This window comes from Mustela lutreola, chromosome 9, assembly GCF_030435805.1.
Source record: "Mustela lutreola isolate mMusLut2 chromosome 9, mMusLut2.pri, whole genome shotgun sequence".
Taxonomy (NCBI): Eukaryota; Metazoa; Chordata; class Mammalia; order Carnivora; family Mustelidae; genus Mustela; species Mustela lutreola.
The window spans coordinates 85,231,251-85,485,891 of NC_081298.1; the positions used below are offsets into that span (position 1 = coordinate 85,231,251).

The following is a 254,641-nucleotide window of genomic DNA, read 5'->3' on the forward strand; positions in this document are numbered from 1 at the left end:
TAATTCCCCATTAGAATAGGATTACGTTAAGTATTAAAATGTGCAAACTTGTGTATGCTATGCAAAAGCACTGTTGCTAGTGAAGAATGAAAATATTGAAAAAAAAAATCTTGTCAGATCCAAGCAGACACAAAGCATATGTGAGAATGTTGCCAATAGCAATAGCCTTACAGAGATTCTTTAATGATTTGTAAAGTAGGTTTTATAAAACAGTAATACTTGGCCATCCATCCAGGTGAGGGTTGTCTTGCCTGGATGGATGGTAAATGACTTGCTTAGCCTCTAATAACAAAACTGAGCTAAGCTCTGTTTGGGTTTGGAAAAGGGGAGAGGGATGTGTATATGTTTTCTCAATTTTCCACAGCAGAGACAATGGTTTTTATTGTTATTATGTATAATCTGTTTTTCTTCTCTGCGTTAGTTTATGTCATTGAGACAACCATCAAGCCCTATTTTTCCTAAGCCATATTGCTTGCATCATTCATTTTTTTGTTTGCCTTGCAATATTACATGAAACAGAGGCCCATTTTCCTTAAATTTAATTTGATTTTCCTAATTTTCCCTGAAATATTTCTAGTTGACATTTTTATCAGTTTGTAAGCTTTCCAGTGAAATGTGTCTGAAGATGGGAAACGGAAAAACCAAAAGAGGATTCCGGCAAACTTAGAAGCTTCATGGTCTTTTTTAAAAATTTATTTAAGATTTTATTTATTCACTTGACAGAGAGAGAGAGAGAGAGAGATCACAGGCAGGCAGGCAGAGAGAGAGAGGGGAAAGCAGGCTCCCCACCAAGCAGAGAGCCCGATGCGGAGCCCGATCCCAGGATCCTGAGATCATGACCTGAGCCAAAGGCAGAGCCTAAATCCACTGACCCACCCAGGCGCCCCACTTTGTGATCTGTTTTAAGTAAACCAGATTTTCTATCTAAAAATAGGAATTAACTAATATTAATTACTGCAAATTTGTAGGCAAAATAAGTTATTGTTGTTTTGGAGGTCAAGTCATGGGGCACAACATAAGAGAGGCAAGCAGACATTAGATACTTCCCAATGGAAGAAAAAAAGAATTGAACCTAAGTCTAATGAAGTTCCTAGATCTAATTTTTAATTTACAGGTTTACAGGACATACAAGATAGAATATGGTTTTTAAAAATGATACCCATGAGGATACAATCAATAAAACATAGAACGTGGGAAACTCTTTAGGATACATGACCTGCAAACACATTGTAAGAAAAGAAAATAGCAAGATGGAAGGGGAACGTACAGATGAAAAGAAACTTCAGATTAAAAAAAAGGAATGAGTGTGCTTGGCTGGCTTAATCAGGGGAGGGTCTGACTTCTGGTCTTGGGGTCATGAGTTCAAGCCCCATGTTGGGTATAGAGATTACTTAAATAAGTAAATAAACTTAAAAGAATCAAAAGAATGATGCAAGCAATATGTCTTAGTAAAATAGGCTTGGGGCGCCTGGGTGGCTCAGTGAGTTAAGCCTCTGCCTTCTGCTCAGGTCATGATCTCAGGGTCCTGGGATGGAGGCCCACAACGGGCTCTTTGCTCAGCGGGGAGCCTGCTTCCTCCTCTCTCTGCCCGCCTCTTTGCCTGCTTGTGATCTCTATCTCTGTCAAATAAATAAATAAAATCTTTAAAAAAAAATAGGCTTAATGTTGCTCTCAATAACAAAATACACAAGGGAGAAGAAAGCTAATTGTTCCTTGCTGGTTAATTAAATACTTAAATATTCAGACAGACAGTTAAAAAATATGAAGTTTGTGAGAGAAATTTGAGTATGGATTTATAGTTATTGAGTATGGATTTATAGTTGATTATGGATTTACATTTTATGTAAATAATTATGGTTTTTCAAAAAAGTCTTTATCTTTTAGAGAAATATAATGAAATATTTACCAATAAAGAGGTTTTTTTTTTTTTTTTTTTTTTTAAGATTTTATTTATTTGTCACAGAGAGAGAGAAAGCAGAAGCAGGGGAGGTGGCAGGCAAAGAGAGAAGCAGGCTTGCCATTGAGTAGGGAGCCCGATGCAAGATTTGTTAGTCAAACCCACATCATCACCTGTTTGCTTTCAGTGATAGTCTAGCCTTGGCCTTCCTTGTACCTTCACAACTGGTCAGGCAGGTATGTGCCACCCACCACACAGAGGAATCTTAAAAATGCAAATCTGATGGGTCACCTGGGTGGCTCAGTTGGTTAAGCCTTCTGCTCAGGTCATGATCTCATGGGTCATGATCTCTTGGGTCCTGGGATGGACCCCCATGTTGCTCTCCATGCTCGGTGGGGAATCTGCTCGAAGATTCTTTCCCTCTACCTCTCCCCCAGCTTCTGTGAGCTTGCATGCCCATGCACTCTCAAATAAATACATCTTTTATTTTATTTTTTTAAAAGATTTTATTTGACAAGGAGAGCACAAGCAGGGGGAGCAAGAGGGGAGAAGCAGGCCCTCTGCTGATCAGGGAGCCCACGACTCTGGGATCATGACCTGAGACAAAGGCAGATGCTTAACTGACTGAGCCACCCAGGCAACCCTCAAATAAATAAGTCTTTTTTTAAGAAACTCTGAAAATCTGATCTTTTACTCCCCTGCTTACAACTGTTAAGTTACTCCTCAATGACTAATATAAAAGCCAGCATTACATGTAAATTCTCCACTTTATGACACAGACTCTGTTTATCTTTCCAGATTTATTACTCTAGGCTCCTCCTTCTATTCATGCTACAGTAGGGGAGGAAAAATCTTTTCCCTTCTGCACTTCAAGCTTCTTGGCTGGGGCTCTGTAATAAAATACAGATCAACAAGAGAAAAGCATGCAAATTTATTTAATATAAGTTTTATGTGACATGGGAGGCTTGATAAAGAGAAGAAGACCTGAAGAAGTGGTTAAACTATGTTAGATTTGATGAACAGTGGAAAGTTGTGAGAAAAAAAATGTGATAGGACAAAAAGATAAAGAGCTGAGGGTTGTAAACTAGGAAAACTCAGCAAGGCCTATTTTTTCAGTTTCCTCTTGGCCTCCTCCATCTTTGGAGATAATAATGCTCAGGTACAGGGAGAGCAACTCTCACATGAGGGTCTTCTGATCTACTTCAGAAGAAAAAGAGGAAGATCATGGAGTTCTTCCCGTACCTGTTATTTCTTAGGTTTTGCTTCTCATGTTTCGTCACATATTCACTACGCCAAGGTTCCGTATTTTGGTGTGGTATGTCCTGTGCCATCATTAAACAATGGAGTTCACAGTGTACCTCGACATACCACTCTTTCATGTCTCCAGACATAGGAACATGCTATTTCCCCTGCAACATGTCAGGTTACTTGTTGGTTTGCAACCTCAGAGATTCCTGGATGAAATCTGAAACCAGGTCTTGTACATGGAGGGCAGGAAAGACTAAAGAAAGAGGCATACCACTCAAAAATGGCAGCAGGTAGTTTTATTTTTTTTAATTTTTAATTTTTTTAAGATTTTATTTGACACAGAGAGATCACAAGTTGGCAGAGAGGCGGGCAGAGAGGGAGGAGGAAGCAGGATCCCGCCAATGCAGGGCTTGATCCCAGGACCCTGAGATCATAACCTGAGCCGAAGGCAGAGTCTTAACCCATTGAGCTACCTAGGCGCCCCAGTAGGTAGTTTTGGTAAGGAAGGAAATTTACTTATGAGGCTTTTCTTGGGTGGCTTGCAAGATGAGTAGATCTCTGGACCCATCATCTTAAAGTTCATATAGAAGCTTTAAGTGAGCTCAGTCACATATACCATCCAGATGGTCTCAACAACACCTCTGTATGTACTATGTCCTTGGAATAGCTCCCACTGTGAGAACTGGACAGAATGTACATTTCAGGGATGGGAAGGCATGAGGAGCCTCTGATTGCACAGCTCCAGTTCATGGGTCAACTAGTGTCACATCCTTTTGATTACCTCCTTCAACACTCTTCCCCATTAAGCTACTCTGACCTATACAAGCTGAGTTTGAGTTAGTTTTTCTTTCTTTACCAAATCTGATAGTTACTTCTAGATACTTAGTAGTAGTAACCCCTAGTTCCTTGTATTTTAGTCATTTAAGTAAAGGAAGAAAAAATAATTTTGTATCTAATAAGTTCTTGGCAGGGACCCCATAACAAAAGATAGATTAATGAGAAAAACAAGTTTATTAACATGTATATCTTATGTATACATGTGAGGTACCCAGGGAAAAATGAGTAACTCAAAGCAATGGCTTAGAGCTCCAGTTTATATGCCATTTTCAGCAGAAAAGAAAGAAAGTTCAGGAAGACCAGTCAAGTTATGGGGTGATGACCAGGAAAATCCCAGTAAGCAAGAGATTTGTGGCACAGCAGTTTTATTTCCATGCCTTCTTCATTGGTAATGGTCTAAAGTTGTCTCCTGGGATAAACTCTTTTCTTTCCTGTGGATGGAGGAAGGAGACCTTTGAAAATTTTTGTCCTGCTTTTAGGTAAATAGGAGGGCCAGAAGCTTTTCTTGTATCTGCTTCTCATTGCCTTTAGTTAAAAAAAAAAAAAAATCCTTATGCCAAAGTGGCACATTTTAAGGCAGCATATTCTGCTGCCCTTCATTTACATATCATTTTCCTTTACCAGAATGTAAGATTTTAGTACAGAGACTGTTTTGTTCATTTCTGTATCCCCTGGAGCCTAGCAGAATGGCATAAAGCTCTCCACTAATAGCTGCTGAGTGGCTGGCTGAATGGAGTACATGGTAATTAAAATAGAATTTGTAAAGGTAGAGTAGAGACAGGGAGCAGGAAGAGTTTATTGCAAAACTTTGGGCCATTGTGTTTGCACATTATTTTGGCCCATATTTCTTATTTTAACATTTTCAGAAATGGAAAGTCTTACAAAAACTCCTATTTCTGGCCCTGGATCAAACAGCCTGTGAACCATAAAAGGAGGAGTTTAAAAGAAGTGACCAGTTGGTTAATGGAACTTAGAATGGAAACCTATTTTCTTAGAAGGTGTATTAGGTGCCTGTATTTTCCATTTGAGCCAAGGCTTCCGGGTCTTTTCTTTGCGGCTGCCCTGCCTTAGGTAATCCTTTTAATGGGACTGTGCCCAGGTTATCTGTGAAACAGGTTGTGTTTTGAAATTTAATAAAATAAAATGTGGTGCTTTAATACTTTTGTTTGAAAGGCATTCCAGCAATGCAGCTGTTAACCAACCTTAATAGCTGTATTGGCAATGGCAGCTCCTGGTGGTACAGGATGGTTTTCTTTTATTGATCACATTGGTGTTTTGGAACTTGCTGTAGGCTCAGGCAGGCAGTGATATGTCCAGGTATTACATACAATAGGATAAGAGTTAAATGGTGGTAGTGATGTACAGTAGTTTCCATTGTTTTTTTTTTTTTTTTAAGATTTTATTTATTTATTAGAGAGATCACAAGTAGGTAGAGAGGCAGACAGAGCGGGAGGGGAGGAAGCAGGTTCCCTGCTGAGCAGAGAGCCTGATGCAGAGCTTGATCCCAGGATCCTGAGATCATGACCCGAGCCAAAGTCAGAGGCTTAACCCACTGAGCCACCTAGGTGCCTCAGTTTCCATTGTTTTTAAGTCATCTGTTTCTTGTTTTAATTAGACCTGAGAGCGCTGAGAGGGAGTTCTTAGGGCCAGTAGAAAAGTAGGTTTATAGAAAGACTTCAGAGGGGTAAATTAACCCCTAGATATTGTAGGCTACATTTGGTGTATATTTTGGGGAGAAAGTATCTGAGGTATCTATTGGATTCTGAGAGCATGTTCTGTTATCAAAACATTCAAGAAACACTATGTAAGGTATATGGCTTTTCTCAGTCATGTAGAACACATATGTTCTTTTTTTAAAAAAATATTTATTTGAGAGAGAAAGAGTGAGAGAGGGAAAGCACAGAGGAAGAATGAGAGGGAGAAGCAGACTCCCGGCTGAGCAGGAGCCTGATGTAGGGCTTGATCCTAGGACCCTGAGATCATGACCTGAGCCAAAGGCAGAGGCTTTAATCCACTGAGCCATCCAGGTACCCGAACACATACGTTCTTTAAAGCTTTTTATTAAAAGGATTTTGATTTTAGGACATACTACTTATCTTTTCATTATATAACCTTTTATTACAGTAGTATTGCATGTGCACTCTAAACATTTAGAAAAATTAGGTAAGCAAAAGAAGCAAATAAAAACCACTCTCGGGGTGCCTGGGTGGCTCAGTAGTTTAAGTGTCTGACTCTTGGTTTCTGCTCAGGTCATGATCTCAGGGTTGTGAGATCTGTGCAGGGCGTGGAATCTCTTGGGATTCTTTCTCCCTCTCCCTCTGACCTCTCTCCCTCTCTAAAAACAGAAACAAACAAACAAAAACCATTCTCAATTATTCAGAGATATACTTTATAGCAAGTTGGTGAATAGCCTTCCAGACTTCTATGTAGGTTGACAGATCCAACTATCTAAACCTAGGAAAATATCTCAATATAGGTGAGAATCATTAATATTCCTAGTGTGTAAGAGCTCTACTGAAGTGACAGAAACTCTATAGAGAATTGTCAAGAAAATGGGAGGAAATACAAGTAGTCAATAAATATATATTAAAAAGTATTCTTTCTCAATAAGAAATACAAGTGAAAATAAACTAATATTTCTCATCTATCAGGTGGTAAAGATTATATAGAATAATATCAGACTGTTAGGAAGGTTTCATAGAAATAGAAATATATGGTACTTCCATAGAAATAGAAATAAATGGTACTTTCTGGTAGGTAATTTGGAAGTTATGTGCTTGGAGCTTGCTGTAGGCTCAGGCGGGCCATGCTGTTTCCACTCATAACCCTTTCCCCCCTTATGCTGACCATTTTCTGCAATTCCTGTAGGCATACTTAACACAATGTATAATTTATCTCTAGGTTTGCTTTTCTTGGAGCTGTGAAAGCATCTCTGAATTTGCCTTTTAGAAAATTAATTCCTCTAGGGAAAGAGATACATCTTTTCTATTATAAAGAATGCCTCTTGACTTCAGTCAAACACTGGATAAACATTAGATCGTCTAGATCAGTGATTCTCAACACTGCAACAAGGTGGCACTATGCCTTGAAAGGGGATGTCAGTTGTCCTGACAACGGAAAGGGAGGGATGGCCTAAGCTGGACAGGGCCGAGTGAATAAGACATCCTGCTATGCACGGGGATATTCACTTAGGTGAAAAACCTACATGTTTATTATTGTCTGAGTCTGAAATGGAACTCAGTTACACCATTGTTTTTATGTTCTTAACATGGTTTTAATATACACAGAACATTTCTGGTTTACAGTTACTGGGTAAAGTGAGGAAAGAATGTTTTTGTTCTGAACAACTACCAACGTTTGTTCACATTACAGAAGATCAAGTTACCAGTAGCAGCTGCTCTCTCTTTCTCTCTGGAATCACCAATACAGCAGCATACCTATATCAATTTGTATTTGTCACAGAAGGTTCAACATAAAGCTGCAGGGATTTGGCTATCCTATATGTCTCCTAGTCACCTACTATAGTTATGCCCCAACACTTACACATTGAAACATGTATTTTTAAATTAATTTCCTTTTGTTTTTATTCTAAATTATAATTAGGTCATGCTGATTTTTAAATTGAAATATGATTAGCATACTGTGAAATTCAGCTTTTAAAGTGTATAATTCGGTGGGTTTAGCATATTTACAAAGTTGTGTAACCATATCAATATCTAATTCTAGAACATGTTTGTCACCCCTGGAAGAAATCCATTCCCCCTTCCTCTAGGTCCCTGGCAACCATGAAATCTTTCTGTCCCTATGGATTTGTCTTTTCTGAACATTTCATGTAAATAGGATCTTACCTTATCTCAACTTTTATGTCTGTCTTCTTTCACTTAGCATGTTTTTAAGATTCATCCATGTTGTAGTATGTATCAGTACCTCATTGCTTTTTATGAGCGAATAACATTGATTTTTTGAAATCATATGGGTAGAAAGTTACATAACCTGTGCATTTCATTTCAGGATTGTAAAGATAGTGTAAGCAAACTCTTTATTATAGAAAGGAGCATTGGATCAGAGCCACACCGATTTAGCCAGAAAGACAGGACCCATAATTGTAAAAAGGCAAGTAACAATCCTAGCAAACACATTATGTTATCTGGGGATAGTTAAATTTTCTGGGACAAAAGGTGGTCAGGTAATGATTAGGCAGAGATTAGATACGAGTGATAGATCGATATGAATGATCCTATTCAGTTAGCGGATTTGTAAGGCCTGGAATGAGGCGCAGCGGTTCCAAAGTTAAACTGCCACCTTCATTGGATAGTTTCCCATCTCTCTTTTTTTTTTAAGATTTTATGGATAGTTCCCCATCTCAACTGATCTCCAACAGGTAGACCCTTCCTTTCAGCAGACCCTGCAATGAGGAAGGGGATCAGTAAGTAAAGTGATTCTTCTGAACTGAATGGATGGCTCCCTGGTGGCAACCTAAGGGGATGAGTTTTGCGGAGCAAAGCTGAGAGCTGCCGATACTGACCTCTGGTGGAACTTGGCCGCCATTTGTCCCGGGCGCCTTTGCCCAAGCCATTTAGGCCCATCCTGGGTGCCGTAGTGGGGCCCTCGCTCAGCTGTTGCGGGGCGGGGCTGCTGCTGACCATGGCGGGCGAGCTTGAGAGCTCCAAAGCCCTGAGTGGGTTGCTGAACGGCCTGGCCCAGGAAGCTTTCTATGGGCACCAAGGCATCACAGAGGAGCTGCTGCGGAGCCAGCTCTATCCCGAGGTGTCACTCGAGGAGTTCCGCCCCTTTCTGGCGAAGATGAGGGGGATTCTTAAGGTATCCGTCCTCCCCGCAGCTGCGGCCGCTGAGCCCAACCCCTTCCCGTCCGCTCTCAGATTGGGCACCCCAGAAGCTGAGAAGGCTTTCCTTCTTACACCTCCACTTCGTGGGCTCTACATTATATTCTTCAGATGCGGGGCGCTCGCTCCGTCGCCGCCTGTCACATTCTTAAGGGTGATCCCTTTCTGCTCAAGCTCCGTGCCCTGGAGCAGACAGGAACAGGCAGGACTGCGGGCTTTTTCTCCATTTTTTTTCTCTGTTGTTGTGTGGGCAGCAATTTCGAGTTGCTTTGGCGAATCTGTGCGCTCTAGATTAAAATGAAAGTTAAAGAGCTGTTAAGTCTAGCTTTCCGAGGTTGTGGAAGTTAAAGTGAGCCACTGCATGCTGGGATAGCGGGTGGAGGGTTCGCCGGAGTGAACCCGTGTCAAGTAGTCCATGGTATGGTTAAAAGAGCGCATTTACTAGCTTGAAGTCAAGTATAAGTCAGCCTGTCCAGTAAACGTAATGAGAGCTAAACATCTAATTTAAAATTTTCTAAAAGCCACATTAAAAAAGTTAAAAAGAAGCAGATGAAATTAATTTTATTACATTTAACCCAGTGGATCCAAAGTATTATCTCTTTTCATGTAATCGACATACAAAATGTTAATAAGGTATTTTTTTCGCCGAGTCTTTGAAAGTATACATTTTACACTTAAAGCACATGTCATTTTGTATTAGCCAGATTTCAAGTGACCAGTAGTTACCTGTGGCCATTAAACAACACAGTTTCAGACTGAGAGCTAGTCACCTGAATGAATCCAGTGCTGAAGTATACTCTAGAGATAGACAATAAAAATGATTTTCGATTTTTGTGGGCCTTCAGTGAGGAACTGTACTAGGTGGATACCCATTTTAAAGAATAGGAAACAGGCTCAGGGCATCTAAGTCTAGTTAGTCTAAAATCACACTTTGGTTAAAGATGGTGTTGAAATTTCATCTGTTTTTTTGCATCTGCTATTTGTTTTGAAACTGCTTAGACTTTAAGAGGCATTCTTTTTTTTAAAACTGCTTTTGCTTACAGGATTTGAATCTGGGGGCGGGGGGAAAGGCAAAACAGTTATTTCACAAAGAGTAAATGGACTGTTTCATGGAAATATTAGAGGTATTATCTCAGGTGTGATCCTAGACATTCTGAGTAATTTTATTTTATTTTAAAGATTTTAAGTATTTTTTTAAGATTTTATTTATTTTTTGACAGAGATTACAAGTAGGCAGAGAGGCAGGCAGAGAAGAGAAATGGGGAAGCAGGCTCCAGGCTGAGCAGAGAGCCTGTTGGGGGCTCTATCCCAGGACTGAGATTATGACCTGAGCCGAAGGCAGAGGCTTAACCCACTGAGCCACCCAGGCACCCCTGTTTTAAAGATTTTAAAGAAATCTCTATATACCCAGTGTGGGGCTTGATCTCACAAACCCAAGATCAAGAGTTGTGTGCTCTACCAATTAAGCCAGTCAGGCACCCCTATTCTAATTTTAATTGATATCATAAAGACTAATGAATGCCTTTTGTTTCTATCAAATCTTATTCTCCAAGTGGTCAGAAAAGGTTTCCTAGAGAATTTGACTTCTTACCTGGGTTTTTGAGGTGTTTGCTAAGCCTGTAAGGGGGATGAGGATGAGGGACTGTAGGCCAAGAAGTAAGAACAGCACATGTGTAGGCAGTATCTTAGGAACTCCAAACACTGGGGGCTACTGCTCTTTAGGTGGACAGTATGATTATTTTGCTTGGTAGTGAGGTAAGAATTGCAGGCTACCCAGAGAAGACATTGCCTGGAAACGCTCTCTTACTTACTTTTGAATATATTGATGAATAGTATCCAAGTATTGCTCTTTCTGCTTTCAGTCTTCTGAGGATGGAATACTTCAGTTTTCTGAGTAATTTTGAAGAGCTGAAGTAATTTTGAAGTAGTTGAAGAGCTGGCATGGCTCAGTTGGTGCTGGGAGTAGAACAGAAGATTTATTTGCCTATGCTTTGCAGAACAGCCTCTGTATAGCCAATTGAGATACCAAGGGGAAAAAACCTTTGGTTTTTTGACCTAGGGCTGAAACTATGGGTTCTAGATGACATCTAGTTCCAATCTTCACTTACCTTTTAAGCAGCACTGAGTTACAAACATCTCTCTAATTTTTGAAAAATCATAAAAAGCAAACAGGATTTTTTTTTTTTAAGATTTCATTTATTTATTTGACAGAGAGAGATCACAAGTAGGCAGAGAGGCAGGCAGAGAGAGAGAGAAGGAAGCAGGCTCCCTGCTGAGCAGAGAGCCCGATGCAGGACTTGATTCCAGGACCCCGAGATCATGACCTGAGCTGAAGGCAGCAGCCTAACCCACTGAGCCACCCAGGTGCCCCAAACAGGATTTTTATATATAAGTCTTTGAGCATGTTCTTCTGCAGTAAGAGAACACACACAAGCAATCATGATACAAAGTTGCTGTAGTATTTGGAAATAGAGATCTGAAAAAGCTACCGTGGACAGAAAGAGGCAATAGCTCTTTTGGGCAGGTTCTTGGAAATGCCATTTTTGCTGCTCTTGAAGAAAGTGTAGAATATTTTAGACTGAAATGAGGGGCAACCATGTAGGACATTCTAGGTTAAGAAAATAGGAGTAAGGCAGGAAAATGGTAACTAGTCCAATGGAGCAGGTTCAGGAAATAGTAAATATGTTCAATTTGACAATAGCATAGTGGTTTCCAATATGCATTGGTGGAGGAGCCAAGAAAAAAATAAAGCAACCTTTATTTCTTTATTTCTGCTAACCATACTTTTTTTTTTTTTTTTTTTTTTTTTTTTTTTGGCGGCAAAATACTTAATAACAAAATTTATCATTGGGGGCACCTGAGTAGCATAATCTGTTAAGTGGCCATCTCTGGGTTTCAGCTTGGGTTGTGATCTCAGGGTTGTGGGATGGAGCCCCATGTTAGGCTCCCCGGTCAGTGGGGAGTCTGCTTGGGACTCTCTGTCCTTGTCTCCTTCAACCCCTCTCCCCCTTCTCATGCCCTCTCTAAAATAGATGAATAAATCTTTAAAAAGAGAGAATTTTTTTTATCATAACCATTTTGAAGTGTACAGTTCAATGGTATTAAATACTTTTATGATATTGTGCATCCATTACCACCATCCATATCTATAACTCTTTTCATCCTGTGAAACTGGAATTCTGTACCCATTAAACACTAACTCCCCATAACCGCCATTCTATTGATTCTCTGATTTTGACTACTTTTAAGTATCTCATGTAAGTGGAATCATGAAGTATTTGTTTTTGTTTGTGTGTGTGGCTGACATGCTTTGCTTAGCATAATGTCATCAATGTTTATGTTGCATATATCAGAATTTCCTGTCTTTTAAAGGTTGAATAATATTCCATTGTATGTATATCCTATACTTGCTTTATGCATTCATGTCATTGGATACTTGTGTTGCTACCATGTTTTAGTTGTGAATGATGCTGCTGTGAACACAGGGTTGCAGTTACCTCTTTGCGATGCTGCTTTCAGTTCTTTGGGGTAAATATCCAGAGGTGGAATTGCTGGGTCATATGGTAATTCTATTTGTAATTTTTTTGAGAAGTGCCAGCTGTTTTCCACAGTGGCTGTACCATTTTACATTTCCACCAACAGTGCATAAGAGTTCTGATTTCTTGGGGCACCTGGGTGGCTCAGTGGGTTAAAGCCTCTGCCTTCGGCTCAGGTAATGATCCCAAGTTCCTGGGATCGAGCCATGCATCAGGTCTCTCTGCCCAGCAGGGAGCCTGCTTCCTCCTCTCACTCCAGCTGCCTCTCTGCCTACTTGTGATCTATGTCTGCAAATAAATAAATAAAGTCTTAAAAAAAAAAGAGTTTTGATTTCTTTACACCCTTGCCAACACTTGATATTTTCTGGTTTTGTTTTGATACGAGCCGTCCTTATGAGTATAAGGTGAGCAGGGTATACATTTTTACATGTAGATAACAGCAGAATTAAAAACATTTTTTTCTTTTGTCTTTGTGGAGTCAAAGCTATCTTGAATTCAACATGCAGGCTAGAAGAGCAGAGAAGAAAATAAAAAAATGAAGGAGTCCGAGCAAAGGGAAACAAACTGAGGATAAAAGTGGAGTAGTACCTTATGTCGTTTGGTGGCCACACCTTTCAGTCATCTGTAGAGAATCAAGTTCTGTGAAGAAAGTGAAAGTGAGAACAACAACAGGAGTAGGAGGAAAGGATGTTTAACTCCCGGCAGGGAATAGGATGTACGTGTTAGGTTCCTTATTGCATTCATTTATAGGCTGTGTTTCAGATATCCCGAGCTGCAGTCTTTCCCTCTGACCTTCACATTGTGTGCCCAGATGTATTGTACTGATTGTGGCATTTGTACTAGTCTCTGTTTCCGCTTGGAAGTTTTCCTATCCTACTTGGCTGGGACATGGATCCTCTCTAGGCTTACCTATTGCTCACAAGAGGGCACACCTTTCATCAGTTTGTAGATACATGAAGCTGGCCATTTGTTTGCTCCAGTTCTGTTTTTCATAGCTCCTGAGGGGCAGTGAAACCAGTAAATTGGGAATGATGTGTTTAGTTAGGGAGATGACCTCATATATAAATACTCTGCCATTTTAACCCATCTTTTGGTTTATTTATAATTTCAATTTATTCTAGATATTCATTTGTAAATTCTTTATTTCTTGCCTCTGCTGTTAACCTTACAAGGGATGATGCTTATCCTAGTTTACTGGAATTCTAGAGAAAGATATTACTTAACTCAAACTACATCACCTTTTGTACTTAACCTTCTGTATTCACCACTGGCCTATGTCTGTATTCACTACTACCCCTCTTTTGGTGATAATTTTGTGTTCCCTCACTGAGGTTTTATATTAAATTTTTTAAATTAAGTTTTTATTTTATTTATTAGGGAGAGCGTGCGCACAAGCAGGGGCAGAGGCAGAGAGAGGGAGAGAAGCAGACTCCCCTGATGAGCAGGGAGCCTGATGTGGGGTTCAATTCCAGGGCCCTGGGATCATGACCTGAGCCGAAGGCAGATGCTTAATTGACTGAGCCACCCAGGCACCTCAAAATCTAACACATTTTCTGTCTGAACCTTTATAGAAAAAAAATGTGCTGATTCCTGTCTCAAACGTCTGTTTTTAATCTCAGGTTTAATATTTGGAAACAATATAATATATAAATTATTTTTATAATTTAGTTTAGAAGTTACTTGATAAAAATCTGAAAGCTAGAAATAGGGATTATTTGGTGTTTTATCCTCTTAGGAATTTTGCTGCTTATTCTTTATGTTCATGAGTTTTGTGGTAAATTAGAAATAAGCTTTAATGTTTCTGTGGTACTCAGTGTATGTTCTTCATAAGACAATTTGAAATTTTTTTCATATTGAATATGTGAAGTTTATGTGTTTATTAACATAATATAAGGTAATACACAATGAAATGTTGTAAGCCTGAGAACCAAGTAAAAACTATCAACATGAAAACTGGTTTAAATTTACATAAGAAAATAACTTACCAATAACATAATAATGTTTAGGGGCACCTGGGTGGCTCAGTCAGATGAACATACACCTCTTGGTTTCAGCTCAGGTCATGATCTCAGGATTGTGGGATTGTGCCCCTGTTGGGCTCCACACTCAGTGGGTAGTCTGCTTGAGATTCTCTATCTCCCTCTCCCTCTGCTCCTTACTCCCCCCAAATAAATAAATAAGTCTTTTTTTTTTTAAAGATTTTATTTATTTATTTGACAGAGAGAGATCACAAGTGGATGGAGAGGCAGGCAGAGAGAGAGAGAGGGAAGCAAGCTCCCTGCTGAGCAGAGAGCCCGACGCAGGACTCGATCCCAGGACCCTGAGATCATGACCCGAGCCGAAGGGAGCGGCTTAACCCACTGAGCCACCCAGGCGCCCCTAAATAAATAAGTCTTAAAAAAAGAAATATAAGGGGAGCCTGGTGGCTCAGTCAGTAGAGCATGTGTCTTTTGATCCCAGGTTTGTAAGTTAGAGCCCCATGTTGGCTTGTAGAGGTTACTTAAAATCTCTAAGGGGGTACCTGGCTGGCTTAGTTGGAATAGCATGACTCTTGGTTCTGAGGTTATGAGTTTGAGCCCCACGTTGGGCGTAGAGATTACTAAAACAAACTTAAAGAAAAGATTTATTTATTTTTAAGATTTTATTTATTTATTTAATTGACAGACAGTGAGAGAGGGAACACAAGCAGGGGGAGTGGAAGAGGGAGAAGCAGGCTTCTTGGTGAGCAGGGAGCCAGATGTGTGGCTGGATCCTCGGACCCTGGGATCATGACCTGAGCCGAAGGTAGATGCTTCACAGACTGAGCCACCCAGGCACACTCTTAAGATTTATAATAGTAAAAGGCTATAAAAATATTTCTATTTTAAAGATTTTATTTATTTTAGAGAGAATGAGCAGGTGTGAGTGAGCAGGGGAGAGGGGTAGAGAGAAAGGGAGAGTAAGAATTCTAAGCAGTCTCTGCCCTGAGCATGGAGCCCCACAGAAGACTTGATCTCATGACCCTGGGATCATGACCTGAGCCGAAATCAAGAGTCAGATGTGGAGTGATGGGTAGTTCACTTGGTTAAACATCTTCCTTTGGCTCAGGTCATGTTCCCAGGGTCCTGGGATTGAGTCCCACACTGATCTCCCTTTGCCTCTCTCTCTCTCTCTCATCAATCAATAAAATTTTAAAAAAGAGTCAGATGCTTAACCAACTGAGCCACCCAGGCGATCCCCAAATATTTCTATTTGAAATACCTGGTTCTGTTTCTCTTCTTGAAGCCATAAAAATTTGTAATTTGTTTGAGAATTAGGTTGACTGGAAAGAAAAGACCTGTGTTGATATGAGTTCCGTATATTTTGTAATTCAGGAATCAAATATTTTTTTGTTTTACCAATATTGAGTTACCTATATGCTTTCCCTTGTTAATTATTAATTATTTTTATTAACATATAATGTATTATTTGCCCCAAGGGTACAGGTTTGTGAATCATCAGGCTTACACACTTCACAGCACTCACCATATCACATTTCCTCCCCAATGTCCATAACTCAAGCACCCTCTCCACACTTCCCCTCCCCCCAGCAACCCTCAGTCCCTTATTAATTTTTATAATAAGCATTATTTAGAAATGTGAAATGTATTAAAAACTCATAATACCACAAGCTGACATAACCTATATTAATGTTTTCGTGCACTTATTTATACCACAGACATTTCAAAGCATCTTAATACATGCCATGCCCTGTGCTTGGGATGCAGCAGTAAACGTCATAGCTACAGTCCCTGCCCTTGTGGAATTTATAGTTCCTGAGGAATACAGACAATAAGTCTGTGGTTAGCTTTTGAAAAGACAGTTATAAGGTGCCAATTCATGCAGATTATAGGCAGTTTAGAGTGGTTCCTAGCCCACTCTACAACATGAACAAAGAATGAAAAGCAGGGAATGGCCTACTTATTAGGTACAATGAACTGAAAAGAAAGGACAGACACACAAGTAATTTTCCTTCTTTGAGTTGTCTTCCGCTGGTCCCAAGGTAGGGGTTTCTCATGAATATGTTTGATTACAGTCATGGTAATGTCTTTCCTTCATGAGGATTTGACTGCTTTGGGACCTTATTTTAGGTTTCTTGACATGGTCTTCAGGGCCAGATTGGCTGTCAGAGCATCACTGTACAGTCCAAGATGTATACTTAGAGTGGCTCTGCCTTCTTGCTTGTTTCTCCTTACTTTCAGTGTCTCTTCACAGAGCCTGAAGCATGTTTTCAAGTAGCTCCTTAAGAAAGGGTCACTTTTCCCTTTTTTTTGGTTTCTTTTCTTTTTGTTTAAAAAATTAATGAATGAATGAATGTTTAAATTAACATATAATGTATAATTTGTTTCTGGGGTACAGGTCTGTGATTCATCAGTCTTACACAATTTACAGCACTCACCATAGCACATACCCAGTGTCCATCACCCAGCCACCCCATCCCTCCCACCCCTCTCCACTGCAGCAACGCTCAGTTTGTTTCCTGAGACCACGAGTCTCTTAAGGTTTGTCTCCCTCTCTAGTTTTGTCTTGTTTTTTTTTTTTTTTCCCTCCCTTCCTCTATGATGCTCTGTCTTATTTCTCAAATTCCTCAAATCAGTGAGATCATATGATAATTGGCCTTCTCACTTTTTTCTTTTTAAGTTTTAAAAAAGTGTCTTTATTCTAGTTCACACTTAGTTGCTAGTTTGGTTGAGAATATATCTCTAGGTTGTGATATTGACTTAGTTTTGAAGGCATTGTTTCATTCCATGTGACCTTTTCCTCTGTGAGCTTTTAGGATTTTTTCCTATCCTTTATTTCCATGAGTATCCCTGGTGTGTGGTTTTCTTTTATTTTTTTTTATTTCATTATTTTGGCCACTGTGGACCTTTTGAATCTGGAGACTCATGACCTTTAGTTCTGGGAAAAGTTGTATTCTTTTTTTTTTTTTTTTTAAAATAAACTTTTTTTTTTTTTTTATTATTCCTTTGACAGAGACAGATCAGAAGTAGGCAGAGAGGAAGGCAGAGAGAGGAGGAAGCAGGCTCCCTGCCAAGCAGAGAGCCCGATGCGGGACTCGATCCCAGGACCCTGAGATCATGACCTGAGCTGAAGGCAGAGGCTTTAACCCACTGAGCCACCCAGGCGCCCCGAAAAGTTGTATTCTTACTTTGATTTTTCTTCGAGTCTCTTTTTAGCACTCTGATTTCATATGTTAGACCTTCTAGACTGATCCTTGGTTTTCTTTTATTTTCTCTATTTTCCATTTTTTTCCTTTTTGATAGATTTCCTCAACTTTACTAGCATTTCCTCAATTTTACTAGCATTTACTTCCTCTAGCATTTTAATTGCATTTTTCACTTGGTCATGTTTTAAATTTCCAGGAATTTTCTTTTGACATAGACAGTACACTATGTTTAGTCACTGTAAGGGAGGAAAAGGTTTCTTCTTGATCCTCATAGGGTCCCTGGCCATGTCTGAAAATAAACTGACAAAGACAGATTAACAGGAGAAAAGCATACAAATTTATTTCTTATAAGTTTTGCATGATATTGGAGCTTTCGTAAGGAAATGAAGATCCAAAGGAACAGACTGAATATTTTATTTTGGGTTTGATGAAGAGTTAAACATAGTAAACTGGGGAAAACTTATCAAGACCTATTTGTAGGGTTCTTCTTTGTATCTGTCTTTGGAGATGAGGATGCTCCTTTCTTCTGGAGGCATCTCTCACAAGTGGGTTTTATGACCTATTTCAGGGGAAGGGGATGGGGGGAAAGGTCAAAAAGACCTTGCTCTGCCTTTTTTCCAACTACTTCAGTTTCCAAGAATCTGTATGCCAAGATACTGTATTTTGGGGTAGCATGCCTTGAACCCCATCACCAACAATCTCTCCTTTCTTTCTTAAAACACGAGGTGGGGGCATAGACTACATAATTTTCTGCATTTAGCTTTAAAAAAAATTCATCTTGAGTGGTTTTTGTGCTATTTTCAGTATTAAGAATTTGGTATACTTGTACTCAGTGCTTGTGAAAGCTTTTTTTGGAGACTTTTAATAAACATATTGCTTAAATGTTTTGGGATATGATGAAAGTAGAAGATGTTAAATTCTCCCGGAGAACTTAACCTTTTTAATATTCAAATAGTTTTATGTTTTGCAAATTGTGGTGTATGTTTTTGGTTTTCCTTACTTGTTTATATTATATTATTTTATTTTTTTAAAGATTTAGTTATTTACTTGGGAGAGTGACAGGCAGAGGGAGGGGGAGAAGCAGGCTTCCTACCAAGCAGGGAGCCTGGTGCAGGGCTCAATTGCAGGACTCTGAGATCATGACCTGAGCTGAAGGCAGATGGTTAACCGACTTAGCCACCCAGGCACCCCTTTTATATTATTTTAAAACCACAATTTGATCCTAGTTTCCAAAAAACCAGGAAAATTTTGTGAGAAGTGTTTATAGTAAAAGCAGAAGCTTTAAAGTACATTTGGTATTAAGTTTATAAAGGGATTTAAGTTGACTGCGTATTAGTAATAATTTTTTGTATTGTCAGAAAATGGTATTTTCAGGGGCACCTGGGTGGCTCAGTGGGTTAAAGCCTCTGCTTTCGGCTTGGGTTGTGATCCCAGGGTCCTGGGATCAAGCCCCACATCGGGCTGTCTGCTCAGCAGGGAGCCTGCTTCCCCCTTCCTCTCTGCCTACTTGTGATCTCTGTCTGTCAAATAAATATATAAAATCTTAAAAAAAAAAGAAAAAAGAAAATGGTATTTTCAGCTTCTGTGTGAGATTTATCTTGTGGAATGTATCTAGTACTTCATTCTTGTTAAAAAGCTAGAGTACTTTTTAGTTTTATTTATGTTTATTTTTTTTTTCAGAATGCTTCTAATATTGAACTTTCTTGTGTTACAATAGGGTTTCTGCATTTATTATATATTGTAGAAAGATTTTACGGTGGAAGATTTTTTAATATGTTATTGGTCTGTCTTTACAATGAAAATGTAAAGTGGTATCTTTTTGAGCAGTGTAAGAATGAACTCCACCCTTACACATTTCAGACAGTAAATATTAAATAATAAGAAGTTAACTTGATTATAAGAAAAAAATGCAAAATATCTGGTCTTGAAATGTATAGATTAGAAGAGACTGAAAACATTGATTTATTCTGCCATACTTTCAGGATTCATTGGTCTTCTGTCTTCATTATTGTCTTAACTATAAGCAGTAGTAGTTGTGCTTTTCTACACTAGGTGGCAGTAGAATATTGGCTTGCTAACACTGCTGGAAGCAACGCGATACTTGAAACATTCTTTCTCTTCAATGTTCGAGTTCAGAAAACAAAGTTGGCTACTCAACAATAAAAATTTCTTATCCAAAAAGAAGTCTAAATACTTGCTTTGATATTTTGAATTTAGAAACTCCATTTTCTGGAAAATTTACAGCTCTATAAACAGATTCCTTTTGTTGTAGTTCTCTGGTTTTTGTATAACCAAATTTTACTAATTTCATTGAACAGTTTTGAGAATTTAGATGATAATTTGTGAGATACATTTCTCCCATCCAAGTACTAACCAGGCCCGACCCTGCTTAGCTTCCGAGATCAGACGAGATCGGGCGCGTTCAGGGTGGTATGGCCGTAGACTGTGAGATACATTTCTACTTCTCTGAAGGATTGGCAAGCAACTGTTTGGTAAGATGTTACACAGACATCATGTGATAGAGTAGCAATTATAGATTACCAGCTGGAGTTTATTTTAATGGGTTCTGATGACCTGTATAAAGGGTACTTGGCTGGTTCAGTCAGTTGAGCATGTGACTCTTGATCTCGGGGTTGTGAGTTCAAGCCCCTCCTTGGGCATGGAGCCTACTTCAAAAAAAAAAAAAAAAAAAAAAGAAAGAAAGAAAGAAAGAAAGAAAGAAAGAAACCAAATGACCAGTATGAGGTGTTCTAAAAGTCTGGCAGGCTCAGTTGCAGGAGCATGTAACTCTTGATCTTGGGGTTGTGAGTTCGAGTTCCACACTGAGTGTAAAGATTTTTCAAATACATTTTAAAAAACCCCACACCTTAACCCCTCTCCCCCATATTAATTGAAGAACCATTTTTGGTTGTCTTCTCAAACTGTTTTGGATCTGCAGACTTAACTTGGGTTGAAAGAGTTTCTGGGAGATTTTAAGGAGAAAAAAATTTTTTTAGAAGATTTTATTTACTTATTTGAGAGAGAGTAAGTAAGACAGAGAGCATAAGAGGGGACGGGGGAGGGCTCAGCAGGAGAGGGATAAGCAGACTCCCCATTGAGTAGGGAGCCCAGTGTAGGTCTTGATCCGAAGACCCTGGGATCATAATCTGAGGCAAAGAAAGATGCTTAACCAACTGAGCCACTCAGGTACCCCTAAAGAAAATATCTGTCTTTGGGGCGCCTGGGTGGCTCAGTTGGTTGGACGACTGCCTTCGGCTCAGGTCATGATCCTGGAGTCCCAGGATCGAGTCCCACATCAGGCTCCCAGCTCCATGGGAAGTCTGCTTCTCCCTCTGACCTTCTCCTCACTCATGTTCTCTCTCACTGTCTCTCTTTCAAATAAATAAATAAAATCTTTAAAAAAAAAGAAAATATCTGTCTTTGATTTATCTATCCAGTATTTACTGAGCCCATAATTGTACTATACCTGGCTCTGTACACAAAGTTGAATATCACGGTCAAAGAATCCTTTATTATATGGTGAATGCCATAAGAAAGGTATCGATGATGTCTTCTAGTGAAATGGATCCTTATTTTAAATTACAAAACATTTTTTTTGTCCTAATAAAATACCTTCATTTTTGGCTTTGTATTAACTAAGTGAACAATTAACTTAGAACGTATTTTTTTTTTTAAGAATGTAATTTTTTAAAAATTTGACTTCATTATTTGTTTTAACTAATCCTCTTAAAAAAAGTCATATTATACTAAATTGAAGATATTTTGGTATAGCTTATGTTATGTGTACTTTATTTGTGATAAACTTTTAATATTGCCAGTATGGAATTATCTCTGAAAGGTATTCTGTATATTATTCTCTGAATTGACATCTAATTATGGTATAGCTTTCTTGCACAGTTCTCTACAGAACTATTTCTAAACAAAGGTACCATTTATGAAATCCTTAATTTTCCATTATGTTTATCCTGAGTGTATGTTACTTGAGAAGTAATGAAATCATTTATCATATGTTTAAAATGTGTTCATTTTTTCGAATAAACATTTATTGAACATTTACCTGCCAGATCTTGTGCCTGGCAGTGGAAACATCAGTGGACCAAACAGAAAATTTTCCTATCTCCTCGATGTTATTTAAGGAGGGCAGGGATATCCTTTTTTTTTTAAGATTTTATTCATTTATTTTACATTGAGAAAGAGAGAGAGCACAAGCAGGGAGAAGGGGCATAAGGAGAAGCAGACTCCTTGCTGAGCAGGGAGCCCAGTGCAGGACTCGATCCCAGGACCCTGAGATCACGACCGGAACCAAAACCAAGAGTTGAAGGCTCAAGCAGCTGTACTGTCCAGGAGCCTCATTCCACTTTACTTACTTCTAATACTACAGTTCAGTTCCACCTGTTTGTGAACTTTATATAAATGTAGTCTTATAGTATATACTCTTTTGTGTCTTTCACTCAAGACATACATACTTGTGGGATTCAGCATAGCATAAGGTTGTAGATCATTCATATTGCTGTGGAACACGGATAAGCAAACTGTGACCCATAGGCTAAATCTGACCCCTGTTTGTCTGTTTGTTTGAGAGGAGGGAGAGAGAAAGATGGGAAGGGGTAGAGGGCACAGGAGAGAAAGAAGCTTAAGCAGGCTTTACACCCAGCATGAAACCTGGGACTCAATCTTAAAATCCTGAGACCATGACCTGAGTGGAAATCAAGTTATATGCTTAATCAAGTGAGCCGCCTAGGTGCCCCATGGCCCCTGCATATTTGTGTACAGCCCGTTAGCTACTTTCTTACATTTTTAAATTGTTAAAAGAATTTTTTGTGACCTATGAAACTTACATGAAATTCAAATTTCAATGTCTATAATAAAGTATATATGGTTAGTTTTGTTCTACAAGGGCAGAGTTAAATAGTTGTATCAGAGAAGAGATGGCTGGCAAAACCTAAAATAATTACTGTCTGGCCTTTTATAGAAAAAATTTGCCAACCCCTATTGAGTATATCAGTGTTTGAATATATTACAGTATGCTTATCCATTCTACTATTGAGGAACTGAAAAGTTTACAGTTTTTGCTTTATTATGAGTAGAGGATACTGTTTTTTCTTCTCAAAATTTAGCCACCATTATTTTTCATTAGGTATCTTGTATTGAATAGAGAACTGTGTTTTTTAAAAAATTTCATTTATGTTTTTTGAGAGAGAGACAGAGAGAGGTCTGAGCTGGGGGAGGGGCAGAGGGAGCAGATCTCAAGAGCCACCCAAGCACTCCAAAGTAGAGAAGTATTTTAATTCATTTTTTAGTTTTACTTTATTGTGGTAAGACAATACAATTTTAAGTACAGTATTGCTGACTCTAGGTGCAATGTTGTACAGCAGATCTCAAGAGCTTAGTCATTGTGTGTGATTGAAACTTTATGTGTACTGATTAGTGATTCCCAATTTTCCCCTCTCTTCAACCTCTGATACCATCAGTCCATACTGGGATTCTATAAATTGGACTATTTCAGATGCCTTATATAAGGGGACTCATGCAGTGTTAGTCTTTTTGAGACCAGCTTATTTCACTTAGCATATTGTCCTCAAGGTTCATTCATGATGTTGCATATTTGCAAAATTTTCTTCTTTTTTAAAAAAGATTTTATTTGTAAGTGATCTCTACACCAATTGTGGGGCTTGAACTTAAAACCCCAAGAGTAAGAGTCACATGGTCTACCTATTGAGCCAGCCAGGTTCCCCAATACTTCCTTATATATTTTAAAAAGATATTGCTCTTATTTATTTATTCATTTATTTATTTTAGGTTTTATTTTTGAGTAATCTCTATACCCACTGTGGAGCTCAGATTTAGAACGATGAGATCAAGAGTTGCCTGTTTCTCTGATTGAGCCAGCTAGCTACTCTAAAATTTACTTCTTTTAAAAGTCTGAATAAGGGGTGCTTGGGTGATCCAGTTGGTTAAGTGTCTGAATTGTGATTTTGGCTCAGGTCATGATCTCATGTGTCATAGGATTGAGCCCTGTGTTGGTGTCCCTGCTCAGTGGGGAATGTGCTTGAGATTCTCTCTCCCTCTCTTTGTCTCTCCCCCAATTTGTGTTTTCTCTCTGTCTCTAAAATGAATAAATAAATCTTAAAAAAAAAAAAAAGCCAAGGCTGAATAATATTCCTTCGTATGAGAACCACTCTGATCCACTCACAGGTTGATTTGACAAATTTTTCTGTATTTTTTTCAGGGTCTGTTTGTCCTTACAAATAGATTAGAGGTAAGAACCGTGCCCTGAGTTTTATTTCTTTTGAACTCCAGTATACATGGGACACATTCTGCTTTGAGGCTAAAAGTAATTATTCTTCTCTTTAAGTTTTATACATCTGCTCTCTTTTGTCAACATTTTATAGCCAGCCCAATAGTTCTCTAATGGTCTTTTTAAACTGGTACAGCTAGTGTGGCATTTTTCTTTGTGTTTTCACTCATTCTTACTTTTTCTTATTTTAAAGTTATTTAAATTTCAACAGGCTCAGGACTTCCTCTCCTATTGCATACTTTTAAATTTAAGCTGGCAGTGGGGCTCTGGTTATAATGAGATGACCTCTGAGCAGTTCTGTTTTTCAAACAGTAATTTTTTTTTTTTTACATAAATGTTAATTTATGCATTTGGGTTGGATGCTACACTAATCTTGTTCTCTTTCCCAAGAGAAAGGTTTATGGTCTGTCAATAGTACTGCAGAGGAAGGGAAGAAGGGGTATTTTTTTACTTTGTAATTGTTTCTGGAGACTTTCCCACACTATGTCTTTGAGCTGGCCACAAAATGTTCTTTGAGAAAAAGCTAAATTCTTTCTCCATTAAGTTAATGGCTGATGTGTTGCCTAGAGTGTTCAATAGAAGGAAACATTCATTGTGCTTCATCATGGATTTTTTTTTCCCCCTTGCTGACTGAGATAGGAATCCTTCCTACCCAAAACTTGAAGAACACGGATGATGAATAAGATACTGCATAGAAGTAATTTGACAGAATGAAAACTGGTAGCAGTGAGCTTCTACTACTCTTGTAATTTGGAAATATCTTGAAATTCAGTACTCTTCTTGTGGCATAAATAGCCATTTAACAACAGATTCAAGTAATTTTGATTTTCCAGTGATAGAGGGAATCCTAAGCCTAACTAGAGAAAATCTGGTTTTACTCAAAAATATACTTTCTTCAGTTACATTTCTGTGAGGTAAAGATTTGTAATGAAGAAAAAGGAGTATTGAATTCTTGAGTTTAGTCATTTACAGAAGTATTGAAGTGTCATGTAAATACATCCTGTTGGTCATTGTTTCTGAGAATTAGTCTAACCAACAGTATTATTTTGGGACAGAAAGGGTGATTGATTAATTTGCTTTACTTTTCCTTTTTTTTTTTTTTTAAGATTTTATTTATTTATTTGACAGAGAGAAATCACAAGTAGGCAGAGAGGCAGGGGGAAGCAGGCTCCCTGCTGAGCAGAGAGCCCGACGTGGGACTCGATCCCAGGACCCTGGGATCATGACCTGAGCTGAAGGCAGAGACTTAACCCACTGAGCCACCCAGGTGCCCTTGCTTTACTTTCCTTAACCTACTTGTTTGTCAGGAATTTTTTTCATCTTGTTCTTTAAGAAGCAGTCCAAAGTTGGCAGTTCTACTGTTTCTTTTATTTCCTTTATGTACTATGTTTTCTTAATTACATAGGTACAGATTGGAAATTTAGCTTCTGAGCCCTTATTTATTTATTATTTTAAAGATTTTATTTATTTTAGGTAGAGATAGAGAATGGGAAGGGGGAAAGAGAATCCCAAGCCGACTCCGTATTGAAGGTGGAGCCAGATAGGGGCTTGATTCCAGGACCCTGAGATTATTTCCTGAGCCGAAATCAGGAGTCAGGCACTTAACCAACTGAGCTACCCAGGCACCCCTTGAGCCCTTATTTATATAATTTTTTTCTTGTGATGGGTTCTACAGAGCATTTTGGACTTGAAGATTATATTTGTTATCTTTTTACTATAATAACTGACTATACAAGAAGAAATATAGGCGATAATAATTAGGTTTATAGCTCTTTTAATACAGAAAATGACCAGGTCTTAGTTTATAATGTTCTGTATTATGACATTAGAAAACTTGGTGAGTTTTGGCATTTAAAATTGACATGGGATTATTTTTTGGAGGAATCTGGCCCACTGCAAGAAGCATCTAAAGATTTTTCCTGAAGACAGTATCTTAAATTCTCAGTCTGTGTTTTTTTGTTTTTTGTTTTTTTAAAGATTTTATTTTTGAGGTGTCTGGGTGGCTCAGTTGGTTGAGTATCTGAATCTTGGTTTCAGCAAGGTTCATGATCTCATGGGTGGTGGGATCAAGCCCTACTTCAGGCTCTGCGCTCAGCAGAGATTCTGCTTCAAGATTCTCTCCCTCTGCCCCTCCCTCTACTTGTGTGCTTGTACACAAAACCCTCTCTATCAGATAAATGAATTTTGGAAAAAAAGATTTTACTTTTAAGTATTCTCTACACCCATTGTGGGATTTGAACTTAAACTCCAAGATTAAGAGTTACGTGCTATATGGAATGAGCTAGCCAGGCTCCCCATTAAATTCTTGGTCTGGTTTTCAAGGTTCTCCTTCCACCTTATTTATTATAGCTTTGTAATTATCTTATAAAAGTCTATGAGGTGTAGTTTTTTTTCTTTCTTTCTCTCTCTTTCTTTCCTTCCTTCCTTTCTTTCTTTTATTCATTTTTTGACAGAGAGAGAGCACAAATTGGGAGTGGCAGAGGGAGAGGGAGAAGAGGCTCCCTGCTCAGCAGGGATGTGGGGCTTGATCCCAGGACCCCAGGATCATGACCTGAGCCAAAGGAAGACATTCAACAGACTGAGCCACTCAGGTGCCCCTAGTTTTTTTTTGGTTTTGTTTTTGTTTTTTCCCTTTTAGAATTTTAGGGAACTAGAATTTAATTAAAATAAACAAATGTTTGAGGGTTCCAGAGGTATTATTAATTGTAACTACTTTAAAAGACCCTTTATAGGCCTCTAGCCAAAGACTGTGTATTACCTGTGTAGGAGAAGGTTAAGATGGGGATAGACATCCAGTTGGAAGAAAATGATTAAGAATCAAATTCATAGAATTACCATTGACTTTGCTTTTATGATTTATGGGATAGCATGTAAATTTGTTCCAGAGTGACTAAGACTGTAGGTCTTTTTGTTGAATAACAATGTAATTTAATATAATCCTAATGTTGATGTTATATAATTAGACTTTGGTAATATGGAAGGCAGCAAATTGGTTTCAGGATACATAGCCTCAAGAGATTTCACTGCAGCAGATACTAGGTTGCTCTTTTGCCTAAAAGAATATTAAGATTTGAAAGTTGGTTTAATTCGTGGACTTTAAAACAGAAAACATCACTTTTTATAGAATATATGCCGAAATTTTGTCATTATTAAATTGTAAACCCTTTTAGTACTCTGTGAGGTTAGGCCTAATCATTATTTTTCTTCTGTCTAGGTGGGTAAACCAAATGACTGATGATACAGAGTTATTCATTTTATTTTTTATTTTTAAAAAATTTTATTTATTTATGTGAGAGACAGAGAGAGTACAAGCCAGGGGAAAGGGCAGAGGGAGAAGAAGTGGACTCACACTTCCTTTTGAGCAGGGACCCCAGCAGGGGGCTTGATCCCAGGACCTTGATCATGACCTGAGCCAAAGGCAGATGCTTACCCACTGAGTCACCCAGGTGCCCCCAGAGTTACTCATTTTAATCAGGTGATGAAATAAGTGCATTCTTTCATTCATTCCTGTATTCATTAAACTGTGTGCAAAGTATTGTGCTCAGTATTTAGGGGAATATAAAATGAGTAAGGTGGTTTGTATTTCATAAGGAGCCTGTAGTTTACTGGGTAGGTGAATATGTATGTAAATGAGAATTAAAAGCAAAATATAAAAGAAAAAACAACAACAACAACAAAAACACACAAAAAAGCTAGCAAAATATAAAACCTAATCAATGAGTTGTAATTAATTTGAGTTATTAGGAGGTAACAACATTTAAGTTTGGTCTAGAAGGTGATATTTCCATAGGCAGGGTAAGGGTGTCTTATGGTGTCTCTTCTTACAAAGGCATTAATACCATAATGAGGGTCCCACTCTTGTGGCCTCAGGTAACCCTGATTACCTCAAAGAAGCCCCATCTCCAGATGCCATCACAGTGCAGCTTAGGGCTTCACTGTATGAATTTTGGGAGAATACACACATTTAGTTCATAGCACACTGAAGACATTTTCCCTCTATAATAAGTTGTTTTGGTACCATAGGTTTGAGGAAGAAATTAATCTTTATGCTTACATTTTCATTTGTATATAAATTTCTCCCTGGGAAGTTAATAGCCATCAGAATCTTTTAGCTAATGAGTTTGACATTTTTCAGATTCACATAGTCAAAACCTGTGCGATGCTCTCATTCTGAACTCTACTAAGTTTAAATTGTTTGACCTGCACAGAGAGAACAAGCAGTAAACAAAATAAGAGCTAGATATGTATTTATGATGTAGTGCCAGCTTGTTCTTATCTTTTGACTTTGCTAAAGGTAGGTAATAATGTCAGTTCCTGGGAAACAACTCTGTCTCCTTGCTCCCTTTAAAAAATGAAACCATAGAAATTTTTCTTTTGACCATGTGAGTCTCCTGATATAAAAACATGCATTTAATTTTTTTTTGTGGTAACAGATTATTGAAACAAATTACTGTTACTTAAAATGTAACTAGACTTAATTTTTAGAGTAGTTTTAAGTTCACAGCAAACTCAAGGAGAAAGTATAGTGTTTTCATATATTCCCTGTACCCACACATGCATAGTCTTGCCCATTCTCAGTATCCCATTTCTGAGTGGTACATTTTTTCCAATAGATGGACCTACACTGACACATCATAATCACCCAGATACTATAGTTTACATTAGAGTTCATTCTTGGTGTTGCACATTCCATTATGGTTTTGTTTTGTTTTGAAAGATTTTTATTTATTGATTTGACAGACAGAAATCACAAGTAGGCAGAGAGGCAGGCTCCCTGCTGAGCAGAGAGCCTGAGGCAGTGCTGGATCCCAGGACCCTTGGGATTGTGACCTGAGCCTAAGGCAGAGGCTTTAACTCACTGAGCCACCCAGGCACCCCTGTTTTTTTTTTTTTTTTTTTAAAGATTTTATTTAGTTATTTGACAGGGACAGACACAGCGAGACAGGGAACACCAGCAGGGGGCATGGGGAAGGGAGAAGCAGGCTTCCTGCCGAGCAGGGAGACTGCGTCGGTGCTGGATCCTGCGACCCTGGGATTGTGACCTGAGCCTAAGGCAGATGCTTAATGACTGAGTCACCCAGGGGCCCGTTGTTTGTTTGTATTTATTTAAGCATTTAAGCTCTACCCCCAGTGTGGGGCTTGAACTCACAACCCAAGATCAAGGGTCTCATGCTCTACCAACTGAGCCAGCCAGGTATCTCCCCCCCATCTCCCTGCCCCGCTCTTGGTAGGGGTTTTAACAAATGTATAATGATGTGTATCTAGCATTATAGTATCATACAGAACGGATTCACTGCACTAAAAATCTTCTGTTTCATCTGTTCATTGCTTCCTCACCTTTTTCCTTTGGCAACCACTCAATCTTTTTATTGTCTTCACAGTTTTGCCTTTTCTAGAAAGTATAGAATTGAAATCTTACAGTATGTAACCTCTTCTGATTATCTTCTTTCACTTAGTAATATGCATTTAAGGTTTCTCCATGTCTTTTTGTGACTTGTTAGCTCCTTTTTTGGGATGGATGGATGGATGGATTGATTGATCGATTTATAATGTGTGTGTTAGGGGGAGGGGGAGCAGCAGAGGGAGAGAGAAAGAGAGAGGGAGAGAGAGAGAAAAAAATTCAAGCGCTGATGCAGGGCTTGATCTCAGGACCCTGAGATTATGACTTGAGACCAGATGAAATCAAGATTGGGTGCTTAACTAACTAAGCTACCTAGGCGCCCATTTTTTGTTTTGTTTTGTTTTAAGAGGAAAATGATTCATTTGTTTTTAATATTAAATAATATTCCATTATCTGGATGTGCTAGTTTGTTTATTCATTTACCTAATGAAGGATTTATTGGCTGCTTCCAGGTTTTGGTAGTTATGAAAAAGCTGCTATAAATGTTGTGTGCAGGTTTTTGTATGATTATAAGTTTTCATCCTATTTGGGTATATACCAAAGAGTGTAATTGCTGGATCATATGGTAAGAGTATGTTTAGTTTTGTAAGAAACCACCAAATTGTCTTCCAAAGAGGCTGTACCATTTTATATTCTACCAGCAATGAATGAGAGTTTGTGTTGTTTCACCAGTATTTGGATTTTGTCCACATAGTAGGTACATTGCTGTTAACTTTTTGATTGGCAGTTTGTTTCTGAAAGTCCTGGGCGCTGCTTGATTGTGTGAAAGTGTTATTAATATCTTACATGACATAGATAAGTATATTTACCCAGAGTAGAATCTAACTGCAAGTGCCAAATAGTCTGGAGTTGTGTCTGAATGTTTATATTGCTTTAAAGTATGTCTGTGCTATGATTGTATTTAATATATGCATACAGATAAGCTGGAAGGGAACTTTTTAAAAAAGTGATTTGTTGGCCTACCTTCTGTTTTCATTAGAGTTCTAATGTTTGTAAAGGAACATAAGGGAAAGCTTGAATAGTTTACCTTTTAAGATGTGTTTTAAATATTTGATATTTGAGTTGATTTTAGTTACAATCCAGGCCATTTATGAAGTCTTTGTGACATTGGTTTTGTTAGATACACATTTGCAAACTTTTTAAAAAACATGGTCATTTTTTGCTGTTTGATTATATTCCAGAAACATGACAACTTGAGAGAAAATGGGATATGGGCTACCATGGATTTTAATGACTTTTTACATTTAAAATATTAATGATGCCTAAAATATCTAAAATACTGTACCCTTGGGTCTGTAATTCAGGTTGTTAATGACTTCTCATCTTAAAATTCTTAATCTGCCCTTACATGTATTTTTAGGTTCCTTTGAGATTTGACAAATGTTCTACTGGATTGTGTTTTTCTTCAAACAAAGCAAGAATAAGACTTGAAAATGAGTTATGCCCTCAATGTATTAGGTCTTGTTGAAAGAGAAGATCACAGACTCACAATTTAAAAATAAAGATTTTGCTATTATAAGAATTGCGTTGCAGGAAAGAAGGAGGGGAGTGCTCACCAGTTACAGGTTTACAGGTTGAAGATTTCCACCCCATTTCTTAGTACATCAAGTTTTTTATATATATATATATACACACACACACACACACATATATATATATATACATCTTTTTAGGTATTTTAATTTATTTATTTGTCAGAGAGAGAGAGCACAAGCCAGGGGAGCGACAGGTAGAGGGAGAAGTAGGCTCCCCACTGAGCAGGGAGCCTGATGTGGGACTTGATCCTAGGACCCTGGGATCGTGACCTGAGTCCAAGGCAGATACTTAACTGATGGAGCTACCCAGGCATCCCAAATTTTATTTATATATATATATATTCATATATATGCACACACATATACATATTACACATGTATATACGTTTATGCATATATATACATATATGTGTGTACATACACTCACACATATTTTAAAAATTAACATATAATGTATTATTTGTATCAAGGGTACAGGTCTGTGATTCATCAGTCTTAACACAATTCACAGCACCTACCCTCATATTCATAGCACATAACCTCCCCAGGGTCCATCACTCAGCCACCTCATCCCTCCCACCCCCTTCCCCTCCAGCAACCCTCAGTTTGTTTGTTTCTTTTTTTTTTTTTTTTAAGATTTTATTTATTTATTTGACAGAGAGATCACATGTAGGCAGAGGGGCAGGCAGAGAGAAAGGAGGGAAGCAGGTTCCCTGCTGAGCAGAGAGCCCAGTGCAGGGCTTGATCCCAGGACCCTGGGATCATGACCTGAGCTGAAGGCAGAGGCTTTAACCCACTGAACACCCAGGCGCCCCCTCAGTTTGTTTCTTGAGATTAAAAATATTTTATGGTTTGTCTCCCTCTCTGGTTTTGTCTTATTTCATTTTTCTCTCCCTTCCCCTATGATCCTCTGTCTTGTTTCTCAAATTCGTCTTATCAGTGAGATCATATGATAATTGTCTTTCTCTGATTGACTTATTTTGCTTAGCATAATATCCTCTAGTTTCATCCACGTCATTGCAAATGGCAAGATTTTGGTTTTTGATGGCTGCATAATATTCCATTGTATACGTGTATGTGTGTGTGTGTGTTTGTGTGTGTGTGTGTGACATTTTCTTTATCCATTCATCTGTTGGTGGACATTTAGGTGCTTTCTGTAGTTTGGCTATTGTGGACATTGCTGCTGTAAACATTGGGGTACAGGTGCACCTTTCAATCACTAAATTTGTATCTTTGGAGTAAATACCCAGTAGTGCAATTGCTGGATTGTAGGGTAGCTCTATTTTCAACTTTTTGAGGAACCTCCATACTGTTTTCCAGAGTGGGTGCACCATCTTGCATTCCCACCAACAGTGTAGGAGGGTTCCCTTTCTCTTCATCCTTGCCAATACCTGTTGTTTCCTGATTTGTTATCAAAGTATGTCTTTTTAATAGTTATGAAACTATAAAAGACATAATTATGTTTTTTTTAATATGTTTAAGGGGTCATGGAGAGTGAATTGATTTCCTTCCTGACCCTCAGGTAGGAAAGAGGAGACCTGAATCTCTGGTAGGGGACATGAGATCTCATGATACTCAGCCTTGGAAAAGGGATAGAGGTGGAGCCAAGAGTCTTATCTTAGCAAATTTGAAAAAGACTATTTGTTAAGCAGACTGATAACAAACATTTGGAAGAAAAACTTTTGTGTTTGTCTGGTAAAACATTACAGGTTTCTCTGCTGTTTAATTCCTTTTCTTTTTTTAACCATTAAAATTTTGCTGTTTTATTATGGAAGGCCTGAGTTTTTCATGTAATTCAGGCAATACTAAAGCTTTCACAGACCACAGACCCTTCAAGTTCCTTCTCACCCCCTACCCCCACTGGTTATTTTTTGGAAAAACAAAAAGCAGTCGGTGATCAATTATCGTTGAAATATGCTACATACTATATTCCTTTCTCAGAGATGGGTATTAACATATTAAAGACACCAAGACATTCTCATTGAAGAAGCATGTTTAACTTTCTTAGGGTTTAAACTTGTTTTGATCCATGGAACCTCTCTTCTTCTCCCCCTCCTCACCCTGCACAGAGCAGTCAGTTTTCTGTGGAACAAGTTGTCTATAATAGTTAATACTTGTATAGTTCCTACTATATGCTGGGTGTTGTTTTAAGTGCTTTATATATAATTACCTTCTTAATCTTTGCTATACCTAGTTTTTTTTTCTTTTTCTCCCTACCCCAGGTACTAGTGCCTTCCAAACTGTGATCCATGAAACTAGAGGCAGTGTAGTATAAAAGCCAAGAACCCAGATTTGGAGGTAGGCCCAGATTTGGATTAGAATCCTAGCTATGCCATTTACAGTTTTTGATCTTGAGCAAGTCACTTAATCTGCACTTCAGTTTTTTAAGGATAGAAACAAAAAAATTTGAGTCACAAAAATCTGTTAAAATTCAACTGAGTAAATTTGAAGATCTAATTAGCTTTATTCAACAATTCATAAATTGAGCAGCATTTCATCAGGCAAATAGAAAGTTGCTCTGAGGAGCTGTGCAGAAATGGAAGGTTTTTATAGGCAGAAGGGGGGGAGGTAAAAACGAAGTTTCTAGCAAAAAGTAGATTGTTTCATATGAGGTTACCTTCCTGTGGAGTATGGAAGGGGTCTGTTGAGTGGATTAGCTTACTGGTGTTATCGAGGTAATACCAGATTGACTTGTTAAAAGTTACAGTTCTGGGAGAGGCAGAAGCTGCAGTTAGGATATATATTAAATCTTGATGCGGGGCTTCGTCCAAGTGACTCCATTTTGCGCCTGTTCTTTTTTTTAAACAGTTAAGACATAAGACAAATAGAGAATAGTATACCTTTCATGTAAATTAACAATTGTTAACATTTTCCTACGTTTTCTTTCCCTTTTTTTACTGGAATATTTTAAAGATATGTCATATTTCACTTTAACTTTAGTGTGTATTCTAAACTACATAACCACAGTATGATTATATAACTTAACACAATTAACAATAATTCCATAATATTCAGAGTTCCCCTAATTGCCCCTAGAGATGCTAATTTATTCAAACGAGTATCCAAAAAAACCAAAAACAAACAAACAATAACAACAAAAATAACCCCAGTATCTGAGCACAGATTTGGTTGTTATTGTCTGGAAGGAAATTTAGAAGTAGAAATCAGGTTGAGGGAGCCATTTTTAGATTTGATATGATTTGATTTTTAAAATTTTATTTAGTGAGCACATTGTGCACACAAGTTGGGGAGTGCAGAGTGGGAGGGAGAAGAAGAGAATATCTCTAGCAGACTCCAGGCTGAGGGTGGAGCCCAATGTAGGGCTCCGAATTACGACCCTGATATCATGACCTGAATCAAAACCAAGAGTCAGATGCGCAACCAAGTGAGCCACACAGGCACCCTAGCCATGTTTGGATTTTAGTGATGAAGTAGCACCTGGATTCCCTGCAGAGATTGAGGAGAAGGAAGGGGGATTTGGAGTTTGGAGAAACTGGAAAAGATTTAGAATAAATATAATTAGAGATGGAGAATTAGATACTAGGTAGTTTTGGTGTACAAGAAAGCCAAGCAACAGAAGCTCTGAGAGTCAATAATCAGATGATCAAAGTCAGCATCCTCAAGAGACAGAGTGACATCTCTGCTTCTTACACAGTATTTCTGCTCCCCCCCCCCAAAAAAAAGTATACACTGATTCTAATGAGGAATAATTTTTGCAAAGCAGCAAACCTAGACTCTTCAAAAAGTCAGGAGAAGACAGGATCATTGGGAGTAATCTTGGAGGCTGGCTACTGTAAGGAGGAACAAATTTTCTAAGTAAAGAAAACCATTTATTTTGGGATAGTCAAGTGAAGATTCTAGTGGGTTTAACTATAAGGAATATGAAGTTTAGGAAAGATCAAGATTGGAAGTCATCATGATAACAATGATGATAGTGATGTGGGAAACAAAGAAAAATTTCTTTACTGCACATAGCCCATTGACAAGTCTTTGAACAGGCAGTGATATTCCTCTAGGAATTCCGTTGCCTTGATGTTAATACTTTGCTAAGAGCAACAGGCAATCTTAGCCCACCCCCTAAGGATGCTGAGTCTACTTTAACATACAAAAATTCCTTTGGAAACTTCCTTTATCTCTACCCCCCCCAAGACAGATGTTAGCAGTCATCTTCCAAGCATATGGCCCCGTGATACACATCTGAAGGGTGTCATGATTAAGGTTTTACTAGACAGTAATAAATCACTTTTCCTAACAATAGCTAGCCCCCTCAAAGTCCTGGAAACCTTGCTTCCAAAATTACCCTTAGAGACTTGCACTATCCCTATCCACTCTCAGCTCTTTCTGTCCATGGGTCCTGTCCCTGTGCTTTAATAAAGCCATGTTTCTCCACCAAAGGCGTCTTAAGAATTCTTTTTTGGCCATCATCAGCTTGAACTCCAACATTTCCTACATCATTAATAGTGTTAAAATGTAATTTTCCAAAGAAGTTCAAAATCGTGACTCCAAGATACAAATGTAAACACATGTTAAAGAATTTATCTTATTCATATTAAATAAAGCAACCAGACAGATATTCAAAGGAATAAAATCAAAACATCCCACGTTTTTTAAAAAATGGTTTTTTATAAGAAAGATTTTATTTATTTGTTTGACAGAGAGAGAGAGAGAGATCGATCACAAGTAGGCAGAGTGACTGGCAGAAGGAGAGGGAGAAACAGGCTTCCTGCTAAGCAGAGAGCCTGAGGCAGGGCTTGATCCCAGGACCCTGGGACCATGACCCTAGCTGAAGGCAATGTCCAACCAACTGAGCCACCCAGGAACCCCATAACAGCCCACATTTATATAGAGTAAAGGAATGGAGAGGAATTGCTAATTGAGACCAGACAAGGCTGATGTTTTCCTATTCCCTTAGGGAGGAGGGAGATGTCAATTAAATTAGTATTTGACAGGACATAATTTATGTATCAGTAATCTGCCACATGGAAAGAGTTGTTAGATAGCTCAAAGGCATTGAACTGGACTAGAATCTGATAGCTTGGCAGAGTGTGTGGTAGAGGATACATAGGGTACATAGGATTTATTCTGTGTTCCTCAGTTAATTCTCACTACAATCCAATAAGGGAGATGTTCTTATTTCTATATAAGAAATGGCAAAATTGAGGTTTAGAGTACATAAATAACTTGCCCAAGATGTTATTTAGGGAAGTGGCGTTAGTACTGAACACAGATTATTTTGAATCTTTTTTTTTTTTTTTTAAGATTTTATTTATTTGTTAGAGAGAGAGGGAGAGCAAGCAATCACAGGCAGACAGAATGGCAGGCAGAGGCAGAGGGAGAAGCAGGCTCCCTGCCGAGCAAGGAGCCCTATGTGGGACTTGATCCCAGGACGCTGGGATCATGACATGAGCTGAAGGCAGCTGCTTAACCAGCTGAGCCACCCAGGCATCCCGATTATTTTGACTCTTAATCTCTAGTTTGAATCACTCAAAACAGATACAGAAATAATGTGTAGATAAAGAGGAGGAAACCACTTGTTTCCTGAGCTGTGTTCTAAGTGAGTTGGAGACAAGATGAGGGTTGTAGAGGGTATCACAGCCAGAAGCAGCAGCATGAGCTACAGCATCGAGATGTAAAAAGTCATGGGATATTTGGGAAACTATAAGTAAAAAGAAATGTCAGAAACTTCCGTTTTCCTACTTATAAAAAGATATATTCCATTGGTGACTGGAGAAGAGGTTTGGAGACCACCTAACTCCTTTTAATGAATTTGTGAATTTTACGAGGCAGTTATTATGGTAATAATGGGATCTAGGAACCAGAAACACCTTAGTTAAGAATCTCAATACTAGAGTTTATTAATTGGGTAAGGTTGGGTCAGTTGCTTTCATCCTTTTTTTTTTTTTTTTTTTTTAAGATTTTGTTTATTTATTTGATAGAGATAGAGACCACACAAGCAGGGAGAACAGCAGGCAGAGGGAGAGGGAGCAACAGGCTCTCTGCTGAGCAGGGAGCCGATGTGGGACTCAGTCCCAGGACCCCAGGACCATGACCTGATCTGAAGGCAGACGCTTAACTGACTGAGCCACCCAGGTGCCCCTTGCTTAGTCTTTCTGAGCCCCAGTTTCTTCGTATGAAGAATAAGAAAAATAATATATGATTCAGCTGCAATTAGTAATATATCTAATATATGTATAATATATATGTACTTCCTAAATAGCATTTGGCATATAGTTTATATTTAATAATTGCATCTCTTCCTGTATTAAAATTCTGTGTGGTAAAGTGTTAATTTTCTTTACTCCTTCAGGAAAGTCATTTACTTCAGAGATCTGTATTTAGATCCATCGGATCCGTAATATATTACAAGGGTCTTTGATAATTAAAAGAAGAGGTCAGTTGCAAAGTTAGTGTTTTTAAAATTAAACATAAGCTTTGCATAAATAGTAAGACTTTCCTCATTATATAGTTAGATTTTAGTTATTTGTCTTTGAGAGCCATGTCTGTCTTCGGTAGCATACGGTTTTAGGCATAATGGTAACAGTCCTATTAGCAGTTAATACTCAAAGGCTTTTAAATATCTTTTTTCAATATCCTAAAGAGCTAACTAAAATTTTCAGTTTTGGAGAAGGAATTCGTCATGTATTACTTTTTTGGGGGGGGTACTGCCTTAACTATATAATCATGACCACATGTTATTAAAATTACAAGAGACTGCTCTTGAAGTTTAAGAAAAGTAGGACCCCCAACAGACAGAAGCTAGCTGACTTCTATGACAGTCATCTTTGCAGGGCAGAGCTTGAAGAATTACCAGGATTCAGCCTTGATGCTCTGCAGACTTTTCTCTTTTGTCCTGGCATCCAGAACCAGTCAATTTCTCAGAGAATGATTTTTTTTTTTAAGATTAGAGAGCAAGAGAGAGTGTGAGCAGGGGGAGGGGTAGAGAGAGAAGCTGACTCTCTGCTGAGCAGGGAACCCCATGCCAGGCTTGATCCCAGGATCTGAGCTGAAGGCAGATGCTTAACCAACTGAGCCACCCAGATGACCCGATTATGATTTAAGTAGACTTCTAAGAGACTGTTAGATAAGCTAGAAGACATTTTTGGCACCTTACAGTTGAACTCACCTTTTCATTAATTAAAGTATTTGTGTCCATCATTTGAGACCCCTCTTTCTTGCATCGTGTTACATGGATGGTTGCTTGCATTGCAATAGAGGGAATTGAGGCAGTGTGGGCCTTTGGGGTTCTTTAGTATGCTGAGGATCTAGGAGACTCGGTTGAAAATTAGATAAAGTTCCAGAAGGCTTGGTGAAAAATGTTAGCGTTAGTTAGTAAAGGCAACTTGGGGAATTAAAATCTTGAGAAGATATGTGCCAAAGGAACTTGGTATTTGAGAATGTATGGATATTGCAAGATTTCTCTCCTGATTGTGCGTCTCTAAGACCCTTGAAGCAATCCATGGTCTTTATCAAGCTCAGTGACTTGAATAGCAGGCGTACTCAAGCATTTGATAAATAAATAAACATTTTATTTTATTTTTTAAAGATTTATTGGGATGCCTAGGTGGCTCAGTTTGCCTTCTGGTCAGGTTGTGATCTCAGGTTCCTGGGTTGGGCTCCCTGCTCAGTGGGGAGCCTGCTTCACCCTCTCTCTCTGCTTCTCCCTGCCACTTGTGCTCTCTCATTCAAATAAATAATCTTTTAAAAAACATATATTTGTGAGAGAGAATGAGAGAGAGAGAGTGTAAACAGGGGGAGGAGCAGAGGGAGAGAGAATCCTGCAGCGAATCCCTGCCAAGCAGGGAGCCCTTCTCGGGGCTCGACTGATCCCAGGACCCTGAGATCATGACCTGAGCCTGTATCAAGAGTTGGCCGCTTGGGGCATATGGGTGGATCAGGTGGTTAAGTGCCTGCAGCTTGGGTCATGATCCCAGGGTCCTGGGATCAAGTCCCATGTCCAGCTCCCTGCTCAGCAGAGTATCTGCTTCTCTCTCCCTCTGCCCCTCTCCCTTGCTTGTGCTCTCGGTCTCTCTCTCTCTCATTCCCTCTCTCTCTCTCTCTCTCTCAAATAAATAAATAAAATCTTAAAAAACAACAAAAAAAGAGTTGGCCGCTTAACCACCTGAGCCAGCCAGGTGCTCCTAAACATTTTAATTTGTAGTAGATAGTGAAATACTCATAGCTTCAGGGTCTTTGTTGGTTCAGATAACCCTCTCCTTGTCTTCCATTGTTTCTGTTCCATGTCAATATCTTGGGGTCTACTGGTATAGTTCTAGAGGTAGACTATAGGCCTCCAGGTCCCCAAAACCAGGTTCTCCATTTTCCTGAAGTAAGGCCCTAAATTTCAGTCTGAACAGTCCCATTTGACTGTGTAGTTATACTCAAGTTAAAGTTTAGTAGATTATAAATAAGACAGAAAGCACTCTCTTTCCCCATTTGTTTATTATGGTTTAGAATTTCCTTCTTTTATCCATTATATACATAGAAACTCCCGTAGCATTGCAGAGACTGTGCTTGAGTCTTTCTTTTACTATTTACCTTTTGAAATTTGACATTGATGAGAATGAAAACCACCTTCTTTGCAAACCCTGACAGTTTGAGAGAGCTTGTTTCCTTTGTCAGAAAAATGACTGTAAATCTTTTTTTTTCCTTTTCTGCTGACATTCTTTTTTTTTTTTTTAAAGATTTTATTTATTTATTTGACAGAGAGAGATCACAAGTAGGCAGAGAGGCAGGCAGAGAGAGGGGTAGGGAAGCAGGCCCCTCCTGCTGAGCAGAGAGCCCAATGCGGGACTCCATCCCAGGACCCTGAGATCATGACCTGAGCCGAAGGCAGCGGCTTAATCCACTGAGCCACCCAGGCGCCCTCTGCTGACATTCTTAATTCTTATCTGACAATAATGTCTAAGTCTGCAAAGTTCTTTGGATAAAATGTACATGAAAGCTACAAGTGGATTTCTGTAAGATATAGTACACTCATTCTTGGCATAGTCTTGTTATTTCAGTTTATCTGAATTGCTAAGAGATTAAAATACCACCCATGTTTTATAGACCCTTCAATAGTAAAACAGGCAGCTATATTCCATGTGCAGAACTCAAATGAGACAGGTGAAGTAAAAACCTATTGGGTTTATGGTCTCTGCTCCCTCTTTTTAGTTCTTAGTTCACCACAGACATTGCTGAAGCTGGCACTAAGTCTGAGTAATGTGGAAATGTTGGGGTTTGGAGCAAATGGTTAAGAAAGAGGCATCTTGAGATGCCTTTGGTACAGAAAGGTGGTTTTATTAAAGCACAGGGACAGGACCCATGGCAGAAAGAGCTGCACTGTCATTATGAGAAGTGATTGATTATATACTTTATAATATAAGTTGGGAGGGGGTTAGGGATAGTGTAAGTTCTCTAAGGAATTTTGAAAGCAAGGTTTCCAGGACCTTGAGGGGACTAGCTCTTATTCGGAAAAGGTCATTTATTACTGTCTAGGAAAACCTTAATCATAGATTCTTCAGATGTGTATCAGGGGGCCATATGCTTGGAGGATGATTGCTATCATCTGTTTTGGGGGTTGGAGATGAAGTTTCCAAAGGAATTTTTATATGCTAAAGTAGACTCACAGGATCTTGTGGGGTAGGGCTAAGCAAAGTATTAACATCAAGGCAACTGAGTTCCTAGAGGAATGTCACTCTGCCTGTTTCAAGGACTTGTCAATGGGCTTTAAGTGGCAAGAAATGAAAAGCTGTCTTTTGCCTTTGTTTCCCACCGCATAAGGAGCAAAGAAAAGCAGGGAAACATTGCAACTTTTGTTTTTCTTTTTTGGTATAATGCTAAAATACCCAAGTCCAGTTTAAGCTTCAGCAACTATACATTTAAGAGCAAAATGAATTGGTGGGGTGTGTGTGTGTACGTGTGTACGTGTATATATGTGAGTGTGATGGATGTGATGTGAGTAGAAATAAGTGAAAAATAAGTTTTCGTTATTAGTAGGCCTATCCCTTAGATGGAACAGTTGGGGAACCTGCCCTGGAGGGGCTGTGGGTGTGCTGCTTTGTAAAGAGAACTGGGATATATTCATCCCACACACATTAAATGAGTTTTCTCTCAGGCTTGTGCTATTCTAGGCTAGCAAATGAAGTAATAAGCTCATAAATAAGACTTATTTTTGTTTTTTGAAAGGCTTAACAAGTTATGGATTGAAAATTTCAATTAAGGGAGAAGTTCAGGGACTTGAAATTGAGAAGTAAACAAGATAGACAAATGATTAGTATAGCAGTTACTGGTTTGTCAGTTAGGTTTTATGAATTTGTGAAGGATCCGCCAGAGCCACATATTATTCTCCAGAGTGTTCATAGCCTTCAGAGTATTGAGGTTATTTGTATCTACTAGACAGTATTGAGAAGAATTATGTTTCCTGTTTCATTGCTTAATGTTGAGAGTAGAACTTAAACTTGGGTCCAGTCATGGGGCCCTGCAGATTAACTGACAGTAGACATATCAACAGGACGGAAGACTAGGTTTATGGACCATCTGTCTCCATGGCAGCTGTATTTGTAGTAAACTTGGGGAGAGGGTGGTGGTGAGAGCAGGATTAATGGCAGCTATGTTTGTGGGAGGCTCTGCTATGAGTCAGATAAGGACAGTTCAGATAAGAATTCTTCATCTTCTTTAGCTCAAATGTTTTCACTTTAATATAAGCTTTCTATCAGTTCTAAGGGTCTGAGAGAGTTCCTGCATTTCCTCCATCTGAAACTTCCCTAGAAGTTTCACCAAAAAAGGTACATTGATTGATGTGGAGAGAATATTTGAGTTAGAAATTGAGAGGTAAGAGATGGGCAAAGAGAAAGAAAACCATAGATTAGAATGAGGAGACGAAAAGAAAAATAAAGATTAATGGTTGGAATAGGCTATAGTCCGCTTTTTGAGTCCAGAGTGCAGCCAGTGGAGAAGACATCTAGATGTTGGGCTCAAAGCATATTTATTTATTTATTTCATTAAAAATTTATTTATTTATTTATTTGACAGAGATCACAAGTAGGCAGAGAGGCAGGCGGGGGGGGGGGGGGGGAAGCAGGCTCCCCGCTAAGCAGAGAGCCCAATGCGAGGCTTGATCCCAAGACCCTGAAATCATGACCTGAGCTGAAGGAAGAGGCTTTTACCCACTGAGCCACCCAGGTTCCCCTCAAAGCATTTTCTGACAGTAGAGAAGATATCAGCATTTAGTCTTTTCCCAGAGCAGAGCATGGAAAGTATGGGTGTTTGAAATTCCCGAGATGCCCAAACTGTTGTAGTACCAAAAAAGCTATATGAAGTTAATACCAAGTCGTCCAACATTGGTGTGCAGGGACTTGGGACAAGACAATTTAGAGTCTGAGTAAGAGTCTGGGAAGTCAGGTGTCGCTCTCGGCCCGCAAGAACGACACGGAGACACGCGTGGAGGCAAACTTCTTTAATGGCTTCTTTTTATCTTCTTCCCCCTCTGGCGCAGCACAGCACGCAGCTCCCGCCGCCCCGCTCGGGTGCCGCTGCCGCCTCCAGGGCCGCGCGCCGCCCCTCGGCGCCCGCCGCCGCCGCCGCGGCCACCATGGTCCGGGCTGCAGCCCCCTCTGGCTGGCGCGGCGGGGCCTGGCTCCCAGCGGGCCCGCGCCTCTACAAGTACATTCAAGCATATATACACCGGCAGCTTAGCCCGCCTAGCCAATCACCACAGTGCTCATGCACCTCCCGTGTGAGTGGACCTAAATGAACAGCCAATCATATTCAGTCCCTTACAGCTCTTATAGTAGGCCTCCTGTACTGGCTCCCGACAGTCAGGTTTTAGTTCTTAGTGATGTCAAATCAGAGAGTGAGAGGAAAATTGTAAACATTAAGCACTGACAAAATGTCGAAAATGGCATGATCCATTTTACAAGGGGATGAAAAATAGCTCAAAGACAATGAACAGAACCAGTATCTGATAATAACCCAGGGGGTATAGTTTCCTATTGAAAATTTTTGTCTCTGTAATCATAAAATTTCCCTCTATTGTCACTTCCATTTTGATCAGTGATATCAAACTGAGATAATCCTTGTTTATAAAATAAATCTAGTCTCATTAAATTTGGACTAATTATACATAGAAATACAGCAAGAATGGTAACTGATGACAAAGACCTTTTAAAATTTGCTTTGCTGGGACTTTTATAAGGAATCTCAGGTTATATTTAAAACTCTCTCAAGACTAGGACGTCAAGCCAAGAACTCGCCCATCAGAACTCACCTCATCTATAGATTTGGATGATTTCCTCTTTTCATTAGGTCCGCGTAATATCCTAAAGTTCCTGAGCTTGCCAGCCTGACCTTCCCTTAGTTACTTACAAGGTTGGAACCCCGTTAAGTAAGGTACAGGTTACCCTATTAAGTAAGGTACAGGCTGTTTTTGTTTTTTTTTTAAAGTTTATTTATTTGGGAGGGAAGGAGAGAGAGATGAGAGAGGGAGAGAGAAAATATGTGTGAGTAGGAGGGGCAGAGGGAGAAGGAGAGAGACTGTTAAGCTGACTCCATTCTGCCCCTAGAGTCTTGGATGCGGCTTGATCTCATAAACCTGAGATCAGGAATGAACTGAGCCAAAACCAAGAGTTGAACTTTGAACCAACTATGCCACCCAGAAAACCTAGGCTGGTTTTTTCAAGAGGGCTTTATGAGCATTAGTTCTCTAAAGTCAACTGTAGTTCCTTAAAACTATCTGGTCATATCTCATTCTATGTATATCATTCTTAAGCATGGCATTCCAGTCCAAGCCTTGGTAATATAACCAGTATTTCCAGTTGTGTCCCGATACAAGGATAACAAACTTACTGAGCTTATGAAAATAGCTATATTGCCATGAAAATAAGAACATTCAATAAGACTTTCCAAAATTTGGAGGGATCATTCTTGTTTACAAAGGTATAATCTACTAAATTATTTTGAGTTATTGGTAGTTTAAGAGAAAAGAGAAAAGTGTTGCTCAGATTTAGAGAATAGAACATTAAATAACCAGCAATGCTCCAAACAAAAAAAGTCACAAGGATTATAATTGTTTGCAATTGATTTAGTTCCATGTAATTAATTCTCATTTTAAAAGTGTAATCTTGGATTATTAGTTTTATGAACTCATCAGCTCCTCCACTAAAATTCTGAAAATCCTTGCTCAGTCCAGTGGTATGATCTCAAAATTACTGAAGCAATGCCATCAAAAGCCTGTGTCTTAGATTACTTGTCCTAGTCTTTTCCATAGATCTCTGAAATAATCCTGTTGTTGAAGGTGAAGCATTTTTGGTTTGTAGGTGATTGAAGAACTTTCTTTTTTTTTTTTTTTTTAAGAATTTATTTATTTATTTGAGAGAGAGGGAGAAAGAGAGAGTGCTCGTGTGAGTTGGGTTCGGGGGATGCGAAGGAGAGGGAGAGAGAAAATTCAAAGCAGACTCTATGCTGAGCATGGAGCCAAACCCGGGGCTCAGTCCCACGTCCATCAGATCATGACCTGAGCCAAAATCAAGAGTCGGGCGCTTAACTGACTGAGCCACCCAGGTGCCCCTGAAGAACTTTCAAGAAAGCATCAGAATAAGAGAAATTTTTGTGAATGACAAAGGACTGTTTTAAGCCATGGTTAAAGATTTGATGAGATTATTATAAAAGTAATGCAGTTGACAAGAAATTTGGTTATTTCTGTGATATAATTATGCAGTTTAACGTATCAAGTAAGCTGAATTATTTTATTTTATATTTATTTATTTATTTATTTATTTATTTATTCGAGACAGTGAGAGAGAGCTCGCACGCATGCACACACGTACAAGAGAGGGGAAGGAACAGAGGAAGAGGGAGAAGCAGACTGCCCACTGAGCAGGGAGTCTGATGTGTGGCTTGATCCCAGCATCCTGAGATCATGACCTGAGTTAAAGGCAGATGCTTAACTGACTGAGCCACGCAGACTCCCCAAGTAGAATTACTTTAAACATCTCTCTTTTTGAAAGGTGAAAGAACAAACCCATTGAGGTTTTCCAGATGTTCTCCTGGAAATCTCAAAATCACTTCAAGATGAAGATTTTATTTAGGGTTTGATTTTGGGAAGGCAAAATATTAAAGTTGTCGAAAGGTTTGAACTGTTGATTTAATAGGATCATAGATCACTTTTTATTTTTTATTTATTATTTTTAAATATTTTATTTATTTATTTGACAGAGAGAGAAATCGCAAGTAGGGAGAGAGACAGGCAGAGAGAGAGAGGGAGAAGCAGGCTCCCTGCTGAACAGAGAGGCCGATGCACGGCTCTAACCCAGGACCCTGAAATCGTGACCTGAGCCGAAGGCAGGGTTTAACCCACTGAGCCACCCAGGCACCCCAGGATCATAGATCACTTTTTAAAAAAGAAGACTCCATTTTCCTAAATGACTGGGGACATAATAAAGCACTGGAAATTATTCTGGTAAGGTAGAGAATCTTTGTTTCATTGGGAGAATTACAGAAAAGCTCAAGAAAAACTTTTCACATTCTCTTTTTTTTTTTTTTTTTAAGATTTTATTTATTTGACAGAGATCACAAGTAGGCAGAGAGGCAGGCAGAGAGAGAGAGGAAGGGAAGCAGACTCCCCGCTGAGCAGAGAGCCCGATGCGGGGCTCCATCCCAGGACCCTGAGACCATGACCCGAGCCGAAGGCAGAGGCTTAACCCACTGAGCCACTCAGGTGCCCCCACATTCTCTTAAAAGGAGACCAATAATCCAAGAAGCTGTCCTTTTAAGAGAGAAAAAACCAAATTCTGACTTGCATCTGAACACTAGTGTTATCAAAGCTCATTTTAAAACCTTATAATAAATCCACAATCTTAGCCAGCTTGACCATGTGTGATAAATTTCTCTTGCTCTTGCTTTATTTTTCTACAGAATCTTTACAACTTTTTATATCAATTTAAGTTCTTTTTTCCACTTTTTTCTTTCTCATTCTGGAAGAACATTTGTTTGCTTATTTATTCATTTAGTGTAAAAAGGTGATTTTATTAAAGCCCCATTGGCAGAAAGGGCTGCTGCCCATCCTGGAACAACAACTTTTAAACAATTTCTAAACATCTATTTTAGGACAAAATTATTCTTTTTTCCTTCTTTATGGAATCATATCGTAAATTCCTTGAATACTTTTTATCCAGATAGGTTTTTATAACCTTTACTGTTTCTAGTAATTTCATTTACATATAAAATGGATTATATTTTTTAACTACTAGTCATGTTTATTTTACAGTTGCAGTAGACAACTGAATTGCCTGTCATATTACCAGCATTTTGTAACAGATTAGCACATTTTATGAATATACTATCTTACAACTTCTGTGCATATATTCTTCATAGTACAACTTAACCTCTCAGTGTGGAAAAAAGAACATGTCTATTAACAGTCCTAAGTATCTTTAGTCTCGCTGTAAAAAATTTGAACCCCAAAACATAGAAATTTAAACATAGGGGCATCTGGCTGGCTTAATTGGAAGTGCATGTGACTCCTTTTTTGTTTGTTTGTTTGAAGATTTTATTCATTTATTTGACAAACAGATCACAAGTAGGCAGAGAGGCAGGCAGAGAGGGGGAAGCATGCTTCCTGCTGAGCAGAGAGCCCTATGCAGGGCTCAATTCCATGGCCCTGAGGTCATGACCTGAGATGAAGGCAGAGGCTTAACCCACTGAGCCAGCCAGGCGCATGGGAAGTGCATGTGACTCTTGATCTTGGGTTGTGAGTTTGAGGCCTGACAATGAGTATATGCAGAGTTTACTTAAAACAACAATCCCTCCCAAACCTTAAACTTATATTTAGTAATTAATGTTTCAGTGTTTTATTTTATTTAGAAATGATCTAGATTTTTAGTAAATATCTATTATTAAACATAACTTAGGATAACTAAGTTTCAAGTCACCAAAAATATTTTGGAAACTACTTCTATGCAGCTATATTATATAAGAATTATTGTTGGAGCTCCTACGTGGCTCAGTTGGTTAGGTGTTTGCCTTCCACTTGGGCTGTGATCTCAGGGTCCTGGGATCAAGCCCTGAATTGGGCTCCCTGTTCAGCTGAAAGCCTGCTTCTCCCTCTGCCTACTGCTTCCCCTGCTTGTGCTCTCTCGCTCTCTCTCTCTCTTTCCCCCGTGTCAAATAAATAAAATCTTAAAAAAAATTATTGTTGAAATAAAGTTTGTCAGAACTATGACTCAGTTTGATTAAAATAAAAACTATTATATTTATTTATTTATTTTAAAAAAGATTTTTATTTATTTGACAGACAGAGATCACAAGTAGGCAGAGAGGCAGGCAGAGAGAGAGGAGGAAGCAGGCTGCCTGCTGAGCAGAGAGCCCAATGCGGGGCTTGATCCCAGGACCCTGGGACCATGACCTGAGCCAAAAGCAGAGGCTATCCTAGGACCCTGGGATCATGCCTGAGCCGAAGGCAGAGGCTTTAACCTACTGAGGCACCCAGGTACCCCTTTGTTTATTTTTATAAAAGATTTGTTGGGGTGCCTGGGTGGCTTAGTTGGTTAAACGTCTGCCTTTGGCTGAGATCATGATCCTGGGGTCCTGGGATTGAGCTCTGTAACAGGCTCACTGCTTAGTGGGGAGCCTGCTTCTCCCTCTCCCACCTGCTTGTGGTCTCTCTTGCTATCTCTCTCTCTCTCTCAAATACATAAGTAAAATCTTAAAAAAATTCATTTAAAAGAGAGAGAAAACCCAAGCTAGGGGAAGGGCAGAGGGAGAGGGTGGGAGAATCCTCAGACTACCCCTGAGCATGGAGTCCAACACGGGCTCAATCCCAGGACTCTGAGACCCTGACCTAAATAGAAATCAAAATTCAGACACTTAATCAACTAAGTGATGCAGGTGCCCCCAAACTTTCAGTTTTATAATCTTAAACATCTAGCTTATTTGACTACTAAAACCAAGTGAAATAAAATATATGTATGTGCATATTAAATGGACTCAATGCTAATAACTCTGAGGACATTCCTGTTTTACTAAACCAACAATATTAAACAACTACTGTTTACCAAAGCTTTATCCAAATCACATGAACTTGAGAAATATTTACGTTAGTGCCCCTATTTCTGAGAATTTTAGAATACTTTATATGAGCATTTTTTCCCCTAAGCCAACTAGAATAGTCTTTTATTAATTTAGTGTAATACTGGAGGTGGGGAAAATATATATTTTACATACATATATAAACATTGTGTATGTATATTTTTTATACACACACACCCAGACGCAAGTAGAGATTTTAAAATTTTAGCCATGAGTCAGGCATGAATATGGTAATATGGAATTCATTAGTTTATATATAAGAGTTGGTTCTCATCTTTGTCCTGCTTTATATTTTAGCCTGAATTGTGTTTGTAGTGGATGGAATAAGTTGTTACTTGCTCAGTGGAAAGGCTAAGCTTTTTATCAATTTTTGTGAAAGAGATTTTTAAGATTTTCTTTTTTCCTAGTGTATAATCTTATGGAGACTGTGGACTAAGGTTTGTTCCAGTTAACCTTTTTACCTAGGTTACTGTTTTGGGGGGCATCCCTGCGTCCCTCGAGGGAGAGGCCAGGGCCTAAAGTTCCATTGATTCTACAGGTTTAAGGGGCTGGAGCAGGGAGGGAGAGGTCTTGGAGGAGCCAGCTTAAATTTTCTCAAAGAAGCTATTTAAATTCTAAATTATTCTTAGTAAAGTCATGCCGACAAGATAGGAAGCAGGCAGTTAGTTCTGTGGTAACAGAGAATGGATCAAGAAGGGAGAACAGAGAGGCCTTAAAACAAAAATCCCAGAACTTGCAGCCTGAGAGAAGAGAACAGAGAGGCCTTGACCAAAGCCAAGAAAGAATCTTTGAGCCCAAGAGTTAATACCAAATGAAGCAGCCTCGGACTGTAACCCAGCTTCAGAGAGTATACTCATTTAAAATGTGACTGAAACCATAAGCCTTTTTTATTTTTGTGGCTTAACTGTGGATACAAGAAGCATACTCAAAAAAGGTACGGCCATCATGATCTAGTCATTCTCAAAGACAGCCAAAGAGAGAAAACAGAGACCCTGGTGCCAAAGGCAGTAAGAATGGTATTTGAGAAAATTTGTCTCCATTTTCCTACAAAAGTGAGACACATCTGACCACTGATTTTCTAATCTGTGACACTGGACAAATGATACTGAGATGGGACTTCTCAACAAAGAGTGAGAGGATATAGGTCCTCATGGACTGAGACCCTTTATCTAGAAAAAGTCCCCTCAGAGGTAGCGCAGTTGGTGGGAAAGTGTTTTGGGCCCTCAGCTGGTGGCTGGCTACTCATAGACACATGCCCAGCAATCTGCACCTGCAGAAGGTGGAACATCAGTGAGCTTTCTCAGTGGATGCCAGCCGTGCTCTCAGGATAGAAAATAAAACATATGGGACACAGTGGTTATCTCTAGGAGGTAATGGATCTATAATAAGATTACTCAGACCAGGAATCACAATACCAAAGAACTAGTTTCTACCAGTGTTTCTAAAGGCTTTTGCCACCCTTGCTCACTGGACCCTGACCTGTTTGGTCAGAGGGCTTGAGATCTCAGCTATAGTCCCCAGAGTAAGCAAGGAGTTCCAGGAATCCCATCCTCATTGTCAAAACTGTTGGGAGGAAAACTTTCCCTCTTCCAACATTCCAGGTTGGTCCATTTCTTGGAGGTCTGTAAATTAACTGACAGTTGGTGGATTAACAGAAAAGACAAGTTTCATTTGCCATTGGTAAGGTAGTGCTCAGTTGTAACTTACTCAGTAGCCACAGATAAAAAGTTTATATACTAAACAAAGTTGGGGGGCTGTTTAGGCTTCAGTGGGAAAATACAGAAAGTTCTGCTGGGCTTTAAAAAAAAAAAAAAAGATTTTATTTAAATTCCAGGTAGTTAACATACATAATACTGTTTTCAGGCATATAATATTGTGATCCAATGCTTCTGTATAACTCATGGTGCTTACTGTAATAAGTTAATTCCTTAACTTATAAGTTAATTCCTTAACTTAATTCCTTAATCCCCATCACCTCCCCCTCTGATAATTATCATTGTGTTCTCTAGAGTTAAGAGTCTATTTCTTGGTTTGCCTCTTTTTTTCCCTTTGCTCATTTGTTTTGTTTCTTAAATTCCACATATGGGTGCCTGGGTGGCCCAGTGGTTGGGCCTCTGCCTTTGGCTTGGGTCATGATTGCAGAGTCCTGGGATCGGGCCCCACACGGGGCTCTCTGCTGGGCAGAGGGGCCTGCTTCTTCCTCCCCCTCTGCCTGCCTCTCTGCCTACTTGTGATCTCTCTCTCTGTCAAATAAATAAATAAAATCTTAAAAAAAATTCCACATATGAGTGAAATAATATGGTATTTGTCTTTCTCTAACTTACTTAGCAATAATACTTTAAAAAAAAAAGATTTTATTCATTTATTTGACAGAGATCACAAGTAGGCAGAGAGGCAGTCAGAGAGAGAGAAGGAAGCAAGCTCCCTGCTGAGCAGAGAGCCCAATGTGGGGCTCGATCCCAGAACCCTGGAATCATGACCCAAGCTGAAGGCAGAGGCCTAACCCACTGAGCCACGCAGGCGCCCAGCAATAATACTCTTAAACTCTATCCACATTGTTGCAAATGGCATGATTTCATTCTTGTTTATGGCTGAATAATATTCGTGTGTGTGTATCTGTACCTATATCTCCATTATCAAGGATGTTTTTGGTTTTTTTCCAAGTAAAAACTTGCATGAGAAATTTCTATGTCATTGCAAAATGGATGGGAGAAAGATGGCTTTTAAAAATTTTAGTTCAAATCTGTTTTACAAGGTCAGAAAATAATTTAATTTTTACTTCAAGAATGAAATTATTTAGATTTCTTCCAAATATTTTTTCATCTAATATTAATTCAGATCCATAAAAGAACATTAGGGGAGGACATTAGGCACATTAAGCATCTAACTCTTGATTTTGGCTCAGGTCATGATCTCAGGGTCATAAGATCAAGCCTGGTGTTGGGCTCTACACTGGGTATAGAGCTTCCTTAAGATTCTCTCTCCTTCTTCCTCTCCCTCTGCCCAGCACCACCCCCTCCTCCCAGCTTGGGCATGTGCCTTCATGCATTAGCGGCATACTCTCTCAAAATAAATAAATAAATAAAGATAGATAGATGGATTATTAGGGGAAGGGACCCTAGGGAAAAGATTTAAATAGTCCCCTTAAACTTTGTTGATTTAAAAAGTAAAACAAACCCCCCTCAAAAATCCATCCCTAATATTCACTTTAATATTATTAGTGAAGAAAATTAAAAATGAAGGTAGAAGCATATGTTGAAGCCCCCTTCACTCATTAAAACAAAACACGTAACTTTCTGGATTCATTCCTATGATAATAACTTTTCTTGTTTTTATTATAGCATGGTTTTTGTTTTACTTCTTTGTACCTCTTTGAACTACCATACTGAAATATTTTAAATTGCCATCTAGGCTTGAGTAAAACAGTCTTTTTTCTGTGTAAGGACAGGAATTGCAGTCTTTTTTGGAGACTCATTTTCTATTTTTGCCAAAAACTTTTACCTCAGCTTTTTTGGTTTGCCTGCTTAGCTGGCTGAGTTGAAATCCCATAAACTAATGTCATCTTTAAAATCTTGATCTTAAAATAAAGGCAGACCAATAAAAGATTTGAAACTTAAAGGGCATTCCAGTTGTCAACATTTTACTGTTTCTATGACATTAAAAAACCCAAATTGACTTATCATTTCTGTTTTAGAATTTTGATTTTATTATTGAACCCTTTCTCTAACAAGCCCAAATGACTGTAATCTTTTCTTCAGTTACCATTAAGAGTTGTGAGTAAAGTTTTCTTCTTCTTCTTTTTTTTTTTTAAATTTTATTTATTCATTTGAGAGAGAGCAAGAGAGAGCACGAACAAGGGAAGGGGCAGAGGGAAAGGGAGAAGCTGACTTTCTGCCCAGCAGGGAGCTTGACATGGGACTCAATTGTAGGACCCCGGGACCATGACCCAAGCTGAAGGCAGATGCTTAACTGACCAAGCCACCCAGGCACCCCATAAGTAAAGATTTCTAAAGAATTATCTGCCCTTAAGAAACAGGAAACTGCTCATGGAATAACTGTAAATGAGGGAGGGAAGCAAAAAAGAAAAATGTTTCTTGAGTGCTTGCCTTGTGCTGGATACTATCTCATGCTTTTATAGATTATCTCTTTTAAATCTTGCCACTGTCGTTTGAGATTAGCATTACAAGTTCCATTTGAAAACGGAAGAAATGGAGGTTCAAAGAAATTTGTTAATTTTTTTAGGATTTTACATTTGGTAAAGAAGAGATCTTTTTAATCCTAACTCATTCTGGAGTATTCTCAGGCTGAGTCTTTTAAACAGAGATAAAATATTTCACAAAAATTGAAGTTGGGGAAAAGAACAAACTACATATTCAATCCTGTTTTCAGTGTTGTGTTTCATGTGCTTTATTTGAAAAATTGGAACAAACAAATCAAATGCAGGCCAGTAGTTTGCTGTTGAGAGTACTTTCAGGTAGTTTCATTAGTAGTTGCAGTGTTTCTGCCCACTTGGCAAGTTACTGCTGATACTATAATAAAACTAAGAGGAAATCTAAAGCCTGAACCTTTTGTCCCCACATGGCTCATGCCTGTACAGAATACTTATTTCTATTCTGACCATTTTAGAAATAATAAAGCAATGGAATAATGAAGGTATCTTGCTTTCTTTTTCATAGAAAGCACACACAAATATGTGAATGTGTGTGTGAGTGGGTGCACAGAGAGAAATGTACACATACACAAAGACAGAGTAACTGCTGTTAAAAGATGAACTGAGGCATGTTAAAAATTTTAAGAGTTTAATTGAATGAAAACAGATTCCAGTTTGGCAGTGCCTAAGCTTGAAGTAGTTAGGAGTACTCTACTGACAGAAACTAGGGGAAAGATTTATAGAGAAGAGGTGGAATCAAAGCAGGGAAATTATTTGATTGACAATGGCTTAAGCAGTTGTGTTATTTTGGCTGTTTGTGATTTTTTTGTTCTTAGGTTTTGATGTCTTAGACTTGAGGCATTTCAAACTTAGATTTTGGTTTGCCTATGTAGGCTACTAAAGGCATTAAAGCCTCCTCAATCTAATGGTCTCCTTATTTATTAAACAGTTCCTCATTTTTGGTCATCTTCTCATACATGAGAGATTGACAGTAATTTGGTATTAGAGTTCTTTCTTGGTCATGGTCATGGTTAAGCTCTTCTTGTCATGAAAGTTATAGGTTATGATGTCAAGTCTGTGGAAGAATTTTTTAGACTGTATTTTAATTCCATTGTAGTTAACATACAGTGTTTAGTTTCATGTGTACAATATAGTGATTCACCATTTCTATACATTATTGAGTGCTTATCACCATAAGTGTACTATTTTTTTTCTTTTTTCTTTTTAAGGTTTTATTTATTTATTTGACACAGAGAGAAATCATAAGTAGGCAGAGAGGCAGGCAGAGAAAGAGGGAGAAGCAGGCTCCCTGATGAGCAGAGAGCCCCATGTGGGCCTCCATCCCAGGACCCTGAGATCATGACCTGAGCCAAAGACAGAAGCTTAAACCCACTGAGCCACCCAAGTGCCCCATAAGTGTACTATTAATTCATTCACCTGTTTCCCCTATCTCCCCACATTCCTCCCTTGTGGTAACTATCAGTTTTCCGTAGTTAAGAATCTGTTTTTTGGTTTGTCTCTTTAATTCTTCGTTCATTTATTTCTTAAATTCCACAGATGAGTAAAATCATAGGGTATTTATCTTTCTTTTACTAACTTGTTACACTAAGCATATGCCCTTTGTCTCCATCCATGGCATTGCAAATGGCAAGATTTTATTCTTTTTGTTTTAAAGATTTATTTATTTGGGAGAGAGAGTGAGTATGAGTGGGGGTGGGGGCAGAGGGAGAGGAAGAAACAAACTCCCTACTGAGCAGGGAGCATGACACGGGGCTCGATCCCAGGATGCTGAGATCATGACCTGAGCCAAAGGCAAACACTCAACTGACTGAGCCACCCAGGTGCCCCTTCATTCTTTTTTTTTTATGGCAGAGTAATAGTCCTCTCTGTGTGTCTATGTGTGTGTGTGTTTGTGTATCACATCTTCTTTATCCATTCATCTATTAATGGACATGTGCGTTATTTCCATAATTTGCCTGTTGTAAATAATGCTGTAGTAAACACTGGCTGGCATAGATCTTTTTGAGTTAGTGTTTTCAGATTTTGGGGGTAAACACCCAGTGATGGAATTACTGGATCATGTGGTAAATCTATTCTTAATTTTTTTGAGGAAACTTTATGCGGTTTTCCAGTAATGGAAGTACCAGCTGATATTCTCACCAACAAAGCATGAGAGTTCCCTTTTCTCCATATCCTTGCCAACACTTGTTGTTTCTTGTGTTTTTGATTTTAGCCATTCTGACACATGGGAGGTGATGTCTCATTGTGGTTTTGATTTGCATTTTCCTGATAATGAGTGATGCGAAGCATTTTTTCATGTGTCTGATGACCATCTGTATGTCTTCTTGGAGAAATGTCTGTTTATCTCTTCTGCCCAATTTATAATTGGATTGTTTTTTGATATTAAGTTGTATAAGTTCTTTATATACTTTAGACACTAGCTTTTTTTTTTTTTAAAGATTTTATTTATTTATTTGACAGAGAGATCACAAGTAGGCAGAGAGGCAGGCAGAGAGAGAGAGAGGAGGAAGCAGGCTCCCCGCTGAGCGGAGATCCCGACATGGGGCTCGATCCCAGGACCCTGAGATCATGACCCGAGCCGAAGGCAGCGGCTTAACCCACTGCACCATTTTTATCAGACATGTTATTTGCAAATATCTTCTCCCATGCAGTAGGTTCTTTTAGTTTTGTTGATTGTTTTGCTGTGCAAAAGCTTTTTATTTTGATGTATGTAGTCACAGTAGTTTATTTTTGGTTTTGTTTTCTTTGCCTTAGGAGACATCTAGAAAAATGTTGCTATGGTTGATGTTAGAGAAATTATTGCCTGTGCTCTCTTCAAGGATTTTTATGGCTTCAGGTCTCACATTTCAGTTCTTAATCTATTTTGAGTTTATTTTTGTGTATGGTATAAGAAAGTGGTCTGCTTTTATTTCTTGTCATGTAGCTGTCCAGTTTCCCAACACCATTTGATGAAGACAATCTTTTTGCCATTGCATATTCTTTCCTTTGCTGTAGATTAATTGATTACATAATGGTGGAATAATTTTAGTGCTCTCTATTCTGTTCCATTGATCTGTGCATCTGTTTTTGTGTCAGTACTGTTAGTGCGTTGATAACTATAATTTTATCATATATGTTGAAATCTAGGATTGTGTTACTTCTAGTATCTTTCTCAAGAGTTTTTGGCTACTTGGAGCCTTTTGTGGTTCTATATAAATTTTAGGATTATTTGTTCTAGTTCTGGGAAAAATGAAGTTGGTATTTGGTAGGGATTGCATTGTAGATTGTTTTGGGTACTATGGACATTTTAACAATGTTTGTTCTTCTAATCCATGAGCATGCAATATCTTTACATTTTTATTTGTTATCTTTAATTTCTTTCATCAGGGTTTTTCAACAGGACTTTTTACCTCTGATTAAGTTTATTGCCTAGGTATTTTGTTATTTTTGGTGAAATTGTAAATGGGATTGTTTTTTAAATATCTCTTTCTGCTGTGATATTAGTGAATAGACATGCAGCAGGTTTCTGTATATTAATTTTGTATCCTGTGATCTTATTGAATTCATTTTTCTATTCGAGTAGTTTTTTTGGTGGAGTCTTTAGGATTTTTAATATAAAGTATGACGTTATCTGCGAAAATGAAGGTTTACTTTCTCCTTATCAATACAGATACCTTTTGTTTCTTTTTCTTTTTTTTTTTTTGACACATAATGTTACATTAGTTTTAGGTGTAAGACCATAGTGATTCAACAACTCTATACCTTGTGCTATGTTCACGACACATGTAGCTACCATCTGTCACCATATAACACTCTTACAATGCCATGACTATATTGCCTATGCTGTGCCTTTTATTCCTGTGACTTAGTGACCTGTAGTGCTTTTAAATTACAATGGGTTATTGACATTTTTTTTCTTTTAAATGTTTTATTTCTTTATTATTATATGAATTTTTAAATTTTTTATAAACATATAATATATTTTTATCCAAGGGGTACAGGTCTGTGGATTGCCAGGTTTACACACTTCACAGTACTCACCATAGCACATACCCTCCCCAGTGTCCATAACCCCACCGCCCTCTCCCAATCCCCTAACCCCAGCAACCCTCAGTTTGTTTTGTGAGATTAAGAGTCACTTATGGTTTGTCTCCCTCCCAATCCCATCTTGTTTCATTCATTCTTCTCCTACCCCCTTAACCCCCCATGTTGCATCTCCACTTCCTCATATCAGGGAGATCATATGATAGTTGTCTTTCTCCGAATGGCTTATTTCGCTAAGCATGATACCCTCTAGTTCCATCCACTTTGTCGTAAATGGCAAGATTTCATTTCTTTTGATGGCTACATAGTATTCCATTGTGTATATATACCACATCTTCTTTATCCATTCATCTGTTGATAGACATCTAGGCTCTTTCTATAGTTTGGCTATTGTGGACATTGCTGCTATAAACATTCGGGTGCACGTGCCCCTTCAGATCACTACATTTGTATCTTTAGGGTAAATACCCAGTAGTGCAATTGCTGAGTCATAGGGTAGTTCTATTTTCAACATTTTGAGGTACCTCCAAGCTGTTTTCCAGAGTGGCTGCACCAGCTTGCATTCCCACCAACAGTGTAGGAGTGTTCCCCTTTCTCCACATCCTCGCCAGCATCTGTCATTTCCTGACTTGTTAATTTTAGCCATTCTGACTGGTGTGAGGTGATATCTCATTGTGGTTTTGATTTGTATTTCCCTGATGCCGAGTGATGTGGAGCACTTTTTCATGTGTCTATTGGCCATTTGGATGTCTTGTTTGAAGAAATGTCTGTTCATGTCTTCTTCCCATTTCTTGATTGGATTATTTGTTCTTTGGGTGTTGAGTTTGCTAAGTTCTTTATAGATTTTGGACACTAATCCTTTATCTGATATGTCGTTTGCAAATATCTTCTCCTATTCTGTCCGTTGTCTTTTGGTTTTGTTCATTGTTTCCTTTGCTGTGCAAAAGCTTTTGATCTTGATGAAATCCCAATAGTTCATTTTTGCCCTTGCTTCCCTTGCCTTTGGCGATGTTCCTAGGAAGATGTTGCTGCGGTTGAGGTCGAAGAGGTTGCTGCCTGTGTTCTCCTCAAGGATTTTGATGGATTCCTTTCTCACATTGAGGTCCTTCATCCATTTGAGTCTATTTTCGTGTGTGGTGTAAGGGAATAATCCAATTTCATTTTTCTGCATGTGGCTGTCCAATTTTCCCAACACCATTTATTGAAGAGGCTGTCTTTTTTCTATTGGACATTCCTTCCTGCTTTGTCGAAGATTAGTTGACCATAGAGTTGAGGGTCTATTTCTGGGTTCTCTAATCTGTTCCATTGATTTCTTTGTCTGTTTTTGTGCCAGTACCATGCTATCTTGATGATGACAGCTTTGTAATAGAGCTTGAAGTCCGGAATTGTGATTCCACCAACTTTGGCTTTCTTTTTCAATATTCCTTTGGCTATTCGAGGTCTTTTCTGGTTCCATATAAATTTTAGGATTATTTGTTCCATTTCCTTGAAAAAAATGGATGGTATTTTGATAGGATTTGCATTAAATATGTAGATTGCTTTAGGTAGCATAGACATTTTCACAATATTTGTTCTTCCAATCCAGGAGCATGGAACATTTTTCCATTTCTTTGTGTCTTCCTAAATTTCTTTCATGAGTACTTCATAGTTTTCTGAGTATAGATTCTTAGCCTCTTTGGTTAGGTTTATTCCTAGGTATCTTATAGTTTTGGGTGCAATTGTAAATGGGATTGACTCCTTAATTTCTCTTTTTTTTTTTTAAAAGATTTTATTTTTTTTATTTGACAGACAGAGATCACAAGTAGGCAGAGAAGCAGGCAGAGAGAGAGGAGGAAGCAGGCTCCCTGCTGAGCAGAGAGCCCGATGAGGGGCTCGATCCCAGAACCCCGGGACCATAACCTGAGCCAATGGCAGAGACCTTAACCCACTGAGCCACCCAGGCGCCCCCCTTAATTTCTCTTTCTTTTGTCTTGTTGTTGGTATAGAGAAATGCAGCTATTTTTCTGTACATTGATTTTCTATCCTCACACTTTACTGAATTCCTGTATAAGTTTTAGCAGTTTTGGAGTGGAGTCTTTTGGGTTTTCCACATATAGTATCATATCATCTGTGAAGAGTGATAGTTTGACTTCTTCTTTGCCGATTTGGATGCTTTTAATTTCCTTTTGTTGTCTGATTGCTGAGGCTAGGACTTCTAGTACTATGTTGAATAGCAGTTGTGATAGTGGACATCCCTGCCGTGTTCCTGACCTTAGCGGAAAAGCTTTCAGTTTTTCTCCAGTGAGAATGATATTTGTGGTGGGTTTTTCATAGATGGCTTTGATAATATTGAGGTATGTGCTCTCTATCCCTGTACTTTGAAGAGTTTTGATCAGGAAGGGATACTGTAGTTTGTCAAATGCTTTTTCAGCATCTATTGAGAGTATCATATGGTTCTTGTTCTTTCTTTTATTGATGTGTTGTATCACATTGATTGATTTGCGGATGTTGAACCAACCTTGCAGCCCTGGAATAAATCCCACTTGGTCATGGTGAATAATCCTTTTAATGTACTGTTGAATCCTGTTGGCTAGTATTTTGGTGAGAATTTTCACATCTGTGTTCATCAAGGATATCGGTCTGTAGTTCTCTTTTCTGTTGGGATCCTTGTTTGGTTTTGGGATCAAGGTGATGCTGGCCTCATAAAATGAGTTTGGAAGGTTTCCTTCCATTTCTATTTTTTGGAACAGTTTCAGGAGAATAGGAATTAATTCTTCTTTAAACGTTTGGTAGAATTCCCCTGGGAAGCCATCTGGACCTGGGCTTTTGTTTGTTTAGAGATTTTTTTTTTTTTCAAAAATTGAAGCAAACTTTATTTTCTGCTATTCAATTTACAAACATTTGTGGCGATCAGTAACTTGGTCAAATGCTTCAAATAAATTTTTTTTTAAGGCTTTTAATAAAATTTTTTATTTTTTATAAACATATATTTTTATCCCCAGGGGTACAGGTCTGTGAATCACCAGGTTTACACACTTCACAGCACTCACCAAAGCACATACCCTCCCTAATGTCCATAATCCCACCCCCTTCTCCCAAACCCCCTCCCCCCAGCAACCCTCAGTTTGTTTTGTGAGATTAAGAGTCACTTATGGTTTGTCTCCCTCCCAATCCCATCTTGTTTCATTTATTCTTCTCGTACCCACTTAAGCCCCCATGTTGCATCACCACTTCCTCATTTCAGGGAGATCATATGATAGTTGTCTTTCTCCGCTTGACTTATTTCGCTAAGCATGATACGCTCTAGTTCCATCCATGTTGTCGCAAATGGCAAGATTTCATTTCTTTTGATGGCTGCATAGTATTCCATTGTGTATATATACCACATCTTCTTGATCCATTCATCTGTTGATGGACATCTAGGTTCTTTCCATAGTTTGGCTATTGTGGACATTGCTGCTATAAACATTCGGGTGCACGTGCCCCTTTGGATCACTACATTTGTATCTTTAGGGTAAATACCCAATAGTGCAATTGCTGGGTCATAGGGCAGTTCTATTTTCAACATTTTGAGGAACCTCCATGCTGTTTTCCAGAGTGGCTGCACCAGCTTGCATTCCCACCAACAGTGTAAGAGTGTTCCCCTTTCTCCGCATCCTCGCCAGCATCTGTCATTTCCTGACTTGTTTATTTTAGCCATTCTGACTGGTGTGTTTAGAGATTTTTGATGACTGTTTCAATCTCCTTACTGGTTATGGGTCTGTTCAGGTTTTCTATTTCTTCCTGGTTCAGTTGTGGTAGTTTATATGTCTCTAGAAATGCATCCATTTCTTCCAGATTGTCAAATTTGTTGCCATAGAGTTGCTCATAGTATGTTCTTATATTTGTTTGTATTTCTTTGGTATTAGTTGTGATCTCTCCTCTTTCATTCATGATTTTATTTATTTGGGTCCTTTCTCTTTTCTTTTTGATAAGTCTGGCCAGGCATTTATCAATCTTACTAACTCTTTCAAAGAACCAGCTCCTAGTTTCATTGATTTGTTCTATTGTTTTTTTTTTTTTTGGTTCCTATTTCATTGATTTCTGCTCTGATCTTTATGATTTCTCTTCTCCTGCTGGGTTTAGGGTTTCTTTCTTGTTCTTTCTCCAGCTGCTTTAGGTGTAGGGTTAGGTTGTGTACTTGAGACCTTTCTTGATTTTGAGAAAGGCTTTACCACTATATATTTTCCTTTCAGGACTGCCTTTGCTGTGTCCCACAGATTTTGAACCATTGTGTTTTCATTATCATTTGTTTCCATGAATTTTTTCAATTCCTCTTTAATTTGCAGGTTGGCCCATTCATTCTTTAGAAGGATGCTGTTTAGTCTCCATGTATTTGGGTTCTTTCCAAATTTCCTCTTGTGATTGAGTTCTAGCTTTGGAGCATTGTGGTCTGAAAATATGCAGGGAATGATCCCAATCTTTTGATACCAGTTGAGACCTGATTTATGTCCCAGGATGTGATCTATTCTGGAGAATGTTCCATGTGCACTAGAGAAGATTGTGTATTCTGTTGCTTTGGGATGAAATGTTCTGAATTTATCTGTGATGTCCATCTGGTCCAGTGTGTCACTTAAGGCCTTTTTATACTTGTTGATCTTTGCTTGGATGATCTGTCCATTTTAGTGAGGGGAGTGTTAAAGTCCCCTACTATTATTGTATTATTGTTGATGTGTTTCTTTGATTTTGTTATTAATTGGTTTATATAGTTGGCTGCTCCCACGTTAAAGGAATAGATATTTAAAATTGTTAGATCTTCTGGTTGGACAGATCCTTTGAGTATGATATTTTGTCCTTCCTCATCTCTTATTATAGTCTTTGGCTTAAAATCTAATTGATCTGATATAAGGATTGCCACCCCAGCTTTCTTCTGATGTCCATTAGCATGATAAATTGTTTTCCACCCCCTCACTTTAAATCTGGAGGTGTCTTTGGGTCTGAAATGAGTTTCTTGTAGGCAACATATAGATGGGTTTTGTTTTTTTATCCATTATGATACCCTGTGTCTTTTGATTGGGGCATTTAGCCCATTCACATTCAGGGTAACTATTGAGAGATATGAATTTAGTGCCATTGTATTGCCTGTAAGGTGACTGTTACTGTATATTGTCTCTGTTTCTTTCTGATCTACTACTTTTAGGGTCTCTCTTTGCTTAGAGGACCCCTTTCAATATTTCCTGTAGAGCTGGTTTGGTGTTTGCAAATTCTTTCAGTTTTTGTTTGTCCTGGAAGCTTTTAATCTCTCCTTCTATTTTCAATGATAGCCTAGCTGGATATAGTATTCTTGGCTGCATGTTTTTCTTGTTTAGTGCTCTGAATATATCATGCCAGTTCTTTCTGGCCTGCCAGGTCTCTGTGGATTAGTCTGCTGCCAATCTAATATTTTTACCATTGTATGTAACAGACTTCTTTTCCTGGGCTGCTTTCAGGATTTTCTCTTTGTCACTAAGACTTATAAATTTTACTATCAGGTGACAGGGTGTGGACATTTTCTTGTTGATTTTGAAAGGGGGTTCTCTGCGCCTCCTGGATTTTGATGCTTGTTCCCTTTGCCATATTAGGGAAATTCTTTCCAATAAACCTTCTGCTCCCCTCTCTCTTTCATCTTCTTCTGGAATCCCAATTATTCTAATGTTGTTTCTTCTTATGGTGTCACTTATCTCTCAAATTCTCTTCTCGTGGCCAGTAGCTGTTTGTCCCTCTTTTGCTCAGCTTCCTTATTCTCTGTCATTTGGTCTTCTATATCACATAATTCTTTCTTCTGCCTCATTTATCTAGGCCGTGAGAGCCTCCATTTTTGATTGCACCTCATTAATAGCTTTTTTGATTTCAACTTGGTTAGATCTTAGTTCTTTTATTTCTCCAGAAAGGGCTTTTATATCTCTTGAGAGGGTTTCTCTAATATCTTTCATGCCTTTTTTGAGCCAGGCCAGAACCTTGATAATCGTCATTCTGAACTGTAGCTCTGACGTATTATCAATGTCTGTATTGATTAGGTCCTTAGCCTTAGGTACTGCCTCTTGTTTTTTTTTTTTTTTTTTTTTTTTGTGGTGAATTTTTACGCCTTTCATTTTGTCCAGATAAGAGTATATGAAGGAGCACGTAAAATACTAAAAGGGTGGCAAAGACCCCAGGAAAATACGCTTTAACCAAATCAGAAGAGACCCCAAATCATGGGGGAGGCGGAGAAGGGATAAAAAGAGGTTCAGAAAAAAAAAGAAACAATTAAAAAAAGAAAACGATAAAGAAAAATATAAAAAAGAAAAAATATATATAGTAGTTAAACTAGTTTAAAGACGTTAAAAAAGAAAAGGGTAAATGTTAAAGAAAATTTAGAAAAAGAAAAAAAAGATTAAAAAAAATTAAATTAACTGCAAGACTAATGAATCATGGGGAGAAAGCCATGAGTTCAGTGCTTTGCTTTCTCCTCCTCTGGAATTCCACTGCTCTCCTTGGTATTGAACCTGCACTCCTTGGTAGGTGAACTTAGTCCTGGCTGGATTTCTTTTTTTTTTTTTTTTTTTTAAAGATTTTATTTATTTATTTGACAGACAGAGATCACAAGTAGGCAGAGAGGCAGGCAGAGAGAGAGAGAGAGAGAGGGAAGCAGGCTTACTGCGGAGCAGGGACCCCGATGCGGGGCTCGATCCCAGGACCCTGAGATCATGACCCAAGCCAAAGGCAGCAGCCCAAACCACTGAGCTACCCAGGCGCCCCCCTGGCTGGATTTCTTGTTGAATTTCTGGGGGAGGGGCCTGTTGTAGTGATTCTCATGTGTCTTTGCCCCAGGCTGAATTGCACCACCCTTACCAGGGGCCGGGCTGAGTAATCTGCTGAGGTTCGCTGGGGAGCTTTTGTTCCCTGATTGCTTTCCGTAGAGTTCTGGAGGACGGGAATGAAAATGGTGGCCTCCCAGTCTCTGGCCCCCGAGGAGCTGAGAGCTTGGGGCCCCACTCCTCAGTGCGCCCTCAGAGAATAGTGCCTAATAACTCCCATCTCCTTGGCCTCTGGCCGCGCTCCGAGCTCATCCAGGCTGCGACCGGTTAAAGGTAACCCCGAGCTGAGAGCGCACTCCTCGGCTCTGTCTCTGTAGCCGGCTTCCCTGTTCTAATACCTGCAAGCTCTGCGACACTCAGACACTCTCGATCCTTCTGTGACCCTGCGGGACCTGGAGCCATGCTGACCCCGCGTGGGCTTCACCCCGGTTTAGCCTCTGGAGCGATGTTCCTCAGGGGAACAGACTTTTAAAAGTCCCGTTTTTGTGCTCCGTTGTTCTGCTGCTTGCTGGGAGCCAGCCCCTCCCCCTGCCGTTTATCTTCCCGTCACTTTGGATTCACTTCTCCGCCAGTCCTACCTTTCAGAAAGTGGTTGATTTTCTCTTTCTAGAATTGCTGTTCTTCTTCTCTTCAATCTCCTGTTGGATTTGTAGGTGTTTGCAATGTTTAGATAAGCTATCTAGCTGATCTCCTGCTACCTGATGTAGCCTCAGCCTGCTACTTCTCCGCCATCTTGACGACTCCTGTTTCTTTTTCTTATCTGTTCGCTGTGGCTAGGATTTCCATTGCTATGTTGAATAAAACTGGTGAGAGTGGATGTCCTTGTTTTGTTCCTGATCTTAGGGGAAATGCTCTTAGTTTTTTCCCATTGAGTATTATATTTGCTGTGGGATTTTCATACATGGCCTATATTATGTTGAAGTATGTTCCCTCTAAACCTACTTTATTATCATGAATGTATGTTGTACTTTGTCAAATGCTTTTCTGCATCTTTTGAGATGAACCCATGGGATTTTGTCCTTTATCTTGTTGATCTGATGTATAACATTGATTGATTTGTGAATATTGAACCACCCTTACATCTCAGGAATAAATCCTGTATGATTGTGGTGAGTAATTTTTAAAAAATATAATGTTGGATTCAGTTTGCTACTATTTTGTTGAGGATTTTTACATCTTTTCATCAGAGATATTGTCCTGTAGTCTTCCTTTTTTTGTAGTGTCTTTATGTGGTTTTGCTATCAGGTTAATGCTGGCCTCATAGAATGCATGTAGAAGCTTTCTTTCCTCTTCTGTTTTTTGGATTAGTTTGGGAAGAATAGGTATTAACTCTTCTTCAAATGTTTGGTAGAATTCACTTGTGAAGCTTTCTGGTCCTGGACTTTTGTATGTATAGAGGTTTTTTTTGGATTACTGATTTGATTTCCTTGCTGGTAAATGGTCTGTTCAAATTTTCTATTTCTAAAAAAAAAAAGAAAGAAAGAAAGAAAAAAAGTTTTGGAAGGTTGGAAAGTTATATGTTTCTAGTAATTTATCCATTCCTATCCAGGTCATCCAATTTGTTAGGATGTAAGTTTTCATGATATTTTCCTATAATCCTTTATATTTCTATATTTGTTGTTGTCTCCTCTTTCATTTTTGATTTTGTTTGAGTTCTCTCTTTTGATGAGACTAGCTAAAGATTTACTAATTTTATTGATCTTTTCAAAGCACCTACTCCTGGTATTGTTTTGGTTTTTTTTTGTGTGTGTCTATTTTGTTTATTTCTACTCTAGTCCTTTTTATTTCCTTCTTTCTACTGGTTTGGTGTTTCATTTGTTCTTTTTCTAGCTCTGTTAGTTGTAAGGTTAGGTTCTTTATTTAACATTTTTCTTGCTTGTTGAGGTAGGCCTGTATTGTTACAAACTTCCCTCTTAGAACTGGTTTTGCTGCATCCCAAAGATTGTGGACCATTGTATTTTCTTATTTTATTTTATTTTATTTCTTTTTGAGAGAGAGAGAGACAGAGATAGTGACAGAGATAGCAAGAGAGAGCACAAATGGGGTGGAGAGGGGGAAGTGGGTTTCCATTTGAGCAGGGAGCCCTTCATGGTACTTGATCCCAGGACCCTGGGATCATGACCTGAGCCAAAGGCAGATACTTAACCCACTGAGCCACCGAGGTGTCCTGACCATTGTGTTTTCATTTTCATTTGCCTTGTGTATTTTTTGATTGCCTCTTTGTTTTTTTTTGCTTTACTCATTCATTGTTTAGTAGCATATTATTTAATCTCCATATATTTGTACTTTTTCCAGATTTTTTTCATGCAGTTGATTTCTAGTTTTACAGTGTTGTGATCAGAAAAGATGCATGGTATGACTTTGATCTTTGAATTTGTTGATATTTGTTTTGTGGCATAATGTGTGATCTCTTCTGGAGAATGTTCCACATGTACTTGAATGTGTATTTTGTTGCTTGAGGGTGGAATGTTCGGAATATATCTGTTAAATCCATTTGATGCAGTGTGTCATTTAAAGACACTGCTTCCTTGATTTTCTGTTTGGATGATCTGTCCATTGATGTAAATGGGGTATTAGAGTCCCCTATTATTCTTGTATTATTATGGATTACTTTTTTCTTTTCTTTAAAGGTTTAATTTTATTATTTTATTTTATTTATTTATTTAAAAAAAGATTTTATTTATTTCAGAGAGAGCAAGCAAGCAAGCATGAGTGGGTGAAGGGGCAGAGGGAGAGAAGAATATCCAAGCAGACTCTTCCTGAGCGATGAGCCCCACATGGAGCTTGATCTTAGGACCCATGAGATCAGTATCTGAGCTGAAACCAAGAGTCAGATGCTTAACTGACTGAGCCACCTAGGCACCCCAAAATATTTTATTTTTAAGTACTCCCTATATTGAGTTTAGGGCTCAAAATCAAACCCTGGGATCAAGAGTTGCTCACTGTATTGAGTCAGCCAGATGCCCCTTGATTACTTTCTTTCTTTTTAAAAAAATGTGTCCTCCTAGAGTCTTTTTTTTTTTTTTAAATTAAGATTTTATTTATCTGATTGTCAGAGAGAGCACAGCAGAGGGAGTGGCAGACAGAGGGAGAAGCCGGCTCCCTGCTGAGCAAGGAACGCACTGTGGGACTCGATCCCAGGATCCTGGGATCATGACCTGGGCTGAAGGCACTTAACTAACATCACCCCTTGATTACTTTCTTTGTGTTTGTTATTAGCTGTTCTTATGTATTTTGGTGCTCCCATGTTGGGTATATAAATATTTACAATTGTTATAACTTCTTGTTGGAATGTTTTCTTTATGATTTAGTGTCCTCCTTTTCTTTTGTTCCAGTCTTTGTTTCAAAGTCTGCTTTGTACTCTACAAGTATTGCTACCCTGCCCTTCTTTTCACTTCTCTTTGCATGAAAAATGCTTTTCCATTCCTTCACTTTCAATCTGCCTGTGTCTTTAGGTCTGAAAAGAGTCTCTTGTTGGCAGCATGTTGATGGGTCTTACTTTCCTATCCATCCCATTACCCTGTGTCTTTTGACTGGAGCATTTAGTTTGTTTACATTCAAAATAATTATAGACAGGTGTGTACTTACTGCCATTTTAAAACTTGTTTTATGGTTGTTTTTGTAGTTCTCTGTTCCTTTCTGTTTTTTGCTCTCTTCTCATAGTTTTCTGGATTTCTTTAGTGATATACTGGGATTCCTTTCTCTTCATTTTTGGCATATGTATTACTGGTTTTTAATTTGTGGTTACCATACCATTCAATATATAACATCTTATGCATATAAAAGTCTATTAAGTTGATGGTTGCTTAAGTTTGAACCCATTCTTTACTCTTTTCCCCCCACACTTTAGGTTTATGGTGTCACACTTTACATCTTTTTATTTTGTGAATCCTTGGACTGATTTTTCTAAATATAATTTTACTGCTTTTGTGCTTCCTGCATTTCTTACTCCTGCTTATGGTCTTTCCTTTCTACTCAGAGTCCTTTAATCTTTTTTTTTTTTTTTTTAAAGTAATCTCTACACCCAGTTTGGGGTTCAAACTCACAACACTAAGATCAAAAGTTGCATACTCCACCAACTGAGCCAGCAGGGTGTGCCACCTGCCCCCCCACCCCCCGACATTTCTTGTAGGGCTTGTTCAGTGGTGATGAATTCCTTTAACTTTGTCTTGGAAACTCTATCTCTCCTACTCTGATAGCCTTGCTGGATAGAGTATTGTTCATTTCAGGTTTTTTTCTTTCAGTACTTTGAATATGTCTTGCCACTCTCTACTGGCCTGCAAAGTTTCTCTTGAAAAATCAGGGGATAAGTTTAAGGGTGTGTCTATTTTTTTTTCCCCTAACGATTTTATTTATTTGACAGTGAAAGAGAGAGAGAGAGAGAACACAGGTAGGAAGAGTAGGCAGAGAGAGAAGGCTCCCCACTGAGCAGGGATCCTGATGTGAGGCTCAATCCCAAACCCTGAGATTGTGAGCTGAGCCAAACGAAGGCAGCCACTTAACAACTGAGCCACCCAAGCACCACAAGGGTGTCTCTTTTATGTAATTGTTTTCTTTTCTCTTGCTGCATTTAAAATTCCCCCTTGATCACTTTTTGCCATTTTAGTAACTGTGTGTCTTGGTGTGGACCTTTTTGATTTTTATTGGGGACTCTTTATGCCTACTAGATCTAGATTTCTAGATTTGTGTTTCCTTCTCCAGATTAGGGATGTTTTCAGACTTCAATAAATATTCTGCCTCCTTTTTTCTCTTTTCTCCTTCCGGGATCCCTGTCATGCAAATGTTACCATGCTATGTTGTTGCTGAGTTCCCTTAGGCTGTTTTCATTTTTTATTACTCCTGCTCAGCTTGAGTGCATTCTGGTACTCTGTCCTTGAGATCACTTATCTGTTCTGCTTCCTCTAATCTACTATTCATTCCATCTAATATATTTCTAATTTCATTTATTGAGTTCTTTATCTCTCTTTACTTCTTTTTTATGTTTTCTGTCCTTTTGTTGAGGTCTCACTGAAGTCCTACACTCTTCTCCAGTCCAGTGAGTATCTTTATGACCATTGCTTCACATTCTCTGTCAGGCACATTATTCATCTGTGTTTTGTTTAGCTCTTTTGCTGCAGTTTTGTTCTGTACCTTCATTTGGGACATATTCCTCTGTCTCCTCAATTTGTCTATCTCTTTGTGTCTGTTTCTCTGTGTTAGGAAATTCATCTATGTCTCCTGCTCTTGAAAATTTGGCCTTATGAAAGATAGGTCCTGTAGTTATCTGTAGTACACTGTCCCCTGTTCATCACAACATGGCACTTCAGCGGTGTCTCCTATGTGTATTGCATGCCCCCTGCTATTGTTACTGACCCACATTTGCATTTAGTCCAGTCTCTGCAATGGCTCTTTTTGCCTGTGCTGGGCAGGGTTTGGTCCCTGTGTATTGTTAGTGGCATAGTCCAGGGCTGCCTTGGGTTTGAGTTGAGTCATGCTAGACATTTGCCAGAGACATCATAGTACTGAACTGTGTTGTTTCCCTGTGTTGTTCCCTGAGAAGCTTCCATTGGTGGGCCAGGCCTGCAGGTGTCTGCAGCCAGCCTGCTGCCAGTACTGCAGTCAGACTAATATATGTGATTCTAACCCTCTCCCCAGGGCAGAAATTACTTTGGAGTGCTGCTGGACCCTGTCTGGGCTGCTTGCACATGGCCCAGCTTGTCGCACCACTTTGGATGGGCTCTGACCAAGGGTGTATTGGAGGGAGCAGTCTGCAGGAGAATGCGGGGGATGGGCTTGTTTCCAGGAAGGTTTCTGCAGGTCTGCTATGGGAGAGGGCCCTCAGTTGTCAGGGAAATACCTGCAGACAGCTAGGTTAGAGGGGGCAGATGCACAGAAGTATGTAGGGGTGGTATGCGCTGTTTGTTAGTAAGCTAGGTGGAGATAGTTGGTGCTGTGCTGTTTCCTGCAGGTGTTTGTGTATCTAGCCTTGAGGGTGAGGCAGGGCAATGACTCCTGCCAGCCCTTTTGTTCTTGGAGAATTCTCTCAAGGATCCTGCCCCTCCAGCACATACTATGAGATTAGTAAACAAATCTCCCTCTTGTGTAACCCTGGTGTTTTTCACACTGCTGCTCTAAGCTGTGTCTCAGCAGGGCTCTTTGTTGTGCTGTGTCTTTAATGGTAGAGACTCAGTTTCCTATTACCCTCCTGGCTCTCCGAGAGCACTCATTTTTAAAGTTCTAGGTGCTAAGTCCCACTGATTGTAAGAACTTGCAAAGTAGGTGTCTGTGGTTTTTGAAGCCACATGTTATGGGTATTCATTTTCCCAGTGCCGATTCCCTGTGCTTGGGGTGCTTGGGGTTTGTTTCTGCTCCTTTTCCCTATGTGCCTGTCATGTCCCTCCCTCCTGCAGACAGTCCTGTAGGTCCATTTTGCTCCTGACTATATCTCTGCCCTTCCTATTCTCTTCAGTGTGGCCTCTTCTCTACATTTAGCTGTGGAGAGTGTTCTTCCAGTCTTTTGGTCATTTTCTGGGTTATTCATACTGATGTGGGAATAATCTAGTATCTGTAGGACGAGGTAAACTTGGGATTTTTCTACTTGGCTATCTTTTACAGAATTGTTTTTGTTTTGTTGTCCATCCTGTTTTTGTTTCTCCAAGTGCAGTGAGACCATCTCGTGGCTGTGAACATGTGTTTAAGACATTATTTAAAAAAATTTTTTTTAAGATTTTATTTATTTAAGAGAAAGAGAAAGAACAAGCAGGGGGGAGGGGCAGAGAGAGAGAGACGCAAACTCCCTGTTGAGCAGGGACCCCAGTGTGGGTTTAGATCATAAGACCCTAGGATCATGACCTGATTCAAAGGCAGATGCTTAACCAACTGAACCATCCAGGCTCCCCAGTATTTAAGACCTTTGAGAGAACACTGCACACCAGGGAGAATATACAATGATGACTATCAGGAGGATAGTATCAGGAGTCTGAAGTATACTCTTTAGTCATAACATCCATGAACCAGACTAGTTGATATGAAATAAATCAGTGTGTCAAGTGAATTTTTTGTTGCTTTCTTATGTTTGTATGACACCAAAGGTACTAGTCTTGTATAGTAAGAGGTATTTGTTATGGTACAGGCTCCTCCTTGTTCAGCCAAAAGGCAATCTGAAACAATTCTGTTATCTAATACCACCTCATCCAGGGAGTCTAGGGGTTTTTATTATATATCTGTGGACTTAGGCGTATATTCAGTGATGGTTGTCAGAGTTAAGTAGCATTGTCTTCTTGTGCATTAACAGAGTAGAGAAGTATATTGGAACAGCAGATGAGATGCAGTTTCATATTGGTAATGAAGATCTTGATCTGTTTTGTTGGGAGAACTTTGTACCTTAAGGTGTTGTTTGCTTCTGTCGTGGAACCCATCCAGTCAGTTTTAATTTTAGATCTCCAGTTAGTGTACAGTTTTTATAGTTTGAAGAAACACTTTGTAATTGGGAGATGTGGACCCAGTGTTCAAGGTCCTGTAGTTAGGACTGCTGTCTGGGTAGTTACTGGGTATGATCCCTTCCAATGAGGTTTGAGGGCTGTCTTTGTTTTTAGTGATTTCAAGTTAGAGGGTGGGAGAAAATTGGAAGCATTCGCTTAGAGAGCTGTAGCCAGAAATTCTAGGAAACTGTAAGAATTCAGGGTCCAGGGACGCCTGGACGCCTGGACGCCTGGGTGGCTCAGTTGTTTAGGCGGCTGCCTTCGGCTCAGGTCATGATCCCGGCGTCCTGGGATCGAGTCCCACTTCGGGCTCCTTGATCAGCGGGAAGCCTGCTTCTCCCTCTGCCTCTGCCTGCCACTCTGTCTGCCTGTGCTCACTCTTTCTGACAAAAAAAAAAAAAAAAAAAGAATTCAGGGTCCAATCCAGTGTACAGGTAGATAGCAGAGCCTCAAAGACAGTGAACAGGACCAGAACCTAATACCACAAGAGTGTGCTATATTTTTCCATTGAAACATTTTTTCTCTCTGTATTGAAACCCCCATTTCTATCAGAGTTAATCAAAAAGTAAGACCCGTTTGTTTGCACAATAAGTCTAGGCTCCTTATGTGTCCTAATTATTTTCTAAGAATAAGAATTGACCACAAAGGTTATGTTTAATCAGCTTTGCTCTAACTTTTCATAAGAAATCCTGGATTGGGGATGTGAGGGTGATCTGGCTGCGACATCTGTTGCCCTATTGATTGCTAGGGTTGATTTGGCTGATTTGGCCTCCCTCACTGCTCCATGTGCATCCCTCCCGAAGCTGTGCGCTGGGTTGAAGAGGACAACCTTCTCCGATAGAGGAGAGGACCATTCTTCGGTCAAGGGTATAGGAGTAGTTACACTCCCCTGCTAGACCCTCCAAACAAGCTCTCAAGAAATCCTGGACTTGATTTTTAAGGAGACTCATGAAGCTAGGAAGGCAAGGCAAAGACTTAACCATCTGGTATTGTCTATGATACCTATAGATTGGAGTGAATTCCTCTATTCTGCAAAATATCCTGCTGTTACTAGGGATGCCAGGAAGTGACCTTTACCTAGTAAGACTTGGAAACCAAGTAGTCCAAGCAAGGTACCACACAGTTTTTTCCAAAGGGCTTTATTGGTTCTCTAAAGTCACATTAGTTTTTTTTTTTAAAGATTTCATCTATCTATTTGACAGAAGGAGACACAGCAAGAGAGGGAACAAAACTGGGGGAATGAGAATGAGAAGCAGGCTTCCTGTTGAGCAGGGAGCTTGACATGAGGCCTGATCCCAGGATGGATCCCAGGAACAATCCCAGGACCCTGGGATCATGACCTGAGCCAAAGGCAGATGCTTACTGATAGAGCTACGCAGGCGCCCCCAACATTAGTTTCTTAAAAATGTTTGGACATATCTGATTTTGTGAACATCATTATCAAAGATAATGTACCAGTCAAAACCTTGGTAACATATTGAATGTTTCTAATTGTGTCCTGTTATAAAGAAAATAGATTTTCCTTGCATTTATGCAAATAACTATATTGCCATTAAAATAAGAATAAGTTTCCAAATTCTGGAGGGATCAGGTATGGAGGAAAAGTAAATGTTTGAATTCTGTTTGCAGAAATACACTTGACCAAATAGCTTTATGTTGTAAATAGCTTAAGAGGAAAGAGAGAAAGGTTTCCTTAAACTTGGCAGAAAGTTATTAAAAATTACAATCAACTTTATCACTTCATTCACTCTCATGTTATTCTTATTTTAATTGAACCTAATTTTTCCATTAGAATTTTAGAAATTTTGCCCAGTTTAGTGGTATAACCTTGACGTTATCAGAAACCTGTATTCTAGGGTACTTGTCAGTCCTATCCATAAATTTTTCTGAAGGTGAAGTACTTTGGCAAATGCATCAAAGTAAAAACAGTATCTGTAAATGATAAAGACTTAGAAAATGGCCATCATTAAAGATCTGATGAGAGTTTATTTGATAAAGAAATTTATTTCTGTGACATACTGAGAGTATTGACAATGTCTATTACCTTAAAACAGTTTCTGAAATACCTATACGTATATCCATATATATATATGTATATACATATATATATATAACAGTATATTTCCCAAGTAATTTAACATGGCAAATAAACCTATTTAACCTTCTCTTTTTTTGAAGGTGAGAGAGAAATTCTTTGCTATTTTCTTGGGAACTTCTGGGAAATCTAAAAGTTAGTTTGAAGTCAGAAGGACTCTATTTAGAATTTGATTTGGGAAGTTGTCAACAGTGTTAAAGGTTTGAACATTTGATTAAATATGATCATAGATCATTATGAAATAATAATTATCTGTTTAGGGATGCCTGGATGGCTCAGCTGGTTAAACATCTGCCCTTAGCTCAAGTCATGTTCCTGGGGTCCAGAGATCAAGCCCCACATCAGGGTCCTTGCCCATCAGGGGGCCTGCTTCTTTCTCTGTGTGCTCCCCCTGCTTGTGCTCACTCTCACCCTCTCTCTCTCTCTGACAAATAAATAAATAAATAGAAAAAAGAAAATTGTTTAAAAAATAATTATCTGTTTAAAGGGATAATAGATTTTAAAGGCAAAGATAGACAGTTACAAAACTTTGCTTTTTTAATATTGAGAAGACTTCATTTTTCCAAGTGATCAAAGATTTGATAGACAACTTAAACAGAAAATGAACTTGGTAAGGCACAAAAATCTTTGCTTTCCAGGCCGATTACCCAAAAGGTAATGAAATACCTCTCATAATCTCTTATCAAGAGCATACCAATAGTTCAAGAACACTTTGTCCTTTTACAGAGAGAAAACCACATTCTAATTTTGCACTAATGTACATTAAAACTCATTCTGGGGAAAAAAAAAAACCAAAAAAACCTCATTCTGTAGGGCATCTGGGTGGCTCAGTCGTTAAGTGTCTGCCTTCGGCTCAGGTCATGATCCCAGGGTCCTGGGATTGAGCCCCACATCAGACTCCCTGCTCTGCGGGAAGACTTCTTCTCCCTCTCCCACTTTTCCTGCTTGTGTTCTCTCTCTCACTGTGTCTCTCTGTCAAATAAATAAGCAAAATCTTAAAAAAAAAAAAAAAAAGAAAGAAAGAAAGAAAAGGAAAAAAAAAAAAACCCTCATTCTTTAAAAACTCAAAAGAAATTCTTGTCAGTCTTGGCCTTCTTGACCACACATAAATTTCTTTCCCAAGATTCCTTCTCCACCAACTTTCTACAGCTTTCTTTTATATCCATTTGGGTTTTGGCCTGTATTTTTCCTCTTTCTCATGCAGTCATTCTACTTTAGGACAAAATTACTCTCTTCTCCCTTCACAAAAACATATTCTTTATAACTTTCTTTATCCCAAATACTTTATTCTACTTTCTTTACCAACTTTTTGTACATAATTGTTTCCTTTCACCCTTATTATTTCCAGTAGTTTTAATTACATAATTAGAATCTTAAAGCTAAGAAACTTTAATTTCTAGTGAAAACTAAGAAGCAAATAATTGTCGAGTAAGTTATACAAAGCAGTCTGCAGATTCACAAATTTTTTAAATACATTTCATACTTTCTAGAAGTATATCTTTCTCATAGTAAGTTTTTCAATGTAACATTAAGATGTATTTACTAATAGACCCAAATGTTTTTAGTTCCTCAATAATGAACCCAAAGTAGATAGGCTTATGTTTAGTAATTAATGTATTAATATTTTATCTTATTTTAAAATGATTTAGATAGTCAAATATTTATCACTTCAGTTGGTTTGGTGTAACTGTAAGGTTTCAAGTTATCAAAAAGATTTTGGAAACTCTTTTTAAGTGGACATACTACAAAACATAATTGTTGAAAATTTCATTTATGAATTTTTGTCTTCTATCTTTTTAATATATTCTTAAGTTATGTTTAACTTAATCATGAAAGTTTTATCAGACATTAAACAGCTAGCCATCTTCTTAAGTTGTGTTTCTTGCTTACAAATTCTGTAACAGTTTGCATGGACTTATTCAATTTTTAGTAAACCCAGGTAGAATAAAAATTGTATGCCTACATTATATTTAATGTTGATAAGCCTAAAGATATGCCTGTTTTAATTAAGCCAACAAACATAAACTAGCCTTTATTTCAAAGATTATTCTAGATCACATGAACTTGAAAAACATTTGGGTTAGTTTCTATATTTCTGAGACAAAAATTTATAAGCACTTATTTTTCTTTAACCCAATTAAATAGAGCTCTTTTATAAATTAATTTTGGCAGTACCATTTGGAAGTAGAAAAATTCACATATCTATTACATACATATACAGACATACATAAATATATAGACATAGGCATACATAAATATACAGACACAAGATATTTTATAGCTTTTGTTTTAAAATTTTAGCTAAGGGTAGGTACAAGAATATAAAACTCAATAGTTTATAAAAGGACAGTTGGATCCAAATTGTATTTCTGTCAGATGATGTAAGATTACCTGTTCAGATTGCTTAAGTTTTTTACTATTATTTGTAGAGAAGACCTTAAACAGTTTTAGTTTGCCTGGTTTCCAGATAGCTTTCTTTTTGTCTAGGTAAGAATGGTCTCCCTAAAGTTTGCATTTCAGGGAGATGGCTTTTGGTTTGTACAGAAGACCAGGTAGAACACTTGCATCTCAAAGGCACAGAGAAATATTGTAGGTTTTCTCCAAAAAAGGAATTTTGCTTATAATGGCCAGATATTTTACAATATCTGCAAGCATTTTAAGATGAATAGGGGAGGTTTGGGATTGAGAAAAAGGATAGGTGACTTTGAATTGCTTCTAGAGTTGGATTTCTGTTCTTGTAAGGGTACCATTTGTAAGACAAGGGCAGTTGTTTTTAATTCTTCAAAGAATTGGGTTGCAACCTGAGTGATATCATGGGGCTCACCCACTCACTCAACTACATTATCTTCAATTTACTTCTTTAAATTTGGGAGATTTCCAAAATAGGGAATTCATAAGATTTCACTGTGTATTTTATCTTAGGGGAGAAGACCTAAAAGAAAAGTTTCTATCAGTATCTGAATATCCATTTCCAATTTGGCCACTTCTGTTCATAGAACTCATTAAAAATCTTTTCAAATATCTTATTATCAAATTTTGGCCAAACAAAATATTCGTTGAAGTACTACACTCTTAAAAAAATTATTATTTTTCCCCTTTTCTTTTAGACCACAGGCATGTCTGTGACACAAAACCAAAACCAATACGCCTTTTATGTCCTAACTCTGGACAAAGGGGTGTCCCCAAAGAGAGTCAAAAGATGCAGCTCTCTGAAGATCCAGAACCATTCCAAGATAACCAAAATAAAGAAAGACTTAGATAGTTCTTATGAGAGCTAGAAGCAGTTGATGAGTTACTTGCTGCAATTGTGTTGCTTCCATCTGGTTAAATTCTTGAGGGCCCATACTTTGTAGTTAAGCTGCCTATACAAACAAGAATTGCTGGCCTACAAGCCCAGACACGTGGAAAGTTAAACCAAGTTCACAGGACATAAAACAAGACAAACAAGAAAGCAACTGCTGTTTTTAGTAGGAAAGGATCAATAAATAATGAATATATCCCCAAGCCAAACTCACAAAGTATGGATTTGGAAAGAAGGGACATTGTGAAATTTACCTTCCTCTCTTGACTGGTTACTAAGACAGATCAAGAGAGTTTCTTTGGTAAGAGTTCTTACCCTTTTCTGGGTTTTGCTGGTTTTCCCAGGATCTCATTTGCAGGCTCCAGAGTGACTCGGGTATCTTAATAGTTCCCATCCTGGTCATCAGAAAATATAAAGGAAGAAAAATAATCTCTTTACCCTGGCTGAGACCCTTTTATCTCTAAGGTACTTTATAAATGAGTAAATTTATCTAGCCACTCTGGCCACTGTAATTCAAGGTTATCTGTGGTAAATGTAACCTCGTTGTTCAGAAAAACACAGGTCTAGGCCTATAATTTTTATTTATTTTTATATTTTTTTATTTTTTTGACAGAGTGAGAGAGCACAAGCAGGGGCAACAGCAGAGGGAGAGGGAGAAGCAGACTCCCTGACAAGCAGCGAGCCTGATGCAGGGCTCTATCCCAGGATCCTGGGACCACAACCTGAGCCGAAGGCAGACACTTAACCATCTGAGCCACCCAGGCATCCCTAGGCCTGTAATTTTTAATATTCACAGTTAGCTGTAGTCCCATATATAAGAGACCTTAGACTCTTTGGACTCAGAAGAACTTGTTTTCTCTCTTTTTTTCTCTTTTTCCCTAAAATTTGATTTTCCTGAGGCCTCATATTGGACCCCAGTCTCGTTTATTAGGCACAGCGTCATTCTGGACCTAGTCTGGACAAAGAAATGCTCTAATAGAGCCTGAAAGGTCATAGCACAAGAGCTGTGGAACCCAAATATCCCAGAGGGACTTATTTATGACTTCCAGATTCAAGGAGAAAGCAGTGAGCATATGGGCTCAGTGGGTACTTAATATGATTTCATTGTTCATCGTTCACTGGGACTGTCTGTGAGCTCTCTTAGGTTCCTCTTTTGACACCCAAACTGTTAAAAGATAAACTGAGGCATATTAAAATTTTTAAGAGTCTGAGCAAAAATTGCTTAGAAGCAGTCAACAATTCATTAAATTTGTTCTATTAAAATCATGAAAACTGGTTCATATTATACGCAGTTGGAAAAATATAGCCCCTTAAAACCATTTATGACAATTTTGGTAAAAGATTAACTATTCACAATTTCTTTTTTATTGTTGTTATTTTTTATTTTTTTAAGATTTGTTATTTATTTAAGAGAGAAAGAAAGCACACAAATGGGGAAGTGGTGAGGGATAGAGGAAAGCAGACTCTTCACTGACCAGGGAGCCTGACTTGGGGCTCAGTCCTTGGATTCTGGGATCATGACCTAAGCCAAAGGCAGACATTTAACTGACTGAGCCACCCAGGCGCCCCTAACTATCACAATTTCATTTTTCTACCAAAGCAATTTTTTAAAGGTTTTATTTATTTTTAAAATTAGTTTATTTCCTTATTATAGAGAGATAGAGTTGGGGAGGAGCAGAGAGAAAGGGACAAGCAGACTCGTTGCTGAGGACAGAGCCCAACGCAGGACTTGATCCCACGACTCTGAGATCATGGTATGACTTAATCAACTGAGTCACCCAGGCATCCCTCTACCAAAGAAGTTTTCATTTTAATAATTCTTTCTAGTCTTTGTTTACATGTTAACATTAAGTTTTATGTAGTAGCAGTCATAATATATAAATTGTAAACTGATTTTTTCCAAGATTTATTCATTTTAGAAAGAGAGTGCACATGCAAGAGAGTACCTGTGGGGCTTAGGGGCAGAGGGAGAGGGAGAGAGAAACTTAAGTAGATTCCATGCTGAGCACAGAGCCCAACTCAGGCCTCCATCTCGTAACCAGAGCCAAAACCAAGAATTGGATGCTTGACCAACTGTGTTACCTAGGCACCTCCAATCTGATTTTTATACTAAAATACAGGGTTCCATCTTAGATTTTTCCAAGGACAGGCCTTATTTTTGTTATCCTGCTGTCAGAATATTAAATTAGAAATTAAATAATCTTTTGGTTTAGAAATACTTTTTATCAGTTTCTATTAGTGTTAGTAATTATTTTTATTGACCATTTAACATTTTACTATACTTATATTTTACTTTTTTAGTACATGTTTGAATTAATATCTAGAATTTCTTATGGATAACCTTTCAATTTGTGTTTTTATACATAGTTTTTACTTCTGTTGAATTTTGTATTTGGTTTATTTCTTAGGAGTGGATTATTAGATGAAAGCTCATGAACATACTGTGTTTCTACATGTTACTTTCCATGAGGTTTTTCCACTTTATAAATAACTCACTGTACTGGCTTTACTGTTTTGGGTCAGTGGTGTTTAAAATTATTTTTTGTGTGTGTAGTTTTTGTTCATTTAGTATTATGGGGTATCTTAAGATTTTGTAAATCTGTGTTGGGGTTCAGGACATGCTGCCCCCAAATATAGCATGTTGGCATATTGATTATTTTAAGGAGTTTGAGACAAGGAAGAGCAGGAAGCTTACTCTGACCTCTCTCTTGCCCTTCTTCCTTGGAACAGGCCATTAATCCTCTTATGACAGGTGCCCTTTTTAAACCCAGAAGAAAGGAGCATTCTTGGATCCAAAGACAAAAGGCTGCCAAAAAGAATCCTGACAAATAGGCCTTGCTAAGTTACCAACAGTTCACTGCAGTTGCTTCTTACTACTTAACATATCATATTCCTCCATGAATGTCCACTCTTCATCAAACTAAATATAAAAGTACACAGGTCTAACTGTTCTTTCTTTGGGCCTTCATTTTCTTGTCTTCTCTTCTCTTCCTTTTTTTATTTTTGCAGGGGGAGGGGGCCTTCATTTTCTTATGAAGTCTCCAGTGTTACTTAAAACTTAGTTAAATAAATTTGTGCTTTTTTCTTCTGAGTCTGTTTTTTTTGGTTTAATTTTCAAATCCAGCCAGGGAACCTAAGTGGGTTAATAAGGAAAAGATTTTTCTCTCCTATTAATGCTTTTGTCTTAATGCTGTTGAGTATTGTTTCCCAAGTGTTTATTATTTGTATATTCTCTCATATAAATTGTCTTTTCATATCCTCCCCCTCTTTATGTATTGAAATCTTAAAGTCTTACATAAAAATGGGATATTAACTTTTTTTTTAACTTCTTAAGATTCTCAGGAAAACAAATGACACTAGGACAAGGAAGATGTATGTATGTATGATATGTATGATATGTATGATACACTAGAAATCTTATGTAAGCTATAGAACATAACTATGAGTATTGGAAAAAGAAAATTTTTATTTGTAGGAAATAATGCATGATTAATAGGAATAAGACGGGGCAATTAATATTTTTTTGAAACCCAAGTTATGTTGAACCTTAGGGCAGACCCTATAAATATTATTTTGTTTAATTCTTATAGCACTGCAAGCTTGATATTTCTCAGTTTTACAGGTGAGGAAACTGAGATTTAAGCAGCTTTCTTTAGGTTACATAAAAGCACTGTTAGTGAATTGGTTAATTTCTTCATGGCTGAGAAATATTACCCATAATCTCTACACTTTGTATTTAGAAATGCATGTCCTTTGGTTGTAAGAAATCTAATTTCCTTCACACTATTTCTTTTCTAATTTTGGAACTCAGGGTTAGGCCTTCTTGCCAGATTCCTTTCATGGTCTTAATCTTTTTTTTAATCTTCTGTCTTTTTAGATCTTTGCCTTTTTCAGGAATTTTCTGAAAATTTTCTCAACTGTCCTCTTTTGAATTTTTTATTTCTGCTATTTAATTAATTTCCAAGAATTCTTACTTCTTTTGTAATGTTCCAAAAAACAAACAAACAACCCACGAAAAAGGAGTTAGTATTTGTTATATGGGGAGTTCTTTGTGTATTTCTGGTAATGTTAATAATAGGCTATTTTTTGAATTTAAAAAAGTTTACTGAATTTTCTTTTTTTTTATGTCTTTTTTTTTTCTGTTTATTTTGGTCTCTGTCTTTCATGTGAGATGCTTTCCTCAATTTTTAGATGTGTCTGTACTATTGTTCGTATTCAAGAGTGATGCATTAAAAGATTCATTGGAAGGCTTGAGAGTATGAGTAGGGCTATGTCCTACTGAATCTGGTTATAAGGTGCTTTTGTATGTACCCTGCAATCAGTGTCTATAGGTCCATTTAAAAAAATATATTTTATTTATTTGTTTGAGGGAAGAAGAAGAAAGAGAAGGAGGGAGGGAGAGAGAAAACAAGCAGAGGGAGAAGTAGTCTCCCCCCTGAGCAGGGAGCCCAATGTGGAACTTGATCCCTGGACCCTGGATTATGACCTGAGCTAAAGGCAGAGGCTTAACTAACTGAGGCACCCAGGCGCCCCTCTTTTTTTTTTTTTTTTTAAGATTTTATTTATTTTTTGACGTTATCTTTCTACCCAGTGTGGAGCTTAAACTGACAACCATGAGATCAAGAGTTACATGCTCCACCAACTGAGCCAGCCAGATGCCTCTCTATAGGTCCATTCTTTTGGTCAGGTTGTTTTGTAGAGAGAAATTTTCCAATATTCCAAAAGTCTTACTGCCAATTTTCTTGGAGCCTGTTGTATAATGAACTATTTGGTTGGTCACTGCTCTTAAATTTTTGGGAGAGAGGTTTTAAATCCTGACATTTCTGGAGTGAACAGAGTAGTGTTTTTGTTATTAATAGTAGGGGTGTCAGACCAGACTTGATAGTTTTTGCTATCAAGGTGACTTATAGTGAGCCCCTAGAGGTTAATGCTGAGGTGACTCCAGACATGGGCTTTTAACTCCAGAAAGACCAGTTACTTGGTTAGAGAAGGGCTTTGACCCATCCGATATCAGCCCCACCTTCAGGGAGAAGAGGGAGGTTGGAGATTGAGTTAAATCAAATGGCCAGTGATTTACTCAACCATGTCTTAGTACTGAAACCCTAATAAAAACTCTGGAGTTTTTATCGTAGGGTGAGTTTTTCTGACAAACAATACTCTGTGGGGGTGCCTAGGTGGCTCACTTGGTTAGGTATCTGACTTTAGCTCAGGTAGTGATCTTGGGGTCCTAGAATCAGGGCCCATGCCAGGCTCCTCACTCAGTGGGAGCCTGTTTTTCCCTCCTTCTCCCTCTGTCCCTCCCCATTTGTGCTTGCTCTCTCTCAATTAAATAAATGAAATCTTAAAAAAATAAACAAACAAACAAGAACCCCCCCGACCCACAATACTGTGTGTATCTTGTTATACATTGATGTGCCAGGAGGGTGGTGCATCTTGATTCTCTTGGGAGAAGACATGCAAACTTTGCATTTGGGACTCTCTTAGATCCTGCCCTACGCATCTCTTATTTTGTCCGGTCTTGATTTTCTGTCCTTTCTTTATATAGTAAAACTGTAAAGTAGAGTGCTTTTCTGAGTTCTGTGACTTGTTCTGCTAAATTATTGAACTTAAGGAGGTAGTAGGAATCCCCAAATGCATAGCCAGTTGGTGTGAAGTATAGGTGGCTTGAAGTACAGCTGCATGGCTGGTGTCTGAAGTTGTGTCCTCCTCATGAATCATTGTGCCATTGTGAAGTTTGGCCTACCCTGGGTAGTTTGTGTCACAGTTGCATTGCAGTCAATAAGGGAAGGAAGCTGGATACCCCATTATTCAGTATGTAGAATTATACTTCAGTTCTCAGTTTTCAGAGTGAGTCCCTTACCCCTGAGTTGTGCCTAGAGTCCTTGAGTCCAGAGCCCTTTGGCTCCATTCTGTAGAATGGAAACTCAGAGTCTTCCACCAGGGTTTGTTGATGGGGTGCTGGCTAGGTGAAGTACCCATTATTACTTGAGTTTTCTGCTTTCAGCTAGTTGCCTTAGAGTGTTCAAGATGTAAATAAATGCCCTGTTAATATTTACAATAGCAGGTGGCTAGGTGTATTTACTTTGCTGTAGATGACTGTTATTAAAAATTCTGAAATTACGGGGCGCCTGGGTGGCTCAGTGGGTTAAAGCCTCTGCCTTCGGCTCAGGTCATGATCCCAGGGTCCTGGGATTGAGCCCCGCATCGGGCTCTCTGCTCTGCAGGGAGCCTGCTTCCTCCTCTCTCTCTGCCTGCCTCTCTGCCTAGTTGTGATTTCACTCTGTCAAATAAATACAATATTTAAAAAAATTCTGAAATTACTATGATTAGGTTTTTATTAATATGGGGACATACATTGAAATAAATTTCACATAAAAATGTTCTGAAATATTTTTTCTTTAATTTCTGTAATTTCAAGGTGATGGTCTTACTTAATAGAGAAGACTTTTTTTTTTTTTTTTTTAGAATTTTATTTATTTATTTGACACAGAGAGAGAGAGAGAGGCAACACAAGCAGGGGTAGTGGGAGAGGGAGAAGCAGGATTCCCACCAAGCAGGGAGGCCAATTTGGGATTCAATCCTAGGACCCTGGGATCACGAATTGAGCTGAAGGCAGATGCTTAACCTACTGAGCCACCCAGGCACCCCTATAAGACTGTATGTATTAACAGTTTGATTTGTTTGCTATGTCTAGCTAGCAAGTGAAACTGTTTCAAAAACCAGAGCTAAAACTATTTCAACACAGAAAATGATAGATAGGATCTGTAAGCCTTCTACTAGACTATAAACATAGTGTGAGCAGGTATTTTTAACATGGTGTCAAGCATTAGTAAATAGTTGGTGATCAGTTGATCAATTCTGAATAAAGTTTAGAAGTCTTGAATATGACCAAGAAAAAAGCCAGATGCAGTATTTTCAGTATTTTAAAGAATTTTCAGGCATACAAAAAGGTAAATAAATTGCTGATAATGAAGAATTAAGACTTGATTTTGTTAAAGAAGAAAGTAAATTCCATAAAACTACCCTGAAAAATGTCAGGAAGTTGACTAGTTTTGCTTACTAGCTGGTAATACCTCCTAAGATTCATGTTTAAAATTCCTATCTGAGCAGAGACCAACTGCTGTGTATCAAAACCTTCCCAGTTGCTTAAGGTTGTTTTGAAATTGTGGATGTTCAATCTTCAGTTGTCATGAGTGTTCTATTACATGCTATGTGAATGTGTTTAACCAGATCCACACTCTTAATACACTGGGTACTTTTATTTTTTCTCATTCTTGCCTAGCTCTCTATCACCAGATTTGGGCTTGGGTAAATGTTCAGTGGTCTCCCGTTATGGAATATTAGAATAGCCAGCAAACTGTAACAGTTCCTTGTACAGTGTTTGTTAATAGTTGCACAAGTTATTCAGTTTTAAAATGTGTCCTGAGTTTCTGTAGGTGAGTCTCGCATTGGCCAGATTTTTGTTTTATGAAATCAGATTAGTTTCTTGTTTCTTAATATATAAATTTGTTAAATTACCTTGTAGAATTTGGCAATAATTCCCAACAGAAGCACTAGTCAGTTGTATATTAAAACTCTTAAGGGGTGAAATAAGTCAAGCGGAGAGTCAATTATCATATGGTTTCACTTATTTGTGGAGCATAACAAATAGCATGGAGGACAAGGGGTGTTAGAGAGGAGGACAAGGGGTGTTAGAGAGGAGAAGGGAGTTGGGGTAAATTGGAAGGGGAGGTGAATCATGAGAGACTATGGACTCTGAAAACCAATCTGAGGGGTTTGAAGTGGCGGGTGGGTGGGAGGTTGTGGTACCGGGTGGTGGGTACTATAGAGGGCACGGATTGCATGGAGCACTGGGTGTGGTGAAAAAATAATGAATACTGTTATGCTAAAAATAAATAAATTTTAAAAAAACCCTCTTAATGGGAAATATGAATTTGTCTTTGAAATATGATTTAACTTCTGTTTTTAGTTCTGTCAAATTAAACAAGGTTGGACTTTGTATACCAGGGCTCCAGTAATTTCCCAGGGCTCCGAGACATCAGGTAAACAGAAACTTTCTTGCACAGATGGCAATGAATAGGACTAATTACACAGATTAGTGAGGAATGAATTTGTCTATCCACTCTATAGCTTATTTTTTGCTGCAGTTTGCTTTTATTGGCAATTTTCTTTTCTTTCTTTCTTTTTTTAAAGATTTTATTTACTTATTTGAGAGTGAGTGAGAGTGAGAGAGCACAAGTAGGGGCGTGGCAGAGGGAAAAGGAGAAGCAGATTCCCTGCTGAGCAGGGAGCCCAACAGAGGGCTCCATCCTAAGACCCTGGGATCATGACCCATGCTGAAAGCAGATACTTAAATGACTGATATTGGCCATTTTTAGTTGATGAATTGTGCAAGTTGAGAGATTAGAGTTGGTTTTTTTTTTTTTGTACCTATAAGAAGAGCCAGGGATAGACAAAAGCAGTTTATAAATTTACCGTCAACTTGAAATATCTTCCTTTTTCCTTAGTGAAGAATAATAGCATTTTCTCTTTTCTTATTTTTAGTTTTTACTTTAATCTTTCCAACTTGTCCATAGCCAGCACCTTATTTACTTTGTGGTATGGTGCTACCTTTTTTCCTTTATTCAAATTTAACCAGAAATGGTTTTTGTTTGTTTGTTTGTGAGAATCTTAAGCAGGCTCCATGCTCAGTGTGGAGCCTGACGTAGTGCTTCATTTCACGACCCTGAGATCATGACCTGAACCGAAATCAAGAATTGGATGCTTTAATGGCTCTGCACCCAGAGCTACCCTATAGAACTCTGAGGAATGAAATTTCCGCAGTCAGAAGCCTGCTTTGATTTTGTCTTTGTAACACCATAACTGATTATTTTAAATAAATGATCTACAGTCTTACCATTCAGAATTGATGACTTCCCTATTTGGAATTGTTCAGCTTTAAATATGTTTAATAAATCTGAAACTAATTAGAATATTAAAAAAAGAATTAGATGCCTGAGTCACCCACTTACCCCCAGGATTTTTATTATAAGTGGAAATGGGTTCAATCAGCTATTAGTTGATGAAGTCTTATATAAGTAGTTTTATTTTAAAATGCAGCTGAGCTACAGTGGGGAGCCTGCTTCTCCCTCTGCCTGCTGCTGCACCGTTTATGCTCTCTCTTTCTTTCTCTGACAAATAAATAAAATCTTAAAAATTAAAATAAAATGAAATGCAGCTAAGCTAAATTGCAAAGACAGTAGAACCTTCCAGTATTCTCAGTTTATTCTTAGTGTAGTGCTTCTTTAAATTTTTCTTATTGAGTTATAATTGAAATATAACATTTTATTGGCTTTAAGTGTACAGCATAATGGTTCAGTATTTGTATTAATTACATAGTGATCACCACCATAAATCTAGTTACTGTCACCATATAAAGTTTCACTTTTAGGATTTACTATCTTGACAACTTCCAAGAATGCTCTACAATATTATTGACTATAGTCACCATGGTATACATGGCATCCCATGACTTATTTTGTAACTGAAATTTTGTACCTCTTGACCTCCTTCATCTGTTTTCACCTACTCCCCAAATAATATTCTGTTCTCTATTTCTGTGATTTTTGTTTTATTTTGTTCATTTTTTTCTTTAAGATGTGTTTGTTTTTCATTGTTTGACATATTTCGCTTAGCGTAATTTCCTCAAGATCCATCCATGTTGCAAATGGCAAGATTTCATTTTTTTCTTTTATGGGTGAGTATTATTCCTGTGTTCGTTCTCTCTCTCTCTCACACACTGCCCCTACATCTTCTTTATCCATTCATCCATCAGTGGACACCATATTTTGACTATTGCAAATAATGTTGTAATGGACATAGAGGTACATATACCTTTTTGAATTAGTGTTTAAATTTTTATCAGATAAATACCCAGAAATGGACATGCTGGATTGTGTGATATCTCTATTTTTAATTTTTTGAGGAACCTTCATACTGCTTTCCATGGTGGCTGTGCCAATTTACATTTCCACTAATAGTGTACAAGGGTCCCCTGTTCTCCACATCCTTGACAACACTAATTATTTCTTGTCTTTTTAATAGTAATTCTGACAGGAGTAAGGTGAGAACTTCATTATGGCTTTGAATTGCATTTCTCTCCTGATTAGTACTGTTGACTGTATTATTCATTGTATGGCTTCTTTGGAAAAAATGTGTTAGATTCTTGGCCCAGTTTTTTATTCAATTGTGGTGTTCTTTTTGTTACTGAGTTATAGGAGTTTCTTATATATTTTGGCTGTTAAACCCTTACCAAGATATATCATTTGCAAATATTTTCTCCCATTCAGTAAATTGTCTTTTTATTTTGTTGATGGTTTCCTCTGTTTTGCAGAAGTTTTCTAGTTTGATGTAGTCCCACTTGTTTGTTTGTTTACTTAAAGATCTTATTTACTTATTTTAGAGAAAGAGAGAGAGGAAAATGTATGCGTGCAAGATCAGAAGGAGGGGCAAGAGGGAAGGGAGGAGGGCAAGCAAACTCTGTACTGAGCCCAGAGCCAGATGATGGGTTCAATCTCATGACCCTAAGGTCATGACCTAAGCCGAAATCAAGTCAGATGCTTAACTGAGTTACCCAGGCACCCCACCCCACTTGTTTATTTCTGTTTTTGTTGTCTTTTGTTGTTTCTGTTTTTATTGTTTATTTCTAAGTTTTGTAGTCAGATCCAAAAATTCATTGCCAAGACTGATGTCAGATAGTTTACCACCTATGTTTTCTTCTGGGAGTATTATGATTTCAGGTCTTATATTCAAGTCCTCAATCCATTTTGAGTTAATTTCTCTGTATGATGTATGATAGTAGTGTAGTTTCAGTTTTGTATGTGGCTATCCAGTTTTCCTAGCACCATTTATTGAGACTGTCATTTTCCCACTGTGTATTCTTACCTCCTTTGTCATAAATTAATTGACCGTAATACATGGGTTTATTTCTGGCTTCTCTATTCTGTTCTGTTGATTTGTGTATCTGTTTTTATGCCACTACCATACTGTTTTGGTTACTATGGTTTCATAATATAGTTTAAAATCGGGGAGCATGATTTGTACTTTCTCAAATTGCTTTGGCTAGTCTTTTTTGTGGTTATATAAATTTTTAACATTTTTTATAGTTCTGTGAAAGATGCTTTTAGTATTTTAATGGGGATTGCATTGAATCTGTATAATGTTTTGGGTAATATGGACGTTTTAACCATATTAATTCTTCCAATCCATGAACACAGAATATTTTTCCATTTCTTTGGGTCTTCTTCAATTTCTTTCATCATTGACTTACAGTTTTCATTGTACAGGTCTTTTACCTCAGTTAAATTTATTCTTAGGTATCTTATTCTTTTTGATGTAATTGTAAATGGGATTGTTTTCTTCATATCTCTTTCTGGTATTTTGTTGTTAGTATATAGAAGCACAACTGATTTTGTAGTTCGATTTTATATCCTCCAGCTTCACTGAATTTGTTTATTAGTTCTAACAGTCTCTTGTTAGTGTCTTTAAGGTTTTCTATATATAAAATTATGTCTTTCACAAATAGTAACCATTTTACTTCTCCTTTCCACTTTGGACGTTGTTTGTTTCTTTTTCTTACCTAATTGCTCTGACAAGGACTTCCAGTATTATGTTGAGTAAAAGTGGGGAGAGGGCGTCTTTTTCTTGTTTTTGATCTTAGAGAAAAAACTTTTAGCTTTTCACTGTGGAGTATGATGTTAGCTATGGGTTTGTCATAATATGTTGAGGTACATTCTCATTATCCACTTTGTTGAGAATTTTTATAAATACATACTAAATTTTGTCAAATGCTTTTTCTGTACCTGTTGAGATGTTAATATGATTTTTATTCTTTATTCTGTTAATGTGTTGTATCATGTTCATTGATTTGTGAATATTGAACCATTCTTTCATTGCAGTAATAAATCCCACTTAACCATATGTATGATTTTTTTTTAATATAATGTTGAATTTGATTTACAAATATTTTTGAGGATTTTTGTGTTTGTGTTCATTAGGGATATGGGCCTGTAATTTTCTTTTTTGTGATGTCTTTGTCTGGTTTTGCTATCGGGTTAATGCTGGCCTTGTAAAATAAGTATTGAAGTGTTCCTTCTTCAGGTTTTTGGAGGAGTTTGAGAAGGAAATATATTTAATCTTCTTTGAATGTTTAGTGGAAATCACTAGTGAAGCTGTCTGGTCCTAAACTTTTGTTCCTTTGGGAGTTTTTTGATTATTAATTTAATCTCCTGACTAGTAATCAATCTTTTTAGATTTTTCTATTTGTTCCTTATTCAGGATGATTTCATCTATTTATTTAATTTTAAAAAGATTTTTTTATTTGTATTTTTTTTAAAGATTTTTATTTATTTATTTGATAGAGAGAGATCACAAGTAGGCAGAGAGGCAGGCAGAGAGAGAGGGGGAAGCAGGCTCCCCACTGAGTAGAGAGCCCGATGTGGGGCTCGATCCCAGGACCCTGAGATCATGACCTGAGCTGAAGGCAGAGGCTTAAACCACTGAGCCACCCAGGCGCCCCAAGATTTGTTTATTTTTATGTTTATTTATTTTTATCAGTAGCCATTCATTTTATTTATTTATTTATTTATTTATTTTTAGTTTTTAGCATGTAATGTATTTCTGAGGTAGAGGTCAGTGATTCATCAGTCTTACATAATACCCAGTGCTCATTACACTTAATTCCCCCCTTAATGTCAGACATAAAATGATTTATTTGAGAAATATAGAGAAGGAGTGAGTGAGGAGGGCTGTGGGGAGAAGCAGAGGGACAGGGAGAGAGAAACTTAAGCAGACTCCATGATGAGTGTGGAGCCCGACTCAGGGCACAGTCTCATGACCTGATCAGGACCTGAGCTAAAACCAAGGGTTGGTTGCTCAACCAACTTTGCCATGCAGGCAGCCTGATTCAGGATGATTTTAGGAATTTACCTGTTTTTTTGTTTGTTTGTTTGTTTGTTTTCAGGTTTTCTTTATTTTTTCAGGTTGTCCAGTTTATTGCCATGTAATTGATCATAGTAGTCTCATGATCCTATATATTTCTGTGGTATGTGTTTTAACTTCTTTCATTTCTGATTCTATTTATTTGAGCCTTCTCCCTTTTTTTTTTTTTTTCTTGATAAGTCTAGCTAGGGGTTTTTCAGTTTTCTTTTCAAAGAACAAGTTCTTAGGATCATTGAACTTTTCTATTGCTTTTTGAGCCTCTGTTTCATCTCTGATTTTTTTTTCCCCTTCTACTAACTTTGGAGTTTGTTTATTCTTTTTCTAGTTCCTTTACGTGTAAAATATAGATTGAGATTTTTCTTGTTTCTTGAGGTTGGCCTGTATTGCTATGAACTTCCTTCTTAGAACTTTTGTTGCATCATCCCATAGCTTTTGGTATGCTGTATTTCCATTTGTCTTAAGACATTTATCCTCTTTGGTTTCTTTTTGATCTAATAGTTGTTTAGTAGCATATTGTTTAACCTCCACATGTTTATGATTATTCCCATTTTTTCTGTAGTTAATTTCATGTTTCATACCTTTCTGGTTGGAAAAGATGCTTGATATGATTTCAGTCTTCTTAAATTTCTTGTCACTGGTATTGTGGTCTAACATGTTATCCTTCCTGGAAAATGTCTCATGTGCACTTGAGAAGAATGTTGTATTCAGCTGCTTTTATTTTATATTATTTTTTTAAAGTTATTTATTTATTTAAAGTAGGCTCAGCTCCCAATGTGGAGCTTGAACTCATGACCCTGGGATCAAGAGTCACATGCTGTACTGACTGAGCCAGCCAGGGACACCCTATTCTGCTGCTTTTATTTTATTTTATTTTAAGATTTATTTATTTAGTTTAGAGAGACAGAGAGAGGGGCAGAGGCAGGGGCAAGAGGAGAAGAGGGAGAGACTGTCCAGCAGAGTTCACGGCAGGGCTTGATTTCATGACCCTGAGATCATGGCCTGAGCCAAACCAAGAATCGGTTCCTCAACCAACTGAGCCACCCAGGCACTCCTGTTCTGCTTTTAGTTGGAATGTTCTGTATATATCTATTTAAAGTCCATTTGGTCTAATGTGTTGTTTAAGGCTCATGTTTTCTTACTGATTTTTTTCTGGCTGATGTATCTGTTGATATAAGTGGAGTGTTAAAAGTCCTCTATGGTTACTGTATTGCTGTTAGTCTCTTTAGATCTGTTAAATTTTTTTTTAAGCTTTTATTTATTTATTTGACAGAGACAGAGAGAGATCACAAGTAAGCAGAGAAGGGGGTAGGGAGAGGCAGGCTCTCTGCCGAGCAGAAAGCCCGATGCGGGGCTCCATCCCAGGACTCTGAGATCATGACCTGAGTTGAAGGCAGAGGCTTAACCCGCTGGCCACCCAGATGCCCCTAGATCTGTTAATTTTTGCATTATACATTTTAGTGCTCCTATGTTAGGTTCATATATATTTACAAATATTATATCTTCTTATTGAATTGACAAAGTATTTTGTCTCACGAGTGTGTCTATACCAGCTTACTTTTTATTTCTGTTTGCAGAGTATTTTTTTGCATACCTTCTCTTTCAGTCTGTATGTGTCCTTAACATCTGAAGTGACTCTCTAGTACACAGCATACAAAAGAGTTTAATCCATTCAGCTACTCTATGTCTTTTGATTGGCAGATTTTAGTCCATTTACATTTAAAATAATTATTCATAGTATATACTTACTGCCAGTTTGTTCATTGTTTCCTGGACAGTTTTGTAGTTCCTCTTGTTGCTTTCTTCTTATTTTGGTATCTTTCCCTTGTGGTTTGATGACTTTCTTCCCTTTTTTTTTAGATTTATTCTTCAGCTCTGTGACTGGTATTTGGTACTTTCTTCTATTTTCTGTCACCTTGTAGAAGTTCTCACTGTGTTAATTCATTTTTCTCCCAAGTTTGGTGAGCATCTTTATACCATTACTTTGGATTCTTTATCAGGTAAATTACTTCTCTCCATTTTCTTAAGGTCTTTTTCTGAGGTTTTATCCTTTCTTTTATTTGGAACACATTCTTTGTTTCCTCTTTTTGATTCTGTGTTTCTATGTATTAGACAAAACAGCTACCTCTCCCTTTCTTGGAGGAGTGACCTTTTATAGATGATGAACCTTATTGTTCAACCTTGTTCTAGCTCTTGAACCTTTGTGGTTTTCTAAGCAGCATGATTTATTCTGGGTAGGTCCCCACTGTTGAGCATATTCTGGGGACCTGTCAGTATTCCAACAAGAGGAGTATTGTTTAGCACCTAATTTCAGGCTGATTAGAAACTATACCCTCAGGCAGCAGCCTGAAAATAAATACTGTCCTGTAGGGCTATAGTTGTAAACCTTGCTGGCCCTCAGACCAGAAGATCTGGAGATGTCCCTGGTAGATAGTTGCAAAAACCAGGCTTCCAGATATGTTTATAATCTCCTTTTTGAGAGGTATTGTTGAGTTGTAATGAGGCCAAGGGAGTATGTGAGGATTGTATCTCCTGTCTTTCATTCTCTGAGAGGACCTCAGTAGCTTCTAGAATGTGTGGCAAACCTGAACCTGTTTAAGCTAAAGCTCTGAACTAGTGTTTCAGGAAGACTGGGGGCCTTTATCTTGGGAAGAATGGGGGTGTATTTTTGTCTGTTGTTTGTGCAGTGTCCTGGATACTACCAAGAGCTGTCTTTCCGATTACCACAGTTCTGTGGAGCCCATGAACACAAATCCCCTTGGCCACCAAGGCCAGTTGATCAAGGGGTGTCCTCTGTGTGGATTACATAGGCCTTTTGGTTTTAGTGGAGTAGGTGGAGAACATAGGGAGTAGGGCAAGCTCACTGGCTTTAGCGAGGTAGAAGGAAAATATCTTGACTAAATGCCCACCAGCTTCAGTGATACATTGGGAAGTGTGCCTTATCTGTGCCCCTGCTAGCTGTAGGGCTTTAGCAAGGCTGTGGGAGAATGCCATGATTGCTTACTTGCACTTGCTGACAGCAGTCAAGGAATAGGACAGCGCTGCAACCACCTGTAGTCACTGGCTTTAGCAAGGGCCGGGGAGGATGCCATGACCATTTGTGCTTGCTGGTCCCAGCCAAGGAGCAGGGGAGTGCTGCAGCTGCCCAAGCTCACTGGCTTTAAACAGGGAAGTGGGAGAATGCCATGACAAATTTGGGCCCACTGACCCCCACCAGGAATCTAGGAAGTGCTGCACCCTTTTGCTTCCACTGGCCTTAGCAAGGCAGTGGGATGGTACCCCATCAGCGCATACCTACTTGTCCCAGTAGGACAGAGGGAGAATGCAAAAATGACATCCTCCAGCACTTTTTTTCTCTAAAGAGAGTATCAGTTTTACCCTCTTTCCAGCAGATGCCTTAATATTAGCAAATGAATCTTCCTCATATATGGTCTAGGCATTTTTCAAACTGAGAGTTTTGCAGCGGGTTCTGGGACAAGTGCGACTGCCTATGTGCAGTTTTAAAAGGAAAGTTTCAGTTCCCTTTAGCCCTTTGGTCCCTAGGGTATAAGCTCTGTTGGTTTTCTAAGCTAGATGTTTTAGAGTGTCTTCTCTCTAGTGTAGGTCCTGAGGGCTAGGATTCCTGACTTGGACAGAAACCCCTTGCTCCTCAGGGAGAAACTTCAGTATGTGGGATCCCTCCCTATTGTTGGTTGCCATGCCAGGGGTGGGGTTTTTGGCAAGACTGTGTCTTTGTGTCTCTACCATTCTCAGTGTGGTCCTTTTATCTGTTGATGTGGAGGAGAGGTTCAGCTAGTTTTCAGTTATTTTTCACAGGGAATTGTTCCATATGTAGATACAGATTTGATGTATCTGTGGGAGGAGCTAAGCTTAAGACCTTCTTTCACCACCATCTTGGGACTGATCCTTCCCTTCTCTTCCCACCTGCTCCCACCTGTCCCGCTCAACAGAAGGATAGAAAACATAAAAAAGAACCAATCAGAGATAACTCAATAAATGAAATTAGAAGTATACTAAATGGAATGAATAGTATATTAGAGGAAGCAGAAGAACAGTGATCTCAAGGACAGAGTAATGGAAAGCCCTCAAGCTGAACAGGAGTAATAAAAAATGAAAACAGCCTAAGGGAACTCAGCAACAACATCAAGCATGTGGTAACATTCTCATGATAGGAATCCCAGAAGGAGAAAAGAGAAAAAAGGAGGCAGAAGATATATTTGAAGTCTGGAGAAGGATATACAAATCTAGAAATCTAGATCTAGTAGGCACAAAGAGTCCCCAAAAGAAGCAGTCTTAGTGCTTCTTAAACAGTGTACATTGAGGACTAGTTTTGTGTGCGTGTGCTTATGTATGTTGTTTTTAAACATTTTTTTCAGTTTCTCACCAAAAATACATAAAATTATAAGCTCTAGTTATTTTGTTAGAATAATTGACATAAAATTCATAAAATTACCATCTTATTACCACAAAAGTTTTAAATGTTTGTGATTTTAAATGTTTAAATGTTTACGGTCTGAGGCAAGTCGCACTTGTCCCAGAACCCACAAAAGTTTAAATGTTACGATCTGCTTCTATAATCATACCATAGAGGACTGATCATGAAGTTTGTGGGCTGGCATTGGTTTGCCAGTTGCACTTTGGGCAGCATTGCTTTAGATTTTATGGCAAATTGGGAAAGCCAAGGATGCTTTTGGTTAAACCAGTAGAGTGAATGCTCTTCAAGGGCAAGTTCATATGTTATTTATCTTATTTGAGAGCTTAGAACTGGGCCTGATAGGTGGTAGAAACTCAGTGACAGCGATTATAGGTTGATAACTAAGCGACATCATAAAACTGAATGGGCTAATACAAAGTCTGCCAATATTCAAAACTGAATTGTGAAATAGTAATTTAGGAGGGTTTCCATATCAGATTATCATCTTTTTTTTTTTTTTCTTTTCAGGAATAAAATAGGCTTTAAATAAATTTCTTGGGTACCTGGGTGGGTCAATCAGTTAAGTGGCTGACTCTTGATTTCAGCTCAGGTCATGATCTCAGGCTTGTGAGTTCAAGGCCCACGTGGGGCTCTGTGCTGGGCATGGAGCCTGCTTAAGATTCCCTCTCTCTATCTCCTTTAACGCCCTATAAAAAATTCCAGTGAAGTATATTCAGTTCTGAATGTCATCTGGGAGCCAGCTGTCATTACTGGCTTTTTTTTTTTTTTTTTAAGAAGGAAACCCAAAACTTTTATTGTATTATAAACATTAAACAGCATCTGTTATTTGTAGTACAATATAAGAAAACTGAAGTAAAAAGGATTTTCTAATCAACTTATATTTTTTCTTTTTTTTTTTTATTAATTTCTTTTCAACGTAATAGAATTCATTGTTTATGCATCTCACCCAGTGCTCCATGCCGTATGTGCCCTCCATAATACCCACCACCTGGCTCCCCCAACCACTCACCCCCCGCCCCTTCAAAACCCTCAGATTGTTTTTCAGAGTTCATAGTCTCTCATGGTTCATCTCCCCTTCCAATTTCCCTCAACTCCCTTCTCCTCTCCATCTCCCTATGTCCTCCATGTTATTTGTTATGCTCCACAAATAAGTGAAACCATGTGATAATTGACTCTCTCTGCTTGACTTATGAACATTTTGCTCTACTTAAAAAAGTTGATGTCAGAGATAGTGCCTAGGAGGGAAAAAAAAACCTAGGAGATTCAGTAAGTTGAGCTCTTTCAAATTGCCATTTCTGTAAGTCAAAACCCATTGAATACTAGTAATTTTATATAGTTCAGTCTATAGATATAGCAGCATGGAACATTAATATTTGGGGGTATGCAGAGATTGTTTAACACCATTCCTCAGGATTAATTTTGTTTAATTTTATGGGAACTGAAGTCCAGAGAAATATGCCTAGAGCCACAAAACCGTTTTCTAACTAACTGTTAAGAGCAATAAATCAGGGGCGCCTGGGTGGCTCAGTGGGTTAAAGCCTCTGCCTTCGGCTCGGGTCATGATCCCGGGGTCCTGGGATCGAGTCCCGCATCGGGCTCTCTGCTCAGCGGGGAGCCTGCTTACTGCTCTCTCTGTCTGCCTCTCTGCCTCCTTGTGATTTCTGTCTGTCAAATAAATAAATAAATCTTTAAAAAAAAAAAGAGCAATAAATCAGATTTCACTTACTTACTGAAGGTAAAGGACAAAACTGAGTTGCTTTTCTTTTGGACTATTTTTACTTACATTTTGGACGAGGTTCTTCTTAAAATAACAGCATAAACAATTTCAAGGGAAATACTTAGTTTTTTCTTTCTTTCTTTCTTTCTTTCTTTCTTTCTTTCTTTCTTTCTTTTTTTTTTTTTAGAGAGAGAAATCACAAGTGGACGGAGAGGCAGGCAGAGAGAGGGGGAAGCAGGCTCCCTGCTGAGCAGAGAGCCCGATGCGATGCGGGACTTGATCCCAGGACCCTGAGATCATGACCTGAGCCGAAGGCAGAGGCTTAACCCACTGAGCCACCCAGGCGCCCCAATACTTAGGTTTTTTTTTTTTTTTTTAAGATTTTATTTATTTATTTGACAGAGAGAGATCACAAGTAGGCAGAGAGGCAGGCAGAGAGAGAGAGAGAGAGAGGAGGAAGCAGGCTCCCTGCTGAGCAGAGAGCCCGATGCGGGACTCCATCCCAGGACCCTGAGATCATGACCTGAGCCGAAGGCAGCGGCTCAACCCACTGAGCCACCCAGGTGCCCCAATACTTAGTTTTTTAAAAACAAGGAAAATTTGGGTCTCCTGGGTTAAATGTCTGCCCTCGACTAGGGTCATGATTCTGGGTATCCAGCCCATTGTGGGCTCCCTGCTTAGCAGGGAATTGGCTTCTCCCTCTCTATCCCTACCCCTGCCCATGCTTTCTCTCTCTTTTTCTCTTTCTCAAATAAATAAATAAAATTTTTTAAAAAATAGAATTTTCAAGAGCTTTAGAAAATGCTAATTTTCAAACTGTTTTTTAGATAATTTCCCTTCATTATATAATTTTCATTTCAGGAGACTATAGAAATGCCACTATGTTCTTTTAACCCGATATTTGGTCTTTTATTGTGTAAATATGTATTTCTGACAAAAAATTCTGATGGAATACATCAGGAGAAAAAAATTCTCTATAAGACCCTTTACTAACAAGCTAGTTAATTGTCTCTAGAGGGAAATTGCTTTAATTTTTCAAGGTCTGTTAATTTCTTTGTGCTAACAACTGCAGCATACTGTAGTTTATAGCCTTAACTACACATTTTATCAGCAAATTCTTGGAGCCTTGACAGAACTGTTGACAAAGATTTGTTTTTGGTTACCATGAGTAGTTTCTATGGGCGTAAACTATTGTTAGTTCTTGGTAGACTTCTATGCTTCTCAGTCTGTTTTTTTCAGAAGTAATGACGAATTTAAATCTGCATGATGTGTTCCAGTATACTTACTTAATGGAGATTAGGGGAATGCATAGCTTTTTGAAATCCTTAGTTGCTATTACCATTAAGTGGTTGAAGAAGCAAGTATTTATATTTCATATATTATCATTCTTTTTTCCTTAGACATATGTAGCCACTAAAGAAGTAACTGTAACTGTCCTTTACTCAAACAACTCCCTTGCCATATTCTAGCAATATTTTTTCCCTTACAATATTAAAAACCCCACATATAATATGACTGGTAGAAGACTTAATTATTTACAGAGTGAGAATAATGTTAAATATATTATTTTGGGTGAGAATTTTCTGCCTTTTTTTTTTTAAGTATATATATATATATATATATATATATATATATATATATATATGAGAGTTACTGGTTGTACTGACCATGACAAAGAAAATTTCCTATCATTAATTTTTTTTCATTCTTGAGAAAATATAATTACCTAAATTCAAGGTCATCTTGTCTTTTGGTCAATAAGATACTTATCCTAGGAGTTTATTATTTATCTTTGACAATATTTTACCTAGTTCATTAAAAATAGCTGTAAGTTGTGAGGTTGCATAATTTGCTTCTGGCTAGTGAACTTTTAAAAAATAGTGCTTTGTGTCATTGAATTCATGTCCCTAATATTTAGTCTTCCTGGTTATTAGGACTAAGATTTTTCTTCTCTTTCTTTCTTTCTTTCTTTCTTTCTTTTTTTTTTTTTTAAAGATTTTATTTATTTGAGAAAGAGAGAGTGGGAGAGAGAGAGAGAGCAGGAGTACATGGGGCGGCGGGGTGCAGTGGACAGGCTCCCAGCTGAGCAGGGAGCCCATGTGGGGCAGGACCCCAGGACCCTGGGATCATGACCTGAGTCAAAGGCAAACACTTAACTGACCGAACAACCCAGGTGCTCCACGAACCATTCATGTTAATTGAGATTTATTATATTTTTGATGTGGAATAAAGCTGGAGAAATTAGTAATTCTTAGATTGTAATGACTATAGTGACTATAGGCATGGTTAGAGTAAAAGAAATCTGGGCACCTGGGCGACTCAGTCAGTTGAGTATCTGCCTTTAGCTCAGGTCATGATCCTGGAGTCCTGGGATTAGAGTCCTGTATCTGGCTCCCTGCTCTTTGGGGAGACTGCTTTTCCCTCGTCCTTCACCCCACTTGTGCTCTCTCTTTCTCTTTTTCTCTCTCGTGTGCACGCTCTCTCTCAAATAAAGTCTTAAAAAAAAATAAATCTCATTACCTAGGTAGAAAATGCTCATTAAAGAAAATCTGGGAAGTGCTAAAAGATTGAAAAAGGTTAAAAACTCTAATTTTAACAGTGATAACTACTTTGATGTTTTTCTTTCCCTTTGTGTGTGTGCTGTGGGGAAGAAAGGGAGGCAAGAGTCCTCTTACCTTTTTTATATACTTTAAAATATTATAGGTTCATATCGAATTCCACAGGATTTATGTAGGTGCTTTGCCTTTAAGGAAGTAAAGCATAACTTCCTGTTCCTTAAGTGTGGGCCTCTTAGAGTGACTTCTTCCAAAGAGGAGAGTGTAGGAAGTTGGGAAAATTATTTCACAGTGGAGAAACCTGACAAACATTACCTCAGCCAGGTGTCAATAATAGTAATAAGCCTTGTTGATACCATGTACCCTTGATATGGTGTGATGAGAATGGCAGTTTACCTCTGTGGTCTTCTTCCCCAAAACCCATAACCCCAGTCTAACTTTGAGAAAATCATCGGGCAGATTCCAGCTGAAGGGCACTCTGCAAAATAACTGACCAGAACTCCTCAAAACTGTCAAGTTATCAAAAACAAGGAGAGTTTGAAAACTATCACAGCCACTTGAACTTAAGGAGAAATGAGGACTAAATGTAATGTAACTTGGATGGGATCCTGGAACATTAAGAGGGCTTTAGATCAAAAGTAAAGTATGAGGGGCACCTGGCTGTCTTGTTGTTAGAGTAAGCAGCTCTTGAACTCAAAGTTGTAACTTTGAGCCCCATGTTGGGTGTAGAGATTACTTAAAAAGAAAATCTTAAGGGGCGCCTGGGTGGCTCAGTGGGTTGGGCCTCTGCCTTTAGCTCCGGTCATGATCTGGGGGTCCTGAGATCGAGCCCCACATCGGGCTCAGTGCTCGGCAGGGAGCCTGCTTCCTTGTCTCTCTCTGCCTGCCTCTCTATTTGTGATCTCTCTCTGTCAAATAAATAAAATAAAATCTTTTAAAAAAACAACAAAAAAAAAATCTTAAGACAAAAACAACTACAAAAACAACAAACTGTGGAGGTGCCTGGTTCACTTATTAGAAGAGCATACAACTCTTAATGTCTGGGTTGTGAATTCCAGTCCCATGTTGCGTGTACAGAGTACTAAAAATATATATAAACTTAAAAAAAAAAAACACCTGAGAAACTATGAACGTAGACTGTAGTTAATAATAATGTATTGGGGTGCCTGGATGGCTTAGTTGGTTAAGCATCTGACTCATTATTTTAGCTCAGGTCTTGATCTCAGGGTTGTGAATTCAAGCCCAACTTTGGGCTCCATGCTTAAAAAATTTAAAAAAACATGTATTAGTATTGGTTCATTAATTGTCATAAGTGTACCATAGTAATGTAAAATGTTAATAAACTTAAAAATTGGTGTACTGAAACATTGTCCTGTCTTCACAACTTTTTCTTTTCTTAAAAAAAGATTTTTTTAACTTATTTATTTGAGAGAGAGAGAGAGTGATCACAAGTAGGCAGAGAGGCAGGGAGGAAGAGAGAGAGAGAAGCAGGCTCCCTACTGAGCAGAGAGCCTGATGCGGGGCTCAATCCCAGGACCCTGAGATCATGACCCGAGCCAAAGGCAGAGGCTTAACCCACTGAGCCACCCAGGCACCCCTACTTTTTCTATTTTTAATCTAAAATTAAAGTTTTATTGAAAACGGTAACAAAGAAAATTGTAGATCCTATTAGAGCCCTCCACGTCTCTCAGATTTCATTCTATGCTCTGAAATAATCAATATCCTGCATTAAGTATATAACAATCTCATATATGACTGAACAGTCTTACTATGCATATATATTTTTAAATTTATACTATTTATAGTATTTGTTATCTAGCAATTTCATATAAATAGCAACATACATTATGTGTTTGTGTGCATTTGCCTTTTTTTTGGTTACTGTTCAGCATTCTGTGTTTGTACTCTATCCATGTTGGTAGATACAATTCTATTCACTTACTGAACTTCCTAAATGGAATCAGACAGTCTATACTCTCTGTGTTTGACTTTTCTTATTTTAGCATATCTAAAATTTATGTATGTTATATCTGTCAGTCATTTTTAAAAAATAGCCTTTCTTTTTTTAGAGCAATTTTAGGTTTAATTTTAGGTTTTTAGGTCTCTGTACAGAGAATTATTTTACATCCCCTCACACTCCTTCCCTATGCAATTAGTATAGTATGTTTGTTACAATTGATGAGCTGATGTTGATTACATTATTATTAACTAAAGTTCATAGTTTGCTCCTTATGTTGTACATTTTGTTGGTACATTCCATCTCTATAAACCTGTAATGGTTTGTGTCCACCTTTATAGTGTCAGATTCTGTACAATATATAGAATAGTATATTACAGTATATAGAATAGTATTACCACCTGAATACTATTGTGCCCCACCTATTTATCCTTCTCTCCCTCTGAACCCTTGGCAGCCATTGATTTTTTACTGGGTCCATGGTTTTGCCCTTTCCAGAATGTCATATAATTGGAATCATAAAGTATATAGCTTTTTTGTGTTGGCATCTTCCCATTGGTAGTATACATTTAAGTTTCTTTTGTTTTTTCATGGCTTGATAGCTCTTTTTTTTTTTTAAAGATTTTATTTATTTATTTGACAGAGAGAGATCACAGTTAGATAGAGAGGCAGGCAGAGAGAGAGAGAGAGAGAGAGAGAGGGAAGCAGGCTCCCTGCTGAGCAGAGAGCCCAATGTGGGACTCAATCCCAGGACCCTGAGGTCATGACCTGAGCCGAAGGCAGCGGCTTAACCCACTGAGCCACCCAGGCGCCCCCGATAGCTCTTTTTTTAAATTTATTTTTTTTATTTTAGTAGTACTGAATAATATTCCATTGTCTGGATGAATAGTTTATCATAATTTATCTAGCCATTCTCCTACTAAAGGACATCTTGGTTGGTTCCAGGCTCTGGCAGTTATGAGTAAAGCTGCTATAAATATCCATGTGTAAGTTTTTGTTTGGATATAAGCTTTTAACTCATTTGGTTAAATACCAAGGAGTGTGAATATGTTTAGTTTTGTAAGAAACTGCTAATGTCATCTAAAGTGGATATTCCGTTTTGCCTTTCTACCTGTAATGAGAAAGATTTCTTGTTGTCCTGTATACTTGTTAGCATTTGTTGCTTTTTCTGCATCTATTGATGTGAACATATAACTTTTCTTTTTTAGCCTGTTGATATGATGGATTAAATTAATTGAGTTTTGAATATTGAACCATCCTGGCATCTCTGACATAAATCCCAGTTGGTGTGGTGTATAAATCTTTTTAGACATTATTGGATTTGATTTGCTAATAGGTTGTTGAGGATTTTTGTATTTATGTTCATGAGAGATATTAGTTTGTGGTTGTATTTTTTGTAACATCTTTGTCTGGTTTTGGTATTAGAATAATGCTTATCTCATGGAATGTGTTTGTAAGTATTCCTTCTGCTTCTCTTTTCTGAAAGAGTGTAGGGAATTGGTATAATTCTTTCCTTAAATATTTGATGAAACTCACCAGTAAACTGATCTGGACTTGGTACTTTCTGTTTTAGAAAGTTAATAATTATGGACTTAATTTCTTTAATAGACATAGGCCTATTCAGGTGATTCATTTCTTGAGTTGCTGTATATTGTGAATTTCCAGAAACTGTTTCATTTCTTCCAGGTTATCAAGTTTGTGTTCATATAGTTGTTCATAATAGTCCTTTATTATCCTTTTAATGTTCATGAGGTCAGTAATGATGGCCTGTCTTTCTTTTCTGATGCTAGTAATTTGTTTCTTCTCTTTTTTTTCCCTTAGTTTACCTGGCTAGAGGTTTATTAATTTTGTTGCTCTTTTTGAAGAACCAGCTTTTGGTTTAATTAATTTTCTCAGTTGATTTCCTGCTTTCAGTTTCATTGATTTTTGCTCTAATTTTTTTTTTTCTAGCAAACTTTATTTATTTATTTTTTATTTTTTTTATAATTTTTTTTATTTTTTATAAACATATATGATTTTTGCTCTAATTTTTATTATTTCTTTTCTCCTGCTTAATTTGGATTAATTTGCTCTTCTTTTTCTAGTTTCTTAAAGTGAAAGTTTAGATTATTCATTTAGATTTTTCTTCCTTTCTAATATATGTATTCAGTGCTATTAATTTCTTTGTAACAGTTGCCTTTATTGCATCCCACAAATTCAGGTATTTTCATTTTAAATTTGTTTAAAATATGTTAAAATTTCTTTTGGTATTTCTTTGACATATGTGTTATTTAAAAGTGTGTTATTTGGGGCACCTGAGTTGCTCAGTTGGTGTCTGCCTTCAGCTCAGGTCATGATTCTAGGGTCCTGGAACCAAGCCTAACCTTAGGCTCCCTGCTCAGCCAGGAGTCAGCTTATCCCTCTCCTTCTGCCCCTCCCCCCTGCTCACATGCTGTCTCTCTATTTGTGCGCTCTCTCTCAAATAAAATCTTTTTTTTTAAAAGTGTGTTATTTAATTTCCAACTATTTTGGAATTTTTTAGCTCCCTTTTTCTGTTACTGATTTCTACTTTAATTCCATTGTTGTCTGAGAGCAGACCTGTATGATATCTTTCTCTCTCTCTCTCTCTCTCTTTTTTAAAGATTATTTATTTATTTTTTTTTAACTGAGAGCCAGAGAGCACAAGCTGGAGGTAGGGGGTGGGCAGAGGGAGAAGAAGAATCAGACTTCCTGCTGAACAGGGAGCCCAACACAGGGCTCTCTCCCAGGATTCTGAGATCACGACCTCAGCTGAAGGCAGATGCTTAACTGACTAAGCCACCCAGGCACCCCAGACATGTATAATCTCTATTCTTTTAAATGTATTAAGGTGTGTTGTATAGCTGAGAATGTGGTCTCTCTTGGTCAGTGTTCTTTGTGAGGTTGAAAAGAATGTATATTGTGCTGCTGTTGTATGAAGTACTCTATAGAGGTCATTTAGGTCCTGTTGGTAGTATTGTTTATTTAAACTGTGTTCTGCCTGCTGGATCTTTTAATTACCAATAGAAGGGTGTTTAATTCTCCCACTATAATCATGGATTCATCCATTTCTCTTTGCAGTTGTATCAATTTTTATACCATCCGTGTTTTACACCAATTAAAAGACTGAGACTGTTGGAGTAGATGAAAAAACAAGACCCAACTATATGTTTTCTATAAGAAACCCATTTTACATGTGACACATATTGGTCAAAAGTAAAAAGATGGAGGAAGATATACCATGATAACACTAATCAAATGAAAACTGGAGTTGCTTTATTAATTTCAGATAAAGCAGAGTTTATTTATTTTTTAAAATATTTTATTTATTTGTTTGACAGAGAGAGCAAGTGAGCATGAGCAGGGGTAGCAGCAGGCAGAGGGAGAGGGAGAAGCAAGCTTAACCCTGAGCAGGGGGCCCAATACAGGACTTGATCCCAGGACCATGGGATCATGACCTGAGCTGAAGGCAGATGCTTAACCTACTGAGCCACCTAGGTGCCCCTAAGGCAGAGTCTAGAGCAAGGAGAATTGTTATGGATAAAGAGGGACATTACATAATAATAAAGGGGTCAAATCTTCTAGAAGATGTTGAGGACATCTTCCTCAGCATGTATGCCCCTATATCCTATGATTCATAATAGATCCAACAGGCAGAAGATCAATAAGGACATAGTTGAACCAAACAGTCAATCAGTTAACTAGATCCATTTGACATTTATAGATTGTTTTGGTGGAGGGAGGGGGAGATGAAGAGGTAGAACACAAGAGGTTTTAGGGCAGAGTAACTATTCTGTGTGATATATAAGGGTGGATACATGTTGTGTATACTTCTGACAAAACTTACAGAATGTACAACAATAATGAACCCTATTGTAAATTATAGACTTTGGTTAATAATGATGTGTCAATATTGATTTGTCCATTGTAACAAAGTACCACGCTGATGTGGATATTGATGGTAGGGAAAGCTGTTTGTGCATGGGTAGAGGAATTGTGAGTATTTGGAAACTCTACTTTTTGGTTAGTTTTGCTGTGAATCTAAAATGCCTGTAAAAATGAAAGTTTCTTAATTAAAAATGAGAACAAGTGCATCTGGAACCTAGTAGCTTTTAAAGGTATTTTCTGGTTTCCTTTTCAGAGAGGTTGCCATTTTTATTGAAAAACCAGAAGCAGAAGTGTGTGTCACTGAAACATTCTTATTATGTGATAATATGGAATCACTTTGCTCTGTGAAGTTTACATTGTATGAAAGTATATATCTCACTAAGTACCAGTTATCTGTTTTGAGCACTGAGCCTTTGTTTGAAATACTATTCTAATAAACTAGAAGTTTAATGGAAAAGCTATGTTTTGTCTACCAATGAGTAATAAGAATTTTCTGTGGCTTATCTTTAGTGCCAACTGTAAATACTCTTGCTTTCAAGCAGGAAGAAGAGATTAATGATTCTGTGTAAGTATTAAATTATAATAGGTTGCCTTAGGACTAATATGCTTTAGGGTTGATGAATATCAAAGTTTCCCATTTTCAAATATTAGCCTTTTAATTTTTTTAGCCTCTTAATTTTAATTACTTAAATAAGTAATATACTTGATACTTAATGAGCACTTTACTAAAAAAGGCATCATTTTCCAGTTCAGTTGATTATTCATTATTTGCTTATTATTTTATTTTTTAAATTTAATTTAAAGATTTATTTATTTTAGAGTGAGAACATGAGCAGGAGGAGCAGAGAGGGAGGGATAAAGAATCTCAAGCAGACTCTGCACTGAGCACAGAGCCTACTCAGAACTCAGTCTCATGACCCTGAGATCATGACCTAAGCCGAAACCAAGAATAATATGCTTAACTTGACTGAGCCACCCAGGTGCCCCTTTTATTTATTTATTAAAACAATAGCAGTCATTTATTTAGCTAATGAATCTGAACTTTAGGCAGAACTCAGAGGGGAAGGCTCTCTTCACAAGGTGCCTTCTCAACTGGAGGCCATATGATCCACTCCCAAAATGCATCTGTAACTGGCTATTTGGTTCTGGCTTTTGGCTGGAAGCTTAGTGATAGGCGGAGGACTGGAGACCAGAGTCCTTATGCGCTAGTCTCTATGAGCTCCTTACAGCATAGTACCTGGGTTCTACGAGCAAGCATCTTACAAGGGATAAAATGGAAGTTGCCAGTTTCTTAAAACCCAAGCCAGAAAATTGACACAGCCTCACTCTGCCATGATCTTTTTTAAACTTGCCTTTTTTTTTTTTTTAAAGGACTTTAATTTTTATAGTAGTTTAATGTTCACAGCCAAATTGAGCAGAAAGTATAGACTTTCCATATGCCCCCTGTCTCATATGCACAGCCTCCCCAACAATCAATATCCTGCGCCAGAGTGGTGGATTTGTTACAGTGGATGAACCAACATCACCCAAAGTCCATAGTTTACATTAGGGTTCACTCTTGATGTTGTATATTTAATGGATTTTGGCAAATGTATAATGATGTGTATCTACCATTACTTTATCATATAGAATAGTTTCACTGCCCTAAAAATCATCTGTGTTCTGTTTATCCCTTCCTTTCCCCCCAACCCCTGGAAGCCATGATCTTTTTACTGTCTTTGTGGTTTTGCCTTTTCCAGAATGTCATATACAGTTGATCCTTGAACGGCAAGGGTTTAAACTGGGTGGATCTACTTATTGTGGATAATGCTGTACAGTACTGTAAATGTTTTTGCTCTTCCTTAGAGTTTTCTTAATAACATTTTCTTTTCTCTACCTTTATTGTAAGAATATGGTATACAGTACATATTACAAAATATGTGTTGTTTATGTTATTGGGAAGGTAAGGCAACCAGTGAGCTTAAGGCTATTAGTAATTAAGTTTTTAGGGAATCAAAAGTTTTATGTGCATTTTTGATTGTGCTGGGGGTGTCAGTGTCCCTAACCCCTATGATTTTGAGGGGTCAACTTTAGTTGAAATTGCTATGACCTTTGGATAAGCAGTCACACAGCCTGTATTCTAGGAGTTAGGATATAGACTCTTAACTTTCAGTGGGAGAGGGGTCAAAGAATTTTGTAGCCGAGTTTTAAAATTGTCATATTCTATACTAATATATTGTAATAAGGAAACCCAGGTGCAACAAGACTAAAAGATTTTCCTAAGGTCAAATGAGTAGTCTAGACGAGGTTTTTTGGAGTCCAGATTCATTCATTCATTCATCATATATTTACTGACCCCCTATTATGTGGCAGTCACTATGCTAGGACCCAGCTGTTTAATATGAACAAGTGGGGCAAGGTTTCTGCCCTCTAGAAGTGCTTACATGTTAGAGCGAGGTATGGACCTGGCAGTTCCCCTACATTGTGATAAATACCACTACTTTACTGTGCAGCCTACGAAGTAACATCTGTGTTAAAGCCTGAAAAAAAAGGTAGTGCCAACAAAAGGGGTGGAAGGAATAGCAACTAAAATGTTCTAGGCAGAAGGAACAACATAGGCAAAGATCAGCTGTTTTATGAGCTAAAATGAGTTCAATATGGATGGAGGGAGATTGAGTGGGTGGAAGATTTTAAGAGGTAGCAGAAGATGAAGAGACACAAAGCTAGTTTATGATTCACCTTGTAAACCATACTGAAGAATTAGAACTGAAATCTGGAAGCTAGAGAAGTCTTTACAGGTTTTTTTGTTTTTTTTTTAATACTTTTTTTATTTTTTATAAACATATATTTTTATCCCCAGGGGTACAGGTCTGTGAATCACCAGGTTTACACACTTCACAGCACTCACCAAATCACATGCCCTCCCCAAAGTCCATAATCCCAACCCCTTCTCCCAAACCCCCTCCCCTCGGCAACCCTCAGTTTGTTTTGTGAGATTAAGAGTCACTTATGGTTTGTCTCCCTCCCAATCCCATCTTGTTTCATTTATTCTTCTTCTACCCACTTAAGCCTCCATGTTGCATCACCACTTCCTCATTTCAGGGAGATCATATGATAGTTGTCTTTCTCTGCTTGACTTATTTCGCTAAGCATGATACGCTCTAGTTCCATCCATGTTGTCGCAAATGGCAAGATTTCATTTCTTTTGATGGCTGCATAGTATTCCATTGTGTATATATACCACATCTTCTTGATCCATTCATCTGTTGATGGACATCTAGGTTCTTTCCATAGTTTGGCGATTGTGGACATTGCTGCTATAAACATTCGGGTGCATGTGCTCCTTTGGATCACTACATTTGTATCTTTAGGGTAAATACCCAATAGTGCAATTGCTGGGTCATAGGGCAGTTCTATCTTCAACATTTTGAGGAACCTCCATGCTGTTTTCCAGAGTGGCTGCACCAGCTTGCATTCCCACCAACAGTGTAAGAGTGTTCCCCTTTCTCCGCATCCTCGCCAGCATCTGTCATTTCCTGACTTGTTGATTTTAGCCATTCTGACTGGTGTGAGGTGATATCTCATTGTGGTTTTGATTTGTATTTCCCTGATGCCGAGTGATATGGAGCACTTTTTCATGTGTCTGTTCGCCATCTGGATGTCTTCTTTGCAGAAATGTCTGTTCATGTCCTCTGCCCATTTCTTGATTGGATTATTTGTTCTTTGGGTGTTGAGTTTGCTAAGTTCTTTATAGATTCTGGACACTAGTCCTTTATCTGATATGTCGTTTGCAAATATCTTCTCCCATTCTGTCAGTTGTCTTTTGATTTTGTTAACTGTTTCCTTTGCTGTGCAAAAGCTTTTGATCTTGATGAAATCCCAGTAGTTCATTTTTTCCCTTGCTTCCCTTGCCTTTTGCGTTGTTCCTAGGAAGATGTTGCTGCGGCAGAGGTCGAAGAGGTTGCTGCCCGTGTTCTCCTCAAGGATTTTGATGGATTCCTTTCGTACATTGAGGTCCTTCATCCATTTTGAGTCTATTTTTGTGTGTGGTGTAAGGAAATGGTCCAATTTCATTTTTCTGCATGTGGCTGTCCAATTTTCCCAGCACCATTTATTGAAAAGGCTGTCTTTTTTCCATTGGACATTCTTTCCTGCTTTGTCGAAGATTAGTTGACCATAGATTTGAGGGTCTATTTCTGGGCTCTCTATTCTGTTCCATTGATCTATGTGTCTGTTTTTGTGCCAGTACCATGCTGTCTTGATGATGACAGCTTTGTAATAGAGCCTGAAGTCCGGAATTGTGATGCCGATTTGGATGCCTTTAATTTCCTTTTGTTGTCTGATTGCTGAGGCTAGGACCTCTAGTACGATGTTGAATAGCAGTGGTGATAATGGACATCCCTGCCGTGTTCCTGACCTTAGCGGAAAAGCTTTCAGTTTTTCTCCATTGAGAATGATATTTGCGGTGGGTTTTTCATAGATGGCTTTGATGATATTGAGGTATGCGCCCTCTATCCCTACACTTTGAAGAGTTTTGATCAGGAAGGGATGTTGTACTTTGTCAAATGCTTTTTCAGCATCTATTGAGAGTATCATATGGTTCTTGTTCTTTCTTTTATTGATGTGTTGTATCACATTGACTGATTTGCGGATGTTGAACCAACCTTGCAGCCCTGGAATAAATCCCACTTGGTCGTGGTGAATAATCCTTTTAATGTACTGTTGAATCCTATTGGCTAGTATTTTGTTGAGTATTTTCGCATCTGTGTTCATCAAGGATATCGGTCTATAGCTCTCTTTTTTGGTGGGATCCCCCACTCCAAAACTGCTAGAACTTATACAGGAATTCAGTAAAGTGTCAGGATATAAAATCAATGCACAGAAATCAGTTGCATTTCTCTACACCAACAGCAAGACAGAAGAAAGAGATATTAAGGAGTCAATCCCATTTACAATTGCATCCAAAACCATAAGATACCTAGGAATAAACCTAACCAAAGAGACACAGAATCTATACTCAGAATACAGGTTTTTTTTTAATTAAGCTTTTTATTTAGAGATAATTATAGATTGATGTGCAGCTGTACATAATAGTAGAAAGAGATATCCTTGTACACTTGAGCGCTTCTTCTAATGGTAACCTTTTGCAAAACTGTAGTACTTTTTGGGGCACCTGGTGGGTCAGTTGGTTAAGTGTTTGCCTTCGACTCAGCATGATCCCAGGGTGCTGGGATCAAGCCCCACATCAGGCTCCCTGATAAGCAGGAAGTCTGCTTCTCCCTCTCTCTCTCTGCCCTTCCCCCTGCTCGTGCTCTTGCTCACTCTCTTTCAAATGAATAAATTAAAAAATCTGTAAGAGGGGTGCCTGGGTGGCTCAGTGGGTTAAAGCCTCTGCCATCAGCTCAGGTCATGATCCCAGGGTCCTGGGATCGAGCCCCGCATGGGGCTCTTTGCTCAGTGGGGAGCCTACTTCCTCCTCTCTCTCTCTCTGCCTGCCTCTCTGCCTACTTGTGATCTCTGTCTGTCAAATAAATAAATATATAATCTTTTTAAAAAAATCTAAAAGAAAACCCATTATAGTACTACATTGCCATTGATTCAGTCAAGATATAGAACCTTCCATTACCAGTAGGATCCCTCATGTTGAAGTTTTACAGCCACATTCATTTTCTTCCCACCCATCCTCACCTCTTCCTTTATTTTCAAACAACTGATAATCAGTTTATTAAAATATTAAAATAGTTCATTAAAATGTAAGTATCTGCAGTGGTGACTTCAGTCTTGACTCCTGATTAAATACTGATGGAAGTAATCTGTTTAACAATTTCAGAAGTACTGTGTGAGTCAGTGAGTCCCTATGGATCCTTATCTTAAAAAAATAAATATATCGTCTTAGACTTTTCAGCCCAAGGAGTTTTTCTTGTACTGATTCTTAGAGTTCTAGTAGGCATCTTATCCAGAGATTTTACACCGTGGCTGGTTAGGGTAATTCTAATTTGGTGTATGAGCACCTCCAGTTCCACAGGTGTCTTTTTAGCATCTTTTCAAAACTGTGGCAGTGTTGTGGCTTTCTAACCAACTCGTTCCTGGACAAGTGTGAACAGTGGTGAGTCAGAAGCAGGAACCCGTGGGCCTGAGCTCTGCTGTAGCTGTGATCATGTCTTCCTCAAAGAGCCCTCACTCCTTTTCTAACCCCTGGCAACCACTAAGCTGTTTTCCATTTCGGTAATTTTGTTCTTTCAAAAATATTACATACATGGAATAATACAGTGTAGAACCTTTTCTGAATGGCCTTTTTCATTCAGCATAATGTTCTGGAAATTCATTCAGTTTGAAGTACCAATGGTCTGGTTCCTTTTATTGCAGAGAAGTATTCCGTGTGTGGGTGTTTTGTAGTTTAACCATTTACCTGTTGAAGGACATCTGGTTTATTTTAAATTTTGGGGTATTACAAATAAAGCTGCTGGAAACATTTGTGTATTATAGCTTTTTCTTTGGACCCAAGTCCTCCTTTCTATAGGATAAATTCCCAGAAATGTTATTGCTAGGTCATATGGTAATTGCATGTTTAGTTTCTTTAGTAAATTGACAGACTTTTTCATTATGTTTGTACCATTTTACATTCCCACCAGCAATGTGTAAGTGATCAAATTTCTCTGTATTCCTGGCAGCATTTGGTCTTATCACTGTTTTTAAATTGTAACCATCCTAATTCATTGTGGTCTTATTTATTGTATTTAAGTATTATTTAAAAAAATAATCTCTATAACCAGTATTGGACTTGAATTCATGAGATCAAGAGTCAAATGCTCTACTAACTGAGCAACCAGGTGTCTCTCATTGTGGTTTTGATTCACAGTTTTCTGATGGCTAATGTTGGACATTTTTCATGTACTTATTTGCCATTTATATATCCACTCTGGTGAAATGTCTCTCATCTTTTGTCCAGTTTCTGATAGGCTTGTTTTGTTTTTTTAATGTTGAAATTTGAAAGTTCTTCATATAGTCTACATATTAGTACTTTGTCAGATACTTGTTTTGAATTTTTTTCTCCCAGTTTGTAGGCTGTCTTTTCCTCTTCACAGTGTTTTTTTGCACAGGATAAAGTTAATTTTGATAAGGTCAAATATAATCGTTTTTCTTTTTTGGATCATGCTTTGGTGTCAAATCTAGAACCTCTTTGCCTGGTTCTAAGTAGACACCAAAGATTATCTTCTATTTTTAAAAAAAGATTTATGCTTTTATATTATATCTAAACCCATGGTTTATTTTAAGTTAATTTTTATATAAGTTAGGAAATTTATGTTGAGGTTCTTTTTTTTTTTTTTTTAACTTAAGTATATCTACTTCCTTAACTACCTTTTGTTGAAAAGGCTGCCTTTCTTTTCTTCACTGGATTGCTTTTATATCTTTGTCAAAAATCAGTGTTCATGTTTGTGTGGATCTATTTTTGTGTTATTTATTTTATTCCATTAGCTTATGTCTCCTCTCCTCTGCAAATACCATAGTCTTGATTATTGTAGCTACATCTTAAGTCTTGAAATGGGAAGACTGATTTCTCCCACTTTATTATTTTTGTTTTCAAAAATGGTTTTTATATATTCTGCTTTCTTTGGCTTTCCATATAAATTTTAGAATAATTTTGTGTATATATACAAAAATTCTTGCCAGGATTTTGGTAGGAAACATATATGTTTATATATATCAGTTTCTTTTCCCTGAAGTAACCATGAATAACTTGGCATGGGTTTACCTCTCCTTTCTCTCCTATTACCTTTTTGTGTTCATTTGAAATTTTTTCTTCTATTCAAGGAAACAAAATGAAGCAGGAATTGTTAATATAAAGTTAACCTCAAAAACCCTCCAAATTATATTTATAAAAATAAATTTTATAAACTTTAATCCTTTTAATAGTAATAATATTATTTGTAACTTAAAACTTACACCAGAATTTTTATAATTAATAACCACTATAGCAGGTAATAATAACCAACTCTTGGAAATCTTAACACAGGGAAGTGATAGTATCCTACTGACATTTAATTTTTTAAAATTTTTAAAAGATTTTGTTTGTTTATTTATTTCAGAGAGAGAGGAGGAGTGCGAGGAAAAACAGAGGGGAGGGACAAGCGGGCTCTGTGCTGAGTACCTAGTTTGAAGTGGGGCTCAATCTTACAACCCTGAGACCACAACCTAAGCCAAAATCAAGAGTTGGAGGCTTAACTCACTGAATCATCTAGGTGCCCTGACATTTTTAGATAGATTACGATAGAAGATAGAGTTGAGGAGGTACAAGATAGAAGCCTAGTTTAGGCACAAGAAAGTGATTGCTCTTGAGTACTCAGTACTCGGTAGTAGGGACAGAGCAGAAGGGACACATTATTAGAGAATTATTTCAGATACAAGAATCAGTAGAGGTTGGTAAACAAAATGTTGTAGGCTTAGTTCTTAACCTTTGTTGCTCATTAAAATTATTTGGGAAACTTTTAAACAATGCCAATGCCTAGGCCTTGTTTTAGAATTTTTAGAAATCAGAACTTCTGGGATAGAGTCTAGGAATTCATATTTTTAAAACGTACCTCATGGGGCACCTGGGTGTACAGTTCAGTTGATTAAGCATCAGACTCTTGGTTTCAGCTGAGGTCATGAATTCAGGGTCATGGGATTGAGCCCCACATGGGGCTCTGGGCTCAGCGTGGAGTGTGCTTAAGACTCTTCTTCCTTCTTTCTCAGCCCCTCCCCCTGTTCACTCAAGCTCCCTCTCTCTCTCAAATAAATAAGTAAATCTTAAAAAAAAAAAAATGGGGGCACCTGGGTGGCTCAGTGGGTTAAATCCTCTGCCTTCAGCTCAGGTCATGATCCCAGGGTCCTGGGATCCAGCCCCACATCGGGCTCTCTGCTCAGCGGGGACCTGCTTCCTCCTTTCTCTCTGCCTGCCTCTCTGCCTACTTGAGATCTCTCTTGGTCAAATAAATAAAATCTTTAAAAAAAAAATGTACCTCATGATTGTAGTATGCAGCCATTGTTGTGAACCACTAATTCAAGTTGTGAAGAAGAGGGAAGAATCAGGAATAAGTGAGTACCAGGCTGCCAGCTGAGGCTCCTGGTGGATAGAGGTGGCATGCCTTGAACATTGTCTGTTTCATGGTAGCTATTCAGATATTTCTTAAATAAATGAAAATTGATGACTTGGAATTTGAACCACAATCAGTTCCTTATTTAATTTCTGATTATTCTAAATCTTGATGAATTGATCCCAGTTTAATATATTATTGACTGGAAGCCAACCAAAATAAATTCTGCCACAGGTTAGGTTATATCAAAGTAGGCATCTTCATATGATTTAAGGAAAAAAATGATATGAATCATCTACATTGTGATGTGATATTGTGAAGCAAAGTGCTAGTAGAAATAATTTGACTTAATTATAGTATATTATACAAATTGATGTTTCTATTAAGTGGCTTAGGTAGGGAATTTGGGTCCCTAAACCCTGTAAATAAGCAGGTATTCAATAAATGTTTATTGAATTATACCGTGAAATACCTTTATCAGAAAGTCATTATATTTATCATATAGTTTTTTTTTTTTTACATTAATTGAAGAAGGAAAGGCAGTATGTTTGTCTGTCAGCCTCCGTCCTACTTCTCATCCTATACTCTGCTTGTATACTATCTTCCTTTACACTCCTTTGTTCTCACTGTTACTGCCCAAGTTTAGTCTGAAGTTTTGGTTCTAAATGATAGGACTATAGCTTAAACTATCTTGAATAGTATATCAAATTTCTTGGTACCTGAAGGTTGAAAGGATGCTGAGATAGCATATTGAATTGGAGGAAAGCTTACAGGAACCAGGGCCTTGGGAGGGAATTCTAGAGCAGGGGTATCACTCTCAACTCTGCTTGGCTTCATTCTTTTTATTGCAATCAGGCCTTTGTGAAAAGATCAAAGAGAGCAGTCTGCATCCCTAGCCTCATATTCTTCTGAATTTGACCATGACCTCAAGAGGCAAGACCATTTTTTCTCCTGCTCTAAATTAGGAGATTGATTTGGATCAGCTGTTGTGTCCAGAGAAAGGAGGATACTCTGATTTGTCTGGTTTGGACCTCGTGCCAGTCCCCGTGGCCAGGGGAGGATAAGGATATACCAAAGAAGAGGCAAAGAAAGTTTTGTCCTGAGACCACATCATTAACAGTCACTGCCCTCTTGAAGGCTCCATTGCCACAGACTTTTGATGATTTTCCATTTCAGTTTATGTAGCAACTTACTGTTCAAAACAGCAATGGCAGGGTGCCTGGGTGGCTCAGTCGGTTAAGCGTTTGCCTTCTGCTTTTCCCTTTCCTTCTGCTCCTCCTCTACTCGAGCTCACTTTCTCTTACTCACTCTTTCTGTCAAATAAGTAAAATCATGAAAAATAATGGCAGTGGCAATTAAATTTTGAAAAAAATTTTTTAAAGATTTTATTTATTTATTTGACAGAGATCACAAGTAGGCAGAGAGGCAGGCAGAGAGAGCGGGGGAAGCAGGCTCCTTGCTGAGCAGAGAGCTCGATGCAGGGCTTGATCCCAGGACCCCGAGATCATTACCTGAGCCAAAAGGCAGAGGCGTAACCCATGAGCCTGCCAGGTGTCCCTAAATTTTTAAAATTTATGGAGAAACATTAAAAAATATGCAATTTCAGAGTAGTATTGTGAATGAGCTAGTTGACTAAAGATGGACTTAACACAGCTAACATAATGTATTTGTTTAACAAAATTTAGTTTGTGCTTCTATGGACAAGGCATTATACAGTTATAGTATATCAAGCCAAGCCTGGCTTACAAGGCATTGTGAAATTATGTAAGATTTCATCAGAGGATGAATTAATTTGTTTTCTTGTTTCATTATTTAGTTTAAATTTCTTTAATTATTTGTATTATTTCACACCTTGAAATTCAGTATTTAAGAATTAGATTCTAGTTATTGATACAGAATTTGAGTGACATGGAATTTTTGACAAGTAGATTTTTCTGATACTTAATATTTGTAAAAAGGATATTTTTGTTCTTTTAAAGAGCTTATTCTTATCCCTGTCATTGACGACCCTTTTTGAAAGCCTATTCAGTTAATAATCATTCAGAATATGATCTGTAGTTAAGAAGCTATCTTTTTCTATTTATTTACCAAATTCAAATTTATTATTTTTTCTGTCATTATAGTCAATTGCATCTGCAGACATGGATTTCAACCAGCTGGAGGCATTCTTGACTGCTCAAACCAAAAAGCAAGGTGGGATCTCATCTGACCAAGCTGCTGTCATTTCCAAATTCTGGAAAAGCCACAAGATAAAAATTCGAGAGAGTCTCATGAACCAGAGCCGTTGGGACAGTGGGCTTCGGGGCCTGAGTTGGAGAGTTGACGGCAAATCGCAGTCAAGGCATTCAGCTCAGATACATACCCCTGTTGCCATAATGGAACTGGAAATAGGGAAAAGTGGACAGGTAAATCAAACTTAATTTCCTTTTCTAAACTATATTTCTCATTACATGTTAGCTATATATTCAGATTGATTTTATGTAACAGTCTTCTTTGCAAAGGTAATAAGAATAATAGGAACAGATCCTGTTTCCTAGAATCCCTTTTCAGAGATGGAATCATCTGAAAACTTAGATATTCCCAGTTTTGGATAGAATCTGGACAGCAGCCTCATGGTTCTGGCAGCTATCTCAGAAGTACGAAATGGGTCATTAAGGTGATTGCACAGAAGTTGGCTGCTACTCCATTTTGGTTAGATCTCAGAATTCTTGGCATTTGGTCAGAATCTCTAAAGCAGTGATAGAGTTGCTGAATAAAGAGCAGAAACAGATTAAACAACACGGAATGTAACTGTCTCACCCAGTCGTCTTTATCGGCAGTGTATCTTAATTACAGTAATGTATTTGTTCCTAAAGACCCTAAATGTGCAATCTCTGTCATTGAGCCCACAGATAATTTTTAATTTGATCTTGATTATTTACAAAACAGTCCTCTTTTTCTTGCATTTCCCATAGTCATTATAGCAGATAATTTTGGCATCTACAATTGTTTTTTTGAAGTCATTTAGTTTGTGCTTCAGATGACTGCCAGATCAGACTTTTAATGACCTGGTATATGCCTTTTGGGAAAAAAAGAAAAGAAAAGAAAAAAGCAGCAACCCATAATTAGGAAGAGAGAACCCAGATCACTGAATTAGCTAACCAGATTTATTTTCAGATAAATAATCAAATAAGTGCTTCTGTTACATCCTTTAATAAAAATTTATTTTTCTTCTACAGATGAGAGTATTTTTTTTAGCTGTCAGTTTCCTTCACATATTCTTTTCTTAAGTTTCTTAGGATTTTTCAGTGTTTGTAGTTCCATGAGGACATTAATTTTAATTTAAAAGGTAATTCATTTAAAAAAATAATTCTTTTTAAAAATGCATTTGGAGAATCTTTTATACAGTTATTGTGAAATAATGCTGTTGCCTTAATTGACTTTGGTTTGTCTGACCCTGAAGTCTTTTCTCTTAACCATTGTCCTATATGGCCTTCCTCCTACTCTTCCTAGACCAAAAATGTGACAGATTAGAAAGGTGTGGTAAACATACTTGCATATCTAAGTTTCACTAGCCATTTGTACAGGCTGTTCAATTTTTATGTGGCAGTAGTGATTATTTCATTTTGTCTTTAAGTATTTATCATTTGGGCAGGAATATCAAAACACGTATATCTATTTTATGACGTTCCTAGAAAGCTCTTACAGTACTTCTTTAACTTGATACTTTCCTGTTTTTTCTTGAATTTAGTTTATAATGTGCCTTTTGATTTTAGTAACTTACATGTCATCTGAATTTATTGGGTATCAACACAGGGATTTTTAAATCTACTTTAAAATCTTTAAATTTTTTTCTTTGATCTTGTTACCCAAAGTGGCATTCAGCTGTTTGTTTGTCTGTTTTTTTGTTTTTTTTAAGTGTAGAAAGATTCTGCCAACAGTAAATCTAAACATCACTACAAATAATTTGCTGGCTAGCTTCAGGGACATTTTGTTATCAATTAAAACATGTTGGCAAATTTTTTTTCAAAGTGGCCAGATAGTTAATTGACAACCATATAGTTTCTGTCATAAGTACTCAGCTTTGTTGTTGTAGCTGAAAAGCAGTAACAGATAATATGTAAATAAATGGACATTGATGTTTCTAGAAAGTTTAACTATCACAGTGTAATCAACAAGTATTAGAAGTCAGAGAGTCCTTAAGCACTTACCTGACGAATTATACAGGTGAGATAGTCTATTCCCATTTTCTAGAGAAGGTGTCTGAGATAGATACGACTTCATTTAGACAGAGGTACTATGTGGTAAAATGAAAACTAAAATGGAGATTACCAAATTGATTTTTTTCTCCCCAAAACCATTGACACCAACTTTTAGGAGCCAAAAAAATGTGTTTGTAATATAATATAGTAGTTAACAGCATTGATCTTGAAATTGCTCTTTAGCCCACAAGTCCTTTGAATGCAAATATATTCTTAATATATCAATATTAACCTAGGCTGGCAATAAAATATACAGCCCAAATCCTATAGGAAATGTTTTTGTGAGACCTGGATCCTTGGTTAGTACTTCTGTCAGCCTCTAAGTGAATATTATTTCTGAAGTCCTCTACTATATCAAATTCCCAGTTTTTAGAACATTTATAGGCAACAAAGTCCAAGTTATTTTCATATGTAGACATTGAATGAACTTGAGAGAGGATTAATGATCCTAGGATACTGAGAGGTTGCTTCCAAAAAGAATGACCTACTTTTTTGAACTCTGTGTATATGTGCATATGTGTGTATTGATATACCCCAAAGTAACTAAATTACTGCCTTCAGTTTATGTCGTTTTAAATCATTTGTTCTCAATGATGGCTGCACGTAAGAATCACTTGTGGGGCTTTAAAATTTTTCATGCTCAGGATGGTGTTGAGACCAATTAAATAAGAATCTGTGGGAATGGGACCTGGATATCAGTATTCGTTAAAGTTAGTGATTCCAGTATTCGTCCAGAGTTGGATGAATTCATACAGAGAACCACTGTATTAAAAGTAGCCAAACAATGTGATTTGAAGTATAAATAGGGCATGGCCTCAAATTTTTATAGTGAGAATTCAATATATGTTGGCATATTACTTCTAGTTACCATAATAAATGGAGTGCTTGGGGACTGTCTTCAGGAACTAGATGTGGTAATGGTGGGTTTTTTGTTTTCCCTTCTGTATTTAAATTGCTTTCTCCTGCTAGTTTGTCTGTATTACTTATTTCTTTGATCCAGAAAGTACATCTGGTGATCAGTGGCCAAGTACACTCATTGACTTTTTTCTTTTAACACAATATAGTATACTTCAGGAAGAGGAAGAAGCCAAAGTAATAGAGAAGTAACTAAAGCAGTATATGTTTATGGAAATCTACAGAACTAAAGAAAATGAGCATAAACTGGTGAACTAATTACTTATCTTAGAATGAATGTTTTTCTTCAACAGAAATAAAAGATTTTGCAAGAATAAAACAGGAATTCAATGGTGAAAGGACACAAAATGGGGCGCCTGGGTGGCTCAGTGGGTTAAGCCGCTGCCTTCGGCTCAGGTCATGATCCCAGGGTCCTGGGATCCAGCCCTGCATCGGGCTTTCTGCTCAGCGGGGAGCCTGCTTCCTGCTCTCTCTCTGCCTGCCACTCACCTGCTTGTGATCTCTCTCTGTCAAATAAATAAATACAATCTTAAAAAAAAAAAAAAAAGAAAGGACACAAAACTTTGAGGTGAACATTTCATGTACAAAGGAAAGAGCAAGTACTTTACTTGTATGATTGAGAACCCATCATATTTGGTCATAAATCACTGAGGGTCCCTAAGCCTTGAGGACTGTTGGAATCTGGCAGATGTCTTTACAAAAATTTTGTTGTTTAACGTACTTAATTAGCTCCATGTTGTGTTTTTCTTTTCTGGAACTTAATTATCATAGAATGTTTTCTCTTTGAAATAGTAAATTTGGGGGGGATAATTTAAATGTTTAGTGGAGTCTCATTAATAGTTATTTTTTAAAGACTGAATTTTGGTATTTTATAAAGATGTGTTGGTTTTTCTTTTGTGACTTTTTTTTTTTAAGAGTTTATGTATTTTGTTAGTAATCTCTACACCCAATATGGGGCTCGAACTCACAACCCTGAGACCAAAAGTTGCATGCTCTTCTGAATGAGCCAGCTAGGCACCCCTCTTTTGTGACTTCTTGTTTTACAAAACCAATAAGACATTTTGTGAGAAAACATCTAGCCACAACCTCAGTGCTAAACTATTCAGTATTAAATTGTTCCTCTTATCTTCCACCGAATTGTTTTCTGTATACATTTTGAGGTACCCTGCCTATAGAGGTCATAAATACAAAGCTCTGTTTCTTTTTTGTGTTTTAAAAATGGCTAGTGTTACTTCCTTTTCTAGACTAGGTTTTAGTGTACCAGGTACTCCTCTAGGTTGGAGTGTGTTTTCAGCAGATACAGGGAAGAAAATAGTGTTTGTCTTTATTGATCTGATTTTTTTTTCTGACCAACTCATCATATGTTTAGTTCTGTCATTTGTACGCAGTTAGATAATAGGAATATACAATGGTCTACTCACTCGCATTTACAGAATGAGGACAGGTTTAGACTCTGGATTAAAAAGTCAACATTTCATCTGAAGGCTAGGCAAGTGTCTAATCTCCAAGGAAAGCATTCACTTATATTTAATTTCCATAATTCCTCCTAGAACTAAATGTACTGGTGTGCCTGGGTGGTGCAGTTGATTGGGCATCTGCCTTCAGCTCAGGTCATGATCTCAAGGTCTTAGGATTGAGCTCAGAATCGGGTTCCCTGCTCAGTGGGGTCTGCTTCTCCTTCCTCTGCCACTAACCTCTCGCTCGTGCTCACTCTCTCTCAAATAAATAAATAAAGTCTTTAAAAAAATAAAATGAAATGTACTGATATTCTTGTGTAATTTTGGCTAATGAACAGTAGGTACCTGCTAAAACCGGTGATTAATAATCAATTTAGGGGCTCCTGGGTGGCTCAGTGGATTAAACCTCTGCCTTCGGCTCAGGTCATGATCTCAGGGTCCTGGGATCGAGCCCCACATTGGGCTCTCTGCTCAGCAAAGAGCCTGCCTCCCACTCTCTCTCCGCCTATCTTTCTGCCTACTTGTGATCTCTCTCTGTCAAATAAATAAATCAAATCTTTTAAAAAATAATCAATTTAATTTTTTGGAGAATTCGCATTTATTGAGTAATTGTGATATAACATGAAATTTCTGAATTCCAAATAAATAAATTTCACTTTACAAACATTTGTTACTTTTTAGTACCAACAGCCTCAACTTGACCTGACAAGGAATGACAACCTCCACTCCCTGGCCCTTCAGTCTGCTTAATAATAAGTCCTTTTCCTCTTCTGTGACTCTTCTAGGGGATAGCCTACTATTCTCCTTCCTGTACAGTTTGGGCAAACTAACTGGTGATAGTAGTGTCAATGAAGCAGTCCACACAACTAGAGACAATTTTCAGTGGGAGAGTCTAGGCGATTCCCTGGCTTTTCCACACGTTTATCCCAGCATAGCTCCAAGATGTGATACACCTGTGCAGTGAACTGCAGGTGCCTTCTGTTTGGCTGCCCCCAGGTGCTGCAGCTCCACTTCATCTGCCTCCCCCAGGTCTGACATTATCCTCCTTAAGCTTGGGCGATTAATAACCAGCTTATTATTACTATTTAGCAGCTGAGCTCTGTTATGCTCCACTGTAGCTTCACCAGCTTGAGCAGTGCCACCACAGCTCCCTGCTTTGTGTCATAGGAAAAGAAACAAAGATTAAAACATACACACATTCTCTGATACACCCTATCTCACTTATATACATATGTACATACCTACACTTTATGTGTGTGTGTATAAATATATGGAGAAACATAAGGATGGGGCACCTGGGCGTCCAACTCTTGATTTCAGTTCATGTCATGATCTCGGGGTCATGGGATCAAGCCCCACTTGGTGCTCCACGCTTGCTGTGGAGTCTGCTTGAGATTCTCTCCCGTTCCCTCTGCTGCTTCCCCTGCTCATGCTCAATACATCCATCCATACATACATAAAATTTTTTAAAAAAGTGAAATATAAGGATAGAATACAGAGAATAAATAAAATGCCATTGTTTTTATCAGTGCTCAGTCACCATTTTAAGATGATATTGCCTTATTCCAAAAATCTACCAAGGGGAGCTTAGATATCTCATTTGGTTATATAAGCTGTAATGGTTGGCCTATTTCTGATAATTCTTGTATTTAAGCTTGTTTTCATTCTTAGCAATGTAATAAATAATAATAACTTCTGTAGAATTTAGTGTTGGTATAAACAAACCACTCTTCATCACTAGGGATTGATTAAATCAGTTTAGAATGCATTTTTTCAAATAAATTTTTCATTTTATATTTTATATCAGGTTTAGAACATGGAGTTTATTTAAACTTTAGTTCTGAATGGACCAACCCTTTTTTGTATCTCTAAGGTATGTTTCATAATAGTTTGTGTTCTAAAGTTGTGGTCCTGAATTTAAGTTCCAAGGTTTCATTTATATAAGACAATGTCTAGAGTCTGTACAGAAGGAAATGTTTACCAAAACAGGAAAAAAGATGCAAAAAAAGCTTTTAACATTTTAAATTAAAATGGATAGTTACATAACAGAGAATAGGTTATAGTTAATGGGGGGAAATGTAAGTTTAAAGTGGTCATCTAGTTACAGAAGATTAAAATCAGAATTATTCAGTAGCTAATAATTTACCAGTTGAAAAGTAAACATTTTGAGTATGTTTTATATATTCTTATTGTGTAATAAGTGGTATTTTATATTTTTGATGTGTTAAATATTTGCTCTATTATTAATGTAGTACTTGATTTTCTTAGCCAAGTCGCTGTTTAAAAATTTATATAATGTTTTGCATTTACTTTGGTCTTAAGTAATACCTTTTTGAGATTGCATTGAGGTTGAGATTGACCAATGAGCAGTATTTGTCATACTTGAGTTCTCTTTCCTTTGAAACACTTGTCCTTCTAGGATACCATATTTGCCTGATTTTCCTCTTAGCTATTTAGTCTGCTCTTTCCTTTCCCCTTTTTAGATATCTTTTGCTGGCTCCTTCCATTTTCCTAACATGTAAAAGTTGGGGTGTCCCTGGCCTCAAGTCCTTGGTCCTCTTTTCTTCTTAGGTACAACACACTTCCTAGGTTATCTCACCCATTTTCATGCATTTAAATACCATCTATATGCTGACAGCTCTTGAATTATATCTCCAAACTAGATTTTTCCCCTAATTTCCAGATACATATTTATGACATACTTGAGAATTCTACTTAAATATGAAAAGGTATGTAGTTCCCCGTACAAAGTTCCCCATATGCCTTCTAAACCGATTCCTTCTTCATTTTTTCATCTCAGTTAGTGACACCTCCATTCTTCCAATATATATCCTTTCTTTTTCTCACACCCACATCCAGTCCATCATCAAATCCTGCTAGCTTTAATTTTAAAATATGGTTTAAATTGTATTATTTCTCACTAACACCCCACCCCACTATTCTGTTCAGATCAACAACACTTCTCTCTTAGATGGTAACAACATCCTCCCAGCTGGTCTATTTGCATCTGCTCTTTAACTTAGTCTCAACCCCCAGTAATCTATCAACAGAGTATCTCTCTTAAATTGTAAGTCACATCATGTATTTATGGCTTGTACGTCACTAATGGCTTCCTATCTCAATCAGATTAATAGCTAGCTCTTTCCCTTACTCACTCTTGTCTAACTAGACCCAATGGCCTTCTTACCAATTTGTGGAACATGTCAAACATGCTTCTTTTTAGGGTCTGTGTATTTGCTCTTCCTTTTCTCTGGATTGATCTTCCCTCAAATTTCTACATTAATAGCTTTTCCACCTTTCTGACATCTTTTTTTTTTTTCTTTCTAATTCACCTTCTCCATATGCTTTCACTGACTATCTTTCTAAAAGTTCAGTCCTCCATTACCTGCTTTATTTTTTTAAAACTTCATTGAGATATAATATCCATATATAATCTATATCCATTTGAAGTGTCTGATTTGATTAATTTTGGCTGGTGTATACACTTGTGAAATTACCACTTAGTCAAGAGGCAGAATGTGTCCATCAGCCCTCAGAAATTTCCTTGTGCCCCTTCATAATCGGTCCCTCTCTCTACCCCAATTCCTAGGCAACCAGTAACATACCTTTTGTTATCATAGATTAGTTTTTTGTGTGTGTTTTTCCTTCCTGCCACTTACTGTAACTACCATACTATATATTTTGTTTTATTTACTAATCTTGCCTGTGCTCCACATCACCATATAAGGGGGAAGGATTTTTAATGTTTTGTCCACTGACATATCCTCAAGGTCTAGGATGCTGTCTGGCACATGATGTTCAGTAAATATTAGTTGAATAAATAAATGAATCACTGAATTCAGTATTTACTAAGCACCTACAATGTGTCAGACTCTGTAGAGGTGTTGGGGAAATGTCAGTAAACAACACAGGCAAATCCTTTATCTTACAGAGCTGACAGAAGAAAAAAAACAGCAGTGATTAATGTAAGGAAGTATATCAGAAACTGAAGAACCTTACCAAAGCTCGGAGTTAGGGAAGGCAGTTGTGAGCAGGTAACATTTGCATTTGATTTCTCTGACAACTTCAGCTCTCCTATTCAGAGCTGAGAGTCATGAACTAAGTTGGTACAGGCGTACAGATTCTTTAGAGTTCATGAACATACCCCTTGCATTTAACAGGTAGGTACGACCTTTGGTAGGGTTTAGTACAGGATCCTGATGATTGTCATTTCTTTTTTTTTTTTTATCACATCCTACATGCTGGTTTTCCAGTTTCTCAACCCACAGGCAGTACAAAATAGCAAGAAGTAAATTGGCAGAAAAATTATTGCAAGCAAAAGCAAGACTCTTAGTGCACTGGTCTTAGCATCACTGAGTATCAGACTCATCCAGGGATCTTTAAAAAATTATGGCTGCCAGATCCCACCTCACAGTAAAGGGCTACTGCTTTAGCTTGAATGAGGAAAGGCTTTCTAAGGAGGCAGGCTGATTTAGAGGTGGAAAATGCAGAGGAAACAAAAGGCAAGAAATTGGTTTTGGTAAGAAATTTGGATTTTTATTTTAAGTGGAATAGAAACCAATTAAAAGTTTCCAAACAAAGGAATGATGCAATGGGATTTATGTTTTTGTTGGATCACTTTGACTCATGTATGAAGGATGAATTATAGTATAGTCCAGAGCAAAGCCATGATACCAAGGACCCCCCCCAATCACTGATGTTGTGATTGTTTTTTTGCACATTAAAAGCAATTCTCTTTTTTGTTTCCAAATCTCTGTGTGATAATATGTAGGGATCTCAGGGTGAAAACAAAGCAAAAACCAAAGCACTCCATCCTTCATTATGTTAGCAAGGCTAAGTATCCAGAATGAACAAAGCCAAAATTAATACTCCACTTCCAAATGGGTTATGTAGATCTCTGATAATCTCCATTCCACATTTCCACCTCTGTTCCACAATTTCGACAGTTCTCTTCCTTTTTAAAGTTCATTATAGCATGTTTCAAAATTTGTCAAGCCCAGGGATAACTAATAAAAATCAGTATTATTCCTCCATCCCCCCAAAAAATTAAAGTCAGGAGAACACTTGGAGCTATTGTAGTGGTTCAGGTGAGATGATATTAGCAGAGCAGATAGAAATAATTTTAACAGTCAAGGTGGAAGGATGTGAGCAGGCAGAAGAAATGTTTTGACTGTAGATGGGTTGCTTTGAGGTAAGTTAGAAGACATGTGGAAAAAAGAAAATGAGGAATTTGAGGTAACTCTGGATTTTTTGCATGAATATGTTAGTATAAGTAGATGAACTCAGTCTTTAATAATCTTATTGCAAAGTTGACCATCCAGTACACAAGTTGAGCTTTTTGATAGCTATGATTAGCCCTTCGATTTAGAAAATAATAAATTAAAAGTAAATGATTTAATATTCGTCAGTTAAGAAAATGCTATTTGTTCTGAAGTAATTTTATTTTTAAGCTCCAGATTTATAAAGAATGCATTTGAGATTACTGAGCTTAAAGTTTTCCTAATAGGCTTTAAAAGAAATCATTGTTTCTTATGATGTACCCTTTTCTGTATGTATATTATACTTTAATAAAATGATTTAGAGAGGGAGAGAGATTTGAGTGTTTGTCTTTGTAAGCTCATTGACCCTGTGAGAATGGGGCTTTGGCAGTGTTGAAATCCTCAGCTTCTGACTAGTAGCCTGCCAACAGACAGCCTCTGGTGTTGGACTTCTTTCAGCTTGTTGCTGTTCAGACTCTCTGGTTCTATTCTTGTGGACAGATGGGGTGCTTGAAAGGAAGCCAGGAAACCAAGCCTTACTAGGACTTGGAAATAATTTTTAGATTTTAGTTCTTTGTACTGAACTCAGAGTGACAGTATATCCTTCTCAGCAATGTTGAAACTGCTTGTGTTTGGCTAGTATTTGTGTATTGGCTGGTTGGCTGTGGGCTTCATTCCATGTATGCCACTGCTCTACTGCCAAGATGAATGTAGAAGGTCTCTGGTCCAAACTTATTCTTAGTTCTTGTTTTTTTATTGTGTAAAATATATGTAACATAGACTTTATCATTTAACCATTTTTAGTGTAGAGTTCAGTGATATTAAGCACATTCACAGTGTTGTGTGACCATCACTACTAATCCCAAACAGAATACTGTATCCATTAAATAATAATTCCCCATTCCTACCTCTCTCTGGCCCTTAGTAACTTCTATTTACTTTCTGTATCTATGAATTTCCCTATTCTAGGTACCTCGTATAAGTGGAATCATGCAATATTTGCCCTTTTGTGTCTGGCTTATTTTGCTTAGAATAGTATCTTAAGATTCATCCATGTCATAGCAAGTGTCAGAATTTCATTCCTTTTTAAGGCTGAATTATATTCCATTGTATGTATTGTCAGATTTCATTTATCCATTAATATATTGATAGACATTTGAGTTGTTTCCACCTTTTGGCTATTGTGCATCATGTTACTGTGGACATGGATGTACAAAATTGGTTTGAATCCCTGCTTGTAATTCTTTTGGGTGTATACCTAGGAACGGAATTTTTGGATCATATGGTAATTCTGTGTTTACATTTTTGAAGAACTACCAAACTGTTTTCCACAGTGGCTGCACCATTTTACATTCTTTCTAGTAATGTATGAGTATTCCAAATTTTGCACATCCTTGTCAACACTCCCTTCTTTCCTTCTTTCCTTCCTTCCTCCCTCCCTCCCATCCTTCTTTCCTTCTTCCACTTTACTTCTTTTTTTTTTTTTTTAAATAAAGTTTATTTATTTATTTGACAGGGAGAGAGAGAGAGCAAGAGGGGGAACACAGATGGGGGTATGGGTGGGAGAGGGAGAAGCAGGCTTCCCGCTGAGCAGGGTGTCTGATGTGGGGCTTGATCCCAGGACTCTGGGATCATGACCTGTGCTGAAGGCAGATGCTTAACAACTGAGCCCATCCAGGCACCCCACTTTCCTTCTTTCTTTTAATCAATTGCCATCTATGCATGGGTGGCTCAGTTAGTTAAGCATCCGACTCTTGCTTACTACTCAGGTCATGATCTCAGGGTCTTGAGGCCAGACTCTGTGTTGGGCATGGAGGCTACATAAGATTCTCTCTCTCCCTCTGCCCCTTCCCCCACCCACACCTGCTCTCATGTCTCTCTCAAAACTATAAGTAAGTAAATAAATAGCCATCCAAATGGGTGTGAAGTGGTATTGTGATTTCGATACCCTAATGATTAGTGATGTTGAGCATCTTTGCATATGCTTATGGGTTATTTGTAGATTTTTGGATTTGTAGATTTTTGGAGAAATAGCCATTCAAGACATGCCCATTTTTAACCTGTTTTTTGTTATTGCTTTTGGTGTTATTGAGTTGTAGGAGTTCTGTATGTATTCCGGGTATCAATCCCTTACAGATACATGATTTGTGAATATTCTCTCACATTCAGTTGGTTTCCTTTAAACTTTTTAGATGTACAAAATGTTTAATTTTAATGTAGTCCTATTTATCTTTTTTTTTCTTTTGTTTCCTGTGCTTTTGGTTTCTTATCTAAGAAATCATTCATTGTCAAATCCAATGTCATTGAACTTTTTCCCCTGTATTTTTGTCTAAGAGTTTTCCAGTTTTAGCTCTTATATTTAGGTCTTTGACCCATTTTGAGTTAATTTTTATAAATGGTATAAGGCCATTCTTAGCACTTTTGTGTGGATTTTTATAAAACAATTTCTTAAATGGTTGGAAGGAGAAAGTGGGACTTTTGAACTTGGAACCTAAGTTTCAGATTTCTCATTTTTCTGAACTTTCCTGATAGCTCTATGTATAATTAATTAAAGAGAACTTACTAGTATCACCCAAAATGCAGGTAGCAATAAATGAGTGGTAGTCACTAGGAACTAGCTCAGAATAACTGCTGAATAATAAGTTCCACTGCCTGTTTATTGCCAGGGTTATTAATGTAAGTAGATTAGAGGAAGTCAAAAACAAAGAAAGTATATCTAAATTTTAATAAGTCATTTAATAGTATTATGGATACAGTAGAGAAGCATGAACTGAATTATGATGATAAAGCTAGTGAGTACATAGCTAAGTGAGTGGTCACATCCAAACAGTATTGATCACAAAATGAATTTGATTTGTCATCCTGTGATATCGCCCCCTCATATACTCTCTTAGTTTAAAGAGAACAGCCTAGTTGTCCAAGTTGTCCATTTTCTTTAGGCTTCGGTGCTCAATCACTTGTTTGTATTATATAGTCCTGCTAAGCAGGACTGTGTTTTCTGTACATGCATATCCTTTTCTGTTGCTGCTTGGAATGTTCTTTATCCACTCCCCATTTTCACTTAGTAAAATCTCTCTTTCTCACAGCCTGTAATACTGAACACCTCTGTTTTGAGTTTCTCTCCAGTTATGTCAACTGGCTCTGATAATCTGAATTCTCAGGATATTTTGAACTTGTCTTTAGTATTTGATACAACTTAGATTTAAAAGACAAAACAAAGCACCTATATTACTGTCTAATTTAATTAAGCAAAAAAGGAGGTTAGTGGGTTATGTACTTAGGAAGCCCAAACATGGTTCCTGGCTTTAGGTATCTCTTGGCTTTGTTCACGTCATACTGTAAACAAGCTTTCTCCCCATAGAGGTAAGATAATGGTTATCAGTCCCAGATTCATCTTTTCAGCTTAGGAATACCAGGGGAAGATTTGTTTCTTTCTTCCCAATATATGTGTATTGTTTAAAGACTGATCCTTATTTTTCCTGCTTAGGTCACATGGCTACCCATGGAGAAGCCATTCTTACAGGAATTAGGGTATTTTAAGCTTGTAGTATTTGTCCAGCTTTGTCGAGCTCTTTGACCAAAGGCAAGGTAAGGTGTAGGTTGACAGCTTTTAGTATATGGAATAGGTGAGGAGTGTTTGCCAAAGGAATTAGGCATTCTGAACAAGCAAAATCAATGTATGTCTGCTACAGTGTCTTGTTAGATTATACCTTTGATAAATTTTTGAGTGAATTAAGGGAGAGGATCCACATATTAGTTATCTACTGCTATTTAACAAATTACCCCTAAAATTAGGGTCATAAAAACAACAAGCATTTATTATCTCACATAGGAGTTGGGATAGGAATTTGGGAGGAACTTAGTTAAGTGATTCTAGCTCAGGGTTCCTGTTGAGTTGCACTGGATATTGGACAAAGCTATAGCTACCCTAAGGATTGGGGCTGGAGGATATGCCTCCGTGTTCACTCATGTGGCTGTTGAAAGAGGTTTCAGATCACTTTTGGTTGTTGGCCATAGAATGACATAGCAACTGGTTTCCTCCCTGGTGAGTGATCCAAGAAAGAAAAAGCAAGCAGGAAGCCACAGTGCCTTGTATGACTTAGTCACTGACTTGTACACCATCACTTCTACTTTAAAAAAAAAAAAAAAGTATATGTCATAGTTTATTTTTGCTGGGAAATAAAGAGGAATGGAACAGTATAACAAGTATGGAATTAATCAGTTTAGTTTTTGTTGGTTTGTTGTTATGTTTTAATATTCATCCATTTAGCAAATGTCTACTAAGGCTTAATGTAAGAATAGTAATTGCTATTAGTTAATATACTCTCATCATGCTCTAAGCACTGTTCTGTGTATTGATTCATTCAGCCCTCTTACCAGCCTCTGCAATAGGTATGATTTTGGGTGAAGGGGGTGGGAAGGTTATAGATTAACTTTATTTTTTTAATAATTTTAGATTTATACTGAAGTTGTAGAGATAGTACAGTGAGTTCCCTTATTCTCTTGTCTTCATCCAGCTTTCCCTGTTAACATTTTGTATTACCATGGTACATTTGTAAAAATAACAAACTAATACTGGCCCATTGCTACTAATTAAACTACAGATTTTATTTGTATTTCACCAGTTTTTCCATTAATGTTCTCTTTCTGTTCCAGGATCCAATTCAGGGTACCACTAAGTTGCTGACTAAGCTACCTAAATGCGTTTGGTTGTTATATCTCCCTAATTTCCTCTGGTCTGTGTTAGTCTCTCATCTTTCCTTATTTTTCAGGACGATACAGTCTTGAAGCAGAGGGGCTAGATACCCTGTAGAATGTCCCCCAATCTGGGCTTGTCTGTTTTTTTTCTTATGGTTAGACTGAACTTACAGGTTCTGGGAAAGATTGCAACAGAGGTGAAGGGCCTTTCTCGTCACACCATATTAGAGGATACGAGCAATCCACATGACCTGACTGTTGATGTTAACTGTCATCACATCTTAAGATAGTGTTTACCAAGTTTTTCCATTGTAAAGTTAACCATTTCTCTCTTTTCCTACTCTGTCCTTTGGAAGTAACTTTTTTTATTATTGTTGGCACTGAGTCCCTAAGTCCAGCCCACACTCAAGGGGAAGGGGCGTATGCTCCATCTTTTGAAGGCAGTGTCAATGAATTTGTGAACATATTTTAAATCACTACAGTATATTCCTAGCCAAAATTATTGATGTTCCTCTCACATGTAAAATATACTTGTCCCCTTCCCAATATCCTGCAAGTCTCTCCTTTTAAATATTAGCTTATGGTCCAAAATATCATTATCTAAGTCAAGTCTAGGTTTGGATAAGGCATAGGTATAGGCCTCAGTAGGTGTAGTTCCTTAATTTCAGCTCCTTGAGTACATTACCTCTCAATCTGAGGATCTGTGAAACCAAAGAGGCAAATTGTCTGTTCCTTACACATTCAGAATACAGTGGTCAGGCCAGACAGACTAAGATAACCCCAATAGGCTGTCTTGTTCAAAAAAAGGGAAAATGTCATAAAGGTGCCATTACTTCATACCACTTCTGAAATTCCACTAGACACAAGTTAGTAGTTCTTTGATTAGAATTCGAAGTCTGGGAATTTTTCCATGGCTCTTAGCTTTGTCTTCTGGGCTTTTGGTTCTGTACTTTGGGTTGTCCTTCCTTTTCTGTGAAAGGTAGCCTGTTTATTTACAGTTGTGTAGTTTCTTCTGCCCATTTCCTCCCTGCAGATGTTTGGAAGTCTAAAGGACTCTTCGTTTTAGTCCAAGTAAGCAGTGTTTCTACTCGTATAATTCTCTTAAAAACTTTATGGATCTTCTATAAATTCTTATTTGAGCTCACTCCATTAGTTAGAAGTCACACTTAACAAATCTCTGTAAGATAATCCATTTTCTATCTTAGGGCTCTACTAAGGGACAGTGGCTTTTAGCTTGTTGGAAGCTCTAGTGTTTGATTAAAAGAATTTGTGAATTGTACTTTAAAAACCTTTAAAGGCCTTTTGTTTAACTGAATAGTACTCAGAAGCACCACCTCAGAGCTTTCTGAAGTATGACAAAGAATTTTATAGCTACATTCTCAACCTTATCTTTTAGACTGTTTTTTTGGCAATTCCTTGGATTTGAATTTTGCTTGGAAGCCATTTCTTATTTTAATATTTTTTGCATCTAGAGAGACTGAGAATCTTCAAAACCAGCAAATTCTGGCTACTTTTTTGCTGAACTGTTCTTGCCGATTTTTATTAGGAATTCAGAAATCTGTGTCTGGGTTTCAGTGGTATAGGCTTGGCAAAAGGAGAGGTCTGGAAATTATGAGCATTTTTTTAGTGGTCATTGAATTCAAGAGAGTACTGAGGAACAGAAGGTAGGCCAAGAGCAGAACTTTGAGAAATGTGGACCTTTAATGGACACATGAATAAAGACTGTGAGGGAGGTAAAGTTGGAGGGGGTCAGTGATAGATTAGAGAAATGAAGAGTATAGGATTGGAGAAGTATTGATAATGGCATGGCCTTTGTTATTTTACATGCTGGATTTGGTGGAAAAATTTTCTGTTTCCTCTTAAACTATTGTTGTTGTTGTTGTTATTATTATAATGCTATGTTAGTCACCATACAGTACATCATCATTTCTTGATGTAGTAGTGTTCCATGATTCATTGTTTGTTCATAATACCCGGTGCTCCATGCAATACGTACCCTCCTTTTTTTTAGTATATGTGCTGCCGAAGGAAGCACAATACTTGTCCCCCTTAATATTCCTCACTGGGCTAACGCATCTCCCCCACCCCCAACCAAAACCCTCAGTTTCTCGGAGTCTATAGTCTCTCATGGTTCATCTCCATGATATTCCTTATGTTCCACAAATAAGTGAAACCATATGATAATTGACTTTTTCTGCTTGACTTATTTCACTTAGCATAATCTCCTCCAGTCTCATCCATGCTGAAGTACAAGCTGGGTATTCATCTTTTCTGATGGCTGAGTAACAGTTCATTGTATGTATGGACCACATCTCCTTTATCCATTCGTTTGTTGAAAGGCATCTCTGCTCTTCCCACAGTTTGGCTATTGTGGACATTGCTGCTATGAACATTCATATTAACTCTTTGAGTCACAGAGATTAATACCTTTTATATCCTAAAGTTTATAATATTAGCCTTTCTATTAAAGTGAAAGATAAAAACACAGACACAACTTTGGTTCTTTACAGTTTACCTAGTTTTTCTTCTGTTATTCATGTTTTGATGTCACACCTAAGAATCCATTGCCAAATCTGTGTTACGAAGTTATATTTCTTTTTGTTTTTTTTAAGAGATTTTATTTATTTGACAGAGAAAGTGAGAGAGGGAACACAAGCAGGGAGAGTGGAAGAGGGAGAAGCAGGCTTCCTGCCCAACAGGGAGCCCAATGCAGGGGTCTATCCCAGGACTCTGGGATCATGACCTGAGCTGAAGGCAGGAGCCCCACAAATATATACTTCTGTTTAACTCTTACAGTTAGGTCCTTGATCATTTGAGTTAATTTAGTATATGGAATAAAGTAGGGTTTGAGTGAATTTTTCTTTTTGACATATATTTTAGGTAAAGGAACCCCAACCTGTGAATGTGTAAGTTTTTTTTATACATGGAGTACAGGCAGTGTCTGTTTCAGGGTGTAGGTGTTTATTAATTTTTTTCTATAATGTAGTTTTTAATTCTTCTGTGGGTCCCTAAGAAAGTTGTTAAAGGTAGTTCTTGAAATTTGTTTTTGCCTTTTTTTTTTTTTTTCGCCTTTTGAATTTTGATTGTGAAGGAGGATGGTCCTAGAAAGTATAAGTCAGATATTCTGGGATCAGTTTTCTACTATTATTTACCAGTGCTTCCTTTCCCTTCACATGATATGGGACACAGTGTCCTTGGTGAAAAAATGATGAGGGTAAAGTATTTCTAGCAGTATATTTAGCCCTTATCTTTGGAATGCTTTAATTCAAGTTCCCAGTTTTTATTTGCTTTTAACACCCGAGTAGAGGATACTTAACATAATTCTTGTAAATATATACTTTGCACCCCCCTGCTCTGATAGAAGACAAATAAAATAAAAATTAGAAACTGAAATGACATAGTCACATTAAAAAAAGATAAACTTCTCTGTGAACCTGAAATGGAATCAGAGCAAAGTGATGAGTGGGGCTAAAGCCATGCGTCTTTTGATCTCCATTGTAAATGCTGGTAGCTGATGGTTTGATTTCTGTGTAGTCAAGGGAAGTAGATGCACTTCATGAGCACCATTTATATGAAATTTTGAAAAATATCCAGATCACTTCAAAGTATTCATAGGAATGTTAAACAAAATTCAGAATAGTAGGTACCTGAAGAATAGAGAGGAAAATGAGACCAGGGAGGGGAGAAATGTGGTGGCTTTAATGTGTAAACTTTATTACTTAAAAAACATGAGTTTGGGACGCCTTGGTGGCTCAGTTGGTTAAGCAGCTGCCTTCGGCTCAGGTCATGATCCCAGCGTCCTGGGATCGAGTCCCACATCGGGCTCCTTGCTCAGCAGGGAGCCTGCTTCTCCCTCTGCCTCTGCTGCCATTCCGTCTGCCTGTGCTCGCTCTCTCCCTCTCTCTCTCTGACAAATAAATAAAATCTTTAAAAAAAAACAAAAACATGAGTTTTGTGTGTCTTGTGGGAGTGAAGTGGTACTCATAGGATTTTAGCCTAAGAAAACATACTGAGATTCAACAAATATTAATGTAAATATTTATGAAAATTATGTGGTAGAAAATTAGAAACAGCTGAATGTCCATTAATAGAGGAGTGAATGGGCCAGTGAGGAAAAATAAAGGAATAGCCATATAAATAGTTATACCACGAATAAATACTCTAAGCATTAAAAAAATTAATGTTTTTATGAATTATTTAATGAACAAGTATTTAGAATTTTTTATTAGAAAATATGTGCAAAATAATGTTCAATATGGGGAAAAAAGCAAGATAGATAACTATATACATAGTATAATCAAAGTTAAAATTTTTGTTCTGGTAAAATGCACATAACAAAATTTAACCATTAGTGACATTTTAGAACATTAACAGTGTTATGCAACCATCATAGTACAAATTTTATAAATACATTTGTACTTGAACAGGGAAAAATTACCAGAATACACAAAAAATGTTCTAGAAGATTATTTTTGGGTGAGGAGATACCTGTGTTTTTTATTCTTCATCATATTTTTTTGTATTTTTGTGGTGAAAATGCTTTGTTTTCCTATTCCTTAAAAGTCATTCTAAGCTTAAATAATAATGCTTATTTCTCTTATTTTTAATTTTTTTTATTTTTTAAAGAATTTATTTATTTATTTGAGAGAGAGAGGGAACACAAAGAGAGAGAACATAATTGGGGAAAGGGGCAAAGGGAGAGAAAAAAGCAGACCCCCACCCCCACCCCCGCAGCAGGGAGTCCAATGTGGAGCTCAATCCTGTGACCCTGGGAACATGACCTGAGCTGAATGCAGATGCTTAACTGACTGAACCACCCAGGTGCCCCTTATTTCTCTTATTTTTAATCACTTTAAGAAAGTGGGTATTTTCATTTTGTTTTATTAAAATGTTGCACAAAAGGCTAGAGGGCTCAAATAATTTGTTTTTGGCTTGTGTCCAAGAAAATGCTTTACTGCATTAGGTTAATAATAAGCAGAAAGGTTAATTGAGAAGTTCAGTGAGATTTGGGATTAGACTTTGATAGAACATTTCAGATTTTTTTTCTTGGATGTTGGACAACATTCTAAGAAGTTAAGATTACTCTTTCATTGAGTTTTCAAATTTATTAATACTTGTGATATATATATTTATATATAAAATACTAATAAATATTTTAATACTTCTTGGTCATAAAATGCTCTCCCTATATGTTTTATAATATAATTAGCAGTATTTAGGTGATGAGCTTGTGGAAGAAATCTTTGCACTGTTTTTGGATTTAAATCTGCTGGAGACAGTAGTTTATTTTACTTGCAATCTGCACAAAGAAAAGCCAGACCTACAATCTTTTTCAAATAAAGGGAATGCCTACAAATTTTAAATTACAAACCTAGTGAATTTCCTTATAGAGTATGTGATTGTACTGTATACATAAGTAAATTATACATAGATCCTTTGCTGTTGATGGTTACAAGATGGTTACAAAACAGCTTGAGTAGGAATTTTGTATTGAATCTTTTGGGAAGAACTTTGAGGTTTTATTTTCTGTGTATGTCAGAGTATCTTCTTCAGGGCCTGTCAGCTCTATATCAGCACAGTATTTTGAAAATTTAGAATATTTACTATCTTTACTATAATATTCTTTTCTACCCAAACTTATATAATACCACTCTGACGTGGTATTTCTCTTCCTGTCAATGAAGTTCTTTTCTCCCAGTTTTATTGAGATATTGACTTAATTTAAGGTGTCATCATGATGATTGATACCCATATGTATTGTAAAATGATTATCACAATAAGGTTAGTGAATACCTCTACTCCCCATAATTACCTTTTTGGGTGTATATGGTGATAATACTCAAAATATACTCTCTCTTAGTAATTTTTGAGTCTATAGTACATTATGTTGTATATACTTTATTCACCATGCTGTACTTTAGATCCCTAGAATTTACTTATCTTGTAGCTGGAAGTTTGTACCCTTTGACAAACATCTCTATTTCCCCTATCTCCCAAACAACATTCTACTACTCCCTATTTTTATGAGTTTGGCTTTTTTAGATTCCTCATGTAAGTGAGAACATACAGAATTTTTTTTTCTTTCTGACTTATTTTGCTTAGCATAATGCCCTCAAAGCCCATCCATGTTGCAAAAGGCAGGATTTCCTTCCTTTTTTATGACTGAATAGTATTCCACTATGTGTATGTATTTGTATGTACCATATTTTCCTCTTCTGTTCATCCATTAGTGGCACTTAGGTTGTTTCCATGTCTCGGCTGTTGTGCATAATGTGGCAATGAACATGGGGGAGTAGGTATCTATCTCTTCAAGATAGTGGTTTCATTTCCTTCAGGTATATCCCCACTTCTATGAGATTCTTAGATCATGTGGTACTCCTATTTTTTTTTAAATTTTATTTTAATTTTTTATTTTTTATAAACATATAATATATTTTTATCCCCAGGGGTACAGGTCTGTGAATCGCCAGGTTTACACACTTCACAACACTCATCAAAGCACATACCCTCCCCCAATGTCCATAACCCCACCCCTCTTCTCCCAACCCCCCTCCCCCAGCAACCCTCAGTTTGTTTTGTGAGGTTAAGAGTCACTTATGGTTTGTCTCCCTCTCAATCCCATCTTGTTTTTTTGAGGAATCTCTACTGTTTTCCAGTAGTGGCTCTATCAATTTATGTTCCTACCAACAGTGCACAAGGGTTCCCTTTTCTCTACAGCCTCTCCAACATCTGTCTCTTGTTTTTTTGTTTTTGTTTTTGTTTTTTTAATAATAGCCATTCTAACAGGTGTGAGGTGATAGATACTTCATTATGGCTTAATTTGCACTTCCCTGATGATTGGTGATTTTGAGCATCTTTTGATGCACCTGTTGGCCATCTGTGGAAAAATATCTATTTAGATTTTCTGCGTATTTTTTAAATGGATTGTTTGGGTCCTTTTTTGGGGGGGGGGCTATTGATTTGTATGAATTCCTTATATATTTTGGATACTAACCTCTATCAGAGAGATGGCTTGTAAATATTTTCTCTCATTCTGTAGATTGCCATTTCATTTTGTTTATTGTTGGAAGCTTTTAACTTTGATATGGTCCCACTTGTTTGTTCATTCAGTCAAGGTTAAAAAATCCAAAATAATTGGCACACATGGGCATTTAACAGGAAGCAGTCATTAATGCTGTTATAAAGTCTCTTAAGCAACCTAGAATTTTCCTGTTTCCTGTGGAATTTTTTTTTAAAGATTTTATTTATTTATTTGACAGAGAGACATCACAAGTAGGCAGAGAGGCAGAGGCAGGCAGAGAGAGAAGGGGAAGCAGGCTCCCCACTGAGCAGAGAGCCCCATGCGGTACTCGATCCCACGACCCTGAGATCATGAACTGAGCGGACGCCAGAGGCTTTAACCCACTGAGCCACCCAGATGCCCCTTTCCTGTGTAATCTTGATGCGCTTTTTTGTTTTTTTTCATTCAACCCCAGGGAAGAAAGTAGAGGAGGGCACTAAGCCAATAAGCTTTAGAATATTATTTGCTATTTGGCAGATTAGCAAAAGCCCAGTATGGATGTTTTGTTCTTATCTTTCCTTTGCACATGGGGAAACTCAGGCATGAAGAAGTGAAGTAACTTGCCCAGGATCATACAGCTAGTAGAAGAGAGAACCAGAATTCAGACACGGGCCTGTTTGAGTCTAATCAGACTGTATGTTGTAACTCAACAATCCATTTAGCCTCCTGTTTCTTTGTGATCAGTTATCTTTCTCACTTTTAGTCATCCAGGACTGTCTTCTTTTGGAGGTAAACCTCACCGTTTGAGACCAAGGGCACTGTGTTCTCTAGGGAGATGATACTGTGAAAGACACAGGAGAATGTCACAGATCCTGACATTCCTGGATTTAAATTCTACCTCTGATCAGCCACCTGGTTGGCTCAGTTGGTTAAGTATCTGACTCTTGATTTCGGCTTAGGTCATGATCCAGGATTGTGAGCTTGAGCCCTGTGTCTGGCTCCACACTGGGAATGGAACCTGCTTAAAATTTTTTTTCTCTCTCTCCCTCCCTCTCTGTCTGTCTCTCCCCCCCCCCCCCCCACACACAATCAATCTCTTCCACCTCTGATACTTAATAGCCAAGTCACAAAACCATTATGGCACATCTTTACAGTAATTTGATTTAATGAGTTGACTGTGTTATTACTAATCTTTAGAAGAACACAGGTACTTATTCCACTAAGAATGATTATTCCAGGGGAGCACCTGGCTGGCTTAGTCAGTAGAGCATGCAACTCTTGATCTTGTGAGATCAAGCCCCACGTTGGGTGTAGAGCTTACTTGAAAATATTAAGGGGTGCCTGGATAGCTCAGTTGGTTAAGCGTCCAACTCTTGATTTCAGCTCAAATTCTGTAAAACTTCTGTAGTTCTCATTCTGTAAAAATCATGATCTCATGATTATGAGATTGAGCCCCATCAAGCTTAGTGCTCAGTGTGGAGTCTGCCTGAGATTCTCCCTCTGCCCCTCCCCCAATTTGTGCTTTCTCTTTCTCATGTAAATAAATAAAATCTAAAAAAAGAATGATTTTTTTTTTTTAAAGGAACATACCCTGTATGAGGTTGTCTTCACTCACATATATCAAGTAAAAGTTAAAGGTAACATGGAAGTACCTCCTTTAGAACCATGTAGAACTTGCTTTGCCTATTTTGGAAACATTTAAATCTGTAGCATAATTTGGAACAGAAAAGAACATCAATATTTTCAAGTTCTGTGCCGTAGTCTAAAAATGGGTAGTAATAGCAATTAAGTTAATTTCCTAATTTTGATAGTCCATGTTAGTCTCTTTCGGGCATTAAAGGAAACAGTAGAGTGGAAAAATCCTCTTCAGCTTAGAATAGTTTACCTTGGAGGCCTAATGGCCATTCCAGAGTACTCATAAAGAACAGAGTATGAATTGAGAGTTACTAGGGACAATTATGCAGCTCAGATGACTTCATTGATTATGGCTTTCTAGAAGAATCTTTGCAGAGGAAGGTTTCCAGCATCATCACTCTCTTTAAGTTTCTGCACAGGTGTGCAGTAAGGTCTTATTTTTCCAGTGGGAAGGGCAGGAAAGGGAAGTCATTTTCTTTTTTTAAAAAAGATTTTATTTATTTGAGAGAGAAAGAGCATGAACAGGGGGAGAGGCAGAGGGAGATGGAGAAGCAGGCTTCCCACTGAGCAGGGAGCCCAGCGCAGGGCTCAATTCCAGGACCCCGAGATCATGACCTGAGCCAAAGGCAGCCATTTAATGGAGCTACCCAGGTGCCCTGGAAGTCATTTCCTGAGAGAAGAGAGATGATCTCTTTCTCTGAACTTTTGTAGAGGCTTGATCTCCAGTTTTGACACACTTTAAGGTATGGTAATAATTTAGCAAAACATTACTTTTTAAAAAAGTAACTTTTAGTGCTTTACCTAAACTATAAAGTGTTTATCTTTTATAATTCAAGAATCCAGTAGTTTCTTTAGCACCATTATTTTGATAGATTCTTTTTCAATTGACTGATAAAGCTTTTTGGTTTTCATCAAAATCTTCAGGTGGACTATTTTGAAGCAAATTCCAGAAATCATTTATTCTGTAAAAATTTTATACACACACACATAACCACAACACCATTAGGACATCTAAAAAAAAAATTAGCAATAGTATCTTACTAGGTATCTGGCCATTGTTAAGATTTTTCCAATTGTATAACTTTTTTTTAAGTTGTTTTGTTCTAGTCTATACATTACCTTTGGTTGATAATGATTTTTTTAAAAGATTTATTTACTTATTTATTTGAGGGATGCCTGGGTGGCTCAGTCAGTTAAGTGCCTGCCTTCTTTGGCTTAGCATGACCCCAGGGTCCTGGGATCTAGCACTCCTTGCTCAGCGGAGTGCCTGCTTCTCCCTCTGCCTGCCACTCCCCTTGCTTTTTTTCCTCCTAAAGATTTCATTTATTTATTTGACAGAGAGAGAGAGAGGAAGAGCACATAAATAGGCAGAGCTGTAAGAAGACAGAGAGGGAGAAGCAAGCTCCCGACTGAGCAGGGAGCACAATGCAGGTCTGGATCCCAGGACCCTGGGATCATGACCTGAGCTGAAGGCAGCCACCTAACTTAACTGAGCGACCCAGGTGCCACTCCCCCTGCTTTTTAAAAAAAGATCATTTATTTATTTATTTAAAAGAGAGAGAGTGAGAGTGAGCAGGGAGAGGGACAGACGGGAGAGGGAGAGAGTCCCAGGCAGACTCCACGCTAAGCATGGAGCCCAGCATGGGGCTTGATCTTATGACCCTGAGATCACAGCCTAAGCTGAAACCAAGAGGCAGTTGCTTAACCGACTGAGCCACCCAGGCCCCCAGCAGACTTGGGTTTTAAGTCTCCTTTACTCCGTAAACATAGATCCCTCTGTCCTGTTTTTTTCCCTTGTAATTTATTTGTTGAAGAAATTGGGTCTTTTGTCCTTTGAAGTCTCCCAAGTTCCAGATGTTGCTGATTGCATTCCCATAAAGTTCTTAATCTGCATGTTTCTCTGACCTCTTTATTTCCTGTTAGACCTAGGGAAGGGTTTCACAGTCTCCATTCTTGCTATTGATTGTGGATGGATGGATGGATGGATGGATGGATGGATGGATGGGTCATTTTTTGTTGTGGGTAACTGTCCCTGGTCATTGTAGGACGATGTTTAACAGCATTGCTTGTCTCTAACCACTAGAAACTCCCTGGTTGGAACAACCAAAAATGTCTATTGACATTGCTTAATGTCCCCAGGGGCAAAAATTGCCCCCATGGAGAACCACTAATCTAAGAGGCTTGATCAGATTTAGGTTCAGTGTCTTGGGAAGAATTCTTCATCTGTGGTGGTGGTGTTTCCTCTCTTTTCTGAGCACCATTTTTTATCTTTTTTTGTCATATACATAGTCTTTTAACAGAACATATACTGAAAATATTCCCTGATGCGTTAGAAGCCTTAATTTTAACATTTGGTATTTATTTGGGCATATTATTTACTAATATCCAAAATATATTGTTTTGCCATTTATTTTGACCTTTAGAAAAAACCAGCGTATTTTACAAAACTCCAGGATTTCAGTGTATGTTTACAATTTATATATACAGATGATTCTTTTTTTTTTTTTTTTTAGTATTATACCTTAACAAAGGACCAGTTATTCAAAAAGTATTCATGTGTAGTATCATTACTTAGAATTCCAAATTATTAATAAAGGGGAGTATACAGGCTAAGTTTATCTTTGAGGTGTTATGAAATGTTTTTCTTGGTGTTTCATCTCCTGGCCATGTTGATCATTGCCTCACTACTCTTTCAGCTTTCTTAGCAATTGATTTTGGTTTCTTGACCTCATAACTGACTATCCCTTTCATCTTTTATAGCACTGAGAACTTGCTGGTTCCAGGAAAAAAATAAAAATTAAAAAAAGCATCATGTTCATCTCATTATCTGCCTCTGTTTGCCTTTATCTTTTCTCTAAGGATCTGTACTCAGTCTGGCCCCACACCTGCCAACCCCAGCTTTGATTGGGTTGCCTTTGTTTTTGACTTCTTCTTCTTCTTCTTCTTTTTTTTTTTTTTTTAACTACCCTTTGTAAATCCTTATAGTAGTTAGACACAACCAACCCTGATTCTAGGGAACATGTCCTCTTAAAATAAAATATGATTAAGTCCTAAATGAATGCTACTGTTTAATGAGTACTTTTTCTTTTTTAATCAAGTTTACCTGGAAAATTCAAATGCATCCAGTAGATACTGTTTCATATTTAATCCCTTACGTACCAGATTCTATTATTAAAGATCTTAGATTATTTTTTAATCCCAATTGTTGGCCTGACTGAAATATTTTAAGAAGCCTAATACTCAGGGCACCTGGGTGGCTCAGAGGGTTAAGCCTCTGCCTTTGACTCAGGTTATGGTCTCAGGTCCTGGGATTGAGCCCCGCATCGGTCTCTCTGCTCAGCAGGGAGCCTGCTTTTCTCTATCTCTCTGCCTTCCTCTCTGCCTACTTGTGATCTCTGTCAAATAAATAAAATCTTTAAAAAGTTGGGGGGGGGGCACCTGGGTGGCTCAGTTGGTTAAGCGAGTGCTTTCAGCTCAGGTCATGATCCTGGAGTTTGCTTCTCCCTCTGAACTCTTCCCTCTCATGCTCTCTTTCACTCTCATTCTTTCTCTCTCTCTTTCAAATAAATAAATAAAATCTTAAAAAAAAAAAAAAAAAGAAAAGGAAGCATAATACTCACTGGTAAGGTAAAAACAAAAAAACACACAACTTATCCCTAAATGTGCTTCACCCTTGCAAGTTGTTGGTAATTAAAAATTTATTAATTCGTATCTGGTTTTTCATTTTTACAATAAGTTCATCCACTTTATGTTAAACTAAATTTATTTAGTTTATGTTCAACTCAATTTTATTTAGTTACTTATTTTAATGATACTACAGTTGTACTGAATTTTGTTTTTGAAGACCTTTATTTTATGATTTTTGATGGGTTTTAAAATAAAAATGGTTTTGTGTTCTGAGAAACAGAGTTTAATCTCTAGTAAATTCTGAAGAAAGGGCTTAGATGGTGGGACTCCATCCTTCCTTAGTAATCATTTGACATAGACAGAAATTGCATTGCTTTAGCTTCCTTTAAATTTGCTTTTAAGAACATCTGCTATCACACTGACAACAATCAATTATTGCTGCTGTGGAATGATCTTTTTTACTACATGTTTCATTTTCTCTTCAGTCTCCAGTGCCTGTATAGGCGCTTTGGTTTATATTGACACCATCTAACACTTAGTTACATGTCCCTTTATAATTTGTAAGTTCTTCCACCATAGGGTTTCTTATTTATCCTGTTAAATTTAGAATTTTTTAATTAAAAGAATTTTTTAATGATTTTATTCATTTATTTAACCCATACAGAGAGAGACAGAGAGAGAGAGACAGAGAGAGAGCGCACACAAGTAGGGGGAGTGGCAGAAGCAGGCAGAGAGCAGGGAGCCCCATGTAAGGCTTGATCCCAGGACCCTGTGATCATGACTTGAGCTGAAGGCAGATGCTTAACTGACTGAGCCACTTAGGCGCCCTAAATTTAAAATTTTTGAACACAGGTATTGTCTGATACATATCTTACACAGAACAGATAGAAAATACTCAGAATATGCTTTTGATTGATTGGCAGATAATTTAAAACTGCTTATAATATGCAGATTTTGTGAAATTGGTTTTAGGAAGAATTACTTCAAATTTGATTCCTCTAGAAACCATTGACTCATACTAGTAAAAGTGCTATATCTGCTTTCCAAAGCCCAAAGTACGTTCTTTGAAATTGAAAATTGTTTACTTTAGTGGAACCTAATAGGTTCATATAGACTTCCCCTTTTTGCTCTTTTTATATTAGTTTAGCCTCTTTAAAACACGGCAGAAATAATTGTATATTACCTTAAATCTTTTTTTTTTTTTTTTTTTTTTTTTTTTAGATTCTTGGGTCATTAGTGACTTCTCTGTATTTAGTTTTTGTTCTTTTTTTGTTTGTTTTACTGGCTTAATAAAAAAAGATATTAATATAGCAGGACCTGATTTTTGCTTCCCTATTTCTTTAGAAACAAGAATTTCAGGTATAAGGACTAATTCACCAGAGGTGATGAGGAAACCATAGTTCTTAAATGATTTCTGCTGAGAGGATATGCTTTAGTTATACTTTTCACTTTTCTTTTGATTAGTAAACAAAGGCAAGTGTTGCATATTTTGGGGCGAGTGAAAATGATGAATTAGGAGAGGGAAGAACAGAAAAATCTCTTTTTTTTTCCTTTCTTTAAAGATTCTATTTATTTGATAGAGAGTGAACGTGAGAGAGATCACAGAGGGAGAGAGAGAAGCAGGCTCGCTGCTGAGCAGAGAGCTCAATGCAGGGCTTGATCCCAGGACTCTGGGATCATGGCTTGGATCGAAGGCAATTGCTTAACTGACTGAGCCACCCAGATGCCCCTAAAAGTTACTTCTTAAAAAGAAGTGCCTTGCATAGTAAGGATTCAAATATTTGATTGTTTAGATTGCTCTGCTCTCAAGTTGCTACATTTAGTTGTTAAATTTGAATCTTATATGGTCAGCTAGTGGATATAGTAGAGATCACGTGATAGGGACACCCATAAAAGGGTGTGGCCACCCACCTCTAAGTTTTGATAAAAACTAAAGTTAGAGGGGTGCCTGGGTGGCTCCGTTGGTTAGGTGTGTGACTTAATTTCAGCTCAGGTCATGATTTCAGGATCATGGGAATGGGGCTGCGTCAGGCTCCACACTCAGCAGGGAGTCTCCTTGAGATTCTCTCTCCCTCAGCCTCTTGCTCTCTCTCTTAAGTAAATAAATAAATAAATCTTAAAAAAAAAAAAAAAAAAAAAAAAAAAACCAAAACACTGAAGTTAGAAAATATACCGAAAGAGATTAAGAATTTAGAAATTCAGCCTGTTGGGGTGGAAATGTCAGGTGGGAGACTATGATTTAAGTTTGGCTTCCATTAATAGTCATGCTCAAATTATGTCAAAGTATAGACTATTTATTATAAGGGTACATGTGGACTGAAACTGAGCCTTGTTAGCCCCAGGATTGCTCCAGGATTCAAATCTCTTTTTGACCCTCTATTTTTTCTTCTATTTCTGTCTCTTTCTTTTCTTTTCCTTTCTTTATGGACACTCTCTCTGCATATTCAGTCCATTCTCCTCTTTCTTTGGACTGGCTGCTTTTGCTTGCTCCATCATAGCTGCCATATGTATAATTCTTGTCTTTTCCAGCCCATCTCCCTTTTATAACCTCTTAGTTTAACCTTCCACTAGTAACAAATTCTCCTTCAATATTTCCCATGTTTCCAGATGTTCTGAGCTCAGCTCATCAGTTTTTAAATTTATTTTTTAAAAGATTTTATTTATTTATTTGACAGACCGAGATCACAAGTAGGCAGAGAGAGAGGAGGAAGCAGGCCCCCTGCTGAGCAGAGAGCCCATCGTAGGGCTCCATCCCAGGACCCGGGATCATGACCTGAGCTGAAGGCAGAGGCTTTATCCCACTGAGCCACCCAGGCACCCCTCAGCTCATCAATTTATAATTGGGCCATATATAACCTTGACCAGGAAGTTGTTAAGAGTATAAAATACATAGCAGTTGCAATATAATAATGAGTCCCCAAGATACGCTTCATGGATCACTGGTAAAGTTTTTTCAGTGTACACAGAACTGGAAGTGTCTTTGCCCTTTGATTTATAAGGAAAAATTGTTAAGAAAAAAAAAGTCTCATCCTATGATTTTGAATGCTAGACTCTGAGAGCTCCAGTTTAGCCATATACTGAGTAAGAAATCATACTGTAGGCAATTAGCACATGAAACCCAGTTCACATGCTTTATCATCATCCTTTTTGTTCTCAAAACCACTAAAAACTTTTCTGTGTAAGACATTTCACATGTTTAATTCTTTCAGTTCTTCTAACAAACAGGAAGCTTAAAACAAGATTTCAGTATTTAGTTATGTTAACAGTTTGTGTCAGGGGTGCCTGACTGGCTGAATTGGTGGAGCATGTGTCTCTTGACCTCATCAAGATTGTGAATTCAAGCCCTAGGTTGAATGTGGAGCCTACTTTAAAAATTTGTGTGTGTATGTGTGTTAAATTGCTTGCAGGCCAAGTCACTGCAGCACTGACCTCTACAGCACAGGACCTTGGACAGAGTGGAGGAGGAATTCACTGCCATGGTTGAATGAGTTGTATCATTTTATATACTGATAGGCATTCTTTCAGCAAGATAACACCTCTCATTTAATGCTTTCTCTGAAAGTTTTCATTATATATCTTCCCACTCAATGAAAGTTTTCATTATATATCTTCCCATAACAAATACATAATTTGTTATGTTAGAATTGAAAGCTCAACTGAGTAATTGCTCAGGCAATTTCTGAAATAAGTTTTTATTGACACTGACCTCTGGTGAAGATTTTCAGTTCTGTGTCTATAATGCTGAAAGAAGGCTGAAGTTTGTTATATACAAGCTCTCTTGGCTATTAGGATAGGATGGATTCTTAGCATAAAGGTATAGGGATTTTTCTTCTTCAGTTAATGGTAAGTTAGTATGGAATGTTTTCAAGTTCAGTTAACAGAGATAAATTACACCTTCTGTTTGCAATGACTGGTTGGTAAAATGGGTATCTTTCACAATGTACAGGTTTACGTGATATTTAGGATTTTAAATCATGCTTTGATGTATATTATCAGATAATTATGATAATATTATGAGGTAAGTGGTTTGGCTGTTAGAATTGCTTATTAACAAATGAAAAGGCTGCGGGATAGAAAAACGTATTTGCTTCAGCTCCCATGGGTAATTTGTAGCACAGGCAAGAAGAGAACAGTTACTTTCCAGTTTGCTATCCTTTTTGGAAGACCATGGTCCTTTAAAGTTTAGGGTGTTACAACTTTAGGAATATTAAATATTACAACTTTAGTGAATATTTTTTGGTAAACAGCTGGTTTATTGGACATAATGTATTTGGTAGTAAGAAGGGAGTGGAGCTGATAGCTTCTCTGGAGCTGATGCAAGGGTCGTAGAGGTTTTTGTTTACTTTGTATGATTTAAACTTTGACATCATCGGCTCTTCCCTGATGTTTTTTGTATATGTTGTTCTCATTGTTTGGTATTTTTGTGTATGTGCTATTAATCATCTCCATCCTGGTTCTCTTCTGAATTTAAGTTTTATTTTCAAAAAACTTAAGTTTTTAAAAAAACTTTTATTAAGTTTGAGGTTTTCTTTCTGTCTGGCACTTGCAATTAATAAACTTGACCTGCTGGTTGATTACTGCTTGAACCCTGCATAGCTTGTGCTGATATTTTTAAAAAATAATGCTTCTTTGTTTTATGAGCCTTGTTTATGCTTTTGGCAAGTAGTCCTTTTGCAGAAGCTTACAAAGAAGTGATATTATAATAGTTTACTCAGGTGGGTGTGGACAAGAAGTTTGTACTCAAAGCTCTGCTTTGCTCTCAAGTACGTTTATTTATGCCTATTGTTGAGAAAGAAAAGTTTTCCCTTACTCTTGAAGGTTCCTTTGGGTGGTCTAAGAATTAAATTGACATGAGATAGGTTAACAGGAAAAGAATAAAATTTAATTACTTCCACAAGGGGGCTTCATAAGAATATGAAGCCCACAGGCAGGCAAGCACATGAGGCTTATATGGCACCCATAGCTAAGGAGAAAGGGGTAGGGGTCTGGGACCTCAAGGGAAGGAGACAATTCACAGAAAAATGAAAACGATTAAATGTTTGGTAAACAAATGTTTGCTGGGCCATACAGAAACAGTGGGACAGAGAGAGGAATTTCAAGACTCCTAAATTCTTCCCTGTCTACCACACCTGGTCCATATTATGCTGTAGTCAATCTGTGGTGATAGCTCCCTTCTTGGAGGAGGTCCCCTATTTAAATTGTTTTAGACAGGTTAGTGGGGAAGGTCAAAGTTTGGTTCTTCCTAAGACTTTTCTTTCTTAAAAATAATCAGCCTAAAGTAATCCACATGCCAAAGAGACACATTTTGGAGTGGTAAATTTTGTTCCCCTACACTGTAAGTGTTGTTGCCTCTGCTTCAGATGTCAGTCCATCAACAGTGTATGCTGTTCACCATTTATATTTCAGGAATTGCTCAAAAACCTTAAAATAATCCTTAACTTTTGTTAGCTCTTCCTCCATTTTAGTGTTCCTACAGCCTTTGGCTGCTTTAGAAAGGCATATTAGCTGACTCTTCATGCCCCACACTTTGCCCCCATTTAACTAGAATAGCTTATAAAATGCCTTCATCATAAGATTTTATCTAAATTTTATTTGAAGAAAGGTATCTGTATTTAACTTTGGAAATAAATAGCTTAGTTAGTGTTTTCATGTCACAATTATAAATGAGGTGATAGTTATACTAAAGCAATGAAATATTCCTCCCGTCCTATCACATCACAATAGTGCACGAGAGTAGTTCGGTAATTAGTAAACCCTATGTGCCCATTATCTTTGGATGGTACAAATGGAATGTAACTTTTACTTTTATTTCTACCAATATATATTTGTGACTTTAAAAATCTTACATATGGTAGCTATGACAGGTGTTGTTTTTTAGTGATTAGTCTTGTTCATGTTTGGATTCCAATTTAACTCTATAGATTTCCCATAGGTAATGAGTCAGAAGAGATGATCTTTGATGGTGGTATTTTCACAGTGTGTTCTGTGGAGTTATGATGATCACCAGAAATGCCTGAAAGTCTATTGTGGATGAGGAAAGGGAGAGCTTAGGTGTACAGGGCTCTAGCCCCAATATCCACTTCATTTGGAGCAGCTGCAATTATATCTGTTCAATTAGTGGAGTTCCACAAAAGATTTAGTTTGAAAGAGGATTCTGGGACTAAAATGTGAAACCATCAGATTTTTAGTAAGACCTAGGAGTTAGAAAACCTAGGGTTCATTCCTGGCTATCCCGTTAATTAGTTTTTTAGTATAAGCAAATCATTTGACATATTTTTCTCAGCTTTTCATAAATAAAATAAAAATAATTTTGTCTCAAAACTGTTTTCTGATAGTGATCTTAATTAAAAAAATAATAAAAATACTATTAATAATGTCAGCAATTCCCAAGAACTGAGAAATCTGAAGTGGTTTGAATTTTGTTGTAGAATTTATAATAATAACTATGGGTTTTCTTTTTCCATTTTTCTGTGATCTAGGCATTGTTATTCTTTTAAAGAAACAAAATTTGTTGGCAGCTTTCCTTACAACTTGATTTCTAAACACATACTCATACACAGTATGTGTATATTTTTAAAAACTTTACATTGATTTTCTTCCAGTTTCTAAGAACATAAGTAGATAAATAAAGCTCAGTTTGGAGAAAACTTTTAGCTTTCCCTACATTTGCAAGAGAAATTAAGTCCAAGATGCTTGCATTTATTTACAGTCCTTGAAAGGCTAGAAAATTGCACCTGAAATTGGATTAGCACATTTCTGCATCTGATGTTAAGTTACCCTGCATGGTTGGGTTGGATACCATTTCCTTTCTTTCTTCTTTCCTTTAAGCAGAGATTTCAGTTTCTTTAGGAAACCCTCCCTAGCCTGTATGTTTATTTAAATCCCACAGTTTGTGAAAAAAATCTCTTGGGACAAGCATATAGGTAGAGCCTATTCAGAAAAGGTTCAGTAATTGTGTCCTAGCCTTGAGAACAAGCCTTTCTTCTTCTCTTTCATCTGATGGAGTGTTAGAATGGCCTCTCTTTAAGGAGTTAATTAGCCAGCTTGATTCAGAGAGGAAGTAAGAATAACACTGTAGAGTTACCTTTTAGGTGACTTTTTAGCTCTTATAGTATATACATATTAAATATCAAGCAAGTAAGCTGCTTCTTGTATTGCATCACCTGAGTTGGACAGCCCAAGTTACAATTTTGAGCATAGCTGGTCAGTTTCTGGTAGGCAATTATGACATATAGGAAAGCAAGGAATATATCTGTCTGCCTATAGATTATTAAATGTGAGATATGTCAGAAGACTATGTCCTATCTTCTGGAAGTTATTAACAAAATTAAATATCTGAAATGAAATATTATTCTTGTGTATTTAAAACCCTCTCAACTGAACCAAAGAAATCCTAGAACCAGGAATTCATAGGAGTTAAGAAACTTTTAACTGGTCACTTATTTTTGGCATAGTAACCTGTAGTTTTATTGACTAAAAGTTCTCCTGGGAAAAATTTAGCAATTCCATAATAATTTCTTTCTTTTCTTTTCTTTTTTCTTTTTTTTTTTTTTTTTTTTTTGATTTTATTTATTTATTTGACACAGAGAGAGCACAAGCAAAGGGAGCAGCAGAGGGAGAAGCAGGGAGCCCAGTGTGGGGCTTGATCATCACCCTGGGATCATGACCTGAGCCAAAGGCAGATGCTTAACTGACTGAACCACCCAGGCACCCCCATAATAATGTCAACAATAGCCATTTTTTGAGTACCTCCTATGGGCCACTTCTTAACGTATTTTTTTTTTTAAGATTTTATTTATTTATTTGACAGAGATCACAAGTAGGCAGAGAGGCAGAGAGAGAGAGGGGGAAGCAGGTTCCCTGCTGAGCAGAGAGCCTGATGTGGGGCTTGATCCCAAGACCCTGAGATCATGACCCAAGCCAGAGGCAGAGGCTTAACCCACTGAGCCATTCAGGTGCCCCTTAACATAATATTTTAAGGTATATAACTGAGGAGTTAAGTTTTGGAGATGTTAAAGTAATGTACTCAAGGTTGTTCAACTCAATAGGGCGAGAGGTTTGAACACAATGCTCCCCAGCTGTACAACTCCTATTCTTTCCCTAAACCCATATCCTCTCTCACTGAAGACTCATTTAGGAAGTACATCTCTTCTTTTCAGAGTATAGATTCTCTTTAAAATAATTTATGTCAAGGGAATCCTACTTTTACTTTTCATGGTGAAATTAGACATAATAATAACTTAAAAATTAAAATCCAAAAGACTAAATTATTTCAAGAAGAAAGTAAGGTTGGCATCCTTAAAATTATATATGCCCAGCATTGACTTGCCTTGCTAAGAGTTGTAGTACATCCATGTCAGCCTGCTTCTTGTTTGTGTTAATGTTCTGTAGTATGAGATTTTTCCTTGGACATTGATCACCATCTTCCTCTTCATACTGCTATACTCTCTACTCCTACGAAATTATGGGGATCTTTTTGGTCCACACTGTGGTGTTTCTCCTGATTGGGTGGGATGATGGTGGTCTTGGCTGTGAAAGAATTCACCTGAGGCAGAACAAAGGAAATAGAAGTTTTTTAATACACTGCAAGGAAGTGGGGGATAGGACAGTAAAGGAGAGACTATTTGCAAGGAGGCAGTGGGTAAGGGCTTTTTTTAAAAGAGGGTAGGTGAAGAGGTATGGCACGTATAGAATTGCCTGGTTGTAGGTAACCCATTGGTTACTTAAGGCCTGTGGATATTTTGAGATGGGTTGCCTGATGGCTTGTCTCTATTTAGTCAGGGTCACTGTGGGCCCTTTCTACATTTCATTGCTCAAGCCTGTTGCCTAGAAGAGGCCTCTACACACACCACCAAAAAGTGCTCTCACTGCAGGTACCCATGACTAATGCAGTGATGCAATATTACATTTAGTCAGTAGGTGCCATCATCTAATATAAGCTGTGCTTCACCTGAAATTTCTTTTATTTATAGCTTTAGTTTATTTTAAATGAACCCATTTCTATTCTCTGGATCAAACATTTTGGGCTTTTGATTTGTTTATAATGAAAAATCTTCTAATTTTCTTTGGTAAGTTGTATTTGTAAAATTGATGTGTGTTTTCTTCCTGTTTTTTTTTTTAATTAGAAATTTTTTTTTAAAGATTTTATTTATTTATTTGACACACACACACAGAGACTTGTATCCCCTCTGTGAGGGAATACAAGCTGGGGGAATGGGAGAGGGAGAAGCAGGCTTCCCACCAAGCAGGGAGCCCAATGCGGGGCTTGATCCCAGAACCCCGGGATCATGACCTGAGCTGAAGGCAGACGCTTAAACTGAGCCACCCAAGCACCCCTCTACTTCCTGTTTTATTAATAAAAGGAGTTGAGTAATCCTGCACTGCTTTTCTATATTTTATGTTGGCACTGGGGTAATGGTGCCACTGGTAAGAATAACCCTTGAATGAAGGTGAGATATTAAGCCAGTCAATGCTGAAGGTATTTAGGAGAAATTAAAATACCTCATTTTATTTTCAAGGCCTAACAGTACTCCACACCCATTTTTCTTTGAAGATTTAGACACTTGAAAAGATTGTCAAGTATCCTTTAACTTTGATTAAAGGAACACTGAATGTTCAGTCTTTTACCTACGAAACACACACAGTTTTATTCAAAGAGGCTAATGCCTTGTCATCCATCATCTTGAGGTTTGCCTATGAGTCAAGAGCCTTTGGGATACTAGCTAAGCAAGTGATACTGGTTATAGCTTTAGGCAAGGGGAATAGTTTATATCTTGACCAGTTGGAGGTTAAACAAGAGTAGCAGTTGCTGTTCACTGAAGATGCCTCTACTTAATAATGGCTCAGTGATCTAAGGGTGTCTCTTTAAATTCTCGGACTTGAGTTCACTGCTTTATTTCATATTTGTTTCCTGTCCTCTCTTCAGTTCTTTGTATTTCTATGCATTTTTAGAACCAATTCTCTTGGAAATCAATTTTAAATTCCATAGGGAAGATTTTTGGATGTTTTTGTTATCATTTTTTATTATATGCTGAAAGTATGTCCCTATTTCCTCTGTCTTTTACCTCTACATTTAAATTAACTTGAACTTTATTTCTGGAAGTTAGGTCCAAGTCAAACTACCAAATGATTGGAACAGTGGCAGAATAGACTCTTCTTTTTAAAAAAGATTTATTTTATTTATTTTTTTTAAAGATTTTATTTATTTATTTGACAGAGAGAGATCACAATTAGGCAGAGAGGCAGGCAGAGAGAGAGAGGAGGAAGCAGGCTCCCTGCTGAGCAGAGAGCCCAATGTGGGACTCGATCCCAGGACCCTGAGATCATGACCTGAGCCGAAGGCAGCGGCTTAACCCACTGAGCCACCCAGGCGCCCTAAAAAATATTTATTTATATATTTGTCAGACAGAGAGAGCATGCACAAGCAGGAGGAGCAGCAGGCAGGGGGAGAGGAAGAAGACTTCCCGCTGAGGAAGGAGCCTGACGTGGAACTTGATCCCAGGACCCTGGAATCATGACCTGAGCCAAAGGCAGATGCTTAATCCACTGAGCCGTCCAGGCATCCCAGAATATACTTTTCTGTAGTGTTCTCTTTTCTGCTCATATATACAAGCTATCAGGATGTCCTAGGGTTTGAAATACCATGAACCTGAAACAAAGATGGCAAACTGGTGGAAGAAAGAAAGTGAAGGAGTATTGTTACTCTTCATATAAATAGCAAGGAGGAAGTGTATTGCTTATCCTGGGAAACATAACTAATTCTTTCTTTTTTTTTTTTTTTAAATTTTAGAGATAACAGACTTTATTGTCCAGTAATTAAAAGTATTCAAACATGTATTTTTCTACATAACTTATTGTGAGGTGATAGATGTTAAATGAAATAGTAATTTTCATCATCTACTTCAATTTGTGTCTTCTTGACCAGTTCTTCATTTTCCCAACTGCCTGCCTTTGAGGCAATGAAGAATTTTTAACCACTGTAGTTATGGATTTGAGTATTCATCTGCAACTACTGATATGCTCATTACATGTGGTTGTGCTTCTATTGGTTTTGTCATAGCTATCCTCTGTGAGGTGTGCTTTTGGAAAACATCAGGACAATCTTCATCTCAATAGGCTCTGCTGTACCTCAGAGAGCTCAGTGACTGGCTGGCAAGCGCTACTGCCCAGCCCGCATGGCCAGTGGTACCTCATGTGCCCTTGTCCTTCAGCAGCACACACAAAAGCCGTAATTAAGTCTTTTTCATCCTTCATATCTCAGATGTCTCTTGATTATGAAGATTTTTCCTTGACTTCCGTGTCTTGGTTAGTTACCCTTACGCTACTTCCATAGTTCCTCCCTTTCCTTTTTTGTAATGCCTGTCTCATTTGTAGTTGCTTGTTTACTATGTCTCACCAGACTTGAAGGGCCACAAAAGTAGGAATTATGCTATTCTTGTTCCTTGTTGAATCACAGGTGCTTATGACATCATTGGACAGAGTGATGCCAAATAGAAACTTGTTGCACTAAATTAGAGTAGAAGCATATCCAGATGTTGAGAGGCTAATAATTTTGGATAAGGACTAGCCTGACTCATTCTCCCCAGAATTTTAGTTCCATAAATGAAGAACTCCCTACCAAATTCTTAGTTGACATTTGAACATGGTTGGGGCTCCAACCCCCCATACAGTCAGTTATCTGGGTATAATTTCTGACTACTTAAAAACTTAACTACTGATAGCCTACTGTTGACCAGAAGCCTTTCCAATAACAGTTGATTAACACATATTGTGTTGTATGTATTATATACTGTGTTCTTCTAATAAAGTAAGCTGGAGAAAAGAAAGCATTATTAAATTCATAAGGGAGAGAAAAAGTATGATATGCATATTTACTGAAAACAATCTGTATTCACACTACTATACTCTCTACCCCTACAAAATTATGGGGATCTTTTTGGTCCACACTGCTGTCTCTCCTGATTGGGTGGGACACCAGTGGTCCAGGCTGTGAAAGAATTCACCTGAGGCAGAACAGAGGAGATAGAAGTTTATTGAATACACTGCAATGAAGTGGGGGGCAGGACAGCAAATGTCAGTTTTTTGCTTTGATCCTTTTTTACTGATTTCTTTGATAGCCTCATTTTTAAAAAGTACCAATTTAAATTGGAAATTAGGCACAGAATTTAGAAATGTGAAAGTAGCTCTTTAAAGATTTTGTTTGCATAGTGCAAACTCCAAAGTACTTGCTGATTTTAAGTGCCTTCTTTGTTTTCTTGGCATCTTTGCAAAATAGATTTTAAAGGACTGGAATTATTCTGTTTCTTTTTTTACATTCTTTTTTTCGAAACATGAGCCAAGCATTTTGATATAGCAACCAGTGTCAAAGAAAAGTGGAAAGAAGTGACAGAATAGGACTTTAGTTCTATTCCTTCTTCCATTGTCTACCAAAGAAACAATCTGGTGAGAGAGTGGGCTTCTGCTCATTTGTATATAGGACCTCCAAGGAACAGGCTCCTGACCATGAGAAGAGTGGCCTATTTTCTTCCTATCTAAACTATCAGAGGCCTTCTGTCACCCTGTGCACATTGATGTGATCTGTCAGACATTGACGCACTGGGATCATTAGTATTGTTTTTATAGAAGAAGAATTGAGTCCTAGATTAGTTATATAACTTCATTGTATTTCAGCTGTCCTTTAGCAAATACTAAATATGTATCTAATCTGTGCTTCACAGATATACTACATAGAACCTGGTTTGGATAAGGAGATAAGATAGGGTACTGTGTAATGCAGTTTTGACCAGTAAAATTTATGATAACATGTCTTGAACAACTATGGACAAAAATACTACACAACTCAGTCAAGGGAAATGAGGCTAGTTTAAAAAAATGGTGACTTGACCTGGGCTCCAAAAGAGGGTAGCATTTTCCAGAGCCCCTTGTCTTCTAATAGAACTGGGGTTTACTTGATGTTTACCTTAAAAATAACACAGCCACTATTGATTTATTTGGAAATAACAGAGGAATTGCAGTTCAAGATATGTAAGCCATGACAAACCTTTGTCCTAAGAACAAAGGAGAGGACTGCTCTTTTATAGAGGACAGGAGGGAATGGGGAGGAGATTTACAAACAAAAGGTTGGCTGGGAAGCATGAAGTGTGGTAGCTTTTCATTGACTGAATTGTGACAATTTCTCATTGGCTGGACTGTTGCTAGGCAAAGAGAAAATCTTCATCTTACTGGGATAGGAAATTGTAGGCATCTTCCTGTTGGGATCTGAATTGAGGGTGAGGGGTAAGGTGAGAGAACTTACCCTTCTGGTTTCCTGACTTCATTTTAAGTGAAATTTCCCTTATTCAGTTGCTCATGGAATTACTACATTTTATGGTATGAACAGCAAATACTAATGGGCATGTAGGGATGAGAGAAACTATTGTCCGTCAGGATTTTAGGAGGTTTATGAACTTATACCTTTGTATATGAGTGCATTTTCCTAGGAAGAGTGTTGATCGGATTTTTTTTCTTTTTCTTTTTTTTCCTTCAGTTGATGTATAAGAGCCATTTATTTAATCAGATTTTGAAAATGAGTTCATGGCTCCAAAAAGAGTTTTAAAACTATTTGACTAGATTATTTGGAGAACACTGAAGGGAGTGAGGCCTTGAGATGAGATCTGAACAATAAGCCAAGCAAAGTGAAAGCATTTGCACAAAAAGGTGACAACACCTAGAATTTCTTCTTTCTTCTTAATTTTTTATTTTTTATTTTTTTTAGGATTTTATTTATTTGTCAGAGAGAGAACACAGGCTGGGAGAGTGCAGGCAGAGCAGGCAAAGGGAGAAGCAGGCTCCCCCCTGAGCCAGGAGCCCAATATTGGACTCGATCCCAGGACCCTGGGATCATGACCTGAGCCAAAGGCAGATGCCTAACAGAGTGAGCCATCCAGGCATCCCTCTTTTCTTCTTTAAAGGGATTCCCTGAGTTCCTAGATCCTCACAGACTCTAAATGGGGCTTACTTTCTCTCTTATGCTAATTTTCCATGGCATTGTTCCTGCTTCCCTTTGCTATCTCCCATGCTCCAACAGTCATAATTGGTTTGGATATAGTGGTTACATCATAGTTCTTAATAATTAATTTTTAGATGTGACATGATGAGTTTAATTTTTTTTTGTAATTAAAGTGAGTGAAATACATTTAAGAAAGGACAACACGTAGTAGCAATCAGGAGAGTTTAATCTGAAAGTTTAGTAGTAATTGATTGCCCGATATGGAAAGTATAGTGTCTACATGTTCACTTCATTTAACAAACACTGTCAAACACTATCATGGGCCAGAAACTGCTGTGAATACAATATCCAGAAAAGGAAAAACAGACTTAGCCCTTCCTTTCATGGAGCTTTCAAAACAAAACTCATGAATTTGTCCATAATTTATAAACTTGGATATACTTTTCAGTGTGTCTTTTGGGAAAATCCCAAGTAAGATCATTCACCTCTTTAAAAGGACCTTTCTGATGATTTTTCTTTCCCTAGATCAGTGATTCTCATTGGGACTTGCAGAGAGGGGTTGCCCCCATAAGATATCTGGCAATTTTGGCTTGTATCTCCAGCTGAGAAGATATCTAGTAGGCAGAGGCCAGAAATGGTGCTAAAACTCCTACGATACACAAGGAAGCCTCCACAACAAAGAATTAACCAGCCGAAACTGACAATAATGTTGAGAATGGAAAACCCTGCCCTAAATGGATATTTCAAAGTAAATGAACAGTCAACATTGCTGAAAGGTCTTAGTAAGAAAGAGGCAGGGCTTACTCAGGCATTCTGGTACTGCAATATCATGCTGCCCTAACTAGCCTCTAGTGTTTCCTCATTAGTGGGTTTCAGCCTTTATTAAAAGATTCTCTGGTAAACTCATATTCTGTTTTTGGCTCATCTCAGTGGATGCGGTTAATTTAATAGGGAATGATGGCTTGGATTTGAAATTTGGAAATATGCTTTCCTTTAAAATGTTACCCTGATATAGTGGCATAATTAATATATTCCATTTTCATTATCTCTTCTTGTCAATATTTATTTAATTGCATGAATGAACCTAACAGGTAAGCCCAAAAATGTCATCACTGCAGACTAACATATAGGAAGAACTTAGGAATCAACATAGGTGTTTACTCCTCTCTGTAACAGTGCTTCACTAGCTTAATGTGCATATAAACACCTAGAAATCATATTAAAATGTAGTTTCTGGGGCATTTGGGTGGCTCAGTTGTTAAGCATCTGCGTTCTACTTAGGTCATGATCCCTGGGTCCTGGTATTGAGCCCCACATCGGGATCTCTGTTTGGTGGGCAGTCTGCTCTCTCTCTTCCCCTGCTTGTGTTCCCTCTCTCACTGTCTCTCTCTGTGTCAAATAAATAAATAAAATCTTTAAAAAAATATATAGGTTCAGTACATCTGAGGTGAGGCCTGACATTCTCTATTTCTTTTTTTTCGTTAAGATTTTATTTATTTTTTTCGGAGTGAGAGAAAGCACAAGTGGGTGGAAGGGGTAGTGGGAGAAGCAGACTCCCCACTAAGCAGGGAGTCCAATGGGGAGTCCAGGGGCTTGATCCGGGAACCCTGGGATCATGACCTGAGCTGAAGGCAGATGCTTAACCAACTGAACCACCCAGATACCTCTGAGATTCTCTATTTCTATCAAGAGTTTGGTTTGCTGTACAAACAAGCCTAGATGAAGCATTTGTAGCACAAAGTAAGTATGCTTAAAGTGTCACTGTTCTCCCAACAAGAGAAGAAGATTAGTTTTTATTTTTTTTTTTTTTTATTTTTTTTTTTATTTTTTTTTTTTTTATTTTTTTATTTTTTTTTTAATTTTTTATTTTTTATAAACATATATTTTTTATATACATATATTTTTATCCCTAGGTCTGTGAATCACCAGGTTTACACACTTCACAGCACTCACCAAATCACATACCCTCCCCAATGTCCATAATCCCACCCCCTTCTCCCCAACCCCCTCCCCCCGGCATCCCTCAGTTTGTTTTGTGAGATTAAGAGTCACTTATGGTTTGTCTCCCTCCCAATCCCATCTTGTTTCATTTATTCTTCTACCCACTTAAGCCTCCATGTTGCATCACCACTTCCTCATATCAGGGAGATCATATGATAGTTGTCTTTCTCTGCTTGACTTATTTCGCTAAGCATGATACGCTCTAGTTCCATCCATGTTGTTGCAAATGGCAAGATTTCATTTCTTTTGATGGCTGCATAGTATTCCATTGTGTATATATACCACATCTTCTTGATCCATTCATCTGTTGATGGACATCTAGGTTCTTTCCATAGTTTGGCTATTGTGGACATTGCTGCTATAAACATTCGGGTGCATGTGTCCCTTTGGATCACTACATTTGTATCTTTAGGGTAAATACCCAATAGTGCAATTGCTGGGTCATAGGGCAGTTCTATTTTCAACATTTTGAGGAACCTCCATGCTGTTTTCCAGAGTGGCTGCACCAGCTTGCATTCCCACCAACAGTGTAGGAGGGTTCCCCTTTCTCCGCATCCTCGCCAGCATCTGTCATTTCCTGACTTGTTGATTTTAGCCATTCTGACTGGTGTGAGGTGATATCTCATTGTGGTTTTGATTTGTATTTCCCTGATGCCGAGTGATATGGAGCACTTTTTCATGTGTCTGTTGGCCATCTGGATGTCTTCTTTGCAGAAATGTCTGTTCATGTCTTCTGCCCATTTCTTGATTGGATTATTTGTTCTTTGGGTGTTGAGTTTGCTAAGTTCTTTATAGATTCTGGACACTAGTCCTTTATCTGATATGTCGTTTGCAAATATCTTCTCCCATTCTGTCAGTTGTCTTTTGATTTTGTTAACTGTTTCCTTTGCTGTGCAAAAGCTTTTGATCTTGATGAAATCCCAGTAGTTCATTTTTTCCCTTGCTTCCCTTGCCTTTTGCGTTGTTCCTAGGAAGATGTTGCTGCGGCAGAGGTCGAAGAGGTTGCTGCCCGTGTTCTCCTCAAGGATTTTGATGGACTCCTTTCGTACATTGAGGTCCTTCATCCATTTTGAGTCTATTTTTGTGTGTGGTGTAAGGAAATGGTCCAATTTCATTTTTCTGCATGTGGCTGTCCAATTTTCCCAGCACCATTTATTGAAAAGGCTGTCTTTTTTCCATTGGACATTCTTTCCTGCTTTGTCGAAGATTAGTTGACCATAGAGTTGAGGGTCTATTTCTGGGCTCTCTATTCTGTTCCATTGATCTATGTGTCTGTTTTTGTGCCAGTACCATGCTGTCTTGATGATGACAGCTTTGTAATAGAGCTTGAAGTCCGGAATTGTGATGCCACCAACGTTGGCTTTCTTTTTCAATATCCCTTTGGCTATTCGAGGTCTTTTCTGGTTCCATATAAATTTTAGAATTATTTGTTCCATTTCTTTGAAAAAGATGGATGGTACTTTGATAGGAATTGCATTAAATGTGTAGATTGCTTTAGGTAGCATAGACATTTTCACAATATTTATTCTTCCAATCCAGGAGCATGGAACATTTTTCCATTTCTTTGTGTCTTCCTCAATTTCTTTCATGAGTACTTTATAGTTTTCTGAGTATAGATTCTGTGTCTCTTTGGTTAGGTTTATTCCTAGGTATCTTATGGTTTTGGATGCAATTGTAAATGGGATTGACTCCTTAATATTTCTTTCTTCTGTCTTGCTGTTGGTGTAGAGAAATGCAACTGATTTCTGTGCATTGATTTTATATCCTGACACTTTACTGAATTCCTGTATAAGTTCTAGCAGTTTTGGAGTGGAGTCTTTTGGGTTTTCCACATATAGTATCATATCATCTGCGAAGAGTGATAATTTGACTTCTTCTTTGCCGATTTGGATGCCTTTAATTTCCTTTTGTTGTCTGATTGCTGAGGCTAGGACCTCTAGTACGATGTTGAATAGCAGTGGTGATAATGGACATCCCTGCCGTGTTCCTGACCTTAGCGGAAAAGCTTTCAGTTTTTCTCCATTGAGAATGATATTTGCGGTGGGTTTTTCATAGATGGCTTTGATGATATTGAGGTATGTGCCCTCTATCCCTACACTTTGAAGAGTTTTGATCAGGAAGGGATGTTGTACTTTGTCAAATGCTTTTTCAGCATCTATTGAGAGTATCATATGGTTCTTGTTCTTACTTTTATTGATGTGTTGTATCACATTGACTGATTTGCGGATGTTGAACCAACCTTGCAGCCCTGGAATAAATCCCACTTGGTCGTGGTGAATAATCTTTTTAATGTACTGTTGAATCCTATTGGCTAGTATTTTGTTGAGTATTTTCGCATCTGTGTTCATCAAGGATATCGGTCTATAGCTCTCTTTTTTGGTGGGATCCTTGTCTGGTTTTGGGATCAAGGTGATGCTGGCCTCATAAAATGAGTTTGGAAGTTTTCCTTCCATTTCTATTTTTTGGAACAGTTTCAGGAGAATAGGAATTAGTTCTTCTTTAAATGTTTGGTAGAATTCCCCCGGGAAGCCGTCTGGCCCTGGGCTTTTGTTTGTTTGGAGATTTTTAATGACTGTTTCAATCTCCTTACTGGTTATGGGTCTGTTCAGGCTTTCTATTTCTTCATGGTTCAGTTGTGGTAGTTTATATGTTTCTAGGAATGCATCCATTTCTTCCAGATTGTCAAATTTATTGCCGTAGAGTTGCTCATAGTATGTTCTTATAATAGTTTGTATTTCCTTGGTGTTAGTTGTGATCTCTCCTCTTTCATTCATGATTTTATTTATTTGGGTCCTTTCTCTTTTCTTTTTGATAAGTCGGGCCAGGGGTTTATCAATTTTATTAATTCTTTCAAAGAACCAGCTCCTAGTTTCGTTGATTTGTTCTATTGTTTTTTTGGTTTCTATTTCATTGATTTCTGCTCTGATCTTTATGATTTCTCTTCTCCTGCTGGGCTTAGGGTTTCTTTCTTGTTCTTTCTCCAGCTCCTTTAGGTGTAGGGTTAGGTTGTGTACCTGAGACCTTTCTTGTTTCTTGAGAAAGGCTTGTACCGCTATATATTTTCCTCTCAGGACTGCCTTTGTTGTGTCCCACAGATTTTGAACCGTTGTATTTTCATTATCATTTGTTTCCATGATTTTTTTCAATTCTTCTTTAATTTCCCGGTTGACCCATTCATTCTTTAGAAGGATACTGTTTAGTCTCCATGTATTTGGGTTCTTTCCAAACTTCCTTTTGTGGTTGAGTTCTAGCTTTAGAGCATTGTGGTCTGAAAATATGCAGGGAATGATCCCAATCTTTTGATACCGGTTGAGTCCTGATTTAGGACCGAGGATGTGATCTATTCTGGAGAATGTACCATGTGCACTAGAGAAGAATGTGTATTCTGTTGCTTTGGGATGAAATATTCTGAATATATCTGTGATGTCCATCTGGTCCAGTGTGTCATTTAAGGCCTTTATTTCCTTGCTGATCTTTTGCTTGGATGACCTGTCCATTTCAGTGAGGGGAATATTAAAGTCCCCTACTATTATTGTATTGTTGTTTATGTGTTTCTTTGATTTTGTTATTAATTGGTTTATATAGTTGGCTGCTCCCACGTTGGGGGCATAGATATTTAAAATTGTTAAATCTTCTTGTTGGACAGACCCTTTGAGTATGATATAGTGTCCTTCCTCATCTCTTATTACAGTCTTTGGCTTAAAATCTTATTGATCTGATATAAGGATTGCCACTCCTGCTTTCTTCTGATGTCCATTAGCATGGTAAATTCTTTTCCACCCCCTCACTTTAAATCTGGAGGTGTCTTCGGGCTTAAAATGTGTTTCTTGGAGGCAACATATAGATGGGTTTTGTTTTTTTATCCATTCTGATACCCTGTGTCTTTTGACAGGGGCATTTAGCCCATTCACATTCAGGGTAACTATTGAGAGATATGAATTTAGTGCCATTGTATTGCCTGTAAGGTGACTGTTACTGTATATGGTCTCTGTTCCTTTCTGATCTACCACTTGTAGGCTCTCTCTTTGCTTAGAGGACCCCTTTCAATATTTCCTGTAGAGCTGGTTTGGTATTTGCAAATTCTTTCAGTTGTTGTTTGTCCTGGAAGCTTTTAATCTCTCCTTCTATTTTCAATGATAGCCTAGCTGGATATAGTATTCTTGGCTGCATGTTTTTCTCGTTTAGTGCTCTGAAAATATCATGCCAGCTCTTTCTGGCCTGCCAGGTCTCTGTGGATAAGTCAGCTGCCAATCTAATATTTTTACCATTGTATGTTACAGACTTCTTTTCCCGGGCTGCTTTCAGGATTTTCTCTTTGTCATTGAGACTTGTAAATTTTACTATTACATTTTTAAAAGGCTTTTCCTGCTTTTAAGTTATTTGTAATTTCACTGTTTAGTTATAAAAGTGATAAAACTAATGTTGGAGAAAAGCTGAAATACAGGAAAAAGGGAAATCTCTAGTTCTGATTTCTACCACCCCAATGAAGTTGCTAGCATTTTGTGTATTTTCTTTCAGTTATTTTATCCTAAGAGCTTAGGGGTGCCTGGATGGCTCAATTAGTTAAGCTTCCTTCCCCTCAGGTCATGACCCCAGGATTCTGGTTTTGAGCCTGTGTCAGGCTCCGTGCTCACTGAGGAGTCTGCTTGTCTCCCTCTCCTTTTGCCCTTCCCCCTTCTGCTCATGCCTAAGTAAAAAAAAAAAAAAAATATATATATATATATATATTTTAAATAGATTATTTATTTGTTTATTTGACAGAGAAAGATATCACAAGTAGGCAGAGAGGCAGGCAGAGAGAGAGGGGGAAGCAGGCTTCCTGCTGAGCAGAGAGCCGGATGTGGGGCTTGATTCCAGGACCCTGGGATCATGACCTGAGCCGAAGGCAGAGGCTTTAACCCACTGAGCCACCCAGGCGCCCCAGTAAAAAATATATTTAAACAGGGGCACCTGGGTGGCTCAGTGGGTTAGGCTTCTGCCTTCAGCCAAGGTCGTGATCCCAGCGTCCTGGGATCGAGCCCCGCATTGGGCTCTCTGCTCGGCAGGGAGCCTGCTTCCCCTCCTCTCTCTCTGCCTGCCTCTCTGCCTACTTGTGATCTCTGTCTGTCAAATAAATAAATAAAATCTTTAAAAATATATATATATATATTTAAACAGAATGTATGCATTAAACAGTTTTGCATCTGCTTTTATTGAAAAAAAGGAAGGGGAAAACATTCTCCTTTATTTTTTTTTTCTCACTTTCCTTCTCTTCTCTCCTAATGCATTTTATTGTTGAGCTTTGAATAATTAAGTTTAGGAAAGAATTTATCACTTAGGAAGAGGCCTGCTGAGAGGGATAAAGGATCACATGCTTTGCTGTAAAGACTTCATTTTGTAAGATGACTTATGTCACGTGGTGGTTAAAAATACATTTCTTACCATTGGAGAAAACAAAGCTGAGGAAAGTCTGCCTCTCTTTTTACATTTAATTTTCTTTCTCCTTGGAGATGTATGACTGATATTTTGGAACTTGACCTAGTCAAAGAACATGCCATTTCTATTTGATATTGGACATGCCTTTTTTCATTAAGGAACTAACTTTTCTTCCTTGTAACTGGAAGATCAATAACAAATGTGAAATTTAAGTGCAGTTACTGAAAATCGGTGAGTTGAATATTTGTGATTGTGATTCTTATTTTCCATTTACTTACGTTACTTGTTCAGAAACACTCTCGTGAGAAGATCATGAAGAAATTTACAGATTGCTATAGAATGTACCCTCTGCTCTATGCTTTTGATGCAGTTTATTTATATTACCTACTCAGCTTAGGTAGGCGCAGTATATCTCTGATAGGCTTCTAGATTGACAAGCAAAGTTTATACTTTGGAGGTTTTTTGGTTTTTTTTTTTTTTATTTTTTAAAAGATTTTATTTATTTGTGAGAGGGAGAGTTTGAGAGAGACCGAGCACAAGTGGGAGGAGGGCAGAGGGAAAAGCAGACTCCCCACTGAGCAGGAATCCCAACTTGATGCCGGGCCCATCACAGGAGACTTGGGAGACCTGAGCCAAGGGTAGATGCTTAACTGACTGAACCACCCAGGTGCCTGAGTTTTTGATTATTTTAAAAGTCCATTTAACTTCTAGACATTTGAGTCCTCTGAAACTTCAGTGACTCATATAGACTTCTCTGATCCCAATTTGTGATTTGTAGAAAGCATCAGTTTTTTAAAAATTGTAGAGTCATTTTACAGAGTTGTACGAAATTTTATTGCTGTGCTGGCAAGTTTACCATTTTTTCATATTGCATCTTGTTAGTCTAAGTCAGTGGTTTATAAAAAAAACTTTCTTCCACTTAATTTCAGTCTTTGTTTTCTATGACTCTTAAGTCTTTCAAGCCTCTTGATACTTTCTTTAAATTGACAAATTTCTGGAAGTTATTATATGTGTATACCATTGATTATTTAACCCTGTTATACTGAGAGTGATTTTTTTTTTTACAGATTTTCTTAGTTGTGACTCTTTCAGAAATTGATTTTTATGTTACCTATGGTTATATCATAATTGGTTCCATTTGAGCCTCCTAGAATTGATTGAAATCAACACTGAATAGTCCAGAGGATTTTAAAGCCATATGTTCTGTAAAGCCTGTTAATGGTTTGGTAAGCTCATGTACTCTGTCAAATATTCAACATGATTAAGCTTCATAGCAACTATCAGCATTCTGTGAATATGCCAAAGACTTAAGCTCATTCACTTAGTTGAGTTCCCTCTTTAAAGGTCTCTAGTTTATGCTATACAAACAGCTCTTCGGATCTATTATATTCGAGGAATAATAATTAAAGTTTCTTCATCTCCTTTCCTAGAGAATATATCGTCTTCTCATTCTTTAGGGGAATGACTGTACAATTCAATCAAAAGGAATCTCAGGGTACCTCTGTGGCTCAGTCAATTAAGCATCCAACTCAGATTTCCGCCCGGGTCATGACAGTGTTGTGAGATTGAGCCCCACGTCAGGCTACTGAACATGGAGCCTGCTTAAGATTCTCTCTCTCCTTCTCCCTCTGCCCCTCCCCCACAAAAAAAGGGGGGAAGAAGGAACTTCTACTATTCTATTTTTCCTAACTTTTTCAGTTAGTTAGTATTAAGTTCAGCTGTCTTTCACAGAAATCCAAATTAACAAAAGCTTTAAAAAGAGAAAAGTTTATTTTTCTTTTATGTGGAAATCCCAAGATAGGCCCTGTTCTTCACAGACCTCAGAGTCCTGGACTTTTCCATTGGATCATTCCATTGTCCCTTGGGTGTGATCCTTGTCCTCACAACCCAGGAAGCCATTATATTCACATCTCAGGTAATAGGATGCAGGAAAGGGTCAAAGAAGAAAGGGGCAAAAGGTACATATTTTCTGTCCTTTAAGTAGGATTCTTTGAAGCTGCCACAAGTGTTTTTTCTACTTACATCCGTTTGGTTAGAACTTAGTCACATTGCCATTCTTAGCTGCAAGGAGGGGAAAGACAGTTTTTTTTATTCTGGGTAGCTGCGTGTCCATTTATTACTATGCAAGGGACAGTGGATATTGAGGAACAGTTAGCAGTTTGTCACACTTTTCATGATTTCTGTGTCATCCACTGTCATCGAGTAGAAAAAATTTTAAGATAAATATCCCAATTTTAGCATAATATCTTTGGGATATTATTAATAAGTTTGGTTATGGTAGACTAAGATGCAGGGGAAAAAACAGAATTGACAGAAGTTTTGTAAGTGTATTCACACAGCTCTTCTCTTTTCTGATTTCCATATATCAGTACAATTTGTTTTCTCACTAATCACTACAATTTCTTAATCGTCGGTCCAAAGAGACAGCTGATCTGAAGCCATATTAATGGAAGATCCTTCTAGTCTTCAGACTCCTCGGCATGAAACCTAGACTTACTTAAAAGTATCATTCTCAATGTTCAAGTTCCGATGCCCACCTCACCTCCTCAGAAAGGTGTGTGCTCCTGAGTGCATCCGGGCATTAAAATACAAGTCACAAAATAATGAGAGGAAGATGAGTGTGGGAGCAATTACAGGGAAAAAAATGACACAAATGGTTTTAATAGAAAAGTTTTCCTCATAATGCAGGGCATGTAAGGCAGGATACGATCCATAGAGACAGAATATGGAATCAAGAGAAATTAGGAAATTAGGGTCCCTGGAAAAGAAATGAAGACCAAGAACAGCTAATGGGAAATAATTTGTCCCTGTATTTTTAAAAAGTATTTCATTTATTCTTTTGAGAGAGATAGCTCATGAGCGGGGGTGGGGGGAGGGAGGCAGAGGGAGAAGCTGGCTCCTCACTGAGCTAGGAGCCTGATTTGGGGCCTGATCCCAGGACTTAGGAGTCATGACATAAGCTGAAGGTAGGTGCTTAGCCATCAAAGCCACCCAGGCACCCTGTCCCTGTATTTTGAGAAGTACTTATATTTCTTTTTAAGTGTCATATTTTTATTAATAGGGCTTTGTGCAAAGAAAAGAAATGGGCTGATGCTTCCATTTTGCTTTTCCAGTGGATTAGAGAAACAATATTCTCGACTCCTGATGATCTGAATGTATTTTTGAGACTAACAAGCTGACTCTAAGATTGGGACTCTGAGAAAAAAAAAATAGATAGGGCCAGTCCTGTCTTTTCAGTTGTCTGAATTAGCTCAGTGAGACCATAGGAAATTGTTTCAGCAATTAAATTTCAGGGATGAATGAAGTGGTTGATTTGGCCATAATATAGTGCAGCAAGACATCGGAAACACATTTGATCAAATTTCAAGAAGCAATGGTCATGTCTATGGATATCACATTGATATACCCTTGACCACAGAGAAAAGAGCTCAATGTGAATGAGGTATTATGGTTGTCATATTTTTTATGTACATAGAGTAGTTACATATTGAAGAATGTTTCATTTTAATTTTTGTTCATTTAAAGTGAGGCCTTGGGTTGCCTGGTTGGCTGTCTGTTAAGTGGCTGCCTTTGGCTCTGGTCATGATCTCAGGGTCCTGGGCTTGAGCCCTGCATCGAGTTCCTGCTCAGTGGGGAGCCTGCTTCTTCCCCTCCCTCTACTGCTCCCCCTGCTTGTGCTCTCTTACTCTCTGTCAAATAAATAAATAAAACCTTAAAATAAATGAGGGCTAGAAGAGTGCTTGACTGGCTCAGTCTGTGGAGCATGAGGCTCTCTATCTCAGGGTTGTGAGTTTGAGCCCCACACTGGGTTCAGAGATTACTTAAAAATAAAATCTTTTAAAAAGATAAATAAAATGAGGCCTGGAAAACCAAGCATTTTAATGTCCTTTATTAAATTACGGATTTTTTAGAAATACTTGTAAGGCAAGCTGAAAGGCAACATTTCCTACTCCTGGAGCACTTTTCAGATATCTCTAAGTGTTTTAAAAGTAATTTTGTATACAGAATTTTAAATGAATTTAAGTAACTTTCCCAAGACAATGCAGAGTTAATGTACTTTAAAAATGAAAGAAAACACATTATAAATCTAAAATCCAAGGAACTAGTGGACATGTTAACCAAATTTTAAGAAACATAGTTCTGTGTATTGTGAGTGGGGTAGAAGAATGCAAACCTGTCATTAGGTCTTTCTACCACACAGTTAAGTCTACATACCACAGATAGCTGCCCATCTGCCTTGATTTTTTTTTTTTAATTAATTTCCCCATGATTTTTGTTATGAAAAATTTTTAAACAGGCAGAAAAGTTGAAAGAGTATGCTGACAACACCCGTATACCCACTGTGGAAAACATTTTGCTGTTTTTGCTTTATCACTATCTCTCCACCCACCCACCTTCTTTTTTTTTTTTTTTAACTTTTAAAATGTTTTTTTTTTTTTTTTAACTTTTAAAATGTTTTAAAAGATTTTATCTATTTACTTATTTGAGAGAGAGAGTGAGCAGGAGAGAGAATCCTAAGCAGACTCCATACTGAGCATAGAGCCTGACGCAGGGCTCAGTCCCATGACTATGAGATCTTGACCTGAGCTGAAACCAGGAGTGGAGGGAGGCGCAAAGGACTGAGCCACCAGACACCCTTCCACCTATTTTTTAAAGATTTTATTGATATATTTATTTTAGAGAGAGGGACAGAAAGAGAGAGCATACATGAGCAGCAGTAGGAACAGAGGGAAAGGGAAAGAGAGAGAATCTCAAGCAGACCCCTCACCAAGTGCAGAGCCCAGTGCCAGGCTCGCTATTAGGACCCTGTGATATGACCTGAGCCAAAATCAAAAGTCGGATGATTAACCTAACTGAACCATCCCAGCGCCCCCACCAATTTTTAAAACATTTTTCAAAAGTAAGTTGTAGGCATCAGTATGCTTCCTGAATTCTTTTGTATATGTTCCATTAACTAGATTTGTTTTTTTTTTTAAGGTAGAGTATGCATGTACAGAAGTGCTTAAGTCTTAAATATAAATTACACTTGATATTCCCTATCAAAATACAGATTTCCATCATATTAGAAAGTTACTTCTTGCCACTTCCTAGTTATTTCCAGCCCCCCAAAACAATTGCTATTCTCATTTTTTTTTAAGTTTTTAAAGATTTATTCATTTACTTTAGAGAAAGAGAGAGTAATTGACTAGACGGAGGGGCAGAGGGAAAGAAAGAGAGAGAACCCCAAGCAGACTCTCTGCTCAGCATGAAGCCCTACTTGGGGGCTAGATCCCATGACCCATGAGATCCTGACCTGAGCTGACATCACAAGTTGCTATTCTGATTTTTTTTTAAAAATCATAAATTAGTTTGCCTAACATAGTACTTCATTTATCATAAACAGATATCTGTATATGTATATGTGTGTGATTTTTTTTTTTAATTGAGGTGATACTATTTTTTTGAAGATTTTATTTATTTATTTGACAGAAGTCACAAGTAGTCAGAGAGGCAGTCAGAAGAGGGGTTGGGGAGGGAAGCAGACTCCCTGCTGAGCTGAGAGCCAGATGCAGGGCTCTATCCTAGGACTCTGGGATTATGACCTGAGCCAAAGGCAGAGTCTTAACCCACTGAGCTGTCGAGGCACCCCTATGTGTGTGATCTTATAATGTTAAACTACGTTGTATTCCTAGAGCTCAACATATAGTACCTTTTTAATATATTGCTGAATTTAGTTTGCTAATGTTCCATTAAGGTTTTTTGCATTTGTTTTTATGAAGAATTCTATTTAAAGCTATTATTTTCTCTTTCAGCTTTGTTTTAAATTTTAACATAAATTTTCATATATTGCATTTTCATTATTCAGTTCAAAATACTATTTTTTCAAACTGCTGTGATTTCTTCTTGATTCATGGTTTATTTAAAAATATCTTTAGGGGGTGCCTGGGTGGCTCAGTGGGTTAAGCCTCTGCCTTCAGCTCGGGTCATGATCTGAGGGTCCTGGGATCGAGCCCTGCATCGGGCTCCCTGCTCAATGGGGAGCCTGCTTCCCCTTCTCTCTCTGCCTACTTGTGATCTCTCCCTCTGTGTCAAATATATAAATAAAATTTAAAAAATATGTATGCTTAGGGACGCCTGGGTGGCTCAGTTAGTTAAGCATCTACCTTCGGCTCAGGTCATAATCCTGGGATAGAGTCCTACAACAGGCTCCCTGCTCTGTGGGGAGCCTGCTTCTTCCTCTACCTGTCACTTTCCCTTCTTGTGCTCTTGATCTTTCTCTCTCTCTGACAAATAAATAAATAATATCTTTAAAAATATTATGCTTGACTTCCAAATACTTGATGTTCTGTTAGGCATGTTATTAAATACTTAATAATTTAATTCAGTTTATTCAGAGAACATATTCTATATAATTCTAATATATATTTTCAGTAAATCTTCTGATATTTAGTGAAACTCAACTTCTGGCTTGGTATTTGATCTATACTGTTGAATTAGACCATGTGCACTTGGAAAGACATGTTGTCTGGAGTATTTTACAAATGTTAATTAGATTAAAGTGATTAATAGTCCTGTTCACATCTGTACCCATAACTGTTTTTTTTATCTAGCCATTATTTCAGTTACGATGAGATTGGTGTTAAGTTCACAATCATAGTTGGGAGTTTTAAAAAATATATATTTTTTCTATATAACTCTTTCAAATTTTCTTCTTGTAGACTGAAACTTTGTAACAGACATAACACACTTATAATTATATCCTTCTGATGAATTGCCCATTTTTTCTATGAAATGTATCACTCTCTATAGTACTCTTAGTCTATTTTATTTGATAATAATATAGCCACCCCAGCCTTGTTATGCTTATTTTTTGCATAAAAGCATTGCTTTTGACCTATCTTCATCTTTGAAGATGCATCTGTTGTAAACCATGTTTAAGTTAGTCCTGCTTTTGAAGTTCTTTATTCATTTATGTTTAGTGTTTTGCTTTTTTCCCTGGTTTCCTCCGTTTTTTTTTTTTTTTCCATGAATTAAAAAAAAAATCCTGTTTATCCTTTCTGACTTCCTTTGACTTGAAAAATTTTTTTGAGAATTCTAATTTCTCTATTGTCTTTTTAGCTACATCTCTTAAAGGGGTTACACTAGGGATTGCATTATATATCTGTAACTTTTCATGGTATATTTAAAATGAAGCTGTACCATTTTATATGAAAAATGACTTACAACTATAGAATTCTGTTCATGTCTTATCTTTTATACAGTAGTTGGTACAGCTTTTCATCTTCATATGTGGTAAGACCCGTATTTCAATATTTATAACTTTTGCTTTAAGTAGTCACATGTATTCCTAAGAAGAAACACTAAAACATAGCCTTATATTTAACCATATTTTTACTACTTCACTGCTCTTCATTTCTTTTTGAAAATCTATTTCTACATCTGATTTCCTTTCTCATTAGTTTGAAGAATTTCCTGCATTTCATACTGTGCAGGTCATGTGGGCAATGAGTTTGCTTGGGTTTTGTATGTCTGAGAATATCTTTATTCATATTTATTTTTGATAGATATTTTAGTTGAATATGGAATTCTGTGTTTTTCTTTCAGGACCTTACATCTATTGTTCCACTGTTTTAGATTCCATTCTTTCCAGTGTGATGTCATTTGTCATGTGTCTTATGTCATGTGCCATTTTTCATTGACTACTTTCCCAATTTTTCTCTTTATGTTTATCTTTCCACATTTTGAATATGTATGTATACATACATATATGTATGACATATATCATACGATATGATATATATAATTATGGATTTCTTTGTATTTATCCTTGCATTTTATTGTTCTTCTTGAATTTGTTATTTATATCTTCAAAAAATTGGGGAAACTTAATTTTTTTAAGTACTTTCTCTGCCTCATTTTTCTAATCGAAGTCCATTTACACATATGTTAAAAGTTTTAACATTGTACTATTTGTTCCTCAGTTTCTTTCTTTCCCTTCTCTTTTTTTCCAGTTTTTCCCCCCTCTGTGCTTCAAACTGGATATTTTCTGTTAATCTGCCTTCAAGTTAACTGACTCTTCTTTTATCTTCAATCTACTGTTTTGACCCTTTATTGAATTTTTTACTTCAGATACTAAATTTTTAGTTTCGGAATTTCAGTTTCACTATTTTATAGTTTCTGTTTCTCTCCTGATTTCCTATCTCTTCGTTAATTTCAAACATCCTTTTCTTTAAATTTTTAAGTGTAGGTATCATTGTAGCTATATCTGCTAATTCCAACAATTGGGCATTCCAAGTTTAGTCTCTATCCACTGTCTTTTCTTTTGAGTATGTTACATTTCCTGTTTCTGAAGAAACCTCCTGTTTCTTCATATGTCTAATAATTTTATTGTATAATGGACATGTGAATAATGCCTTGTAAATACTGTGGATTCTATTATGAGTCTCTGAGGAATATTGATTTTGTGTGTGTGTGTGTGTGTGTGTGTGTGTGTTCTTAGGCAATTAACTTGGCTATATCCAACACCAGATTCCCCTGCAATGGGTAGCAGCTAAAACTTGTGTTCAGATCTTTCAGCTTTCTCTGAGCTGCCTAGAATCTGTCCCACGCATGCAGTTTACTTGTCAGTGAGTTCAGTAGTGTTTATGTGTACAATGTAGGGCTCTTCTCTGTAGCTATCTTTTTATTTTATTTTTTCAAAGATTTTTATTTATTTGACAGAGAGAGACACAGCAAGAGAGGGAACACAAGCGAAGGGGAGTGGGAGAAGGAGAAGCAGGCTTCCCACTGAGCAGGGAGCCTGATGCAGGGCTCGATCCCAGGACCCCAGGATTATGAACTGAGCCGAAGGCAGATGCTTAACGACTGAGCCACCCAGTTGCCTCTGTAGCTGTCTTTTAAAATTTTATTTATTTATTTTTTTAAAAGATTTTATTCATTTACCTGATGAGGGAGAGAGAGAACACAAGCAGGGGTAGCAGAAGAGGAAGAAGCGGGCCCCCTCCTGAGCAGGGATCCCAATGTGGAGCTTGATCCCAGGACCCTGGCATCATGACCTGACCTGAAGGCAGACGCCCAACCAACTGAGCCACTCGGGCACTCTGGTAGCTGTCTTTTTTTTAAACAGGATTTTCCCTTAATTTCTGGGTGTTATGGTAACCTCAAACTCTGTCCTCTTGGTTCCTGAAGCCGAAAAACTGAAGATTTCTGAATTTTAGTTTCCAACCCAGCATTCACTGGAACCTACCCTCAGGGAAAAGCTGTTTAAAATTTATTGGGACACAACAAACTCTTTGAGCCATTCTTAGATGTTGACACCCCAGCAATTTCTGTCTGCTGTTGTTTTTCATTGCCTTCAGAAAGTTAGATCTTGTTGTTTTGTTTTGGCCAGTTTTTATAATTCTCATCTGTGAGATGGTAGGTTAAATAAAGGAACTCCACCATTAGTGGAAGCAGAACACTTTGGTTTGGTTTGAAGAAAAAAGGGGGAAGGCCAACTAAAGCTATTTTTTGAGAAGAGCATGGGTTAGAGGCCTCCAAGCAATAACTTAGGCTTCTTCTCCTTGACCATTCTAGGCACCAGGACAGAGTCTTACTGATATTCTATACTCATTATTAAAAATTAGAAATGAGAAGGCAATATAATATAGGGGAAAAACATGTGTGTGAGCGGGATGGCAAGAGACCTATAGTCCAGCTCTTAGAATGACCAGGTGTTTTTTTTTTATGATTCCAACATGTATTTAATTTTTCATTTCCTACTTATGAAACAAGTGTCCCTGTTCATTTATATTTTATCAGTATCCTTATATGGATTTATCTAGCCCTTCTAGTATTACCAGATGTGTTTTTAAAATGTTTTATGCACGTAATGTTAGTATTTGAAACATCCATTTGAGTCCATAGAATTTTAGTTGTGAGAATAGAAAAAGTAACATAGCTCGATGAAAAACAAAAAATAGTACTTAATGGAAAATCAAGACTACTCCTTGAACAAGGAAGAAAGTTGAACAGTGTGCTAGGTACTTACAGTCTCACCTTTCAAAACACACATTCCAACACTATTAATATCAGTAAAATTAATCTCTATAATTAACTCAATTTTTAGACTTAAATTATATGAGTCTCATCAGAAGTCAACAGAAAAAAATATTGCAGTTTAGATGTTTACATTTTTCTCATCTTATGGAACCTATGAGTTTATGAGACTTCTTAAAATCTTCAAAAATATTCCTGGGCTGTTATAACATATCTGTTACTTGTGGTATTTGTGTCATCATGACCCAGTAGTAAGATAATACATTACCTACCAACTGTCTTCCATTTACAATACAAAACAACAAGCAACAGAGACACACCTGTGTAACCAGCTGCTGTTGAGTAAAGGTGAATCTCATAAACACATCACACCTGAACCATCCCTGGATAATCAACTCACTGTACTTGACACTGGCACTTTGACTTGTTTTTCCAATAGCAAACATGTACTTGTATACATCTCCTCTACAATTTTTTCCGAAGTAAGGCTCCATGCCCAGTGTGGGTCCTGAACTCACAATCCTGAGGTCAAGAGGTACGTGCTCTACTGACTGAGCCAGTGAAGCACTCCTCCTCTACATTTTCTTGCATCTGGTGGCATGTGTTTATGAGAAAATCTCTAGCTAATAAGGTTTTAGAACCTAGTAACTTCACATTTATATGGTTTTTTACACTTTGCTTTTCATGTGCTATTTTTTTCTATTCTAACAACTCAAATTCTCTGCACCTAAAAAGAATGTTTAAAAATACTAACATTAGTTGCGTCCAGTATTATAAAAACATTTTCTTCAAAAGAGTAAAGGAAAGCCAGGGATATGGAATTTAAATCCTAAATATTTCTGTTCATGATGAAATAATGTGTAGTGTTGGCTCTGCTTAAGAGCTTTGATACGTCTATAATACTGAGTTGGAAGGTCACCAAAGACCATTTTGGAGCACAAGAATACAGACGTTTAAATAAATTTTTCACTATTTGGGTTGTTACAAAGTTAGTGAACACAAAACAGTGTGTCCCAGTGTACTTGAGTGTTGTGCTTCCTGAGGAATAAGAATTACCATGATTCTTGTCTCTCAAGAATGGTGAAGAGTCTGAGATTTTACCCTACTTGCAAACTAACAGGTTAATCTGTTGCAGTTCAATGATTGCTGGCAGGTTCCTGGATCAAAGACAAATGATTTTATTTACTCATGGTAGTTAGGGCTGTAGCCAGAGCATCAGCATTTGTACCATTTGCCCAAGTCCCAGAGCGATGCTAAGGGGGGTCAGGTGACACCTGCACATGCAGTTGGTTATATTGTTGGAGAGAAACCCTGAGCCCTAGGCACATATAATAAAGATAATACTAGACAATAAACAAGCCTGCTATCTCTTCCAAAGGATGAATATCTTCCAGAGCTGTTTACTCTACTATCATTTTTGAAAGATAGTCTAGAACAAAGGGAGTCAGGGCTTTGGCTCATAAAACATTTAGAAATGTGAGAGACCTATGGAGAATGGTTTCCTTTAGGATTTTCACTTGAAACGTCTTAGATGATCCACCAATATAGGACAAATCACATGAATAACTCTTTTATTCTTTTCCTTTTAAAATGTTATTTGACCAGTTACTTCTATCTGTATAGCACATTTAAAGCTTATTTACTTCTATTTTTGTGTTAGTATAACAGTTTCTTTATGAAGTTAGTAGAGTGAGCAAAGTATTTAGATGAGAAATTGAGAGACAGTATATCAGCAGCAAAAGTATTCTGATTGCCAGTCATGCATTTCTTCATTGTTTAGTCTATTTGAACCTTAACATAAAAATCAAATTCTTCTACAGTTGCAAGCCAAATATTACCTCTTTTCATACTGAGAGATGTTAAAACTTACTTAATTTTATGTATATCTGCCCAGCACATAGGAGGTGCTTAATAAATATTTCTTAAATAATTAGATGAATGATCAAAACAGCTTTTCTTACAGTAAAATCAAGTTATTAAGTTCTAGAGCATGGGACTATATTCCTTGAAGTAGTGTTGCTCCATTAATAACTCTAAATATTTTGGGGTAAAGAATTTTGGTAGAATTTTTTATGCACAAATTAAATCAAGAATCTCTTATTTGTAAATGCGGACATCAATGTGGGCATTTTTAACATTTTCCTTTGAAATTAGAGCAGCCACTTGAATTTAATGATTATATTTCATTCCTAGAAATCCTATTTGGCTCTTTTTCAAGGCTGTCTGGTTATTTAAAATGATACATTGTCTTCATTCTGTATCTTACTCCATTTTGGGAAGTTCTTGAAGGCCTAAATTTTATGATTTGTTTCTGCATACTCTCACTCATGGTTATTGTTTTAGGGTTCTTTAGATAAACAGAACCAGTAAGATAATATACAGCTATGTGGATAGGAGATTTATTACAGGAATTGGTCCATGTAGTTATGGAGACCCAGAGTCCCATGATCTGTCATCTGAAGCTGGAGAACCAGGAAAGCTCATGGTATAATTCAGTCTGAGTCCAAAGATCCAAGGACCCCAGGGAACCAATGGTATAATTCTCCATCTGAGGCTGAAGGCTTAAGAACCATGAAATCCCATGTCTGAGAGCAGGAGAAGATGGATTTCCTAAATCAAGACAAGAGTTAAAGAATTCACCCTTCTTTCTCCTTTTCATACTATTGGACTGTCCGTGGATTAGAGGACGTCTACCCACATTGTTGAAGGAATATCTTCTTTACTCAGTCTGCTGATTCAAATGCTAATTTCTTCCAGAAACACCAGGACATAACATACCCGAAATAATGTTTTACCAGCCATCTGGGTATCCCTTAGCCCAGTCAAATTGACACATAAAATTAAACACCACAGTGGTTTTTTTCTTCCTGTGTTTTATAATTTGGAATTGGTATCTCATTGTTCCCTTCTCTTAGGTAGAGCAGATTTTTTACTTCTTAACACTTTTGCTGAGGAGGACAAGTTCTGAAAGTTGTAACTTTATCCAGGAGTCTCAGTTCCCTCCCTGGTTTTTTAACGGATGGACCCTCCTTCTTCTTCCTCCTCCTCCTCTTCTTCCTCCTCCTCCTCCTATTCTTCTTCTTCTTCTTCTTCTTCTTCTTCTCCTTTTTCAAGATTTTATTGTATTTATTTATTTGGGAGAGAGAAAGAGTACATGATCAGGGGGAAGGGCAGAGGAGGAAGGAAAAAGAGAGAATCTAATGCAGACTCCATTCTGAGCCCAACTGGGGCTTGATGTCCTGATCCTGAGATCATGATTTGAGCTGAAGCCAAGAATTGGACACTCAACCGACTGAGCCACCCAGGCACCCCAGGTTTTGTCTTCTGCATTTGTATTATGTGATTATTAAAATCCACAGATTTTAAACTCCCTCTGTTTTTGCCCTTTTGCTTTTTTGTGAGCCTAGCTGTATGTTTAAAAGGATATATATTGGGGCGCCTGGGTGGCTCAGTGGGTTGAGCCGCTGCCTTCGGCTCGGGTCATGGTCCCGGGGTCCTGGGATCGAGCCCCGCATCGGGCTCTCTGCTCGGCGGGGAGCCTGCTTCCTCCTCTCTCTCTGCCTGCCTCTCTGCCTGCTTGTCATCTCTCTCTGTCAAATACATAAATAAAATCTTTAAAAAAAAAAAAAAAAAAAAAAAGGATATATATTATATTTATCCAACATTTAAAAATGTATTTTAAGGGGTATTTTATGTCTATTACTTAATTGTTTGTTTTTTGTTTTGTTTTGTTTTTAAGATTTTATTTATTTGACAGAGATCACAAGTAGGCAGAGAGGCAGGCAGAGAGAGAGAGGAAGGGAAGCAGGCTCCCTACCAAGCCGAGAGCCGGATTCGGGGCTCAATCTCAGGACCCTGGAATCATGACCTGAGCCGAAGGCAGAGGCTTTAACCCACTGAGCCACCCAGGTGCCCCTGTTTGTTTTTAAGTAGGCTCCATGCTAGGCGTGGGCTTGAACTCACAATCCTGAGATCAAGACCTGAGTGGAGATCAAGAGTTGAATACTTAAGTGATTGAGCCACCTAGGTGCCCTGATTTATGTCTTTTAAGGGAGATTGTCCACTGTGTTCTCAGAAACTCAATCTCCAGTTACTTTAACCCATATAGTTTTGTTAAAGTTATTCTGCAGTGGATGGATGCAAAAATGTAATTAAAAGAACCACAGTCAGCCTTGTTATTATATCAATATTTGTCATTGTAAAAAACATATGGTATTTTTATATGGCTAGTGGGTGAGGAAACTTAAAATACTATCAATAGGATACAGAGATTCAAAATATGTGAATCCAAACTAATTATAACACCAGGCTACCATAACTTAGAAAATGAAAATATTGACATTTTATATGCATTAACTTTAAAGGGAACGTGGACTTTAACTGTTATTTTACTGCTTTTTCAAAAATAATGTTCAGATAATAAGTATATGATGTTTATTATAGTTGTTAATTTGTTTTTAATAAAATCCCACTGAGTAAAACTTTTGATAGATTGTAACTCAAGGCAAAAATTAACCTAGGTGTTTCTGTATAATTCAGAGAAGGAGGAACTATTTAACTGGAAAATTCTTTGTGAGGATTTGAACTGTGTTATGTAGTTTGATTATTAAATTAAAACTTTAAAACACTGTGAAAGAAAGTAAGAGAAAAAGAGAGAAGAATGAGAAACAGCTAGTCCCCAGGGAAGGAGTGTATTTGACAAACCTGGTGGGTTGGTGCAGTGTTTGGGTCTTTCCATTTACCACTCTAGAAGTACAACAGAATTAATCGCGTTATTTCCTGGTCAGTTTGACTGGTTATTGGCAATTAAACTGACATCACTCAGGCTTAATTTGAAATTTTTTTTAAAGATAGAGTTGGTAAAAGGATATTGGATTCTTGAATTACTTATCTTTTCTAAATTCACAGTTATTTCCTACAATTGCTAATTGAAAAGAAACTCCCCCACACTCCCCCCCCCCTTTTTTACTAGTGTTCCTAACTCTTAAGATGATCTTTGTGTAGCATTTCAATACTTATACTATAGACTGAGGGAGAAGAGGGCAAAATCTGCATGGAACTTATTATGAAAATGCCTAAATTCCCAGGGAACAGTGAGGGGAAATTTTGACTACATATGCTTTTACTCCTACAATGACTTTTCAGGGATGCAGATCAAGACCAAATTTATACATATTTGATAGACTATTTGTTTTGCTTAAAGTCCTAGGTTGAAGTTTCAATATTCAGATGTGGAGAAAATGATAGGAACTGGTATTACAAGTACTTAAAATTAGACTTCTAAATGAAAAATCAGAAAAAGTATTTTGTGTAGCCCATTCAAGGAATTTTTCTGTTTTCTCACTTGGCCTTCAACAATTGTATGCGATAGGTATCATTATCCCCAAGAAACATAGAAATATGTGATTTCAGTTCATTGATGATGGCACTTGTAGTAGAATTAATTTCTATTGATTCTTAGAATCTTAGATTCTTAGAATTCTTGTTCTATTTATAGGATGCTGATTACTGTCTCTAATCCCTGTTAATTAAGAAACACACTGATCACAATATAACCACCAAATCAAAATCATTTGGTTTATAGTCCCAGTTAATTGAAAAAGAATAAATACACAGGTCAATGCAAGAAAACAGTCCAGAAATAGACTCACATGTACATAGTCAATTGATTTCAACAAAGGTGCAGGGGTGATTCAACAGAGAAATAGTAGTCTTTTCATGAAAAGAGCAAAGGAGCATTTGATATTAGAAGTGACTCCCAGATGAGAGGAGTCCAAGATGCAAAGGAGTAGAACACCTTAATTTCACCTGGTTCCAGGAATTCAGCTGGATCAAATCATTGTGAACACCTGCAAATTCAACCAGAGATCAAAGAGAAGAATAGATGCAATTCTATGAATAGAGAAGTGAACACTTTCTGCAAGAATGACAAAATGGAAAAGCTCACTTAAAAAAAGAGAATAAGAGGCAGTACTGACTGCCAGGGACCTAATCAATATGGACATTAGTAATATGTCAGAGGTAGAGTTCAGAATAACAATTATAAAAATACTGGCTGGGCTTGAGAAAAGCATAGAAGACACTAGAGAATCCCTTTCTAGAGAAATAAAAGAACTGAAGTCTAACCAGTTTGACTACAAAAGGGCTATTAATGAGGTAAAATTTAAAAATGGAGGCTCTAACTGCGGGGATAAATGAGACAGAAGAAAGAATTAGTGATATAGAAGACCAAATGATGGAGAATAAAGAAACTGAGATAAAGAGAGCTAACAACTACTGGATCATGAGAGAATTTGAGTAATAAGTAATAAACATAAAGTGAACAATATTATAACATTTGGGATCCCAGAGGAAGAAAGGAGCAGAATTTATATTGTAACAAATCATAGCAGAGAACTTCCCTAATCTGGGGAAAGAAATGGGCATCAAGTCCAGGAGGCACAGAGAACCCCCCTCAAAATCAATAAAAATAGGTCAACACTCTGACATCTAATGTAAAACTTACGAGTCTCAGAGACAAAGAGAAAATCCTGAAAGCAACTTGGGACAAGAGGTCTATAACCTACAAGGGTAGAAACATTAGCTTGGCAGCAGACCTCTCCATGGAGACCTGGCAGAGCAGAAAGGACTAGCATGATATATTCATGTGCTAAACAAGAAAAATATGTATCCAAGAGTACTTTATCTAGCTAGGATGTCATTCAAAATAAATGGAGTGATAAAAAGCTTCCAGGACAAACAGAAACTAAAAAAAAATTGTGATCACCAAACCAGCCCTACAAGAAATATTAAAAAGGGGTCCTCTAAGCAAAGAGAGGCCCCAAAAGTAACATAGATCAGAATGGAACAGAGATAGTATATAATAACACTTTACAGGCAATATAATGGCACTAAATTTGTATCTTTCAATAGAACTCTGAATGTAAATGTGCTAAATGCCCCCAATCAAAAGACACAGGGTATCAGACTGGATAAAAATGCAAGACCCACTGATACGCTATCTATAAGAGACTTATTTTAGATACAAAGACATTTCCAGATTAAAGTGAGGGTGTGGAAAACCATTTATCATGTTAATGGACCTCAAAAGAAAGGTGGGGTGACAATCCTTTTATCAGACAAATTAGATTTTAAACCAAAGACTGTAGTAAGAGATGAGGAAGGACACTATATCATACTTAAAAGGTCTGTCCAACAAGAAGATCTAACAGTTGTAAATATTTATGTCTCTAACATGGGAGCAACCAATTATATAAGCCAATTATTTTTTTTTTTAAGATTTTATTTATTTATGACAGAGAGAGATAGTGAGAGAGGGAATACAAGCACTGGAGAGCTGTTGAAGGAGAAACAGGCTCCCCACTGAGCAGGGAGGTCAATATGGGGCTTAATCCCAGGATGCTGGGATCATGACCTGAGCCAAAGGCTGATGCTTAATGACTGAGCCACCCAGGTGCCCCTGTATAAGCCAATTAATAACAAAATCAAAGAAACATATCCATAATAATAAAATAACAGCAGGGGACTTTAACACCCCCCTCATTGCAGTGGATAGATTATCTAAGCAAAAGATCAACAAGGAAATAAGGGCTTTGAATGACACACTGGACCAGATGGACTTCACAGATATATTCAGAGCATTCCATCCTAAAGCAACAGAATACACATTCTTCTTGAATGCAGATGGAACGTTCTCCAGTATAGATCACACAATGGGTCACAAATAGATCACATACTGGATTGCATACCAAAAGATTGGGATCATTTCCTGCATATCTTCAGATCATAATGCTTTGAAACTGGAACTCAAATCACAAGATAAAAGTTGGAAAGAACTCTAATACATGGAGGCTGGAGAACATCCTACTAAAGAATGAATGGATCAACCAGGGAATTAAAGAATAATTTTAAAAATTCATGGAAACAAATGAAAATGAAGATGCAACTGTTAAAATCTTTGGGATGCAGCAAAGGCAGTCCTAAGATGGAAGTATGTGGCACTATGAGCTTTTCTCAAGAACAAGAAAGGTCTCAAATACAGAACCTAACTTATATCTAAAGGAGTTGGAGAAGGAACAGCAAATAAAGCCTAATTCAAGCAGGAGAAGAGTATTAATAAAGATTAGAGCAGAAGTCAATGAAATAGTAACCAAAAGAACACTAGAACAGATCAACGAAAGTAGGAGCTGGTTCTTTGAAAGAATTAATAAGATCGATAAACCCCTGGCCAGACTTATCAAAAAAAGAAGAGAAAGGACCCAAATAAATAAAATCCTGAATGAAAGAGATCACAACCAACATTGAAGAAATACAATTATAAGAATATATTATGAGCAACTATGTGCCAACAAATCAGACAATCTGAAAGAAATGGATGAATTCTTAGAGATGTATAAGCTACCAAAACTGAACCAGAAAGAAATAGAAAACCTGAACAGACCCATAACCAGCAAGGAAAAATTGAAGCAGTAATAAAAAAAATCTCCTGACAAACAGGAGCCCAGGGCCAGCTGGCTTCCTACCAAACATTTAAGGAAAAATTAATACCTATTCTTATGAAGCTGCACCAAAAAATAGTAATGGGAGGAGAACTTCCAAACTCATTTTATGAGGCCAGCGTTACCTTGATCCTAAAACCAAAGACTCCACCAAAAAGGAGAATTACAGATCTACCCCCCAGTATCCCTGATGAACATGGATGCAAAAATTCTCACCAAAATACTAACCAGTAGGATCCACCAGTACATTACAAGGATTATTCACAATGACCAAGTGGGATTTATTCTTGGGCTGCAAGGTTGGTTCAGCATCTGCAAACCAATGTGAAAGACTACATAAATAAAAGAAAGGACAAGAACCATATATATGAACCTCTCAATAGATGCAGAAAAAACATTTGACAAAGCATCGCATCCTTTCTTGATTAAAACTGTGCACAGTGTATGGATAGAGGAAACATACCTCAGTATCATGAAAGCCATCTATGAAAAGCCCACAGCAAATATCATTCTCAGTGTGGAGAGCATTTCCCTCAAGATCAGGAACACAACCAAAATGTCTACTCTTACCACTGCTGTTCAGCATAGTACTAGAAGTCCTAGCCTTAACAATCAGACAAGAAAAAAAAATAAAAGCCATCCAAATTGGCATTCTTTGCAGATGACATGATACTGTATGTGGAAAACCCAAAAGACTCCACTCCAAAATTGCTGGAACTCATACAGGAATTCAGTAGAGTGGCAGATATAAAAGCACTGCACAGAAATCAGTTGCATTTCTATACACCAACAATGAAACAGAAGAAAGAGAAATTAAGGAGTTAGTCCCATTTACAGTTACATGCAACACCATAAGACACCTAGGAATAACCCTAACCAAAGAGACAAAGGATCTATACTCAGAAAACTATAGAATACTCATGAAATAAATTGAGGAAGACACTATGAAATGGAAATACATTCAATGCTCATGGATTGGAAGAGCAAATATTGTGAAAATGTTTATGCTACCTAGAGCAATCCACACATATAATGCAATCCCTTTTGCATTAGGGATGCAACCTTTTTTCACTGAACTGGAACAAATAATCCTAAAATTTGTATGGGACCAGAAAAGATCCTGAATAGCCAAAGGAATGCTGAAAAGGAAAACCAAAACTGGCGGTATCACACTTCTGGATTTCAAGCTGTATTACAAAATTGTAGGCATCAAGACAGTGTGGTACTGGCACAAAAACAGACACATAGATTAATGGAACAGGATAGAGAACCCAGAAGTGGACCCTCAACTCTGTGGTCAACTAATTTTCGACAAAGCCAGGGGAGCAGGACCCATGGGCAGAAAGAGCTGATGAACAGAGGTTGTGAGGGATGGCTGATTATATACTTGCGAGCTGGGGGAGGTAAGGAGAAAGGGAGGTGTCCAAAAGGACTTCCATATGCTAAAGAAGATGCCCAGGATACTGGAGGCTTGGCCATTATCAAATTAAGGCTGCTTTTCCTTCTAGTAAGGAATTAACATTAAGACAGTTGGGAGCTTCCTGGGGGAATATTATGCTCTATCTTCAGTCCTTGTCAGTGGGCTGCAGGTCATGAAGAAATGTAATTTCGTTTACTTTCCCTTCTGCCTTGGTTTCCCACATCACTCATGGAAGAGAGGGTGATGTTAGGCCTCCAGGAAATTGAGTTATGGGTCTCTGGAAGTTAGGCTATTGATAAGGATGCTTTTTCCTTATAAATCACTACGACATTGATTGGTACACTATGAGACTCATGTCTTGCAGGACTGTGTTCTCTATTAGTTAAACATTTGTTTTTCCCTTCCCTTAGTTTTAGGACAGTCCTGAGTCTCTGAGGAATGTCATACATTTCCCAGCAGAGTATATGTGGGGGAGAGTTAGCAGGGGTATCAGCTTGTGCTTTGTCCTCAGCTTGCCTTCTGCTCCCTTATCAGAAGGGGGATGCAGGAGCTTCAAAGATGTTGGTATTGTATTAATTCTTCAGCTAGGTGATAGGATACTGTGCTTTATTACTCCTAAAGACCTACCTATGTGTCGTATGTATTTCCAGAATACATGATTAAATTCCATTAAGAAATATAAATGAAAGTGAATTAATTTTGTAAGAATACTAATGACTTATGGAAAATGAGAGTACCACTGTCAAAATCAGTTAGTCCAATTTCATTAAAAAGTTTTTATCTAGAGCTGTAATATTTGGGATTTATGAAAACTTGCCTTTGCAATAACAGAGGCCAGATATTTTATATTATGGCTTTCCTTTTCATTTTTCTGGTGTTGACATCAAGTTTTAATATGATATTAGTTATGTGTTTTAGAAATCTGCAGCACAAGGACAGAGGCAGATATGGTTGAGTTGGAGGTTTTCAGTAAGATAGCTAAAAGAATAACAGTCTGATAGTGAATGATATGAGAGGAAAGACCTCATTGATTCAGGCCAGGCAATATGATTTGAGAAAATAATAAGAGCTGGTGTTAGGAGTAAACCTATCATATGAAGGAATAAGGGGCTAGTGGTAGTGGTGGGAATGGCAAAGACTAAAGGTGAGTGAAAATAAGTAATAATACATATTGCTGAGGCATGAAGGACAAACCCTTTTTGTTGTATTTCTTTCTGTGACAAGTTTTCAGTGGGGAATAAATGTTAGTTTTCCATTTTACTTTAAAAAAGTGATAATTTCCAATTTGACTTTGTCTTCTCATTGTAACATATGACATCTGCTTTACTAACATTATCATTTATGGCTGAAATACAAGCTTTTTAGACTATAAGTGAATGGTTGGTTCCTGATTACTCCAGAAATTAGAATTTTCTCCAGCACCAAGAATTAAAGAACTGCTAAAATATATGTGTAGTGCTAAGTCTTATACCTATGGAATATTCTCTTGCAATAACCACAATTTTCAATTCTGATACTAGTAGTCGCCCAGAGTTAACACAGACCTTATGGATTCAAGGCACAGTCCCCAAGAGACTGCCTTCTGATTGGAAGTTTTGGGGTCCCAGAACAGCCACATTTCTAATGAACTGGTTACAAATATGGAGGTTTCCCACAAGACCCCCCTCAGGTTCAATAAATATCTGGAAGCTAGAACAATTCACAGAATTCAGGGAAGCACTGTACTAATAGTTTAATTATAGTTTAATTATACAGGATACAAATCAGGACCAGACAAATGAGAAGATACGTAAGGTGAAGTCTATGAGGATTCTACACATAGTGGTTTTATTCCCTCTGCCCTTAGAATCAAGGCACGTCACCCTCCTGTACAAAGTCCTCACGGCTTCTGTGTCCAGAGTTTTTATTGGGGTGCATTATCTAGCCATATTAGTTATATCATTGAGCACCCGATTGAACTGTCTCTAACTCTCCTGCCTTGCCCAGAGGTTGGGCTGATATTAAATGGCTCAAAGCCAGCCCCAACATGGTTGGGCTGTGGTCACATGGTTGGTCTTTCTTGCTTGGCTTGTTCCCACCCTGAGCCATCTCTTTCTCACATAAGCTACCTAGAGGCCCACAGTGAGTGACCTTATTAGTGCAAACTGTCATAGCCCGCTCATGAATAAAAAGACATTCTTATCACTGGGGAAAATCCAAGGGTATAGATGTTCCATCCAAGGAACCAGGTACAAAGATTAGTCAAATTTTGTGTTAGGCAACACTCTGGATGCAGAAGGTTAAACAGTATTCAGGGATTTTGCTTTCTATGTCTGGCATTGTCCCTGGAGAGCAGGGTCTAATTTGTCTTCTCTATTTTGTCTATTATCAGTTTCTCAGCACAGGTAAAACTAAGAACCACATGATGAAACCAAAAGCATTGGTTACCTTCCACTCCCTTGAAGCTTCTAGCAAGAGAACTGTGTTTGCAACTTCTGCCTTCCCTCTGAGCCATTCAGGCATAGATTACAAATTGGTGACTTGCAGGTTTTAGCAGATGTTTTATTTGGTGGACACATTAAAACATTTTTTTTAAATTACATTCCAGTGTTTTAAGAAACTGGAGAGTTCACAAGTCAGAAAGTGAACTTTCTGACTTGTCTTAAACTCAAAAACATTGCAGGACCTGTGTTCCTATTTAACGGTACTTGGTTGAAGTGGAATAGTGGCCATCCCCTTTAAAAAGCCATTTAGAAATCTCTATAGCTTATCACAATTCTTATCTGCCTGCATTACACCAAACTTATCCCACAACTTGATCTGTAAAGAATCTGAATTAAAAAGAAAAATTTTTAAAAAGCCCGTGCATAATATATCAGCCTCTGACTAGAGCCCTTTGTTGATGTCATCTCTGTTAATTCTGGATAGAATCCTATGAGGTAAGCATTTTAACTCCCATTTTATAGTTGAACAAAATGATACTGGCTAAATGAATTTCTGAAATAAATTTTCCAAGGCTTCATAGTACATGGAAGAACTAGAATTCATACCTCATTGTTCACTAGTTATAGTTCTGCTAACCTGGCCCCAGACCCCTGGCTCTTAGCCCATTTTTTAAAGGCAGGTTCTAAGCCTTACTCTTCATTGTATCCCCATACACATTAGCACAATGCCTACAAAGGTAGTGGTTTTTCCATAGGTGAGTATTGATTTCAGTTGGATTCGTTTGGGCAGAACTGAAATATTTGGCAACTAATTGGATGTTAGCCATCAGGAAAAGGAAGATGTCAAAGGCCAAAGGAATTTGAGGTTGATGACTGGAAAGCTAGTGATACTCTTTGGAGAAATAGAAAACAGTGTAAAGAGCAAATTTGAGAGACAAAATGGCTAATGCATTTTGAATGATTTCTGTGTGTGAGTCACTGTGCTCATATATCTTTACATGCATCGCCTTATTTAGACATAATAAGCTTTTGCTAAAGGAACTATTCTTTTCTGCATTTTACAGAGAAGAAAATAGGCTCAGAGATTTTAAGTAATTTATCCATTGTCTCATAGTCAGTAAAGTAGTGGAACCAGGATTTCAACCTAGGATTATGTGGCATGAAAGTTCATTTGGGAGGGACATATTTATTAGATTCAAAGCACTAACAGGGTGGCCTATGGCAACATCTAGCATATAGCTGAAAATACAGGAACTGTGCTCCAGAGATATGTTGGTCCAAAAATTATTCATCTGAGAGTAATCTGCAGAGTTGTTTGTTACAATGTCTGGTTTGTTAACATTTATCCAGGGAAGGAGTAAGGAAGCTAAAAGATCCAAAGCCAGAACATTGAACATCTGTTTAATTTACATCTGAGTAAGGAGTGAAGATCCTTTTTACCTTTTGGAGAATAAAAATAATTTTGCATGTATTACTAAGAATAATTCTTATGAGGAAAGGTCATTTTCACTAGCTAGCAGTACATATTTAATTTGGTTTAAGATAGGGGAAGATATTTTCATTGTTCCAATTTTGTAATAAAGTTACAAAATTAATTTTACTTTGTTAAGTATACTTAGAGTTAATATTATAAAAGACATAGTGAACTTTTAAAATTGAAATATATTTAATACATAACATGTATATTTAAGGTATACAACATGTTGATTTGATTTATATGTTGCTTATATGTTTATATATTGATTTATATATTGTGCTTTCCAATATTCTGTCATTTAGGTCACTGATCTGTTCTTCTGCTTCCTCTGTTCTGCTGTTCATTGTATCTAGTGTTTTTTTTTAAGTAGGCCTCGTGCTTTATCTAGTGTATTTTTAATCTCATTTATTGAGTTCTTCATCTCTGATTGGTTCTTTTTTACTTCTTCTGACTTTTTTTGAGGGTTTCACTGAGGTCCTCCACTCTTTTTTCTCCAGATCAGTGAGTATCTTTATAATCATTCCTTTAAATTATCTATCAGAGATATTAATTGTCTCTGTTTCCTTTAGTTCTCTTGCTGTGATTTTGTCCTTTTCTTTCGTTTGGGACATATATCTTTGTCTCCTCAATTTGTCTACCTCTTTGTTTCTGTATGCTAGGAAAGTCAGCTATGTCTCCTTCTATTGAAAGTAGTGGCCTTATGAAGACTAGGTCCTGTAGTGCCCTGCAGTGTGCTGTTCCCTGTTCACCAGAACCTGTTGCTATTGCTTCAGGGGTGTCTCCTATGTGTGTTGTGTGTGCCCTTTTGTCGTGGCTGTCCAGTCATCTGCAGTGGCTCTTTTTGCCTATTGTGGGCAAGGTTTTGTCCCTGTATTGTTAGTGGGCCAGTCTGGGGCTACCTTGGGCTGGAGTTGAGTCAGACCAGGCAATTGCTAGAGCTCTGGTAGCACTGAACTGCAGGGCGCTTTCCCTGTTATCGTGCCCTTAGAAGCTTTCATTGGTGGGCAGGCCTGAAGTAAGACCAGGTGTCTGCCTGCAGCCTTCTGCTGGCGCTGCAGTTAGACTGGTGTGTGTGGTTATCTTCCCTTCTCCCCTGGGCAGAAGTCACTTTGGGGTGATACTGGTTCCTGTCAGGACTGCCTGCCCACTTCCAGCCTATGGCCCCACTTTGGATTGACTCCTGCAACACTCATGTTGGAGGGCAGCAGTCCACAGGAGAATGTGGAGGGGTGGAGTATGGCACAGTGCCAGCAAGTTTCCTGCTGGTGTGCTGTGAGGGGGGACCTTCATCCAGTGGGAAAACTCCTGCTGAGGCCAGGTGGGTTGGAGGGTCAGAACTGCAGAAGCCTGAGAGGGTGGAATGCTAGGTAGAGAGTGTTGGCTCTGTGCCGGTGTCCATGTATTTAGTGTATCTAGCTGAGGGTTGAGGGAGGGAAATGATTCCCCCCAACTCCTTTGCTCTTGGATAAGTCTTCCAAATATCCCGCCCCTCCAGCACACACTCTGAGATTCATAAATAAATCTTCCTGTATACCCCTTGCATTTTTCAAACTGCCACTTCAGTGCTGTATGTCATTGGGGCCGTTTGTTGTCCTGTCTCTTTTAAGTGTGGGGACACAGTTTCCTATTGTCCTCTGCCTCTCCCAGAGCAGAATCCTGATTTATGAAGTTCCAGATGCTAAGCGCCACTGATTGTAGGCCTGCCCCTCTGGTTTTCATAGGCAAATGTTACGGGGAGTTGTTTTCCATTTCATCCTCTGTGCCTGGGATTCCTGGCTCAGGGTGTGCTCTTCCCTCTCCACATCCCTTCCTCCCCTGGACAATCTTGGGTCTGTTTGGCTCCCTACAGCATCTCCAGTTTTCCTGTCCTCCTTTATGTGGCCTCTTGTCCACATTTAGCTGTGGAGAGTTTGTTCTGCTAGTCTTCCGGTTGTTTTCTGAGTTATTTACACAGATGTGGGTGTTAACCTAATTATTTCCATCAGACAAGGTGAATCCACGATCTTTCTTACTCTCCCATATTCCCTGGAAGTCCTGTATTTTAACTTTAACTCTTAACAGTTATTGCTTATTTACTTTTCAAAAGATTTTAAGAATTCACACCTCTCCCAACAGTACGAAAGATCAGTCCATTCCTACATCTTTACCATCCCTGAACGTTATCACTCTTTAATTTTTCTTATCCTGGAATTTAATAAAAGATACCCCATTATTGCTTTATTCAGCATTTCCTTTCTCACTAGTGAGGTTGAGTCTGTTGTTCCAAATGTCTATTAAGCATTTAGATTTCCTCTAAATCTAAATCACACACTGCCTGTGTGCATTCTGTGCCTGGTTTTCTTTTTCTTTTTTTTCCTTAGATTTTATTTTTAAATAAACTTTACAGCCACTGGGGGGCTTGAACTCATGACCTCGAGATCAAGAGTTTCATGTTCTTAGGACTGAGCCACAGGTACCCCTGTGCCTGTTTTTTCTATTGGATTTCTTATGATTTCTTTATCAATATAGAGAAGTTTTTGTATTAGAATTTTAAATCAGTTAAGTGGTATAGTTGCTGTTCTTTTTTATTTTGTTAATGTGATTTTTTTCTTTAGAAATATTTCAAATTTCTATATATTCAGATAGGCCAATCTTTTTTAGATTACCTGATTTTTGTTAGATCTCCTCCACAAATACCCCTATTTTTGTTTTTATTTTTGTTTATACTTTGACATTAACATTACGTTTGTAACACATTAGGAATTTGTGTATAGTATAGGTGAAGGGTCTAATTTCCCTTTTCTGGTAGCTTGAAAAGTGTCATTTAAACCTATATATTTAGTCGGCTTCAAAATTAACCTGATCCACTAATTTTACATAATTTATCCCTAGATCAGAGGTTAAAAATTGGATGCACAACCCTTTAAAAACAAAGACAAAATTTCAAAAGTTTGTGTGAATTTGTGATTTGTGATGCTGAAGAACGGAACAAAAACTTTTTTTTCCAGTCCTGAACATGTATAAACCTTACTACTACTTGAACCAGGATCAAATAGATTTTCTCATATTGTATTGTGTTGTGTCCCTTCCATCTCTGTTCATCTAGAGTAGGGGTTGAATTTTTTTTTTTTTCCTATGAAGACCTGGATAATAAATATTTTAGGCTTTGGTGGGCCATTTTGTCTCTGTCACAACTACTCAGCTGTGCCATTGCAGTGCAAATGCATCCATAGACAACATGAAAAGGAATCAACCTGTCTTCCAATAACACTTTAATAAAAAGAAAAGAAAAACCAGGGGCAAGCCTCATTTGGCCCATGGGATGAGGTTTGCTAATTTTTTATCTAATGTATTACTACCACCTTTTCTTTCCTTCTCCTTTCTTCTTTTTCTTTTCTTTTGTTTTTCTTTTCTCTCTCTCTCTTTTTTTTTCATATCGCCCTTCCAAGAGTCTAAACCAGTGTTCTTATAGAACGGCTCACTTTCTGGGTATCTTCTATTCCCAGAAAGACAAGTTAAATTGTGTGTCATTTAACTTATTTTTTTCTTCCTATGTTCCCTGTAAAATGAAAATTAAGTCTAGAGATTTGATTTGTTTCAGATTAAACTTTTTTTTTTTTTTTTTTCAATTTGTATGTGAAGTTCTTAGCAGAAGTTTTGCTCAAGGGGAGAAAGGAAAAAATTTTTTAGGTTATAGAGTTTTGTGGATTGACACCCAAACTCTTAAGGGATCCAGCATCTGTGAAAGGTTGGTCAGAACACTAGGAATAATAGAAAATATCCCTGGGTACTGGAGACAAAGAGCTTTTTAGTTTTTATGAAGCCATTCCTATATATTGATTATTCATGAATGGACACGTTGCACTCAAAGTAGTCAGTCTGATTGGCTACTGAAATTTGGGCATTTAAAAACTTAATTAAATACCTCTATTCTCGGGGTGCCTGGGTGGCTCAGTGGGTTAAAGCCTCTGCCTTCGGCTCAGGTCATGATCCCTGAGTCCTGGAATTGAACCCCACATCGGGCTCTCTGCTCAGCGGAGAGTCTGCTTCCCTTTCTCTCTCTCTGCCTGCCTCTCTGCCTACTTGTGCTCTCTGTCTGTCAAATAAATAAATGAAATCTTTAAATACCTCTATCTTTCCGGAGTGAAGCACATTTTAAAATGTAGAATGGTTTCTGGATTGGTCTTGTTTTGTTTTTCTTTATGGGATCAGCTTTAAACACAACTTCTATTGTCCTAAGTCAGGAAAAAGGATGACTTCAGCAGTGACTTTCTAATTCATTATTATAATGTGCATTTTTATGTGTAAGCCTGTTGATTCACAGACCTGTACCCCTGGGGCAAATAATACATTATATGTTAATTTTAAAAAATAAGAAAAAAATAAAGTCTCCATTTTTATGACCTCTCGAAAAGGTTCATTTGATCTTTTTTGTAATTAGGTAAAATATGCCACCATCAGTTTTCTTTTCTTTTTTTTTTTTTTAAGATTTTATTTATTTATTTGACAGTAAGAGAGATCACAAGTAAGCAGAGAGGCAGGCAGAGGGAGAGGGGGAAGCTGGCTCCCTGCTGAGCAGAGATCCTGATGGGGGGCTCAATCCCTGAGACCATGACCTCAGCCAAAGGCAGAGGCTTAACCCACTGAGCCACCCAGGTGCCCCAGTTTTCTTTTCTAAGTGATTTTCTGTTCTTTAGATGGCAGCCATTATTTCTATATATATCTTACCTAAGTAGTAGTCTTTCAAATGCTGTGCATAGGCTCCATAATAATTTTAACTGGTCTATACCTAGATTAGACAAGTAAAGACTTCTATCTAAAGTTTTGTTTTGTTTGTTTTTTGTTTTTGTTTTTTTTAATTTTGTAGCCTCTTGAGGTAGAAAAAATGACATCAGAATAATTCCACTGATCCTTGATAACTAAGGCCTTTCACTTGTGCTGTTCAGAGAGCTATAAGAATGTTGTCTCATAATTCTCATAATTCTCTGAAGTGTACAGGGAAATACTATTACCCTAACTTACAGATTTAGGTCGTGGTCTTTAAAAAGTTAGAGAGGTGTTTCACATAGAATTAAAAGCAAAAATAGGGATGAATTTTAAAAACTGTTTCTTCAGGGCACCTAGGTGGCTCAGTGGGTTAAAGCCTCTGCTTTCGGCTCAGGTCATGGTCCCAGGATCCTGGGATCGAGCCCTGAATCAGGTTCTCACTCACCAGGGAGCTTGCTTCCTCCTCTCTCTCTGCCTGCCTCTCTGCCTCCCTGTGATCTCTCTATCAAATAAATAAATAAATAAAATCTAAAAAACAAAACAACAACAACAAAAAAAAAACCTGTTTCTTCGTCTTTTCTAGATGACTCTAAGTCCACAGTTGCTCTTTTCAAATTATAAGGATTATTGTAATGTGTTTGAGATTTTTCTAGTAAAAAGATAAAAACATGAAATGAAAATTTCAGTCTGTTCTGGTTAGTGCATTTCATACTCAACTAAACATTTCTAGTGGATGCTTACTAGAGAGTTAATGATGATGTCTCTTATCAAAAATATTTAAGACTTGGGGCACCTGGGTGGCTCAGTAGGTTAAAGCCTCTACCTTCGGCTCAGGTCCTGATCCCAGGGTCCTGGGATCGAGCCCCACATCGGGCTCTCTGCTCCGCAGGGAACCTGCTTTCTCCCCTCTCTCTGCCTGCCTCTCTGCCTACTTGTGATTTCTCTCTCTCTGTTAAATGAATAAAATCTTTAAAAAAAAAAAAAAAGTCTGTTTAAAAATATTTAAGACTTTACAGAGAACAGTGGACACATTGACATTTATTATGTATCACCTAAACATTTTCAGTGTTAATAACTTTTTGTTCTTAAATGTTCCCTAGAACTAGAGAATATACCAAGCATCCAAACCAATTAGGGGTGCAGGTTATTAATATTATTAACATTTTAAAGAAGATTTTATTTATTTATTTGACAGAGAGTGAATGAGCAGGGAGGAGGAGCACAGGGAAAGAGAGAAGCAGACTCCCTGCTGAGCAGGGAGCCTGATGTGGGGCTTGATCCCAGGACCCTAGGATCATGACCTGAGCCGAAGGCAGATGTTCAACGAACTGAGCCACCCAGGTGCCCCAATATTACTAACTTTTGAATAGAGACATTTCTACATAGGAATATATTACTGTTATTTCAGACATATTTCTTTCCCTTATTTCCTGTTTGAGTCAATATCATCGCCATCATACTTTTAACCCAGGCTAAAAATGTCAGTGATCTTCATTACTTTTCTCTCCCTCACCTCCTGCCCAGTTGGTTACCTGGTCCTATATGTCTGCATTACTTTGCATACCCATCTATCATTCATTCCTGTGGCCACTGCCCTAGGTCGTCAGGTCCTCTTCTGGCCTCTAATCTTTTGCTTTTCTAGTGTTTCATACTGCTTCCTGAAATAAATATATGACCATTTAACTCTTTTAAATAGAATGGCTTCTATCACCTGAAATCCTAATGCTTTATTATGAAATCTTATCTTGACTGTATTCCATCCTGACACTCCTTCCATCAGACTAGACTTTTGAACTTCATGTAAACACTCTGTACTGTTTTTGTACTTTTACTGTTCCTCTACTCAGAAATACCCCTTCCTCTATTTCTTTCTATAAAAGTCCTAGTTGAAATGCCCTCTAACTTTACAGACATAGGGTAGCATTTAACTTGAACAACACTTTAAAAAGTCAACTTGAATCTTAATTGAAATACCCTATATTTCACATTGGATATATGACCCAATTCTAGCCTTTTGTTTCTTTTTTTAAAAGCAAAGGCAATAAAGCATTACATTGTGTATAAGATAGCAGCCCTTAGTTTGTTTCCTGAGATTGAGAGTCTCTTTTGGTTTGTCTCCATCTGGATCCCATCTTGTTTCATTTTTTCCTTCCCTGCAATACTTTTTTTTTTATTAACATATCATGTATTATTAGCCACAGGGTTACAGGTCTGTGACTCGCCAGGTTTACATACTTCACAGCACTCACCATAGCACATACCTTCCCCAATGACCATAATCCAATCACCCTCTCCCTACCCCCCTCCCTCCAGCAATCCTCAGTTGTTTTGTGAGATTAAGAGTCTCTTATGGTTTGTCTCCCTCCTGATCCCATCTTGTTTCATTTACTCTTTTCCTACCCCCCCAAACCCCCCATGTTGCCTCTCAACTTCCTCATATCAGGGAGACAATATGATAATTGTCCTCTGATTGACTTATTTCGCTAAGCATAATACCTTCTAGTTCATCCACGTCACCGCAAATGGCAAGATTTCATTTCTTTTGATGGCTGCATAATATTCCGTTGTATATATATATCACATCTTCTTTATCCATTCGTCTATTGATGGACATCTAGGTTTTTTCCATAGTTTGGCTATTGTGGACATTGCTGCTATAAACTTTTGGGTCCTGCAACACTTCTTAATTTCACTCTTAGAAGATAAATCATACAGTGCAGAACGCATATCAAAATAATACTAACTAATAAATAAGGAATAACAATAATAAATAATATGTATGTGTCCCTCTTCTCTTGAAGGCATATGTGTGGAACAAAGGCTAAAATGTGTGTGTAAACTTTTAAAGGCAAATTACCAGTTACTTTCACTGTTACTCTTATCCTACACCTTTCTATTTTTTTAGACAGTTTTGCAAATATTTAGAATTAATGTTGACTGCTTTTTTTTTTTTTAAACTATAGCTCATTTTTTTGGAAAGAGAATAGGGACATTGTTGTATTTCAAAACCAAGGAATGTTGTGACACTTAATTCATGGTATTGCCATTTTAGTGGAATCTCAGTGAATCTCATGTATATAAACAAGAAAAAAAAATAGTAGAGACTTTCAGTGGTCCAATATGACCCATACTGTCTCACTCTGTAAATCCTGCAGATCAGAATGAGAAGTAATGGTATTTTGAAACAAGTGTACACATCTAAAAGTATCTTCCAGAATCTAGTGGTCTCAGATTGAATTGGAAAAAGAAAAGGTTCATTGCTTGCCAGGGGCTTATTTCCCATTTTTCATTTCTGTTTGTAATTCCTGTTATCTTTGTTTCTTATGCTTTGGCTAAGAAAGGGCAAGTCATATTTATTGGAACTGGGTTTCAATAAACATTATGCATTATGGTGAAAAAAAAATCCTAGTTGAGATGCCATTTCCTTCATGAATCTCTTTAATTCTTCCAGTGAGGCTTAATGTTTCTTTTGTATATACGTTTATAATACCTGGCCTAAACCTTTTCTATTATATCAATGGAATTTTATTCTGAATTGTAGTTGATTGTGTACATATATCTCTTCTATTCTACCATGGCCTTACTATGGGTGGAAACTGTATATAGAACAGAATCACACCTTAAAAACTTTGTATGTAGTAGTCTTTACTTTCAACTTTTAATTAAATTCTACAAACCATTGAGCAGATCAATTGAGCATTTTTAAGAATTGATTCATCTTTATACTACATACATCTTTATACTACAAAATTATTAGAATAATTTTGTTTCATAGCTGGTAAAAGATTAGGAAAATGTTGCTATCTTTGTACATGTTTCCTGAAATCAGTAAGTGTAGATAGAAATGGACTCTTCTATTATCTATAAACATTCTAAACAATTAAAATTTTGCAGTTACATGTATTCCACCTGTCTTCTGTGAAATTGTTGTAGGACATAAATAAAGACTGACAGAATTCAAAACATCACTTATTTTTTTCCATTCTTACATCCTTTCTACTGGCCATTTATCATTTAGAATTGCCTACTATGGGGGTGCCTGGGTGGCTCAGATGGTTAGGCATCTGCCTTCAGCTCAGGTCATGATCCCTCCATCATGGGATGGAGCCCTCCATCGGGATCCCTGCTCAGGGGGGAATCTACTTCTCCCTCTCTCTCTGCTGTTCTCCCTGCTTGTGCTCTCTTGCTCTCTCTGTCAAATAAATAAATAAACTCTTTAAAAAAATAAGAAGAAAAAAAAATTGCTTACTATGTTCCAGGCACAATTCTAGATGCTAGAGATACAACTATAAACAAACACAGTTTTGGTTTAGGAAATGTATAAAGAAAACAAATATATACAATACAGTAGTAAATTAAGAGTTGTACAAAATGGTAATAGTGCTAATGCTATTTCTATATGATTGTTAGAATCTGGGCTAATGGCTTGCTTTGAGTTTAAATTTATATTTAAGTCCTTATTTGTGTATCACTTCCCTTGCTTGTGCTAAATTTTGTTAGGGTTTGTATTTTATTTTATTTTATTTTATTTTTTTTTTTTTTTAAAGATTTTATTTATTTATTTGACAGAGAGAGATCACAAGTAGGCAGAGAGGCAGTCAGAGAGAGGAGGAAGCAGGCTCCCTGCTGAGCAGAGAGCCCGATGTGGGACTCGATCCCAGGACCCTGAGATCATGACCTGAGCCGAAGGCAGCGGCTTAACCCACTGAGCCACCCAGGCGCCCCAGGGTTTGTATTTTAGATTCTAGATTACGTGGTGATGTATAAATATTAAATCTAAATAGAATTTATTAAAATTAAATGTAATTTTTTGAAATAAATGTGTGATTCATGTTAAATAATATGTGAGCTCCTAGAAAAATTATATGAACATCAAATTTTTAAAATTTTTTTAAATTAAAGATTATTTATTTATTTATTTGAGAGAGTGAGAGAGTACAGAGGGAGAGGAAGGGAGAGAAGAAGACTCCCTACTGAGCAGAGAGCCACATGTGGGGCTTAATTCCAGGACCCTGAGATCATGACCTAAGCTAAGCTGAAGGCAAATGCTTAACTGACTGAGCCACCCACGTGCCCCATGAGCATCAATTATTATTTTAATTTTAATTTTTTCAGCATTAGAGGATAATTTTTTTTTAAGATTTTATTTATTTATTTGACACACAGAGAGAGAGATCACAAGCAGGCAGAGGGGCAGGCAGGTGGGGGTGGGGTGGGGGGAACCGACTCCCTGCTGAGCAGAGAGCCCGAATCAGGGCTCAATGGGGGGCTTGATCCAGGACTCTGAGACCATGACCTTAGCCGAAGGCAGAGGCTTAGCCCACTGAGGCACCCAGGCACCCCAGAGGATAATTTTTAAAAGATTGATGAAAAGAGGTGCCCACGTGGCACTGTCGTCTAGGCATCTAGGCGTCAGACTCCTGATTTCGCTCAGGTCATAATCTCCAGGTTACAGAATCGAGTCTGGCATCTGCCTCTTTGCTCAGCATGGAATCTGTTTGGGGTTTCTTTCTACTCCCACAGCCCCAACCCCCAAATAAGTAAATAAATCTTAAAAAAAAAAAAAAAAAGACTGATGAAAACTTTTAGATGTTAAATAGTCACTTTTCATTTCTGTAACATAAGTCTTTATATATAGTATGCTTGAATGTAGGTGTACACATATATATACATACATACATACACATATCATAACTAGATTAACAGTTTGTTTCCATTGGGTACCACTTAATTTTATGTGTTCATAATTTTTTTTTTTAGTAGTTTGTATTCTTTTTCCAGTTCTATTGAGAGGTAACCTGTTTGCTAATTTTAAAACATCCATCTCAGCTATTTGGCTATAAACGTTCTCTGTGCTCTACCTAGCATAGCTTACTTTTTACTATAGCAAAATGTGTCTGTTGTTGCTGGGTCTACCCTGCGAATTGACCTAAGGTAAGCTACTTTCCCAACAGTCCTTGCTGTATGACTAGTAAATCATTGCCAGCTTCTCAGTCTTACCCACTGGCCCAGCTCATTAGATCAGAGGGAATGCTGGACAAGGGTTGCTTACCATTCACAGGCTAAACAGGTATTTGTGACATGATTTGGTGTGACAGGCTCTGCTCAGGCAGAGATAGTGTTTTGGGATAAAACAGATTCTCCTTAGGATTTTTCAGTTTATTGATGTAAGGAAGTTGCTTAATGGTGCTAAGCACTGTAACTGAGAGGTCACATAGAGCTTACATTAGGGTAGTATTTACTGGCTGTATATGTAGAAGTTTTCTGGGAAGGAGAAGAGAAGAGTACTGATGGACAGAGGCAGACACTGTGTGTGGAATACCCACATGCATGTGTATGAAAGTTTGTATGTATGTAAGAAAAAGGCACATACCTGATAGAGTAAGAGCACTTCTTGATGGTTTCCTAGGCCCTGAGAAGCCCAGTGTCCTCTTCACCCTCCTATAGACCTACCATGCTCATTCCCAACTCCATGCATTTACTTAAATTGGTCTCCCTACTTTTTGTTCTTTCCCCCCTCGGCCATCCTGAACATTGCCACCAGTTTAGCATTCCTTAAAATCTGCTCTGATCACGGTATTTATCTGGCCAGAAACCATTATGTTTCCCACACTACCTTCATAATAAAGTTTAAGTTACTTATCATTATGGATATGGCCTTTCTCAACTGTGCCTTATAGGATATTTTTTTTTCTGAAAGAACAAAGTGCATTTAATACATTTGGTATTTTAAAGATTTATTTATTCATTTATTTTAGAGAGTGGGGAGCAGAGGGAAAGAATCTGAGGCAGACTCCCTGTTGAGCACAGAGCCAGATGGAGGGCTTGATCCCATGACCCTGAGATCAGGACCTGAGCTGATATCAAGAGTCAGAGAGGCTTAACTGACTAGGCCACCTAGGTGACCCAGTACATTTGGTATTTTAATATCCCAGCTCTCAGTGAGAGTCAGTAGCTCTGTTCTTCTGGCCATTTGTCTCCAGGAATTTTACTGAGAGTATACCCTGGACTAAAAGCCCCAGAATCATTTGTTGCAGAAGAAAACAGAAATGGTTCTGAGGATGAAATAAGAGCTGCTAGAGGCGTGTGTCTACATTTTGAATATAGACAGTAGTGCATTCTGGGCTTGTTCCCTGTGGAAGACTTTTCTGAGACCAGCCTCGTCAGTGCGGCTTCTTGCCCACTGATAGGCAGTCTGATGAAAGCTCTGTCTGCTGATTAACTGACAGTGTGCCAAACCGTCCAGTAACCTTCTCTTTGAGTTTTAAATTCTAAATGTTTTTATTGATCAGAAAGAAATTGCCCTTTAGAGACCATTTAATTTTTTTTTTTTTTTTTTTGCAAGTTTTGACCACCACACTGCCAAGGCAGTTGACTTAAAGTGTGGTTGGTTAAATTAGCATTCAATTGGGAACTTTCCAGAACTCCCATGTTTCATGAGTCAGCATCCAGTCTTATCCTCTATTTTGAAAAAGGGGAGAAGAGCGGCAACATATAACTTTTGGCAAGTGATCCTCCTCCTCCTAATGGCTCTTCTTTATCTAGAGATTTTCTCTTCTAAAGATTATCCATAAAAATCTTAGCCCTTTACTCAAGAATTCAGTGTATTTTACAGTTTTTTCCCATCTGTGTCCTATTCCTTCTCTCAAGGAATTCTTCAGCCAAACTAGCCTGTACATTCTCCTTCCTTCTCCCATCAAGCCAGGCATATTTCTACCTCATTGTTTTTGCACATAATAATTGCCCAGCCTGAAATATCCTCTTTCCTATCTCTAGTTTGCAAGGCCTTGCTTAATATATACTTCCTCAAATCAGAATATTGGTAAGTCATTTATCAGCACTAATAACTACATTTCTTCACTGGCAGAAGAAATCTGCACTATGAATTTATAGTAAGCTCTAGGTGACTGGGCATTTTGCAAATAAAATTTCAGGGGTATCACCCAAAAATGTAGTTTTTGGAATCTTTTGAAATAATATATCCATCGACACTAGGCCCACTTATCTACAAATAATGGCTAGAGCTGAGAAATAATTATCCTCCCCCCTTTTAAAAAGATTTTATTTATTTATTTGGCAGAGAGAGGGAGAGCACAAGCAGGGGAGCAGCAGGCAGAGGGAGAAGCAGGATCCCTGTTGAGTAAGGACCCCCAATGTGGAACTTGATCCCAGGACCCTGGGATCATGACCTGAGCTGAATGCAGACCCTTAACCAGCTGAGCCACCAAGGCTGATTATGCCTTTAAATTCTACTTGTATTTGCCACCTCAGTCCCACCACCTCCTCAATCTGTCCCCATATTGCCCCAGCCTCCATTGGTTCTCTTTTTGAACCTTCTGCATCATGGGCAACTGAATTTAAGCTGGTGGCTATAGAGATACCCAAGGAAAATGAAAGATTAATTTTCCAAGGAAAAAAAAGTCCTTGTTGGCCCGTGTTTTAACATCTAAGAGAGGTAACTTCATATTTACTTCCTATCTTGTAATTGTTAATAATCAGCAAGAATAACTCATAAAGTAAGGATATTTAATCATGGGTTAGGATGCCAGGAAATGAAATACCTTTAAGAAAGTAATTTTTGTTATCTTGTCTCAGAGGAGGGAGAAATCACTAAGAAGGGCTGTCTGAGCCCTGACATCTTTTTTAGGACCCATTTCCTCCACAGGGTGAGCCCTTTGGAATAACAGAATGGGAGCGAAGATTTCAAAACAGCTAATATAGAAGCAGGAATTCGTATTGTTCCCAAATGTAGTTATTCTTGTCTCATTTCTGATCTGAGTCTTCCTGTAAATATTTTGATTTGGCAGTAATAGTTAGTAATTGTCCAATGTTTTAAATATTTTCAAGTTCTTTTATAGTGTCTCATTTAAATTCTAAAAAGCCCTACAAAGTGAGATAGAATAGATGAAGAAAGTCAGACTCTAGGGGTTTAAGTAAATTACACAAGTTCATGTGAATATTATATGATGGAAGTAGATCCCACATCTTCAGATTTCTTGCGTTGTGTTTGTAATTTTATACTGTCCCAGTCTTCATTATCATCCTCTGAATGATCTCATCCAGTATGTGCTACCAAATGACAGAGACAATGACGCTAAGCCCATAAGAAGGAGACAATAATGTAGGAATTGAATTTTGAAACTGGGTCAACCTCTGTCTGTAATTTATTCAGTATTCTATAACTCTTTGAATAAACTACCTGCAAGGTGACTAAAGTTTATTCATTATGCCAAAAGTTTTGTTCTACATCTTCACTGCAGATAAAAAATAACTGATCTTTATGACCTACTGAAATTGTTTTAATTTATCATCTTTTTTGTGTTTAAAATGTGAGCTTCTTAAGGGTAAGAACTCTTGGTTTGTTTGCCACTGAACCCTCAGTATTTCAAATTATATATCTGGCCAGTATAATACACTCAATTAAATATTTGATACCTAATTTGCTGATTTAGTGTTTAATGACCCTCCATGGAGGACCTGCTGTTCCAAATCAAATGTTTGTTGCTTTCTGACATTCCCTTTCTCCCTTAGGTTCAGTAGGGGTGGTCAGTCCTGTGAAGGAGTGTGAACATTGACCTAGAGCTGCTTGGAGTTGAAACAATTACCTTTATGTGGTAGAAGTCTCTGAGTCACATGGCAAATCGGTTTAATCTTTGTATACCTTTTTCTGTCAGTGCTGCTTACCCTTTAGCGCTTTGTAGCCATCAGTACTTTCAAGTCCCTTTAGCATAGAGGTGTCGTGTGTTCGGGTCAGTCTATACCATGAAGTGGGAGAAGTTGGAAAGCATTGCTTTTTAGATTGTAGTTAGATTTTAAGATTCTAGACTTCCATAAGAAGTTTTCTACGTGGTAAGAGTTCTGTGTTAATGTAGTTGAGAGAAATACACAGACGTGTTTGAACCAGTGCATCTAAAAGCCTGCTATATCCAAGAACAGAGAGCACACAGAAGTCCAGATTCCAAAAGGTTAAGAAGGGTTTACTGTTTAGTCCCCAAATTTTGCCAATTTCTACATGGTTGAACCTGGCCTTTTCTGATTCCTAGTATTCGAATCCATTGGGTGGTCTTGTTGAATAAAAACCTCTGTTACGAAGGGAAAACAGGGCAAAGAGCATGCCTGATCCTTGCAGGGAGAGAAAGACTTTTGAAAGAACACAAAGCTCTCAGGATGTTAAGTAACACTGTAAAAACTTGCAGGAGCTGATTTACTGTTTGGGGCTTGTCATAGCCTGAAGCAGTTGGTGCTGTTCCCCAATACAAGAAATTTTTTGTTTCTCTAGGACATTGTCAGGCCCCAGGAGGCTTTCACATGACTGTTTGTCACTATTAAGAGCCAAGGGCCTGTTTTGAAGAAAACAGAGCTGGTAGTTCAAGTATTTAGCAGAACTCCTTATTATTGTCAGAGGACAGGATGTGTGTGACAGGATGGAAAGAGAAACTAATATTTATTGAGAGTCTGTTTCACACTAGACACAGTGGTGGATGCTTGCATGTGTGCCATCTTATTTAGTCTTTACAGCAGTCATATGAGATAGGTATTATTTTTTCATTGTCTAGATTTGGAAACCACAGCTTCAAAAAACTTGAATGACTTTCCTAAGATCACACAGCTAATAACTGAGCTAGAATTAAATCCAAATTGTCTAACTCTCATACCAATCATTTTTCCCCCATAATACTTCTTTGGGTTGCATGGGTAATAATAGAGAGAGCTCACTTCCTGATTTTCCTATATAGGGAGAGGGAAACAGTATAAAATGGCAGAATTTACATGCATTTACATATTCCTTTCTAAACCTAACCTTCAAAATGTTTTAAATATAGTGAGCTTTTAAACATAATACTGACATCTCATGAGTGATGCAGTAGATGAGATGAGAAGTGGTTTTCTCCTCAAATTAAAGGTGATTGCAAAAGTATATGTGATTTTTTTGAAATTTCCAATAGAGTCATTATGTCCTAAGGAAAAGAGGCTACTAATGACTTATAGGGTATATAGCATCTTCAATGTCATATGTTTAGATTTAAGCTCTAGTTGAGAAGTCCCCTTTTTAAGCAGTTTTATTTTTAATCTAAGTATTTCTTGAAGGCTGACTCAGACTCGGGGTCTCTGTCCTATAAATGACAGAATTATTGGAAGTTCTTTCCTAATGCTCACATTATAGAATTTTTACTTTTCATTAATGAAGATAAAATAAAGGCTTTGCATGAGAATTTTCTTTTTGTCAGAGTATAGATGCAAACTCTCATTCAGCACAGTGATGAGAGTATAATTTTCTCTTTGCCTTGCTGGAGGCCCCTTCTCACCGTTTGAAATGTGGGACGCAGGAATTTTCTTGTTTGTTTCATTTTATTTTCTTTACCCTCAGGGATCATTTGACTTTCATTTGAAGTTCTAATTGGTGGAAAAAGATAAAACAGAAAAATGCTGGAACATTGGAGTTAATAACATAGAAAAACCCAAGTTAAATTAGATTCCAAATCTCCAAAGTGAGTTAGTACTTCTATACTTAGAATTGGTGCAGTTGTTATAATCCTTTTTGGTTTTGTTTTGTTTTAACCTGTGGCATACAGTACTGAATTAGCATAAATAGAATAATTTTATTGGTGTTTTCTAAGAGAAGGTATGGAGGATGAGATTATCATACTAAAACAGTAGATTGAAAATGCTGTACACACTAGCTCCCTTGCCCGTCCAAAGGGGCAAGGGATTTATGGAAATGAATTGTGGACGTCCCCTTTTTTTTCAGTGTTGTTGCTGAATATTAAAATAAACTCTCAATTTGACTTTAAGAAAATTGCTTGACTTGGGTATTCCCTCTTCTTTCTTTGGATTGACAGGAAGGACAGAGTCTGCTCCTGACTCAGATTTTAGTCAGAGTACTCCTTATCAGTCCCCTAAACTAGTTCATGTTCTTGGCAGCCCTGTCCTGGAGTCTTCATGTTCAGTGCCTTTGTCATACTCTTCTACTCCTCTCCACTGGCCCACGTCCTGGTCTCGGCAGGAAGGAATGTGCTCTGTGTAGTACTTCCGATGTTCTTCTCCTAGCCAGTGCTTGTGTACTCCCTGGGCTAGGACAGGCAGCATCAAGATATCTGGAGGCAACCTCTAGGAGCATCCAAACAGCTGAGATGCTGCTGCCAGTTTTAGGCTGGCACTGAAGTACTTTAGCCAGACTAGATTACTATAGACAGAATGGTCAGAGTATAGTACTTTTTCTCTTTGAGAAAGTAAATAGAGATGGTGCTTAATCAATTTTATTTCATTGTTGCTAGGTGTAAGATAATGCGGTAAAATCAAGAGAGGTATAAAATAGTTTTACACTCACCCCAAAACTGTGTTAAATTGCTTTAGATGCATTATCTCATTAAAAATCTTCACAACAGTCTTACCATTTAAATCCGTTAAAATCACTATTTTACAGAATAGAAAGCTTTAAACTAGCCAGCCACACAGCTAGAAAGTGGTTATTGATTTACATTTGCATTTAAGTTTGTATGACTTCAAAGACCATGTCCACTAATTGTTGGGGGTAGGTTCTTAGTAAGTAGATTGACATTCTCTCATACATGGAATCTCATCATGAGGAAACATCAGACAAACCCAAATTGACCTTCTGTAAAATAGCTTATACTTTTCAAAAATGCCAGCATCAAGAAACACAAGAAAGGCTGACTGAGAAGTTATTCCAGCTTAAAGGAGACTAAAGATGCATGACATCTAAATATAGTCAGTGTGTGATTGTGAATTTGATTTGGGAAGAGGGAATAAAAAACCCAACTTTATAAAGGGCACCATTGGGGCATTTGCTAAAAAATAGTAGCATTTATCATTATCATATAACCATGGTTATGTAAGAAAATGCCCTTGTGATTTTTCTTTAAAGATTTTATTTTATTTACTTATTTATTTTGGAGAGAGCCAGCATGAGCTGGGGGAGGGACAGAAAGGGAGGTAGGGAGGGAGAGAATCTCAGGCAGACTGCACACTGAGCACAGAGCCCCCATGTGGTGCTTGATCTGACCCTGAGATCATGACCTGAGCCAAAACCAAGTCAGACCCTTAACTGATTGAACTACCTAGGTGCCCTGAAAATGCCCTTGTCTTTAGGAAGTATGCACTAAAGTTTTAGGAATGAAAGAGGTGGCATCCTCTACTTTAACATCCTCTACATCCTTGTGAGAGAGACAGAATGACAAAGTGAATGTGGCAAGTTGAACAAATGGTGAATTTGGGAAAGGAGTGTAAGAGAGTCATATTTTTGCCAAATTTGTGTACACTTGAAATGCCTTGTGATACAGGAAATAAAGACAAAAGAAAAAATTAAATTTCCTTACTGCCTACAGCCCATTGACGACAAGTCTTTAAAATAGGTAGAGTGACCATCCTCTGGGAGCTCAGCTGCCTCCATGTTGATCCTATGCTTGAGGCAAAAGGCAATCTTAGCTTAACATTATCCCAACCTCCAGGATCCTGTAAGTCTTCTTTAACATATAAAAATTCCTTTGGAAACTCTCTTTATCTCTACCCCACAAGATACATGTTAGCAACCAGCCTTCAAGCGTATGGTCCACTGATAGACATCTGAAAGGTCTCATGACTGAGGATTTCTGTACAGTAATAAATGATCTTTTCCTAACAATACCTAGCCCCTTCAAGGTCCTGGAAACCTCGCCTTCAAAATTCCTTAGAGACTTATGCTGTTCCTAGCCTCCTCCCAACTTGAAAGCATATAATCAGTCATCCATCACAAGCCTAGTATAGCTCTTTCTGCCTGTAGGTCCTGTCCCCATGCTTTAACAAAACCATCTCTTTGTACTGAAGACATCTCAGGAATTCCTTCTTGACTGTTGCTTAAAACCCCAGCATTTCTACATCACCTTACATTTTACAAAGGAAGCTAAAATGCTTCAGAAACCAGGAATCCCAATAAAGGAATCACAGCCAGCGATTTGGTACCATATTCTTCTCTATTTATGTTTCCTTTGTTGGCCAAAAACTTGGCAAACCAAGTTGAGGAAATAAACGTGGACTGTTATTTCATTGAGGAAATATATGTCATACTGTCAAAATGTTTTTCTTATACTTCCATTGGGGACATACCTTACTTTTCTTCAAAATAGTTATTGCTCTTTTTTTTAAATTAACATATAATTTATTATTTGTTTGAGGGGTACAGGTAGTTATTTGCTCTTAACTAATATTTTTATACAATTTCTTTTGACCTCTGATAGTTCATATTTCTGTTTTGTTTAGATATAATCTTAGATAGAGTGGCAAATATATTCTCTCTAATGAAAGGATAGGCTGCAAAGTAGAGTAAGCATTATTTGCTTTTACAAATCATTTATGTTTATTTTTATTTATAACAGTGTATATGCTACCTACACTGTCTTTCTGTTTTAGGTGATAATCATCAAGCCTTGATTATGCATGAGTGAACTATGCTATTTGGGGCATTTTATCAAGGGCTCTTTTAACCTTCACACCACCCAGTCCTAGTTACTCTTGGCTTGGCCAGAGAATAGCTATCGGCCAAATATGAAGGATGTTTAAAATTTGAATTCATAATTGGATTACTTATATTTTTTCACTCTTTTTTTAAAAACGTAAGATATAATTGACATGTTTCAGATATAAAACATGAAATGATCATATTTATCTTTTTGCATTCCATAATCTATGTATGTTGGCGTTACTTTTTTTTCAAGGTGAATAATATGGTGTTCTTGGGTTAGCAAGGCAGAAAGGAGAATTCCTTCTGATTATAAATGGAAAGAACATCAAGTTTAAACAGGAGTTTTGTTCCTACTATGATTTGGGAGCAATCTTAAGAAGTTCACACAGGGGCGTCTGGGTGGCTCCGTCAGTAAAGCAACTTACTTGATCTCAGCTCAGGTCTTGATCTCAGGATTCTGAGTTCAAGACCTGCATTGCCCAGCATGGAGCCCACTTAAAAAAAAAAAAGTTCCACGTATTAGTCAGTTGACTAAGGTAAACATTGCTTCTGCCTTTCCTGTTGATGGGGAGGTGTAGCTGTATGTAAAACTGAATGCCCTCCCCTCCCACAACCTTCTCCTCACAGAAAGAGGGGGAATAAAAACTTAGTCTCTTTGTAATATGATTCTCTTCCCAGATCTCATGCATATATTAATTCAACTATGCTGCCATCCCATTACACTTATAAAACACTAGCAATCTTCCATGGTGGCTAGGATGTGCACATTGTCTATCCAGATGTTTTTACAGGCCATTTTAGATTGATTTTGGGCTATCATGCAGTCAACACTCAGGTTTCCTTTGAGTCTTTATTAAAGTTAACTGAATCCCAGAATAACCTTCACATGCAGGTACTTAGTGACTATTAATGATGGTGTTTATCCTATATACAAATGTGAGTCAGGATTGCAAAATGGTTAAGTGCTCAGACTCTGAAGCCAGACAGACCTGGGTTTAAAACCGGCTCTGCCACTTGCTCCTCACGTGGCTGCAATAAACAACTTTTTCATCTTTCCTTACTTTCCTCATCTGTAAAATGGGATAAAATTATCCTTACCAACATGAAATGATGCATGTTAAGCACTTAGTATGCAGTGCATGACATTTTGTATATGTTCAATATATGTTAGCCACTGATAGTTATCATTGCTATTATCATTAGTATAATTTCTGTAACCCCCTGAATTTGCTAATGTTTTCAGATTTGTTGCACTTTTCTTGAAATTTCCCCTACTCCTGTCTTCCAGGCTAATTTCTTTTCAGTTGTGGCATTTCACTTTTTGGCATTTCGTTTTTCCCCAGAGTCCAGAGGTGATCCTCTCAATCTCCTCAAACTTTTCTATTTCCTCTACTGTTTCCAGAGTCTACTGAATAAATGGTGACCAAGTAAGAAAATCTATTTCTATGCCAGTTAGGACCCGACTGCCTGTTCTGTCTTTTGCAGAGGACTGAATTCCAATCTCTAGTTTTTAGAACTCTGGGCAATTTTAAGAAAATGAGGCCTTTCTTTCTTTTCCTCCACAGATTGGACCAGAAGTATATCAAAGCCCATAAAATCCATTGCATCATCTGATGAAGTCTTTTGCTGGATATAGCTGAAAAGATCTGGATCAGATAGATAAGATCTGTCTTCACTTCCATAGTTCTTCCACGTACCTTAACTCTGGCTTGGTTTCTTCCTAGTTAATAGGACTGCTCTAAGGATCAGATGAGGTCATTCATACAAAAGGGCTTTCTAAACTGTAAAGCACTGTGTTAGTGTGAGGGATGATTGTTGTATATGAACAAAGGCCCCAGCAACCTAAGTGATGTCAGAATGCAACCCTAGGTAATAAAGATGCAATCTCCTCTCTTCCTGCCACTTCAGAAGTTTGCAGTAAATTATTTGAGCTAAAAAGGCTAGTGACTAACTTCATGCACTGACTGCAATCCTTTCTTCTTCTCTCATCCCCATATTCTCTCACGGAATGGTGTGCCAGATTCTGAGTCAGTCTTCAGGCCTGGACTTTGGGACACAGCATGGCAGGCAAAGTATTTCATAGGATCTGGGAATGAGGATTAGCAAAGATTTCTTTTGTACCATTTTCCAATCCCCTTCCTGGCAGCTTTTATCCTGTCAGCCCCTACAGATTAAATCACATTTCAAAATTGAGTTCAGTGAGGATGAAGCCAGATGAGGCTTCTGCCAAACTAGGCTGGCAGACCTGAGTAATCAGCAGATAGCGTGTGTGCATGTATGTGTGTGTGTTTCTGGAATATTATAAATTTCTTTCTGTATAATAACAGCAAGCCTAGAATTATGTGTGAGATCATCATCATTATCATCAACCAAAAACACATAATGCTTGGTAAATGCGACCCTCTAAGCTGTTGTGATTATTATGGGCTGAATTGTGTCCCCTGCCAATTCATATTAAAGTCCCAACCCCCAAAGCCTTAGAATGTAACTGTATTTGGAGTTTGTTGGAAACCCAACAAAATTAATTACCTTTCCCCACAAACTTGACAAAAATAAAAAAATGTTTCCAAAACTTTTTCTCCCCAAATCAGCATTTTCTGAATCTGAAAGCTCTCCTACCCTTAGTCATTTCATCCTTTACCCTCTTTACAGTTTTGCTTTCTCAAGAGAAGAGTAAAGGGAGATGCTTACTTTTTAACTATGCCTATTTCTGTATAATTGTGCTGTCACGAATGACTTAAAAGAAACCACATTGAGACAGCTAGGACATAGATGGTGCTGTTGGCAGAGCAAGTTGATGATGCCTCTGGCTGGAGAAAATCTGCAGTCCCAGAATGGGTTTGATTAGTTTTACTTCTGTCTTCCTCCCTTGCCCAAGAGTTTGTCATTCATTGCTGTACTCTGGTCTTTTTAATGGGTAGGTATATTAAGGTGTTTCCCCCATCTTAATCTGTAGATTATCAAGAACCCCTTAAAAAACAAGTGCCATTACATACTTTGTTTCTGCCTGCCTAATGGTATTACCTAAACAAGCGGCTCGGGTTGAGTTTTGTTTTGTTTTTAATCTTTTTTATTCCTTTCATGTAAATATATTTCAGTTTGTCAGAGTTGTTTGCAGATGAGTTTGCTCTGGAATGTATCTCATTAGGAATGATGAGGGAGCCCCAGTTCGAACTTCAAATTAATATTAGCAACACTTTCTTTCTCATGTGTTAAGAGTTTTGTCAATTTGTTTTCTCTAAGATTTAAGTGAAATTTCTTTTTTTTTTAAAGATATTATTTATTTATTAGACAGAGAGAGAAATCACAAGTAGGCAGAAAGAGAGGGAAGCAGGCTCCCTGGCGAGCAGAGAGCCCTGTGTGGGGCTCAATCCCAGGACCCTGAGATCATGACCTGAGCCAAAGGCAGAGGCTTAACCCACTGAGCCAACCAGGCGGCCCTTATGTGAAATTTCTTTATGCTTCAGTATGATTTGCATTTTCACTTGTTTACCAGTTGTTCCTCAGGTTCTTTGTCCATTGTCACTTGGGAACTAGTTCTACTTAGCCAAAAGCCAGTATGACTTCTTGCAAATCAAACCAGAGCACCTAAAAATAGTCTTTTTATCCAAATATTTTTTCACTGAAAGTTTTTCAAAATACAGAAAATCTTAAAAACTAAACATTAAATCCTGCCAAATATAAAAAAAGTTATAAAGTGAACTGGAACACAATGTTTTGAAAAAGGTAGAAATCAGCCAATGATCTCATTGTATTGAGCTTTTAGTGTTTATATAACTCAGTTTCATTTTATTTCCTTTTGTTGTATGCTCTAAAAATAGTCTTTGTAAATGCTTAAGTCCTGGTGCTTATGTAAATCAGTACAAAATCATATATCTTTTTTTTAAAGATTTTATTTATTTATTTGAGAGACAGAGAACATAAGTAGGCGGAGAGGCAGACAGAGAGAGAGAGAGGAGGAAGCAGGCTTCGTGCTGAGCAGAGAGCCCGATGCGGGGCTCGATCCCAGGACCCTGAGATCATGACCTGGGCAGAAGGCAGAGGCTTTTACCCACTGAGCCACTCAGGTGCCCCTCAAATCATATATCTTTAATTATTTCCCATTCTACACTGTTAAATATACAGTGGTTGGCCTTGAAAATGTCTGAATTCAGAATCAGTTGTGGGTATTAGCAAGCAGTGGATTGAATCAAAGAGATAGGAATTCTGGCCTAGTCTGGTGCTAGTCTCCAGGTTTCTTGTTTTTTTCTAGTGGTAAATTGGAGATCAATGGTACTATTACCTTTCATTATATCCACTGACCTGTAATGGGAAGCAGAATATGTCAGGCTGCTTTAAAATCTCTAAAGGAAAAAGAATAGTGATAGTCCTGGGTTAGCAGTACATAATTCAGCCAAGGACAGAACCACTCATTCTTGCAAGGTCAGACTATTTTCTCCCTTCCAGAAACAAGTCAGGGTTGTTTGGGCCGAAATACATGTTCCCTTTGACAACATATTGGCAGGACAGGCATGTATAGTTTCCTCCTAAAGCATGGCTCTAGACTTTTTCCAGCTAAGAAATCTTAAACCAAAAGAATTGCGGGGTCCTGTTCTTGACACTTTTGGTCTTTTTAGAAATTCAAATAACTTTGAATGGACAGTGTTTTTAGAATCTCATTGCCTTGTTGGTTCACAGGCCCTGAGCCTGCAGATAAAAGAGAAAGCAGAGCAGCAGAAGGATGTGTATGTGTTTATGTGTGTATAAATTCAACTTTGGTTCATTGAGGATTACCTTACCAATGCCCCCTTTATAAAATTCCCTAGGTTTTCTTGATGCTTAGCAACCTTGGTGATCAAACGATTAGAAAGACATTAGAGAATATGGGTCAGGGACCTGAGTAGTTTAAGATGCCACATCTATGGATCTAAGTATCTGATGTGGATTACTGAGGAAAGAGAAGGGTTTGCCTTTGGTATTTTCCTAGTTCTTTTGTGTTTTGTGTCCTACCTATATACACTCCATCCCATCCTCCTCTCTGAAATGCCAGGCATCCTGAGTTTAAAGGCAGGCTACTTGGATTCATTCTTCCTGGAAGAAAGTAAATTTTATGATTTAAGTAATAGAAAGGTGTTAATGACTTTTTGTATTACCTCTCCTTGAGAGTGTTTATGTTCTAAAGACATTATCTGGGCTGAGAACAGTTGTCCTACTAAAGGAAGGGACATATCTGGAAATAAGATCTTTCTGAGGTGAATAGACATTTTTCAAAGAAGACATACAGATGGCCAACAGACGCATGAAAAGATACTCGACATCAGTAGTCATCAGGAAAATGCAAATCAGAACCACAGTGAGTTATCATTTCACACCTGTCAGAATGGCTAAAATAAAAAAGGCAAGAAGGGGACCTGGCTGTCTTAGTAGAGCATGGGACTCTTAATCTCAGGGTCATGAGTTAGGCCCCCACATTGGGCATGGAGCCTCCTTTATATATATTTTTTTTTAATTTTTTATTTTTTATAAACATATATTTTTATCCCTAGGGGTACAGGTCTGTGAATCACCAGGTTTACACACTTCACAGCACTCACCAAAGCACATACCCTCCCCAATGTCCATAATCCCACCCCCTTCTCCAAAACCCCCTCCCCCCATCATATGATCTCCCTGATATGAGGAAGTGGTGATGCAACATGGGGGCTTAAGTGGGTAGGAGAAGAATAAATGAAACAAGATGGGATTGGGAGGGAGACAAACCATAAGTGACTCTTAATCTCACAAAACAAACTGGAGCCTCCTTTAAAATAAACAAACAGGGGCGCCTCGGTGGCTCAGTTGGTTAAGCAACTGCCTTCAGCTCAGGTCATGATCCTGGAGTCCCGGGATTGAGTCCTGTGTCAGGCTCCCTGCTCGGCAGGGAGTCAGCTTCTCCGATGACCTCTCTTCTCTCATGCTGTCTCTCTCTCTCTCTCTCAAATAAATATATAAAATCTAAAAAAAATTTTTTTAAAATAAAGAAACAAATAAAATTAAAAAGAAATAAGTGTTGGCAAGTATCTGAAGAAAGAGGAACCCATGTACACTGTTGATGGGAATGTAAATTGGTATGACCACTATGGAAAACAGTATGGAGCTTCCTGAAGAAATTAAAAATAATTTAATAATACCATATGACCCAGTATTCCCACTTCTGGATATTTACCAAAAGAAAATGAAAACACTAATTCGTAAAGATCTGTGCACTCCTATGTTTATTGCAGGATTATTTGCAATAAGCCAAGATTTGTAAGCAACCTAAGTATCTATAAATAGATGAATGGATAAAGAAGATGACAGACACCTGATATATATACATCAAATACTACTCAGCCATAAAAAAGAATGAAATTTTGCCATTTGCCATTTGTGATAATGTGGATCAACATATAGAGAGTATTATGCTAAATTAATTAAGTCAAAGAAGACAAATACTGTATGATTTCAATATATGTGGAATCTGAAAAAAAGCAGAAACAGTCATAAATATAGAGAACAAACTGGTGTTTGCTGGGATGATGGGGATAGGCAAAATAAGTGAAGGGAATTAGGAGGTACAGACTTAAAGCTATAAAGTCCGTCAGTCATGGGATATAAAGTACTGCATAGGGAATATAGTCAATGATACTATAATAACATTGTATGGTGTTTGATGGTGAGCATTTCTTAATGTATATAAATGTTAAATTAAAGTATTATACACCTGAAACGTGTATTACTGTGTGTCAGCCATACTTCAATTTAAAAATAAATAAATTGGGCAAATAGATCTTTCTGTCTTAAATTGTACTATATGGGTATAGTTTTCAAAAGTTGTCATATGAAGGTACAATTAAAGTTCCTCCCCAAAGTTCTAATCTCCTTGTCTATAGAACTTTTTATGGAGCTGCTATGATTTAATCAGATTAACCAGTTTAAATTTCACTTCATTTTTCCATCTTGTGGAAATAGTTAAAAGATGTACCAAAACAAGGAGGAAGAAGTAAAGTAGCAGAGACCCAGATAATAGGTCTCTGAATGTTTAAGATCTGAAATATAAGATCTATTTATTTATTTTCGAAAGAGCACAGCGAAGCAGACTCCATGTGGAGCCTGACATGGGGCTCAATCTCATGACCCTGAGATTACAACCCGAGTTGAAATCACGAGTCTGACACTTAGCCACCTGTGCCACCCAGGCACTCCTGAAATTGTTATATTTTAAAATGTTGTCACTTTATAGAAAACCTGTGTATAGAAAGTTAAAGTTAAGAGTTGCCTTATTTTATTTATTTATTTGTCAGAGCGAGCACAAGCAGGCAGAGTGGCAGGCAGAGGCAGGGAGAGAAGCAAGCTCCCCGCTGGACAAGGAGCCCGATGTGGGACTCGATCCCAGGACTCTGGGATCATGACCTGAGCTGAAAGCAGCAGCTTAACCAACTGAGCCACCCAGGTGTCCCCATATTTTCTTAATATGATAAGAATTAATGGGAGTTGTCAGGTTGTCCTCACAAAAGTCCTTTGAAATACCTGAATGACAACTCCAGAAAACTCAGTAATTATTGTCCAGTGATGGTTAATGCTTCTATAATACACTGGTAATACTCTGTCCTCTTCTAGGAGATTGTGTGAATATGGATAAGCACTTCCTCTAGAAGCTGCCCTGGCATGGAAAGCACCTGGTATGTGCTGAGGCAGTGTGCCATTTCATTTATTAGAGTGGATTCTTGGTTCTTGAAGACCCAGACCCTTTCTTAGTCCCATTAGCTTAGTCCCATTGCGTATTATGTATTAGGGACACGTTATTGAGTTTTGGTGCTCTGAGTTTCTGGTGCTCTTTTTAGTTGCTCTGTCATTAAATTTCAGTCTTATCCTCACAAAGAGTCTAATTTTCATCTTTTTTCATCCCCAGTAGGATGATTTGCTTTGTGATTTTTTTTTTTTTCCATTTTGAAAATTGTGTTAGCAAGCCCTTTACACAGTAGCTGTAGAACTCGTCAGCTTTTGTATTTGAAATGAGGATTTGCTCAGGACAAAAATGGTCTGAGTAGGGACCATTGTTTGTAATATGTATTGCTAACAATTTTTGTTTAAAAAAAAAAGGATTATAGGGCGCCTGGGTGGCCCAGTGAATTAATCATCTGACTCTTGATTTTAGCTCAGGCCATGATTTCAGGGTCCTGCGTCACACTCTGTGCCCAGCCCAGAATCTGCGGGTCCCTCTCCTCTGCTCCCCCCACCATGCTTTCTCATTCTTTCTCTCTTTCTCTCTCAAACAAATAAAAAACAAAATCTTTTTAAATTTTGTAAAAATGAAAAATAAAAAATTATAAACTACAAGCTTTAAAAAGAGATTATGAATCACAAATTTTGTTTTTTGAAGTACTGTTTTAAGGTGCAGCGTAAACTATCCATTACTTTAGATATTGGGTATAAGAGCAGGTTGTAGAGATGAACCCATGTTTCTGAAATCAGGATCCTTGATGCAAATTTTTTTTTTTTTTAATTTATTTGACAGACAGAGGTCACAAGTAGGCAGAGAGAGAGGAAGGAAAGCAGGCTCCCTGCTGAGCAGAGAGCCCGATGTGCAGGGCTCGATCCCAGGACCGAGGCTTTAACCCACTGAGCCACCCAGACGCCCCCCTTGATGCATATTCTTAATGAAATATGATTTTCCATGGTTGTTGTTGCTGCTGTTGTTGCTATTCTTCCTTAATATCAAAGTGCTGCTGTACAGAATTTCAATACAATGATAGTAGAAGAAAACCAGATATTGGTTTCGGATAATAAGCACTTGCAGGTCAGCCTTCCTATCAATTTAGGCATGATGAAAATCCTCGCTCTGCTAATCTTTGGAGTTTGTGTTCAGTGATACGTACTTCCGCATTCTGAAAAGACTCATCTTTGTGTTTATACTGAAAACAGTGATTGAGGCCAGAAAGTAATGTAGGAAATGAAGAAACAATACCTGCACATAGTACGTATGGGAAATATCAGAGGAGCGGGAATTGGGATTTGGGGAATAAATACCCTGACCTCTTTCCTCTTGCTAGAACCCAGCTGTAAGAATAAGGAAGTGACATAGTCTTAGAGATCAGCCCTATAGGACATGACACAAGGTAGAGAAATGGATAAGAAAGAGAAGTGGAAAATAGTCACAGTTTTTACAGAACTATAAAATTTTAGTTTTGGATAAATGGTTCCCTGAGAAGGAACGTGAAAGATCGTTTGCTACAAAAAAGCTCTATCAGGGTGTACTAAAAGAATTGGGAGACGTATCAATATAATTCTGAAAAAGCCACATGAATTATGGGTATCTTCATTATAGATATCTATATTAACAATTATTATATAATTGCTTTTAAAGAAACCATTGCCAGTTTTGACTTTTGCTGCATGTTCTTTTTCTCTGTCAGGTTGTTAAACATGGAAGACAGAGTGACAGAGGTGCAGGTCAGAGATTGACTTAAGTTTATGAAAGGACAGCCTAAATAGAGGGATAGGCTTCATGGGTAAAGGTTAGGCTTAGCCTTGGTTAGGAGATCCTAGGTCACCTTTTCCTACTCTGACCTTCTGTCACCTAACTTTAGTACTTTTTAAAGAATCTGCAACATGTAGAACTTGCCAAAGTTGTGTTACAATACTGAATGCAACCAGTTAATTGAGGAATAAAGCTTTGTGGCAGTTTTGCATGGAAAATAATAATAATATAGAAAATTGGATATAGGACTTCTATTTTTTAAATTTTTTATTATTTTTTAAGTTTAAAAACAAAACTCTTTATTTTTTTTTAATTTTTTATTTTTTATAAACATATATTTTTTATATACATATTTTAAGTAGACTTTACACTCAACGCAGGACTTAAGCTCACAACTGAGATTAAGAGTCACATGCTCAGGGCACCTGGGTGGCTCACTAGGTTAAAGCCTCTGCCTTTGGCTCAGGTCATGATCCCAGGGTCCTGGGATCGAGCCCCACACCGGGCTCTCTGCTCAGCGGGGAGCCTGCTTCCCCCTCTCTCTCTGCCTGCCTCTCTGCCTACTTGTGACACCTCTCTCTCTCTCTCTCTCTCTCTGTGTCAAATAAATAAAAAATATCTTTAAAAAAAAAAATTGAGTCACATGCTCTACCAACTGTGCCACCAGGCACCACTCTATTTTTTTTGATAAATATTATTCTAAATGGTTCCACTCAAGTAGTTGATAAGTCGTCATTCTTTTTATTTTATTTTAGCATTTTGTGACTAGTATTGTTTTGCCAAAGAATTTCTTGTCATGCTTATGGGCCTAGATATCAAAATTATTAAAGTAGGCATTATACACAAGGAAGTTTTAGCATGTGGATGGAGAAAACCAAACGCTTGCTGAATGACAGCCTTCAATTATTATATAAACTAATAATTAGTTATATTCTCTGACCCTGATAGGAAATGAGTTTAAGCTAAAGCACTAAAGATCTGGGTTTGGCAAATAAGAGTTTCCTGAAGAAGGGCGCCTGGGTGGCTCAGTGGGTTAAGCCTCTGCCTTCCTCCTAAATCATGATCTCAGAGTTTTGGGATTGAGCCCTGCATAGGACACTCCCCCTCTCTCTCTCTGCCTACTTGTGATCTGTCAAATAAATAAGTAAAATCTTAAAAAAAAAAAAAAAAAAAAAGAGTTTCCTGAAGAGTATTAGAGTGGTTACCTGGGAAAGGAGTTTCTTAGGAACCTGTGAGATATCTTTCTCTGAAGTCATTAAGGGTAGCTTTGGTTTTTCTGTTGGTTTGGAGATGGTGGCCTCTGAGAGCTCTTGAGATTTTATAACCTTTTTGGCTTTTGCACTTGGAGAGAATATTTTAGTATTTTACCTTTGCTTTCTTTTCTGATTTGGAACAGTTATTTATTTATTTATTTATTTATTTATTTTTAAAGATTTTATTTATTTATTTGACAGACAGAGATCACAAGTAGGCAGAGAAGCAGGCAGAGAGAGGGGGAAGGAAGCAGGATCCCTGCCAAGCAGAGATTTCGATGCGGGGCTCAATCCCAAGACTCTGGGATCATGACCTGAGCCGAAGGCAGAGGCTTTAAACCACTGAGCCACCCAGGCACCCAGGAAGTAACTTATTTATTTATTTATTTATTTTTATTAATTTTTTATTTTTTATAAACATATATTTTTATCCCCAGAATAGTTATTTAAACCCCAAGTTTAATACACTGCTGTACTCCCCCATGATCACAGACTACATATTCTTAATGAAGTGCTTGCTTATTTATCTGCTGATTTGATTCCACCACATGCTGTATCTACACTCTGTTAAAAAGCAGTAGGTTCGGGCGCCTGGGTGGCTCAGTGGGTTAAGCCGCTGCCTTCAGCTCAGGTCATGATCTCAGGGTCCTGGGATCGAGTCCCACGTCAGGCTCTCTGCTCAGCAGGGAGCCTGCTTCCCTCTCTCTCTCTGCCTGCCTCTCCATCTACTTGTGATTTCTCTCTGTCAAAGAAATACATAAAATCTTTAAAAAAAAAAAAAAAAAAAGCAGCAGGTTCAGGGCACCTGGGTAGTTCAGTCCCTGCGGCTCAGGTTGGGATTCCAGATTCCTGGGATTGAGCCCCCAGCATCGCATCCGGTTCTCTGCTTAGCAGGGAGCCTGCTTCTCCTTTTCCCTCCCTCTGCCTGCCACTCACCCTGCTTATGCTCCCTCTTGCTGTCTCTCTCTCTCTCCATGTCGAAAAAATAAAATCTTAAAAAAACAAACAAACAAACAAAAAACACGTTCTAACTCTTGGCTCAGATACTTAAATCCAGGAGTTTAGTCTTGTCATTTCTTGTTATTATAACCAGTTGGGCCCAGACCCAGGTGGATGGTTTGGGGCGAAAAAAACCCAGATGTTTCAGGAGTGCATGGCTGGCTCAGTTGGAAGAGCATGTGACTCTTGATCATGGAGTCATGAGTTCAAGCTTCCTCTTGGGTGTAGAAATTACTTTAAAAAAAAAAACAAAACCTTAAAAAAAATCAGATGTTTCAAATTGTTCTTATACTTTGTCTCTGGCTTGATAAGCATCATCTGCATTCCTACAGATATCTTTAAGTGCATTAGATGTATTTTCTGTAGTGTTCCCCAGCCAAATGCAAAAATCTGAATAGAGCCCCATGTGTTAAGCCCCAGTTTAAAGGCTCCTGAATACCTGATAAAATATTTTGATAGTATAATTAGGTAAAGCTAGCCCTGTTTAAAAGCTTCAAATAAGCTGTTTCTTCAAGAGTCATAAATGGTTACATATGTCTTTCTATCATTGTTAGGGTGCATTGTTTCAAGGGGAGAGAGTGAAGGTTGGGAGTGGATGGAAAATTTAATTCTGGACTCTGTTTTTCTAGCCTGCTAGTCTCTCTGATAGTTGATTTCCCTTAAAAATAAACAGCTTCAGAGGTACCTGGGTGGCACAATCAGTGAAGCATCCAACTCTTGGTTTCACCTCAGGTAATGAACTTAGGGTCATAAGATTGAGCCCCATGTCAGGCTCTGTGCTCAGTGCAGAGTCTGCCTAGGGCTCTCTCTCTCCCTATGCACCCTCCCCCGACTCTCTCTCTCTCAAATAAATAAATATTTAAAAATAAATAAATAAACAGTTTCACTGATACTTAGAGGTCTGAGCAAAGATAATTTGAGTACTGAAATCTGTAAAAAGTAATGACCCCTAGTCAGAAAAGATCCTGGCTTTCTTTCTTTCTTTTTTTTTTTTTTTAAGATTTTATTTATTTATTTGACAGATCACAAGTAGGCAGAGAAGCAGGCAGAGAGAGAGAGGGAAGCAGGCTCCCCTATGAGCAGAGAGCCTGATGCGGCACTTGATCCCAGGACCCTGAGATCATGACCTGAGCCGAAGGCAGAGACTTTTTTTTTTTAATTAAATTTATTTATTTTCAGCATAACAGTATTCATTATTTTTCACCACACCTAGTGCTCCATGCAATCCGTGCCTTCCACAATACCCACCACCTGGTACCCCAACCTCCCACCCCCCCGCCACTTCAAACCCCTCAGATTGTTTTTCAGAGTCCATAGTCTCTCATGATTTACCTCCCCTTCCAATTTCCCCCAACTCCCTTCTCCTCTCTAACTCCCCATGTCCTCCATGCTATTTGTTATGCTCCACAAATAAGTGAAACCATATGATAATTGACTCTCTCTGCTTGACTTATTTCACTCAGCATAATCTCTTCCAGTCCCGTCCATGTTGCTACAAAAGTTGGGTATTCAACCTTTCTGATGGAGGCATAATACTCCACAGTGTATATGGACCACATTTTCCTTATCCATTCGTCTGTTGAAGGGCATCTTGGTTCTTTCCATAGTTTGGCGACCGTGGCCATTGCTGCTATAAACATTGGGGTACAGATCGCCCTTCTTTTCACGACATCTGTATCTTTGGGGTAAATACCCAGGAGTGCAATTGCAGGGTCACAGGGAAGTTCTATTTTTAATTTCTTGAGGAATCTCCACACTGTTCTCCAAAGAGGCTGCACCAACCTGCATTCCCACCAATAGTGTAAGAGGGTTCCCCTTTCTTCACATCCCCTCCAACACATGTTGTTTCCTGTCTTGTTAATTTTGGCCATTCTAACTGGTGTAAGGTGATATCTCAATGTGGTTTTAATTTTAATCTCCCTGAGGGCTAGTGATGATGAACATTTTTTCATGTGTCTGATAGCCATTTGTATGTCTTCATTGGAGAAGTCTCTGTTCATATCTTCTGCCCATTTTTTTATATGATTGCCTGTTTTGTGTGTGTTGAGTTTGAGGAGTTCGTTATAGTTCCTGGATATCAGCCTTTTGTCTGTACTGTCATTTGCAAATATCTTCTCCCATTCCATGGGTTGCACCTTTGTTTTCTTGACTGTTTCCTTTGCTGTGCAGAAGCTTTTGATTTTGATGAAGTTTATTTTCGCTTTTGTTTCCTTTGCCTTTGGAGACTATCTTGAAAGAAGCTGCTGTGGCTGATATCAAAGAGATTACTGCCTATGTTCTCCTCTAGGATTCTGATGGATTCCTGTGTCACGTTGAGGTCTTTTATCCATTTTGAGTTTATCTTCGTGTACAGTGTAAGAGAATGGTTGAGTTTCATTCTTCTACATATAGCTGTCCAATTTTCCCAGCACCATTTATTGAAGAGACTGTCTTTTTTCTACTGTATATTTTTTCCTGTTTTGTCGAAGATTAATTGACCATAGAGTTGAGGGTCCATATCTGGGCTCTCTACTCTGTTCCACTGGTTTATGTGTCTGTTTTTATGCCAGTACCATGCTGTCTTGGTGACCACAGCTTTGTAATAAAGCTTGAAATCAGGTAACATGATGCCCCCAGTTTTATTTTTGTTTTTCAACATTTCCTTAGCGATTCGGGGTCTCTTCTGATTCCATACAAATTTCTGGATTATTTGCTCCAGGTCTTTGAAGAATACTGGTGGAATTTTGATCGGAATGGCATTAAAAGTATAGATTGTTCTAGGCAGTATAGACTTTTTAACAATGTTTATTCTTCCTATCCAAGAGCATGGAATGGTCTTCCATCTTTTTGTGTCTTCTTCAATTTCCTTCATGAGTGTTCTGTAGTTCCTCAAGTACAGATCCTTTACCTCTTTGGTTAGGTTTATTCCCGGGTATCTTATGGTTCTTGGTGCTATAGTAAATGGGATCAATTCTCTAATTTCCCTTTCTGTATTTTCATTATAAGTGTATAAGAAAGCCACTGATTTCTGCACATTGACTTTGTATTCTGCCACATTGCTGAATTGCTGTATGAGTTCTAGTAGTTTGCGGGTGGAGTCTTTTGGGTTTTCCATATAAAGAATCGTGTCATCTGTGAAGAGAGAGAGTTCGACTTCTTCATTGCCAATTTGGATACCTTTTATTTCTCTTCGTTGTCTGATTGCTGTTGCTAGGACTTCTAATACTATGTTGAACAAGAGTGGTAAAAGTGGGCATCCTTGTCTTGTTCCTGATCTCAATGGGAGGCTGCAAGCTTTTTCCCATTGAGGATGATATTTGCTGTGGGTCTTTCATAGATAGACTTGATGAAGTTCAGGAATGTTCCCTCTATCCCTATACTTTGAAGCGTTTTAATCAGGAACAGATGCTGGATTTTGTCAAATGCTTTTTCTGCATCAATTGAGAGGACCATGTGGTTCTTCTCTCTTCTCATATTAATTTGTTCTATCACATTGATTGATTTGCGAATGTTGAACCATCCTTGTAGCCCAGGGATGAATCCCACCTGGTCATGGTGGATAATCTTTTTAATGTGCTGTTGGATCCTGTTTGCTAGATCTTGTTGAGAATCTTAGCATCCATTTTCATCAGTGATATTGGTCTGAAACTCTCCTTTTTGGTAGGGTCTTTGCCCAGTTTGGGGATCAGGGTAATGCTGGCTTCATAGAAAGAGTCTGGAAGTTTTCCTTCTGCTTCAATTTTTTGAAACAGCTTCAGGAGAAGAGGTGTTATTTCTTCTTTGAAAGTTTGGTAGAATTCCCCAGGGAATCCGTCAGGTCCTGGGCTCTTGTTTTTTGGGAGGTTTTTTGGTCACTGCTTCAATCTCGTTACTAGATATCAGTCTATTCAGGTTGTCGATTTCTTCCTGGTTCAATTTTGGGAGTTTATAGTTTTCCAGGAATGCATCCATTCATCAAGGTTGCTAAGCTTATTGGCATGTAACTGTTGATAGTAACTTCTGATGATTGTTTCTACTTCCTTGGTGTTAGTTGTGACCTCTCCCTTTTCATTCCTAATTTTATGAATTTGGGCTTTCTTTATTTTCTTTTGGATTAGTATAGCCAGTGGCTTATCAATCTTATTGATTCTTTCAAAAAACCAACTTGTAGTTTCATTGATACATTCTACTGTATCTTTGGTTTCTATCTCACTGATCTCAGCTCTAATCTTGATGATTTCCCTTCTTATGTATGGAGTTGGTTTGATTTGTTGTTGATTCTCCAGTTCTTTAAGGTGTAGAGAAAGCTGCTGTGTTCTGGATTTTTCAATTTTTTTGAGGGAGGCTTGGATGGCTATTTATTTCCCCCTTAGGACTGCCTTTGCTGTATCCCATAGGTTTTGGACCGAAGTGTCTTCATTCTCATCGGTTTCCATGAATTGTTTCAGTTTTTCCTTGATCTCCTGGTTGATCCAAGCATTCTTAAGCAAGGTGGTCTTTAGCTTCCAGTGTTTGAGTTCCTTCTGAACTTTTCCTTGTGATTAAGCTTCAGTTTCAAAGCATTGTGATCTGAGAATATGCAGGGAATAATCTCAGTCTTTTGGTATCGGTTGAGTCCTGATTTGTGACCCAGTATGTGGTCTATTCTTGAGAAGGTTCCATGTGCACTTGAGAAGAATGAGTATCTTGTTGTTGGTTTTGTTTTTTTGTTTTTTTGTTTTTTTGTTTTTTTAGTATCTTGTTGTTTTAGGGTGGAATGTTCTGTATTTATCTATGAGGTCCATCTGTTCCAATGTGTCATTCAATGCTCTTGTTTCTTTATTGATTTTCTGCTTCGATGATCTATTTTTGAGAGAGGCGTGTTAAGATCTCCTACGATTAGTGTATTCATATCAATATGACTATCTTCATTAACAGTTTTCTTATGTAATTGGCTGCTCCCATATTGGGGGCATAGATATTTACAGTTGTTAGATCATCTTGGTGGATAGTCCCTTTAAGGATTATGTAGTGTCCTTCTGTATCTCTGACTACAGTCTTTAGTTTAAAATCTAATTTATCTGATATGAGAATCGCTACCCCAGTCTTCTTTTCAGGCCCATTGGCATGAAAAATGCTTCTCCATCCCGAAGGCAAAGGCTTTAAACCACTGAGCCTCCCAGGCACCCTAAGATCCTGGCTTTTATTAATGAACTCTGCTCAGGTATTCCTATCTCTGTGATTGAAGTCCTTGATAATCTTTTTCATATAAATGGAAAACCAGGTGATTCGTTACTGTTACTTTCACTGAGGTAAAACATGGTTTACATATTTTCTGCCAATTTCCCAAATATATATGTTAGACTAGTAATTATTGTTTTCTCTAGATCATTGTTTCAAAGGGTAAATGTTCAAAGATGTTTTAAAGTTAGGATAAACTGAATAAAGAATACTGAGGCTTTCTAATCTGATACCTGTTCTTAATTTAGCTAACTGAATTATCTGATTTGCCATAAATTTGTTCTTCTTTCTTAAAGGAGGTGATTGCTCCTGCAGCTTGTCGACACAAGGACTCTCTTTCTTTTCTTTAAATTGGTTTTTGCTTCAACTAAGTGAAAACCTGGCAGTTTTTCTTTCTTTTCTTTTCTTTTTTAAACTTGGCATTTTCTAAGTTCACATATTATACCCCTCTCCTCTCCAAATACATGTTTGAGGAAAATGTTCTCTGTAGTCAGGGAAAGCCTTTTCTACTCTTTGGCAAGTTTTCATCTGAGAGGCCCTTTCTTTCATCCCTCTGCACTTGTTTCTCCTGTGGTATGTTCAGTGCCATCAGTAAACACTCCAGCATAGCAGCTTAGCAACAGCAAGGGTACTTTTCCAAAATCTAAAAGTTTTTCCAGCTAATGACAGAGTAACTTGGTCCCACTGAAAAGGCATATTGGTCTTCCTTCTACCTGCCACTTTGGGGATAAGGATTGGAAATATCATGTATTTAGAGAGGAAAATGTATATAAAAGAGCATTGAATCTGGTGGTGGCTCTGCCATCAACAGAGGGACAGTAGGCATGGCATTTACAATGCCTGGGGCCTCAATTTCATTATCTAAAAAACAAGGTAGTTGAATTATATGATCTCCGAGAATTCATACTGCTTTAAAATACATGATTATTATTCTTAAGAATCTTGAATATAATCAATCACTCTTGGATACATATAGTTTGCCTTTGTCACTTGTTCACTGTACATGAAATTTCTGTCACCACACTTCAAAGGCCTTTTTCTTTGATATCTACCTAATCTAGCATTGATTGATCCTAACAGTATTTGAAAGGAATGTGTCTGATGGAAATCTTGGAGAGTTGGCTTGCAGCAAGTGGAAAGGCCTCAGAAGTGTTTGATGCTATTTCAAGATCTGGTTATCTTTCAGTTATTTGGTTGATGTTTCCCAAGCAACTTGGTCACAACTTGTTAAAATTTCTAGTATAACCACTAAATCCAGGGTAGCTCAATTACCAGGCTAACACAGACCCAGTCCAAATCTTCCTTCCATTGTTAGGGTGCTACAGAGACAGGATGGACTTTGGAGTCAGCCGGAGCTGGGAGTTCACAGTCTGACTCTGCCTTTTTCTCATTTTGTGATACAGGTTAATCTCTCTGTGCCTTAGTGTCATCATCATGTAATAGCAATACTTAAGTACTTACCTTAAAAATTGTTACGGGATCAAATGACCGACAAAAAGAGTTTCTCACATGCCTCATTGTGAGAACACCTGACATTTGTATACCTCTTTACCATTTATGAAACACCTCATCAAAGTAGTTTTATTTAGGGAAAGAAATGTGTGATTTTCTTTGCTGGCTAATGTATCATTTAGATATTGAAGCCTGAGTCAGACTTGCTAGGTAGGGGTCCCTGGACCTTTGGAACTGGGTCAGGCCAGGTCCAGAGCCTTGGCTATTTTGCGGGACTCTCATAAAAACATTCTTTTATGTTTTCTAGGAATCTGAATTTCTGTGTTTGGAATTTGATGAAGTCAAGGTCAATCAACTCCTAAAGAAGCTTTCAGAGGTAGAAGAAAGTATCAGCACACTGATGCAGCCAGCCTAGCTGAAGAGGGAGTTGTTGAAGCAAAGGTGTTCATGATCCCTCCCCCTGTGACCTGGGTTTTTTTGTTGTTGTTTTGTTGTTTTTTAAAAAAATCTTTTCCCCCATTAGTATTAAATCCTCAAATTCAAATCTTATCTGTCTTTGCTTTCTGGCATTTCTTTCTCTTTCCCTTTCATTCACTCTTCAAATTTTAAGTTGTACTGCTTGTACTTCAGCATGCAGAGATGCTCATAAGAGCATTTTATTTCATTTTAAGATTTTATTTTTAAGTAATCTCTATACCCAGCGTGGGGCTCGAACTCACAACCCCAGGATCAAGAGTCACATGCTCCAGTGACCGAGCCAGCCAGCTGTCCCATCATAAAGGCATTTTAAAAATAAGGCTTTTGTGGCTGGGTGATGGACATTGGGGAGGGTATGTGCTATGGTGAGCACTGTGAATTGTGTAAGACTGATGAATCACAGACCTGTACTCCTGAAACAAATAATATATGTTAATTTAAAAAAAGAACTGATAAAACCCAATTCCTCAAAACCCCAAATAATCCAATTAAAATTGGGCAGAAGACATGAACAGGCATTTCTCCAAAGAAAACATCCAGATGACCAACAGACATGTGAAAAGATGCTCAGCATCACTCATCATCAGAGAAATACAAATCAAAACTACAATGAGATAATCACCTCACACCTGTCAAATGAATAAAGTCAAAAACACAAGAAGCAATAAGTATGGGCAAGGATATGGAGAAAAAAGAACCCTTGTGCATTGTTGTTGGGAATGCAAACTGGAACATCCAGTATGAAAAACAGTATGGATGTTCCTCAAAAAAATAAAAATAGAATTACTATATGATCCAGTAATTCCACTATTGGATATTTACCCTAAGAAAATGAAAAAACTAATTTCAAAAGATATATGCACCCCTATGTTTATAGCAGCATGATTTACAATAGTCAAGATATGGAAGCAACTTAAATGTTCATCAGTACCTGAATGGATAAAGAAGTGTGTGTGTGTGTGTGTGTGTGTGTGTGTGTGCGCGCGCGCATGCGCGCGTGCATGCGTGTGTCTGATATTACTCAGCCAGAAAAAAAGAAAGAAATCTTGGCCATTTGCAACAACATATTTGGAGAATATGAGAATATAGAGTATAATGGTGAAATAAGTCAGTCAGAGAAAAACAAATAGCATATGATTTCACTCATGTGGAATTTAAGAAACAAAACAAAGAAAAAAGACAAACCAATAAAACAGACTCTTATCTATATGGAGAGCAAACTGGTGGTTACTAGAGAGGAAGTGAGTGGGAAAATGGGTGAAACAGGTGAAGGGGATTAAGGGTACACTTATGGAGGGTGCCTGGGTGGCTCATCGGATTAAAGTCTCTGCCTTCGGCTCAGGTCATGATCTCAGGGTCCTGGGATCGAGCCTCGCATCGGGCTCTCTGCTCAGCAAGGAACCCGCTTCCCTGTCTCTCTCTACCTGCCTTTCTGCCTACTTGTGATCACTCTCTGTCAAATAAATAAATAAAATCTTAAAAAAAAAAAAAAAAAGAGTACACTTATGATGGGCCCTGAGTACTGTAGAGAATTGTTGAATCACTAATTACACACCTGAAACTAATACAGCACTGTATGTTAACTATACCAGAATTAAAATTTTTAAAAATTAAAAATGAACAAAAAAGTAAAAACCTCTGGGGATTGGGTAAATGAAAGAAATTTTAAGACTAGGGATGTTCAGTTTTAAAATTTTTTATATTGGCTATATAATTGCCACCAGTATGCCTTCTTCCCCTCAAAATTTTACCAAATCTTTAATAAAGTCTTTTTTAACTGATAAAAAATAAAAATAAAAAATAAAATAAAAAGAAGGCTTCCGGGACTGTATCTTTAGATACTTGAATTCAGTAGGACTTTAGAAACCCTTGCTATGGTGGTTTGTTCCGGGAATAGGAAGTTTAGGAATTTATACATGATAAATCATAGAAGAATTAGAAAAGGGGGTACAAAACATTTTATTCATATAAATACATGGCTGACCAAAAGCCATGTGTCTTGATCCAAGGCTTAGAGGAGCCTGCCTAACCTAGAAAAGGTTTACTGATCTGGTAAAACCTGCGATACTCCTGGAACTGATTCAGGCATTTGAATTCATTCTCACTAAATCTGGGGGGGTCTGAGAAAGCTTGAGCTTTTCTGGAACCTAGAACTGAATGGTCCTTGTCACAAAGAGACTCCCTTCACTTACCTCAAGTTTGTATGAAGGGGAAAATGTCTGTTGGGCTCATGTGAGGTCTTTTACATCAGGAAGGTTTACTTGGGTCATCAAATAAAACCTCTTCAAGAAAACTAATGTTGGGACACCTGACTGGCTCAGTCAGTAGAACACGTGACTCTTGATCTTGGGGTTGTGAGTGCAGAAATTACTTTAAAATTTTATTAAAAGAAAACTAGTGTAAAAACTAGGTCCTCAGAGAGGTTATACCAAACCCCAAGAATGTTCTATAAGGAGGAAGCTGTCAACTAGTATATGGAGGCCATGGCTGTTGTTTAGCAGGTTTTATCATCTGATACTGATAATATTTAGAAACTCCAGGTGCCTTTGAGACATAATGTGTTCCTAAAATGTAGTTCCCGTGGTTAGTGGTTACACCACATGTCAGTTCTAATGAGTTTATTCTAGAGCAGAATTAAGTTCTCTTCTGTTAAACATTTCCTCCTAAATCAGTTTGCAGACATTTTAGGAACTCTTCCAACACCCAAGCTGAAAATATGGGCTTCCTCTCAGGTTAAAACCATACCAGCAGTTAGCAAACAATGACCAGAAGGTCTTAAATGTAGCCCCTGTGGACCCTTGAGAAAACATCTTGAAACAGTATGGTAAATAGATTCAGAGAAGGCATGTAATTTGGCTTAAAAACTATTAAAACTTGCTTTCTGTTTCCAGGGCTATTGTCATATGATACAGGAGAATTTAGATAATGTCTTCTGCTATAAAATGGAGGAAGAGTATCCCATCATGTAATGGGATTCCAGATGTCATTGGAAGGAAGAACGGTAGCTACCCTATTAGTATTGACTCACCTATCCAGTGAAGGTCTGTGAAAGCCTAAAAGAACAATCCATGGGCTCACAGGGAGAGGAAATCATTGTGGTTTGAAGCTCTGTTGAGGTCATCCTATAAAATTAATAGCCACAGAAGTGGATATGGACTTTTTATTATAACCCCCAAACCCTAGGTCATTGAAAAATCTGTTCATGTATACTGAGTTTTTCATAATAATAGGAGTAAAAAAAAAAAAACTGGTCGCTGAAGGTGGTCCCACATTTAACAGTAAATACTTTGGAATACAAGTGATTTTAGAAAGGGTATGTTGTGTGTGTGTGTGTGTGTGTGTGTGTGTGTGTGTGTGTGTGTGTGTTATATTTAGCGGTAATTTTTAAAATAATCTGATTACCAAAGGGATATATTTTTATTACATTTTTTTGTGAGAATACAGACCCACACTAAGAACAGTAAAATGACCTATTGGCCTGACCTACAGAGATAACAGAAAGAAGAAGGCTGGAACTAGGAGAAGTGTTGCCTTTCCTTGAATAAATTTCTGGAAGTAGAACACATGGTTTTTAAGACTTTGACAAATATTACCAAATTGTTCTCCAGAAACATGGTATCGGTTTGTATAACCTCTAAGAAAGTATGAAAATAAATCACTCCCTTTCTTGCCTAATTGGATATTATCTGCTTTTTGGTTTGTTTTATTTTGTTTTAATTTGGGGATGGGCTAACTTGTTTTTGTAAATTTTTGCAAGGGACGCTTAACTTAAACCAGGAATTCTCCGTGGGAATAGGGCAAGTGTGGAAAAAGGACCAGGGAAGAAGAAAACTGGCATAAGGGTCCCAGCAGATGCCACTTGATTTCCTACCTTGGTAATCCTAGGTTAAAATCACTTTGAGTTCAAGAACTGTGGGGCAAAATTAAAATAGGCTTTATCCTGAATTAGTCCTTGTAGAAATTGTCCCTACTTGAGCAATAAGCACTCTAACTTCAGTCTGTTTAGAAAAACGGTCCAGATAAGCCAAAATTTGCTCTTAGAATAGAGTCAGAAAGAAACTTAAGCCTTCAGTAGTTTCAGGTTGATAGGAGCAAAGGATTTTCCTTACTCTCAGGCCTGGCTTTTCTTGGAAGCTCTGGTTTCTTTTGGCTTCCTCAGGGAAGGCTTAAATTTTACCATTATAGCCGCCCCCCACCCTTTCCTTTACTTAACCTCCCTTCCTCGAGTGTTACTGTTTTTTTATCCCGTTTATTTATTTCACTCATCCTGTCCACCCACCTCCCCTCTGGCAACCACCAGTTTGTTTTCCATATTCAAGAGTCTGTCTGTCTTTTTTCCTTGTTGATTTGTTTTGTTTAATTCCACATATGAATGAAATATATGATATTTTTCTTTCCCTGTCTAACTTATTTCACTTAGCATTATATTCTGTAGATCCATTCATGTTGCTGCACATGTCAAGATTTCATTCTCTTGGATGGTTGAATAATATTCCTGTGTGTGTGTGTGTGTGCGCGCGCGCGCGCATGCCACATCTTCTTCATCTGTGGATGGACCCTTGGGTTTCTTCCGTATCTTGGCTATTGCAAATAATGCTGCAGTAAACAAAGGGGTGCATTTATCTTTTTGAGTTAATATTTTCTTTTTCTTTGGGAAAATATCTAGTAGTGGAATTATTAGATCATATGTTAATTCTATTTTTAATTTTCTGAGGAACCTCCATACTGTTTTCCATAGTGGTTGCCCCATTTGGCATTCTCACCGAAAGCACAGGTTTCCTTTTTCTCCGTATTCTTGCTAGCATTTGTTATTTCTTGTCTTTTTGATTTTGGCCATTCAGACAAATGTGAGGTGATATTGTGGTTTTGGTTTGCATTTCCCCGATGATTAATAATGCTGAGCATCTTTTCACATATCTGTTGGCCATTTGTATGGCTTTTTGGGGAAAAATGTCTATTCAGGTCCTCTGCCCATTTTAATTGTGTTATTTGGGGGTTTTGTCTTCTTTAATGATGATTCAAAAGGAACTACCGCACTTAAAAATTTCATTTGACTGAAGTCTCTCCCAAATGCAAGAAGGTGGTGAAAAGCAAAGGATGACATTGAGTATCTGAAATCTTTAATAGCTGACATGGTGTCAAGCTGTTGGTCACTGAAATTCTTTTTTTAGACCTGAGTGAAATTTTGGAAAACAGAATATGAATGGAAATTCGAGGATATTGAATGTTAAACAGATGTTAGAAAATAATGTTTTCTTGAGTACACAATAAATATCTAAATTAGTGAAGGGACAAGGATAAGAAGGAAGCCTTCTAGAGTCAGCTCAGAAGTGATTGAGTATTTTCCTAAAAGAACAGGATGCTGGAAGGGATGGGCCTTAGTAGGACAATTGCCACCTTATAATTTTAGCTATCCCAACTTTCCAGCCAATTTTTTCAGTATTTTACGTAATGACTTAGCTAGAAGGGAAAAGTCAAGCAGAACATAAGTAGTTTGCACTTACCTCTAGCTGTAAAGTATATAGCTTTTTACCTCAAAATTTGAGAAATAGCAGTTTTTTAATCTAAGTTCAGTCAGATCTCAGTTCTCTGTTACCTGGGAATGGTCATGATTGTCATAGCATCATGACTGAATACAACACTGAAGTAACCTTTATTATAAAGGAACCTGCCTAGGCCTGCTTCCTAGTGCAAACTAACATATCTTGCAAGTTTAGTACATATATTAACAGAATAAAATACTAAACCTATATGTGAGCACATAGCAAAATATGAGTATTTATATCATTTACTCACCAAGGACCATGATTGGGCTTTTTTTCTCTTTTATCTATCTACTCCTGGCTAGTTTTCTTTTCTTTTTTAAGTAGGCTTCAATGCCCAAAATGGGGCTTGAATTCACAACTCTGAGATCAAGAGTTGCATGCTCTACTGCCTGAACCAGCCAGGTGCTCCTTGGCTAGATTTCTGTTTCAAATTCTGTTTATTCAGAGGAGGCAGACAGGGAAGAAAAAGAAAGTGGGGAAATATGGATTGCACAAGTGCAAGAAGTATTAAACTATTAATTGAAAAGAAATTTAGGCTGAAAAATGAAAATAGTTAAAGTCCTTAATACTGTTATTATACTGTTTTTACATTAAAGAAATAAAAATAAATTGGGAGGGTTTGTGATTCATAAATAATGGCTGTTTTTGGAATCATGGCTAGGATTTGGCACTGATCTCAAGATGACTGGGAAGCTTTTGGTAGAAACCCTTTTTGCCATCTTTAAAAGGGGGGGAAATATCTGGACAGATGGGCAGAGGACTTACATAAGGCCATGGTCAAGAAGAGACCTCAAGGCAGTATCTTCCATTTCCATATTCTATCTGCCAAACCCTCCAAAAGAATATATGCTTGAAAAAAATACCTGTGTCCTTGCTCGTTGTGTTTACATAATGACCGTTCCTAGAGTGATGGCTTTTGTATACAGATGTGACCTAGGGGATGTAAGGCCCTATGTCATTTGCAACCTGCATCCATGTTAGACCTGCCTCTGTGCTGAGGCTGCTGAGGCTCTTTGTAGAACCTAATGATGTTTCTGATGACCTTGGTCTTACTGTCCACTCAGTGCCACTCATTTTTGGAAGCAGTGTGTAAGACAAGTCTATTACCACATGGGGCTTCCTGGCTGTCCTCAGTACCCAGGTAGGCAGCAGATTGTCTTTATCCTCCCTGGACAGCCATGATCCAAGCTTACTAAATGTAACAACTCTTGGCCATTCCTTCATTGCAACAATGTCCGTAGTGAATTTTATGGCAGCTGCTTCCTCACTATTATGGTTTTCTCAACATGGTCTACCTATGGTGCATAGAACAGAGATTAAAAATAATTTTTTTAACATTTTAGTTTAAAAGTAATACAAGCTCATTAGAGGCACTGGGGTGGCTCAGTCGATCATCTGACTCTTGATTTTGGCTGAGGGCATGATCTCAGGGTCATGAGATTGAGCCCTGTGTCAGGTTCTGTGCTGGGTGTAGAATCTGCTTAGGATTCTTTCTCTCCCTGTCCCTCTGCCCCTCCCTTGCTCGCTCTCTATCTAAAAAATACTATGTTCATTTAAAAAATTACTCATAATTTTTTTATTTTTTCATAATTTAATTTTTAAATCAGTACAAAACTTGAGCAAAATGTGATTCTCCCTTGCTTTCTGCTTTAAAAAAAATACCTCTCTTCTGGGGTGCCTGGCTGGCTCAGTCAGAAGAGCATGCAACTCTTGGCCTCAGGGTTATAAATTTGAGTCTCACATTGGGTGCAGAGATTACTTAAAAAAATCTTTGGAAAAAAAATAAAGGTGAAAAATCTCTTTCCCTAGAAGTAGTTATAACAGTTTGGTCTGTTTCCTTCCAGATATTCTCTATGCACACAAAAATATATTACTAGTTACTCTTTGAAAGCATCATTTCAGAAACATCGATCACAGCTGAAAGATACAACAAAAACAAAAAATACACTACAGGGAAAAAGTAGAGATTAAATGATACAGATGAATGGATCAGTTGTCTGGAAGAAGGGTAATGGAAATCTCCCAAGCTGATGGCAAAAAGAAACAAGAATTTTTAAAAATAAGGATAAGTTTAAGGGACTTCTGGAACATCAAGCATACTAACATTTGAATCATAGGGTCGGGCGCCTGGGTGGCTCAGTGGGTTGGGCCGCTGCCTTTGGCTCAGGTCATGATCCCAGGGTCCTGGGATTGAGTCCCACATCAGGCTCTCTGCTCAGCAGGGAGCCTGCTTCCTCCTTCTCTCTGCCTGCCTCTCTGCCTACTTGTGATCTCTCTCTGTCAAATAAATAAATAAAATCTTTAAAAAAAATTTTTGAATCATAGGGTCTCAGAGGGAAAAGAGAGAGAAGTAGGCAGAAAACGTACTTGGAGAAATAATAGCTGAAAACATTTCTGACCTGGAAAAGGAAACAGACAACCAGGTTCAAGAGGCAAAGAGAGTTCCAAACAAGATAAACCCAAAGAGATCCACACCAAAATACATCATAATTAAAATTCAAAAATAGAAGGAATAACAGAAAAGCAAAATATAACCGATTGTCCATAAGTCTATAAGCTGATTTTTCAGCAGGAACTTTGTAACCAGAAGGAAATGGCACAATATATTGAAAGTACTAAAAGGAAAAAACTTAAAACCAAGAATACTTTACCTGGCAAGGTTATCATTCATATTGAAGGGGAGATACAGTTTCCCAGACAAGCAAAAGCTGAAAGAGTTTGCTACCACTAAACTGGCTTTATAAGAAATACTGAAAGGAGCTCTTTAAGAAGAAAAGAAAAGACTATAAAAGGAAATAAATAAATACATATTTTTTAAAAATCTCACTGGTAAAGGCAAACATATAGTAGAAGTATTCATAAAGCTAGTATGAAAGTTGAAAGAGTAGTGAAACCAACTATATCTACAATAATGAGTTAAGGGACACACAGAATGAAAAGATGGAAAGGATGATGTCAGAACATAAAGTGGAGCTACAGTGTAGTGCTTTTAGAATGCGTTTGAATTTAGGTGACCACCAACTGAAAATAGACGGCTGTATATAACGTTCTTTGTGAACTTCTTGATAACCACAAGACAAAAACCTCTAAAAGGCAGACCAAAAATAAAGAGGAATCCAGTCGTAACACTAAAGACAGTCATTAAATCACAAGGGAAGCATGCAAAAGAAGATGAACAGAGAAGAACTATAAAAACAACTAGAAAACAATCAACAAAATGACAATATATACATACCTATCAGTAATTATTTAAATAGAAATGGACTAAATGCTTAAATTAAAAGACAAAGCATGGCTGAATGGATAAAATACAAGACTCATCTATATGCTGGCTATATGAGAGACTCAGTTCTAAAGACACACAAAAAGTGAAAATGAAGGGATCAGAAAAGATACTCCATGCAAATGGAAATGAAAGTTGGGGTAGCAATACTTTTATCAGACAAATAGACTTTAAAACAAAGCCTGTAACAAGAGATAAAGAAGGGCATTACATAGAGATAAAGGGCTCAATCCATCAAGATGAAACTCTTGCAAATATTTCTGCACCCAGTGAAGGAACACCTAAATATATAAAACAAATATTAACAGACAAAAAGGGGAAATTGACAGTAATACAATAATAGTAGGCACTTTAACTCTCCACATACATACATTTCCAGGAATGCGTGGGTCACACCTCTTCATAGAAATGGTCTTTCTTTTTTCTTAGTGGGTGTTTACAAACCTGGATCATACCTCATTATCTGGGGCTCAGGTTCTTGGTGATGAGCTGTGAGAAATGGAGAGCTGAGAAAAGGGAGATGAATGCAGTTGTGTTCCCATGGAAGACAAACAAAGCTAAACATAGCCCAAGCAAGAGAACCTATGACTGCTAACAGACATGGGACTGTGCAAGTGAACAAACCCCAAAGCTCACTCCCTCCTTGGGGAGCTGAGGCCAGAAGCAGTTTCTGTAGCATCCCTAGCAGAGCTGTGGACCCGTTCTGACTTAGAAGGGAGATGAGGTCTGTTGTTCTTTCAAGGGTTGCTTATCTTCCTTCTGAAGAGAACCCCTGGGGGCCTAGGTTCTAGAAAAGGAAGGGGAATTGAGAAGAAGGTTCTTGGGGAGGGAAAATTTTACTCCACTGTTGAAGGTTCTTTTGGCTGGTCTAAGAATTAAATTGACATTTTAGCAGAAGAAAATAAAATTTATGGGGATTCAATAAGAATAGGAGGCCAACAGGTAGTCAGACAGTTGAGGTTTATATTGTCATTCTCAATGAATGAGAACACGATGGGGTCTGGGATTTCAAAGGGAAGGAAGACAATTCACAGGAAGATGAAAAAGAGTAAATATGTTTGGTAAACAAATGTTTGCTAGGCCATACAGAAACAGTGGGACACAGGAATTTTAACAGACTACCAAGTTCCTCCCGGTCCACCACTTCTAGTTTATGTTATGCTGTGGTTATCTCTGGTGATAGCTCCCTTCCTGGAGGAGGTCCTCCATCTAAATTGTTCTAGGCACTGAGAGGGAAGTTGAAGATTATTCCTGGGCCTTCTGTTTCTTAAAAACCCACATTTTCCTTCCCTATAGTACTGCCTTTAAAACTTGTCCAAGAAGTTTACAGTCTACAAGTTGAGTTGGTCCTTTAGTCCTGAGAATAGGTCAGCTCAGCTGAACTCATTTTAGCAGGCTGTGATGCAGGTACACACAAAGTAGGCCTGTGGTTCAAGTAAGTAGGTATTAAACAAGAGGCATTTCTAAGGAAATTTTAAACAATGGGTAATGATTGGAGCGAATTATAAACCAGTTTCTGAGTTTGGATGGCAGCCAATTTAGAAGATTTTTAAATGTCCAACTTGAGGTATCCTAAGGTAGAGTGAAGGCAGGCAGTGGCAATCTGCTAGATTTTCCTGGGTTGCAGTTTGAATACCCTGATAATCATTCTAAGTGGCCACACAGCAACTGGCACAAGTGTTATCCATATATGAGCTGTTGTAGTGATTTCTCGAAGGCATTTATATTCTCAAGGCATTTATATTCAGTCTATAGGGCTTCAGGGAAAAGGACACTTAGTTGTCAATGGTTCCAAGTCAGAAGGGCAGGAGAAAAATTAGAAACAGAATTTTGGAGGGTTGTAGCCAGATATTGGAAGAAACAAGAATTAAGGATTTAGCCCGGTTTAAAATGAGAATCGAATATCCACAAGGTGTTCCATTGAAACAGCTTTTTTTTTCTCTCAACAGTCTCCCTCATTTCTACCAAAGATAGCCAAACTAGGACTAATTTGTTTGCAAACTAAGCCTTGTTTCAATAAATTTGGCTTGATTATTTCTGCTTAAGTGCAACAGGAATAGCAATTGATCATGTAGGTTCTTTTATTTTTTTAAAGATTTTATTTATTTATTTGACACAGAGAGAGAGGTCAAAAGTAGGCAGAGCAGCAGGAAGAGATAGAAGGGGAAGCAGGCTCCCCACTGAGCGAGAGGCCAATGCGGGGCTTGATCCCAGGACCCTGAGATCATGACCCGAGCCAAAGGCAGAGACCCAACCCACTGAGCCACCCAGGCGCCCCAATCATGTAGGTTCTTTTAAATCTACTTTGCTGGGACCTTTCAGAAGGAATCTCCAGATTGAATGTTTAGCTGCCAAATACTTGTCATTAGACTTTGCCTGCAATACCTATAGCTTTGGGTTATTTTATCTCTTTTCCAGGTCCCCAAAATATCCTGAGGTTCCTGCACTTGCCAGGAAGTGACTTTTTTTTACTCACTTGGTAAGGCTGCTGGGAACACTGTAAACAAGGCATCAGGCTGCTATTTCCAAAGGGCTAAGTCAACCTTAGTTTCTTAAAGCTGTCTGGTCATATATGAATCTATGTACATCTCTCAAATATGACATTCCAGTCAAAGCCTAAGTAATATAACCAATGTTTTCAATAGTGGCGTTACAATGAGAACAGATTCTTATTGAACTTAGCAAATAAACATGTTGCCAGAGTAAGAATATTCATTAAGAGCTTTTGAGTTCTAGAGGGATACACAGTAGGGAGAAAAAGATAAATGTTTCAACTCTGCACAGATACAATTTATCAAGTTGCTGTAAGGCATAGTTAGAGGAAATTTTCCTTTTATCTGGAAAATTAAAAATTAAAGAACTGCACTATTACAAATCGAAGTTGATAAAAATTATATTCATTTTCCTCAGTTTATTCAGTCCTATGTAATTCATTTTTGTTCTCCTTGAGCAAGTTACTGTTTCTCTACTCTAGAAATTTTTATCAAGCTCAGATTTATGATCTTAAAGTTATCAGAAATCCAATAGAAGCATTTTTGCAGGAATACTTCTGTAAAAGCATTAGAGCAAAAGAATGACTGTCTGTAAATGACAAAAGACTTTAAAATGACCTGGTTAAAGGTCTAATTAGGGTTCATTACAATGCAATTGACAAGGAAATTTGGTTATTTCTGTGACATACAACATTTTAAGATAATAACTAGGATTATGACTGATGACATGCCAGTACTTATCAGAATTTTTAGGAATTTTGTACAATTTCTAGAACACTTAAATTAATATTTATCCATACAATATAACCTGAGAAGATTATCCACCATTTATTTGACAATGTTTTTCATGTATTTTAACTTATCAAATAAGCCTAGTTCATTTAATGTCTTTTACAAGGAGAGATAAAAATCTTGTGATTTTTTAGGAACCCTCTGAAAAATTCCAAAGTTATTTTGAGGTTAAAATGGCTTCATTTAGGGTTTTAATTTTGGATAGTTTGTCAAAATGTCAAAAAGGTTTTAAAACACTTGGTCATATAGGATCAGAGATCACTGTGAAACATTACCCTAGTTATCCACTTAACCCTGGTGACAAAGACTTTGCAGACAAATACAGAAAGTTAAATGATCATAAAAAAGAAAAACAGCTCTTTTCATATTGAGAAGATTCTATTTTCTTAAGTAATGAAAGGTCTGATAAAGACAACATGAAGCATAGGACGTTATTTTGATAAAACACAGAATTTTGTTTTCTAGACAGATTAAGAGCAAAGAAAAACCCTTCATAATTTCTTATTATCAAGAGCAGACCAATAGTCTAAGAACACTGTCCTTTGAACACAGAGAAAATTCAAATTATAATTTTGCACCAGCTTACTTTTGATATTAAAACTCATTTACTTAATTAAATTCATTCCAATGTTAGGCAGTCTCTACCATACGTAAAATGTGTCTCTGAAGGGCTCCTGGATGGCTCAGTTGGTTAGACAACTGCCTTCGGCTCAGGTCACAATCCTGGAGTCCCAGGATCAGTCCCCCATCAGGCTCTCAGCTCTATGGGGAGTCTGCTTCTCTCTCTGACCTTCTCGCCTCTCATGCTCTCTCTCACTGTCTCTCTCTCAAATAAATAAATAAAATCTTAAAAAAAAAAAAATGTGTGTCTCTGAAGATTCCTTTTCCATAAACCTATGACTTTCTTTTCTACATCCAGATTTTGTCCCTTTTTCTTATAGCCAGATTTGCTTTAAGAAAAATTTACTTTCTTTCCCTTAACAAAAACATCGCCGTGCCTCATAACTCATCTTGCCCAAAACATATGCAACTTTTCTTATATACAGTTTCCCTTGATATTTCTAGTAGTTTCAATCACATATATTAAAATTCTTAACTCTTAGAACCTTTAATTTCTACTGACAATGAAGTAGTAAGAAATTGTGAATTGTCTATTATACCAGCAATCTGTAGATTGGCAAATTTATTAATGTATTTTATAAATCCTAGAAACATATGCCTCTTCATAATACAGTCTTTCATCATAACTTAACAAGACATATTTACCAACAAACCCATTATCTTTAGTTCCTCTGTATTAGTGTTAAAAAAAAAATTCAATTAAGTACATTTGAGGATCCAATAGGCAAGATTCATGAATAGAGTAGCATTCTTTTTACCAAATAGAAAGGAGCTCCAAGTATCTGTGTAAAATGGAAGGCTTTCATAGGCAGAAAGGGCAGTAATTAGTGTTCAGTATTTTATCTTATTTGGAAATGATTTAGGTACTTCATGAATTTAACTTATTATTTAATTTAACTTAGCAAACTTTTAAAGTTTCAGGCTCCCCAAAAGATTTTGGAAACTATTTTTACTTACACATACCAGAAAGCAAAAAAAAAATTTTTTTTAATATTTTATTTATTGAGAGAGAACGAGAGAGAGCATGAGCGGGAAGGAGAGGGAGAAGCAGGCTCCCTGCTGAATAGGCAGCCCGGCCCAGGGCTGGATCCCAGGACCCTGGGATCATGACCTGAGCCGAAAGCAGAGGCTTTAATCCACTGAGCCACCCAGGTGCGTCCCAAAACAGTTTTTTAACTTTTTTTTTTTTTTTGTAAACTAAGCTCTAACCCCTGGTGAGGCTTGAACTCATGACCCTGAGATCAAGCGTTGCATGCTACATTGACGGAACCAGCCAGGCACCCCCCATAAAACATAATTTTTGTTATAAAGTTCACTGAAGAGCTCTTTGCTCATTTACATATATCTAAATCATTTGCTCTCAACAACTATGTTTAGATTACCTATGAAAATTTCATGAGACGTTAGACAAAATCAGCCACCATTCAAAGTTAGAGATAACATGAACTTATTTGATTAAGAAAGCCAGATAGAATAAAAAGTTGTGTGTCTGGATTATATGCAATTTTGGTAAGTCAAAGACACATCTATTTTAATCAAACCAGCAACCTTAAATTAGCTTTATACTGAATATTTTTCTATGCCATGTGAACCTGAAATACATTTAGATTGTTTCTATTTTATTTTTGAGAATTTTTATGAATGCTAAAGTTATATAAGCCCTTTTCTTTAAGCTAATCAAATGAACTTTTTCGAACTATTTTTAGCAATACCATCAGAGGGAGAAAAAACACCATATCTAGATCTAGCAGAAATAGACATACATATCGACAAATACAGAGATCTTATAGCTTCTCTTTTAAAACATTATAAAACTCACTATGTTATAAGTAACAGTTGGAATAATTTATGTTTATTTGCTCAGATGACCTAAGGTTTCTTAATATTTCTGGAGAATAATTTTAAGGTTTGTATTTGTTTCTGGAAGAACAAATGCTGTGGTCTATAGTCTCAGCCCTTTTTTGCAGTTTATGTTTTTAAAAGGCCTCAATTTCTTTTCTTCTTCTTTTTTTTTTTTCTTTAGTCTTAGGCAAGTGTGGGTGTTATTTTAGTTATCTCCTGGGGTCTTTATATTTCAAAGACATGGTAAGATTTATATCTTCAAGGGACAGAGAAAGAATGCAAGTTTCTCCAAGAGGGACTTTGGTTTTCTAAGGCCAATAATTTGTGAGTTATTTGAGATAAATAGAGGAGGTTTTAGGATTGGAAAAAAAAAAAAGAAAAAAAAAGGAATAGATGGATGTTTGATTTCGTCTAGAGTTGCATTTTTTTAGTTTTGCAAAGATTTGTAAGATAAGGGCTGTTGCTCTCATTTTTTTTCTTTTCTTCTTACATGCAAGACAGTTGTATTTCCAATGTCCTAATTTTTTTTTACAGTATCCATAAATGTCTGAAGGCAAGTAGGAAGGGGTCTGAACGGACTTTGATTTTTGTTATTAGTCTATGTCTGGTTTTTGATCTTGTTAAGGGAGTCGCTAAGGCTAGCTGTGATACCAATAAGACAGTGAGAGATCTCTAAAAGGAAATTTTTTCCTTTCAAATATAGCCAATTTAGAGGACCATCACCTGGCCATAGACAAGTAGAATCTTCTGTTAGTCTCAATAGTGATTTAAACCAATAAGCCTTTTTACAGCTTAACCGCGGACCAAAGAGGCATCCCCAAAGGAGAGTGCAAAAATGGACCCCTCATACGATCCAGCAAACTTACTCCCAGAATTAGCCTAAGAAAGATCTAGCTGCAAATGGGATGCAAACCACGTTTCTTTCTGGCCAAATTAGTGACAAGGAAGGTTGAATTGACAAAGTCCCCTTAGGGACCAGAACCCCTTACAACAAATTCCTCTGAGAACTGGCACAGTCGGACAAAGACAATGCTGGGTATTTGAGCCACAGCCTAGTGGGTTTGTTGCCAGATGCATGCTGGTATGTGCATCCAACAGTTGGCAGAGAGCAGAGAATATTCTCATTGGTTATAAAGCTCAGCTTTTAAGACAGAACAAAATGAGAGGAAAGCCTAGTCAGACCTATGGTTTTCCATACCTTATGACAAATGACACCAAAGTCAGAGGCAGGCGGCAGGGGTGGCTTAGTTGGTTTAAGTGACTGCCTTTGGCTCAGGTCATAATCCCGGAGTCCCAGGATCGAGTCTCGCATCGGGCTCCCCAATCAGCAGGGAGTCTGCTTCTCCCTCTGACCCTCCCTTCTCTCACTTTCTCTCTCAAATAAATAATAATAATACAAAAAATATAAAATCTTAAAAAAAAAAAGAGGGGTGCTCAGTCAATTAAGGATCTGCCTTGGGCTTCCTGCTCAGTGGGGAGCCTGCTTCTCCCTCTCCCTTTGGTCCCCACCCCCTTTCTGCTCTCTTTCAAATAAATAAATAAAATCTTAAAAAAAAAAAAAAAAAGAGGCAAAAGAAAACAATGACCGTCTTTGGGAGGAAAAGGATTGATTGAAAACAAGAGTACTGGAGTTGCTATACCCAATGAACTAGTTTCACACATATTTTTCCCCATTAATCTAAATTTAGATAAAGAAAAGCTCTCTCCCCACTCTCACTTTCATTAGACCCTGTAGGCAAAGATCCAGGAAACTGAGGTAATAAGAATTCTTATATTCTGTCAGCTTTTTGTGAGAAATCCCAGGATCTTCCAGCTATAACAGTCCCAGGGTAAGTAACATCCAGTCAAGTCAGTTAAAGTTTATCCTCTGAACTACTCCAGATGCCAGGAAGGAAGATGTTCACTCCACTCTTCAGGATTCTTTTGCCACCTGCCCTGTCCCTCAAAATAGAGTTCAGTTGTGGAAGATTTAAAGGGAGGGGAGGTTGTCAATATAAAACTGAAATTTGCCAAAAGGGTTTATATCTACGGTTAACCAGTATCAGCCAAAGAATGGCACAAGAAGACAGAGGGGACACGTAACATTTTTTTTCTTCCCTGGAGCCCCCATCTGACTTAGACTTGCTCGCCAGGCCAGGGGTAGAGGTGAGGTGCCAAATCCTGTGGGCACAGAAGGACCACCTGGCTTTGGAGCTCATCCACCTTGAAGGTGTCTATCTTCAGATCCCCTCCTGAGCTGAATGAAAGCAGATCACTTCATAGGTTACTCTGTGGTCCATTAAACTATAGAAATAGCCATTTGCCAGTTAGTGTACCACCACTTCAAGTATAACTTATAGAGAGGGGGGCGCCTGGGTTGCTCAGTGGTTAAAGCCTCTGCCTTCGGCTCAGGTCATGATCTCAGGGTCCTGGAATCGAGCCCCGCATTGGGCTCTCTGCTCAGCGGGGATTCTGCTTCCTCCTCTCTCTCTCTGCCTGCTTGTGATCTCTGTCAAATAATTACATAAAATCTTTAAAAAAAAAAAAAATATATATATATATATATATACATATATATATATATGTATATATAAAACTTATAGAGAATTTAGAGAAAAATCTTTCCGCATCGTATTAGGAAGTAAATAAATAAATAGTAAACAATAAATATGTAAATAATAATAACCAGACAGGTGGGAAAAGCTGATCCTTCTCTTCTTTGATGCTTATGCATGTGATTTTAGTAAATGGAGAAGAATAATGTGAAAGTTTAACAAAAAGTCCCTTTCCCTCTTCCTGTATACATAGGGAACAGTTGAATAAAAAACTAAGGGGATTTGACTCTAAGATCCCTGAAGAGCTGGAGAAATCTCTTCACTGGCGATCTGATCCCAGGAGAATCAGCTTGCAGCTCCTGTGGGCAAGCAGCCGGGGAACCAATGCTGGAGGGGCAAGACCCAGCAAGTCCCTGTTGCCTTATGGGAGTCCCAGGACAGAAGTGGTTGCAGTGCATGACAGCAGGCCCCTTCTTTGTAGATAAAATACCACACCTAGTTTTGCACCTGAAAGTTTGACCAATTAACTGTGTTCATGGTTTGTTAAGGAGTTAGTTTCAGGAGACACACAGTGATCAAATATTTGTCCTTCTCTTCCATTTTTTTAAAAAAATCTTATATTGGAGAAGGAGTGAAGATTGCTGGTGATTTGTTCCATTTCTCACCCTTACATTGCCAGGAGCGAAATCACCCAGCTGTTCAGAATTAAACACATGCTCCCAGCTAAACCTCAAAGTGTCTCGAGAGATCTAGTTTTTCAGCTATCAGAAGCATCACCATAGTCATAGGAAAAATCAGTACTCTGTGGTATTTCTTTACTTTCATAGTATTTTTTTTTAAGATTTTATTTATTTATTTGACAGAGAGAGATCACAAGTAGGCAGAGAGGCAGGCAGAGAGAGAGAAGGAAGCAGACTCCCTTCCGAGCAGAGAGCCTGATGTAGGGCTCGATCCCAAGACCCTGAGATCATGACCTGAGCCGAAGGCAGAGGCTTAACTCAATGAGCCACCCAGGCGCCCCAGTGTTTTTATTTTTAATTATAAATGCAGAGAAGGGAGGAGAATCATCATCTTCTCAGTGCCTTTCAGAGGCCATTAGGAGTCTTAATCAGACTTGATATGTCACAAAGTTACTAGAATGCCCTGGCATATATAGGGGGAGGGCAGAAGTATAAGGTCCCCTAGAGGCCTAGGCCAGTAACGGAGGGATTGAATTCCAGGAGTAAGAGGGTGCCTCTGATTCCAGGAGCTCAGAACCCTGATCTTGGATTTGGTTGGCAGCTTGTGGACATATCTATCTTCAAGGAGTTATTTTGTTTTAGTTTTAACTTTATGCAAATAATACGTGGATACAGTGCCCTTAAAAAGCATTTAATCCTGTCAGATTAAAACTAATGTCCCCTAGGACCAATGTCATCTATCCTGGTGTCCTCCTCTTCCCTAGCAGTAACCCCTGTGGTCATGTGAGTGTAAATCCTTCCAATTTTTTAATCATTTTTACCCATTTACACTATATGCCCATATTTACAGTATTGTTTTATGTTTCTGTGACATAAGTGCAATCATACTGTATGTATTCATGTCCTGCAGATTGCTTTTACCCTTAACAACATGTCTTGAGACTTACAAATTAGTACTGCAGAGACCACCAACCTATGAAACTGGTACAGAGAATTTTTTTTAAGATTTTATTTATTTGACAGGGATCACAAGTAGGCAGAGACACAGGCAGAGGGAAAGGGGAAAGCAGGCTCCCTGCTGAGCAGAGAGCCTGATGCAGGGCTCGATCCCAGGACCCTGGAATTATGACCTGAGCCGAAGGCAGAGGCTCAACCCACTGAGCCACCCAGGCACCCCTGGTATAGAGAATATTATCACACTTTTTGCCAGTATAATGAGTCAAAAACAAATTTTCATTTTGCCTTGCATTTTCTCAGTCATCACTGAGGTTGAGCATCTTTACTTTGCTGTTTTTATTTTTTCTGTGAAATAGTCCATATCGTTTGCCTGGGTTTTTTTGTTTTTGTTTTTTTGACAGAGATACACAGCGAGAGAGGGAACACCAGCAAGGGGAGTGGGAGAAGGAGAAGCAGGCTTCTTGCTAAGCAGGGAGCCCAACATGGGGCTCGATCCCAGGACCCTGGGATCACGACCTGAGCCGAAGGCAGACGCCCAACAATTGAGCCACCCAGGTGCCCCTGCCTGTTTTTCTCTTGAGTTGTCTTTTTCTTACTGCTTTTAGCGACCTTTGATGTAGTCTGGAAACATCCATCAAGGAGTTTGTAAATTGGGAGAGTATTTCCAAATTCTATTGAGCACCTGCTATATGAATATGCCCATCAAGGACTGGAACCGAGAGAGAACAGTACACATCGTGTACATCAGACTCTGTGTGTACTTGTTTAAAATTGTGGCAAGGTCAATTGAACACACACGTGCATACCAGCAATACTAATAAAATGTAACCACTATGAAAAAAATTGTATTTGGGTTCAGTCGGCCTACTTGTCACTTTTTTCCCCCACAAACATCTTATCAGTCCTCACTTCTCTTGGGGTCATGTAGGTCACTGGACTTTTTTCTTGAGGAATACACATACCAGCACTTCCTATTCTCACTCAAGTCTCTTGTGAACCTTCCTATGAGGCGTCATCCCACATCTACTTTTCACTGTTGGCCCTGAACTGAAAAGGTAGAGTGCTTTTCTCCCAGGTTATTTCTCCCTACTGGCTGTCCCACCAGCTTGCTGTCCTCTAGGGTAAATTAAAAACTCACAGTTTTTCTCTGGGGTTGACAGTTCCCCAGAATCCCTCAAATGTTGGATGCAGGAGATGCCTGTTCTTACAAAGGCAGGGTTGTGTAAGTCGGAGGAAGCAAAATAGAGGTGTTACCTTTGATGGGGATGATTATCTGCAAAATGCAATTTTGACACCTTCTCATTTGCTACTCAGGGTGTTTTCATACTTGAACCAGACATTAAAACTTTTAAGTTGAAAGGATATTGAAATTGTACCATGTGATAGTATAGATGTTAAGGAGGGCCACTCTTGAATTTCTCAGTTCCCTGGCATTTCGGCCCTTCCTCCTTTTCCCCACCACAATGCCCAGTACTGGTTTTAGGGAATTCTTAAAGAGGGTCTTGATTCTTTGGATTTGTACCAAGCTGCAAATAGTAGCTTTGGCAACATGTCAGAATAGCAGTGGTTCTTAACCAGGGATGGACATCAGAATCCCCTGGGAAGTGTCTATTAAACATGTCAAACCTGCTGAATCAGAGTCTGGGTGGAGTGCAGGCACGGTATTTGGCAAAAGTTCAGGAATGATTCTGATGTGCCCTCATGACCAGAGCTACTAGTCTATACTAGTGCCATTCTGTGACAAGATTCACCCTGAAGACAGACGCTCAGAGTAAGTGTTTAGAAACATTTTCAGCAATTTCCCAGAGTACGTCTGTTGATTGTAAGTTTGGGCTTGTATTGTGCATATCTTTTCTCATTTTATATTTTACAAAATTATGTATCTTCCAAAACTGTCAAGCTGTGATAGATTAAAATTTAAAAATTGGTCCTTTACAGATAGTTTGAGAAGCACTGTTCTGGGCTAGTTTATCTGTATCCAAGTCAGACAGGTACAACTAAAAATTTTCTAGCTAGGCAGTTTTGTGACCTTAGGTGAGTAAGTCTCAGTGACCTCTTCTGGTGGGCTGTTGAGAGGATTAGAAATAATGAGTGTATCTAAAGCACTTAGCACAGTGCACAGTGATGATATTAGAAGTTATTGGAAGCCCATCATGGAACACTTCCTAACAAAACCATCTTCTAGCTGGCTGTTGAAGAATACACAGAATCACGGAGTGTGGTGAGTGAATCTTTTTATTCAGCCTCATGTATCATATTCTAACCAAACTAGAGTGCACGGCATGACAGAGATTTGAGTAACTTCCATAAGCTATACAACCAAGAGTAAGGGGCTTATTGGCCATGGCAGTTGCAGAGCCAAACTCTGGTTAGCAGACTTCCTCTCAATCTCTCCTTGTCTCCTCTTTCATATTCCCCTTTCCCATAGTCCTTTTCTCTATTCACCCCCCACCATCCCAACTGCTTTTTATTTCTTAAAAGCACAGTAATTTTTGTTCCTGTTGGAGGGTAAGGAGGGTAGGGGGGTGGAAATTTCTGGCCACTTTGGTCTGGCCTCCTATTCAAGCATCTAAAAATAACCAGATCATTCATACTGAGCCAATTAACCTCCCGCTGGCATTACTCCTGTGTCCTTGTCATGCTAAAAGAACATCTATCTGTCCCTTTTTGAGTTATATGACAAAAAACACCTTTCCTTTAGCTTCACCTTGATAGTTACCATTATCGTTATTTCTGGGAAAATCATCATGTCTTAGTCAAATACAGGGGCTTTGTAAGGTGCCAGCAATTTTGGATTGTCTGACTCTGCTGCTTGTTAGTTGTGTGACTTAAGGAAAAAGTTATTTTTTTTAAAGTATCATAATTACTATTAGAAGCAACAAAAATTTGGGCCCTTTGGTCTAACCTGAATATTCAGAAAGGTAGAATAAAGTCAAAGGCTTTAACAAACCATCTTTTCTTGCAGGATCCACAGTTCTTTTGGATGACAGCATGGACCACTGGTTTGGTCTGGCTTTAATTCTGAACTTCTCTGGTTAGGGTTTTTTAATTCAAGGCAATGTGATTTAAAATTCTCTGTCCCCAGTATTTCCTATAAACCAGAAGTTAGGCCTAGAATCTTGATGATCTCAGATTAAAATTTTTGCCCATCCTTCAGACCTCAGCTCAAATGGTGCACTCGTTAGGTCAGCTCTTCCCATTAAACAGAGTCGTATTCTTCTGTGTTTTCTTTCATAGCGTTTATCACAAGGTATTTCTGGATCTTTGTGCTTTGTTTTGTTTTGTTTTGTTTTTTTCATGAATGTCTTTCTCACTTACTAGACTATAAATTCTTTGGAGGCAGGGACTATGTTTGTATTTGTTTACTGTTGTATCCCTACAACCTAGCATGGTACCTGGATCCTTTAGCAGTTGGTAAATATTTATCAGATGAGAAAGGGTGCTATTCATTCATTAATCTCCTTTAGGGCAGGAACTGTCTTATTGATAGCTGTGGCCTCAGTATGTAGTTGGTACTAGTCCCTCCACAAGATTTTGTTGCATAGGTACACAAGTCCTATTGGTATGAGAAAGAAGAGCAGGAAGATAGGTCTACAGAGAGGCCAACCAGATGGAAAAATGGATCTCTATCACCTGTGAACTGTTCTTGCCAGAAGTGTTTAGCCTGAATCTATCAAGCCTCCAGCCCTAACTTCTAGTTTATAGGAAATAAAGAGAAGAAAATTTGGTAGCCCTGTGAGGAAGCAGTAAGACAAATCCAGAAATTGTAGAATATTCTGCAAGACTGCTGGCCTAGACAAAAGGTCATCAAAAGAAAAAGAGGGGAAGATTAACCTAGATTAAAAGTGAGAGATTGAGGAGACATAACATCCAAATGTATTATATGGTCTTTGATTGGATCCTGGTTAGAAAAAGGCAATTACAAAAGATATTTTTGACTACAATTGGAGAAATTGGAATATGGACTATATACTAGATGATACTTGGGAAATATTGTTACTTTTCTTACATGTCTTATGTAGAAAAATGTCCTTATTTTAAAAGATGTATGATAAAATTTTTAGGGATGAAGTGTCATGATGTCTGTAACTTATTTTTAAATGATTCAGCAAAAATAAAACACATATATAGATAAAGCATATGTACCACTGAATCTGAGTGGAAGATATACAGATGACCACTGTATGATGGTTTTGTTTATTTATACTTTATGAATTTTGGAGGGTCAGCTTTATTGAGGTATGATTTACATAGAGTAAACTTCAAAATTTTAAGATTTATATACTATAAAGTTTTATGAATTTTGACAAACACATGCAGTCATGTAACTACCATCACAGTCAAGATCTAGAATATTTTTATCACCCTTAAAATTGTCCCTTACTTATTCATAGTCATCCCCTTATCCTAGCCCCAACCTTGGGCACCACTGATCCATTCTCTATCCTTGTAGTTTTGACTTTTCTAGAACGTCATATAAATGCCCTTGAGTCTGCTTTAACTTAGTGCAATATTTCCCTGGCTTTGCTGTAACAAAGTACCACAAAGTAGGCAGTTTAGAACAACAGATATTTATTATCTCACAGTTCAAGGTGTCAGAAGGACCACGCTTTCTGGATAGCTTTGGGGAGGAATCTGTGCATACCTTTCTCTTGGCTTTGGGCATCACCAGCAATCCTTGGCATTGCATATCTTGCAGCTGCATAACTCCACTGTCTCCCTCTGTCATCCTGTGGTGTTCTCCCTATGTGTTGCCTCTGTCATTGCATGAGTTCTCCCTGTGTATCTCTTAAAGGACACCAGTCAGTTGGAGCAAGGGCTTACTCTGTTCAAGTGGCTTAGCTAATTGTATCTGTAATGACCCTGTTTTTATTTTTAAATTTATTTATTTTATTCAATATTGTTTCTGTAATGACCCTGTTTTTAAATAAGTTCACTATTTGAGATGTTTAGCGATTAGGACTTATTTTTTGATGGAGAAACACAATGGAACCCATGATGCCTAGCATAGTATGTTTGAGATCCATCCATGTTTTCTCATGCATCAGTAGTTTGTACCATGTTATTGCTATTTAGTATCCCATTGTGTGGATGTTCCAAAATGCTTATCTATTTATCAGCTGAAGGACTTTTGGTTGTTTACAATTTTAGTCAATTATAAGTAAAGCCGCTATAAATATTTGCATATGGATTTTTGTGTGAATATAAATTTTCACTTTTCTTGGGTAAATATCAAGGAGTGAGATACTTAATTCCTCCATAAAAGACTGCCAACCTTTTCCAAAGTGGTGGTACTGTTTTCCATTTCCATCAGCAATATATGAGAGTTTCTGTTCTCCACATTTTTAACAAGGCTTGGTGTTGTTAGTTTTTCTGATTATAGCCATTTCAGTGCATTATCATGGTATCTCATTATGTGTTTTAATTTGCATTTTCCTAATGACTTATGATGTTCAGCATCTTTTCCATGCTCACCTTCCACTTGTATATCTTCTTTGAAAAATGTCTGTTCAAGTCTTTTGCCCATTTTTATTAGGGTATCTGCTGTCTTATTGAGTTGCATGAGTTATTTTTATATTCTGGATGCAAGTCCTTTATCAGATAAAAATATTTTCTCCCAATTTGTGGCTTCTTTTTCTTAGCAGTGTCTTTTAAAGAGCAGAAGTTTTTAATTTTGATGAAGTCCAGTTTATTTTTTGGGTTCTTTTGATTGTCATTGTACATGTTTTTCAACTTTTCTGTGGGTTTGGAATTTTTCTTTTTTCTTTTTTCTTTTTTTGGCTGCTGAAGAAATGAACTTTTTATAATAAAAAGTTGGAAGAAAAAGGGAGGCAGAGACAGCTTTATTAAAAAGCAAACAGTTATTAAAAGGCAAACAATAGGGGCACCTAAGTGGCTCAGTGGGTTAAAGCCTCTGCCTTCGGCTCAGGTCATGATCCCAAGGTCCTGGGATCGAGCCCCGCATCGGGCTCTCTGCTCCGCAGGGAGCCTGCTTCCTCCTCTCTCTCTGCCTGCCTCTCTGCCTACTTGTGATCTTTGTCTGTCAAATAAATAAATAAAATTTAAAAAAATTAAAAAATACAAAAAATAAAAGGCAAACAATAACAAAAAAATAAAGTGTTTTTTTTCAGCCTCCCAGTTTGCTCCTTCTTGCCCGTGAGTACTGCACAGATGCATCCCTTTCAAACCCTCTGTTTCTCCTTCAACTTTTTTTTTTTTTTTTAAGATTTATTTATTTGAGAGAGAGAAAGAGAGCACAAGCGTGGTGCGGAGGGGGGTGGGCAGGAGAAGGGGCAGAGGGAGAGGGAGAGAGAGTCTCAAGCTGACTCTGCTGAGCAGGGAGTCCCACAGACCTCAAACTCATGAGGTCACCTGGGATCCTGAGATCACAACCTGAGCCAAAACCAAGAGTCTGTTGCTTAACTGACTGAGCCACCCAGGCACCCCTCTTCTTCAATTTCTTATTTAATCAATCTCTGAGAGTTAGCAAGAGAGGGTGGAATGCTTCCAGAACATACCAGAGTTCATGACAGGGAGCTTTAGACCTGTCCTTGGAAGTATCCCTGAGGCTGGAGTGATAATGACTCAGACTCCTCAGCCTCAGTAACTGGAGTTCATTTTGGCTGTAAAATAAATGCTCCGTTCTCATTAAAAGTAAACTCTGAGATTGCAGAGGGTCAGTTAACTCTGCTGGCCTCTGGGGTCTAATTTGGTGCTCCCTCAGCCATTCAACCTCAGGCAATTGCCAGGCCCCTTGCCTCAGCCAGACGTGGTAAGAAACTTAATGAAGCTGCAGAATCTGTGGCCTGAGAAGTAGCCTGCAGGAAAGCAACTAGTAACTATTCATCTTGTTGCATGTAGAAGTGCCCCCCAAAAGGGGATGAGGAATGGGAAATTCCAGCCTCTGAACTGGCCTTCTCTACACCTGTCTTCCACCTGTCTTCCTGCTATATATACCTGCTACACATATCTCTACTGGGCAGAGATTTGTCTATCACATCCTATTCAGAGACTGCTGGCCTCTTCTGCAGCTCACCATCTCTATGATCCTTTGGGGTTGGTTCCAGGGGAAAAGAAGAATCTAGGACAGACTCCCCTGTAAGGTGTTTCCAATGTAGTAACCCAGGTAGAGAAAAACCTAAGACATTTTTTGGATTCTATGTCACAACCCTCTGGTTTCTCCTATTTTCCCTGCTGCCGCACTTTGCCAAAGAGAAAAAAGTTGCGAACAGATAGAAGGCTAACTCAGTTTGGGTCCTAATTTTTTGATTGCTGGCCTGAACCTATATCAGAAGTCCTGGGTTGGCCCTGTAATAAATTAGACTCTGGATGATCTTTGGAAGAGGTCCTTCTGGATGGTCTTTGAAAGACACCAACCTACCTAAAACCATTTTGGGTTTTAAGCCCAACATTGTGTCTAAAGTAGTCCAGAAGTAGGCCTATTCCCGGGAGAAGGTACCACTCTTCATCAGGGCCCAGCTAGCCTGGAACCCTGCTGGCTGCCTTCAGTACATGGGTGATAGACAGATGGAAAGGTCCAGTCCCTTCCTGGTGGTTTTGGTGTGTCACTAGCTTCGCAAAGTTTTTGCCTTGTAAACCAGTCGTATCCCATCTCATACCTACTTCAGCCATGTTGGAGTTTCCCTGTGGCCCATGTTCTCTCTTCCCCAGTCAGCTTCAGGTACTTCCTCAGCACCACCAGTTCCTGATCCCACAGCACCTACCTTGGACAGCCAATCTCTACCTCACTATCAGTCCATGGATGCTGCTCCCATTTGAATAGCTGATGTTGGCACAGTGCTTTTAGAAAGCACCGTTAGACACAATCTTACTTAATGTTCACCCTAACCTTGTGAAGTAGGTACTATTATTCCCATTTTTCAGGTGAAGAATCTGAGGCTCAAAGAGGTCAGATGACTTATCCCTGATTGCACAGCTCATTTTGAGAGGGACAAAAGTGGGCTTCAAACCCAAGCCCTTCTAAGGAAAGTAGGATATATGTCTGTATTTGCTTTTATAAAACATCCACCTGTTGGGAGAAGACCACTGAGTGATAGAGGGACAAGAATGCCAGGGAAGCTTCCTACTAGATACAATTCTGTGAACCATGCTACTATATTATCCATTTAGACAAACAGAAAAGCTTGTCCCTGCCTTACTTCTTTAGCCTGACCTACTGACTCCTCTGTCAGTGCCCAGCTTAATAAGCCACACAGATGAGTTGACCAAGACAATGTACTACTGCAAGTGGCAGTATTTGGGATTTAAAATTCAAGTAGCAGTTTCAGTTTTCTATCATGAATCCATTTTACATGATCTAACATATCCATTCTCCCTTAGGGGGAAAAAAAAAGATTTATTTTCCTAGTCCAGGCAGACTAGCCCCCAGTTGTCTGGGCAGTGCACCTCCACCAGCCTACTAGGTTGCTAAGACAGCAGGGAGGCATAGCACATCCAGTGTTGGCAACGGCCACGGGGGTTTGAGATGATCTACTCTTCGAGGAACTGAGAATTCTTTGGCAGGCTGGGGGATTTCCCCCTCTATCAGATTCTTGGTCAGATCAAGAGTCAAGCATGAGGGGTTGGGACTTCCAGAATGGCAGAGTAAGGAGCTCAGCAGAACTTCTCCCCAGCAAACTGCAATTTGGTAAAAATTCGAGTCTCTGGAAATTGTCCTAAGGGCATACTGCAGATGAAGAAACATTCATCCAAGAAAATCTACTAAATCTCGGTAAGAACAGTAAAAGGCTATGGCATTTGAGACATGGACAAGCTCCTCTACCCCTTCTCCCAGCTCGACGGTCTAAAAGTTCTACGCCAGGCATTATATTCCATACAAGTACAGCCAAGAAGACAGAGGCTCCTCCCCAGAATCTCTCAGTCTGGGATCACAGTTTAACCCCAGGATGGACAGGCTGCCAGTTTTCTCACCCCTGTCCCACAGCCTCTTGTTGCAAAAGCTCCATAGCAGGCAAACAGAAAAGAGGACCGGGTCTCCCCTCCCCCACACGGTCTTCACTCATAGAAACTGGATCACTCGCACATTGCTGGAAGGAATATAAAATGATAAAGACACTCTGGGAATCGGTTTGGCAGTGTCTTAAAAACCTAAACATGTAACTACCAAACAACCCAGCAATTGCAGTCCTGGGCATTTATCCCAGAGAAATGAAGACATATGTTCAAACCAAAACCTGTATACACATATGTTTATAGCAGCTTTATTTGTAATAGCTCAAAACTGGAAACAACCCAGATGTCCTTCAACAGGTGAATGGTTAAACAAACTGGTACATCCATACAAGGAAATATTCTTCAGCAATAAAAGGAAATAAATTATTAATCATGCAACAATCTAGATGAATCTCCAGAGAATTATACTGAGTGGGAAAAAACAATCCCAAAAGGTTATATACTGTTCTCAAAATGACAAAATTATGGAAGTGAAGGACAGATTGGTGGTTGCCAGGGGTAAGGAGGCAGTAGGGGCAGGAGGGAAGTGGGTATGGCTATAAAAAGGCACATGAAGATCAGAGAGACAATGGAAATGTTCTGTGTCTTGACTGTATCAATGTCAATATCCTGACTGTAGGACAGTTTTACAAGATGTTACATGGGGAAAACTGAGTAAAGGATATACAGGATCTCTTTATTTTTACAGCACTATGCAAATACACAATTACTTCAAAAAGCTTAATTATTTGAAAATTGGAAAAGATTTGAGTAGACATTCATCCAAAGAAGTATACAGATAGCTAGTAAGCACATGAAAAGATGCTCAACATTATGAGTTATTAAGATTATATTATATTACTGGGAATATTATATTATAATATTACTGGGAATATACACATATTATATTACTGGGAATATACACAAGAGAAATGAAAATATAGGGACACCTGGGTGGCTCCATTGGTTAAGTGTCTGCCCTTGGCTCAGGTCATGATCGTGGAGTTCCGGGATCCAGCCTTTATCAGGCTCCCTGTTCAGCAGAGAGTCTACTTCTCCCTCTGTCCCTCACCTGGGTCATGTTCTCTCTCCCTTTCTCAAATAAATTAAACCTTAAAAAAAAAAATGAAAATATACATTCACCAAAAACTATTTTTCAGCAATAAGAAGGAATGACTGATACATGCCACAGCATGGATGAGGCTTGAAAGCATACTAAGTGAAAGAAACCTGTCCTAAAAGACTACACATTACACTTAAATTTATTACATTTATAATTACATTTATATTATATAAAATGTCCAGAACAGGCAAACCTATAGAGGCAAAGTAGATTAGTGGTTGCCTGGGGGCAGTCTGTGTAACTGCTTATGGGTAGAGGATTTCTTGGGGAGAGAATGGAAATGTCTAAAATCAACTATGGTGATGGTTGCACAAACCTGTGAACTGACTAAAGAACATGGACTTTTATACTTTAAATGGGTCAATAATATAGTATATTAATTATATCTCAATAAATCTTAAAAAATAAGAATTGAGCTTGAACCCATCTATCTCTTCTGAACTATTTTTTTTAAAGCCTTTTTATTTGAAAAAAAAATTAAGTTTCAGAAAGTTGCAAGATTCACCAATTTTTGAAATTCTGCCTGTTTTTAAGATCAAATTCCATAATCAGCTTTGGGTTGATGTATTCATTGACTTTCTTTGTAGGTTTTGGTTTTGGATTGTATTGTTTACTCTATAACATGGTTCTCATTTAGGGCATTTGGCCATATTTTGAGACAGTGGGGCTGCCACTGTCATCTAGTGAGTACAGACCCAGGACAGTGCTAGGGCAGCACTCCTAAGAAAACTTATCTTGGGGTGCCTGGCTGGCTTAATCTGTAGAGCATGCAACTCCTGATCTTGGGATTGTGAGTTCAAGCCCCACGTTAGGTGTAGACATTACTTAAAAATAAAACCTTAAAAAACAAAACAAAACAAAACAAAACAAAACCCCAAACATATCTGGACTAAAATGCTAACAGTACTAAGACTGAGAAACTTGCTGTACTCTTAGTGTATTTATCAAAAAGAGAAATGTTATAGTCTGATCAAAATAGTCTGGGGATTTTACTCACCAGTTAAGGTTTTGGAGAATAGTTTGTATATCCCATATCGTTTATTTATAAGTCTTTCAATTGGTTATCTCGCTATAAACATTTATTTGCCTGTTGTCTAAGAGGGCAGGAGCCAGACATAAAGTGCTACAGCATGAGCAGCACTATAAACTAATGGGCACTTAAGTATTTGGAAAAGATGACAGGGCTGCAGCTGAGAAGTCAGGTGGCAGCATTAGCATGGCCCGGGGTGGGTGGGCAATAAAGCCTGGAGCCTGGGAGATCTGGGATAAACCACAACCACAAAACTTAGAGAATCCAAGAGAACATCAAACATATCTTCTTGCTACTGTATTCCCTTCATGAAATGGTGGCACTGTGGCCATTTCCCAGAGGCTGAGTGGTTGAGGGGTGACTAAATGCTAGACTGTGCCCACATGCAACTGTCCAAGGCTCTTCAGTGCATA

General features: G+C 37.9%; 1 protein-coding gene and 1 pseudogene across 4 annotated transcripts; one reads left to right on the forward strand and one right to left on the reverse strand.

Annotated features, from left to right (window-relative positions):
• Positions 1–8,574: 8,574 nt before the first annotated feature.
• Positions 8,575–224,448, forward strand: COMMD1 (copper metabolism domain containing 1). Of its 4 annotated transcripts, none has more exons than XM_059187780.1 (4): positions 8,575–8,803; positions 23,777–23,806; positions 114,390–114,671; positions 207,105–207,441. In XM_059187780.1, the coding sequence occupies exons 1-4, from the start codon at positions 8,627–8,629 to the stop codon at positions 207,132–207,134; spliced, it is 519 nt and encodes a 172-aa protein (XP_059043763.1). In that variant the 5' UTR covers positions 8,575–8,626; the 3' UTR covers positions 207,135–207,441. The 4 variants fall into 4 exon arrangements, with proteins under 4 accessions (XP_059043763.1, XP_059043761.1, XP_059043762.1 ...); XM_059187778.1 differs by lacking the exon at positions 207,105–207,441 and adding an exon at positions 224,207–224,448 and having other exon boundaries at positions 8,578–8,803; XM_059187781.1 differs by lacking the exons at positions 23,777–23,806; positions 207,105–207,441 and adding exons at positions 103,724–103,778; positions 224,207–224,448 and having other exon boundaries at positions 8,664–8,803.
• LOC131807696 (mitochondrial import inner membrane translocase subunit Tim8 B-like) lies at positions 119,676–120,076 on the reverse strand (annotated as a pseudogene).
• Positions 224,449–254,641: the final 30,193 nt, after the last annotated feature.

Excerpts from the sequence above, each read along its gene's own strand:
- COMMD1 (XM_059187778.1), top strand. The coding sequence starts at position 8,627 with ATGGCGGGCGAGCTTGAGAGCTCCAAAGCCCTGAGTGGGTTGCTGAAC. Across the intron at positions 23,807-114,389 it reads TCCTTACAAATAGATTAGAG|TCAATTGCATCTGCAGACAT; the intron begins GTAAGAACCGTG and ends CTGTCATTATAG. Across the intron at positions 114,672-224,206 it reads AAATAGGGAAAAGTGGACAG|GAATCTGAATTTCTGTGTTT; the intron begins GTAAATCAAACT and ends TATGTTTTCTAG.